The sequence below is a fragment of the Pipistrellus kuhlii genome, unplaced genomic scaffold (genome assembly GCF_014108245.1).
Source record: "Pipistrellus kuhlii isolate mPipKuh1 unplaced genomic scaffold, mPipKuh1.p scaffold_m20_p_8, whole genome shotgun sequence".
In the NCBI taxonomy this organism is placed as follows: Eukaryota; Metazoa; Chordata; class Mammalia; order Chiroptera; family Vespertilionidae; genus Pipistrellus; species Pipistrellus kuhlii.
Genome location: NW_023425584.1, coordinates 51,324,288 through 51,582,027, shown reverse-complemented (window position 1 = coordinate 51,582,027; position 257,740 = coordinate 51,324,288). Strand labels below are relative to the sequence as shown.

Here is a 257,740-nt window from a genome sequence, read left to right as displayed (position 1 = left end):
CGACACTGCTGTGAAAGTTAACACCTGGCTTCCAGGAAGCTGTCCTGAGCCCATACACTAGCTTTCTTTTATCTCTCTCATACTGCCCCAAACTAGTTTCTGGTTTCTGTTCATGCCAAGGACTCTTACCTTTAGCTCAAGGCTAGGGTGTGGGGTGTTAGAAAATGATTGCAAATCCAGGGCCATTTCAGTGCTGCTCAAAGGCTGTGCACACTGAAGAAGCGAAAGGATGGGTTTTGCTTAGGGATGCTCCGCAGTACACTTCCATCTGCCTGACGAAAGAGGTTAGTTTCCCCCAGCCACCCAGTTGAACTCTATTTCTGATTTGGAAATAAACACAGTTTATGTTATGTGCTGAAAATGAAGTTATCTATGTTTTTTGAACCACTTCTGGTTCCAAACAGCAAGCTATTAGAGCGATTATGGTAGTGTTTTAGGGTCAAGTACCTCCAAAGACAAATACAATGCTCCTAAATGGTATTATGTTGAAATATTAAATATTAAAGCTCAAATTTACCAAGAGTTCAAAGTCTGGGCTATTATGAAAGGCTGGGCTATGATAGGGCAGCCTCCAGCAGAATCTAGAAAGATGCTTAGAATATGAAGGTTATTGATTTTCTCAGTTAAGGAGCAGGAAGAAAACAGTGATTCAACGGATCTCAAAGGTGAGGGGACAGAAGAGATTATGGGTAAGTTTGGGAAAGTTCACCAGCTCCCAGAGGGGGTACCATTGAGCCCTGTGAAACATTCGCATCTGGCATGTGAGCGGCCCAGGCTAAACGCAGAGCCACAGGGTGTTTCTGGTGGCTGACCTGACCCGAGAGCCACGGCGAGCCACACCAGGGCTTCGTCAGCATTTTTAACACCTCTCTTGTACTTAGCTCCCACCCAGCTCATTTAAGGTTGGAGGCATTTCATATTTTTTGCAATTTTTTAGAAAATCTTAGCGCTGACAGGTTGCCCTAACCACAGGGCAACCACACTCCTGTTCGGTCACCAGTGATGGTGAAAGTCTAGTATTTACAGCATCCATTCCTATTTGCTTGCCTTTTCTCTCTTTTTTTGTTTTGTTTCGCTGCTAATTAAATTCCTCTTAACCCTCTGAATGGCTTCGTTTTGGTCTGTCTACTAAGCTAAGAACCAGTAGGCCTGGATTTGAAGCTTAAGCCCGCTATTAAATAGTGGTTTGAACGTAGAAGTGTCATTTAAGCTCCTCTGTACTTCATTTTCTCACTTGTAATATGGAACTCATGGACCAAAGAATTTTTAATTTGACGAGATCTTAGATGCTTTCTAGTATAGCAAAACATTTTTTCTCTTTCTCTCTCTCTCTCTTTTTTCAGATGAAGAAGTTGGAGATCAGGGAAGTTAAATGAATTGCCAGAAACCACCACCGGACAGGATTGACAATAAAAATGAGGTAATAAGCAAAGGATATTATAAGAACTCATTTAATACTTGGAATGCATCGTTGCCTTTGGCAAAATACTGAGGTAGATAAAGCCTGTTTTTCTATCTTCCCTTTCAGCTCCTACTTATCTCTGAGAACCATTTAAATTCGTAGCCATTGTTTGCCAGGAGGGACTGCTAATGCAATCATAGCCTGTCTGCTGTGACTCCTGACATCACACGGAAGGACAGCTGTATTTGTAGACCTCAGGAAGTAAACTATAAGAAGTATTGTTAATGAAGCAACTTTCACAAAGATGAAACTTCCATGCTGGCAGCTTCTCAGCCTTGGCCTTTTATTACTTCTTACAGAATCTTGAACATAAAAGATTAGTGCGCAGTAAGACAGTGCCTGGAGAGAAATGGACAATACACTGGCAGCTTAGAAGACAATTTCTGGGTAGGAAAACAATTCTCTGTTCTTCCTTCCCAAAAGTTTGCTGATTTGGGAACCAACCCCGTATGAAACAAAGTTAATTTAGAAAGTTCATGTGAATGAAACGGGATTGATTTTCAAATACCTTCACTTCAATGTACTTTGGCTATTTTAGTTCAAAAGCGTTGGCCTAATCTCTTAAAGCAGACTTAGAACCACACCTTGGTTCAAGGCTGCAAACAAGAGTTCCAGGGCCACGGGTCCATGCTGGACCTTGGACCTACAGCATTAGGACCCCCGGGAAATGTCTTTAAATTGAAAGCTTTCCAGGTCCTCACACTAGATATTTTGAGCCAATTGAAGTGGAATGGGGCCTGGGCACCGGTATTATTTTAAGTTTCCAGATGCTTGTCAGTATCTACTGATGGGGCATGACGCATGGGGTGCTGTGCCTGGGTGCTCACTGAGAGGTGGTCCGTTGTTTCAAGCCTTAAGTGGAGACAGCTTACAGCAAAAGTTCAGTGAAAGTCAGAATCCCAGCAAGGAATAGATTGCACCCTCAAACTGGATAGTTCAAAGAGAGATAATAAAGAGGAGGACTACAAAAGCATGTGTAAGTTGTAGGGAAACCCATAAGGGATGGTACAATACCCCAAGACGAGCAACAGTAGGGAGCCACTCACCCACTAAGCCTAATGGACCAAGGAAAGGGAAGGGTTATGGGAACCAAGAGAGGGCAGTGATATGAAAAGCGCCACCTGTCAGGATTTATGGCCTTGAAAAAGGATGTAGTCATTGTGCAGCAATGTTCACAGCAGCATAATTCACAATAACCAAAAGGTGGAAACAAGCCAAATGCCTATTCCTTTTTAAGGAATGAAATTATGATACATGCTACAACATGGATGAACCTTAAAGACATTTCTTTTTAATCCTCACCCGAGGATATGTTTTTATTGATTTTTAGAGAGAGAAGAAAGTTGGGGGAGAGAAAGAGAGAGAAAGAAAGAGAGAGAGAGAGAGAGAGAGAGAGAGAGAGAGAGAGAGAGAGAGAGAAACATCAATATGAGAGAAAAACAGCTATCAATTGCCTCCCACATGTGCCTGTACTGTGAATAGAACCTGAAACCTAGGTGTGTGCCCTGGCCAGGAATCAAGCCCAAAACATTTTGGTTCATAGGATGCTGCTGCAACTACTGAGCCACCCAGCCACACAACTTGAAAACATTTTGCTAAGTGAAATAAGCAGACAAATATTATATGACTCCTGTCGTGAGAGGAATCTAGAGTGGGCATAATTCATAAATACGGAAAGTGGAATAGAGGCTCACTCGGGGCTATCGGTGGAGTAACAAAGAGCTACTGTTTAACAGGTATGGGGTTACTGTTAAGGATGATGAAGTTCTTGAAATAGATAGTAGTGATGGCTGCACACTGTAAATGTACTTAGCACTACTGAATTGTACACCTAAAACTGGTTGCAATAGTAAATGTTATATTACATATATATGTATTTATGTGTGTGTATATACATATACATATACATATATATATATATATATATATATATATATATATATATATATATATATAATCACAATTTTTAAAAGGCAGATAAAAAAAATGAAGAAGAAAAAAAAATGCAGTCCACCCACAGCAGTTCTTCAGGAGCAGCCTGGGGGATAAAGATCCAATTTCTTTGTCCTCCCTCCCTGTAATGGTGGCCAGTCTCTCTCATGGGCTGAACCTACAAGAATGCAGAGTGAGGGGACCCATTGATGTACTTCATGAGGATCCGCCTTGTAGGGAACAGAACAAGGCAGAGAAGAGAAGAAGATTTGCAGGGACAAAAGGAAGCTGGACAGCATGGGTCCTGTCATTTAATCATCTGTTCTCTAAGGGAAGCATCAAACCCGCAGTCACACCAACAACAAAGAAAGGAGTGGCGTCAGAAACGCTGGCGGCAGGTGTTTTTTTCCTCAGCCAGAAACAGCCGCACACAACCAGTTAAACATGGCAGTGTATTTTCCAGTCAACCTAGAAAACTCTTGTTGAAATGCTATGATGTTCATTTATATTTTTTGATCTAGAAATCCTACTTCTAGAAATCTACCTTAAGGAAATCACGAGAAATGCAAACTAAAAATCGCATCCAAGGAGACACACTGAAATATTCTTCTTCTTCATCATCATCATTACACACACACACACACAACACACAAAAGCAACTAAATGCGCAGCATGCACATGACATTGAGTGAGAAGCAGGCTGCAAGCGGCTGTACGTGTAATGTCCCTTGTGTAAGAGGCTGCAGAGCACACTAGAACATTTGAGTGGCTATCTCTGAATGATTGCATTACAAATGATTTCTTTTTCTTTTTCGGGCTTTGTTATTTTTCAACATGTCTGTATTGAACATGATTCACTTTGAAAATGCAGGGGGGAAAAACAATTCAGGGTATTTTTTTAAAACCTCATATCTGCCTCACATAATAAATACCCCCAACATAGAAAAGCCTGCAGAATCTCCTCTGCCTTGCTATAGAAAAGGCATTGATTGCCTGCTGGCTGCCATTAATTTGAAGGGAAGCAGCCAGGGGGAGGGCAGCCACCTCCTCTGAAATAGCGAGTGTGGCTGAGAGTGCAGCTTCCTTTGAAAGAATATTGCTAAGCGATGAAATTCTATCTCCTGCAAGAAGTGATTTCTGCTGGCTGTGCAAACGTCAGGCTGGAGCCTGCCCTCGGAGAGGCGGCTGCATTACTATGCATTTGTAAAATCAGCAGAGCCTATGCATGAGCAGTCACAATGGTTGGTTTTACAAGCTACTCATGACAGGCGTCTGCACAAGGGAAGCCGTAGCTCAGAGTAGATTTAACCTATAGTGATTCCTTTTAACTTCACATTTTGCCATTTTTTTACCCATGAGAAAATACTCTTTGTGTAAAATGAGTGCATAGGCATAAGAAATAACAATACATTAACCACTCCTCACCCTTGCACCACTCACACCCTGGGCAGCCAGCGACCCGCTCATCAGGAATACCAGGTGTGTGCAGGAAGGTGTGTTCCCAGAAGGAACTGAGGGTTGCTTGGGAATGACCTTTGGATGGCCTGCTCATTCTTGGATGGTCAGAACTATTCTCCCCAAGGCTTCAGAAGTCTTCCCCAGAAGAAGGGGACACCTGCACAGGCCAGAGCCCTTGCTGGGCTTGCTCAGTGCTGGGCCTCTATGCAGAAGACTGCCTGTTAGTGACAAGGGCCACGCCAGTCTTGGAGGACACAGAAGCACCTGTCTGCTGCTGGCCTTACATCGCGTCATCGCATAAAGTCAGCAGATGGGAGGAGTGTTTAGCCCACACAGACTGTGCTGCCTTCAAACTGAAACGTGGTATCATTTACTCTTCAGATCATCAGCTGGCGTTGTGATGATTTTACCAGGGAAATTAATTTTGCCATTAGTGAAATCAATATGAGGTTACCAAAAAAAAAAAAAAAAGATGAGAGTGCTTTAAATTCCTAAAAAGTCAACCACAGCCCTGGTCAGAGCGGCTCAGTTGGCTGGACATTGTCACATGTACCAAAAGTTTGTGGTTCAATCCCCAGTCAGGGCATGTGCCTGGGTTTGATGTCACTCTCACATCCATGATTCTCTCTATCTCCCTCTCCCTTCTTCTCTTAAAAAAATCAATAAAAAATTATTTTTTTAAATTAGGGTACAAATATGAACCATGGAGAGAAACCATTAAAATAAAAACACACACACACACACACACACACACACACACAAAACACAAACAAACAACAACAAACAAAAACGTAGTGAAGCCTTTTAGCACATTGCTAGGATCACATCCCAAACAATTCTGACCTAGTAGGTCTTGGGTGGAGACTGAACACCTCTATATTGGAAATGTTCCACTTAAGAGCAATTGCATCAGAAAAATCCTGGATGAGCCGAAACTGGTTTGGCTCAGTGGATAGAGTGTGGCCTGTGGACTGGAAGGTCCCAGATTTGATTCTGGTCAAGGGCATGTACCTTGGTTGTGGGCACATCCCCTGTGGGGGGGGGGTGCGGGAGGCAGCTGGTCGATGTTTCTGGCTCTCTATCTCTCTCCCTTCCTCTCTGTAAAAAATCAATAAAATATATATGTTTTTTTAAATCCTGGATAAAATAAGACAATTCTAATGGCACTATTAGTAAGTATATTTTTTTCTTTTATACTTGGTTGCATTCAGACAAAGAGATATTTATCTATTGTGTATTCTTTTGTGTGTGTGTGTGTGGTTTTGGTTTCATTCTTTATTTTTAAGTTTTATTTTATTGCTTAAAGTATTACAAAGAGCAGTACATAACCCATTGCGTATTCTTGTCCCAGATTACTGACATAAGATTTGAGTGAGATCAAAGAAGATAGCCACTTTCACATAAAGCAGGAGTATCCTCCTGTCTTTCACAGCTGAGTGGCTCACTTCCCCACAAGTTTCCACGTTATACCTGAGAGCTCCCTGGTCTGAAGCCAGACTGAGAGGGAATGCATATTTCCTAATGATTAATAAGACATCATTTCTAGAGAGAAATTAAATGAGAGTATATGTAACTTGGCCAAATGTGCAAAAGATGAAGGCAGGCATATCCGAAGATGCCCAAAGATTCAGAATGTAATACTGTGGTTTCATTTGACTCTAAATTCCCAGAGGAAGATGGATTTTTTTCCCCCATCAGTATTGGGCAAAAAAAAACACAACCCTTCATTCTTCCTTCTTCTTCTTCCTCCTCCTCCTTCTTTTTCTTATTTTTACCCTGCATAAATGTATCACCTATTGAAATGATCAAAACAAGCATCAGGCAAGGCCAAAAGGAGAGGCAAAGCAGCCTAGGTTTATTTTATGCGTGTGACCAGAGTTCTTAAAAAGCTGTTACACTGCCATGCCAGGTAGTCAGCATTCAGTGAACACAAAGGAAAGTGTTGCAAAGAATCATTTCTTTATTAGCTTAAAAATACAGAGTGGTAATTGTATGTTACTATTACTTCATGGCCAATTATGCCATCGGTCTGGTTCGAGCCTTCAGAATGGGCCTTGATAGCGCCGCGAAGGGAAGGACACAGATTCACTTTCAAGGGAAGGACACAGATTCGTTTTCAAGTGGCAATGCTTTCAAAAACAATGATGCTTTGTGGGCTCTCTGCAAATACAAAGTGATTCATGCAGAAGGAGTCGGGGAGTGATTTATACTCTCAGAAAAAAGAGATATTACCACCTTCAATGAATCCTTCAAAATGTCTCAGGTGGTTTAGGATCTCTGTCCCCTAGCTTACAAGGGGTCAGTTAGAAAGACTAACTTCCAAGCACTTTCTGGAATGAAATGATAGTAACAGCTGGACAAGAAAGGTCCTTGGAGATGAGACTAATTGAGAGGAATTGGTGAGCAGAGGCCCCCTACAGCCTTGGTTTGGAAGGCGCCCCTGTAGGCATGCCACTGTTATCCGGGAGTCTGTGCTTGGAGCTCTGCACATCTGCCCCAGATCTTTCCGGAGAAAGGATTGCTAAGCAGGAGCTGAATGATCACATCATTCACACTTGAGCTGAATGCGATGAGCACATTTGTTTGTCCTCATTAAGGGCGGCGTAGCAGGCACTAACCGACATGCAGAGGCAGCGAGCTGGGGCTGGGGCAAGGCCAGGGAGCCAGGCAGTGGTCAGGAGAGCTGGACTCTCTCTGCCCACCGTCTGGCCAAGACAAACTCTGCAGCCTGGGGAAACTAGCTACTTCTCTGAGGTCTCGTCAATAAGAAGAATTGCTGAAACCGGTTTGGCTCAGTGGATAGAGCGTTGGCCTGCGGACTGAAAGATCCTGGGTTCGATTCCGGTCAAGGGCATGTACTCTGGTTGCGGGCATATCCCCCAGTAGGGATTGTACAGGAGGCAGCTGATCGATGTTTCTCTCTCATCGATGTTTCTAGCTTTCTGTCCCTCTCCCTCTCTATAAAAACTCAATAAAATATTTTTTTAAAAAGAGCTTTAAGAAGCATTTAGGTAGAAGTTTCTCAGAAGCCCCTGGAATCCCAGGAAATGCCCTAGGGGCACCTCAGGGGTCCAGAGGAAGGCCAGGCAGGCACAATGCCTACAGGCACAAATTGCCCCCATTTCAAACAGGGCATCTTTGAGTGGATTCTTATATATAAGAGTTCTAAGTAAGACTGATTTTAAAGGTGTGAAAATCACAGGACAAACTAACCTTCACATATCAGGCAACCTGAGAGTCTGATACCTTTCTTCATGGTTGAGCATAATTGTGCTCAGAAGCATGGACCGTGGAGCCAGCTTGCCTGTTGTTCAGCCCTTTATCTAGAGCTGCATGACTGTGGGCAGGGTTCTTAACTGCTCTCTGCCTCCGTTTCCTCACCTGTAACATGAGTGTAATAACAGTATTTGCCTCCCCGTGAGGATTAGATGAGGTAATATCAGTGAACAGTGCCTGGCACATGAACAAGTGTTTCTTCTTATTATTATTGGCGCCAGCGAGCAGCGAGCTTCTGGGCCAGCGTGGTTAATAAGGCCTCAAAAGGAAATGCAGAAGAGCTCACTCATTCCATATAAAGGTGCTTGGGGAGCGTAATTGGATTGATTGAAAGTGCCTTTTGAAACGGTGCTGTTGGTTTCTGATTCACACTCGGGAAGAAAAGCAGAACAGAAGGTGATAAATTCCTTTATGGGAGAGCTTGGCAGGAAAGGCAGATACAACTGTAAAGTTAATTAGAGAACGGGAGGTGGGACTCCTGGGCCAAGGCAGGCCGAAGGCCTGAGCATGTTCTCCCTCTCCGTTCTGGTTTGTGGTGATTAATTCATTAGGGATTCTGAAAGGCCATTCTTGGGTGGCTGCTGGTCCTGTTTTCGCCCAGACAGGGATGATGTCAGCATATAGTTTATGGAGTTCTGCAATCCTCGGGAGGATTCCAGGAGCTTATAGGGCGTCTCCAGGCTGCTGGCCAGCACATGAACACGGAATCCCACTTGAGTCCTGTGTATCCCCTTGCTTATCTCCATCAGGATTTTTGCTGCTCTTGGTACAAGCATTGGGGCATGAGAAGCAACCTCAAAAGTTCCTTACATCGGACTTGTTTTTCTAATCCTGTTGGCTTTGAGAATTCAGCTGCATTTCTCAGCCCCTTCTCAATTCACAAAGAGCATGGAATGAGATACACCAGGAATATACCAAATTTAAGATGCAGAATTTGAGATTATAAAATGTATCCTTATTTTATGACCACTAAGAAGGAAATAAATACCTGCTAATTAAATTCTAACATAAGCTTTTCTTTTAAAAAATCAGTTTGAAATGCTCCTTCCTCGAGTTTGATACAGATTTTTAAAAATCACATATCACTCTTGTGCACACATAAAGGGTAACATACCAGCTTAGGGTATTCTTAACATGTTTTTGCATGCAAAGTCTGAGTCTTCTACTGTTTAACCCTCAGTCAACATCTGTGTTCCTCCATATATTACCTTCTGTGCCATCAGGAATAATGGGTATGTAGAGGGTCAATGTCAAGTCATAGCATACATTCTGAGGACATTGTAAATGGCCTGGGGACTCAGCACAGCTGGTGACAACCAGGCACATCTCAACTGAAATGGCCTAGGAACAGGTGTGACAGGTTTGTGCTGGTGCCAGCAAGGACAACTCTCTGACTGCCAGCAGGTCTGTGGTGACTGTAAGATGCATCCAAATTGAAGGAACATTTACAAGTGGGGGGGAGAGAGGGGTGCACCTTCGAATCCACGAAATTGCTAATAAGATGATGAATTTAATTCTCAAAATACTTTTCAAGTATTATTTAATTCTCAGAATACTTTTCAAGTATTATTAGTGAGAAGGTATCGAATACATGGCATATTTTTGGCCTTTCCCAAGAATTTATCATTCCTCCTCCAGCAGGTTCTAGAGGGGAGAGCCTCCCTTGGGAGAAGACAGCTGCTCCTCTATGTGTCTCACATTCGCCCAAAGCCTCCTCCCCGTACAGAAGAGTCATTTATTTGTATGATAGGATTGTTATTTGCTGTGAAAACACCCTTAAAAAGGTCACTCAGTGTTTCTCCTGCCTGATGAATGCGTTCTCCCTTCTACAGTGGATTTTGCAGGAGGTTTATTTAAAGGAGCCAACCTTTCAAAAAGAAAAATCTCTGAATGCTTCAATAGCATGACTGTTAGGTCACAAAAGACCACATATTGTACAATTTCATTGAAATGAATGTCCACAATAGGCAAATCTATAGAAACAGAAAGAAGTTGCCAGGGGTTTAGGGGGGGCAGGGAGAATGGGAGTGATTACTAATGGGTACAGGGTTTGCTTCTAGAGAAATAAAGCTACTCTAAAATTAGATTATAGTGATGATTGCACAACCCTGTGAATATACTAAAAACATTGAATTGTACACTGGGCAAGTTGTGTAGCAAACAAATTCTATCTCAACAAAGAAATTTTAAAAAACACATGTAACAGAATGTGTTGCATGTGTACTAAATAACCTGAGCAGAAGTTCTTTTACACTTATCCCAGTGTAATTCTTTATTTAATAAGATTTTAGAATTATTTTGTTCAAAGCAATTCAATGGATTTAGCAAAGCAAAAAGCTAGGGGATGTGGCCAAGAAGAGTTGATCCCTCCTTTGAGGACCGCACAGTCGAGGGGGAGCAAGTGAGGGAGACAGACACACGAATAACTGGAGGACAGAGGAAATATTTTGAGAAGCTTTGAGGATGTTTCTTGGTGAACTTAGGATTTGGCATGGTCTTGAAAGCATTGGGCTTTCCTAGGTAGGTAAGGGAGGATGGGAGAGGGGACATCAGTGGAGTAGAGAATGTCTCAGATCTTCCATAAGCTGAGTGAGACTTTCTTGGAAAGAGGCCCCAGACCTGGTGAGTTTGTGGAGCCAAACCACTGAGAGCTTCCCAAGGCAGAGTTTATGAATCGATGAGCCATGGAGAGTGAGGGCAGGCAGAGTCAAGCAAGAGAGAGTTCTAGGTCTGAAGGGAGAATGTTGTCAGCAGAACTAGATCATTTATGGACCTGAAAGGTCCAAAAGACTTGAGGAAGGTCACTCAACTAGTTGCTAGTACAGATCACAAACTCAGATCCAGCTCTCCTAACTCTCAGCTCAGGCATCAGTCCTCGGGATGCATGTCATGGTACACTGTGCCATCCCCAGCAGTGGCCACTAGTGGTCTTAGGAGATGACAGTCTAGTGGGTAAACACAGGCTTTGGAAGGATGAGAGACAAAAATAAAAAAGAAGGTAAAGTAAGAACCTACTATTAGTTCTTTTTCTATTTCTTCAACCTCTCACCTTAGGGTCAGAAACACTTTTATCACATTAACATCCATTCCTGAAAGTGTAGAGGTAAGCTCACTGTAGGGGAAAAACCCCCTCATACCACTGTTCTCTAAGGCATGCTGCTAACCTGGTCTGCTCACCTTGGGATCTTGATTGCAATTAAGAGCTGGATTCATGGAGGACAGCCTTATTTCTTTAACAAAGCCTCTAGATTTTTTTTTTAAATTCAGTTCTTTACAAAGACCTCTAGAATAGTTTAGATTTATTGAATCTATACTCTAGCAACTAACAATATGGAGTTAACCAAATAGTTGACCCGGCTGAAGTTTATATGTATTAAAGATTTGAAAATATACAGAGCAGTTCTGGCATTGACTTTTAATCCCTCCTCACTGAGTACCGTATTTTCTGGCGTATAAGACGACCCCCTAATTTTACAGTTAAAACATAGGTTTAGGCCTATATTCGCTGTTTAAGACTACCCCCCACTTCCGAGGCAACACCAGTTCTTTTTTTAATAGACCACCTCTCTGACTCTGGCCAATCTGAGCAGGCTTTTTACTAGAACACAGTGTAGCTTCGGGTACAGAACATGTACTATAATTTGCATGCATAAAAAGCCTGCTTGGATTGGCTGAGAGAGGCGGTCTGAGCAGCCTTGCAGTGATTGGTGCGGGATCGAGTTGGAAAATTTGTTTAGCGGCCTATCGAGACGTTTTTCAGGATATACTCAACGTATAAGATGACCCCCGATTTTCGGTTGACTTCTTTTGGTTTCAAAAGTCGTCTTATACCCCGGAAAATACGTTACTTAATGTGATTCTTAACCAGAATTCACCAAAGTCACTGTGTCTGTGTTGGCCTATCAGGATATTCTTTTCTTTCCTGGACGAGGAATCCCTCACTAGTCTGCATGCTGTTCCTCACCACCCATGCTTGTCATCATCCAAATGGTTATTTCTTTGCATGAAGCCTTTTCATTAATTTTCTTTTTCCATCTGAATTTGCCTGAGGTGCTTCTTTTTGTCAACTGTATTGCTGTTGTGGGCAAGCAATGTGTGTGGAGTGGAAGGCGAGTGTTCCCCCCATCAACGCACAAGTTTCAGGGCCGGCAGTGGCCACCTGTTAGCCAGAAAAGTCTCCTTCACCTCTCCCTCTCAGGTGATTCTTTGCTCTGTGTTGAGCTGTCCCCATAAGCTCTCAGAAAGGATGTTTATAACTTCTGGTTTTAGTACTATTTTAAAAAATTCTCCTATCCTGTCCAGAAGTCTGATATAAACATCTTGGTTTCTCGCTGTTCTGCCTTCTCCTTGCAGGCTGTTCAGCCTTCTCCTTGTAGGTTCTTCTCAGCTTCTGATCTTACTATGGGCATCTTTGCTCCCCAGGGTGGTAACCTTGCACACACACACACATGTAGGCATGCGTGCCACTTCTGCTGTGGGGATTAGTCCATTTAAAGAAAAAGCTGGGAGACCCTGGGCAAGCCCACTTGGCCTTTCAGTTCAGCTCTCCTTTGCCCTAATTTTGCATCTGAACCATTTTCTTTCTTCATCAATTGATATAGGATAATATAATGATATACCCAAAGATACAGAATTCATTCAAATGATAAATATTTTCCTCCCATCATAGTAAATAATTAATTTTGCACTTATTTTTATAGGTAAAAAGAAACAAAAGACTACTTTAAAATTAACTTGACTTCTAGTTTCATATGTTCCTCACTGAAGGCTGCTTTCCTTCAAAATGTTTGGATATGCTGGTTAATTCAGACTATGTGATATTTTATTTTATTTTATTTTATTATTTTTTTTAAAATATATTTTATTGATTTTGTACAGAGAGGAAGGGAGAGAGATAGAGAGTTAGAAACATCGATGAGAGAGAGTCATTGATCAGCTGCCTCCTGCACACCCCCTACTGGGGATATGCCCGCAACCAAGGTACATGCCCTTGACCGGAATCGAACCCGGGACCCTTCAGTCCCCAAGCCGACACTCTATCCATTGAGCCAAACCGGTTTCGGCCAGACTATGTGATATTTTAAACTGCTTTCCAAATTAACAACTGAAAGAAATCCAAACCAGATGTTTTTTTAAATGCATATTTTCATAAGCCAGGAAAGAATCCTAAACTCTGAGGGAATCCCAGATGTTTGCATGTTTCAAAGGACCAGTTCCATGATGATAAAACCCTCTTGTCACTCCTTTTGTCAGATCATATGACTTCTTTATTGTAACTGATAAGTGAACAAGAGTAAGGTTGGCTAACACCACTGACATTATCTCTTTCCATAAACATCAGGAGAGGAAGATTCTGAATTCTTCAGAGTCATCATTTCCACCAGCAGTTTCTTAAAAAAAAAAAAAAAAAGTATTTATTGCTTTCAGGAAGGATTGGAGAGAGAGAGAGAGAGAGAGAGAGAGAGAGAGAGAGAGAGAGAGAGAGAGATATCCATGATGAGAAGGAATCATTGATTAGCTGCCTCCTGCACACCCCACACTGGTGATTGAGCCTGCAACCCAAGCATACTCCCTGACCAGGAATTGAACCATGACCTCCTGGTTTATAGGTTGGTGCTCAACCACTGAGCCATGCTGCCTGGGCTCCACCAGCAGTTTCTATCTTCAGTTAAACATCCCTAACACATATACAAATTATCATCTCTCTTTTCTTATAGGCCGGTTTCTGTAGAGCACTGTTACTTCAAATTATTTTATTGGCTTATATTATCAAATGATTATAAACCTCGAGTTTTTAAAGCAATGTATTTTTTTTAATTTTTGAAAGTTTAAATACCTCCCCCTTAAAAACCAATTATCTTGTGTTCACAGTTTGTAAATTATTCAGTCAACAAATATTAATATACTAGTACTATAAACTAGTGAAAAGTGAAGTAGCAGAAAAAAAATAAAAGAAATATTCTGAGAATGGAGGGAGAAAAGATAAGCGATTGAAGCATTTGATGGTCAATAAACAAAAATGCATAATTAAAAGTCAGCCCTTGGGACCGGTTTAGCTCAATGGATAGAGCGTCCTCTTGGGGACTGAAGGGACCCGGGTTCGATTCCGGTCAAGGGCATGTACCTTGGTTGCGGGCATATCCCCAGTAGGGGGTGTGCAAGAGGCAACTGATAGATAACTCTCTCATCGATGTTTCTAACTCTCTATTTCTCTCCCTTCCTCTCTGTACAAAATCAATAAAATATATTAAAAAAAAAAAAAGAATTAAAGGTTTAAAAAATAAATAAAAATAAAAATAAAAATAAAAATAAAAATCAGCCCTTAATACAAGCGTTTGTTTATAAAATAAATAAATAAATGTAATAAAATTTAAAAAATGCATAATTAAATATTCAATGAATGCTGTCACTGAAAAGATGCAGTGGGATCTTTCTGTGTGTGTGTGTGTATAGAGGGAGGCCCCTTGTAATAGGTCTCACTGAAGCTGAAGCCCAGAGAATGAGCAGAAGGGGGCCAAGCAAAGAGCAGAGAGCAGGGTGCCAAGCAGAACAATAGTAAATATAAGACTTTAGAGCAGAAGATGGGTTAGTCTTCTAACCCATATACAAATTATCAACCTTTTTAATGCCACAACCCTTTAATACAGTTCTTCATGTTGTGGTGACCCCAACCATAAAATTATTTTCGTTGCTATTTCGTAATTGTAATTTTGCTACTGTTATAAATCATAGACAACCCTGCTAGCGGGGTCGTAGGGACCCTGTTCACGACCCACAGGTTGTGAACCGCTGCTGTAGAGCACAGATATTTACATTACAATTCATAACAGTAGCAAATTGGTGTTATGAAGTAGCAACAAAAATAATTTTATGGTTGGGAGTCACCACAACATGAGGAACTGTATGAAAGGGTTGTGGCATTAAAAAAGGTTGAGAAACACTGATTTAGAGAAAGGAGTTCTGTGTCGCTGAGATGTATAGGGCAAGGGAACAAGTAGGACATGACAGGAAAAAAGGGGAGAGGCCAGATCATGCAGGCCATGAAAGAAGGTTAGATTTTATTGAAAGTACAATCCATTTAAGGTTATCAAACAGTGGTGTATCATGATTCAATTTTTGTTTTTTAAAAATTACTCTTGCGGGAAGCAAGAGGGGTAATAGGGAAGTCAGGACACTACTGAAGTGATCCAGGAGAGAGTAGAGAATGGCTTAGGGATGGAGAGAAACTGTTGAAAGTGAGAAATGTTTAAGGAAGTAGGAATGGCAGGATTCATTGAAAGTGAAAGAACAGAGGAAGGGAGAATTAAGTATGACAGGGCCTGCTAGATTTAGCAACTGGATAGAGGCTGGTTCCACTCACTGAGATGGAGAAAAGCTAGGAGAGGGAATGTCTTGGTGGTGTGAGTGGGTTGGATCAAATGTTTTATTTTGAAGATATTGAATTTGAGTGCCTGTGAAGAAAATTCTGAATTCCTAAGGATGATAACATTCTAAGACTCTTCTGTGATTATTTCCATCAGTATCTTCAATCTTCAGTTGAACAGGGAACTAGTGAGGAGGCAGTTTGATAACTAAGGTGAATATATGGTGTATATGAGCTTAGAGGAGAGGCTTGGGGAAGTATTTAAAAGCCTGGAATAGAAGAACTGCCCATGGAGAGGATATGAGAGAAGAAATTAGGGCTCCAGATTAAACCCTGAAAAATGCCAACATTTAAAGACTGTGTTCAGGAAGAAGGTGGAGATGGTTACTTGTTTTGAGAGGAGCAATTTTTAATGGAGTGATGGAAGCTGAAGCCATTTGGAAACTTGGAAGAACCCAAAGGTCATGGTGGTTGTAAAAGCTCTGTTTAGTCCAAGTGTGTATAAAGTTTAGTTTACAAGTAAAATCCCACTCACAGCACAAGTCCAAAAGTCAAGCAGAATGTCTAATGTCATGTGGGATATTTCATTCCTGACAGGAAAAAGGAATGAAAGAACTTATGCAGAACTTGTATATAGTAAATTTAGTAAACAGATCAAAGAACAGGTTTTTGTTCAAGTGGTTAGATTTATTTACTGTTAAATATTTTAGCATAAAATAAATGTACACTGTTAGCACACTAATGTTCAGACTGTAACTGTATTTAAACCATGCATGTGGAAGGTAACATGCAAAAAGGGCATTTTGTTAGAGTTATGATGTTTACATTTATTTTTTTAATTTAATTTTTTAATTTATTAATTTGAGAGAGGGAGAGTGAGAAAAAGAGAGAGAGATCAATATCAATTGTTGTTTCAATTACTTATACATTCTCTAACCAACTGAGCTATCCATCCAGGGCTTCTTTCTTTAGGTAAAAATGGACATTTTATTGAGATAAAAAAATACTAATGCTGTTTAATTATAGAGGGGCCAATGATATGAAAACAATGTATTCCTAAGAATTATGTTAAATGAATCTAGTTTTAAGAACTACTACCTAAGCAGTATAATACTATACAAGTTAAATATAAGCATTGGAAGATCAACAGCGGTTAGACTGCAGAGACTGAAAGAGTTAAGCCAAATTTCTATTTTAAAAATTAGAAAAATGTCTCAATTTTTAGAGAGAGAGGAAGAGAGAGAGAGAGAGAGAGAGAGAGAGAGAGAGAGAGAGAGAGAGAGAGAGAGAGAAATATCTAGGTGAGAGGTAAACATCCCTCAGCTGCCTTAACCAGGGATTGAACCAGCAACTCTTCCTTTCATAGGACAATGCCAACCAACTGAGCCACATCAGTCATGGCCCAAAATTACTTTTATAAAGAGAAGACACAGGCACATGTGTTGCCATGATGGTGCAAGTTCAGGGCTTGTTGCTGGAAAAGATGAATTAAACCTTGATGGGACCTTCAATTCTTGAACCCTCCCAACATGACCTTCCTCCTTCCTGAAGGACCTGGTGACCCAGGGGACCCCCTGGTATTTCTGGACCTCTGTGGGCTGCATGTGGAACATCAGGAGCAAAATCTCCACTTGGGAAAGGATTGGACTTAAACTGGACATTAGTATTTGTCAAATGTGCTCATTTTCCTTTCTGTTGGGCTGTCTCTTGGCTGACAGAGTTGCCATCCACCTTTCTTGAGCTCTTTTCTTATAAATGAGAATCTGGTGTTGACAAGAGAAGATGGTTCTCTCCCATTCTTTCTCTGTATCTTCAGCCATCTCCTGGTAGAGGCTACACTTCTGACGGGTATAGCTCATGTTTCCATGCGCCTTGCAAAATCTCTTCTCAATGCCCAGGCAATGCCTTTCCTCTCTGTTTGGTTTTCTCAAAAGCTGCTTCACTTGCTCTTGATGTGATTCCTATAGTGTTAGAAGTTGCAGTCGAAGTATCTGAGTCTCACTGTTGAGCTGTGAATGTTCAGATTGTAAAGATGCTTGCTCCATTTAGACATAGTTTCTTTGTCCCATAAGTGGATCAGTCATTTTATTTTCTTCACAGTTTTCTGTATATTTTTTCTTTATCGTACACTTTTAAGTTAATAGCAAAAATGAGACTCTTCGATTGGCTGCCAACTTAGAAACTGGGTGATGTTTCTCTTTTCCTCTGCTTCCAAGCTGTCAGCCTTTATGGGATTTCTGTGAGGAGATCAGCTTGGGCACATGGATGACCTTCAGCATGGTTTCAACCAGAAATTGGTTCCTTTTTTCATTCAATTCCTATTGCATTTGTGCATTTAAGCATTCCAGCAAATCCCGTGGCCCCTTCAGCTCCTGCATTCTTCACTTCTATTCCTCAAGGTCTCAGGAGGGCAGTTCTAGACTGTTGGAGACAAATGTTATCATTCCAGCCATTCATGATTTCATTTGAAGGTGTTGAACATTGTTTTCAAGATATGTTTTTCTCCCCACAAATGAATGAAGAGACCTGGATTCAACGTAAGAACTTAGCAGAAACCAGTGACAACTGTCAGGTCTCACAAGTTCATGGATTTTTTTACGGAGCCAGTTTGCCCCCATTTAAACCAAGTGTTCCTGGATGGGATGACTCAGAGAACCTACATTCCTACCTGCAGGTGGCCCTACAATCCTCAGCTCATAGCCCTCAGGATTGCCTTCAGGGTTACCCTTGGGATGGCCCCATACCATCGAGACATCTTCAGCATGTGTGTCTGGGGGAGGGAGGGTGTCCTTCTTTGGTTGGCTTTGATACCTTTTGCTTATTCAAGCCCTATCTCCCTTTCCTAGTGTCCCTCTACTGAGTCAGGTTCAGAGCCTCCTGGTCAATGCCCCTGGACTCTGCCATGAACAGCCATTGGAGAGTTGAAGTGTGGCATGATCTGACTAATATTTAGAAAGAGTGAGTGAGAAGACAGGATTAGAGCAGGGGATGTCCAAAATGGAAGCTGATGAGGGGATTGGAGACCATTGCATTAGTGGTCCGGGTCTGAGTGGATGGTGGTGGCAAGCCTAAGGAGGTGGGCACAGTGTTTGAGTCAGGGGGCTAAGTTCAGGATTATGGAGCGGGGGGTAAATGTGGCACATAGGTGACACTGAATAAATATATTGTGATTATACAGTTTCTGGCTAATGTTTCCCTACAGTGTAATGTCTGGTATAACCAGAACTCACCACACCTCTGTAGCCAGCTCTTCAGAAAAGATGCATATCTTCCCAGTGCTCAGACCCACACTGTCTGCCCCCAGAGTCTCTGAGAGCCAGGGTGGAGCAGGCAGACAAGAGGGGCTTGGAGTGAGGATGCCTGGGAGGGCATTGTGTTGGCTCTGGGTCAACTGCTCCTACTAGGTCTTAGTTTCCCCAAACATCCCCAATAAGAAGCACCTCCACATGTGAGCATCTGTGTCCATTTCAGTGTCTATGGGGATGCATCTTCCTTCGCTTTAGTCTGGATGTGGCTTATCCAGAGCTGGCAGCCTGGGGAAGACTCAGGCCAGCAACTCAGATGGACCTTGAACCCTGACCACGGTCCTCTCTCAGTTGGAACCCATCTACATGGGATCGGAGGTGGAGTTGTGGCTGGCATCGGAGCAAAGCTGACATTTGTATTTCTTTTCTAGAAATGTATCTGCAGGGTTTCTTGAGGGTGCTGCTGTCCAGGGGCATAGTCACACAGGTGACACTTGAAGGTTTTAGCTGGTGTAGCACCGCATGTGCACGGGCGGGTTGTTTTTCCTGCTGAAGCACTTGTCACACAATTCACACACTTTCATGGTTTGTCTCCCATGTGGCTTCACAGATGGTGGCCCAACTCCTTCACGCCATGAACAGTTTTGAAGTGGCAATCTCTTCCTTTGACTCGGAAGGAAGAGCCACGACATGGGCTTTCTGGGTGTCACTGCTGTCAACAGAGGGACAAGCAGGTTTTAGAATATCTAGTTGTTCAGTTCTGAAGCCCATTCCCCGGCCACCTTGCAGGCTGCCTCCACCAACTCGTTGGGTGCAGGCTGAGGCTGCTCAGAGTGGAGGTTCTGGGCTTGGTTTGCCTGGGCCATGGCATGGCTTATCGAACCGGGCTTCCAGGGATCCCTAGGAGAGGCCTACTTTAAACAATCAATTCCCTGAGTTTGGAAATTACTTCCTATCAACCAGAGCGTGCATGTCCTGGCAATCTGGTATTTATATGTTTCCTAAAACAAAAAAAAATTATAAGGTTTATATTACTACTATAGAATCTTTCTTTAAGCGAAAAAAAAATTTATTTCATGTGACATAGAAAGAGAGAAACAGCCTTTTGCGGTTTCTGCTCAACAAGTATACATTTTTTTGGCAGATAGAGGACTCCCCAGACCAGATAGTTATGTAAGGACCTCAGGCCACTGGGTGAGGCGGACTCTGTGAGGACCAGAAACAGGTCTTCCTCATCTGTGTGTAGGATTCTTTTCCCACTGTTTCCTAAGTATTACAAAATAATCAACCCCTATAACTCTAAAATCCACTTCTCATCCTACTCCGTAACTTCTCTGCAACAAGATCAGAATTGGCCATCAAAGCAGCATTATTTATCTCCAAAGTTTTCCACTTAGATTTTACATCTAACTCAATTCTGTGGATTTGTTTCTCTGGAGGCTGGGTCACCATGGTTTCCCTGGCAGCTGTTCAAGCCCCGGATGTACTGGCTGCAGATGGAAATCAAGAGGGCAGTTGCCTTAATGTTGTCAGCTAATTGTTTGATACCTAATTATTGCACCTTCCCACTGTGAGCCAGCAGAAAGAATCTCAATCTAGTTCCTGAGGTCAAAGGTAGGATTGGGCAAGAGAAGAGAAGTAAGGAGAAGGGAAGAGAAGGGGCAGAAGGAAGTAGAAGAGGCAACAGTCCATGTTCACGGACCTCTAGGGGTTGATGCAGGCAGCCTTAGCCACATGCTTTCTGAGGTCTGACTTAATACAGGTTTTTACTGACTAAGCATTTATTGAATGCTTTGGGTGGTCACTGTGTTTGCTGCTGGCTAGATTCTTAAAGGAGCTCATTTTGATTATCGATTATAAGAGAGAGAGAGAAAAAATCAGAATATGTGTCTTTTAGAAATGCAAGTAACTCTGAGAAAAGTAATAATTACTACAGCTTTTTTAAAATTCAGAGAATTCAAACCATGTTCCTCAGTACTCCTTTTAATACCTTTTGCACATTCTACCCACTCAAGTAGAGCAAGTGTCCAACAGTAAGTCCCCGTCACTGGCAGTGTCTGCAGGTGGAAGGGGCGGGGGTTTGGTCTCCAGCCAGCCCACTGCAGTGGAGTGGAAATCCAGCAGGGCTCCAGGGTGACCCATGGTACGGCCAAGCTCAAGCAGTGGGTGGTCAGAGCTCTGAGTTCTTAGAGCCCATCAGGGGCGGAGTTCCCACTCATATCAACGTCCAGACTTGTGGTTTTGGGCATTCTGGGCCCCTTCTAAAGGCATTCCTATTATACCTATTATCCCATAGCACTTGACATAACTGTCATGGCTGACAGTGACTCCCTACTCGACTCCCAAAGGTGTTCAAAAAATCTGCTCTGCTCTTGCTCTATACAGATTCACAAAAAAGGGCCGAAACCGGTTTGGTTCAGTGGTAGAGCATCGGTCTGCGGACTGAAAGGTCCCAGGTTCGATTCCGGTCAAGGGCATGTACCTGGGTTGCGGGCACATCCCCAGTAGGGCACATCCCCAGCTGATCCATGTTTCTCTCTCATCGATGTTTCTAACTCTCTATCCCTCTCCCTTCCTCTCTGTAAAAAATCAATAAAATATATATATTTTTAAAAGGAATCATAAAGGCATAATGGCATGGAATCTAGAGACCTAGGTCAAGCCATTTTAAGCTTCAATTTCCTCTTCTGTATAATGAAGGATAATAATAGCAACCACTTCCTAGAATGACTGTGAGGTGTGAGATAGATGGCAGCTATTAGAATTAGAAAGCTACCTATGGGGCTTGATGCTGATGTGTATTGAGGAGATTAAACCCCAACTGAAATCCTAAAGCTAACTCAAACCTGTAGGGCTGTACATCTAATTTTTGATTCAGTGACAAATTCATATTCAGTATTCTAGTATAAGACATGAGAGAAAGCTCAAAGCCTCTGTGGGGGGGGGGGGGGAAAAATAAATCTTGCCAAAGTCTCCTTATTTTGTTTTTTTAAATTTATCTTTATTGTTGAAAGGAAACATTTATTTACTCATTCAGCAAATATTTATTGAAACCTACTATAGGTATACTTAGCATTACAGTTTCTGAGATCATAGAACTTGTGATTAATCAAATAACCACAAATAAGTAATGCAATTCTACAATAAAAGCTATGGAGAAAAATTCTGACTTTAAAAAAATATATATTGAAGAATAGAAAAGCCATTGAAAAATATACTTGGGAAGTGTAATTTTGCCATTTCTCAATACCAATCTCTTTCATAATTGACAATGGTGTTAGTTCTTAGGCTCAGTTGTTTGTGTTGGATGCTATTTGTTAAGATAAACTGTACTAAATGCATCTTGAGTGTTTAAAATTGATTAAAACATAGAATCATTGAATCACTGAAGCTACAACTTTATATCATGGTCATGTCCACATTTTCAAGGGGCAGGAAACTCTGGACAGGAAGCCTTGGGTGGAGCTGGGGAGGGAGGCCTACAGAAGGTAAGGGCAAGGTTTCCAAGGCAGCTGTCAAGGTCCTCTGGTCAGAAAACCCTGAGTCAGAACAAAAGGGGTAAAGCAGGACCAGAAAAACCAGGTCATGGTTTTTATGTTCTCACTTGTATTCAGAGAATTGATCCAGAAGGTCTTCTCTGAAAAGTACTCTTCAAAGAATAGGCCATGACACATTGGTGGCTCATGAAACAAATTCTGCGAGTACTCACTGACTTTTTTTTTTTTTTTTAATATAAAATAGAAAATGTCACCGATGCTTTAGGTGTGTCGATGTGTGTACTAAGTGAGCCTCTGTTCAGTGGTGGGAATTCTCTGAGCTATATCCCGTATCCTACTTCTGTCAGGCTATTGTCCTTCTCAAGTAAACCCCTCTTACTAGCAAGTGGGGCAGGGACAGGGGCCTCAGAGCAGATCTCCTACCCAAGCTGAAGTTTAGTGACCTGTCTGATGTCTGGATGCGGGGGCTGATGCTGCAAAGGAACTAGAAGATATGTCCCTTAAAAGTGAACGAGGTAGAGTCCAAGTTCAAGGCAAAAGTGTCATCTTTTATGATGGGAAGGAAATGGACATCATTTGACTAATTTTTTTTTTTTTTTTTTTAACCATTTTTGACTTGCAAAATTGGCGAGTGTGACAGGAGCTGATAACAGAAACAATTGGGAGTGGGATTTAACCTAGAGTTTCCATTCACATTTTGTTTGCTGGTCTCTTTGCCCTGGAGCTACTGCTAAGGGCACCTGGCAGCTGTCTAAACTGAGGTCATTGTGTTTCAAACAAGGTTTGCTTAGAAGTAGCTTCCTTTTCTCCTTAGCATTTTTATGACTAAGACTGCATTCCAAATACTGTAAATGTTTTCAGCTTTATTTCCTCGCTTGATCAGATACCTTTTTAAAACTCTGTTTAAAAAGATCAAGCCAATTTATATAAGAACTTTTCTCTTTTCAGAAGACAAGGGGTTGATCATTTTATTTGCAGGCATAATTTCTAACCGCACACATTCTAACTTTCCACAGTTGTTTTTGGATAACAGAATTCTCAAGGAAAGGAGAATGGCTAGTTTGTCATTAGAGTTTTTAGAGCATCCCAAAGAGGACTCCTGGATGATAAAAGGAGAGTAAGATCAAGAAGTGACTTCGCATAAGTTCGTCAAACAGCATAGAGAGTTAATAGTTGGTGGAGAGAACAGTGAGAGAATAGGCTCTTAGCTGGGGATATGGACAGATACACTGTGGGGGGAGAAAACCACCACAGGAATGAATGATGCCAGCTTTCAGCCTGGGCATGTGTGGTAAGGGGCAGGGGTGAGTATCTGCAGAGGTGGAGGAAACATATCAATCCGGTGACCCCAAGAATTCAACATACTAGTAAACTGTTAAGATAGAGATGACAATCTCTAGGATTTCTCTGCAATGGCCCACCCTGTAGTTACTACTTTAGCCTAAGTCTCTGACCTTCTCTTAAGAATTTGAATTCTTTCAAAGTTTTTCTTGATCAAATCCAAAGGCCTCTTTCTTTCACAAGCAGGGGGGGGGAAAAAGATGTTTCTTTAAAACCCTAAAATGAAACTTTTATATTGTAGGAAAAAACGTGTGCTTAGAAATTAGACAGACGTGGGTAACATTTTTTTTTTTTTTTTTTTTTTGAGTCTTACCACAAACTAACTGTGAGCTTTGAGTAAGACAGTTGGCAAGTTAGGAAACTCAAAGGGCTGCAGTTTCTTAACCTGAAAATAGGGGAGACAGTCTCTGCCTTCTGGGTTGTTTGAAGATAATGTAAGATAAAGTTTATAAAGTGCAAGGCTATTGCTGGGCACTCTATAAATGAAGTTAGTATGTGCGTTACTATCTTTCCATTCCAACAAGCAGTTAAAGAACAACCACCACAGAATTTGCAACTCTTTTGAATACCAGTGTTGATCATAGTATAAACACTTGGGGCACATTTACATAACTCATAACTCAAGATAGGTTGTTTTTTTTTAAAGGCTTTTATGAAAGTGTCACATGAGATTGCTTAGACAGTTATGTGAAAATTCTATGTCAAAATGAAATAAAATGTATTCAGTTATAATGCTTAAGTGATTATCCAGTCTAAGAATTAACCAAGCACTTTTCTTTTCTTTCTTTTCACTTCTGCTGTTTAACCTTTTTCAGTTATATTTAATTAGGGCTTCTCTGTTGTGGTTAATATGAACAAGATTTGGAACAAAGGCTTAAAAATTATAGACATTTTAGATTAAGAGCTAAAATGTACTTTAGAGATTATCCAGTCTAATAGTTTTCAGATATTACTTATTAAAAAATAATACATCACTATTTTGTCATATCCTCCTATCATTGACTTAATACTTGATGTTGACTGGCTTTTTTTTAAAAAAAGCTCACTTTACTTCCAGCCACTAATATTCATATACATTACAGGTTTGATGGGCTAAATGTATAACTTAAAACAGTTGTCTATGTGTCACCTAAAATCATTTCATGTACCACCAGAGGCCTGGGTAGCACTGTTGGTTGAATACAAATCACATACAGTCCTCATTTTATAGATGAAAACACAAACCCAAAGAAGTGAGTAATTTGCCCTGTCTGTGATTGCAACTCCAATAAAAATTTTGTTATATATTGCAGAGTTTGATCATTAAAAACCACCTAGGTATTTCAGTTGTACTAACTTTCCCTTTCCAAGTTTCCCGTATACTTCCTAAGATACAAGAGAATAGGCAAAATAAGGATTAGCCTCAGCCAAAGATAAAACACTACTTATACATAAACCCCTTAAAACAACAACAACAACAAAAAACATTAAGGTGGGGCAAAGGATTAAAAACTAGATCCAGCCGGGACCGGTTTGGCTCAGTGGATAGAGCGTCAGCCTGTGGACTGAAAGGTCCTGGGTTCGATTCCGGTCAAGGCATGTACCTTGGTTGCGGGCACGTCCCCGGTAGGGGTGTGCAAGAGGCAGCTGATCGATGATTCTCTCTCATCGATGTTTCTAACTCTCTATCCCTCTCTCTTCCTCTCTGTGAAAAATCAATAAAATATATATTAAAAAAAAAACAAAAACTAGATCCAGTAATTTGTTGCTCTCTTAAAAACAATTTTAAAAATCATCTGAACACATAAAAAAGTTGAAGCACATTTACCTTTTTGCTTATACCTGTTTGTGGCGTTTATTCTTACTGACCAGATTAAGGTAGGCAATATTGGCCTTCTCCTGACCCTAAATGCCTTGTTCATTGAAACCCGAGTGTTAGTTCCTGTTTGTACCATTGTACCTTGTTAGAGAAGGTATTTCTATTCTCCAGAGAGTGAACAATAAGCTACTGTATGTTTGGTCTCTAGAGTTCATTTCTTCATGTTTTCATTAGTTTTATTCAGAAGATTCTATTAGAGTCGATTGTTAAATTACTGGAAACATCCCCAACAAAGGACAAAAAGGTTCTTCTATAAAAAAGCACAGCCAATCCCCTGTCCAGACTTGAAGGACTATATATTAGTGTAATGAGTTGCAGAATATAAGCAAGTACCTTTCTTCCCTACTCTCCGAGGAGCCTGGGATTTGTGAGTCCACATATGGAAGTAGGTCAGTAGCATAGCAAAAAAACAAAACAAAACTAAACACCAACCCAAAACTTACTACATACAAGTTGGAATTCACTGCTTTGAAAAACTATAGTCCCATCTAGTTAAATCAGATCCCATCTATTCATTACCATGTGTAGCCTATATAGTTGAAATAATTTTTATAATTGTTAAAAATATCTCATTTAAAGCATTCCTCTTTTTAAAATATTGTAATTCTCCTTTCACTTGTAGAGCTTATGGTGAGAAAAATAGTTTTCAGTTTACTCTGGTGGTTTCTTTTGATATAATTCCATTATGGAGTCACATTTCCTTAGTGTTTAGAAGATCCTAGAATTCCTTTCTCTCTATTTTGAATTTAAGGAAGCATTTGAATATACATCTATTTTGATTCACTATTATAAAAAGCACATTATCTAAAAAGGGGCAAAATCTGAGAATATGCCCAGTCATGGAATTCCTAGCCAAGAACACAAAAGCAAATATATCACTTAATATTTATTAAGAATTAATTACTCAGAGAGGGTTCATCACTAACAAACACAGAAGTACATACAATTCTATGTCAAATAAGAAATTTGAGCATATTCATTGGAACAAGCCTTAATCTTCTATGAATTGTGCAATTTTAAATAAAGCAACACGGGAGGAAATTACAATAGAGTGAAGAAAAGACGCAATTTGGGGAAATTATAATGTATTGAAAAAACATGCCAAATACTTCTCTTAATACTGATGAATAGAATCAAGCCATATTCTAGCTGAGCTTCACATTGTTGTTGTTGTGGGGTTTTTTTTGTTTTGTTTTGTTTTGTTTTTAATTCTACATTCTAGCAAAGTATGAGAACAGAAATGTAAGAAGGCAAGGATGGAAATGTTGAAAAATATTTGTTTTATAGTACAACGGCTATTTACCTTATATTGAATTAAATGTCCCCCAATAGACAGTTGCATTAAATGTTCCTGGTCCTCCTGGGCTTCTCCTCTTCTGTAATTTTTGCCCACAATTTCCCCCCAAAACTACCAGAGTGGTTTTTGCTAGTCTTTAAATTCTTTCAAACAAATGGCTGACCATCTTCTTAACACACTGGTAGTGTTCCCAGAACAGTTATAAGTGCCTCCATTACACATGAATGCCTTGTTCATTCTCTGAACTCAAGACAATTTTCTAAGTACTTATCTGCTTTTAGCACTTCTCCCTACAAATTCAGAAACCAGTTACCGTTCCTTTTACCCCCTTAAAACTAGGCAGGAGTGAGTAAAATGATGAATGATCTAAGGGAAGGACCCTTTACCTCCCCATTGTACCTGTGGAGGAACTCCTTTAGGAACTGAGGGACCATCCAGGGGCAGACATTTCCCATGCCTGGGCTGAGCCCCAGCCAATGGCACTTGCACAGTCTCATCTTGCTGTGGACAAGAACACACCTGCCAGGTTCTGCCAGCCCTTGTCACCTGCATTTAAAAATAAAACAGGGTGAGACCAAGAGTCATGCTCTGACACACCTTTGTGGACTGTACAACTTTAAATAAGCAACTGGGGACTTTACAACGCAGTGAAGAAAAATGGCAATTTGGGGAATTATAATGTATTAAAAATACATGGCAAATACTGCCGTCAATGCTGCTGTATGGAATCAGATCTCTCTCGCTCTCCTTCTGGTCTCCTAAGCTGAACATTTTTCATCTATTCCTTGGACTTTGATCTTGAACTCAAGCCTACCTTCTTCCCCAGTCAGGACTGTTATTTTCAGTAACTAGTTTTCAGCTCAGAGGCCACACTTGGTCATTTCCTCTAGGTCAGTCAGATGCCCCATCTTACATTGGCTGGTTCTTCTCTCCCTCTTCCTACATGTAGCCTCTTTCACAGTCTACTAAGTTAGATCAGCCAGGACAACACTGATCTGGGACATCTTCTGTCCCAGCTCTCTGTAGCCTCTTCCCCCCCCACCCCCCCTCGCTCCCTCTTCCTGAGGTCTTGTATGGAATTTTGTCCTATTCCCAAGCTCATGAATTGAGGAATTTAAAGCTAAGTTAAAAATTAGAAAAATTACAATGTAATTTTGTTAGAAAGGTTGAAAATGTAAAGTACTTAAGTAATCAACATCCTTGAAAGTTGTAATTTACTCAAAGGGACCAATAGTTTAAGCTGATGAGTATTTCTTTCTTTTTAAAAAAATATATTTTATTGATTTTTTACAGAGAGGAAGGGAGAAAGATAGAGAGCTAGAAACGTCTATGAGAGAGAAACATCAACCAGTTGCCTCTTGCACACCTCCTACTGGGGATGTGCCCGCAACCAAGGTACATGCCCTTGACCGGAATCGAACCCCGGGGCCTTTCAGTCCGCAGACCAACGCTCTACCACTGAGCCAAACCAATTTCGGCCTGATGAGTATTTCTTAGTGTTGTATTCTAGAGGAAAAGTGTAAGGGGAGGAAGTAGAGAGAGTGGCAAAAAGCCAAAAACTGGTGAAAAGGGTTGGAAAATGGGACTCATTAGAAAGAGGAGAGGATGTGGGGGTATCTATTCGTGAGAAGACATTTGGATACTTAATTAACTCTGTAAGAAGTGATGTAACTACATGAGCACTGGATTGTATTACCCTCATTTCCCCTGTTTAGTAAATACTACTGAAAAGACAACACAAACAAACAAAACAACACCACCAACAACAAAATCCAAAAAAGAAAAATGGAATGTAAAGAGAGTGCTTTCTGAGGGTGAAAACAGGCAATGACTTAAGAGGCATATCGTGGAGATAAGGAAGAGCATGTTCAGAGTTGCCAGACCAGTATTTCCCAACACCCTTATTTCCTCTCCTGTCCTCAGCATGGCCCAGCTCACATTGTATGAGGATAATTCATGAACTGTTCCTACTCTGAGACCCAGTCATTCCACTTTGAAGAACATACTCCAGGAACAAAGAAAAAAAGCAACTTCCACAAAGTTGTTCATAGCAGCATTAGTCAAATTGCAGTGACCTCTTTTAGGGGTCAGCCCAGCCCATGAGCCATCCCTCCACCACCACCCCCATCTACAGGGTGATGCTGGATAACCTCAACTCCTGAACTACAACTCAAACAGAGAAGGATCTAATGCAAGCAAGGATGTGAAACTGGGACAGAGAATTGCAGGTTAGTCTTTGTATAAGCAGTAGGGGTGCTGTTACCAGGGTGGTAAAATAAACTGCTGCTATAAGGAGAGAGAATCAGGATAAGGAAAAGAAGGATGAAGCAGATTCACCAAGAAAGAGATAAACAAAAAACAAGCCAACAGTTTTCTGGCTCCTTCCAGAAGCCCTAACTGCATTTCTGCCCATTGACTTCATGACACACCTCACTATCTTAAACTAACTTACAATCAATTTTTGTTGCTTATAACGAGAGTCTAAACTGGGACACAATAATAAAAAATCAGAATCAACTCAAGATAAGAAAATGATTAAATTATTATATTGAATTATTATATTATGATTGAATGTCTTTTAAAGTGATGAGGTTTTAAATTGTCCGCATGGATGCCGAAACCAGTTTGGCTCAGTGGATAGAGCTTCAGTCTGCGGACTGAAGGGTCCCGGGTTCTATTCCGGTCAAGGGCATGTACCTTGGTTGTGGGCACATCCCCAGTAGGGAGTGTGCAAGAGGCAGCTGATTGATGATTCTCTCTCATCAATGTTTCTAACTCTCTATCCCTCTTTCTTCCTCACTGTAAAAAATCAATAAAATATATTAAATAAATAAATAAAATAAATTGTCCGCATGGAAACATCAGGGCATAAAAGTAGAATGAACATACTGCTTGCAACATTTAAATTGTAGAATTAGTAAAAAAGAACTGGAAGAATACAGAAATGTGAACAGTTACTAGGTGTATTGGATTTTTGGATATATTGTTTATAAAATAGCTTTAAATTTAAGACTATTGGCATTTTGAAACAGTGACTTAATATCCCATTTCAGATCTTTCTGAGAATATTCGTTATTCTGATATTGATATTCTCTATCAGACTTCACCCAAAACTTGTAAGTTGTTCTTCAGTCTTTTTTTTTTTTCTCTTTCTAAGGAGCCATTTATTGGAAGATGGTATTTTGAAGGCATAATTCTGAGTGTAATTAAAATAATCTTTGCTAGAGGATAGAATAAAAGCCAGGTGAGTGGAATTAAAGAAATGGGTTTGGAGACAGTGTGGTAGTTCACTTGGACTCCCAATGAAGAGTCAGGGCTCCTTGGAAAATAAGCTGATTACAAGTCTGAGGCAAGAAATGGAAAATGCTGGCCTGGTAAGTCTTGCTATACTAGACAGTAGTGAAGCAATCCAAGACCACTGAGGAACTGTCAAAATTTCTCAAGAATCTACTTAAAAAGACTCCTAAGGGCTCCATTTGTGGCCATGGGTGCCTCCATATATGTCTGATTTTTATATTAAAACCTTTCAACTTTTTCAAATTTCACTTTAAATAAAAGCCAACCTTTAAGGCCATGCTTGACTCTAATCACACTCATTTTACTTTATGGCACTTGCCCTTGATTATGATATTCCAGCCATATGCTAGTAAATCTTCACATAATCCATGTTTCGTTTTTTTTTTTCTAACCTAAGCTAACTCCTCCTCACGCTTTAGATCTCAATTTACATTTTTAGAAGGACTTTCCATGACCATCTTAGCAGGAAATCCTTATTTGTTTCCTCCCTAGAACTTAATTTATTTGATCACTTGTCTTTGTTTGTTTCTCCCAATAAACTGTGATTTAATAGAGATGAATGTATCATCTCTGGATGTCTCATCTATCACACAGGGGTACTTCATAACTATTTGTAAAAAAAAAAAAAAAAAAAAAAAGAGAATTATGTTACTTACAAAGTAGAGACTACCTGGTTGAAAATCAGGTGAAACTCTTAAATAAACCAGTGATGTGATTGTGAAATTGTGGGCTCTCTGGAGGGCAGATGTGCCTAGGTCCCTTGTGTGAAAGAGCAAGGAGAGATTGATAATAAAGAGAAATGTGATTTCAAGGAGGGAAAGGGTCACTGTGAATTTTAAGACAGATGTGATTATAAAATCACACCTAGGGGATATTTCCATAAAGTGTTAAATTTTAAAAAATTATAAACACCACTTCAAACATAAAGTTTGTAGCATTCCTAGGCCTTACTTAGCCTTTTTATTTACTTCCATGTTGCTAATAACAAATAGTGGATCCTTTTTATTCTGCATTTGACCATGGCATTGGGACAAATTATTTTAAGAACTTTTATTATTATATCTGATCTTTGTGTGTCTTGATGCTAGCTTATGTATGTGTGCAGAAAACTTAGCACATTTATTTTGTGCGTTGGCAGTTTAAACAATGACCCAATAAGAATCAGTTCTACCAAGTGCTCCTTTTAATCAGCTCCTTTTTATTTTAACCAATAGATCTTTCTGAAGATAGTTGTTGGCAGCACCTGCCATTATAGTTTCTCAAAATTAAGACTGGAGTAACTGAAATTCTTCATAAAAATGCCTATAAGGAAAGACAATCAGGATGAGGAAAAGAAGAATGAAGCAGATTCACCAAGAAAACAGATAAACAAAAAACAAACAAATAGTTTTATGGCTCCTTCCAGATGCCCAAACTGCATTTCTTCTCATTGACATCATGACACACCTCTCTATCTTAAAGTAACTTAAATCAATTTTTGTAGCTTATAATGAGAGTTTAAACTGGGACACAATAATAAAAAATCAGAATCAACTCAACCCAAGATAAGAAGCTAATGATTTCTGAAGAGCCTATGACTTTTTCTATCTGTATCTTAATTAATTAAATCTGATCTAGATTTTTTAAGAATACATTATAGAAAATATGGAAAAAAATTAAAAATGAAAGAAATCAGACATAATCAATCAGCCCTGCCCTAACCAGTTTGGCTCTGTGGATAGAGCATTGGTCTGTGAACTGAAGCGTCCCAGATTCGATTCCCATCAAGGGCATGTACCTTGTTTGCAGGCACATTCCCAGTAGGGGGTGTGCAGGAGGCAGCTGATCTATATTTCTCTCTCATTGGTATTTCTAACTCTCTATTCTTCTCCTTCCTCAAAAATTAATCAGTCCCCATCATCCCAGTGTGATAAATCTGACATAGTTTCTCAAATGCTTATTGTTTTCTAGTTGTAATCTCAGTGTACATACATGATGTTGCCCTAAATGTTTTCTTTGTTGTAAAACACAAGGCAAGTAAATAAGAGCATTTAAGATAGATGAAGATAATGTGAAGTAAATAAAGGAGCGTAATGTAGATTAAGTAGTCAGGAGAGATCTTACAGAAGTGTTATTTGAGATGGAACCTGATTGACAAGGAAAGGTCAGCCTTGTGCAGGTCTAGGCCAGAGCATTCCTCACATGAGACAAGTTCAACACCCAGGACACCAGGGCAGGAATGATCTTTGTTTGAGGAACAGAATAGAGGCCAATGTGATAGAGTAAATGAGCAAGAGGAGCATGGAGGGAGAAAGTTGAAGGAAGGAGAGAGAGAGATAGAGAGACAGACAGTGAGAGATAATGTGCATGTGTGTTAGGGAGGGGGGGGGGGATCCTGTGGACACGGTCCAACAGCAATGTGAAGCTATAATAAGATTTTAAACAGGCCAGTGATATTTCTAATCTAGATTTTTTTTAATTTTTTTATTTTATTGATTTTTTACAGAGCGGAAGAGAGAGGGTTAGAGAGTTAGAAACATTGATGGGAGAGAGTCATCAATCAGCTGCCTCTTGCACAACCCCTACTAGGGGTGTGCCCGAGACCAAAGTATGTTTCGGTTCCCCCTCACCGGAACCGAACCTGGGACCCTTCAATCCACAGGCTGACGCTCTATCCACTGAGCCAAACCGGTTTCGGTTCTAATCTAGATTTTTAAGAATACTCTGGTCACTAAACACACTGTATGGAAATTGTTTCTGCATGAGAGAGGATACTACTGCTAAGGACAGACCCCTAACGCCTACAGGCTTAACCATTCCAAACCATGTGTCAGGAATGCTCATGTAAGTGGGAAGTATAGGGGATTTGGGTAGAGCTATGTGCAGGGGTCCAGGAACTTTATCAGATTTTTCTTCTTTCTCTCATTCTCTTCCTATGTTACCTCCTTTTTCTTTTTCTGCATTTCTCAACCCAGCCAGCAGGGGGGTGCGGCTGCCAGTAGTCCAAGGTCATCCAAGGGAAGAGAGAACATCTGTGTAGTTTCACTGGGGAAAAAATCTGTGAAAGGACTGAAATTGGTCAGGCAAAGAAAAAAAAAAAGTATTCTTCCTTTGACCAATTACCATGCACAGGGGCTGTTGTCACTAGTCCATTTTGTGTCATATGCTCACCAGTTAACAGAGACGAGGTTAGGCCACCAGGATAACACAAGGTTGGGAATGATTCTCCAAAGGAAAGGGATGTTGTTATCAGAAGGAAATTGGTAAGCTTGCTGGACAAAGGAGGGGAAAAACTCAAAACAATAGCTGCATTGCGTGGTCATTTGATTTATCCAGTGATCTTATTATTTGCAGAATAATATTCCACCATATGTGTTTCATTCATTCATTAATTTTTGTTCAACCCATCATTTGGCAAGATCTGAACTAGTTCCTTATTGTTATATAATTATTGTTTCCCATCTTTTATAACTTTACATAATCTGTGACTCAGAGCATATGGCTTTTTGCTTGCATTTTCTTCATCTACTGGATAAAAGGGCATGAGATACAATTTTCTTCTTTTAAAAAATATATATTTTATTGATTTTTTACAGAGGAAGGGAGAGAGATAGAAAGTTAGAAACATCGATGAGAGAGTCATCGATCAGCTGCCTCCTGCACGCTCCCTACTGAAGATGTGTCCACAACCAAAGTACATGCCCTTGACCGGAATCGAACCTGGGACCTTTCAGTCCGCCAGCCAACGCTCTATCCACTGAGCCAAACAGGTTTCGGCACAATTTTCTTCTAAATATATTTTACCAAATTTATTACTTCACAAAAGGTTGTGTCACTAGAAATGCACAGCATGTTTATTTTTCTGTCCCCTCCACATTAATGATGTCAAAACTCTTTAATATTGCCAATTTACTAGGTGAAAATGATGTGTTTTTGTTTTAATTATTGCTTTTTAAAATCACAATTCCAGGTGAAAATTTTTATTTAAAACTAGTCAGAGTAAGTCTTCTATAAATGTTCTAACCATGCCCTTCGCTGACTTATTGATTAGGATCTTAGTTATTTTCTATTTATCTGAACCCTTTAGAGGCAATACATTTCCCAGTTCTCTGTTTGCTTTTTAAAATTTTAACTTTCAAAATTAAGGTTGTTCTTATGTTGTCAAATTTTATTTTTTTTCTATTATTTTCAAGCTTAGAAATTCATACTTCCCAGAGGCTTGAGAATACTTAATTCTCTCTTCCTTTAGCTTATCTAAAGCTTGGTTTGTCTTTTTCATCTCTTTCATATTCTTTTTCTGTTTAATTTATTGGAGTGGCATAGGTTAAGATGATCATATAGGTTTCAGGTATCTACATATTCTAAAATTTATTTTTTATTTATGATGTGAGGTAAAGATATGCATTGATTTTCTCCCAATGGTGTTCCACTGGGAGATCTGTCCATTCAACCCCCATTCCAGTACTACAAACTTTTAATTCTTGTTGTTTTATAATGTATCTGGTGGGATTAGCTCCCTACCACATTTCTCTTTAGGATATCCATGTTGTTTTTATATGTTCATTCTTTTAGATGAGAATTAGGATAACTTCCAAGTAAAGATTCTATTGAGGTGTTTGGAAGTGCATACTTTGAAAAAAATTCTTGAACGTCTAGAATCAGTGTTTCCTGCCATTAAGTAGATCAGGGTTCTGGCACCTGTTCTCTGTCCAGTTCATCCTCTCTCTTTTTGAGAGCATATTTCATTTGGACAAGGAAGGAACTACCTCTTCTCATGAAGATGTTTAAAATTTGTAATTTAGGGGGCACTTCTTCAGTGGCTGATCTTATAATTGAAGGTAAGACTTAAATAAGTGGGATTTGGGGGGCTAAAATTCTTCCACTTTTTGTTGTCCCTTTTAGTTTTATGTTTGTATCTATCTTTTATTACTTAAAAATACTTAGAGTTTCAACATGAAAATCCATTTCATTCATTAAATGTATTGTTTTCTCAAATTTATTTGAAAACTAGAGGACCGGTACACAAAATTTGTGCACTGTGTGGGAGATGGGGGTGTCCCTCAGTCCAGCCTGCACCCTTTCCAATCTGGGACTATTGGGGATGTCCAACTGTTGGTTTAGGCTTGACCCCTGTTGGACATCCCTCTCACAATCTGGGACTGCTGGCTCCTAACCACTCACCTGCCTGCCAGCCTGATCACCCCCTATCCACTTCCTTGCCCACCTGATTAACACCTAACTGCTCCCCCTGCTAATCCTATTGTCCCTAACTGCCCTCCCCTGCCGGCCTAGTCACCTCCAACTGCTGGCCTGATCACCCCTAATTGCTTCTACCTATCTGATTACCTCTAACAGGTTTCCCCTGAAGGCCTGATCGCACCCCCAACTGCCCTCCTCTGATTGGTCGGTTTCTATTCTAGTCAGCCTCCTATGCAGCCATTGGCTCCTCACAGCTGACCCAGATTGGGTTCTGATTGGTCAGTTTATATGCCAGTCAGCATCTCCAGGACTATCTCTGGCCCTGATCATAGAGGTGGGGCTGATCAGCAGCCACCCCAGGCTGCTGGTGAGTGGCTGAACTGCTGACCTCTGGGAAAGAGAGAGAGAGGCTTGGCTGCTGGCGAGGGAAAGAGAAGCAAGGTCTGATCACTCTGCTTCTCTATCCAGGCCTTGCCAGCAGCCGCTGCCACTGCTAATCGACCCCGCCTCTCTCTCTCTCAGAGGTCAGCAGTTTAGCCCTCTCACCTGCTGTGAATGCAGTCTGGTGAATGGTCAAGCCTCCCAGTCATTGCAGATATGACAGACCAGGGTTGTTTTTTTTTAATATATATTAGAATTTGAGGTCCATGTGCCACTTGTTTGGATAGCTAGCTATCTGGTTTGTGTAATTATTTGCGAGTATGTCATAGATAGTGGGATCTGAAGTCTTTATAGACTAATCCTTAGCTTTCAGCTACGGGTCCCAAATTACATAAATGGTACCCCCTGCCATTGTGCAGTGTATAACTCACATGGCGATATGTTACAACTCTGGTGATAACTGTCTGTTGAACTTGAAAGCAAGGGTATATATTTCCTGTCTTTGCACCAAGGGTTAAATGATACTCTGAAAACATTAGGCACTTTCCTAGGTACCTTTTAGACAGCCTGTAATTTTCCAAGGAAGGAAGGAATAATGACAACAATAACTTTTGCTTTCATTATGTCATTTCATCTTCATTATAACTATCTATTGTGAAGGATCTTTTACAGTCTCTGCAATTTTCCCTTTTCCAGAATGTCATACACTCAGAGTCATACAGTATGTACCCTTTTCAAACTGGCTTCTTTCATTTGCATTATCCATTTCAGTTTCCTCCATGTGCTTTCAAGGCTATAGACATTTGTTTTTTATTCAATTTATTGGGGTGACATTGCTTAATAAAGTTATATAGATTTCAAGTGTACAGTTCTATGATACATCATCTGTATGTTGCATATGTGCCCACCACCCAAAGTCAAATCTTCTAAGGCTCTTGACTTTTTAAAATGTATCAACAATATGTATTAAATACCTACTATGTGCCAGACTGAGTGATAGCTGTTGAGTACACTGCAGTAGACAAGACAGGCAAGATCACTGTCCTTGATCAAAGCTTCAGAACTGTCAGGTATTTAGTTCCCAGCAACAATAGCTTTCCCTAGGCAACAAAAACTGTGATTATTATTTTGAAGGTCTTCTCTTTCTTCCCTGAGGAAATCATTTGCTTATACATCAACGAGGAGGAGACCAATGAACCCACAAGTGATTTTCCCTGTTCCAGACTAACCAGTTCCTTCTCCCTAGTGTAACAGCAATGGGCCCTTCTGGCTCACAGTGCAGATCCTGCTCCAGCTCTTGGGGAACAGCCCTCAGCCAATGGCAAATGGGAGTTGAAGGACAAACACACCAGCTTCCCTGCTTCCTTGGGTGGGACAACTTTGATGCGTCCTGCTTGTCTTCCAGAGGTTCCCTGTGGGATTGAGCTGCAGGTGTCCTTAGTGGTACCCTGCTCATGAACATTTCCTTTCCTTTGCATTGTTTCCAGCTCTGTATGTTTTTCGTCCCTTTGATGGTTCATTTCTTCAGTCCTTGAACAGTACTTCCTGGTATCACATTTTACATGTCTAACATACCACATGTCTAACATACTTAAATCCTGTTTTTCAGGAACCCAGTCTAAGTCAGTAGGTCCTAGAAGTGATGCAAGGAAAGAGATCCTCGGAATGGGATTCTAGATTTGGATCAGGTTGCAACAAAGACCCTCTGCGTACTCTGAGCCAGAACTTGCCGAAGCTCTCCCTCTTGCTAGAGGAAGCCAGTCTCTAGTTGCCTGGAGATTGTGCAAAGGCCTTAGCTAGGGCAGATGCCTTGCAAGATGATGCTTGTCTGTGAGATCTTATTATGCCTCTCTTTATTGCTTCTAGACCAGTAATTAAAAGTCTTATTATGAGCCAAGCAGAGAAATACTGCTATGTGAAGAAAGGGATTGTTCACCAAAAGCATCACAGAACCTGGCAAATATGTAGCAGCAGGAGCTGGGAGAATTTGCCTGGATCTTGAAAATGCTCAAGTTGGGAGGACAGACCATAAGGCTGGATAGGGGAGAATTTACTAATATGAGTGCATTATTCAATGACTTAAGAATTAATATCCTGGTAGAATGCCTAGGACTATACCTAGTATATTGCGGGAATGGCTCCTTGAAACTTTAAAATGACAATGAGATGGAGATGCTAGAATTACTTAGAAAAAGATGAGGAAGTGAGTAAAAAAAGTCAAACACTCTAGAATCAAGAATGCAACTATTATGTAACCTCAGAGATACTACCAGCTAAAAATGTTCCCTGGTAGGGCTCAGGGGACACTCTCCTCACTGACATGATAAGAAATGTGCTCCTACATTCTGAGAAGCTCAGAACTGCATGTCTTCTATAGCAAGACTGATAGTAAGAGATGCCCCAGACTAGAGGTCAGACTGGCAGCACTAGATCGTCTGAGGCAATGAGGTGCAATTATGGCCACTGACATCAACTTGAATAAATCTTAGGGACCTATTGTTGATGGGGGAAAATTAGTCCCAGAAGAACACATCATTTATTTTGATTTTTAAGCATGCAAAACGAAAGTGTAAGTGTGTGTGTGTGTGTGTGTGTGTGTGTGTGATAGGTTAGTAAATAATAAACTAGAATAATAGTTTTGGGAAGGAGAGAGGAGAGAACAGGGTTTGAGAGAGATGCATAAGAGGACTTTTAAGATACTGATAATACATATTATCTTTCCAAAGCCAGGTGGTGAATACAATGATGTTCTTTTTATTGTTAATTTCTATACACATAAATTATACTTTTTCAATATATTTAATATTTTAAAAAATAACATAAAGAAATGCATGGCTTGGTTGGAATGTGTGTCGTCCTTACCATCTAACCACTGTGGGCTTGATTCCTGCCTGGATGCATGCATAGGTTCTGTACCCAACAAGGGCATGTTGAGACAACTGATCAATGTTTCTCTCACATAGATGTTTCTGTCTCTGTCTCTCTTTCCCTCACTCTGTCTCTCTGTCTGTCCGTCTGTCTCTCTCTCCTTTCTCTCTAAAATCAATAAACATACCTTCTGTGAATATTAGAAAAAAGAGAAAGAAATAAGGCCTAGCTATAATTCCTGCTGGTTGTGACTCTCAGTGGAGAGTATTGGAAGGAGGATGGATACTAGGTGTTGGCATCAGATAGCTCCAAATTCAAGCCACTTATTGGCTATACAACTCTAGGAAGTTACTGAGTCTGTGAGTGATGAATTTCTCACTAGTAAAATGATTTTGATAATATTGATCCAGCAGGGTAGTAGTAATTATTAAATGAGATTGTTTGCATAAATCTTATTGTAGTGCCTGGCACATAGCAGATGCTTATGAAATAAAAGTTACTATTCAATAACTTTGCCCACACTTTCCACTTCTTTCCCTTTTAGAAATTTTCCGTCTTTCTCATTTGACTTCATTCAACTTAGTTATTTGCTGCAATGCCCTAATCTATATGTAGGTATAAAAAGCCAGTGACTGTAACGCTGTAATGACTGTAACGCTGTAATGACTGTAACAACAGGTCACTATGAAGCCCAGTGTGGCCAGAGAACAGGCCCAATTGAGGGGCGGGACTGGCGGCCAACATCTCTCGGCCCCTCCCCCTGGCCGGCCCCAACCCTGATTGGCTTCTCCCACCCGTAGTCCTTCCCCCTAGCTTGCCCCACCCCCTGATCGGGCTGCCCCACCCTGATTGGCCCATAGTCCCTCCCTCCAGCTAACCCCATGATCATCCCCCTACCCCAAACGGGTTATAACCCATTGAACAAAAATAGAAACCCATGAGCTTATACTGACACATACATTCTGAGAGAGAGAGAGAGAGAGGGAGAGACAGAGAGACAGAGAGAGAGAGGTAGAGAGAGAGAGAGATTAAAGTTTGATTAGAAAGAGTATTTATTTAGATTTAAAGTTAGATTTATTTAGATTTAAGGTATCTCCTCAAAAAGTTAATACTTATTAATTCAAAATAGAAAAAAAATGTAACTTCATTTTTGATCTACTTCATTGTGGAGAAGCCTGGTAGACACCATTTAACCAAGTGATTGACGTAGACATCATCAGTAATAGGACCAACTGAAACTGAGTATCACCTGATGAAATTCTAGGAACACAGCCTCACTTTGGTGATATTCCTGCTAATCACAAACACACCCAAATTGAGTGATATTCCACAAAATAATTAGTTGTAATCTTCAAAAGTATCAAGATCATAAAAGTTAAAGATTGAGGAAGCATTTCAGAGTCAAAGATATGTGACAATTCAGTGCCACACACATTCTTAAATGTATCCTTTATTTTGCTATGAATATATTACTGTGGCAATTGATGAAATGTAATGGGGGCCTCAGGACTAGGTAGTAGTGCTTATCAATATTAATTTCTTGATTTTGATGGTTATATTGCAATTGTGTGGGAGAATGTCCTACACACACACACCCTTTAGTATTTGGGGGTGATGGGTCATCAAGTTGGCAACTTACTCCCAAATAGTTCAAGAGAAAAAAAATTCTTTATACTGTCCTTATAAGTTTTCTATAAGTTTCAGATTGTTTTAAAAATAAATAAAAACAATACTTATTTTTGTTTTAAAAGGAAAATGAATATTCAATCATTCTTACACATGGGCCTAAGATGCCACTAATAAGATGTGTTTTGCAGTGATAATGTAAGCGATCATCTGGAAGATCACAAATTTATTTATTTTAAAAATGTTACTGAAATTAAGTTGCTAAAACTTTTAAACTATAAGAAGCAAAAAGAAGCTTCTATATACGACTGATATTTGTATGCAAAACAATGGGGAAAATTGCTATTTTAAACAAATACTTAAGGTAGATATTTCTGGGATTTAGACAGTGACATTTCATCTCTGGGTTAGAGGGTCATTTTAAGAAAAACACCTTTAAGGGCGTTATGGAGTGTTCACATGTTGAAAATTCTCCATCCCTTACCCCCTGCCATGTGATGTACTAAGAGCTGAGGCCTTTGGGAGGTGATTAGGATTGATGATACCATGAAGGCAGAGCTCTCACAAGTGGGATTAGCGCCCTTATGAGTTAGGAGGTTGCTATTTTTTGCTCTCCATCACGCGATGATACAATGAAAAGTTGACAGTCTGACTCAGAACGGGGCACTAATCAGAATTGGACCATGCTGGCATCCTGAGCTCAAACTTCCAGCCTCTAGAGTTGTGGAAAATTAATTCTGTTGTTTGTAAGCGACCTAGTCTATGGTATTTTCTTATAGCAGTCACAAGAAAGACAAAATGTGTCAGATACTGTTAATGTCCTACTACTTATCTATTTCCCCCAACCATCCTTATAAACAGAATTCTAACCTTGCTTTGAGCAACAATGCCCAGCTAAAATACTCCTCAGCCTTCTTTAGATCTTGTCCCCAAGGTACCACTCTATCAATAAGACCTAAACAGAAGTGTGCTGGAAACATTGGGAAAAGAAAGCACATTTCCTCGTATAGGCACCACCCTTTCCTCCTCCTTCTAGTCTGCAATGTGGATGTGACTCCTAAGGAACAGCAGCAGCCTCTTTGTGACACAGGTTTGGTGATGCAAGTTGCAATGACATGAATAGCAATAAGGATGCAAGGGAAGAAAAATAGCCTGGATCCCTTGATGGCATTATTGAGCTTCTGTGCCTGTGCCAATCTTGGGCTCTCTACTAGCATGTTCTTTATTAAGAGAAACATTGTTTATGCCACTTGGAGTATGTTATTTGCATCTGTACACATTGTTAACAACAAATTTTTTAAATTAATATACTAGAGGCCCTGTGAACAAATTTGTGCACAGGCTGAGTTCCTAGGCCTGGCCAGTGACCAGGGCTGATTGGGGCCATCTTGTCCAGTCTTGATTGGGACTGATTGGGGCTTGCTGACTGGGGAAGGGACCACAGGAGGTTGGCCGGCCATGGGAACGCAATGACCACCAGAGGGCAGCTCCTGCATTGAGCACCTGCCCCCAGTGGTCAGTGCATGTCATAGCAACTGGTCAAAAGTCACTTAGGCTTTTAGATTTTTTTAGAGAGATGGGGAGGGATAGTTAGAAACATTTATGAGAGAGGAACATTGATCAGCTGCTTCCTGCATGCCGCCTACTGGGGATCAAGACTGCAAGCCAGGCTTGTGCCCTGACCAGAAATGGAACCAGGGACCTCTTGGTACATGGGTTAACACTCAACCACTGAATCACCCTGGCCAGAATGAAGAGCTTTCTAGTAAAAGATTGAGAACCAATAGTTGATTTATGCAATAAAGTAAAAGGAATCTTGCACTTAAGGAGACTGTTGGGATTGAGAAGCAAATACAGGGCGATAGGAAGAGACTTAAGACATAATCAGTGAGTTCTGGCTAGTGTGTCTCAGTTGACTGGGCATTGTCCCATGCACCAAAATGTTGCTGGTTTGATTCCTGGTCAGAGCACATGCCGGGTTTCAGGCTCGATCCCACCTAGGGGCAAGGCAGCCCATCAATGTTTCCCTCTTTTCTTTCCTTCCTTCCTCTCTAAAAAAATCAATAATGATAAAAAGACATTATCAGTGAGAAATTCCCCAAGGTTGCAATGGGCAACAGTTTTAGAAAAAGTAATATCTGACATTGAATTTAAAGTTGTTTCCTCTGATGTAAGTTGGTTCTTATAACAATTTGTTACCTCTCAACCTAAAAGTCCACTACATAGGACAGTTTTATGTTAATGAAATGGAAATAATAGTGTCCAGTGTGGGGCAAAGTATTAAAATTCTTTGAGGATGCTAGCAACAGTGGAGAGAGCTGGCTTTGAACTTTTCATAACATATTAGGTGGTAAGTCATGACACTTTATTTGGTTACTAGAGGCCCAATGCATGAAATTCATGCATGGATAGGGTCCCTAGGCCTGGCTGGCGATCAGGACTGATCTGTGGGGCAACTGGCAGGGCGATTGGGGGCCCCCACTGGGACCCAACTTGGATGGCCTGGGGTCTGTGGGCTGGGGGTAGCTCCTGCATTGAGTGTCTGCCCCCTGGAGGTCAGTGTGCATCATAGTGACCGGTTGTTCTGCTGTTCAGTCAATTTGCATATTAGGCTTTTATTATATAGGTTTAAAAGAAATGTCAACCCTGGAATGAAAGGCTGGAGAACCTGAGGATATCTTGCCTATTTGTTGAAAAGGAAGCATTAAAAGCCTGGAGGGTGCTGATATTCTAATGTGTGGTACTTCTTTCACATAAGAGACAATCCCTAAAAGTTCTTTTATCATTCAGATTTGAACTCAGAAATTGTGTTTCTATAAAAACAGTGTAACAAAAAAGGATAGCTCCTTAAGTCTGCTATTTATTCAAGTTTATGATATGCATATCCACTTCCAGGTATATACTACACAGAAACTGATATAGACATGATAGAATACATATGAAGAATGTTCACAGCAGCATTTATAACAGTTCCAAACTAGAAACAACCAGGATATCCATCAACAATAGAATGGCTAAATAAATCATGGCATGTAATATTCAGCAATTAAAATGAACAAATTAAAGCTATATGAACAACCTGAACAACATATGGATTAAAAACAATGTTGAGCTAAAGTGGTAAGTACCAGTGATATAGATTACATATTAGGTTTTTCCATTTAGTAAAGTTCAAAAGAAAGGACAAAACCAAACGATATACTGTTTAGGGATGCATGTAAAACAAGAGAGAAAAACAAGGAAATACTTATCACAGAGGATAAGTATCACTTATCACTAAAAAAGAGGGGATGAGTTGTGTTCAGGAAGGTCAACAGGGGGATTCTGGGGTGCTGGCAATGTTCCATTTCTTGATCTGTTTGATCACATGAAGGTTTATTTTATAATTACTCATTATACTGAGTAACTGCTTTATGGATCTTAATGTATATTTCACAATAAAATTTATAAAAGTAACTGAATACTATTGTATAAGTAGTATTTGTAGAAAGAAATTTTGCCAGATAATTAAAAAATCTTTAATAGTAAAAATCAATGATGTGGGCTAATAAAACACTGATTAATTCCTCATAAGAGCTTTCTAGTGTAGGAGAAAAATATCCCTTTCTCATATTTTAACAAAGAAAGCAGATCTCTATCAGAAACAAATTGATGAACCAGGAAAGAAAACTGTTACCTAAAACTCCAGTTTTTTGAATTTTGAAAACTAGCTGTGTTCTCCTCTGGATTAATTAATAAAAAATAAAGAACTAAAAAGTTGCAGACCAAGTTGGATATGTATAAACTTCCTCTTTTCCAGTCACCAGTTCCAGCTGTTTCCTCTGGTTATCACGCTGGGTGGTGAGGTTTAGTGTAGCTGGTTCTTTTTCTGTAGGTTGTAAGTGGTGGGTGGCGGACGGCTCCCCGGGGTGCCGTTCTGTCTTCAGCACTAAGGTTCTAAGATCAGGTTGCTGAAAAAGTCCATCTGGTACACACTTTCCTTAAGGTATACTTTACTAGGTTGCACTCTTTTTATTCAAAACCCATGAAACTGCCCTAGCTGATGTGGCTCAGTTGGTTGGAGCACTGTCCAGTACACTGGAAGGTGGCAGGTTCTATTCTGGTCAGGGCACCTACCTAGGTGTTGGATCCAGGGTCAGGGCATGTATGGGAGGCGACCAATCAATGCTTCTTTCTCTCTTCTCTCTAAAACCAATGGGGGAAAAATACTATAAAAACCTCTCAGTACTAAAATGTGAGGTGCTCAGCTTCACAAAACCCCCTAAATCTGTGCATTTTGTTCCTTCAATTTCCATCAGGAAATTTGGAAGATAGGCAAAACCATAAAATATTAGTCTTGTAGCCATATGGGGCCATCACTTGATGGTCTGATTCTCTGTGGGTCTTATTTGGAAGAACATAAACAAGGCAGGTTATGAAAAGACAGTCAAATTCAGGGTAGCTTAAGCAGGACAGTTCACCTGGCTCTTGGAATTTAGGCTCAAAAGCAGTTGGGCAGCTGCTACTTTGTCTCCTCTTGCTTCTGCAACACCCTCTCCCCAGTCCCATTACTTTTTCTGGAGGATTTTAATAACAATGAGTCTTGGGATTTATCCAGTTATACGTTTCCTTGGTCTACTATTTCCCTATGGAGGCAGCGGTAGCTGCAGAAACCCCAAGCTCCACCAGCCTGCCTATAAAAACTTGCTCCTCATCCCCCTGAGGCAGAAAGACTTGAAATATCCAGTATTGCTCCTTCCAGAGGAAGTTCCAGAGGAAGTAGGGCTGCCTGGGACCAACGACAGAACTGTGGAATCTGCTTCCTTTCATCATTGCTGCTGCTTTTATCTCATTCTCACACTATTCACCAGGACAGGTTCACCTGAGGATTCTGGTCTTTTCACATAATTTTTTTTTTTTTCCCCCTAGAGAACTACCCTTTAAACTTCATGTTTTTTTTTTTTTTTTTTTTTTTTTACTTGAATTTACTTTCCAGGATAACATCGGTATGAAAAGCTGCACAACAGTTAATAGTATTTACGTTAGAGAGTAAATAGCCTTTGAAATGCAGGCCACAATTTCCAGGTGACGGTTATGTATACCGATTCACAACCAAGGGCAGTTCTCCCGAGCTTCAAATCACAAGCACGAGTGATTTCTAGGAGTGAGGCGCTATTCAATTTCCCCCCACGGAAAACGGTCACAATTCCTTCCACAATATCCATGAGGATGACTCCTTTCTCTCGCCCTGGCAAGGCGCCTCCTTTTTTCTAGAAAGACTCAGGCTATGACTCGGTACTCTAGCCGCACCCTCATTTCCTTTGGGGTGAGGGAAGGGGGGGGTTTGGAGGGTGCAGAAAGGATGGATTACACCTCTCATCTTTACAATGCTATGCAGTTAACAAAGCGTGTTATAGTAATAGTAATAGGGATAAAATACAATATAGACTAAGTATTAAAGTGTGGAATTGAAGTGTGCTATCTGAAAGTATGGTATGGAATGTAACCAAATTGATAAGCATCCTTGAGTGGCCTGTATGTAGAAAATAGATAAAGTGATCTGTACCCCATATGTAAGACCAGATAGCAAGGCTCCTGGGACCTGCTGATAAGACACACTGAAGACGCCCATCTGAGCACTGAAGACACATCTGAGCACATAAAAGGAGCAAGCCCCAGAGGAGGTCAGAGATGCTCTTTCTGCTCCTCCACAGAAGGTCGCTCTCCACTTTCCCTACCTGCACCTGTCAAGCTCTGCCGGAGCCGCTGAGCCAACACGAGGGGCCTCAACTGAAGCCAAGCTGCAGCTGCAACGTCCTCTGTCCTCTGTGAACCGTGTGTGTCTGTCAGTACGGATCCCCGGGTGGCCTGCCGAGGTCTGGAACCCACCAGGACTCCGGTAAATAAACCGTGTGTGATTCATGCACTGCATATTTGTCTCCTGTGTAATTTATGCTCCGTGGATTATTAATTAAGTACGTTGGATCGTACGTGTCAGATTACTGGCTGAGGCACCCTAGGTCACCTGTGCATACGTCCCTGCCTTATGGGATCATTGGGACAAAGCGCTAGCACTCATCCACTCCTCTGAGCTCCGCGAGTGTTCGTTCACTCCTTCCTTTCATTCATTCACTAAACATCTACACGGTCCGACTCCACGTTCCCCGGCGCTGGGTCGCGCCCTGCACCGCGGAAAGGGTGGGGCGCTCGCTCCCGGGAGCAGGTGCAGCGCGCGGACCAGGCAGCGGGACAACTTCTCGCTCAGTCAGTACAGCTTCTCAAAGGCCTGTTGGGGGCCCCCACGGCCTCACCTTCAGGGGGTGCGCACCCGAGCGTGGCCGCGCGGCCGGGGCCGCCCTCCTCCCGGCTCCCAAAGGAGCAGCCGCCACCTGCCCTGAAGGAAACCGCTAAAGCGCAAGCCCTCTCCGCCCGCCGCCCTTGGGCCGGGGTGAGATCCGGCGGCCGCTCCGGCTCCTCTCGGCTCCTCCCCTTCCTCTCTTCAGTTCTGACGCGACCGCAGAGGCGGCGGCGGCGGCTGCGGCGGCGGCGACGAGCCCAGCGGCCCGAGGCGCACCCACCCGCTCGCCAGCCCCGACTTCCTCTTCCTTCCGACCGTCATCGGAGCGCGCCCGCGTCGCCGCCGGGGCGGGGCGGAGCGGCTGGGAAGGGGAGCCCAGGCTCGCGAAGGACGCCTCTCGCGGGGAGCGAAGGGAGGGGCGGGGCGCGGTTGCTAGGCGACTGACGTCATCGGCGCGCGCCCGCTCCCCTCCCGCCCCTCTCTCTGGAGTGAGGCGAGAGAGCCCCGCACAGAGCGAGCGAGACTGCGAGCCGGGCTCCGGACGCCGCTGCCACCGCCGCCGCAGCCGCCGCCGCCGCCGGGAGCTTGAGACCTGCGAGCATCGGAGACCCCGCCCCCGTGCGCTGGCTGCCGCCGCGACCTCTGCCCTCACCTGGGCCAGCGGGAGCCGCGGCCACTGCTCCGCTCCCCCCTCACCTTCCCGGCCGGCAGCCGCGGCTGCACACGCCGGAGCCCGAGCCCGAGCCCGAGCCCGAGCCCGAGCCCGAGCCCGATCCGGATCCGGAGCCGGCGGCCGGGAGGCGGGGAGGAGGCTACCTCGGGCCGGGGCCGGGCAGCAGCTTCCCGGTGAGAGGACGCCGAGGAGGGATCGGAGCTTCTGTCTGGACCTGGGGCGCGGGCGAGGGACCCCCGAGGCATAGGAAGGGGGTCCCAGCCGCTGCGACACATGCAGGAGCCGGGAGCGGGGGCGGCGCCGAGCGGAGCCGGCCGGGTCCCCCACCTCGCGGCCGCCGCGGCCACCCGCGCGGGGCCTTAGCATCTCGCCCCGGCGTGTATGATCCGGGGCCCCAGGTTCAGCAATCACCCCCGGCCGGGGGGCGGGGACCCCGATGTGAAGCGGCGGCCGGGGCGGCGGGGAGAGCAGGACCGGCGCTGCAGTCCTTCTTCCTTTCCCTTCCACCTGCCCTTCACCCCCTCGGGGGTCTTCTCCCCGGGCCAGTCGCCGGCCCCCCGGCTCCGCGGCAGGACTCCGGGAGGAGTTCTTAGAGCCCCCTCCCCCGCCCCAGCCCCGAGGGCGGCGGGGCCGGGGGGACCCGGGGGGCCGGCCGCTCTCCGCCCAGAGGAAACTTTCTAAACGCGCACACCACCCGGAGGAGCCTCCCGAACGTGACTGTCCCGGGAGAAGTGGCCGAGGACCGGCAGGCAGCAGGCAGCCTGAAGAGACCCAGGAAGAGGAAAAGATACGTGGGGCCGAAGCCGCCTCTGCTCCCGCCCGCTGCGCGGAAGGGACCCGGGTGGTCGCCGGGCTGAGCGACACGAGCCCCCCCGCTTCTCCGCGACGCGCGGGTCGGCGCCTTCCGCAGCCGCAGCCTCAGCCTCGGTCCCGAGGAGGAAGGGAGCCGGCCCACTTGCTCAGCGCACGGTCCTTCTCCAAAGTGTGAGTGGCCTCCGGGAAAGGGATTGAGGAGGGCTGGGAAGTGGGCACATGCCGGTGCAACCTCCTGGGTTTTGCGGATGGTTTCCTGGAGCGCTGGGAGTGCATGGATGAGAAGGAGGTACCTTTATCCCACCAGGCAGGAGGAGGTATCAGGTAGCCCCACTATTTAACCTTTTAGCTCCTTTCCGTGCAATACGGAAGCTTCCAGGCTTCTCCTAGAGAAGAGTTCTGTCTTTCTCCAGAGGAGACACTTGCTCCCTTCTGGCCAGTAATTGACAAGAGGAAATCGAGGAAGCCTTAGCGTATGTGTACACAAAGGACATCTCTGTAACACACCTTTTCCTGGTACACCAGGTGTGAAAACCTGCGCTGTAGGTTTTGTTTCCAGGCAACTCTTATTATTTGGGTTCTCATGGGGCAATCTCTTACCCCATGAACCCCTGAAAGGAAAGTACCCCTCTTTCTCTCCCCCCCCCCTTTTTTTTTGCACTCTTTCTTGAAGAGATTTTCATTTCAGTACCTATTGGTACAAGAGTTTTTACCTCCCAGCTTATTATAGCATTTCCTGGGTCCAATTCCTGTGTATCAGGAGGACACTGTAACAGATTTCGGTTACTCAGGGAAATTGTGAGTTGTTATGAATCACAAGTTAATTGGGGGAGAGTGTTCGGTACTTGAGCCAGTTTTTAAAAGTTTTTATTCCTTTCTCAAATGCTTTTTTTGGGAGGCGAGTAGCATATGCCCTACCTGTCAGCACTCTTTTATTTGGCTGAGTGACTTGAGACTTTGCTTATTTGAGTTTCTTTATTTTTCCATCTAATGAGAAAATTTGATATTTAATATTTTGAAGGATTTCCCCCCCCCCTTCCACTATTTTAGAGGTGAAGTCTATAAAATCTTTGACCTGTATTTTAAGAATCTTCCCAGAGTTCCAAACTAAGGTGCAGGAAAGTAGTTTATACAGACCTGAAGGCTTCAGCATGGGATAGGATTTTATGTAACAACATAGGGAGTACTATACCTATTTATGGTCCCTGCAGACAACTGTGTGGTCTTGCTCCCTCTGAAGCTCCTGCTGAGAGAAGCTTTGTGGGAATGAATGTAAGTCTGAGGTTAGCTATGGTAACTTCTCCATTCAGGATCTTGATTAAATTTGATACTTTCTCAAACAATGTTTCCATTCTATACTTTTTGTCTTTTGAAATAATGAGTTCTACAAGTTTAACTCCTGAATTATGCAACAATTCATTCATTTATCCCAAACCTTTTTCTTTAATGTCCCAGGACACATGCAGAGTTTGTGTTTTGAGAAATGCTATAATAAGCTGGAGTTTTCTTTTTCTGGTTTTACAGATTTTGATTATTTTTCTTTACCATTATCTTTCCTGCCTCTTTGTATATCTTAGACTAATTTCTTCAATTCCTTTGATTATTTTGCTCTCCTCTGGAACTTTTCCGCCTGTTTTGTTTTTCTTTATATGCCTTGTTCTTGTTATTTTTTATGAGAAATCTTAAATTCTATCTATTTTACTTTTATTATTTTATTTTTTTAATCCTTACCTGAGGATATTTTTCCATTGATTTTTAGGGAGAATGAAAGAGAGGGAAAGACAGAGAGAAATATCGATGTGAGAGAAACACATTGATTGGTTGCCTCCTGCACCAGTTCCAACCAGGGCCTGGGCCAAGGAGGAACCTGCAACTGAGGTCCATAACCTTGACCAGAATCTAACCCTGGACCCTTCGGTCTACTCTATCCACTGAGCCAAACTGGCTTGGGCTCATTCGATTTTAAATGAGTACTGACATGAGTAGTGGATATAATGTTAGATATAAAATCAGAAACAAATGTCTCTGGTTCTGTTATCTTATTTTGTGACCTTGAGGAATTCACATATCCCATGTTTTACAGAAAGAAGAAAAGCATAATCTTTCATAGGGAGGAAAAGAGGACAAACCAACAAACTATAGTTTATAGATTATACTCCATCAAAGTTATTTACTTACCTTAAGACTTTTTATTGCTTGACTATGGTAATGTTTTATGGCATATTTGGGTATCAAAGAAACAAAGTATTTGAGATCCCTATCTTTGAGATGCTTTTATTATAGAAGGCAAAGGCAATAAATCACAAATTGCACAAAACTGTAGGAAAGTGAGAATGGACCACTATTTATCTACTACCACCATATGTCAGTTACTGTGTTTGGTACCTACCTCATAGATATAAATGTATTTGTACATATTTCATTAGGAAAATGATAGTGTTGAACTATGGAGGACTAATTGGAATGTCCGAACCAAATCTGTGAAAGTATTTTTTTGGGAAGAAAAGTTTTCAGACTTTTGGAATTGGAGGGTGTGAGGGACAAATGTAATTAGAAATTTAGATTGATAGGAATACAGAGGTAAGTTGTTGAATAGGCTTAGGATCAATCTGGGTTGAATAGGCTTAGGATCAATACGTGTTTACGGATCAAAGAAGCAATTGAGAACAATGTTCCTGAGACAGTTTTAGATGAGGAGAAACTGTATTTTAGGTCAAGAAGCATTTTGTCTTTTTCTAGGGAATCAACATTTTTACACTATGGTCCAGGCGTCTTCAAACTACGGCCCGCAGGCCACATGCGGCCCGCAGAGGAGTCTGATCCGGCCCGCCAGGTTTTTTGGGCAGTGAGCGCAGCCGAGGTGTTACAGTAGGAATTAGTAGTTCATATAGTCCGGCCCTCCAGCTCTCTGAGGGACCGTGATCTGGCCCCCACTTTAAAAAGTTTGAGGATGGTCACTGAAGAGCTATTATATACAGATGGAGGAGTGAAAAAGAGGGCTCTTCTAGTACTTTAGTATGGTGCTCATGAGCGATTTTCTTGTAAAACATAATTCAGAAATGAGGCATTGTATTTTTTTTTTTTTTGACCTTAAATTTTAGGGTAAACAAATATTGGATACTAATGCAAGCTGAAGACAACAAAATAATGAGTGATGTGCTGAAAATGTAGAGCTGGGAGTCATTTTCATAGTATTAAGGTTTCTTGAAAGTGCAGATGGAGAATGAAAAATGGGTATCTTTACTTGGGTGGAGGGGAGAAAAATCATTAAAGTTAGCAAAGATATAGTAGGAAAGTGAATGGATGCACTCTCCTTAAAAATAAATGTTTTAAAAGTGAGTAAGAGTTGAAGTTGAAAAGAGAGAAACAGTCTTTAAGTATGGCCAGTACTTAGTCTTATGATTCTGTATTTTTGAAATAGCTATGACAAACTTGTAGAGTATATAAGTCCCCTGAGGTTAAGTTGAAAGAATATATAGGATTTCACTGTTAAGGAACTTATACCTAAAAGGACAGATTTCTTTCACCATATTCATGTTTTTAAAGTTTGCCCAGCATCATTATCCTAAATTTGGCCTCTAACTTGACGAAGTAGGGCTAAAAATAGCTGGCAGAGAAGGCTGCTTCCCCTGCTTGAGGTTGGTGTGTGTCTTTGTGTCCTGTACAATGGAGGGGATATCCCTGTGCTGGCACAGAAGTGCTGAAATTCTTTTTTGGAAAACCCGCTTATTAAAAAAGAAACACAAAACAATTTAGCACTTAAAAAAATCCAGGCATCTTTGAAGTATGAGAAACTGAAAGACTGTTCTTTTATTTTTTCTTCCTGTGATGAAACCTGCAGCTAGTGTGGCTAGCTTTTAGTGTTGATTAGAATAAGGATTAAGGATTGTGAGGCAGGGAATACATATATCACCACTTTTGCATTGCTGAGTTTGAATTTTTCACCTTCCTAGTAGCTTCTTTGACCTCTTAAGAGTGATCATTGAAATGGCAAAACTCTCTGGGGAAGAGATATTTAGACAAGAAGTTTAAATCTAGGGTGATTCTAGGATGAGGGTACAAGGACTGGAATGTATGCCACATGGATGCCTGCTCTCTTCACCCCTACTTTCCACAACATTTTTTAATGCAGGTAAAATCATGTTTTGATGAACGTAAAGGGCAGCTGTACATGATTTACTAGTACAGAAAGAAGGAAAGGTGGGACTCTGGTTGTAGGGAGTCATAACTTCATGTGTTGTGCTTTGGGATTGATATGTGAAGATTAAAAAGCATTAGGGTGTGCATTGTGTGTTTTAGCACCAGATTACTGACTGTAAAGCCCACACCTAGGCTAGCATCAGCCTAATTCATGTACTTTGGAGATGGCTCTGGGAAAAGTCTTATGTTTCCTCTGCTATCTCATTGTGTACAGGAGGAGTTGACAAATTTTTCTTTGTAAAGTGTTAGTTAATATTTTATATTTTATGGACCACATGGTCTCTGTTTTAGTGATTCAATTCTGCTCTTGTAGGATGAAAGCAGCCAAAGACAATATGTAAGTGAATGAGTGGGGCCATGTTCCAGTAAAACCTTATACATAAAATCAGGAGGTAGGTTGGATTGGGCATGTAATTTATGGACCTCTGATACAGGCATCTGCCAGATCCACCAACAATCCATTATGAATCTCACGTACAGCTATTTTAGATGTTGCTTTTTTCTAAATGAGTTGTGTTCTTCAAGGGTTGTCTTAATATGATTCTGTATAAAACATAATAGAGTCTGCTATACAAGATAGTGATGAAAACTATGGATTAAGGAGCAGTGGCAATGCCATCTGTAAACGGACAAAACAAAAAATAGGAACTACTTGTGTTTCTTTTTAATAGACTAGAGGCCCTGGTGCATGAATTCGTGCAACAATGGGGTCCCTCAGCCTGGTCCGTGGGATTGGGCCGAAACTGGCTCTCAGACATCCTTCGAGGGGTCCCGAATTGTGGGAGGGTGCAGGCCAGGCTGAAGAACCCTACTGTTGTTTGATCAAGTCTGAGGAGGGACGTGGGAGGTTGGCCAGCCCGGAAGGGACTGCAGGAGGGCTCCAGGGCATGCACAGGCTGTCTCACTCAGTCCCTCATCAGCCAGACCCCAGCAGCAAGCTAACCTACTGGTTGGAACGTCTGCCCCCTGGTGGTCAGTGCATGTCATAGCGACTGGTTAACCAATTGACTGTCTGCTCCTGTTGTTCAGTGCACATCATAGCAACTGGTTAACCGGTTGACTATCTCCCCCCTGGTTGTCAGTGCACATCATAGTGAGCAGTTGAGTGGCCTTAGGATATCATTAGGATATTATGCTTTGATTGGTTGAATGGATGACTGGATGACCAGACACTTAGCATATTAGGCTTTTATTATATAGGATACCATAATTGGCATATAGTGATATACTTACTGGCTATGTATCCAGGTTAAAAGTTGAAGGGACTTATGGATATAATTTTGAGAGATTGTGAAAATAAATTATGAAGCATTTACTTTAGATATAAAATTACAAGTGTTTATAGTTGGCTTGAATCAGATGAAAGTATTAGTCAAATTATAAGAACATTAGGCATGAGACTTGTCTTCTTAAAGTAATGATCAATTCAGTGTATACAATTGTTAGCTCCCACAATTTCTAAAAAAATATATTTTATTGATTTTTTACAGAGAGGAAGAGAGAGATAGATAGTTAGAAACATCGATGAGAGAATCATTGATCAGCTGTCTCTTGCACACCCCCAGTGGGGATGTGCTCGCAACCAAGGCACATGCCCTTGACCAGAATCAAAGCTGGGACCTTTCAGTCAGCAGGCTGACGCTCTATCCACGGAGCCAAACCGGTTTCGGCATGGCTCCCACAATTTTTGTTTCGTTAATTCCAAGTAGTATATCTTAACGAATCATTTAAATTATGTAAAAGTATACTTTAAAAACCTTTGCTGTATCCTTAATAGTAAATGTGTCCTATGAGTTGATTTCGTAGGTTAGTCTGTCTCAAATATGTTGTTTAGAAAGGACAATTCATTCTGTGTAATTTTACATTGTAGCTAATATGAAAACATTAATTTCACACGTCAGCAAATACTTGCATTGGAGGATGGTATATTTTTGTTCTAATTTCATAAATCTTATTCATCTCAGGATTCTCCTGTTTATGGTAGAGAACCGGTGTTACTCTTGCAGTAGTGATCAGTTTTTAGTTAGTTTCAAATCTGCTTTTACTTTATGTGCACATGTAATTGGTACTTTAGTCCTTCTTCCTTAAAAGGAGTTTATATAATCTGACAATGTTAGTATAACATTTAGAGGGTCACTGTAAAATTGCTCTCTGTTTTTAGGAGAGGAGTCTTTCCTTAATTCTTAAAAAAAAAATCTTCAATTAAATTTTTGCCTTTCAAGTAATTTTATCATTTTCTCAAGCTTAAGAATGGGTGCAATTTAAGAGATGCTAGTTGTTCATCTCATATCTGCAAATATTCCGAATAGAAATATTTTATATTATGACACTTTCTGCGGACAAGGGAAAAAGAGTGATATATTATTATTTTTAAGTGTAGCTGAATTGTCATTGCAAACAGATGACTAAAGGTACTTTCAAACCATGAACTCTTGCTGTTAAACCCTTTTTTGCATTATATTTCAAAATTTTGAGTAACACTTGATTTCTCTAAAACAGCAAGCTAATAAAAGCAAATACGAGAGCCTACATTTGTGTTGTAGCTGCAATGCAGGAAGCGGAAAGATAAACAAGAATGCACAAGAGACTTTATTGCTTGAGTATCTTATCTTTTTTCTCTTTCTAAGGGATAGCTTGTGGATCAGTCAAGTATTGTGTCGTTTCTGTTGCTATGCTGTGTTTCTTCTGCTCTTTCTTTCCAGCTGAAAGATAGCTACTGGAAACCTGAGTGGATTTAGGAAGGAGGTAGCATTGTGAGTGTGTCTCTGTGTGCATGTACCTAGTGTATTGTGCCACATGCTCCTTTCTGCATGATTGCTTGGTAATTTAGGGAATATTAAAATATAGTGTAAAATATTTTTAATGTTACTTAGCCTTTCCTCTTAGAGGCTTATCATTGGATTCAAGATACTGTGTTTTCTTTTGGTTTATTCATCACACAGCATCTCGAATGAACCCATCAATATACAGACGGTGTCTGACTTATGATGGTTTGTCTTAGACTTTTCAACTTTATGGTGGTGTGAAAATGATCTATATTCGATAGTGATCAGTTTTCGAATTTTAAATGTTGATATATTTCCGAGCTAGCAATAAGTTGGGTATGATATTCTCTTATGGTGCTGGGCAGCAGCAGCAAGATGATTATGCCACACTGTAGGCTAATGTAAGTGCTCTAAGCATGTTTAAGGCAGGCTAGGCTAAGCTACAATTTTTGATAGGTTAGGTGTAGTAAATGAGTTTTCGAGTTATTATGGGTTTATTGGGACATAACCCCACCACTAGTCAAGGAGCATCTGTATGTTAGTGCCAAATGTCAAGTCTGATGGCAAATTGCTGGTTTGATTTTGGAAGAATGTATTTATCTTAGACTTTTGGGATGGTATGTTTTTTAGGGCAGTGTTAAGTGGCAATAAATAATAGACCTTTGCATGACATTCTCTAGATCTAAAAGGAGTTGCTTCACTAATAATAATAATTTATAACTATCTAATGGTTGAAAATATTATATTGTGCATACCTGGGAACCAGCAACATGCTGCTAGTTCATTTCTCATTTACCTAATAAAATATAGTCATACTATGAAGGCAGAAGACTCATTTGTTAGGCAGTTCATTTCTTAGCTTCGTGGCTTTGGACAAGCTATTTATTTTAATATTAGCTTTTTCACCTGTTGATGGGGGAAAACCGTGTCCTTCACAGAGTTGTTAGGATTAAATGAGATGATATAAAGCATACGCAAAGCTTTTAGTCCAGTGCCTGGCATATAGCAATGTGAATGATCACTGTTAACTTGTTAAGTTAAAGATCTTTTAAATATGACACAGACAGAAGACTAAAGTCAGGTTTTATGTTGCCCAACATTTAAATTCAGCCCTTGAGTTTGACAAATAATACTGAAGTAATTCTGCAATGTTTTCAAACACATCTGAATCAGTGTACGTATGATTCATTAACATTAATTTTAAAAAGAAAAGATCAGAGACATGGCAGAACCCCTGATTTGGAACAACAGGAATTAAAATTCATTTCCAAAGACCTCAATAGTGTTTAGATCAGAAAGGACCTTTTTTTTTAATCCAAAAATAATTAAAAAAATATTTTATTGATTTTTTTACAGAGCAGAAGAGAGAGAGAGAGAGAGAGAGAGAGAGAGAGAGAGAGAGAGAGAGAGAGAGAGAGAGTGAGTGTGTTAGGAACATCGATGAGAGAGAATCATCAATCAGCTGCCTCCTGCACACTCCCCACTGGGAATGTGCCCGCAACCAAGGTACATGCCCTTGTCCGGAATCGAACCTGGACCTTTCAGTCCACAGGCTGACGCTCTATCCACTGAGCCAAACCTGTCTCGGCCAGAAGGGACTTTTAAAAATAATTTGTTAATTATCTCTGCAAGTGGCTGTTGTTTAAATTGTCAATTTAGAAATGTCAGTTATCAAGTGTCTTAACTATCCATCTCCTTAACTGTTGGGAATAAAAAGCTTTAAAGAAATTATGGAGAAGTTTAATAAGTTTTATCTCTATTATTACATCTCATCTCAAATTAATATTGAGGGGATTTTATTTAGATGGTTCTATTTTAAGTAAATTTTAGTTTTCTCCTTTTCCTAAAAAAGATTACTGAGATACTATTAGTGGTATTATTGTTTGATATTCCCTTTCATGCTTAGTATTTATTAACTACAAGATTAGTTTCAGAAATAACATTTCTTCAAGCTTGGTGTAAACAGTGTTTTATTGGTCAATGAAAGAAATAAATGCTTCTGGGTCGTTTTTGTATTTGGAAAGTATTTCTATTTTGAGAACCATTTGGCTATGCCTTCATAGTCTGTTTATTTAATAGAACTGTATATTTAAGATATGTGTATGAAAAAAATCAAAGGCAGAAAGGCAAGATTGAGATATATTTCTTAGCACTGATTTTCTTGCCAGCTTTTGTCCTCATTCTCTAACTTCTTCTTTTAAGGCAACTTTCCTTTAGATTTTGGTGTAAATAGAGAAATTAGATTGGTTTAAATATTAGCGGGTCTTTGGTTAAGTGGTTAATTTAATAAATATTCTAGTTTTTAAAAATTCAGTATTTTTGTTGTTGTTAGCAATTGGAGTTTTGCTTCTTTCCATTTTAGAGATTTTTTAAAAAGTATTTTATAACGAACTAGAAGCCCGGGGCATGAAATTTGTGCACTTGGAGGGAGAGTCTTTCAGCCCTCTAATAGTCCGGGAGTTTTGGGGGATATGCAAATGACAGCTTAAGGCCACTCCCCTGGTGGTCAATGCACGTCATAGCATATCATTAGCATATTACACTTTGGTTGAATGGCCAACCGGATGACTGGACACTTAACATATTAGGCTTTTATTACCGTGTTTTCCCAAAAATAAGACATCCTCCGAAAATAAGACCTACCTACAGGCTTCCTTCTGAGTGAAATATAAGGCATCCCCCGAACATAAGGCCCCCCCCAGGCTAAACATGAGAGATTTGGTCCACTGATTCTGAAAGAAATGGAGTCACAAGAAATTCACCAGGAAATTCAGGAATTGGATTGTTATGATGATGTTCCAGAAGATGATGACATGATTGTCATTGAATAAATGAGTAAATTCTTGATACTGTAGGATTCACAGTTTGTCTGGTTTATGTTGACAACTACCGTACTACTGTACTGTGTACAGGTAATAAATTTCCATTATTTTCATTTAACAATAAATGTGTACCGTATTCTTCTTCATGGAAAAATAAGACATCCCCTGAAAATAAGACCTAGCGCATCTTTGGGAGCAAACGTTAATATAAGACACTGTCTTATTTTTGGGGAAATAAGGTATATAGGATAGGTTACTGGATAGATGGGAGAAGAGCATAGTTTCTCTAGTGAGTTCAATTTCTTCCTGCTTATTTGTTATGCAGGCAATAATTCCAGAAATTAACTATGTGGGTCATTCATTTTCTTTTGCATGATTGGTAGTTCTAAATTGACTACTGTGAATTTGGTAATAGAAACTTTGGAATACTGCTATAATGAATGGAGAACTATTTTTCTATTAAGTATTACACAAGTAGAACTTTTTCATTAGAAAAATATTCAAATTTTAACTTACTAGCTTAGAAATTTAGAGCAGGAAACACAAAATTTCTGATTTTTTGTACAGGCCATTTAATAGGAGAGATGGATATACAGAGGAGGGGAAAGACACACAGCAAAGGAGGGAGGGAAGAGGCAAATGCAAGGAGAGAGTGGTTCAGGAAGTTTTGAGGTCAGTCTAACTTAGTCAGAGGTCACACCCTGTTATTGCTTTGAGTTGTGGATGTGGGGTGTTGCCACTTGTTATCATCTACCACCCTTTGAAATGTTGATTAAATGATTGTCTTTAGTTCTTAGCTTTTCAACATCTGGATTCTTTAAACCCGCCTCGGAGCCTCTCCAGCCACTTGCAGCTTTTTGACCCCTTGAGTGTGGCTCTTCCACAAAATACCACGGCCTGGGCGAGTCTATTTTGAAGAAGTGGTGTTAGAAGAAGTTTAAGTTTAAAAAATTTGGCTCTCAAAAGAAATTTCAATAGTTGTACTGTTGATATTTGGCTCTGTTGACTAATGAGTTTGCCGACCACTGCTTTAAACCAATTTTAATCTGTATGGGATAGTCAGTGTGTGGGAAAATTTCCACAATACTTGCTAGGAGAAGGGACCCAAGAAGGATTTTTAACTACATTGGAGTTTCTAATCTCCTCATTGGTCATATTTCTCAAGCTTTGCCTAAGAGAGATGTTTGTAATTCGATATACTATTGGGTCGGCAAGTAAGTAATTGCGGGTTTCACACATATATGGCTTCAGTTGAATTTTTAGGTTTGCAGACGTAGTAAAAATGTAAAACACATTTTGTTATTTGATAGTTGGCTATTCAGCTGTTAATCAGTAAAAAAAAGTTTTTTGATCTGTTTTGTAGTTTTCGTTTGGCGTTCGTTGAAAAATAGAAAATCAAAAGGAACATTTTCGTCATATTTTGATTTTTTATTTCCACAAAGGGAAAAACGCATCGCAAGCTCATAAAAAGTTATGTGCTGTTTATGGTGACGAAGCCTTAAAAGGACGGCAGTGTCAAAATTGGTTTGCCAAATTTCGTTCTGGTGATTTTTCACTCAAAGATGAAAAATGCTCTGGTCGTCCAGTTGAAGTTGATGACGCCCTAATCAAAGCAATAATCAATTCGGACTGTCACAGTACAACACGTGAGATTGCAGAGAAGCTTCATGTATCACATACATGCATTGAAAATCACTTAAAACAACTTGGCTATGTTCAAAAACTCGATACATGGTTCCTCACGAACTGAAAGAATCACAGTTAACGCAACGCATTAGCAGCTGCGATTTGCTAAAGAAACGTAATGAAAATGATCAATTTTTAAAACGACTGATAACTGGCGATGAAAAATGGGTTGTTTACAACAATATCAAGCGGAAAAGATCGTGGAGCAGGCCAGGTGAACCAACTCAAACAACATCAAAAGCTGATATTCATCAAAAGAAGGTTTTGTTATCAGTTTGGTGGGATTACAAAGGAATTGTCTACTTTGAACTCTTACCACCCAACCGAACGATCAATTCTGATGTCTACATTGAACAACTAATGAAATTAAACAATGCAGTTGAAGAAAAGCGGCCCAAATTGACAAATCGAAAAGGTGTTGTATTCCATCATGACAATGCAAGGCCACACACATCTTTGGTCACTCGGCAAAAATTAATGGAGCTTGTTTGGGATGTTTTGCCACATCCACCATATAGTCCTAACCTTGCACCATCTGATTACTTTTTGTTTCGATCTTTACAAAACTCCTTGAATGGTAAAAATTTCAATAATGATGATGATGTCAAATCGTACCTGATTCAGTTTTTTGCTAATAAAAACCAGAAGTTTTTTGAATGTGGGATTATGATGCTGCCTGAAAGATGGCAAAAGGTCATTGATCAAAATGAGCAATACATTACAGAATAAAGTTATTTAGTTCCATGAAAAAATTGTCTTTGATTTTCTTTAAAAAATCCGCAATTACTTACTTGCCGACCCAATATGTAAGATAGTTGTTGAGAGGGAAGCTTTTGAGGTTGATAGACCCAGGTTCCAGCTGTGCTGCTTTGCAAGGTTGGCCAAGTTGTTTATTCTGTGTGTTTCCTGTAAAACTGGGATGATAATAATAGTACCTACCTTTCTCATAGGGTAGTTAAGAGGATAGAGTGAGATAATGCATCACAAGAGGCTAGCTGAGAATTAGTGCTCAATAAGTGTTAGCTGTTGTAATAATAATACATATTACAATATTAAATTATTGTTATTTCCATTAGGTTGCTGGTTTTTTAAAATGCTGAGGGCATTTGTGGTCTTTACTTCTGGATATATCATTAGAATACTACTGCCTTTCTTCAGCAGAACCAGCACCCTAAAATCATAGAGCCAGTTTCCTTGTCTCCAGCTACAGCTTGACCTTAATTTTAAAGCAGCCTTATACTCATCATTTTCTTGACTTATTACTTAAATCACAAAACTTTCCTTTCAGCCCCTAGACTTCTGTTTTAGAGTTTACAGAAGTGTGGCTTCTCCCCAGCCTATCACCTTTTGTTCATTTATGGCATTTCTTAAGAGAGGGGACACTAGAAACCTCTTTTAAGAAGTATTCCCTGACCGACTGTGCACTTTCCCATCATCCGTTTTCTATTTTGCATATCCTGTGTATTAGTAAATGAAGTACTTAACTTGGTTATCCTGTTGTTGTTTTTTTAATCTTTATTTACTTATTTATTTATTTAGGTCTCTTCAATGAAATTGTAAGCCCTTTTAGGTCAGGAACTACTTTTTTATTTTAAGCCTTCCTCCCAGGGATGTTATTTCAGAGAGATGATGTGTGAAAAAGGTCCTGAGCCAAATCCTTAATAAACGATAGTTTCCTTTTCTTTGAATCACTCTAGTTCTAAAAGTTGGTACTGGGCAAGCAGTCAGTACTTAAAAAGTACTTATTAATTTATTCTGAATTGAGTTTTGGAGTCTTTTAGTTTCCACTTGTGTGAATAATTTTAGTTTTTATTTTCCAGATAAGATTCAAAATGCTACCTTCCAATTACCAGATGGTAAAGGCTAAGGCATTAATAAGAGATGGCATGATAGTGATTAGAGCAGGAACTCAAGCCACCATTGTGTGTGTTCAAATACAGACTGCCGCACTTATTGGTTGTGTGACTTTTGGCAAGTTGTTTATATCTTTTTTGGCCTCACTTACTTTGTAAGATGGGGAAAACAGCTACCTATGGGTACTTTGTTGTTAGGTTAAATGAAATAATAAATGAGCATAGGACAGTGTCTGTCACATAATGGCCCCCGGGAACATTTGGCAATATCCGGAGGGAGATGTTTTTGAGGATCACAACTTGGGAGAGGTGTGTTTGTGGCGGGTTGCTACTAGTATCTAGTGGGTAGAGGCCAGGTCAAAGTGATGTACGGGATAGCACCCCACAACAAAGGATTATCTGATTCCAAGTGTCAATAGTATCAGGGTTGGGAAACTTTGCTCTCAGTTGCTTATTTGAATATTTACATTGTGTAAGGAACTTTGCCAGTTAGATTCTGTGTTATTGATAAAAATAAGTCATAGACATGGACTAGGCCACAGTTAATATTCATTTTAAAGGACACATAAAGGGAGATTGCTTTCATGATTTAAAAAAAAAAAGTTATATCAGTTACTCCAAATGTAATCTAAGCATCTAAGCGTGCTTATACTTAGAAACTAGGAGAGGTTTCCAGGTGGATTTTCCCGATTACCCCGCCGCCCAATGGCAAACTGTCATGTAAAAGTATATCAAGGGTAGGGGGCTCAAGAGATATAAGTGCCATAGTGTAAGTATTTGTAAAGTCATATGTACCCTAATAAAAAACAAAACAAAACAAGTATCAAGGTTGATGGAATGATCTATTGAGAGAAAGCTTGGATTAAATCTTATTTCCCTCACACCCTTTATATTTTATCAATCACTGAGTTGAATGCTGTCTAACTTAGGCCTTTCCCCCCCAACCCCTCTTTTTCCTCTCTTTTTAAAATGGAACTCTTGCCAGTTTCTGTCCATTTTAGGAGCTTCTAAATTGATTTCGTTGCTTCTATCCTTTATACTAATATTCCTATCTGAATTGACACTTAAGGGAGAGCCTTTCTAGTCCAGGATTCTGTCTACCATTCAAACCTCTCTGCACTATCCCTTTACTGGAGAAAATTAAATGCTTAGTTATATACTATCTTTGGGAGAATTGGGAAAATAGTCAATCACATTATTTTCTTTTTTAAAAAATTTATTTTAATGTTGAAAGTATTACAGATGTCCCTCTCCCCTCAGTTGACTCCTCTTCCTTCCCCACCCCAGGTCTTCATAATCACATTATTTTCTGTACTGTTTAGTTCAGATGACTTCCTTCACTTGTATCTAAACATTGTATATCCATTTATATAGAGCATGTATATATTTTAATGCAAATTTGTGTGAGTTCATATATATACATTCAAGTATAACTTGTCTCTGTACCTTGTTATTTCCTTTGCCTGGAGTATTTTTTTCCCCTTTCATTTTTGAAACATTTATTTTTTAAGACCCTACTAAAATACCACCTCCTCTGGGAAGACTGTCCTGATTTATATAAGTGGAGTTAGTTGTATTTTCTTTTGGTTACCCTATCTATGTGGCTTTTATAGCACCTAATACAATTATTTGTATTTTTCTCTTCTACTGATCTGTCAGTTCTTCAAGGACAAGGGTTATGTCTTATTTATCTTTTCAGTTAATATCTCCACCCTCCAAGTGACCAACATTTCCTGCTATGTAGTAGGCATATAGTATGTTAAAAAATTAAAAAAAAAAAACTGGGAAGGTTTTAATAAGCTCTATAAGAGAAGGATATTATATATATATATATATATATATATATATATATATTAATTGATTTTTAAAGGGGGGGGAGGATTGAGAGAAACATCCATTTATTGTTCCACTTATTTGGTATGAGCTCTGACAAGAAATGAAACATTGATTGGTATGAGCTCTGACAAGAAGTGGAACCCATAGCCTTGGGAGTATTGGGGCAACACTCTAACCAAATGAGCTACCCTGCCGGGGTGAGGAGGATATTATTTTGTCACCTTTATTTCCAAGTGCTTCGTGTACTGCCTGTCCATTGGTGTTCAACAATTATTTATTGAATGAATTAGAAGCGAGCCCCAATAGTTGAAAGAGAATCCATGTGAACTTTTTTTCTTCTGCATTCCTAGAAAGCATATCCTAGAAGTAAAACAGTCTAGATTATTTGGTATACCTGATGCATTATAGAAACCTTTTTCTTGATTCAGTAATGAGACTTTTGATCCCATAAATACTTTTTTTTTGAAAATGCTTCTGGTTGATATATTTTTTACCTATGGGTCCATTGTAGTATTGGACTTGTTGAAAGATGAATGTTTAGTATTAGTCTTACATCTTAGATGAGTTATCAGTAAGTAAAATTGTGTACATTTGGGTCCAAATAGAGTGAGTATATATTTACCTCAAGTATGGATAATGACTGATGCTATTGAAGCATGGGAGAGAGAGAGGGAACAGTTGGAGGCCAGGAAGGTACCTACTAGGAAAGGTCTCTTTTTCTTTTGATGGTGATTAATTTTTACCTGATAGTTGCCCCAGTTATTTTTATTTTATTTTAAAAATAATCCTTACTTGAGGATATACATGTATATGAGAGAGGGAGAGTGAGAAAGAGAGAATCATCTGCTTCCCTTACATGCCCCAACTGGAGATTGAACCTGCAACCTAAGGTATGTGCTCAGACCAAGAATCAAATCTATAACCTTTTGCTGTACAGAAAGATGCTCCTAAATTGCACCACTCCGGCCAGAGTTCCCCCAGTTACTTATAAAGAATTATCTAGGAGGGAGGTAGGGTGTGGATCTAGAGGATAAGAATATTGATTTGGTAACTTGACAAATTAATAATTTGATATTTATTGTTTTAATTAACACCACGTATGGAGTGTTTATTTTATGTGAGACACTGTGCTAAGATTTTTTTATATGTATCATTTTATTCTTCACAGCAGCCCCTATGAAACAGGTACTAATGCCTGTTTTATGGCAGAATAAACAGATTGAGAATTTTCCAAGAACATAATATAGATAGGAATTTGAACACACAGAACTGGGATTAAAATACAGACCTATCTGATTCTGTTATCTATGCTTTTAATCATCATGCATACTTAATCTTAAGTTTCACTGAAGGAGTTTTGTATTGAAAATGGGAAGTCATTGGTTATACTGAGACTAGAAGCCCGGTGCATGAAATTTGTGCACTTGGGGTGGGCGTGGGGTCCCTCAGCCTGGCCTGTGCCCTCTCACAGTCCAGGACCCGTCGGGGGATGTCTGCCTACTGGCTTAGCTTTGCTGAGAGCACTGCTGTGGAGGTGGGAGAGGCTACTGCTCTTGCCAGCCGTGAGCCCAGCTTCTGGCTGAGTGGTGCTGCCCCTGTGGGAGTAAAATTGTGTCCATTTGGGTCCAAATAGAGTGAGTATATATTTACTCTCAAGTATGGATAATGACTGATCACCAGGGGGCAGCTCTGGTGTTGAGCATCTGCCCCCTGGTGGTCATTGTGCATCATAGCGACCGGTTGTTTTGCCATTTGGTCGATTTGCATATTAGCCTTTTATTATATAGGATAGGAGAGAGAAATGATAGCATTTCTTTCTATACAGATGTTAGAAGGAAAAAGATTAACACACTCATAGAGAAGCAATTCCCAGGTTTATATCCTTATCCTATATAATAAAAGTGTAATATGCTAAGTGACCAATTGATAGACTGTTTGGTTGACCACTCAACCAGTTGCTATGACTTGCAGTGACCATCAGGGGATAGATGCTCCGCTGGTAGGTTAGCTTGCTGCTGGGGTCCAGCCGATGGGGCTTGGTGAAAGGGCCAGATATGTCCTGGAACCCTCCTGCGGTCCCTCCACAGCTGGCCGGCCCCTGTTTTCCCCATAACTACTGGGCAAGATGGTCCCAATCAGTCCTGAATGCTGGCCAGGCCGAGGAACCCCACCCGTGCAAAAATTTGTGCACTGGGCCTCTAGTAAAAAATATTTGTGAAATTTAAACCTGTAATTTTAATTGCACTAAACCGGCATTTTTTATTAAATTTAGTCTTGCTCTTGGTATCACCATTAGGATAGGTTTCCCAGATACATTTTTAGCAGTAGAAGAAATTTGTCTACACAGAATCTGTCTAAAACATGGAGCAAAGTGGTATTTATAATTTTTTTTTTCTACCGTGTTTCCCCGAAAATAAGACATCCTCCAAAAATAAGACCTAGCGCGTGGAAAAATAAGACATCCCCTGAAAATAAGACCTAGCGCATCTTTGGGAGCAAAAATTAATATAAGACACTGTCTTATTTTCAGGGAAACAGGGTATGTAAAATGTGTTTTGTAGTTGAATTAAACTTTTTGAAAGATATTTTTATTAGGGGATGAACCTCTTAAATATATTATTTAGGATTTTAAAACCTATGATTTGGCTTGCTTGGAAGGTATAGCAAAAAATTTGTTAGTCTCTAAGTTATAAATTATTTAATTCAATGGGTTATTTGTGGAGTATTTCCTTTTTGTGATTTCTTAAACTAGTTTTGTTTGCCAGGATTGTGTTTGTCACTTAAAAAATTCTTTTTCATACTTTATACAGCTCTATTTCTTATTCAGTTAATTTATTTATAGATGTTTTTCATTTAATAAATGAAAATTTTTATTTTTTCATTATAAGATTAAAATAGTTTTTATAGTGTTATTTTGGTACCTTAAAAAGAACTTAACCTGGATATTGCCTTTAACCATGTTTTCTAAAAGATTTTCTTTTTTACTCTTGGTCGCATTTTAAATACTGTATTTGTAACCAGTTATATACATTTGAACTTTTCTCCTTCCTGAATTTTAATTCTATGGTTTTGTAAAATTTATCAGAAGTTTTATGTAAACACTAAGAGCAATGTGCTGAAAGATATTCTATTGAAGATTTAAAAGGCCTAAGCTGAATTGAATTCTGATAAATAAGAATTTAGGAATTTGGGGTTGGTGCATGGAATTAGATAATCCTGTCAAGAGTTTAGGATTCTAGGTTGTAGGCTTGTTAGTTTTCTTTTACTGTATGTACCACAGGTTGCTTTTCCTACAAGTGAATGTTAACATGGCACTATTATAAAAAAAATATTAATCTCAACATTTGAGTGCTTAATAGGTGCCAGCACTCATCGGTGTCCTCTATAAGTATTAACGCACTCAATCCTCATATGAGCCTTCTGCGATAAGTATTTTTAATGTCCCTATTTTAGGGTTGAAAATGTGGCATAGAGAAGTTAAACATGCTCAAGACCTCACTGTTAGTTACCAGTGGAACTGGGACTTTATATGGACAGTCTGTTTCTAGAACCTGGGCCTTAATCACTATTCTATATTATATTTATCGTCTGTATTTAATTTCTTTTTTGTTATTTGTAGAACAGTGCCTGGCACACAGTAAGATCTATAAAAGTGCTGCTATTTTAATGGCATTTATTATATGTTGTAAGGTAGGCAGAGCACACATTATCCATGTATGTATATATGTATTTTTTTCTCTTAATTAGACTCCAGATTTTATTGAGGTTTCTGTTATTCCCCCTTTTTTAATAGCTGAGTTCCCTGAGGTTCTTAGAAAATAGATCTTTGCCCAAAATTATGTGACCATGCTGTATCTCAAAATTAGGTGTTTTTTTTTTTTTTTTTTTTTTTAACCACACATTCAACTTGACTTTAATTCCTTTAGAAATGGATAAGGACTGAAATTTTTTGGAGGGGGTAAGGTGGGGTGGAGCGGGGTGTGTGTGTGTGTGTGTGTGTGTGTGTCATATACTAAGATTAAAGTATTGTTTGCATGTCCAGTTGGAGGAAATAAATTCTTAGGTGGTGTAAAGTTGTTGTTTTTTTAACCTACAAAGTTTGAGAGTAGTATTACCTTAATCCTGCTGAAATTGAATCATATCACTCATAGTAACGTGAAGTATTAGAAATTGTTTTGTTGATTGAGCAAAGATTAGTAGCCTTTTAGAGAAATAATGTAAACCATGTTTCCTCAAATCTAAGAAATCATCTGTATTAGTTTTCTGTTGCTGCATTGCAAGTTGCCACAGTTTTAGCAGCTTATCACATAGTTTTTGGATCCTGTCCTCTGGCCTTACCAGGCTGAAATATCAGAGGACTGCCATCTCATCTGAATGAAGCTCAGGATCTTCTTCAGGCTCCCGGATGGTTTGCAGACTTTAGTTCCTATGTTTGTGGGAATGATGTCCTAGTTTTTCTTGTTGACTGCCAGTCAGGGACCACTCTCTTGAAGGCTCCACTGTTTGGTTCTTACCATTTTATCCTCTCTGTGGGCAGACCAACATGGTTGTCTTTTCAAGGAGAGTAGGAGAATCTCCCTTGGAACCTCTCTGCCTTCTTTTAAGAACTGAAATCTGTACATCAGGCCTACCTATAATAATCTTCCTAATTTAAAGTTGATCGATTAGGGTTTTTAATTATCCCTGGAAAACATTCCTTTCTTTTTTAGGTCTTAGATGTATTCCTTAAGTGTGGGGGTAAATGATTCTTCATGAAGTTTTCTAAACACAAATTTGGGATGTTCTTGGCCTCTTCTTTGTCTATACATTTCCCCCCCAGAAGATTCAAAGTTGGCTTTCTTAACCCTTGTATGTGCTTGCATAGTTTCCTCATCCACTTTTCTACTTACTGTCTTTGTAGGGCCATAAACAGAAATAATTTTCAACTACAATTCCAAACTCCTAAAAAATTTCACATTGTTACTATCTGAGGTTTTTCACAAAAAAATACATATATATACATACATGGATAATAATATGTGCTCTGCCTACCTTATAACATATAAGGTAGTCATAATCCCAAGACAATCTCAAATTGTAATCATCTCAGGTTTTCTTATTAAGATTCATAGTGCAATTGAATTTTAGGAAACATAAAAGATTTCCTTCTAGTCTTTTCCTATGTTATTGCTTGTTTCATGTTGCTTGGTGTGTGCAGTGTTTTCTAGTGCAGGAAACACTCTGGAAAAATCTTCCTGGAGCATGAGAAAAAGGGACCACAGGAGGATTCAAGTGAAGCTCTCAAAAGCTCATTTAGCTGCCATCTAACACAGCATTGTCCAGTAGAAGTGTAATGCAAACCATTTAACTAAATTTAAGTGATTTCCTTGCTACATTGAAAACTACAATAAAAAGAAACAAGTGACAATTTTAATAGTATATATTTTTAACAATATATCCAAACTGTAATTTCAGCAGGAAATCAATATGAAAGCTATGAAAACTTATTAAAGATTTTAGATTCTCATTTTAACACTAACTTTGAGATCTGATTCATACTGTATACTTAATAGCACATCTTAATGTGGACTTAGCCGTATTTCAGGTGTTCACTAGCTAGTGGCTACCACATTGGGCAGTGCAGATGTGGATTATAAATTTAAAAAAAATTGGAGACAGTAATATATGAATACCTCAGGAAATTGGCTTGAATAATGTTTGACTCTCCAATAGTTTAGGGTGTTGGTGTTTCAGAATGATTTCTATGGTTGTTATAGAAAGTTTTTTGTTTATAAAGTTAAATACATTTTTATACATTTCCCTCATTATATAAGTAATGTCATTGTTGAAAATTTGGAAAACTCTGGATAAGAGACTACAAATTGACCTTATTTCTCAATTTTAAGATAACAAATGTTAATTTTTGTTGAATTTCCTCTTTGTGAATGTTTCATTTTCAGTCAAAAATAGATTTCTTTTTTGTTCTTTATTCCTTCCTCTTTATAGTCAGTCACATTAAGTTTTATTGACAGTCCTTTTGCTTCTTTGTTTAAATTTAATTATTTCTATTTCTCAGGCTATATCTAGTCTACAGAGTATCTGTGAGGGGTGCTCCCTAGACACAATACCCCAAATGGTGCTCCCTGGGTTGGGATTAACAATAGAATCTCTGATGGCTTTTATGTACTCACTGATAAACCATTATAATTGCTCTCTATTTTTCCTGACAGCAGTCTTTTACACATTCCCTCAGCTTTCTTTGTTATTGAGATATAACTTAACTTACCAGAAAATTTACCCCTTTGAAGTATATAATTTAGTGGGTTTTAGTATAGTCACAAAATTTTGAAAGCATCATTGCTTCCTAATTCTATAGCATTTTCATCATCTGGAAAAGGAACCCTAATTCCATTAGCAGTCCCCATTTCTCCTCCCCCCAGTTCTCAGGCAAGCACCAATCTATTTTCTGTCTTTATAGATTTGCCTATTTTGGACATTTTGTGTAGATAGAATCATGCAATATATGGCCTTTTGTGTTTGGCTTATTTTACTTAGCATAGTGTTTTCAAGGTTCTTCTGTGTTATGCCATGTACCAGTACTGCATTCTTTTTTATGGCTGAATAGTATTCCATTGTATGAAGATACCACATTTCGTTTATTCATCACTTGGGTTGCTTCCAATTTTTGACTAGTATGAATAATCCCCCAGCTTTATTTATTTATTTATTTATTTTATTTTATTTTATTTTATTTTATTTTATTTTATTTTATTTTTTTAAAGAAAGGAAGAGAGCGATAGAGAGAAACATCGATGAGAGAGAATCATTGATCAGCTGCCTCTTACACACCCCTTACTGGGGATGTGCCCGCAACCAAGGTACATGCCCTTGACTGGAATCGAACCTGGGTCCTTTCAGTCCGCAGGCCGACACTCTATCCACTGAGCCAAACCGGTTTTGGCAATCCCCCAGCTTTTAAGATCACATTTATTCTCCAAGAACATTGTTTCTTCACAATCTTGTTCAAATGTTCAGTGGCTATCTATTGCTCATACAGCATAATAGAAAATACTTAGTTTGTATTAAAAGTTTTACAAAGTTTGATCTCAAGCCACTTTTCACTCTTCTTTTCCATTGTGGTGTTTCTTAGTATTTCTAAAATAAGCACTATATATGAATGATAGATTATTTAGACATGTTTAGATATGTTTGTCAATTCAATTCATTTTAAAATAATCTAAACTTTAAGAATGAAGGTCTACATGGACAAATTAAGGAATGAATGAATGTGTATAAACATTGTATATGTATGTGTATATGTATATGTATGTGTATGTATATGTATATGTATATGTATATGTATATGTATATGTATATATTCTGGAGACTTAGAAAGGCAAGTATTAGAACAGAGGGCACAGAAACACTAAGTAGAACAAAGAGGATTTTTTTTTCCTGGATTTATTCATTATGTCAAACATAGATCTATAATATTTATTTTCATATAATATGAAAAAATGCCTCATTTGAATCAGCATTTGATACATGTAACTCATTCATTTTCTGATTAACACTATTAGCAGTTTGTTTTTTTATAGGCTTCAGTTTTATTTTTCCTCTTATCCAGATAGACTCAGACTTTTTTTTTCCTTTTAACATGTCTGAAATAGTAAAAGTGAAATATTTTAACATATAGAGTACTTAAAAATATTTCCAAAATGTTTTTATGTGCACATGCATGCGCGTGCAGACACACACACACACACACACACACACACACACAGATACATACCCTCACAGAAATGTTTAGTGATATTCTCTTCCATTTTATAAAAAAGAGAACATAGTATACAGATTTTCTTTTTTTATTTTACAATATATCTTGTTATTTTCATAATAATGATACATTGAGAACTTTCTTATTTATTTTCTGCAGGATACTTTCTCCAAAGTGAAATTACTGGATCAAATGCTGTATCTACTTGAAATTTGATTACCTATACTAGTAAAAATAAAATAAGAAATAAGGGAATGTAAACAGGAGAAGGAAGCTATGGGTATTTTGGACTTTGTTTATAGATTAAAAAAAAATGGAGGACCAGAAAATTTGAGTAACTGCCACCAGTCATGCTACCAATGCAGGGATTAGGATGCTAATCTAGATATTTCTGATTTTAAATAAGCTCCTGTTCTTTCTGTTATATTCATACTAGGAGCCCAGTGCATGAATTTGTGCACCTTGAACAGAACTGTGGACCACAAGGCTGCAGTGGGCACAGGGACGGTCTCTGCCCATCTTCTGGGTCTCTGCCCATCTTCTGTGCCCCTGCCTGGTCCCTCCCACCATGGCCCTCAGTTCCTTCTCTGCTGGCAGTCCTGCTTCCACCATTGCTGCTCCCATCCACTGACAGCGTGGAGCAATTGGGGCTGGCACCAGCAGCAGGTACAAGCAGGGCCAGCACTGTCAGTGGATGCTAGTGGTGGCTGCTGGTCCAGATTGCCCCTCAGGAGCATGGGGAGGTGGAGAAGCCATCAGGGGTGTTTGGGGTCAGCAGCCTCTGCTCGCACCCACTGATGGTACCAAGCGATTGGTACCAGCCGTGGGTGTGAGCGGTGGCTCAGCTGCTGGCAGTGGGTGCAAGCGCCAGGCAGGACTGCAGCTTGTGGGAGCAAAGAATTTTTAGATTTTCAGTAACCACAAGAGGCTTGCCCCAATGAGAGTGACTGGCGCCCTGCCCTGCCTTGATCTTTCCACCACCCTCCCGCTCCCCACCTGCTTCTCCATCCCTCCATGCAAAATGCCTGCCATGTTCTGCATGCACCCCCTGGTAGTCAATGCATATCATAGCGGCCAGTTGTTCGGTTCTACTGTTTGGTCTGTTTGCATATTAGGGTTTTTTATATGTAAATTGCACTTTTTTTTTTTTTCATGTTCTTATTGGCCATATATATTTTCTTTGGAGAAATGTCTATCCAGTCCTATGCCTATTTTTAAATTGGGTTTTTCTTTTTGTTCTTGTGTGATATGAATTCTTTATATATTCTGAATATTCATCCCTTATCAGATATATGCTTTATAAATATTTTCATCCATTTGGTAGGTTGTCTTAATTTCTTGGTAATGTCTCTTTATGCACAAATGTTTTTAATTTTGATAAAGTCCAATTTACCTAGTTTTTCTTTGACTGCTCATACTTTGGTGTCATCTGTAAGAATCCATTTCCATGGTCATGGGAATCTAAGATCATGAAGATTTATCCCTGTGTTTCTCTGGAAGAAGCTTGTGATTTTAGCTTATATTTAGATCATTGATCTAGTTTGAGTTTACTTTTGTGTATGGTGTGGGTTCCTTCCTTTGTCTGTGAAAAGGCAGTTGTCCTAGCACTTTGTTGAAAAACTTGCCCCTGCTTAAAAGTCAGTTGGCCATAGATATATGGTGTAATGTCTGGACTTTCAGTACTGTTCCATTGGTGTATATGTCTATCCTTATGTATCATGGTGTTTAGAATATATATTTCCCATGTGCTTATTTATTTAAAAAAAACTCTTTAGGCACTTTAAAACCAAAATTATAAGTCATTTTAAGCATTAAACATACTGTACTTAGTAAATTCTAAAGAAATAAATTTAGTATCATGTGATGGATACTCTCTTGGCTTCTGTGGAAAGCATGAGTATGTATAAGACTTGTTTCTGTTTTCTGAAAAATTGTAATTCACTAACAAAAAAAAAGTGCTATAGTTTTGCTTTGCCATTCTATTTTTTGTGTGAGACCAACATTATGATGTCCTTAGGAAGTAAGTATAGGAAATGAGATGCCTATTCCTGTTACAAAAAAAAAAAGGAATGTTAGTTATTATAGTATCATTATTTCTTTTATTTTCATATGGTTTGCATCTTTACTCTTAATAAGCACATAATTTTACCACTTTCCCTATCTGTATACTAGAGGCCCAATGCACGAATTTGTGCATGGGTGGGGTCTGGCCATTGGGCCCTGCTGGAGGCCCATTGGGCCGGGCCATTGGTAGGGAGGGGCTGCGGGTGGTTGGCCAGATGACTCCATCCCTGATTGGGGTGTTGTGGGCCGATTGAGGGCCAGGCTGGCTGTGGGGTGGGAGCTTGCGGTAATCAATGCCTAAGTCAGGCTGGTTGGCTGCTGCAGTGTGCATCATAGCCATCAGTCGTTCTGGTCATTCTGGTTGTTCGACCGTTCTGGTTACTGAGCTTTTATATACAGTATATATAATTTGCTATTGATAATATTCTGCAACTAGTTTCCTAGGGAATGGTTTCATTCTGTTTTAGATTTTTTTTTTAAAGACTAAGCTATCGTAACACTGAAGTTACAAATGCTTCAAAACAGTATATCATTGAATCTTCCTCAGGCAAATTTATATTCTGCTACTGAGACTCGTTCTCTGTGTGTTGTGCATATAATGTGACGGGCAATCATAATGTGAACTTTCAAGGTCATATTTCAGTACTTGATAACAATGTTCTAGAGAATGTGCTCTGCTCATAAGGATAAACTTAATTATGTTCATTCTTAATCTTGTCCAGAATAGCCCTGTGTGATAGAAATGTAATTTGAGCCACATACTGTATATAATTAAAAAATTTCCAGTAGCCTCATTAAAATAGCAAAAAATGGCTAAATTAATTTGAATATATTTTACTTAGCTTGATATATCCAAAACATATCATTCTAATTGATAATCAATATAAAAACATTGAGATATTTTACTTTTTTTTGGGTACTAATTCTTGGAAACCTGATATTTTACATCTCAATTTTGTCACTAAATTTTCATTAGAAATACTTGATCTTCATTTAGATTTCATAGTTTATGGTTGGAAATGTAGATTCACGTACCAAAGTTGTTTCCAACATTCTTATGATTTTTAATATTTGAATTTAAGTACCAAAAATAACTTTCTTTAAATATTTGCACCCAACTGGATAAAACTAATTTATGCTTTTTTAGTAGAATGTATTAGACTCTGAAGTAAAAGCTTGTTAGTTTCAAAGTTATGCTACTCGCCAAGACCGGTTTGGCTCAATGGATAGAGCCTCGCCTTGGGGACTGAAGGGTCCCGGGTTCGATTCCGGTCAAGGGCATGTACCTTGGTTGCGGGCATATGCCCAGTAGGGGGTGTGCAAGAGGCAGCTGATCGATGACTCTCTCATCGATGTTTCTAACTCTCTATCTCTCTCCCTTCCTCTCTGTACAAAATCAATATATATTAAAAAAAATTATGCTACTCAAATTAAGCAAATTCACTAACTCTTGTGTGAACTTAGTATTATTAACATCAAATTCCAAAGGATATTGTATAAATTGAAAAGCTACTCTAAATTTTATCAACTGTTTTATCTCATTTTTATAGCCAATTTACACAGTTCTATCCATTATAATGAAAACACTTAAAAAAATATTTTTATTGATTTTTCACAGAGAGGAAGGGAGAGGAATAGAGAGCTAGAAACATAGATGAGAGAGAAACATCAACCAGCTGCCTCTTGCACATCCCCTACTGAGGATGTGCCTGCAGCCAATGTACCTGCCCTTGACCGGAATCGAACCTGGGACCTTTCAGTCCACAGACCCCCACGCTCTATCCACTGAGTCAAACCGGTTTCGGCTGAAAAAACTTTTTATGTAAGAAACATCTTTTGTATTTTGCTCTGCTACAGCTAATTATAATTGTCATTAATAGTAAAAATTTTTCCAGTCCCGCCTCACTTTTCTGGTCAGAGTACTACCATGTTTCCCGGAAAATAAGACATTCTCCGAAAATAAGACCTACCTACAGGCTTCCTTCTGAGTGAAATATAAGGCATCCCCCGAACATAAGCCCCCCCCCCCCCCCCCCAGGCTAAACATGAGAGATTTGGTCCACTGATTCTGAAAGAAATGGAGTCACAAGAAATTCACCAGGAAATTCAGGAATTGGATTGTTATGATGATGTTCCAAAAGATGATGACATGATTGTCATTGAATAAATGAGTAAATTCTTGATACTGTAGGATTCACAGTTTGTCTGGTTTGTGTTGACAACTACCATACTACCGTACCGTATACAAGTGATAAATTTCCTTTATTTTCATTTAACAATAAATGTGTACCATATTCTTCTTCATGGAAAAATAAGACATCCCCTGAAAATAAAACCTAGCGCATCTTTAGGAGCAAAATTAATATAAGACACTGTCTTATTTTCGGGGAAACAGGATAGTAGTATCCATATTTCCACTTGATGCTGCATAGGTAGAATACCTTCATTTTAATTAAAAAAATTTGTCTACACTTCCTTTGTCCATTTGTTTTTAGAGTTAAAGAAAGTAACTTAATTATATTAAAACTATTAAATTTTAAAAAGCAACTAAAATTAGAGTGAAAAAATGTCTCTATTTAGTTGCCAATTTTAATTTATATAGGCAAAATTTATATTTGCCAAAAAAATTAAGTAAATATATTGCACCACTATTACATTAGTCTGTCGGGGGAAAAAATTCAGCTGAATAGTTAATTGATACTGACTAGATCAGTTTTATTTCTGTGTAATACTAGAAATGAGTCACTGTATTTCTACATGTACAGTTTAGTGTGCAGAGCAGTGGTTACAATGAAATGTAGACATACTAAAACAATAAAATTATCTTTAGTAGAAGGGCATTTTATACTGCTTCAGTTTTTATATTTAAATAAAGTTATAATTAAATAAAAATGTAATTCCTTATTAACACTAGTCACATTTCAAGGGTTCACATGCAGCTAATGGCTAATGTATTGGTTACACTAGTATCCTGTACTTCCATGACTGGAAGTTAAAACTTTGAGAGTTGGTTAAATACTTAAAGTTTTTTGGAGACTTGGGACTAGCGATTATAATATTTTTTGTTAATGCTAATGTCAAAGGCAGAGTCCCAAGAAGACTTCTGAAATCAAGAATCCTAGTAAAAAGCTGCTTAGAATTACATGCATTTTCTTTATTGCATGCCTTACAGTCCTGAAGCATTAAAAAGGAAATGAATAAATAAGTAAATAAATAGGAAATGTTTCACATGTTGTTTATGGGTAAAATGATATTTAGTAATTAAAAAAGTATTTGGACACACACATTTTATTTGAAACCATGGCTTGATCCCCGTTATTAGAATACTACTTCAAGAGAGGAAAAATGTCTACATTTTAAAAACTTCTCATCATGTTGACGAAAGACCAAAAAAGGTGTGTAATTTTGTTTAAATTCTTTTTCACAAGTAAAATTAAGAATGTTTTATCTATAGAGATCTGTAGGGCTCTTATCAGGTTTACAACAGACCTTTAGATTAGAAAACAGACTTTCAGTTGACATGAATTGTGGAATGATTGTTAATGGTTTTCAAATACTTAATATTTAGATAAATAGGAAAATGTTTTATTAAATATACTTAAACTCCTTTGGTTTTTTTAAGTTAGAGTCCATGTCTCAACTATTTATAGCACCAAACTTTTTTTATTTTCAGAGATAGACAAAAGTAGGTATACAGTTGTTTGATACTGTGACTAAGTCAGTTTTTCTACACAAATGTAAACCTACTTTTGCTAGCCCCTGTATCTCCTGTTGTCTTTTGAGCAAGCCAAACAGTAAATTCTGCATGTTTCTGATTTCCACAAAATAGATGAATGCTCTTACCAGGTTTTGTTGATTCCTATTCATGATCTGTGAATACAGGGAGATATCTAAAGACCTGTTTTAAAAATTAGAAAAGTCCATGAATAAAGAAGGAAGTAAAACTTGTCTTGAGAAAATTTGCCCACTAGATTGTTTCCAAAATGCATTCTATAGTAGGCATTAGAAATGGTTCTTGAATAAAGGGTTCTGTAATTAAGTAAGTTTGAAGGAATACTGTATACATAATAATGGCCTCTTAAAGATTCACAATGCACAATGATATATTAAAGACTGAGGCATCTTACAGAAAGTAACTTGCTTATCCTGCATTTCACCTGTCTATCCGATGAGAAATGCTGCCCTCTAAAGGCCTAAATTTAATTGCTCTTGCATTTGAGTACCATAATGCTGCTCATCTTAGTGACAGTTCATACTAAATACATAACAAATAGATTTATTGTATAATTTTAAGAAAATTTGAGGAGGTGAAAAGCAATGTAATAAATGCCCCTTATTGGACATAGGCTATATTTATTGCTGCTAATAATCTTTTAAATCAATTTACTTTCTATAGGGCATTATGGAAACATTACAGTTCTCCAAACTCTGTGAAGTCAATTGCTGACAGAAGCTGTCTTTCCTTGTCTTCTTTGGAGACCTATAACAATCTTGCTTTTGACAGTTACCATTCAAAGGAAGCTAGCTTCCTCCTACCCCTTTCTATAATCCTTGTTTACAGAACTCTAACTGGAGTCATATTGTACATGCTTTGCCTTTGCATAGTCAAAATAGGAAGAAAAGCATTATCTTTCAGTATTAAAAGATTTTTGCTAACATCTTAGTAAAAACTCCAGGAATACGTAGAGAAATGGATTCTGATGATGCATTTGGCTCAGTGTACTGGCATGGAGCAATTACCAGAGATTCTGGATTGAGTATTGCTCAAGCTGCTAGGATGTGTTGTATTGTTTGCTCTCTTAATTGCTTTCAGCATTGATTTATATTAAATGAAGTTAAATGCCTAAAAACTCATGGTATAGTTAGAGGAAGAACTCAAAAGAATAAGGGAAATAAGACTGATGGAATGGAATTTTCAGTGAGACCATCCCCACCTCCCCATGTTCCCACCATTATACACAAAGAGGTCTAATACTTCATTCACCAAGGTAATGAGAAGTACTTTGATGACAGTTCCAGCATCCATGGAAAGCAGTACAAGTAGTCCCCCTTTATCCATGGTATGAGCATAAAATGGTAGAGCCACTTTGGAAAACTATTTGGTCATTTCTTATAAATTTAAGCATTACACCTACCTTTGGAACCAGCAGTTCTAATTCTTCTCTTGTGTGTTTTCCTAAGAGAAATGAAAACATGTCTACAAAAAGCCTTTTAAAATAATGTTTAGAGCATACTTATTCATAGTAACTAACAACTGGAAACAACCCAAACGTCAATTCGTAGGATAAGTGTTTAAAAAGTTTTCATATGTTTTTCCAGTGGAATACTACTCAGTAACAAACAGGCAGAAATTTGCATGCCAGTGACATGGATGGCTCTCACAGACTCACCCAGTGAAAGATGCTGGACACAGTATGCTCTGATTCCATTTATATTCCGTGCTAGAACAGGCAAAGCTAATCTGAACAATGGGTTTAGTTATGGGAAGTGCTGATGCTCAGCTGGGAAGGGGCATAAGTGAGTTTCCTGAAGTGAGAAAGTATCTGATTGAGGTTATAGGAGTGTACTTGACAGAGTACTATGGTAAAGGAGTGTAAATGTCAGTGTATGTAAATTTTACCTTTAAATATGAGAATAAGTTGGGTGGGAGGGAGTGGAGGGTTCAGATGAAACAAGAATAGCCAATATATTGATGGTTGTTGAAATTGGGTAATGGATACATATGGGTTTATTATATTCCGTTTATTTTATGTTTGAAATTTTCAACATAAAAAGTTTTTTTAATACAAATTATTATGAAAACACACACATAGCACCTATGTTCTCACCACCACCTTAGTAAATAAAACTTTGCCAATATAATTGCCCTACCCTGTGAACCACACCTTAATTGCATGATCCCTTCCCCCATCAGCCACTCTCCTAAATCCCTCCTCACTTTTAAATATTTTCCAAATATCAATCTAAAGGTCACTTCTTTGAAAGAAAGGCTTTCCTCACTCAAAACACTCACTAGGTTAAATGCCTCTGTTATGTGTATGCATGGGTTTTTATCATATTTGTGATTTATTTGTTTGATTAGTTCTTATCAATCTCTCCAGTAGACTAAGTTTTCAGAGGGCAGAATATATTTATTTTTGCCCTGTTAGTGACCAGCATAATAAATTTATGGAATGTTTGTGCTGTTGTAGTTTTTTATTTTTTTTTATTTTATTAAAGATATAAGAATTGAAGAGCTATTATATTATTGCATACTTTGTTTAGTCAATATGTTATGAATGGGAGAGAATGATTGATATGTAGTAATTCTTTTTTATTTTATTGGCATCTGCTAAAAAAGGAGAAATAATGCTATGTCCTTTGATCTTGAACCATGTCCAAAAAGTCTGCCACTTGGTTCTCAAATGCTCTTAAGTTTTATAATTTTCTTGTTTCATTTTCTTACATGGAAGCTATCCAAATAAAGACCCCTTTCCTATTTACAAATATTACTCTAAATTCCTCTTTTTTTTCTCTTTTCTAATGTGCTTTCTCCTTTGCCTATTAGTTTTGATGTTTATCAGGGATAATAATGTTTAAGGGCTCCCTGTTTTCTTATTTTTTAATAGAGGCCCAGTGCACAAGTTCATGCACATTGAAAGAAAATTAATTAGAAGAAATATTTTAGAGGCCAGGGAGGGACCACAGGAGGACTTCCGGGTATATCCGGCCCATCTCACCCAGTCCTGATAGGCCAGACCCCAGCAGCAAGCTAACGTACCAGTTGGAGCATCTGCCCCCTCATGGTCAGTGCATGTCATAGTGACTGGTAGACCAATTGGTTGGACACTTAGCATATTAGATACCCATAGAGTATATTTTAAACTTTGATATGCCTCATGTCCAAATGAAGTTATGAACTGATAAATAATAAAGATTGCTAAAAATGTTTGGTTGTAATTGTACATTGAACATATCATCTCTAATACAAATACAAATTAAAAGTATTGAAGGAAAGTAGTGCTTTTGACTTTTGCTATTTTGTATTTCCATGGAATATTTAGGCAATTTAACAAAGTAGTTAGATTTCTGTTATGATTTTTTTAAAAATGTTTATTTCAGGGAGAGGAAGGGAAAAGGAGAGAGAATGAAACATCAATGATGAGAGAAAATCATCGATTGGCTGCCTCCTAGTCCCCTACAAACGACCCTGGCATATTTAACCATGGGATCTAACCATGACTTCCTGATTCGTAGGTTGACACTCAACCATTGAGCCACACTGGCTGGGCTGTTATGATTATTTTTAACTGTTGTCTCTTCTTGGGAAAGAGCATATTATAGTATTAAGAATGTGGAAGACTCAAGCCAGGGTGGAGTCCTGGTTCTCCTATTTCCTAAGCTGCAGGACTGATCAAGTGACTTAGCTGTTTTGTGGATCTGAAGATATTGAAAATAGAAGCTTTTGAGCATTTATGAGTGACTTTTCTAAAAACAAAACAAAATAAAATACACACACACAAAAACCCAGACCTGAGTGCTACATACCTTTTCTTACAACTTTTTAATGAGTGCCCATTGCATGGAATAAAGTACAAATTCTAGAGAGCAGTGCAAATGTGGCTCTGTAAGAACTGATATTTTCTACTAATTTCTTATATGCACAATACATTCCAGCCTTACTAAATTAATTAAAAAATTTGAATTTACTGTGATGTTTTATTTATCTTGCTTTGCATGTAAGCTATTCTCTATGCCTAAGTATACTTTCATTTATTTACTTTAAAAATATCTCCTCATTGAAGATTTTTTATATTGTCTCAGTTTAATTAATTATATCCTCATGCTATTATATTTATTAAACACTATTAAAAACTACCTTACAGTCATTTTTTAAAAATGCCATCTTTCCTCTAGGAACAGTTTTCTGAAGTTGGAACTAATGTTTTAAGCTACTTAATACCTAGAATGGAAGGTCAGATTTTTAGAATAATTATGTTTTAGTTGTTAAAGTAAATGGTACATAAAAGAACTTTTAAATTCATATGGCAAAAACGGAAAAATTGCAAAGTTAGAGTCTCTGAGGTTTCTGATGTTTCATAGATTAACAAAAGGTTGCTTTATTAGCAACATTAATGAACGAATTGCTTTATTGGCTTAGGCATACTGGTAGCTTTGTCAGTCCAAAGAGCTAAGAGTTCTTATTTCAATTCATGATTATGTTAGAGTAGTGAAGTGAAAGCCGTTGACCTTCTCTTAAGCAGAAAATAGAAAGTTTTCACAAATAGATTAAAGCATTAAAGGGAATGTGATAAAGAATTAACTTGTTATCAAATCACTTAAAATTTTGAGTTAAAATTTTTTGTGTGTACTAGTATGTTTTAAAAATAAACTTATTAATTGGAATTAAAATAATAACTAATAGGATGATTTTGTAGAGTTAGGTGTAAATGATTGAAAAAAAACGTAGTTATTATAATGGATAAACTTTTAATTCTTCAAATGGTGATACATACTAAGAGCAATATAAAATGCAAGAAATATTAAACTTTGGAGAAGGTGTAATGCCCCACATATGGCCTGCCTGTTTCTAAAGTTCTTCAAAGCAATAGTTTTAAATATCAGGAATCACAGAACTAAGATTTGTATCGCAGCAATTCATTTTAAAAATGAAATTTCTAAATGATGAAATACTTAAAAATATAAAAAATACAAGGAAGAATATAAGATGCTCATGTGTCCATACTGTCAAAATAAGCAAATATTAACACTTAGCTGTAATTGTTTCAGAACTTTTAAACTAAATTGAAAATATGCTGTAATTTTACTAATTAAATCTTTGCCTCCCTCCAAGATGTAATTACTAAACTGAAGGTATCCTTTAAGTTTTTACACTTTTATGCATACATTTATAAAAACAGTAAATAATATTGATTTGTGTTTAAGATGTAAATAAATAGTATTCATTGTTTTTTACATCCCTTTGTAATTTGTTTTTTCAATAAATGTTCATTTCAAGATTTATCCATGTTTATATAAGTATTTAAAATTTGCTTAATTTAATCTCTGTATTACTAACTAGAGACCCGATGCATGAAATTCATGCAAGGGACTTGGTCCCTGCTGCTGTGGGTGCCGCCTTGGCCTCGGCCTCGGCCTTGGGCCCCCCCCCCCCCCGCTGCTCTCTCCGGAAGGACTTCCGGTCTAATTAGCATATTACACTTTTATTATAGATTGATTCCATTTTTTGTGATGTTATGCTGGATTATTTGATTTAGCTGGTGCTGCCAAGTTTCTGCATTGTAAAGGTATCTTTTTTCCTTTGCTAATTAATACATGCCTTGAGGCTGAATAAGTAGTTTCTCAACAGGTTTTCACTCAATGATGTTAACACTGTTGATTTTTGTCTGAATCATTGATTACATTGATGCTTGCAAAATGATGATTTTCTAGTTCTGATGTTCTTCACACATATATTAACTGGCATTCTTCTCTAATGAAGAGTTTCTAGCCTCCTTTTTTCATTATCATTGTGGGCTCATGGATTCTTCTTTTATTCAGTAAGCTAAGACCCATTGTTATATTTCTTTTGAAGGTTCAAATTTTAACATTTAGCCAGTAGGAACTCATTCAATCTGGTTTTTATGTCTTTTTGATATGTGCCATAATTTTTAGAGTACTTATTTGCTTTCTGGCACAACAAATGTTCCATTCTTACCTTATGCTTCCTCTACCCTATGCTAGGAAATAGCTATTTCTCCATATAGGATGTGTTCTGTATTACTGGATGAATGTTATTGCTTCTATTGGGGGCTCTTTTCATTGGACAGAACAAGGAAATATTTAAAAAAAAACCCCACACTAATATTTTAATCCCAATCCAGTATCAAAGGGTTTTTCTCTTTTTAGCATTCTTCTTTCCTCCTGTTGCATATTTGGATCTCTCTTCTCCCACAGTGAGGATCCTTGTTAAAAATAACATCAATTTATGTTCATTCATTTTCTGTCCTACAATATACATGACATAATATTGGAATTGCCACACGAATGCTGCTGCCAACAATAAGCGCAATAAGTAATGAAAGTTTAAGATTTCTATGTAGAAATATATATATTTCTATAATATATCCCAATGAGGGTATATAAGAGTACTATGCTCATAAGTTATTTTAATTACTTATTTTTTATGTCACCAATTTGATAAACACTTGGGTTCATTTGTTTTTGCTTGTATTTTAGCTGCCCCCATTGATTTAATTTTATTTCTTTTTTAGTATAGTAAAATACTTAATAGTCAAAACTATATAAAAATATATTCTTAAAAGTCTTACTCCCTTCTTTCTTATTTTTAAACATAGGCATTTAATGATATAAAATTCCCATCTAAACACTATTTTACATCCTAATAATTTCTGATATGCTGTGTTTTTTCATTTAGTTCAAAATATTTTCTAATTTCTTTTGAGCCTCCTTTGATCCATAGGGTATTTAGATGTATTCTTGGATTCCCATAGTTGGGATTTAGGGGTATCTTTCTGTTATTCATTTCTAGCTTAATTCTATTATGCCATATATTGTATGTTATTTTAGTTATTTTAATTCTTTTAAATTTATTAAGGCTTATTTTGACAAATGTTTCATGTTCACTTGAAACATGTGGTTGGTTGGAATAATGTGTTTTTGAATGCAAAGGAAAAATGTTTTAACCTTTTTAATTACTTTGTTCTTATTACTTTGTAGTCAGTGGGGTAGTAGAAAAGGAGACTGGGATTCTGAACACTTGATTCTAGATAGGCCTGCTTTTTACTAACTATATTTTTTTGAATAAATCCTTTTGGGCTTTTGTTTTCCATATTGATGGATTTGATTTTGTGGAAGCTTTCTTTTCTTTAGAATAGAATGCATTACGTTTTATAGCATTGATTGAAGAGTTAATATGTTTACTCTTCTCAGTTATTATTTTCTTTAAAACTCAGTTTGAATAGTATAGTCTCAGGGATTGTGTGCAATTTTAGGACTCCATAAAATTTCAATTTATTGCAGAATCTCCCAGTTGCAGATATCAAGGTGGATAGCAGTTTAATTTCTAGATAAAGTTTATTTTTTGGAAGAGGATCAGTATTCTCACAGTGGTTGTATGTCACTGCAATAAAATGATAATTGGGACTTGTGTTGACTTAAGGGGTATGAACGTGGTAGTGAAAGATATATAAGGCCTAGGCATCATACGATTGGCAATTGACAAGAACTGTGAGAAATTTAAAAATACTTTTAGGTTTGTGGAAATGTTGAAGAAAACATTGAGAGTTTAACTTCATAAATGTGTAATTATATAGTGGAAAGGATTATAAAAATGCATGAAGTTCTATTGAAACTTACATTTGCCGTGTTTTAACAACTGGGATAATTAGGTATTTTAAAAGTCCTATGAATTTACTTTTCACATTTGTTGGTAGTGTCTATGAGAATGTCATTAGAACATTGAGGGATTCCTTTCCAGTTGCTGGAGGTATTATATAAGCATTCCTTTACAATTTTGTAGCAACCAGGCAAGATGCTTGAGAATATAAATATTGAATGCTGTGCCTTCTTTGTTAAGGAAATAGAAATGCAACATGAGACTTTTAAGGTAAAAATTTACATATTTTAAAAATTATTATGGTATGAAGTTTTTTGAAGACATTTGAAAGATATTATAAGATTGAGTTCTGTATAAGGTGGAGATAAAGTCTTGCTTTGCATTGGATTGATTTGTGAAATACTGGCATCTGGTCAAGTTGAATGGGTGCTGGGGAATTTGAGAAATGGTTTCTAATGCTGTGTTCCAGATTATTCTAGATCTGACATCTATGTAACTACTTATGACTTTTGACTAGCTGAGACTGCTTTTTTAAATATTTATTACCAGCCTAGTTTTAACTTTTTTACTTCCACAATTAAATAGTAGTCTCAGAGATTATGTAAGAGTTTAGAATTTAGCAAACAACAACAAAATAGCAGTATTCTAAGAAAGTATATCATTAGCACTATTTTAAGATGCTAAACTTTTAAATAATGGTTATAATTTATGAACAATCTTCCTTACATTTATTGCTTGAATGAACAGTGTGCAGTTGCTGGATTTATTGTTCATTTTTTGATTTGGGGAAAGACTGTTCTGGGATCTTAAGTATTACTAGAAATTATAAAGTTAGGCAATTGTCTAATAAATCTGTGTCTAATTTTGTAGACTCTATAGATTTGGGATGGGATCTGCTGTCTCTCAGCTTCATAGAGGACCCTAACTAGATGATCGTGATCCTCCTACTCCTACCTAGTATTTGTCTGTGTGGTCTTGCTGAGGTATTTGACCCCTGAGGAGGTCTCCCTTAGGTTTACCACATTGTTCTTTCTCTTTTAGGAAGATAAGACAAACTTCTCTTTGGGGGCAGTCCCCCTTTTTGTTCTAAGGTGCCTCTCAAATTAACAATTGTGTTCATATCACAAGTTGTCCAAAATGGGAACTGTAAGTAAGCAATCTTGGTGAAAATATACCATTTAGAAAGATAATTACTGGTATTAGAAGAAGCAGGTTTCTGTTTGGGGACCAAACAGGGTGGCGGTGGGGTGGTTAGACTGATTAAAAATATCTGTTTTGTGAAAGTGTTGCTTGTGCACCTTATGTATCAGAATTACAACCCATTGGTTGGCGGCCTTCAAGTAGAAACCTGACAGCAGTTCCTGGCCAATTGAAGGTTTAGAGAGATCTGTAACAGGCCAAAATCTTAGAGATAAAACAACCCAAGACCAAGGAAAGTTATTGTGAGGTTTTTATGAGTTGTTTATAGTTTGTCCAAAGGATGCTTAGCTCTTGGAATTGTTCAGGGAACAGGTTTTTTTGGGCCTATGCCATCCTGTTCCTTTGATCGGTGTCTTAGAGGCTCATATAATAAAAAACTAGAGGCCTCGTACATGAAATTCGTGCATGAATGTGTGTGTGTGTGTGTGTGTGTTCGTCCCTCAGCCCAACCTGCATCCTCTTCAACCTGGGACATCCCTTTCACAATTGAGGACTGCTGGCTCCCAACTGCTTGCCTGCCTGCCTGGCTGCCTGCCTGATTGCCCCTAACCACTTCTGCCTGCCAGCCTCATCACCCCCTAACCACTCCCCTACCAGCCTGAATGATGCCTAACTGCTCCCCTGCCAGCCTGTTTGCCCCCAACTTCCCTCATTTGCCAGCTTGGTCACCCCCTAACCACTCCCCTGCCGGCCTGATTGCCCCTAACTGCCCTCCCCTGCTGGCTTGGTCACCCCTAACTGTACTCCCCTGCAGGCCTGGTTGCCCCAACTGCCCTCCCCTGCTGGCCATCTTGTGGTGGCCATTTTTGACTATGTGGGGGCAGCGATCTTGTGTGTTGGAGTGATGGTCAATTAGCATATTACATCTTTATAATATAGGATGTCTCACATGCTCAAGACTATGTTGTAACAAGGCAGAGTTCCATTAGGATAAAAGTTTTCAAATCTGGGTTGTAAAGTGAAGAAAATCAAATTGTTTTCATAAATGGGATTCTAGGTTAGATTTTACAGAATCCCAGGCAATATATTCTCAGTTTGTATCAGTTTTATCTATTCTGGACATTTCATATTAATTGGAATCCTATCTAATAAAAGAGTAATATGCAAATTGACTGTCACACCAAGACACAAGATGGCCACTCCCATATGGTCAAAGATTGCTGCCCCCATGTGGATACAAGATGGCCTCCACAAGATGGCTACCACAAGATGGCCTGCAAGGGAGGGCAATTGTAGGATGTTAGGGATGACCAAGCCAGCAGGGGAGGGCAGTTGTGGGGGACCAGGCCGGTAGGGGAGGGCAGTTGGGAGCCAGCAGTCCTGGATTGTGAGAGGGATGTCCAACTGGTATCGGGCCTAAGTGGGTGGTTTGGACATCCCTCAAGGGGTCCCAGATTGGAGAGGGTGAAGGCTTGGCTGAAGGACATCCCCTACCCCTGTGCACGAATATTGTGCACCGGGCGGGCCTCTAGTCAGACAATATTTTTCCATTTGTATATGGCTTTTTTTTCATTTAGCATAGTATTTTCAAGGTTTATCCACTTTATAGCATGTATCATTTATTTTTGTGGCCAGAAATTATCCCAGTGTATATTACATTTATCCATCCATCCATCAGTTGATGGGTTGTATCTACTTTCTGGCTTTAGGAATGCTTCTGCAATAAACATTTTTGGATAAGTTTTTGTGTGGGCATATGTTTTCATTCTTTTATGTGTATACTTATAGGAGTGGATTTGCACGGTAATATAGTAACTGTGTTTAGCTCTCAGGAACTGTCAAAAATGGTTGCAATATTTTACAATTCTACCAACAGTGCATGAGGGTTCAAAGTAACTTCCCATTCTCACAGATACTTGTTTTTGTCAGTCTTTGGATTTTCACCATGCTAATAGATGTGAAGTGGTATTACATTGTGATTTTGATTTTCATTTCCATAATGATTAATGAGCATTATTTCATGTGTGTATTGGCCTTTATATATGGTTTTAAGATAATTGTTCAAATATTTTGCCCAATTTTCAATTGGACTTTTTATTGTTGTATTGTAAGCATTTTTTATATATTATAGAAACTAGTCCTTTATGAGATGTATAATTTGTAAATACTTTCTTCCACTCTGTGGATTGTCTTTTCACTTTATTTCTGGTGTCTTTTGAAATCCAAATTATTTGTTTTTTCTTTTGTTGCTGCCCTTTTGGTGTCATACTGTAAATTTACTTTTAAATAAATATTTGTCGGTAGTCTAGGTCTGTGACAAGATTTTAATTATCTCAGGACTGTAAAGCATTGGCATTTCCTGTGTTTGACAGCCAAAGCCCAAAGGAAGCAATTATTCTTATATTTGTGCTTCGATTCCTCAGCTAGTTGTTTTAAGCAAAGCATGTTTGATCCCATGTGCTACCATGAAAATGTTACTGTGTATGATATGTTTATTGTTATTAGTCTTATGAATTGATATTTAGTTTTTTGGACTGGAGATGAATTTAATACTTTAGTTTATCATGCTACTTACTGTGTATTTGATTTTGTACCTTAATAAAACCATTGCTTTTTAAGCCAAGTATAGTAACAATTTTTTTTTAAGTCTTTCCTATGAAGAGACAATAGATTTTGAGAATCTTGTACAGGCTATTTGTAGGTAATAATATTTCACTGTTTTTGTAAACCTACATTTGGACTATGTCTATTTTCCTCTGCTTTATTAAGTATATGTCTTTCAAAATTTTATGGGGCCATTTTAGTTTCTTATTTTTATTTAGTAAAGGCATATTTCAGGTTATATTGATCTATAATGTTGTCTAAGTTAGTTTTTAGAGAAATGGCAATTAACAGTGGAATGTGACTATTTTTAGCAGCATTGCCATTCTATGTAAGGGCAAAGGTGTTGTAATATAGTGTAATAATTGTATTTTTATTAGGGAAATTTACTTTTGTTTCTATATTTTGTATTATCTAACAATATTCAGTGTTAACTAATATTAACCAAAATATATTTTAATGAAATTTTATAGAGCTAAGATTATTGATAGGCTTTTTCTTAGTTGATTTTAAATCATGGTGTCCATTGGCTAACAATCACTTAAGTCCCCATTTTATGGATAATATTGTTCTTCACATTGATGCTTTTGTAGTTTGTATTATACTATGCACGGACATTTTGCGTTGGGAAAGGAAATGAAAACTGATATTATACCATTCATGATGGTGTTAAATTTTCCATTGTGATAAAAAATAAGTAAAATATTTAGTTGAGAAAGTTATGTCCTCCTATGGTATGTGCCAAATATGGTAGCTAAGAGGATTTTGATAACCTATTTATGACTAAATTAAGGCAAAATGGTTTTTGTGCATTCTTTCTCTTTTTCCTTTTCTTGTTCTGTATTCTTATTAACATAATTATTGAGCAAATACTCTCTTTAAGTATTTATATTTGAAACTAGAGGCCCATGGGGTCCCTAGGTTTGGCCAGCAATCAGGGATGATCAGGGCCTTCCGGCTATTGGCTGGGGCCTCCCTTCCCTAGCAGCCAGCTGCTGGCTGGGGCCTTCCTTCATTCCGCGCCGCCCCCGGTGGACAGCACACGTCATAGCAAGCGATCAAACTGGTCTCCCAGTTGAACTCCTGAGGGGACACTTTGCATATTTGGCATATATATATATATGGTTTTAATATTAACAGAGACCCCTTTTCTTGACAAAGATAAAGTTTACTCTTTAGTTAAACTACTAATTTGTTGTTAAAGTCAATAGGATCTGCCTTATGCTTATACTAGAAGCCTGATACATGAAAATTTGTGCAAGAAGGGAGCTGCCTTTCCATCTTCCCACACTGCCCAGAGGCCCTGAGCAGCTTGGGTGATGCAGAACGCCCGCCTCCGGCCACTTGGTGCCTACATATGCACATTAACCTGCCATCTTTGTTGGTTTAATTTGCATATGCACTCCTGATTGGCTGGTGGGCATTGCAAAGGTACTTTCAATTTGCATCTTTTTCTTTTATTAGTGTAGATAAGTAACAAGCTTCTCAGCACACATACTGGAGTTTGCTAATCTGATCAATAATACACCTTAGAGTATTATTATTATTAGTCATTGGCGAGGCTTGTATGGCTAGAACTGTTCCTCCTCAAAAGGGTATTTCACTATTTACTTAATATTTATTCTATATGTCACACTTTTTTCACAAATGTCTGAAAACCATTGAAAAGTAGTATTGACTCTCTTTTCTCCCATTATAGTGAAAAACTTCATGCAGTGAAGTTTTCCTAAAAGCCTTTTCTTTCAAAAATCACTTTTTAAATGAAAACATCCAATATGACCCACATTCATTCTAGTAGCCATCTAAATGTTTTTTTTTTTTTTTTTTTAATTCCTAGAGTTAACATTTTCCTGATCGTCACAAATTTCCCAGGCTATTCAAGTTTATATTTCTTCTATATCGTTCTCTGTTCATGGACTGCCTCGCTTTACTAGAGTTTTACAGTTTACTGTTCTGAGAGGTTCACAATCCCCCTATAGTTTACATCTGTACTTCCTGGTAAGCCTTATTATTTTTTTAAATCTATTTTATGGTGAATATTATTTGAAACCTTTCCACTGTCCTCAAATGATCCTATCCCTATTTTTCTTACTACTTTTTGATTTTACCATTGAAGAGGTAAACAATACTTTTTCTTTCTTTAGTTTATCTTTAGCCAAAGAATAAAATATATTTTTTAGAAAGTTAACATCTGTATTCTTTTTTTTTTCTTGTTATTTTTTAATTAATCCTCACCCACGTCTATTTTCCCCCATTGATTTTTAGAGTGGAAGGGATGGGGCGAGATAGAGAGAAACATCAGTGAGAGAGAGACACATCAATTGGTTGCTTCTTGTACCAGCCTGCAATTGAGGTACAGCTGTATTCTTAATCTCATCCTTCTTCCGTTCACTGGAACTTTGCAATTTCCAGTATTCTCCCTCTTTATGCTCTGTGCTGGGTTGTTTGCCTTATCACACTTAATCTTGAAAAATGCCTTACTTCTACTCTTCTATCCTTCTCATTATCACCAAACTTGTTTGATTTATAGTCCATGCTAAGTGTCCAATTTCTTACCTCTTATTCAACCACTTTCTGTAGTTTGCCTATTGTTTCTACTAGAGTTCTGCTTTCTCAAGAGAAAGTAAGCCACTTTTCTCACGAAACCAGCCAGATAGGCGTTGGTTAAGCTGTTAAAATGTTCCCTATCATTCCCAAGATAAGATTAAAGTTCCAGTTACTAAATTTTTGTCTTTTCATTTCTCATCCTACCCTACCTTTTTCAGCACTTGGTATTTTGTTTCTTAGCAGCCACTTCTCCCTTGTCTTTTTTTATAGCATACTTAAATGGCTTTCTGTTACCTCTCTGACTACATATTTATTTTCTTTATTATTGCTCTTTCTGCATACACCCTTTAAGTATACACTGGGTTGAAGCTTTGCTCTTTGCCCCTCCTAGTCATATAATACATTTCTAGAAGATGGTCTGTTTTCACTATGTGAATTAAGACAAATTTGTGATGCCTTACAAATGCCATGTTTTCCTTCATTATCTATTTTCCCTCAGTTATTACATTCTCAGCACCCAAAATTATTATTTCTCATCCTGAAAAATTTGGTTTGTACAATGCTTGATATGTTGTTGGAACTCCTAAATGCTTGTTGAATGAACTCATTATCCTAGTCTCCCAGTCTGTTCAGTTTGTTCTGTATTAGATAATGATTTTAACTATTCTCCTATTCTCATGTCACAGCCCTGTAACATCTGTGGCAAACACTTGTCTACACTTGTAACATTACTCACCATATTTTGGTCCTACGCTTAACTGATGATATTCTTATTTGCAGATGGTAGAAATAAGGGTCACAGAGATTATAATTTGCTTATGGTTTCACAGGTGGTGGTGGAGTTGAACGTTAATATGAGGTTTCTGATTACACGTTTTCTAGTTTTCACAGAAAACACTCTTTCTAATGATAAAAGTAGTATAGAGGCAAGAAACTGCTCTCCATGTACTGTGTGAGTTTAGGGTGAGAAAACTGGAAGGTGGTAGTTCTTTAAATTCTTGTGTGATGAGATGAAGGCCTTAATTTGGTAAGAGGAATGGAAATCAAGACTGAATTTTTAATCCACATTAATAGAATTTTGATATTCTTAAATACAACAATGATGCAATGATGTCATCACTCCGATAACAATGATAAAAACCTGGATAAAATATTGAAAGAAAAACTCCACCTATTTAAAACAGTGGAAAATGGTCAAAAGGAAGCAGAAGCCAGAAAGCCTGCAACTCTAATGTGTAAGAATTGTATGTTTGTGGCTTTCTTGTCTTAGGGTGCATACTAGCCACCTGTAGTTGCAGTGGCATATGACAGTAGTTAGGGCGAGCCAAGCACTGGAAATTTATCGAGGGAAACCCTAGGAGCAAGAGAACCATTGAAGAAGTAAACAAAAACATGGACTTATTTGTCAGTTCACTGTTACTATAAGCAATTCTAAAGGAAGTAACATTTCATTTGTAAAGAGTTCTATTGGGGGAAAATGGTTGAATATCACTATCTTACACTATTAATAGAAAAAGCTAAAATTTTTCTGTTTGTTTAGTATTGTTACTTGCCATGGGTATCTGGCTACTTCTTTAACTCAGAGGAAGTATAGTACATCTTTATTTACAGTAATATATATTTATACATAGTACATCCCAGACCTTGCTTTTGAGGAATTTTGACTTGTCTGAGTTAATTTGTTATTAAAATTAGCAATTCTAGCTCCAATATAATTAAAACCTTACGTTAAAATATAATCTCTATAGCAGTGTTTTTCAACCTTTTTTGGGCAAAGGTACACTTGTTTCATGAAAAAAATCACGAGGCACACCACCATTAGAAAATGTTAAAAAATTTAACTCTGTGCCTATATTGACTATATATAAAGTAATTCTCTTGAATAGGAATCAAATAAACACAAAGAAAGTATTTTATAATTACTTTATTATGAAATATTAAGTAAACAAAATATTGAAAAATTATAAAATTCTTGTCTTGTCTGCACCTATGGCACACCAGGCAAGTGTGTCGCGGAACAGTGGTTGAAAAACGCTGCTCTATAGAATATATACTGAATAGTAAAAAAGAATTGAAAATGTGTTTTTTGATATAATGTTTAATGATATATCATATGTATACTTTGGCTTAGTGCCCAGATGTGTTGATTTCCTAATAGTGTCCCTGTGGTATGCTGGGTCATGCACATCTGGGATATTTTTTTTAGTTGATTTAAGTTGATATATATCTTTTACTTGGAGAGTTAAAAATGTCAAAAAGTTTGTGGAAAATTTATTAGAAACTCTTCTGCTTAGAAATTTGATCTTAAACATCAAATTACAAAAGTTTCCTGAACTTTCTCTTTTTTAATGGTATTGGGAGGATCGATGTGATGGAGAAATCCATAGGAAACTGAATACTACCACTCTTTACTTTCTAACCAGAAATCTTTCCTAAATTACACAGTTAATATCTATGTTCCTATCCCAATTCCCTGACAACTTGATGCCTACAATTCAGTTCAATTCAATTTAAATACTAACTATACCCATAGTTAGTGTAATATCCTAGTAGTTCAAGGGCAAGGTACCTAGCAAGCCTGCCTTTACTTTGGACACTTGCCCCAAGTGGTGTCTCCCAATAACCTCTACTTCTGACTGACCTGACTACAAATTTAGAGATTTCTATATGTACCCTTCATGTTGGATTATGTGCTAGAGTGATTCACAAAACTCACTGAAATCTCTATATTTACAATTACACTTTTAATATAAAAGATACAGCTTAGGCACTGCTAAATGAAAGAGAGGACTAGGGTGTGGTCAGGTGAGGGTGGGGCCACACAAATTCTATCCCCTCACCTCTTGGTATCCATGCATACCACCTCCCATCATCAGTGCAGAAGAACAAGACAGGAGACTGAAGTAGAGGTTTGAGTGATGCACTTCGAAAATTGAAGCAAGTAATTCAGGCAGCTTTCTAAAAGTTGGAAAAGACAATTAAACATTCTCTTCTAGCACCTCTAAAAAGACTACTGGGCTGCCAACACCTTGATTTTAACCCAGTGAAACTGATTTTGGTATTTGACGTCAAGAAATACAAGATGATAAATTCATGCTGTACACCACCAAGTTTGCGGTATTGTAATAGCAGCTATAGGAAGAAAATACAGATTTTTGGCTCCAAAAAATATCAAAAAAACTTAGGAATTGTTTTGAAATTAGATAACGGGGAGAATTTTGAGGAGTATGGTAGAAAAATTATAGATTGCCCTGAATGTACTGTTGGTAGAAACACAAATGTTAAACACTATTGGTGAGGCCTCCAAGGAAGTGAGGAGCGCAACAGAGAAAAAGTATTTACAAAATACTTAAATCATTACACAGAAAATTGGTAGAAATAAGTGTTAAAGGTGCTGAAGACTCAGAAGAATGTAAGGATCATGGTGAAAAAAGCGTGTAGATACTTAGAGAAATACCAAAATTATCATAAGCAGAATTTTGGTGAAAATAGGAATACTAACGGTGCTACTGGTGGGAACTCCAAAGAAAATAAACACGTTATAGGAAACTGGAGTAAAGGGGATCCTTGTTAGTTAGCAACAGAAAGCTCTCTTGAGTTCTGTCCTTTAGTTACCTGGTAACTCTGTTCCATCTGGCCTTGTAAGTGACAGGTTTGCATTTTTATATAAATTAAATTTATGTTTAAAAAATATCTGTATTCTCCAAACAAACATCTTAATAGACTATGTATGCTTATCCTTGAGAAGTCATTATTACTCAAGTTTTTTTGCAGTTTTCATTAGAAAAAAATGGGTATTTAAAAGTAATTTGCTATACATTTTCCCAACTTTTTTTTTTTTTTAAACAAACTTTTAAAACCCATTTTGAACAAAAATGGTTATTTAAAAAATACGTTGGGTTTATTCAGGTATCCTTATTTAATATTGAAGAAATTATTTAGGACATGGGAGTGCATTGTTTGTTAGAATACAGTTGACCCTTGAACAGCATGAGTTTGAACTGTGTGGATCCACTAACACACAGATTTTTTTTTTCTTCTTCGATAAATGCCTGATCTGTTTTTGATTTGTGGCTGTAGATGTGGAAGGCTGACTGTGCTGATCTGGCCACTTGAGCATCCTTAGATTTCGGTATCCACTTGTGGTCTGGATCCAGTCCCTTGTGGATACTGAAGGGCAATTTAAGATTTTTGGGAGTCAGAAGTTATATGCAGATTTTCAGGTACATAAGGGTTGGGACTCCTAACCCCTGTGTTGTTCAAGGGTCAACTGTAATTTTAAATGATAGCTTTTGTTAATGGTTATAATTTATTAGTGTGATAAAATTTAGAAATGTCTGTATAGTTAGTCTTTACTTTATTCTTCCAATTCTTTTGCTTCTGTATTGTAGAATTTTTGTTTTTTTTACAAGGAAAATTATATAAAACTTAACTATATTTTTAACCACTGCAAAGTTGAAATTAAGTGTTTAAATGTTAAACAAAATTTTAAGTATGGAATTCTAAAATATTAGAGTTCCCTCTTCTGTCTTTTCAGAGCTATTGCACCATGTTAAATTTTTCAAATTAATTTTAACAAGTGTTCAACAATTGCCAAGAGACTTGAATTGCTATTTGATTCTCTGGAGTTAGAGGAAATTTTATGTAGGCCACCTAAATCTGTAGTATTTCTTTTGAGGTTGGAATTTGGTTATAGTCATTCAAAGTTATTTGTAGGAAATATGAGAGATTGAGGTACAAAGTGAGTAGCAGTGAAGAAGCATGCAGTTTCAGAATAAAGGACAACTAAGGATTCTGTGAGTTATTGGTATAAAAAAGAGGAGCATGAGGAGTTGCTCTCAAGTACTAGTAAGAGAGAAAATGTAATAATGACATACAATGAATGATATTGTTTGGATTCTGTTTAGATCAAATTACCTAGAAAAGACATTTTTGATACAATCTTGGAAATTCAAATGTTGACTGGTATTAGTAAATACCAGGGAAACTGTTATTTAAAAAGTATAATAGTTTCAATTGGATAAATTTCTATTTGATACATTTTAGTTTTGGAAACTATTGAAGTTGGATTGTGCTTACTTATATATTGAAGTTGGCTTGGGTATTGAGGGAGGATGTTGTGTTTATATATTACACATCTTTTAGACTACCATATAAAAAATGGTTATCATATTTCTTAGAGAAGTAGAAATTAACTCAATAGAAATAGATAGCAACAGACAGCTCTCTTGAGTTCTATCTTTTAGTACAAATGTTTCAAGTTTTTGATATTTAATGTAAAGTGCAGTTAAGGAGGAAAGTATAACTTTAAAATGCAGTTTATTTAAAAAATAATAATGATTCTTAATCGTCATTAATGAGCAAATATTAATGTTGTCTCTTTTTAAACATATCTATAGGAAGATAATTAAAGATAAATATTAATTTTTTTAAACAATGTTATGTGTTTTTGTTTTCAGATGGTTTTTAAAGCTTTATCTTTGTTGGTTTGCCTTTTGCCTCCATCTGTATTCAATCTAAGAATCAATAGCACATTAAATTAGCTGACATGGAAAGAAAAATAATAAATGAAGATAGCTCTTATTGCTTACATTCTCTTTTAGTTATAACTAATATAAGATCCGGAGGGTATTAGTGGAGGAACGAGGGGGATGAACATGTCAAATTACTACACAAGTAATCTATACTTTGGATCTTTTATTTCTTGGTTTTGTTTAAAAACAACATTGATTTTGAGTAGCTAGTAGAATAACTTACTTTCATTAATAGCATTTGGTGGGGATTTTTATTGATGCTTGCCTATAATATTAGACACAATAATTTAGTTTCAGGCTTTTGTTAATTATAAAGCTAATAAAAATCTCAAGTTATTATATTTGTTGATAATATAAATTGTATGAGGTTTTGATGCATGGTACATTGTTCTTATGTTAGGATGCTGTATTAATTTTTTCATTACCTCTCTTGGCTTCCCAGTCTCACATATCTGCTAGGAGCAGAGCATCAGCAGCAATAAGACCTTTTCCCCCAATGTGTCTGGCAATGCTTGTGAAAATGTGACAGAGCAGAGCCATAGCTAGATATATTAAGTTCTTTTGTTAACTCATAAGAAACTTAAATTGATAGTACTTCACATTTTCCACGTAATGTGCTCTTTCAATAAATAGCTGTAGCAGGCAGCATGCAGGAAAAGCAGAGTTCTTAGCAATACCAACTCAATTGCATCTGCAGATGAGGATTTAAAATTCTATGCAGCAGACAGTACCTCCAGCAGGCGAGTGAACGGTTACTGCGTTACTTTGCTTGTTTCCATAGCCTGTATCTACAAAAGGTGTTTGTTATTTTTTAATTCAATGTGAAGTGCATGCCTGTTTTTAGATATTCTGGAAATTGATTTATGTATAACATGAATATCAAAAGGGCAGTGCAAGATGAAGGAAGGAGCAATACTGGCTCTTTTTAGCTTTAAACCAAGGAAGAAATTGAGCAGGAGGCACACACAAATCAAGAACCTTTCAATGCCATAGAAAACAGGAAGTTTTAAAAATACATTTTAATTCAAGTTTTTGTTATTACATTTAGTTTTTAAACTGTCTCAAAAAACAGTGCTGTTAAAAAGGATTGATAATCAATGATTTATGAATGTTTATTAAGTTATAGTTATTTGAAATAAGATTATTTGTGAAGACTATAAAGTATTTATATTAATGTTATCTTCTCGTGTCCTGGAAATAATATGCATTATACCTACATGTTATAGTTAAATATTTTATAGGCAAAAGAGGATGCTTACATATAAAAGATATTAGAGTATAGCTAACATATTAGTACTATTGCTTATGTTTTTAGGGTGGTTTGTGTTTTTCAAAAATTTTTAATGAGATGCAAATAACCAAGTGGGAGAAGATTTAATATGAAAACCAGGTTTTTGACAGCCTTTTCTCATTGTCAATACCTATCTATAGATACATATTCTTTTCTTCTCATTAAAACTTTTAACATTTATGATAGTCGGGCCTCCTTGATTACCTTGTTTATTTAGTCCATAATTTTTGCTGTAGAATTTTATTGCTCCATATTCTCAAGTTTAAGTATAATATTCAGAGGGAATATTTTACTTTGCACATCAGCCATCATCCTGCCCCCTCCCAGCAATACTCAAAGATCTTTTAAATAGCTACTGTCTAAATCTTGTTAAAAAGTACTTATGCCTATGTTTCTGCATTTGAGGTTGAATAATAAGATTGAAAATGATCTTGTTAATTAATCTATAATATACAAATAAAATCAGTTGATTATTCTTACTGTGAGGGTTTGGCAGGCTTCTTGAATCGTAGAGTCATAAAAGGTCAGCAGTTCTGATTGGTAAGTTAAAGAATCTGTCCAGTAATTCGCTCCCTGTTGTTTCTCAAAGCAGTGCAGCAGCAGTTCTTTTCCAGATATTGAGCGGTTCTTGAACAGTGTGTATGGGGACAGGGAGGGGTGGGGCTCATTCCTGTTGGTTGTTGAAATAGTGTGCATTTACAGAGGGAACAGGTTGGATAGGCTGAGCTGAAGGAGTAGGCAAACAGATTTAAACTGATGGAGGACAGAGAGAGTGGTTAGTATAATTTTGGGGTGTAATATCTTCAGTTTGCTCCTTTGTTAAATTCTGGGGTTTAATATAAACCAGTTGGAAATATTAAAGCACCTCTTACCTTTTTTCTGAAGAGTAGCCGGGAGACTTCTGTTTTTAATATCCAGTTTTTCTTGGCAATGAGTTTGTGGCTGGTTTCTTCTGTAGGGAAGCTGCTGTTTTATTCTTTTTTAACAGTGTTTCTTTCAGCCAGAGAGCTGCAGAATGAGGCATTTAGCCAATTTTGAGTATATATGGGACATTACCAATTCTGATTTTTTAAGTTAAATTTTCATCTAATGAGCAAGTCAATGTGTGGCTGTGGCTGCAGCATTATTTCTTCTTTAATGAAGAGGTTGAGCCGTTCGACCTGCTGCTCCGATTTGTTCTCTTGTAGCCATACATCAGACCAGTTGCAGAGATTATCCAGCGAATGTCCCAGACAACCAAAGGTAACTACATAGATTTATTTCAAATAAGAATATACAATTAAAATGGATGCATTATAACTAGGACCAAATGATTAAATATAAAAGACAAATTAAAGATGTTGTTGGCAGTTTTCTTGACCTTGCAGTAGCTATCCAATATCATTTTGTCATCATCAGATTGTGTAGCAATGGAAATGCACTGCAGTAATTGATTTTGTAATAGGATCAGGTGATTTACTAGCTGCACTGACAACCACTTGCTTGCTTGCTCTGAGCTGTGGAGCACTCTAATGGATGTTGTGATTGCAGCCTGGAGTTGATGTGAGACGGCTGGCCATTTAAAGCAGCAGCACTTATTTTTAAAATTAGAATACATACTAAGTTTCTCTTTTTTGTCTTTGCTTGAAGTTTTGGATAGCCTCAGTAATTTCAGTTAATTTGAGTGCCCCTTCCCCCCCCCCCCCCCCCCCGCCATAAACTTTTAGACTATATATAATGAAATATAATCTCTGCTCCATACTCTCAGTTTAGCATCAACATATATTATAGTATCAGCATTCTCTGGTATTGATCACAGAACATATCTTGAAATATAAGAATTTATTTAACTATTCTTCGTTACCTAAATGAAACAGAATATTCTTAACATTTGCAAATTTCATAAGTTTAAAACTCTAGCTGTAATTATAATAATGGAATTATGATAAGTTCTTGTACTAGAGAATTGCATAAGAGTTGTTTCGTATCTTTTTTTTAATCTTTTGCTCTTGTTAGTTTCATAGATGCAAAGATTTAGGAAATCTGATTTGGACCAATTCTAAGGATTATTGATGAAAACATAGTAGCTATTTTAAAACAATATTTAAGGATATAGTAAATCAAAACCTTAATATCCAAGATTATGAATTTCCAGTGATTATATTTTAATAATTTTTGTTTTCACCTTTATTATATGCCTTTTTAAAAATAATTGATTACAAAGGAAGTATAAGACTAAAGCTTAAAGTAGAAGAGAACTAGTGTTGCAGAAACTAAAGTGAGACTCAGTTGCTAAAGACTTTCTATATTCAAATTTTGCTGAGTGCTGAAGACTTTGTTTATATTCCGATTTCACCAGCTCCTCTACTCTTTAACTATCCAGTGTGTATAGTGTTTTGTGCAGAATCTGACACAAAAATACTGTCCTCTAATGTATGTTCTTTAACAAGTTTATGATCTTGCTATGATAAAGACACTGTTTCTTCCAATGACATTTAAAAAAATATTAATTAAATATGTTAATAATTTGCTGTAGAAGAAATTTAGCATAAAATTACTATTATATATACTATTCAAAGCACTGTGTGAAGAAAGCTTTTCTTTTTGATTACTTAAATACTTGCCCTTAATGTTTATGGCCTTAGTGTTTCTTGAAAGATATATTACCAATATAATTCTGTACTTTATCCTGAATTCAGGTACTTAAAAAATTAATTATAGAATACTGTAATATAATTTACAAAGTAGTGTTTGCAATATTTTATTATTTATTAGGTGACAAGTTTATCTACCCCTCCTCCCCAAATCCCTTTATGAACACTGATTAACATAATCATGTCAGTATCACTTGAGATTTGGTCAAGGATGTGTCTAAATTGCATATGTATTGAAATGTTAAATAGTAGATAACCAACTTATTAATCATTAAAATAAGTTTCAGTGGAGTGGTGTGCATTAAAGCTTTTTTGCAAAGGGCTGAACAAATAGAAGGAAAAGAAGGGCATACCAGAAGTGTTTACTACTTAAAAAAAGATTGATTATAAGAGATAGAAGATACTATGATTATTCTGTATTTAGACAGTATCTAGTTGTGTAAAATATTAGGCAGTCTACATTGTGACATTTTAGCCCCAGTGGAACTGCCTGTTTCTTTTTTTAAAATTTTTATTTAATATAATTTTATTGATTTTTTTACAGAGAGGAAGGGAGAGGGGTAGAGAGCCAGAAACATCAATGAGAGAGAAACATCGATCAGCTGCCTCCTGCACACTCCCCACCGGGGATGTGCCCACAACCAATGTACATGCCCCTGACCGAATCGAACCCGGAACCTTTCAGTCCGCAGACCGACGCTCTACCCCTGAGCCAAACCGGTTTCGGCTATTTAAAAAAAATATATTTTTATTGATTTTTTTACGGAGAGGACGAAAGAGGGATAGAGAGTTAGAAACATTGATGAGAGAGAATCATCGATCAGCTGCCTCTTGCACATCCCTTACTGGGGTTGTACCCACAACCAAGGTATATGCTCTTGACCGGAATCGAACCTGGGACCTTTCAGTCCGCAGGCCAATGCTCTATCCACTGAGCCAAACCAGTTGCGGCCCTAGGACATGTTAAATGATTCTGCGCCTCCCTCCCCTATCCCCCCAGATATGTGCTCTGAATGGAAATCGAATCTGGGACCTTCAGGTGTACTGGATGATGCTCCTACCAAATGGGATACACCTGGCAGGTCAGGATCACACTTTTTTCTTAAGAGACAAGTGAGAAAGAAGGAGTAAAGAAACCTTTGAGATTGAGATATCAAAAATTGACAATAGCAAAGTTTTGAAAGCTTCACTTTCAACCAATAAGTGTAAACTAGTTGTTTATAAACATTTTATGTAGGACTGTGTAGTTTTAATACATTTTTTTGTTTTATAATAGAAACTGTTCTTGATCAGTATTTTTATTTTAATAAGATAAACTTGCCATTTCCATCATGAAAATTTTGCAGAGTAGTTGTGTACCCAAGTGAAAGTTTTAGAAAACAAATCATCTAACCTTAGGCAATAAAGAAAGAAAAACAGACTTTCAGAGCTATTACTGACCTTTTGATAGTCCCTGAGCCAGAATTTGATTCAGAATGTTATAGTAATAATCACTAATTGGCAAAAAGAATAAGGGGTGATATGAACCATCAAGATCCAAGTGACTTTTGATACAAAAGTAGATAGGATGTGTTTTGGCATTGTGGAGATGGATTACATTTGTTTACCAGGTTGGTATCCTTGTTCTATTCAAGATACCATTTTCTCCTTTTTTCTACCAGCTCCTATATCCTTTCTTCCCATTTTTAAAGTGGTAGGCATACTTTTCTGGCATTGCTAACTTTAGTGATTTGATATTTCCAGATGCCTCTGTTTCAGAACATCATACAAAGTGCTTTAAAAATTCCTTAATGTAGCAACATTTCAGGGGAAATTTAATAATTTTCACTTTTTAATAACATGTATTGCTAAAATTAAATTTTGACTAGTACTTCACATTCTTAAAATGTTAGGAATGTCTTAGGCACATGTTGCAGACTGATTTAAATGCTAAAGTCAATTTTTGTAATTTTTCATATTAGAAAAAAGAAATGTATTCTCTTTGTGACCAAAGTAGATAGAGATTGCTTTCTCCTTAATTTGACATTTTCATACGATAATTTTAAGTGTGCTATGCTATAAACCAAAACAGTCTGTCCTAAGGAAAAAGCCTGTATCACTCTAATGAATGTCATCCTCCTTGTGGCATTAGTATGAAATTAAAAAACGACTCAAAATACCTGTTAACACACAGTATATGCTATAATTGAAATTTAATTTAGCAGAATTTTGAGGTGATATGTTTTACATCTATTATTACAATTTGTATTTTTAAATGTTATCTAATTTTTATTCATTTCTGATATCCCACTCCAAATTTTAAAATTAATATTTCTTAAAGGAAAAACAAAAATGGGCAGTATTTTGGTTTTACAAAGTAGTTCTTAAGTGTTTAGCAGCAGTCAAGTTTTATAATGTACATTGGCTTAACCCCATAATAGCACATTCTGAAGAAGTTAGGCTGGGTTTAAATAAAGCAGGTGGAGATGCTGAGTTTCCTTCATTACCACAACACAGGTGGTCCTCCTGTTATAAAGCATATATATATATATATATATATATATATATATATCTGGGAAAAAAACTAAAGTTCTGCAAAATCACTCTAAAAATAGGAACAGGCCATTCATAACCTATACAGCTTTGTAATCTATGCACTAACCAAACCAGTAACAATTCTAAAAAAATATTAATAAAGCTAAGCATTTGTACCAAACATCAGTCAGCCAGTTTTAGGATTTATGTCTTCTTTGAGATGTAGGTCCATGAGAGTATTCAATTTCACTTAAGATAAATTGTCAAAATTAAAAATTTTGATTCTTTAAAGTAGGGGTGTCGAACTCAATCAGAGAAGGGGCCAAAATCTAAAATCCAGCCTAAATCGCGGGCTGAATGGTTTACTGAACAGTCATAAACTGTCATTGTGATGGAAACGCAGCGGAGTGCAGTGATGACAGCGCGGTGCGGGCCACATTGCAAGGCCTGGCGGGACGGATTTGGCCCGTGGGCCTTGTGTTTGACACATGTGCTTTAAAGAGTCATGCCCAGGTTGCGGGCTCAATTCCCAGTAGGGGACGTGCAGGAGGCAGATGATCAATGATTCTAATTATTGATGTTTCTATCTCCCTCTCCCTTTCTTTCTGAAATCAATATATATATATATATATATATATATATATATATATATATATTTGGAGAAAATATTTACATGGCTTCTTTATCTGTACTCACAGCTTTACCAGATAGTTTAACAATGTGGAAAGCCTAGCAATTGTTAAAGCTATTAAACTAAACTGTGTTTGCCCTCTTCTATAGAATTTTTCAGGGTATTCCCCCTCTTCCCCCCGAAGGGTCATCATGTATTAGTAAGGCATTCTCTGTGAGAAATTTTGTCCCTGATGGCTTTAAAGCATTACTGGGATGGGGAAAATTCTTTGTGGACCAATGTGACTTTCACATTATACTGACCTCATCCTTTAATGATGAACAAATGAACTAATTCCCATTACAGAAAGGTGTGTTGTAGAAAAATAGACTGCTGTCTCATTAATACTTCATGCATTGAGCTGTATTTGTGTACATTTATGTTGATTCTCCCCTCCCCCCTCGTGCTATTAGTGTCAAGCATCTCTTCCTGTAGGGAAGAGATTAGTATGACAGAATAGTGTACCAATAGAATACTGTTTGTTTCTTATGCTTGTAAACCTTTATGTTTTAAACAGGCCATGTGGATTATAACAGTTTTTATTAGAAATTACTAGAGGCCCGGTGCACAAAATTCATGCATGGTGGTGGGGTGGGGGATGTCCCTCAGCCCAGCCTGCACCCTCTCCAATCTGGGATCCCTCTCACAATCCAGGACTGCTGGCTCCTAACTGCTTGCCTGCCTATCTTCCTGATTGCTTCTGCCTGCCAGCCTGGTCACCTCCTAACCCCTCCCATGCCAGCCTGATTGATGTCTAACTGCTCCCCTGCCAGCCTGTTTGCCCCCAACTTCTCTCCTCTGCCGGCCTGGTCACCCCTAATTGCTCTCCCCTGCAGGGTTGAGCACCCCCAACTGTCCTCTCTTACAGTCCTGGTACCTCCCACTTTCCCTCCTTTGCTTGCCTGATCACCCACATCTGCCCTCCCTTGCAGGCCTGGTCTCTCCCAACTGCCCTCCCCTGCTGGCCATCTTGTGGTGGCCATCTTGTGTCCACATGGGGACAGGATCTTTGACCACAAGGGGCCAGCCATCTTGTGTGTTGGAGTGATAGTCAATCTGCATATTACTGTTATATTAGATAGAGTAGAGGCCTGGTGCATGGGTGGGGGTCAGCTGGTTTGCCCTGAAGGGGATCCCAGATCAGGGTGGGGGTTCGCTTGGGACCTATGGTGGTTTGCAGGCAGGCCATGCCCCTTGGCAACCCAAGGCGAGGCCCTGGTATCTGGAATTTATTTACATTCTATAATTGAAACTTTGTAGCCTGGAGAGAAGCCAAGTCTTCTGCTTGCTCCATGGCTGCCGCCATTTCTATTTGGATTTGTTTACCTTCTATAATTGAAACTTTGTAGCCTTGAGTAGAGGCTTATGCCGGCTAGGGCAGGTGGAAAGCTTGGCTTCTTCCATTGCCTGGGAAACCCAAGCCTCCCTCCTGCTCTCTATGGCAGCAGCCAACTTGGTTGGGGTTAATTTGCGTGCTCACTCTGATTGGCTGGTGGGTGTGGCTGGTGGCTGTAGCTTGGGGGTATAGTGGAGGTATGGTTAATTTGCATATTTCTCTTTTATTAGATAAGATTATGTACTTCAAATCATTTAGATATTAATTTATGCATTATTGTTACCATGTGGCTAAGAAAAAGGATTTTGGAGTTAGGCAGACTTGTGATCAAATCAGATTTAGGTGACTGAGTTTTGGTTATCTGAGGATAATACTAATAATCTGGTAGGAATATCTTGAAAATTAAGAGGTAATTTTTACAAAAGTAGCACAGTGATTGGCACATAGTAGATACTCAAATATTACTTCCTTTTCTAATGATGAAATTTGAGATTGCAAAGATTAAGGGACCTTCCCAAGGATACCTGTACATACAAAAGTCAGATTCACTGACTACCATATTCCTATCTTTAGTTTTATATGGAGAAATGCAAAAGCACAGTTTGAGTTGTAAAGATATATGCACATACTTGTGGGTGCATATATCTGTGTGGATTTTCTTACTGATTTAAGTAAGGTATATTCTTTCTTTGATTAATATGTTTCACTTATTCATATTTTTTATTTAATTATTGATGATGATAAAAAATTGTTAGGGAAGCTCTTGATGTAAGTTTTTATTCTAATTAGAGCAGTGCTGCTTTTGAGTGAAAGGTGCTGTACTTGTTTGTGTTAGCAGTTTAATTCATGCCTGCTTGTACTTTTTCAACATGCTATATTTTCCTAGCTAATCGATAATACTCAGGCATTGGTAAATTCATTGTTTACTTTTACAAAAAACATGGCATCTCTCCAGTTCAAAATATATCAGGTTGCTTGTTTTATACTACTGTATCATACCAATCATATGAATTTTCCTTTAGGATTAATTTATAAATGAAATTTGTCTAGTTAATATATGTGTTTTTAGTAAAATTTCTACTTTTTAAGATGGTCATTATTTTATTCTTGTAATTATAGGTAAAAATATAGCAACAACTGGCGCATAGTTGGTAATTCATTGTGATTTCCTGATTTAATGAACTTTTGTTAAAAGTGGTAGGAAAAAGTAGAGCATATGCCTCAGAAGAAAATCCATAGAAGTATGCTATAATGTACCAGAAGTTTTGAATTTCAGAAAAATACAATTGAATTTGTAATTCTAAAATGAGATTCCAAAGAATTCTTCATATTGCTGATTCAAATTATGTAATTTTGCAAATATGGCTTAGTATTTATGTACACACACATACTTACCTTAATTTTTAAAGAAATAGTCTTGTATTTATATAGTAAAAGTGACACCCTGACACCTTATAGTTTGAATTCTTATGGCATCTTTGACCTTAGAAAAAACCAGAGAAGCTTGTTCTGCAGCTGCACAAGTGAATTACTGTTTTGGTCACTGGTTGTGTAATAGTGGAATGAAGAGGTGTCTAAAATTCAGTTCACCAGCTTCAAGCTACATGTTGTATTCCTAAATTTGTTGAGTTTGTCAAACTCGGTAGGAGCAATGAGTCTGAATATTGTACTGAATAGTTTCATTAGAACCATTAAGAATGCACCAGATATTTAAAAATACCTTCTGAAATTGTATATTTCTTTCTGCTTTTTTAAGATGATACTGTGATTGGAATGAAAATGATTATTAAAAATAATCCAGATCACACTAGCCCATTGCTGAGGAATCTTTAGGGGAATTATTCTCACAGGTGTGCAGTGATCTCTCATTGTGGTTTTAATTTGTATTTTCCTAATGATTAGTGATATTGTGTGTACCTTTTCATATACCTGTTTGCAATTTGTATATCATCTTTGGAAAAATGACTATTCAGTTCTCTTTCCACTTTTTAATTGGATTGTTTTTCTGCTTTTGAATTATGTGTGTTTTTTTAAAAATATATATTTTGGATATTATTAACTCAACAGATATGATTTGCAAATATATCCTCCCATTCTGTAGGTTACCGTTTCATTTTGTTGATGGTTTTCTTTGCTTAGAAGTTTTTTAGTTTGATGCTGTGTCACTTGTTTATTTTTTCTTTTGTTGTCTTTTGGTGTCAAATCCAAAAAAAGTCATTGCCAAGACTGATGTCAAAGAACTTACCCGCCACCTGCCCCTTTTTCCCCCTCCCACTCCCCACACTCCCTGGCCTGGCTGGCGTGGCTCAGTGGTTGAGCGTTGACCTATGAACCAGGTAGTCAGGATACTATTCCCGGTCAGGGCACATGTCTGGGTTGCAAAGCTTGTTCCCCAGTGTGGGGTGTGCAGGAGGCCATCAATTGATGATTCTCTCTCATCATTAATGTTACTATCTCTTTCTCCCTCTCCCTTTCTCTCTGGAAAAAAAAAAAAAAATGTGTGCATTAAAAAAAGCTTACCCCCTAAGTTTTCTTCTAGGAATTTTATGGTTTCAGGTCTTATGTTCAAATTTTTAATTCAATTTGAGTTGATTTTTGTATGTGCTGTAAAATAGAGGAGTCCAGTTTCATTTTTTGGCATGTGGATTTCTGGTTTTAGTGAAGAGACTATCCTCTTCCCCCTTTATATTCTAATTGCTAGAATAGAGGGCTAGTTTCTAGGAGTCATTGGAGGGGGTTTTAGAGTGTTAGAATGTTCTATTTTTAATCTAGGTGTTGGGACTTTTCTGAATATGCTTGTTATATTCAAATAAAAAGGTAAGAAAATGAACAATAATGACTTCCAGATTTGGAAAGAATACCTTGCATGTGCACATAATTATTTGGAAGCTGCTTATTTAAAAAAAAAATGCAGATTGGGATTCAATGGATCTAGAATAGCTACAGTTGGATTTTGCATTTAAAACCTCTTACTTACCCTAACTCCTGCAATAACTTTGGTGCAGCATTCTTTGAGAAAACACTTTAAAAAACAACAACATTTTCTCTTCGGCCATATATACTTTGTTAGAGCTATGTGTTATAGGGTTTTGTTTTGTTTTGGTATATTAATTATTTTTTAATGTGACGATTAAACACATTTTTAAAGACATAGTAATAGATAAAAGAAAAATGCAGTATAATGATTTCCTTGAAAATGTCTACAATGTTAAATTTGCAGGCAGCATCAGACTGTCTTAATGGTGGTAACTAATTGCTCAGCTCTTTTAAAAGATAGTAACTCTAACTGAAACTGGTTTGGCTCAGTGGTAGAGCTTCGGTCTGCGGACTGAAAGGTCCCAGGTTCGATTTCAGTCAAGGGCATGTACGTTGGTTGTGGGCACATCCCCGGTAGGGGGTGTGCAAGAGGCAGCTGGTCGGTGTTTCTTTCTCATCGACGTTTCTAGCTCTCTATCTCTCTCCCTTCCTCTCTGTAAAAAATCAATAAAATATATTTAAAAAAAAAAAGATAGTAACTCCAGAGAAGCAACCTATATATATTCCTAATACTTTGTTCACGTTCATTTAGTAGAGTAAGTCCCAAGGAAATGTATATAGAATTGTTAGGTCTTACTTACTTGATTTAATGATATCAAGATACATGAATTTAACTTGCTTTAATGTAGGTAAACTTTTCATTTTTATCGATTTTACTGTTAAAATAAAATCCCTCTCCTGCATATTCTTTCCTTGATTCAAACAAAATATTAGCCTATGGTCAAGATGGGAGAGAGAAAAACTGAAATGAATGTCGTTACTAAAATACAAATAAATTTGTCAAACTCAAAAATAAAAATTAAAAAAGTATTCTCTGAAGCTTGGATTATGATGATGATCAATATTTATTAAATTTAATAAGTAAAATAATTCAAATATATTATGCACTTGACATTAAACAGGAACATAGCTAGGACATTAAATGAAGCATCCAAAAATACAGAATTGCTCTATGGCTAAGAACTGTCCCCATTTTTTATAATAATTTTTTATTTAAAAGCATCTGATTCTTTGCCTTCTTACTTCTATTACAAAATATGAAGGTCTTTTCTACCCCACTTTTTTAACCTAGAGAGTTACTACATATGCAGCAATGAGTGGAGAACTAATTCTGATTCTAAATAATAGTCTCTTGGGCTTACTAAATGGTCTGCTCTTAGACAGCAGCATGTTAATGGACTCAAACTTATGTCACAACTAAATAACAAATCACTTTGTCTCATAGGTTTGTACTGTCCAAACCACAAATATTAAATCTAACAGTGTTAACATCAGCTTGTTATTAGGCAAACAAAGCAACATGAACACCAAATGAATGACATGTATTTTAGAATAATTAAGATTTTTTTCTTAAAATTTAAAATAAAGCTAGTGTTTATTGACTTTGCTGGTCTTTGTTTTGCATCAGTGATTATTTAGATGATTCACCTAGGATTCTTGTTAAAAAAAATGCATATTATGATTAGGTAGATGTGGAGTGGGATTTTTGTATTTCTAACAAGCTCCCAGGCGATGCCAGAATTGCTGGTGGAAGCCCTAATTTTGAAAAGCAAGACTTTCTTGTCTCTTCTATTTGCTTGTTTTCACTTCTGCCAGAATAATATTTTTTAATGCATTGATACAACGTGGCAGTTCTCTGCTTATAGCTCTGTAGTGACTCACAGTCTCAAATTCAGATTCCTTATCATGACACACTAAGATTTTTCAGAGTTCGACCTTATCTGTCTTTAACCTGATCTAGTCCATCATCAGTCTCATTTCCAGCAATTCTATATCCTAAAATTAAGTTTAAATGCAGCAAAACCAATCATTTCAATCTTAACTTTGTTTCTTTAATTTGCTACTTTTCTAATGTGTTTTTCCTACTTTACCTCAATTTGCCATCTAATAGTACTATAATACTCATTTAAACTATTATATTCTTTGTAAAGTCATCTAAGGCTTTCCTATAAAGAGTTAACTATGACTTTTGTTCCTAGCATTATGGTGGAATACAAAATAGGTATTATGAAAAACCCTCTCAAATGAAACAACTAAAATGCCAGATAAAAATCCTCCTAAATAATAAAAGCCTAATATGCTAAGTGTCCTACCATTCATTTGACCGTTTGACCAGTCGCTATGACACACACTAACCACCAGGGGGCAGACACTCCGATCATTAGGTTAACTTGCTGCTGGGATCCAGCTGATCTGGACTGGGTGAGATGGGGCTGGACACTCCCTGGAGCCCTCCCACTGTTTCTCATTGGCCCTGATTAGGACTGGGGGAGTTGGGCTGGACAAGACCTGGAGCCCTCCCGTGGTCCCTTCCCGGCCGGCCAATCTCCCACTGTCCTTCCCCGGTCTCTAAAATATTTCTTCTAATTAACTTCCTTTCAGTGTGCACGAATCTGTGCAGTGGGACTCTAGTAAAGATATAAATAGCTTGCTACCTTGCTGGATAGATTTATTTAACCATTGTTGAAATGAAAAGAAAAATTTCACAGTTACTAAGAACAAGAGACTGTGGGAACTAAGAGTGGGGAAAACCAACTTTTGTGTGATATGGGGGTAGGAGAACAAAATTTAGAGACCTTGGGTTTCTAATTTAAGGGCTGCTTTAAGTGCTAGAGACAGAGGTAAATTAGAAGGCCGTGCATCATAAGGTATCTAAAATGAGATCCCTCCATGAAGGCTGGAGCCTAAAGATGATCACTCTAATCCTCACAATAATCCTGTGAGATACAGGTAGCATTTTAAATCCCCTTTTGCAGATGAAGTAACATTTAAAGACATTGGATAATTTGCCCCAGAGTACATAACTAGGTAGTGGTAGAATTGGAATTTGTACTGTTGTCTTAATTTCTGAACCTGGGCTATTAACCATTTAAAAAAAAAATGTTTTTATTGATTTTTAGAGAGGGAGGGAGAGGAGATGAAGGTGGGGGTGGGGGGAAAGAGAGAGAGAGAGAGAGAGAGAGAGAGAGAGAGAGAGAGAGAGAGAACACATTGATGTGAGAGTGCAACATCGATCAGCTGCCTCTTGCATGTCCCCAGTGGGATCCACTGGGGATTGAGCCAAAAACCCTGGCATGTGCCCTGCCTGGGAAGGAAAGGGAATTAACCAGCAACCTTTTGGTAAACGGGACAACTCTCAACCAGCTAAGCCACACTGGCCAGTGCAACCACTGGGTTTTATGATCTTAAATTTTTTCAGCTGTTGGGCTTTCAGTTTGACTTTGATATTGTGTTGAAATGATCTATTAATGTTCTGTAGTGATAATAGTCCTATTACCTTGGAAATAAAATCATTAGCTTTGCTGGAACTAGGAATTGTTTGTCTTAGACAACAATACCATGGGATTTCTGCTGCCCTGGAAGTATGATACAGGAAGACAGAGGTTCAGAGGGACAATCATTATGCATAGATGGGTAATGCTTGAGAGGCAATATAGCACAGTTACTGAACCTCATTTCCTCATCTATAAAATGGAATCTTCATCATCAGTTTGCTTTGATAGTGAAATCAAGTTTCATATGTAAAACAGCAAGGCCTGGTACAAAGTAAGATCATATAAATAGGTAATAATATTTTGCAGTTGGGTTGAAAGCAAGGTGATAACATTGGATAGCTTCTTTGGGTTAGAGTCTATAGAATTCTACTCCATTGTTTTGCCTAAAATCAATTATCAATTAAAACTATCAAATACTTGTAACCATAGGTAAGTACAGAGCTACATTTACAGATTCAGATGTAGCTATAAGAGTGTTTTGTAACTAGTAAGCAAAAGCAATTTAAGAGAGTATGTGCATGAGATTTTGGATATATGGTGCTGGTACAGTTTACTGAAGCCCTTTGGTCCTGAATGGGACCTAGGACAAATATCATATAATTTCTACTTTGCTAAAAGCTCCCTCCCAGACCCCTTTTCCAAGGGCCTAGAGTAGACCCATTGTTTGTGGTGGCCCTTACTGGAAGAAAGACAAGGTTTAGGTATCTGAGAAAGGAAAGAGGTCTCTTAAGAAGGGGCTTTTTATTTTTTTTATTTTTTAAATATTGATATATATGAAAAAGATAGTTGCAGTGGTGTCATGTTACTGTCACTTGCATCTTTTGTCTTGCTGCTGTGAGATCCTTACTGTGCATTATTGGAAGACAGGTTGGCTAGTGAAATGAACTTAACAAACCTTGGCTTAGACATATCTGTATTTCAAACATGTTACTAAGTCTTACTAACTATAAATCTTGGGCAAGTAACCTTAATCCAAGCACATTTCTGATTTTGTAAAATGGGAATAAGATCTCAGGGTTCTTAATTAAATATGTTGTAACTGACATCGTGTTGGTCTCTAGTGGGCACTCTATGAATGTTTGCTGTTTATATGAATGCAATGGAAGCATTTTTACTCATCTGAATGTATAACAGACTTCTTAACCAATAAGATTCTGCTAACACAGTGATCGGCAAACTGCAGCTCACGAGCCACATGCGGCTCTTTGGCCCCTTAATGTGGCTCTTCCACAAAATACCATGGCCTGGGTGAGTCTATTTTGAAGAAGTGGTATTAGAAGAAGTTTAAGTTTGAAAAATTTGGCTCTCAAAAGAAATTTCCATCGTCATACTGTTGATATTTGGCTCTATTGACTAATGAGTTTGCCAACCACTGCGCTAACATTTTGGTTTCTGTATCTCGAATCTGATTTCTGAATCCCTGTAGTAGAAGGTATACTTTTATAGCCTTCCATTAATCATTATTATTATTTTGAATTAACTCTGTTTTATCTGAGTGAGAGGAATAACTTCAGAATGAAGGCATCCTATCCAGAAACTTGAAGACCTAGGAAATATTTCTTTTAACAAATCTGAACTCCAGAGGTTCTGGAGAGCAGTGGGCATCATTGTGGTCTTCCCAGTTATTAGATTGGCTGAGTTTAGTGGTAAGAACCCTAGGCAGTCCTCATTGTGATAAAGAATTCAAGTTGTGACCAACCCACAATACTTCCTCTTACTGTTAGATTGAGCGTAAAACACAGCATTGTTTGTACTAAAAATTGAGGGTGTTTAGAAGTTTCAGAGTATTTTACAACAACTGCCTTGTTAGGTTTCTCTAGAAATACTGTTCTATAACCTAAAAATTTTAAAAATGTCTCGTCTGAAAAATGAAAGATCATCACATAAGGGGTCTAGTTTACTGATTTAATAATTATGACAGTGTTACTTTATTTCTACATATATAAAGAATATCTTTGTAAGAAAAATCATGATATTTCTTACCATTAAAAATAACTCTCAGACTTTACCAAGAAAGAAAGGAAGAAAAAAAAGGAAGCAAGCAACCATCTTAAGTGATTATAAGTGTTTCTTGGTATTATAATTATGTTTTAGATGTTTTGTTTCTTGGGATTTTCTTGGTTGTGGTGATGGGGTGATATTGGTGGGTGGTAACGGAGCCAGACTAGAATAAAATTTATTTTCCTGGTTCCTACTATACTTATTTATATGAAGATGTTTTTCTCATGAGTTTTTAGGATGCAGAGCTATGTCTTTGGTCAACATTGTATCCCCAGTGCCTGGCACAAAATAGAGTTTAAATATTTCTCTTTTTCAATTTATACATTTTCTGAAACCATACAGGCAGTGTCTTCCCCCAATATGTCCACCCAACCTTCTCGCCAAGAATTTGAAAAGGAAGATGGAAGTCTGTGAATATTGATTCTATGGCATATTCAACTAAATGAGGTAATTGTTTTGCCTCAGAGAGGAAGAAAGGAAATCTGGAAGGAGTTACTGAATTCTAATAGCACACATACCTACAAACCTCTCAGGAACCCAGGCAAGGAAGCATCAAACAGTAGCAAATGACAATAGGATTCTTAAATTTAAAAAGCAAATAGCAAGAAGACAGTGTTTCCCCCAGGTGCTCTACAATGCTGCTTTGCAAAAATTATGCTTATTAAGAAGATGGGAACCCTATTAAAAAAGATTCACTAGTGTTTTACAGACAGTAACTTTCTATATTACAGTAGTGTGCCTTTTCTGAAGTTCAAACCCTTTTTGTGAAGTGATAATGAGGCAGAGTGTAGGCTAAAGCTACAAGGATTTGAGTCAGTACTTGCTCATTGTGATAGTATTCAGGCTTTCCTTAAAGATGCTAAATTTTTCCTGAGGTTTAGCAGATTCTGTTTTCTCTGGTCCTGTGGTTATTGGCGCCTTATTAACGTAGCAGATATAGGTATTGTTCCGTATGTAGCCCTGTCATATTCTTCATTCAAAGTTCTACCTGCTCCAGAATGTTTCACAGGACTGACTCTTCAATACCAGTTGTGAACTCTGGAAAACTGCCACCTTTCCTGTTGAAGTGGAAAAATCAGTATTCTGAGCTTTTATCCTGGCTCTCTGATGTGATCATATCTGGTATTTTCTACCCTTTTTGCAAGTGGAAGGGGAAGTTCTTGTATTCAAGATCTGTACCTGCCAATTTCAGCAAGTTTTATAACACAGAGGAATAGAAGAGTGAGGGAAGATGACTTACATCGCCAGATAGGGTTACTAAACAGTGAAACAAAGAAATATGTCACCCCTGACCAGTTTTGCTCAGTGTTTAGAGCATTGTGCACCTCCTGCCCCCACCCCCCTCCTAAGGGTCTAGGGTTGGATTCCCTGTCAAGGGCACATACCTCGGTTACAGGTCCAATCCCCTGCCCGGGTCTTGGTGTGTGCAATTCATGTGTCTCTCTCACATAGATGTTTTGTTTTTTTTTCTCTCCCTCCCCCTCCTCCCTCCCTCCTACTCTCTCTAAAAATCAATGGAAAAATACCCTGGAGTGAGGATTTAAAAAAAAAATATGTCAAAGAGGGAAAAAAAAACATCATTTGCAAAGGTTTAGACATATGAAAACATATAGCATATTGGTAGAATACAAGTAGATCAATATTGTTGGGTAATGTGCAAATTTAGATAAACCAGTGTGTATTGAAGGATAGAGTGAGACCAGATTAGTAATATCTTGCATGCTGTGTTTAGGAGTTTAGTCTTTATCCTGTAAAATAGTTTTCAAATGTTCTGCAGCATCATTTAGGGGTTGACAGTTCTCCCTGCACACTGTCTTCTCCCCTGTGCCTCCCTGCCTTATATGCTCTCTCTTTACCTGTTTGATGTTTTGCATTCATTGAACAAATGGTTCAGCATGTAAAAAAAAGTTTGGAAACTGCCACTGAGGTGTTGATATTTCATGTTCTAGCAGCAGTTTAGAGAATAGATGAGAATGGTGGGAGACAAAAATAGGGAGAATACTAGGGATGCTATTCAAATAATTTGGGCAAGAGATCTATGGTATCTGCTTATTCAATAGTACTGGAGAAGTGTAATTGGTTGTAGAGCTAAAGGTAGACTTAGCAGGACTTAATGATGAAATGAGTGAGTGACAGAAGTGTGGGAACAAGGCAAAGGTAGTATGATGAGAAGGAGAATGACTCTAGGTTCCAGAAAAGTTCCAAGTATAGTACAAGAAATTATATTGCACCACAGTAATTTGGTAAGTTGCCATCATGATGCACTATTTTCTCCAAACATTTGAATATGCATTTCTTGTAAACAAGAATAGCCTCCTGCACAATCACAAGATAACCATTAAAATCAGGATGTTGGCATTATCTATCATCAGGCCCCATTTGAGTTTTATCAGTTGTTCAAACATCTCATAGGACAAATTGTGGGTTGCATTTAGTTGTCATGTACCTGGAACAGTTTCTTGATCTTTTCTTTGCTTTCATTCCTTTAACATTTTTGAAGATTATAGGATGGCCATTTTGAATACAGAACCTTAATTTGGGATTGTCTGATGTTTCCTCATTCATGGATTCAGGTTATGTATCATTGGCAGAAATATCACAGAAGTGATACTATGTTACTCTCATTGCTTTTTGTTAGGTAAACATATTTTCAATTATCCCATCGCTAATGTTTACTTTTAGCCTCTCTCAGTCTTTTTGCACTGGGAGAACATTTAAAATAGTTATCTGATCTTGAGAAAATAAAAATCATATCTACAGCTCATGGTACCTTAACTCAATCAATAAGTTGTAGATATAATTTATTGATAATTGTTTATATTGATGATTGATGAGACATGTGGATTTAAAATTTTTAGTTCACAATTTAGGAACAGGTTTGGCTCAGTGGATAGAGCGTTGGCCTGTGGACTGAAAGGTCCCAGGTTCGGTTCCGATGGAGGGCATGTACCTTGGTTGCAGGCACATCCCCAGTGGGGGGTGTGCAGGAGGCAGCTGGTCGATGTTTCTCTCTCATTAATGTTTTTAGCTTTCTATCCTTCTCCCTTCCTCTCTGTAGAAAATCAATAAAATACATATTTTTAAAAATTATAAAACTTGAATACTTGCTCTTTGTATGATAATATTCTCCATAATCATTTTATGTTGATTTTGTTAAGCCACTTTTGATCAGCCTCTTTTGCAGTCTCTGAAAGATTGTCACCTTAAATTACATATGTGACTTCCCAGTCATCTGCAGCATAGGAGCTATGGAACTAGAATCATTCAAAAAAGAATTAATCTTTCAAATCACATATTTGTTTTTTATAGCATGTGCTGAAAATAATAAGAAATTTGACAGTTAATGATTTTAATGACTTAAAAGATAAGCTATAATAATAAAAGTCTAATATGCTAATTAGACCAAACATCTTTCCTGACGACTTTCCAGACAAATCTGGGGCTATGAGTGTCCCAGGTGCCAGAGGGAAGCCAGTGCCAGCAGCTATGGGAAGGAAGGCCTACTCTTGCATGAATTTTGTGCATCGGGCCTCTAATTTATAGATAAATGATAATATATATATTTATACCTTTTCAGTTTCAAAATACTACAAGTGACTTGCTTAGTGCAGACTCCAACTTTAAAAAAAATGTGTTGATGTTATATTTGTGGCTTGCTTTAAAGTTCTTTGGTAGAGAAAGAATGCTCAGCACATGACTGGCTTTAAAAAGGTTTAGTAATAATTTACTCATGAAACAAATGTTTTGAGGACCTGCAGAGTCAAGCATTTTTGTTGGTGCTTAAGATAAGAGTGGTGAGAAGGAAAGTCTTTTTCTTTACGGAACTTACATTCTAGTGGGAAGAGGCAGATAATCTTATCTAATAAAAGAGTAATATGCAAATTGACTGTCACTCCAAGACACAAAATGGCCACCCATTTGGTAAAAAATGGCTGCCCGTGTTTGGACACAAGATGGCCTCCACAAGGTGGCTGGCAGGGGAGGGCAGTTGGAAGTGAATAGGTTGGCAGAGAGGAGGGCAGTTGGGGAGACTAGACCAGCAAGGGAGGGCAGTTGGCAAGGGGTGGGGATGTCAGGCCATAAAGGGAGGGCAGTTGGAGGCGACCAGGCCTGCAGGAGAGGACAGTTAGGGGTGACCATATTGGCAAAGGAGGGCAGTTAGGTGGACCAGGCCTGTAGGGGAGAGTAATTAGGGGCAATCAGGCCACCTTGGAGCAGCTAGGGGGTGATCAGGCTGACAGGCAGAAGCTGTTTGGGGCGATCAGGGAGAGGCAGGCAAGTGGTTGGGAGCCACCAGTCCTGGATTGTGAGAGGGATGTCCGACCGCCCAGTCCGACATCCCTCAAGGGGTCCCAGATTAGAGAGGGTGCACCCTCTTCCCCATGCACGAATTTTGTTCACCGGGACTTCAGTACATGGATAAATGGGTAGATAGTCACTTACATAGCAGGCACTATTCCAGTGTTTTTGTATAGTGCTGTGGAGAAGGCAAGGAGGAAAGGGAACATGATGCAAGGGGATTATTTTAAATAGGATGATTAGGGAAAGCATCATTGATTAGGAGATATTTGAACATAGTCCTGAAGGAAGTAATGGGGAGAACCATGCAGATATATGGGGGAGTGCATTTGGCAGAGGTGGTAGCCAGTGCAAAGGCTCTGAGGTCGCAACATATTTTCCTCTTTAAGAAAGAATAAGGACAGAAAGAGTGGAGCAAAGTGAAAAAGAGAATAGTAGAATATGGTGGAATATGTGTAGGTTATATAAGACCTGACAGACAACCATAAAAATATTAACAACAACCCTTTTTTGTTGTTGTTAATTCTCACTTGAAGATATTTTTTCCTTTGCCGATTTTTAGAGAGAGTAGAAGGGAGTGGGACAGACAGAAAGAAACCTCACTGTGAGAGAGATGCATCAATTGGTTGCCTCTTGCACATGCCCCCACCAGTGCTGGGGACTGAGCCTGCAACCAAGGTATATACCCTTGACCTGAATCAAATCTGGGACCCTTCAGTCCTTGGGCTGATGCTCTATGTACTGAGCCAGCCTGGGGAATGAGAGGGGAAGACTTTCTTTGATTTTGCATTAGCAGAGTGGTCTTACTTTATCATTTATTCCAGATACTTAGTACTAATCAGAGTTACAATATGAAGTCAGAGTGAGTAAGCTGTGTGGCCAGAAGAGGACAACTGGTTGTTAGGAAAGCTCTATTAGGATTTAGTTAATATCCTAATCTCCTTGCGGAATGTGATTCCAACTTCTGAATTTCCTTCTGGTGATCAGTCCACTGTAGTTTATTTTCTTGCCATCTTTGTCTTTAAGTTTTTTAAATGACTATTTAGCTCAAATGCAATGGATCCCGCCTGCCATGTAACTTCTGAAAATATTAGTATTGCACAGTTATTTGGAAGCTCTGGCAATTTGCTTAAGTCACACCTTACTTTATTAGTGTAACCCCAGCATGTCAAACTTGAGGCGGGTGGGCTACAAGCCCAAGGCATGTGGCAAGTCCTGCTGAGAGTTTGACATACTTGGTATTACCAGTATTCCTTAGCGTCTGTTATGGTTTCAAGGTTAGTCTTTGTCTTGGACTCTTGTTTTGAGGTTCCTAACTCTAGTTCACTCTTAGACAGGCTTTCAGACCTGTTTGTTTAATGTGTACTGCTCCCATTTGGATTCCTTTAAGCATTCTGAGATGAGCAGTTCAAATGATTTTAGATAACAAAAGGACTTTTGAAGGCAAGGTTCATAAGAAACTAGTTGAAAAGTTTGTAAGAAACTGGTTAAAAAAATAAAGCACTGAAGTTAGGTCTGAAGTGTCACTGAGTCAACAGGTACGAGGACTAAAAGTTATCCTGTATTTTTTAGGACTTGGGAAAAGTCACGAAGTAGTTCTGTTTTACCTAAATAACCTTAATTTTGAAGTTTTGAGAGTAAAATTATTATGTTACTTCATCTGGGGATAGAGCTGACTGTATCTCCCCCTTAAGGCACCCTTAGATTAGACAGTAGGTTAGGACCTCTCTGGATTTCACACTACAGTGAAAGATGCTGCCACAGAACACTGTTCCTCCCCTTACAAAAGGAAAAGTAATCCAGTGATTACTTTATTAAAAGTACAACTTTATTTATTTGATGTTTTTGAAAAATTTGGTGGTGAATATCTATATTGGAGCTTTCTCTAATCATTTCTCCTCTTTCAGATTACCAGAATCATGTCAGAATACTGTGTGAATCTTGCATTGCATGCAATGCTGTGTCTAGAGGAGTTAGATCATGTATGGACATGCCCATGCACAGAGGATGAAAACATTTGTCACCTGGCACTCATGTTCCCAAGGGAGATGGAACAAGGTGACACTCTGCCTTCTTATTTCAGCTCTTATACGATTAATGTTTCCTTTTCCAAGTCCATATAGTGAAACACTTTTCAGTAAAAGTTTTTCGTGCTTTTATTGGTATTAAAATGGCTCTCATGCAGTGATGAGGTGCTGCCTAGTGTTGGGTTGTGCCTTATTTAGGACATACCTGGGTTAGATAAGCTTCGTTCAGGCATGAGCTATAATGCTGTTAACCATGAGGTCAGTGTTACCAAATCAGAAGTAATATTTTTAAATAGCATGTCTTTAAATAGAAACTCTCATTATGTATTGATTGGTTGGCAAAAATGTCATGACCAGAGCAGAGGCTTTCAGAAACATAACCCCTGTATTTCTCCTAGGAGCTATGGTTCAGTATTTGTGGCAATTTTATAAAACACAGTTACTGTAAATAATGAGAACAGATTGTTTAATTAAGGGTGGTAATTTACAGATTTAAGGTAGGTAAAACATTTCGTAATCCCCTCTCTCTGAAATCACTGTTTTAGGTCTGTTTGAACACATATATACAGAGTTATTATGTAAAATCTAATTTTACTATGGATTCTGGTCAGGTTAAAAGCCATTGATTAACTTTTAAAGAAATATTCTCTAGAAAATTAATATGTTCCTGAAGCGTATTGGGGGCTCAGTAAATATTTATTTTAGGGAATTAATCTTTAGGGATTATAGTGATTCTGATTTTGGAAAAGAACGTACTATCAGTGTTAGAGAATTCTTATGTAGACTGAGGCACATGAAAAAACTCAGTTGAGTGCTGCTTTGCTAGAAGCTGGCAATCTTGAGAAATTTACTTAATCTCTTTGAACCTCAATTGCTTGTCTGCCTTACTTGGAATCATTTTCACTCTCATTATGCCACTCAAGGAAATTCTACAATTTAATGTCAATATATTAGCCCTCAGATTTTATTTTACTGTCCTCCAGTGTGATCTCACCACTTATCGATAAAAACGTAAGTGATGTATTTGATCTGTGTTGACATTATATACTAGTACTTCTACTGGTAAGAAGAAATAAAAGCATCCTGGCATTTTACTTTGATTTCTTTTTTTTAGGGTATATATAGGATTCTGTTTATTGATGTTTGTATTTTTATGACACAAATCCGAAATTATACAAAAAGTTTTCTTTAAAAAAGCTTAGAATTTCAAAAAGCAAGAGTATGCATTCTTTTGATAATACTTCATTTATTAATTTTCCAGTATGGCAATTTCAGGTTTAAGATCGTGGGTACTTAATTTAAAAAACAAACTAATGGGTTTTATAAACTACTTTTTAAAAGGTGTTTTCTACCCCTTAAAATATTTAGGAGTTGATTATGATTTATTAATTATTGGATAAGTACTATTTTAATTAGGTGATTAGCTTACTTATTAGATTATTATTAGAATTAATTTCCTAGAAATACTGGTTTTTGTTTTTAATCCTCATCTGAGGATATGTTGAGGGAGGGAGGAAGAGAGAGAGAGAGAGAGAGAGAGAGAGAGAGAGAGAGAGAGAGAGAGAGAGGAGCGTGCACGCACGCAATGTGAGAAAGAAACATCTATCAATTTGCCTCCTGTAAGCTCCCTGACAGGGGATGGAACCTGCAACCTTTTGGTGCACGGGAGGATGTTCCAACCAATTGAGCCAACTCGCCACATTTGAATACAGTTTTTGTTTAATTTTAAATTTATGAATAGCAACAGAAAATGAAAATTTATATGTTCATTCCCATTTTCATTACCAAAATAGGTTAGAGAAGTCCAATCCAAAATATATACTATTTGAAATAAAATTTACCTGCCTATCAGATATTTTCAGCCTCTTTTAATATTCTGGAATTCCTGTCATCTGACTTTTAGCTGTGTTGTTTATTTTATATTAGCTATGCTTTGAATTTGATTTTTCTACTTGGATTTACCAGTTTTGATCAGGTCTGTTTATAAGCATCTGCATTAATTGATGTTTACATGTCACACTGTAAATATGGGAGTTACTGAACTTTATTGGCTTAAATTAAGGCATTTTTTTTTCTGTTCCCCCAATATAACACAAAGTTCCATGAAGACAGAGATTTGAATTTTTTTATTTATAATTGGTAACAGAACTGTTCATTGACGACCAGTTCTGGTACTATTTTAGAAATGCCAATAATAAATTTTTCTATTTGATAGGCTGCCTGCTATTCTGTATGACTTGTTTTATGAACTTTGTTCTTTCATCTTTTCACTATGTAAGTTACTCTTAATGTGTCATTCGACCTGTTTCAATCTTGTAAAAATATGCCTGTTAGTTTGGGCACACAAAGGGCATCATCCCAGGCACCATCCCTAATTTCATGTGTTCTGTATATAAACATGCAAGTGAAAATGTCCTTGCCAGTGTTGAGAAAGTTACCTAAAATACAGTTACTAAAGCAAGATTTTGATTCTCTCTTTGAAGAAAACTTATGTACAAGAGATTTACCTTTATATAATTGGGACACAACATATATTCACTTGTGAATTAGGTCAGTGTTTTTCAGTATCTTATTTTTAACCTGCTCTCCTGTGATGTTTTTCAGTTTGTCTTTGACATATATTAGCTTATAAGGTTTTGAAGACCTTTGCTTTCTGGAGTTTACCTTCTGAAAACAATGGATAGATTTAATGTGCTTTTTCTAAGGAACTTTACCTTCTACCCTTGTTCAAAACTGATGTAGTTATTTATATTTAATGGTTTCAGTCTATGTCAAATAGAAGTCTTGTATTGTGCTAGCCTGAGTTGTAAATAAGAGTCACTTGACTTTTAAAAGCCCCATTTAATATATATTACATCATAGTTTATTGATTACGTTCGATCACCAAAATTACATGCACGGAGGGAAGTTCCTTTCCTCTCGCCCTCAAGGACTATTTCATATCTTCTGCAAATTTTGAGAACCCCCTCTCCCAAGATAATGCCCAGCTGATGACCTTGCTTCCTACTTTAACCAGTTAAAAAACAAAGAGAATGAGAAGGGGACTTCCAAAGACTCCTGCCACTATAAAAATCTCACCTTTTTTTTTTGATTGTTTCCACATTGAGAGTTATAGTAAAATAAATAAATAAATTTAAAGCACCTATAATACTATGTTTTTCCATCCAGCACCATAAATGACATATTCATTTTTCTAAGTAAAACCAGTTCTTATATTTTTTAATTCTCTGTCATTCCCTTTTAACAACTAAGAACATAACTATTTCTTCTCTTTCTTGCTTACATTTTCAACTTTTTGTTTTGTACTTGGTCATTCTTGTCACTATACAGTTATGTTGCTAATTCTTCAATCTTAAAGCATCAAAAATCTTCTCTACCAATAACCGTGTTTTCCCTATCAGTCACCACTCCTTTGTTTATTCTCTTTTGCAGTAGACTTCTAACTTGTCCAATTGACCATCTCTATTCTCTTTTCCCAGTGTCTTAACTCTGCTTTAATGAGACTTCAACTACCAAAAATCGCTCCCATTACTAGTGACTTCTGTGTTGCTAAATCTAGTGATCAGTTCTTAGTCTTCATCCCATTGATCTATCACAATGTTTGTTATTATTTACTTTCTCCTCTTGGATATGCTTTATGTGGCTTTAAGGCTACCACTCATTCCTGATATTATTTCTTAATCATCTTTGCTGGTTTACTCCTCTTCTTTCAGAATGTTGGAGTGCCTCAGGGCTCAATTTTTGGAACTCTTCTCTTTCTACACTTAACATTTCTAATATAATTAGAATTCAAGAATCCCCCCGACCCCACAGTATAGCTTATTTCTTAGAAAGTGTAGATTATAGAAAATACAGTTAAATATTGCTATTTTCAAACTATGTTTTAGACTTTCTTGGCCCTGTTTTAAAGCTTGCAGTGAGAACTCAGCCATCTAGTGGCAAGGTTGGAAAAGTAAATAGGACTGATTTAGCCACACACCATTGTGATATAATATGGTTACTCTTAAGGTGTGATAGAAATGGATATTGTACTTTTCATATCTTAAACCTTAAAGATATTTTAAAGGAATTTTATATGAACCTGTAATGATTTGGCATTATTTGAACATTTCCATGTGTCTTCAAAGGATGACATTTAAGAATAAACATTATGAAAAGTTTCTGTCACCAAATTTTAGAGTCTATGTTAAAAAAATACAAAAGTAAATATGTTTGATATATAAAATTTGAGAAATATGGTAAAAATAAATTTAAAATATCTGTAATATACTGCCTAAATGCAGCTTATATTTTGAAATGTTGTCTTCTAGTCTTTATGTAGTTTAAAAACCATTCTGTGATGATATAATTCCCTGCATTTTGCTCTTAGCATAATATAAGCATCCATGTTTTCATATTTTTAAAAGTGAACATGATGTTTAGTAATTGCACTGTATCCTATCTAATAGATTCCTTTGTCTTGAACATATAAATTTTGCTTTTTTATTGATATTTATTTATTTACTCATTCATTTATTTATTTTTTTCTTTTGTTAGTAAAGCTGCAGTGAGCATCCTATGCATAATTTTTTTTTCTGTTTTAGGATTACTTCCTTAGGATAGATTGCCAGAAGTGGAGTTACTGGGTCAGAGGGTATGATCTTATGAACTTTTTTCCTTTAAAAAAAAAACAAACCTTTTTTTTTTTTTTTAGTTTATTTGCTATCCAGTTGACTTGTATTCATTGTGAAAAGTGAAACTCATAGTGATTATACTTAGTACTTGGCAGAATATTGTGTCTAAAGGCCAGGCTCTGTGATCAGAGAAGTTTGGGAAATTCCTAGAGTAAAAAAGCCTTTTTAAGTTGGCTTCTCTCAGCATTTCCTGAATTTAACTGAGCTTTGGATGGGTGTTTGTTTGTTTTTGTGAGAGACATTTTAACATTTTCTGGAAGTTTTACAAAAGATATATTTTATGAACTACTGATCCAAAATTTCAAAACATTTTTAGTGACCAAAGCAATTAAATATTCATTCTAATAGTATTTTTAGAAAGAAGATGAAAATAAAGCTGTTTACTATGTGATTGGGGGTATGTTTTTATAAAATCTTACAACTTTAACAATTTAAAACTTTTTATATTGATTCCTAAAGAATATTTTAATGCCCCAATGGCATCAAATACTTTTTATGATCTTTAATAAAATTTGAAATATAGACAAAACATAAAAGTAGGAGATAATGTATATTGTACAAACCTTTTTTTCTTCATTTATTTTTCCCGACAGAATGTGAAAACCTTTGCATCTTCTGATAGTCTAGCCAAGGTCCAAGAAGTAGCAAGCTGGCTTTTGGAAATGAATCAGGAACTGCTCTCTGTGGGCAGCAAAAGACGACGAACTGGAGGCTCTGTGAGAGGTAACCCTTCCGCAAGCCAGGCAGATGAGGAACAGATGAATCGTGTGGTGGAGGAGGAACAGCAGCAGCAACAGCTAAGGCAACAGGAGGAGGAACACACCGCAAGGAATGGTGAAATTGTCGGAGCAGATCCTAGACCTGGAGACCAAAATGATTCCCAGCAAGGACAATTAGAAGAAAACAATAATCGCTTTATTTCGGTAGATGAGGACTCCTCAGGAAACCAAGAAGAACCAGAGGAGGATGAAGAACATGCTGAGGAACAAGATGAGGAGGATGAAGAGGAAGAGGAAATGGACCAGGAGAGTGATGATTTTGATCAGTCTGATGATAGTAGCAGGGAAGATGAACATACACATAGTAACAGTGTCACAAACTCCAGTAGTATCATGGACCTGCCTATTCACCAACTCTCCTCATCATTCTATACAAAGACAACAAAAGTGAGTATATTTAGTCTGCTGTGAACTTGAAAAATTTTACATATCCAATTAATTGTAATAAAATTTCTCACAGTCTTTCTATTGCAAAATTATTCTTTAGATATGTAATGATAAAATGAACTAATTTTTGTTTTATAGAAGGTATTAAAAATATTAGAAATGATGATACTGGGACAGTCTTATTATAAATGGAGGAAAAGTAATTGATCCTATTTATTATTATGAAAAATAATTAATTTCAAATTTTATTATAAATCTTATCCCTGGGACAGAGATCAGTAGATTGTGTGCAGTGGAGAGGCTTAGGATGAAACATGACTTGTGTGAATCAAGTAGTAAAAATATTTAATTATTTATAAAATGCAGCCTGTGGAGCAGCTTTCTGTTCACAGGTATTAATCCAACACATGAGTTATTGGGAGTTACTTCAAATCCGTTTTCTTACTATGATGATTAAAATTTATCCTTTGTAAATAGTCTCTTTATTATGTAGTTAAACAAGGTGAGACTATAGCCTGAATATTAATATTTGGTTGTTGGTGAAATCTGAGTTGGTATTTTTAAAAGTTATAAAGTACTAGACACTGACATTTAAGAGTAAACATTTTTCCTACATTATGAAACCATAAGAATTTATGGTGTTATCATCACTGCTTGCTTCCCTCCAGATTTTATCATATTTACAATATTCAGGAACAACAGAATCATTGGATTTTCTTTCTGACTTCATTTCAAAGAAACACTCTGTTTATTTCTCAAAGGCATTTGAATATTTACTAGAGATAAACAAATCATTTTGGTTGATATTTGACTGTGACAGGTCGGAGGAGATGATGTCACTAGGCTGATATTTCCAACTTCCTGTTAAGTTTCTGCCACTCCTTCTCTTGCCTGCAGTTTTCCTTTCCCTTCCCATTCCTGGGAGATAACTCTGTTATCTCTGCCTCCTTATCTCATTTTCCTACCGGTTGCCCATGGAGTTAACCATAGACATATTTTATTTTAGTTTTTAAAATATATTTTTTATTTCATAGAGGAAGAGTGAGGGAGAGATAGAAACATCAGTGATAATAGAGAATCATTTATTGATTGCCTCCTTCACACCCCCTACTGGGGATTGAGCCCACAACCCAGGCATGTGCCGTGACCTCCTGATTCATAGGTTGACACTGAACCACTGAGCACATCAGCTGGGCAACTGTAGACATATTTTAAAAGGTGGATGGTTAAATTCCTGTCTAAACTGGAGGAGTCTTATTAGCTCAGGGCCTTAGTGATTAGTCTAGTACTGAGAAAAACAGTTCCATTGGATGCAGTCCGTTGAGGCTGTGCCAGAGATCAGGGACTGGAATACACTAACCAGTCACACCGTTACTGCTTCCCAGTATTATCTTTGCTATTGGATAGGCAGGGAGGTGCTAGAATGTTGAAGTCTGTCTGAGCTGGAGGGAAGAAGTATTAGGGCGGCTGCAGTAAATTTGGTCTTCCAGTTTGTTCTTTTGGGTGGTATGTGGGCTTCTTTCCTCAAAACATTCCTTACTATTATATCACTTAAAATTGTGGTCATGGCCAGGATGGAGTTGTGGAAAGAGGGAACATTATTTCTCTCATTACCCAGTCTTTCTGCTGTATTCTCCTCTCCCACCCCCATCAAAATATAGTCAGAATTAAGTTATATAGTGTCTGGGCTTTGCTTCAAAATAATACCTAAGGGGAGAAAAAGGAGGGTATAATGAAGACTTGCTAAGTAGTGCAAAGCCACCAATGATTTCTGCTACATTTTAAATTACAAGAAATCCAGTTAGGCAAAACAGACCTTTTTCTAGCAGGAGAAGCCATTATAATATTAAGTGCGAAAACTTCCAGCAGGTTTGACAGGTGCTTTATTTATCCCCCCCCCCCCCCAAGATGAAATTGTAAATAGAACTTTTAGATGTGTGTTGTATATAGTACCTCCTTAGAAACAAACTATACTGAATTTAAGTCATTTTGATGACTCTTGAGTTGTGAATACAAATTATTGTTTTGTATATACAAACTCAAAGGTGTATACTGAGTACTGATAGCAGAGATAGATGTGTATGCATTTATATGTTGTGTACATATACATACATACATACATACATATATATATGTGTGTGTGTGTATATATATATATGTATGTGTGTTTATATGCTTTTAATATGTTGTTTATTTCGAGATTGCTTGCTTCCATAAATATGGCAAGAAGAATATGAAACCATTTGATGGTTAAGGCAGCAAAGCCCTTCTATGTAATTAGGATTTCCATCTAAAATTGGCCTGTTTTTGTTTTTTGTCCATTCTTGAAACTTTCTTCAGGATCATTTCCAGAGTACTTTATTATTATTTTTTAAGAACATTTAAAAACGTCAGTTATTATTGAGTTGCTTACAAAGAAAATGTTAGTCACCCATGTGTATAAATTTGTTTAGTACAATAAGTAGGAAAAAACTCTCTATTTCAAATACTTCATTTTGGAGCCGCTTTAAATTCTTAATCATTATATACATAAGACTACAGACATTACCCTAGGCCACAGTTTCAGGTCTTTAAACTGTGATTTTTGAGAAGAGTAGAGGTATAATAATCACTTTTAAAATCCCATTTTTAAGGTTAATATGGGATTTAATCTAACTTAGCCTAATTAAAAAAAATACATAACACTTTTCTCTGCTATGCTGCCCTCTAGGTAGAATTAGGCAGACACTACTAAGATTTTCAGAACTACAAGTAAGTCTGTATATATTCTAGATTCTAGAATGTGGTGGTTTTCTAATGCCATGTTACATTTGAAATCACCAAGCTATCCTTTAAAAAATATAGAGATCAGTTAAGTGCTTTTTGTGTGTATTTAACAAACCATATTGAAGATATGAGGGCTCAAGTCTAAAGTTATAATAGGAAGATATAGCAATGGAATTCGAGGCTGGATAACAGATACCACTCTCTCTGTAGTTATCAAATTGCTTCTTAACCAGGGGTGGTATGCCAGCTATTTCTGTCAACTTGATTAGTCTGCCTATCCTCTTGATCTTTTCATGGAGAAAACCATATTTGAACACTGATTTCTGCTTCTTCCACATCTGTTTAGACTTTAGAGCCTTCCATCAGTTCTCACACAACTTCATTCGTAATCTCAGCTTAATCTGTTTTATTCTTCCCATCCTAAAACTAATCAGTTTTTTTAAAAATCCTTTTTGCCTCAAATAAGAAATAAATGGTTAGTGTTTATTGTCCATGAACCCCAACCACTCCCATTAACCACTGCTACTGGGGAACTTTGTAGGACAATGTGGCTAACATCTGAAATATAATAGGGCCCTAAAATCTACTGTTATGAGTAGAAACCTAGAGAATGTTGGCTGCTCCAGGATGTACCTGGTCTTGTCTTGTTCTTGTGAGACAAAGAGCTTAAGTTAAAAATTCTGTTAGGTATAGACATGCCCAGAGAGCAAGTGCTCTCTAGTGGAAAAAGATATTTTGGAATAGATAGAAGGATATACAGGAGGATTGGGAATACTGTGATAGTTGGGCCCATATCTAATAAAAATAAAAATATGACATACATTTTTAAGGGGATGCTATTCACACATCTTCCAAGTTGACAGCTATGTATCATTTCCTTTCATTAAAATTTAAGTCAGTCTTTTAAACTTTCTTTTTCTTTCTTGAATCTTACACATGGATGCCAACATGAATTTTATTTTATGGTCAATTTCTATTTCTTGTTAGTGTAGTTTTAAAAATATTTGTTAAAAAAATTATTTTAAAATATAATAGCTCTAAATATTGGTGCTTATTAAATAAAAATTAGTCATGTTTAAATCTGTATCTGTTTTACTACAAGCAATTAAAGATTATTTTGATTATTGGTTTTCATTCTAGACAAAAAAGTCTCTCCACAGAATGGAGTATTAAAAAAATTTGTAAGGTTTCCTTTGGTTTGTACACAGAGAAGATAAATATCTCTGAAGTATCCACAATTACAACAAAATGTTATCTTCAAAATGTTCCTGAAGCAAATTGTTTCAGGTCTTATAGTGATCTGATCTATATTGATGTTTTTGTTGGTGTTAGGGAGGATGGTATGAAGAGGATAAAGAAATATGTCATGGTGGGTTCTGTTTCTAACTTTGGTAGACAATTTCAAAATAATGTCTCAAGCTCCCATCATTCACCCCGGCCTCAGTCCTACACATCTGTTTATTGGGCATTGTCACTAGAGTGGTCCACTTAAACTACTGTTTCTTTCTTCATACCAATTCTTTATTTTCCTCCCCAGATTTACAGTCTTTATTAATATCCTGGTCTTAATGGTCATTTGGTGGAAAAACAGTTTGACTTTTTCTTATCCTCTAATCCCATGAGTCTACTGAAAATTTAACAGAGTTGATTATTTGGACTTCCTTTTTCTTACCCCTGGGTGCTTATAAAATAAAAATTAGAGTCAGCGTTTAAAAATGTTATGAGCATCTTTGCTGAGGTTTCTATTTGCACTATGCTATAATGTCATGTCCTTGACAATGAGTTGGCAGTATGAACGATTAGATGCATTTTTTAAAAGGGATTTTTACCTCCATATAGATCTGTAACCCCAATATAAATATTTTGATGAAGCCAAGTCTGTAAGTGGATATTTGAAATCTTTTATAATCTTACCACAGTTTTTTTCACCTCCATGCCCCCACTAGCTTTTAATGACTTTGCTCCTCTCCAACTTGCCAGATCCTTGAAAAACCTGATTTCATCTCTATCTTTATACCTTCCTAGAATTAGAAACTTTAATTCTTTGAATCAATTGTTGATTTTCTATGTTGCACAGTTCATTTGGTATTACCTTGTGATTTTTTGTAAGTTTGTTTTGAGTTGACCTTTAATTTGTTTTTTAAACAGAAGAAATTTGATATATTTTTTTTTTTCTGGTGCTGGTTCAGGTTGAGAGTTGAAGATCCACAAATTGTAATGTGAACAATTCTCATTTCAGCTCTTATGGTCTACCCAAGCTAGACTATAAATTATAAATAGGCATGCCATTTATGTTTAGTTTAAAATGCAAGTATTCAATATAAAGATGGTTACATTGAGGAATATTATAATACATTAGTAGTTCTAGAGTAAGATTCCCCAAGAAGAAGTTAAAATCCTAATTTTAGAACCATGTTGCTAAGATTCAGAAATCAATTGAAGATAACTCATACAGCCATTAAATACTATGTTTTTAAAGAAAATTTAATAACAGGAAAATGTTTATAAACAAAGTTTAATCTTAATGCCAAGTATAGGAATTTCACAAAATCTTCTTGTTATTTCTAAAGTTTTAACTTAGAAATATTATTAACTTAGATTACAGAAAATGAATGATAGAACTGGAAGTGTAATTTAGATATTGCTCATATACTACTGCCCCCATCATCTTCTACAACTCCATTATGTAAATAATAATTGTATTTTACCAGCTTTAATTTAGATGATAATATCAATTTTTAAATCTTTTCACCAGTTATTATAATTTTAAGACTTTTTCTAACAAGATTCTTTTCTGTTTGTGAGTATACTTTTAAGTCTTAATCATATCTTTGGCCTCTCTGCTGGAAGACACAATTTTTATGTATTTTATTACTTTGGTTGCTGTAGTGAATCTCTGTTTTCTGTAAATTATGATAAAGGGGAAAAAACCAGTTGGATGAATTAAAGAAGTAGAACACAGAGAAAAGAAAATATGCTTAGAGAATTTAGGTGTGTTTTAAATACCTAATTTGTAGTCACGGCACTCTTATTTTTGTTTCTTTTTAAAAAATTTCCTGAAATTCAGTGTTTAGTCACGAGAACTGCTGTTTCTTTTCCATTTAGTATAGGGATTAAATTTTAAAAAAATTTAATTTATTGGGTTGGCATTGGTTAATAAAATTATATACTTTTTAGGTTTACAATTCTACAAAATATAATTTGCATATTGAATTGTGTGTTTACTACCTCAAGTCAAGTCTCCTTCCATCACCATTTAGCCCCCTATACCTTCTTCTACCTCCCACACACCCCTTTCTTTCTAGCAATCACCATACTGTTGTCTGTGTCCATGAGTCTTTCTTTTTTTCTTTGCTTAATTTCTTTACCCTTCTTACCCAGCCACTTTCTTTTTTTTAAGTGGGAGAACTTTAGAATTCTTTCAGTGGATACTCTAAATATGAATAATAGTTCAAAAGAAGGCACAGAAAAACTCACAAAAGATACAACTTATTTAGGTTTTTGTAGAAGTCATACCTGAGCTTGTTTAGCATACATAATAAATCAGGAAGTATTTTTTACTATGAAATATTATATATAAGACTCACTTAAGAATTAATTTATTTCTTCATTGAACACTAGAGGGCCATATAGTACTTTATTGCTGTTAATAGGAACTGCTTTTGATAGGAACATACTATTTAGTAGGTGCTTTTCTCTCTTCTACTTTGTGTTCTAATACACTATTCTTTTCTCTCAGAATTTGAAATTAATATTGGGAGTAGTTATGTGCATTGTCATGTAATATGTGAGATACCTAGGGATTTTAAAAAAAACTAACAATTAGCATATCTTCATTTTGCTGTTTTAAAGAAACAATGCAACAAAAGTGAAATAAAAGCTTTAGAATAAATGTACACATGTACACAAACTTACTGTATTTTGGGAATATAAATATGCTTTTTGAAATGTTCTTAAGTATCTGCACATAAATTCATAAAAAACAAGTCTTTTCATAGTTAGTTGCTCTGAACTTCCTTAGCTTACATGTGAGAAAAGAATGATCCCTTTAAATTCTTGTCTAAATTTTCTCTTGTGTTAATTAGATGGAAGGCAATATTGCAGGGTGTCACCACCTAGTCATCCTTAACTAAAGAATATTTATTTGAACAGATCATTCTTCATCCTTAATTTTTTTTGGCTGCTTGAGGTGAAGAAATGAGAAACATAACTGACATTGTGGATGAGTGAAGAAAGTCATGGTTACCCCAGTAGTAAGATGGCTCAGGTGCCTTTCCTAAAAGGTGTTAGTGTTCAGTTAAAAAAAGAAAAAGGAAAATATTGTGCAAGCTTAAAAAAACTTGTCTTTGACCTACATTTGCCCTATGGATTACTACTGATTTTCATAGCTTCTAAAGATTAAGTTTAACATCTTAAATAGCATCTTAGTTAAATTTTTATTCTCCCTTAGATATACTTCAGAGAGCACTTTGCATTATTAATTTATATATTATGTTTAGGGGTGTGTGTGGAGATAAGGACATGTTCTCTGCAACTAGTGTTTACACTTCACTTTTTGTGAAGGAAGATTAGGATGAATTCAGGGGGAACATTTAGACCTGGAGGAGAGCAGAAAGGAATAATAGAGAGAAAGCAATAATATATCTGAAGACTTAAGAGAACTTTATCTTTTGAGTTTTTCTTCCTTGAATTTGTTAATTTTAATATCTTAAATCATTTCTTCAAATTACTTATTATAATGAAGTTACTAAACTTCTATCTTTAGTTCTCAGTTTTACTGATGACTTAGTCCTCGTGAATATTGATGAACACAATTTAAAGTCATTGCTATGATAGTGGTATTTTCAAACTGGTAGTTACATTTTGTGTGAGTGTGTGTGTGTGTGTGTGTGTGTGTGTATGTGTGTTTTGTATCACTATCATTTGCTGTATTTTGACAGATTAACATGAGTTTAAGTGATTAAACACTGAGCTTGAATTCTGATCTTTTTGCACAGGTAATGAAATTAGCTCTTAATGGCACAATCTACTTGGTGAGTGAAGGTTAAATGGTCAAGGGTAAACAAATAAAAAATAAAAAAAAGAGAGAGATCAGTATTGGATATGATGAAAAACACCGGAACTGCTCTTTTCTCAAGAAAGAGAGAGAGATATTAAGTATTATTGATGGATTGAAGACATTAAAACTGCCTTTTGGATGTGTATCTGGAGAGAATATTAGTAGTTAAAATTTGGTTGAATTTAGCAATATTATTGAGTTCTGAAAGAATGGCCATTTCTCTTTTAAGATGTGCCACTATTTGATACTAGCTTTTATGGGAGCAGCACAAAGAAGGTGTGGCGCACATTACTGTGCTAAATGCATACTTTCATTCTAAGGGCATTTCATTCAGAAAGGTTAATGGGGAAGGTGCGAGTGCAGAATTGATGATATGTGGTATTTTATAAAGGTAAAAAGATCTCTTAGATTCCCTCAAAAGTCTGAAGGTTTGGGAAAATCAGGTTTGTATGAGTACTATAGATATTTCTAAAATACTACTTATTTTATAACTAATCTCCATCAGTGATGCCTTGACTACACTGGAATGATTTCCAACCAGAAATAAAATTTTAGCCTCACTTCTCCATATCACAGTTTATAGGATATGACCAAGAGGTACTAGAGGCCAGAAACGTTATTTAGCCTAGGAAATCACATAATGGATTTTTACATTCTCTCTTGGTTGAAACAGACTCCACCTCCCAATGGGAGACTATTGTAAGAAGAGCATGTGAGATAGGGAATATTGCAGTGCAATCTTTGAGAGAGAAACAATTTGCCGTAGGAGGTAATAATATTGCTCTTAGAATTTTTTTTAATTCTTATCTGAAGATATATTTTTACTGACTTGAGAAACATAGGAAGGTGTGGGAGAAACATTGATGTGGAAGAGGAACATCAATCGGCTGCCTCCCATGTGCACCCTCACCAGGGTCAAACCCTGGGTATAATTCATGACCGGGAATCGAATCCACAACCTTGTGGTGTACAGGATGATGCCCCAACCAACTGAGCCACCTGGCCAGTGCTGCTATTATAATTTTTTTTTTTCATTTTGACTTTATAAAAGTTAGGCTCATTAAACCAGACTACAAATGTTGTATAATAAGTCTTATGTAATATTTTATTTCAGTTATCTAGAACTCAGTTATCTGACAAACTTACATATCTGAAATATATAATAACAAATCTCCAACTAGATTAGAAAGTAACACAAATAGGCTAGGCTTAACATCCTATAGAATAAAAATATGTTCTATTACAAAAGCATGAATTTAGGAATCAGATATGCTATGGTAGAAATCTCAACTCTACTGCCTTCCAGCTGTAATAAATAACTTAGGCAGTTTTAAGCCTTTCTGAGCCTCAGTTTCCTTCTCTGTAAAATGTAGGATAATAATACCTCACAGTCTTGCTTGATATTTTAAGTGGAATAAAGCATGATCTACTAGGAATTCTGTCAGTGTTTAATCCTTTCCCCACATCATTGTACCAATCTGAAAAAGTACATTTGTACTTTCTTAGTCCTGTAGTTGCAAACTTCCTTTATATCAGCTATTGATCTCTGTTTCAGGCATAATCAAGAATTATAGGGATTTTTCTTTGTTTTTAAACTTTCTTGATATCAGTTAATGTTTTATTTATTGGAAAGGATAAAAACAGTCAGTTTAATGTAAACTTACCTATAAAATTAATGTTGATGTTTATCAGACAATGCATTTCCTTGAATATATAATTTTGACAATATAAAAATCCAGTTGTATTAGCTGTCAGCTCATCCAACAATGAGGCCCTACATATATATGCATTTTCTAGAGCTTCTATACTGAAAGTATTTTTTATTGTAAAAGTAATTCATACTTAAATTTGATGAAGTGAATATTGAAAAGAGAATATTTTTCAGTGAAACATTTATTAATATTTAGTGTATTTTGATAAATCTCACATGCTTCTCCAGCATGTTACTAAAAATTATATAAATGAAGTTGCGGAACTAAGTTTATTTCACTTAAAATAACTTATTTTTATTTACAATTGCATAAAAATGCAACAGTGTAGGAAACAATTATCTTCCCTCTTACTATTTTACTTTTTAAAATTGTCAACACTTTTTATAAGTTTAGTTTTGTATTCTTCATAGAATAAAATCATATAAAATGTTAAAATATCACTTTGGTGAACTTTCTGCATTATAACTTAATTTTTTAAAAGTTATATAGGAAAACCACCTGCTGTATTTTCTGTGTTTAAAGAATTATTGGTTTTATACCCTTATTGATGATTATCTGGCCTGCAACAGACTTAAAAATTTTACAGGAAAAATAAATAATTGATAAGTAACATTTAGTTTAACTGAAGTTAATGACTCTTTTATGCTTAAATGTGTGCATAAAAGTAACTTAGATGAGGGACCTTAAAAACCTGATATTAAAAAATTTTTTGTGTCCTTACAATTAAGTTATATTTTGAGAATTGTATAAAATTAAGTTGCTTTAAATCACTTATTCTGTCATCACATGAGGCTTTTGCATTACTGAAATACCAATAATTACTTTGTCATTTTTGTCATAGTTGACTAAAGGTATAACTATAATAACCATCAACTAAATTCTTGGTGAGCAGCTGTGTAAGACCAATTAACAGCTGGGGTAACCCAACAAAGATTATAAGAATTAAACTTAAATTATGTTATAGTCATTGAGACTTTATACTGGGCATTTCTGAAATACTTAATAAATTCAACCCAATAGTTGGACTTCCATTTTCTCTCAAATATTTCTTTAAATGCTTAATGAAAGAATGAGGAAAAATGTCATTTTAATGTTAACAACAAAAGTTAGACACAAATATGTAATAAAATCCAAAGTTTACTAAAAAAAACTAACAAATATACTCTTATGTCACTGTTTAGGCAACTGTGGTAGATAGGAAAGGAAATACATATAATGGTATAGTATGGAATAAAAAATTCTTGAATTTTTAAAATTTCATCTTTTAAAATAATTTTTATAAAAAAAATCATTTATGCCTATATCTTTTTTCCAAATAAAAATGTTTTCTAATTAAGCGACATTAATATTCACATCACAGGGATAGAGGTCTATTTTTAGAAGTTACATACAAATGAATTGAAGCAGTGAATTTTCTTTATAGTTTGTAAAACTATACTATTAACTGAACTATAATAAAGACTCACCAAATTGACAATCTAACACATTACAGTAAGACTCCATACTTAGTAGTATTGCTATTCTTATAGCTGCAAGGGACTTCATTCACAATCATCTCCTTATTCTAACCTCCTTATTCTAGAAGTCTGAAACCTGAGACACGTTAAGAGACTTATCTAGGTCATTGGTTAGTGGAGGAGCTGAAACTTAAAATTCACCCACTGCGGATAAGTGATTAACCAGAGATCATATAGCCCATGGACACAGACAGTAGTGTGGTGAAGGCCTGGGGGGTGGGGGTGGGGTGGGTATGGGGTAGGAAGAGGTCAATGGGGAAAAAAAGGGGAACATCTGTAATACTTTCAACAATAAAGATAAACTTTAAAAAATTCACCCAGTATTTTTTGGAAATAACTGGAAATTACCAAGAGAATTCAGAAACAATCTAAATGTCCAGCAATAATCAGACCTTGATTATACATCACAGCAATTACAATATTTTATCAACCTGGTATTGTAGCAGTTTTATTTTTATATATATGCAGTACTTTTATTTTGCAACTGTCTAATTGCCAGGTCACATTTTTATAGCACTTTTACCGGTATAAACTGTATGTACTGCTTCATTACCCAAGCTAATTTCTTTTAAGTACTTAGGAGTGGCCTTTTTGCCTGGAAAAAGAAAGTTATCAGGGAAATACAGTAATATGTTTTGACCTATAAAATACTTATATGAATGTAATATCTCAAATACATTATAGCTGAAAGTTGTAATCTTTTTTCGTGAACACTTTTAATGTCTTAAAGCATTTAAATGGTTTTTAGAACTTTTGAAGGACTTGCTTTGAACGTGACTTTAATTTTTATAAAAGATTTTTATTTATTTGACTTATGCCTTTTATGAATAATAAAACTTTAAACAGAATGTCATATATTTACATCTTTCTTTCATACTGAATCTAATTGTACTTTTGTTTCTACAATTGAAGTAATGATATAGTGTTTGCAACTTGTTCCTAATGAAAGCTTGGCAGTTTATCATTAAACAAAGAACTTAATTTCTGGATTGATATTGTTTTCCACTATGCTTAGATTACTCTCTGTCTTTGAACATGAATTGCTTAGACTTAGGGAGATACTTTAACACTCTGATATCTAAGGTGTTAGCAAGGACTGAAACAGTGACTTACAACTAGAGATTATAAAGAATAGTCCGTTTCACTCTATATCTTCGAATAAAAGATTCTACATCTCTTTGTAATAGCATATTCTTGTCTCAAAAATGTATTGATTCTAGTTTATTGTATTTTAGTAGTGATACAATGTCAGCATCTGGAATTTTTTCTTTTTCTGTAAAAGAGTAAATCTTGTGCTACTTAAATTCACAGACATAATATTGAGTGTAAATAGCATATACTATTCTCCTTTTCAAAAGTTTTTGATGTGAGCCTTTGAAAACTCTTGATTTAAAATCATTCATACTTGTCGGTAAACTTGTATCTTCCAAGTGATTTATTTTAGCTCATCAAAAATAGTTTTTGAAAAATGGAAAATCTTTATGCCACTCTTAGGCCTTTGGTCAAGAGCAGTTAAATCCTAGCTTTCTGTATCATAATGAATGAAAGGAAAGGTCAAAATCCAGAATAAACTGCTGTATTCTTTTTGTTGTTGTAAGAGAATTGGAGTATATGCAACTGTATTATGTTTTAGAAATAACATTTTGATGATATTTTGTTGCATGTAGCATTTATATATAATCATCTGATTAAGGCAAATTCTTAGAAGGAGGAAAACCAGGAAGCAGAATACCTCTTTATCGTATATTACCCCATGTTGAGATATTGGATGGATAGTTGGTGATGTCTAGAATCTTGAATGCTATGATACTACATCTTCATTTTTAGGTAAAACTTTTGACAGAATTGTGGGAGTCTTTCTAAAAGTTGTAGATGATTATGTGTTAAATATTTTACTGCAAAGTTGTTACAGGTAGATTTTAGAATCTCTGCCTACATTCCTAGTGACTTTTAAAATGAAATGTAATCTATAAAACACTTACTAGATATGAAGCGTTAATCTAGGTGCCTCACTTACATTAACTGATTTAATCCTCTTAACAATCCTGTGTTTTTCGATGGTCTTAAGTTCTATAGCAGCGATTCTCAACCTGTGGGTTGTGACACAGGTTGAGAACCGCTAACAGGGTCACCTAAGACCATTGGAAAACACAGATATTTACATTACGATTCATAACTAGCAAAATTACAGTTATGAAGTAGCAACAAAAATAATTTTATGGTTGGGAGTAACCACAACATGAGGAACTGTATTAAAGGTTCGCGGCATTAGAAAGGTTAAGAACCACTGATTTAAGGTTGTACCATCAGTAAGTAGACTTTGGACTAAGGCAATTTGGTCCTGCTGTCTGTGTTCCTGCCTGCTATGTTATACTTCCTCAATATTTGTTGGTATCTCAAAAAGAGCTTGTCTGTTTTGAAAAGTCTTAGTTTGGGAGGAGGAAGTTAATAATTAAGAGTTTCTTAAATGTTTTAATAAGTATAATTGGAATTATGATTTATTTTTTTCTTGAACACATGGAACTAGCTACATTTTAAAGTATCAACAATTGGGGTTCTCTCCATGATTTCCCTCATTGACTAGGGTTTTCTTCTGTATTTGAAGATTTGGTATTTCAAATGTTTCTATGCTGATTGAGAACATTGCTTTAGAAGTACTGAATGAATGTTCCACAAAAGATGAAATGTGGTAGGATAGACATTTGGAAATTAGCACTCATTTTGTGCAATCACTCTTAATGTCTCTTTTAAAAAAAATATATGTTGTAGACATAATTTGACGTAGTGTTTGGTTTGCTAGAGTTGCAATGCTCTATACTGTCCAGTTGAGGGCAGCTATTTACTGATTTTTTTAAATTGAGGTTGCATTAGAATATCACTGCTTTGTGTTTACCAGAACTTGGCATTCAGTGTAAAACACAACATTTGACATACTAGTAGAAACAAGCCTTAGTTTTTCACTCCTATTATAATCATAAACAACTTCTTGAAAATGAATTCTTACCTTGTAAGAATTACTGTTCTCTTACAAGCAGAAAAATGAATACTTGATTTTAGTTTTAATTTTCCCAATCCAAATTCTTTCAATTCCAGATTTTCCTCCCTCCTTAGAATCAGACTCCAGAGAGATTAGAGAGCTTCATGATCTTTGTTTTCTAAAGTGTATTTTTATTGATTTTAGAGAGGATGGGAGAGGGAGAGAGAAACATCAACGATGAGGGAGAATCATTGATTGGCTGCTTCCTGCACAGTCACAGTTGGAGATTGAGCCTAAACTCCATCATGTGCCCTGACTGGGAATCGAATTGTGAACTCCTGGTTCATAAGTTGATGTTCAGTCACTGAGCCACACTGGCTGGGCTGATCTTCCTTATCTTTAAATTATCTATATGTTACTATAAAATTTTTTGAGGGCTTTTAAATATAAAAGTAAAAAATTTAATATTTTTAGTATGTTGTTAATTAACTATTGGATTACGTGAAAGCTAAATTTGGAGTTGATAAGTTTGGTTCATTTTTCTGTGCAGAATGCATGTGTTAAACTGGAGGAATATAATACTCTCTTGTAATTTTTCTGCTTTGAAATAACAGTTTAAATTATACTTCTATGTGGTTCATAGAAAAGAATTTTGAGGGGTTAACTAATTTCAAAGATATAACAAAGTAGATATTGATTGTGACTTGGAGAGGCAGCATTCTGTGAGAGCTACTTCAAAAAATTTTTTCTAGTAAGGAGAATAAGACAATATATTTGAAGGTTTTGTTACATAGTACACAAAAAAACATTATTGTTATGCTAAAAAATACAGTGAGTATCAGTGGAGATGTTGAGACTAGAATGAGACAAAGTAGTAGTCTAGTGGGGCTGAAGACTTGACTATCTTAGATATCTGACTCACCTTTTTCTACCATCCCATCCTACAGATTTTCAGTATCCTGTTTTCAGTGCTTAGATTTCCTTTGGGGTTTTTGTTTTTGGTGATTATGGTTATATCCTTAGTTATTTCCCTTTTTTATTAAAACAAAAATTTTTTTATTGTGGTTAAATGTACATAACATAAAATTTACCATTTTAATCAAGTTTAAGAATGCAATTTAGTGGCATGAAGTACATTCACAAAGTTGTGCAGCCATCACTACTATCTTCAGAACTGTTTCATCTTCTTCAACTGAACCTCTGTACCCTTTAAATAATAACTCCGCATTCCCATCTTCCCCTAGCTCCTGGCAACCAACCAGCTATCTACTTTCTGTCTCTATGGATATAACTGCTTAGTTACCTCATATAAGTAGAATCATGTAATGTTTGTCCTTTTTTCACTGACTTCCTTCACTTAGTATTATATCTTCAAGGTTCATTCATGTTGTAGCATGTGTCAGAAAGCTGAATAATACCACATTGTATGTATATACCACATTTTGCTAACCCATTCATCCATCATTGGTTACCTGGGTTGCTCCCACTGCTTGGCTATTGAGAATAATGCTGCTATGAACATGGGTGTACAGCTATCTGTTTGAGCCTCCTCTTTCAATTCTCTTGGATATATATCTAAAAGCAAATTGCTGGATAATATGGTAATTTTTAAGAAACCACTGGACCATTTTCCACAGTGGCTACATCCATTTTACATTCCTACCAGTGATGGACAATTTCTCTATATCCTTGCCAGCATTTTCTATTTTCTCTCCTCTCTCCCTCCCCGTTTGTTTTTTAATAGTCATGGTAATGGGTATTCATCAATGGTGTTTTAGTGTTCATTAATGGGTGGACATTGGTGGTTTATTCTGGTTTTGATTTAAAATTTCCCTAATGATTAATGACATTGAGAATCTTTACATGTGCTTATTGGTCATTTGTATATCTTCTTTGGAGAAATTCAGTTGTTTACTTTTGTGTAGTTAAATATGTCACCTTTGCTAATGGTTTTGCATTTTTAACTACATTTTAAATTGTGGTATAAGAGAAAGTTATACTTTAAGAAAGTAGTATCATGGTAGGATTGGGAGTATTTCTTGTGTATGTATCGGCTTTCCAGCAGCTCACTTTATATTTAGTAAGACAGATCTCTCCAAAGTTAGAAAGGAAATCATCCACTCTGGCATTCTTGTTTTTAATTCCCTCCATTTCACATCCTAAATGCACGCTATAAAGATCCATAAAAGCTCTTGAAAGGAGAGATAAAGAGATGAGTGACTATTGAAAGAAGAACATAGAATAGAAAAAGAAAGCAAACCATTGTGAACAGATAGTTTACATCTGTATCTGCTGTCTATTAAAACTACTACCACCCTAGCCAGTTTGGCTCAATGGTTGGCCTGAAGGGTCATGGGTTCAATTCCGATTAAGGGCCCATACCTTGGTTGCAGGCTCGAGCCACATGGGGAGACAGCCAATCGATAAATCTCTCTCCCTCCCTTCCACTCTTAAGAAATTAATGAGAAAAATATCCTCAGGTGAGGATTATAAAACAACATCAACAAAACCCTACTACCTATTAATTTTCACACTGACTTTTTTTTCTTTTCATCTTTGTAACTGTTTACTTCACGGGTTTGAATATGAAATGTAGTATAAAGTTTGCCATGGTATAAGTATTAATTTAGGGAAATCCTATCTAATAAAAGAGTAATATGCAAATTGATCATCACTCCAACACACAAGAGGCTGCCCCCATGTGGACACAAGATGACCACCAAAAGATGGCCAGCAGGGGAGGGCAGTTGGGAGGGACCAGGCTAGCAGAGGAGGGAATTTGGAAGCAACTGGGCCTGCAAGGAAGGGCAGTTGGGGGAGACCCAGGCTTGCAAGGGAGAGCAGCTGGGAGGGACCAGGCCTGCAGGGAGGGTAGTTAGGGGCAAACAGGCTGGCAGGGGAGCAGTTAGGCATCAATCAAGCTGGCAGGAGAGTGGTTAGGGGTGATCAGGCTGGTAGGCAGAAGAAGTTAGGGGCAATCAGGAAGGCAGGCAAGCCAGCAGTTGAGAGCCAACAGTCCTAGATTGTGAGAGGGATGTCTGACTGCCGTTTAGGCCTAACCTATGGACAGTTGGACATCCTTCGAGGGGTCCCAGATTGGAGAGAGTGCAGGCTGGCCTGAGGGTCCCCCCCCCCCCCAACGCACGAATTTCATGCACTGGGCCTCTAGTATTTTAGATAATGATGGAAAGATTAGTTTGGGGCCACTTAGTGGGGAGATTTCATCTTAGGCATTGGGAGCCATTGAAGGTTCTTGAGGAATAGATTGTGCACCACATCTCTCTCTATGTTTTAAAAAAGGCTTGTATGACCTTAGTATGCTGGTGAAACTAGCCACTAAAGATTGGCAATGAACTGGTTAGATAGTATTCATTTTACTAGGATTATTCCTCATCACAGGTTGCATCTATAAATACTTATTTTTTAAATATCCTTAGTAAGTCACAACACATGCCTCTTGTACTTTTACATGGAATCACTGAGTTTTTCAGAATTGTAGCGATTGAAATTTGCAAACAACTAAAGCATCTACTGTAAAGATTAACCTGAAATGCATATTAATAGCTATAGAGATCTCAAGTCAATTCAATTTCTTACTGAGTATGAGATAGAGAATGGTATGTATGGAAAAAGAAAAAGCATGCTTAAGACGAACACTTGAAAATACAGTGCTCATACTGAATATATGTAAGATAGAACAAATATGTATATCTATTTTTTGAGCATGCATAAGTGCTATCCTTGAATTTGAAGCATAATCCAAAACATTCCTAAAATATTAATGCTGCTATTTGGGCAAAAAAGGCTTAGATATTCATGAGTAAACACATGTTTATTTTTTTTTATTTTTGTAAAGAAACTTTACTTTCACTTACTAGGGAATGAATACCTACATTAGTAGTTGGAGGAGTTTTAAAAGGGCCTTTACAGCACAGCCCTGTTTCAGTTGTATTCACATTACTGACTGTGTATGGGAGGTTCACCAGCTGTTTGACTGGCAGGAGCAGGAGCTTTCACTTCAGTAGTTTATAATTCCTGGCTATTCTAGGATAGTTTGCACTTCACCAAGCCTCAGACAGGTCAGGACATTTGGTAGGAGAAGGTTGAAAGACAAAAGCAGCAGGCCTTGGCTTCTCAGCCTTTCTTTTCTTTTTTCAATAGAAAATTATATTTTAATTTGGTGGTTAGAATTTTTAGTAATGTGCCTGTATTGCATGTAGAGGGTATTCATCAACGAGGAAGAGTTTTAAAATGTCCAAACTGGGGAAAACTACCCTAAACCATGGCTTGGTTCCTGTTGATTTTAAAAGTGCCAAAGAGCCTCTACCACACCAAACTGTGATGAAGATATTCAGCATTAGCATCATTGCCCAAGGCCTCCCCTTCTGTCGAAGACGGGTAAGTCGTACACATTTGAAAAATAGGAATATTTGTTGCAAAGAAATACTTCTGCCTCCTTTAGTAAAGAAATGTTTCAATTTTCAATTGATTTTTCATAACTAAAACTCTCCGTACATTATGTAGCCAGCAAAAACTTATATGTGATAGTTTTATTAATATGATAGAGAGCCTTGAGGGCAAGGTTACCCAATCCACCTTTATCTCTCTTCCGTTTTTTTTTTTTTTTTATGATATTAGACTTCTTATTTTAAGTTGGTAACTATAACAAGTATGTTTTGAAATATGTTGGCAAATACTAAAATCCAAAATTTGTAGTTGTTATTTTGTGGGAAAAGCAAAAACCTGGTGGTATTCTCTTTATATATACATGGGAGTTACAGCATTTAGCTCTTGTAAAGAGTATTCCAAGTTCCATAGCTTTATTTGGCACTTGAAGCTGTATTATTTTTAAATTGCTATTTCTTAAATTCAAACTTAACATAATAGAGTCATTACTTTTTGCTGTTGTGTAAAATAAAAATAACGTGCCATTGTGTGGCAGTTATGATAACAGTTTATATATAGACAGTCCTGAACTAACAAATGTCTTGTAGAACTTGTGCTAATGTATAATCAAGTTATGATCTATTGGATGTTTTTTCAGGGTGTTTTGCCCTCTCTCCCCACCAAATTTTGAGCTTGTTAATATGAACAGTTTCGTTGTATTTTCTCTATATCCATTTTGAAATATCAACTAGACTGCTTTATTTTTAGATCTAAAATATGTTTATGGTTCTGAATGCATTTAAAAAAAAAACTTGTCTGAGATTAAATGAGTGTTTGCATATATCAGTACTATTAGTATTTTAGTACCCTTTTTAAAAACCTTGTTTAATTAAAGGGGAAACATTCTATTAAACAAGTAAATTAACTCATAACTCGTGAAAAATATTTTTTTCTTCTTAGTAAGGAGAATCTTCTATTTCCTTGGGACTTAAATAACCTTCGTAAAATATGTTTTTTATTATCTTAGTTCCTTTTGATTAGTTTCTAGTTGTATTCCAAACAAGTAGTAGCCATGTTAAAAAACATTTAAATGTAATACAGTTTAAATGTGATACAGTGTAAACATTGACAATGGAATACAAATATCTCTATCACTCTTATTTTCTTTTCTACCTTGTTTTCAGAAAGTATTTCTTTTATTTTATCTTCTTTCAGTTTGTCGCTTTTGTAACTTCTGAATGAGGTCACTGCTCTGATTTAAGCGTTTACACACAGGCCTCTAATAGCTTTAAAGTCATTAATAAATTAGCTTGTTATTTTAATACTTCTATAAAAGAAAATACCAATACAAGCACATTTTTTAATTAAGGGAAAGAAATGTGGGTTTTTTAATAAAAGGACTAAGATTCTAACAATAAAGATACTTCGTTTTAAAAATTAAGAGAGAACTTTAAGATTTTCCCTCAGGGCTTCCTAAGGTCACTATTCAGTTTGACTTTTCTAGGTTACTATGTTATATTAAATTATAGCCTGGGATTTTTAATAATAGAAGGGGACTAAATTTGAAAAAATAATGTATACTAGAAAAATTTTCAGAAGATAGTTAAAAACAAAGTTAACACATTCAGTTTAGACTACCTGCCTGCAAATAACTATTGCATAACTCATTGACTTGACTACTAGAAATGTTAGAGGGATAGTATAATTATATCCTCCCTCTTTCCATTTTGCAACTGGATTATTTAGGTAGCATTAAATTAATTCACATGCTCTTTGCTATTTAATTTAACTTTTCCTTGGTAAAGTTAATGATAGACATTTTTAAAATGGATTTTTTTAAATCAAAAATTTAAAAGAAACTTTTGGTGTGATATATAATTAATCTTTTTGTGTCAAGCATCCCATTTATCTTTTACATTAATTATAAGTACTTTCAAGCAGATTGTTAAATACACAATACATAAAGCAGATTTTTTGTAAGCCATCATTTCTTCCAAGTAGTGAGCTAATGGAAAGTACAACGACCTTGGTAAGACTGTATGTAGTCCTGAACTATTAAAATTCGAAAAACATGATATTGTCTCTCCATCATAGACATTGGGCCTCTTAATGTTTGCACAATAAAATAACTTTGAAGATTGTAAAAAATTTTTAAAGTAATTGTTAAAATTACAACTTCAATTTATATCTTTAGAGTGTTTTCAGGAAATCCATTAATATCATTATTAAGTATAATGTTAGTACTGATAGTCTATTATTATTGTTTGAATTATTCTAGTTTTTTATTAGAGACTAGAGGCCTGGTGAACAAAATTCATGCATTGAGGGGGGGGGGGTACCTCAGCCTGGCCTGCGCCCTCTCGCAGTCCAGGACCCCTCCGGGGATTTCTGCCTACCGGCTTAGGCCTGCTCCCCGCAGGGTAGCCTGGCTTCTAGCTGAGCAGTGCTCCCCCTGTGGGAGTGCACTGACAACCAGGGGGCAACTCCTGCATTGAGCATCCGCCCCCTGGTGGTCATTGTCCATCATAGCAACCAGTTATTTTAGTCATTCCATCATAACAGTTGCTTAGGCTTTTATTATATAGATACTTTGGACTTAATACTAACAACAGTAAAGAAATAGCAATCTAGCTATTAATCAGTTACCTAAAAAAAAAAAAAAAGTGTTTTAGTCTTAAGATCCTCATAATACTATATAAAAAAGGCTAATATGCAAATTGACTGAACAGCAGAACAACCGGTCGCTATGACATACACTGACCACCAGGTGGCAGATGCTCAATGCAGGAGCTATCCCTTGATGGTCAGTATGCTCCCACAGGGGGAGTGCCATTCAGCCAGTGGCTGGGCTCATGGCTGGCTAGTGCAGCAACAGTGGTGGGAGCCTCTCACACCTCCGTGGAAGTGCTAAGGATGTCCGACTGATGGCTCCCAGACTATGAGAGTGTGCAGTTTGGGTTGAGGGATCCCTCTCTCTCCTCCCCTCTTCCCCCTCAGTGCACAAATTTCATGCACCAGCCATCTAGTTTACTTATATTTGCTCAGACATACTTGATTATAAGTATCACCTAGAATACTTGTTAAAAATACAGAATCTAGGTTTCTTCTTTTGGATAGTCTTATTTAAGAAGACTATCTGTTTCTTCTTTTGGATAGTCTTATTTAAGAAGACTATCTGTTTCTTCTTTTGGATAGTCTTTTTTAAGAGGTCAAGGATCTATCTCTAATTTTTAAAGTCCTATAGGTAAGTCTCAATATCAAGAAAATTTGAAAATACTAGTTGAGTACCTAACTTTTTCTTTTAAAAATAATTGATTGTCCTTTAAGAAAGAGAAATTTTACAGGAGAAAATTCTTTAATCTATAAAATCTCTAAAAAAAAAAATTTTTTTTTTTAAATTGGAATGTTTAGTTGTAGTAATAGTGTAGTGCTTAAATCTTAAGATACATTGTTTTTCTACATTTTAAAAATACATAAACTAATATTACAGCTTTGATAGAATTTTATAGCTTTCCTGGCAACAATTTTTTTAAGTGATAAAAACAATGCTGTTTTACAATTAAAAATAATATGTTGAAAGAAAATGCACTTCATTGCTTAAATCTAATTTCTTAATTCATTTTGTTTTTGTTGGAGTCTTTAAATCATTTAGGATATTTTAGTAAGGTTATTCTTTAATGTTACTAATATGGTGGAGAGTTCTAAGTGGCATGCAATTATTGATTTATATAGGACTTTTTAAGATAACTTGGTTGACTGTGCTGGTTTATAGACAAATATTGCTTTTAGAATGCCTTATATATTTTTGAGTTTGAACAACATAGTGATTGTATGTCCATAAGCATTGACAACACATCTGATTTAGCGAACAGGGTAAAGCTGCTGAGAGTGGCAGAGAGGTGAGATGGGGACAATGTGGGACGAATACTGGTTCACTTGAAACCCAAGAGCTCAGGCAGCAATGAAATATATGACTGGATTTCTGTTGGTTGGAAATAATTTTGTAATCATTGTATTCCATATCAAGTTTTTTTTTACAATAGTATATTTAAATTTTTTCTTTTAAGTGAAAATAGGAATAAAATTAAAATCATATATTTGTATCATTTGAGGAAATGTTAATCTCACTCTTGTGTGTTGTTATCACTGAAGATTAACTTAAATCAGGGGTCTATAAACTTTTTTGCAAAGGGACCATTACATATTTCAGACTTTATGAACCATATAAGTCACTATCAGAACTACTACTTAGCTCTGCCATTAGAGCAGATGTAGACAATACTTGGTGAATGGACATGCCTGTTTTAATAAAACTTTATTTACAGAAAAGTTATTTTTTATGATTACAGTAATACTCATTAAATCTATGCATACATCTTTTTGCTTGTATGTAAGTTTCAGTTTATGGTAAAATTTTTAGGTGTGATATTGATAGAGCCTTAAGCCTTTCATTTTATTTAAAACCCTCATCTGCTCTTCTTACTCTTTTGTAGTTAAATAGAGAAAAATCTTTGTGTGTCTTATCACTAGGATTTTAACATACTGCTTATTATTTCCCTTCTTAATGTACAGTATTAGTATAACAATGCTATTAGTAATTGCTGTCATTTAAAAAGAACCTACCATGTATCCTACACACTGTCCTAGCTATTTTGTGTATTTAACTCAGTTAATCTTTAAATGATTTAAATGTTAGTTTAATAACGTGAGTTAGGTAATATTTTCCTTCATTAGACTAAAAAACTAAAGCTCAAACAAGTTAACTTTCCTTAAATTTTCTTGGTAAATAGTAAAGCTGGTAATTTAGGGTGTTTCTTTCTTTTCTGTGTCCAGCACAGAAAAGGAACGGGTCCGTTTCCTGAGTGGAGGAGCTGGGGATTAAGATATAAAAGAAAGAAAGAGACCAGATAGAAATATAGAAACAAAGCTGGGAGCCAGGTGGGATACCATCCTCTCTGATGGAGAGGCAGAGACCCCAGCCCACACAGAGCATTTATTTTTATATCTACAAATACCAGGAAGTATCACCAAAACTTAGGATCAAAGGAGCTTATTTGCATTATTGAGTAGGGCCTAGCATTCCTGGTGCTTGCCTGGATTTACATATCATAGACACCTGGGCAAAGTTTAAGAGTCAGTACTGATAATATGTCCAGCCTTTTTGGGGAAGCATGTTCCCAGGGCATGGCTCTGTCTATAGCCCTGAGTTCAGCTGACAATAATTAAAGAAATACCCAGGTACCTTCCCAGGCACTGTCTACAGTACTTAATCCTAGGATTCTCTAATGCTACAGGTAGTAGTCATTCTCTTTCTACTAACTTTGTAACCTTTATAAATTTTTTCTTGTAAATTTAGCACTTTTTAATTACTGTTACATTAGTAACAATAAGCCTGAGAGCCTATCACTGTTGACATTGTTTCTATGAGAAAATACATTCAAAGATTCAAACAGCTGACCTACAAATAACTTTTAGTAGCATAGTCCATTATAAATTTAGGGTTTTTATTGTGTGTAATCTCTTAAGATGTTTCACTTATAAAGTTATTCCACAGATTATGCAATAAGTATAGTTATAAAAAACTGGAAATACTTAATAGTATGAGTGTTTGTTGTCTTTTTGTAAGCTGAGGAATGAAACTGGTTAAAGAAAAAAATGGTTCATGACACTTGCTAAAGACAGACTTTATTTAGGGGGCTATCGCCATAGGTAGAAATTACTAAAAGGAATTTTGGTGATAGGGAAGAGAGATTGGATTCAACTCCAAATACAACAAAGAAAAGCAAGAATTTATAGCCAAGGAACACAGGGGGAGTTAGTGGATGGAAAATTGCTAAGAGGAAACATCAGGGAATTCTGGCTACATCATTTTAACCAAAAAGCGGTTAGACATCACCTGCAGGATGATGGAGGATGAGGAACCCAGCAGATATGGAGGGTGATCTGGTATGGAGGTTGGTCAGATATGGAGGTTGGGAGATTCTGGTTAAACTGACTTAGTAGGATTCTTGGTAAAATTTGGCTCTTGAGAACATGCTGAAGGACAGGGCCTCTTGAAAAAGAAATCAGAGGAGACTTACTAGAGTTTGGTCAAGGAACGAGTCTTTGTCACACTTCAGGGTCTGTGTGAGGCAGGCAACAACTCAGAACAATGTCTGACAGATGAACCATTAACCATGTATGCAGTGAGGTATCATTCTCATCAATTTGCTCAATTAGTACCTAAGATAAAGGTGATGAAAAGTAAAAACAATATTATACCTCTCTTAGCTTGTACTCTTCTGAGTTCAAGTTTTTTCTTCATTGTTTACTCAGTGAGGGTGACAATAGACAAACCTGTATTCAAAATCTTATTCATGCCTTGGTTTTTGTATGTGTAATTTTCAGTTAGTTCAAGCTGTATATCATTTTAACCTGTTATGCTCCTTTAATAGACTATTTTTGAGCCCATTAGTATATTTCAACAAAGGTGTCAGTTTTATCAAACAGTTGTATTGCCTTTGTTTATAAAACAGCATCCCTATTTATTTATGATAAAATGTTTATTTATATGAAAATTGTGTATATAGCCCAAAAGTAGAATATCATAAGCTCTGTTGGTACAGCAAATTTGTGAGTTATTACCCTCCTGAATTTAATAAATTTTAATTCCTCAAGTTTTCTGAGTTGAATGGTGATAGAGAATTTTTATTGTCTTCCGTTAATTAATATCTTTTACTTCTCTTGATAAACACAAGAAATGCTCAATATATAAATTTAGAAAAAAATTTCTTCACAATTTTCTAAATTATCAATAATTCCACTGCTCAGAAATAACCTCAATAGCAATTTTTTTAAAATAGATTTTTTGTTAATTTCAGAGATGAGAGAGGGAGAGATAGAAACATCAATGATGAAAGAGAATATTTGATCAGCTGCCTCCTGTACACCCTTTAGTGAAAATTGAAACCTAAATCTGGGCATGTACCCTGACTGGGAATCGAACCCTGACCTCGTGGTTCATAGGTAGTCACTCAACGATGTCTTCACTCAATAATTGAGTGACACCAGCAAGGCTCAATAAAAATTTAAAGTAAATAATTAAAAAAAGAAAGCAAAATTGGCACTTTAATTCTAGTGGTTCCCTATGGCTGTTGCTCAGATGTGCATAATCTGCCATGTGAATGTATCATAATTTCCCTACTGTTGTTCATTTGGCCAGTGACCTGCTTTGAATTCTTTTATACATAAATCTTTATACAGATATCTACAAGTAGAATTATTGGATCAAAAAGTATGAACTTTTTTATTCTTGTTAAATACTGCCAAATTGTTTTCCAGAAAGATTTTCCCAATTAAAAACCAGCATGAGGAACTTCTAATGTTTCTTAAAGAGAAAGAAATAATATTCTAAGCCAAGTTACTCCTACCATGGCAAGGTTTTGTAGATTTTACACATTATCATTTTCCATCAGAGGAAATTTTTTTCATTGTAAGAAAATAATGATGGGTTTATACTTAAAGCTTCATGAGGACAATATGTAAATAGGTAAGTTTGTTGCTCATGGTGATTTTATTTTTTTATTCTTTCTAGAAAAAAATATTTAGCATAGACTTGCCACCTGTTATTTTAAACTATAAGTTTCTTCTACTCTTCCCATAGTAGTTTTAAAACTATCTCTCTATTTTTATCTAAACAGATGATCCACATGTATAATTTCATGATTTATCATTTATTTAATACATTGTTTTTACTGTAAGTCTTATGATTATATCAAATTTTGTCACCTTAGTTTATTCTTTTACATTTCGAGGTTTTAGTGTGATATTTGTAAGTGTAAATGTCAGCCTCTCCCAAAGCATATTGCTATTAATAATCTCTACTACAAGAGAACTTCTCGTGCTAGCAAGAGCAGCTGCCAGAAATACTTGCCTTTTCTTAACGGCACTACTACTTAGTCTTACATTTCTGACATAGTTTTGCCTTTAGCCCCAATCCCAGATTGCCTTTTTTAATTTTAATTCCAGCCTTGATTAATTCTCATTTAAAGTAGTTGTAGCAAGTCTCCTCTTCTAAAATGTCTTGATGCCTGAAAGGCATTTCATGAAACTCAACATCTTAGCCAAGTAGAAATATTAGATGTATTTTTTTTACATATACGAGAAAAATAAAGCCCTTAAAAAGCCAGCATCAAGCTCTCCTTACTAATCTATGCAGTATCCATAGTTACATTTGTACCTCTGTCTCTCTAGACTTTTTCCGTAACTTCACAGTCTAGCTTCCTTCTCTGTTAGAACCTTTCTCCTGGCACTGATTGCATCCACCATTGTTGTCATTTCATTAATGGAACATACTGTCATTGTTGCCATTATCTTTGGCCCTTAAGCATATATGTATTACTCAATGGTGTTATTTGACAACTTCAAACAGGTCTCAATTAGACTGTGAACTCAAAGAGTTTAATATATTTTAATACTCCCAGTGATATGAAGGGAAACATGAGTATAAATATTTGTATGATCAGTTCTTTGTAGTGTGTATTAAATTCAGAAAATTCTTTAAGGAGTTTTTCATACTCTAAAACTATGGTGTGTTTTTGTTTACTAAATGTTTTAAAATGACTGTGCAGCTGTGATTTTCAATATTTTCTTTTCTAAATTTAACTAATCTCATATACAGTTTGACATTTAATTTTAAAAGTAATTACTACTTACCAATTTTGAAAATGAAGGAGAAACAAACACAGGATGTAGTCATGTAGGTGGTACTTCTAAGTATCTACAATAGCCCCCAAATGTCAGAAAATGCTGAAATGAAGAATTATTACAGTATATTGGAGAGTAGGAAAAACAAGGTGATGGAATCAGCAAGTTTGGAGAGAAATTTCAATGGGGTGCCAGATTTTTTAGAAATGTAACTTTCTAAGTTTTTTTCCTACACATATATTCTATCAGAACTTCGGGGGAAATTGACATTTTCAGATCATGTAATATTCTTTATTATCACTACTTATTTGATCAATAAAGGAATTAATTGATTAGATCCTATTAATCTTTTTTTCTTAAGAATGTTTCATGCCTCATGCAGAAACATAATGAGTAAACATAATATAAATTGTAGTTTCTTGCAGCCTTACTCCTCGCTTTGGAAGGCATTGCTTATAAATAAAAAGGAGATGATTTTTCACCTCCTCTATCTGTGTATATGCAAAAAGGAAAAACTCATATTGTTTTAAGCATTTTATAGTCTAGTGGTAAAATCATAAATAAACCCTATAGTACAAAAGGATGCTTGCTTAAATGGGCCCATGTACAAAGAACTGGTGGGAGCATGAGCAGGTTCCACAAAGTATCAATGCAAATGGCTGGGGAAAGGCTTCACAGTAACATGAAGGATGCTTGCTAACCAGATGATCAGAGAAATGATGGACAGAAGGAACTTGGGATCATAGCTTGTGTTTTCATGTTAATTATACTGCAGATTATTCACTATGTCTTAGTATGGAATATATAAATATTAATATCAGTTCAAAAATATGTATCAAGCACTTAGAACAGAGTTGGGAACTTTTCTAGAACCTGTGACTGTAATAGTGAGCTTGGATTCTAATTTAGGGTAACAGAAAAGTAACTGTTAATGCTAACATTTTGTTGACTATAAAATAGGAAAATAGTATAGTCTAACTTGGGATGCAAGGAAGCCACTATTCTAAATACTTATGCAGCCCTAACTGGTTTGGCTCAGTGGATAGAGTGAATGCCTGCGGACTGAAGGGTCCCAGGTTCAATTCTGGTTAAGGGCATATACCTCAGTTGGGGGCACATCCCCAGTAGGGGGTGTGCAGGAGGCAGCTGATCTATGATGTTTCTGTCTCATCAATGTTTCTAGCTCTCTGTCCCTCTCCCTTCCTTTCTGTAAAAAAAATCAATAAAATGTATTTAAAAAAATAAATAAATAATACTTATGTAAATCAACTCATTTCTACCCTTAAAATATCCTATTTTACAGATAAGGAATATGAAGCATAGGAAGGTTAAATAAATTGCCTGAAGCTAGTAAGTGATGGAGCTAAGATTCTACTTTAGTCATCTGGCTCCAGCATCATGAACACTGCTTGCTATACTGGTCAGGGTAAGCATCTGGATCCTCAGTTTCCAGATGTTTTAAGGGTTTACTTGCCATGTAACCCTGTGTTTTTAAATATGGAATCCTCACTTTGCTTCCACAATTTATGATGGTCTCAATATCTAATTACTGATAACATTGTTGTCTAGTTGTTTTTGCCATCCGATAATAATTAGATTGTGCCTCAGTTGTCAGATATGAATATGAAACAAATTACAGTATGATTTATATATCTACAACTACATCATAGAAATAACTGACATGAATTGTTATCCCTTTTGTTGATAGATAACAATCTGTACAAATAGATTAGTAATTTTAACATCACACGGCAAGACTATTTATATTTGTAAGCTATTTTTTACAGAAACTAACAATATTAAGACTTGTAATATGGGAGACAAAAGAAAAATATGTTAAAAAGAAACTTAGTACTAAGCTTCTGGCAAGGTAAACAAGTATGAAATAATAAATCCAGTTACTTGTGTGCAGACCACAGATACAAAAAGCCCTGAGAACTAAATTTTTTGAAGTTAGCCAGATCTGATCCTGAGACAAAAAAGTCATTTTTATTATTTACCTGAATATCCTTACATTTTGCTGTGAAAATATTAATGTTTAATGTACTGGGAGTGTTCTATAATACACTTCACTTGAACCATATTACTGTCCAAACTCAAAAAAGTTCTGAAGTCAGCAACACAGTTTTCTCTAAAGTTGTGGAAATAACTCTACAGACCTTTGAGTTTTACAGCAATCACCCATATGAAAAATGAGTACACTTGAAATGTCAAAGTAGTCTAAGTCTTATCTTAAATCCCTGAGTACATGAATATTTAAATGCTTTAAAAAAACAACATACATTATATAAATGAATATCTAAATTGTGTTAACCTAGTTATAGGCAGTTCCATATAGTCTAATTCATGTTAGCATATTTACACTTAACATGAGGAATGGGATCCCTGGCCATATTTTTATTTCTCCCAGTATTTCCATGGAAAATTAACACCACTAAATTAGTTTTAATTCTGCTAATAGATATTAGGCATACTCCCTGTGTGTGTTGCTTGTGTAATAAAGATGAGTAAGGTGAAGACCTTCTATGAAGAAGGACACGGATGCTTTTCTGTCTCTGAGAGGCTTAGCTCATTGTCCCCATTCTTGGTCACATATCAAAACCAGAGGAACATTGATTATTCATTCATTCAACAAATAAGTATCTGCTAATTGCAAGGCATAGGTCTAGGTACTTAAGTTGCATTAGTGAAGAAAGCAGGGGGGAAAAAAATCCTACCTTTATATACTTTAACAACTTAGTGACTCAGAATTCTATCTAGACATGGGCAGCATGTTTGGTCTGCTCCAGTATAGTGTGTCACCAGACTCCTTTATTCAATTATGCACTTTTCATTTCTAAGTCAGCCGGTGGTCATTTGTGTAATAGTTTCTCCATTATGTATATATGGATATCCATATACATGTGCAAACATATACAGACATACTCTTTCTCTGACTTGGTAGGATTATATTGGTATGAAATGTATGATCTACTTGCTTTCAAATACTGTTAGATCATGTTCAGTATAGAATATTATTTTGAGGCTCTGATAGATTAAATATTATTCCATCTTACTCTGTTTTTCATGTTTTTGCAAGGTAACTTCAATCTTTAATATCGTATCAGACTCACCACTGTGATTTCTTTCTGGATTGTTCCTGGGCCATAGTTGAAGTTCTTGACCCTATCCCTGACTTGTGGAAAGTTGTATAAGTTAATTTGTGAACCAGTTAAATAATGATAGATATAATTTATGGTAGATACAAATGATGAAAGATCTAATTTAAGATTTGTAAATATGTAAATTTTATTGTAGAAGTAATAGCAGTTGGACTACCATTTGTGGTAAATCCAATGACACTCCTGATGTTAGAAATTACAATTCATTTATTTCCTTTTACAAGTATCTATTGATGCAGCACATCTCTTTATTTACATATATAGTGCATTATCCCTAAAAATGTGAAAGGTAAAATAATTAAAGAAAAAAAATTTAAAGTAAATCTGATATTACTTTAATAAAGGTTTCTCTTGTGACTTTTGTAGTGTCTATATATGTAAGTGCTTATGTATATATTTACAAACTTTATTGATATTTATTTAGTTCTGGGGGGAAACAATCAACAGTAAGTATTTCTCAGACATTAATACATTAATATTGACCCAAAGAGACATGGCTAGTCAGCCACTTGTTTATGGTTATTTTATGATATCTTCATGTAATGATGAGGAAGTTTGTTTTGAGAAAAAATAATATGATAATGAAGGAAATCCTCTTAAATTTCTACTTGCTAGTATTAAAAATGAAAATTGAAACTTATGGGTTATTCCTATATTTAATTACATTTTTATGTGTGGGTGATTTCATATTGTTCACTTGGGAAGAATTTAAGCTTAAATAGCTCTTCAGTAATCCACAGAAATCTCTGCATTATCACTTTAGAATTTAAAATATCATTGTTACTATGAGTTTGAACATGTAGGGGCAGTATAGGACTGTTTTTGTAAATCTTGTCTGAATTTTTTTAAATCCATAAGTGTTGTTAAAAGTTTGCTCTTCTGAGAAAATGCATCTGTATGTCTCTTTAAAGGATAATTGTTGCTATTTCATTAAGTTGGAATTATTTGTTATTCTCATATATATTATACAAAAGATTTCGTGGCTTTGATTTATATTTGAATTCAACGAATGAATTAAACTTGTTAACAGGAAAACTGCATTTTTATACTTATACAGTAAAAATGAAGACAAGTCAATCTATGAAAATATGTAAAATACTAAAATCAGTGCAATTTTATTCTTATTCATTTTGTATCACCCTTTTAAAATGAATGTTTAATTATGAGAATTAAAAAAAATAAAGTCTTAATTTTTCAAACTGACAGGTGAACAAAACTTACGTTACTAAGCAGTCTAATTTTAAAATTCTTTAGTATTTATTTCAATATTTAAACAATTTGGGTTATTGCAAACTGTACAGTAGATTTTTTTCATTGAAAGTGTTTTACACTTAAAAAACAACCGAGTAGTTATCTTTTCCATCTATCCATGCAGTCTCTTCAACATCTCCAATGTGTCAAGAATGGCTTTAGGCATTTGGAGTACAACTGAGAAGAAACAGTCCCACATCCTTGCCCTGCTGGAGTTTCTTTCAGAAGCAGAGTGCTTAAGAGCATAGGTGATAGAACCAATTAGACCTGGGGTTAGGTTCTTAGCTCCACCACTTTTTAAATTTCTTCTATAAAGTAGAGATAATAGTATCTACTTTGTAGGGTTGGTGTGAGGATACAATGAAATAACCTATAGAAAGTACAGTTATGTAATAAGAACTTAATAACTGTTATGAAGCCCACAAAATACTTTTTGAAGATGTATTGGTAAAATTTATATATATTGTAATTAATTCTTCTGATATATTGGTACTTATTTCTTTTACCTACCCATGATTAGTATTTTCAATTTTAATTTCTTCAAATTGTGAAAATATACAGCATCAGTTTTGAATGTCCTTTTTCTTAAACCATTTCCTGAATGACTGTTAATCTCCAAATGGAAAGATACTGCACATAAAAAATTAATGTGATTTTGTTCTACTTATGTAGATTCATTCATCATGACCATCATATATGGAAAAATTAACCCCATTATGTCTACCTCAATTAAGAAGGTAACATGTGCCACTTTAGTATTTTTTTGTTTTCTCAGATGTTCAGAATGAATGTGCTGGCTTCAAATACCATTAAATTAAAAAAATTAAATTTCTGTATAGGAATTAAAAACATAGAATTTATTGATTCACAGATTATCTAAAACATCTAGCAAATAGTTGCGAAAAGTCTAAACAAATAGTTGCCATTATGATTTTAAGTTCTGACTCCATTTTTCCCCCTGAAGACCCCAAATAAGTTAGCTAGGAAATAGAACATACTTGTTAACATCTTTGAAAAATAGTTTGTTAAAATGGTACGTGATATAGCATCATTATATAAGAATTGAGATTTTAAAAAACATTTAAAGAATTGATTCACAAATTTTAACAAAAGTACTTAGAAAGTTAGATTTTTTTTTTTTTTTAACCCTGTGCTACTTTTTATTTTTAATTGTGTGGAAACCCCATATTTTACATACATACTCCCACAAGGACATTCCCCTCAATACACACAAATAAAATTCTCCCCCCTCTCCACTTCTGTTTATTAGCTTATCTGCTATGTTCATACTGCAAGTGCTTCATTGAAAGGGAAGTCTTGTTCTGCCATTTTCATATTAGCTTTGTTATCATGCTGTATTTTCAGCTGCCCATACTCATTACCATACAGCTGGTATGTAGAGAAGAGAAGGAAACAGGCAGAAGTTGTGCTGTCTACAAAAATAAGAAGCTCTCTTGCAGATGGGGTGCTGGCAGATGGGGCATGTGTTTGAACAGGTTTTTACTAATAACAGAGTGCATTAAAAATCATTCTGAGAAAGTCTAAGGTCAGTGCCATGAATTCAGAGCTTAAGAGGTTATTCAGCCTTTGTAGACCTTTTTAGAATATTAATTAACTCTAATACAGAAAAGTAATAAATGGCCAACCACAATATCTTCCAGAAATTTTTTCTGTTTTTCTCTTTTTATTTTAGTGTATTTTGTTTCTCTTTAATATAATTTCAAAGCATCAGTACTATTAGTTTGCATCTTTCATAGTCTTGCACTGTATTTTGTAGTCAATATATTTGCTTAAAACTTCCAGACTATGTTTGTATACAAAAATGTATGTGCTTTTGGCAATGTAATAATATTCTTCAGCTTGGATATATAACACTAGAATGTGTATTAGAGGTTGAAAGCCAACGACAGTTTTGAAATCCATATGTACAGTGTTGACCACATTGAAGATTAAGATGAGGTATGTTCTGTCTGCATTCAAAGTTAGAAGTGAATGGTATACACAAAGTGTATCAGTTTTTAAAACTATTACTTGCACATTTTTCATATTCCCCAAACCAAAATGAGTATAGCAATTGAAATAACTATCAATCATTTTTTATAAAAGGTATTTTACTGGGATCTTAGCCCTTTGACCCTTTTCATTAAGTGTAGTGTTTCTTGATACTATCTCTCTCAATAAAATATGGTGGTAAAAAGCAGCTCAAGTAAAATAAAGCTAGGCAATTATATGTAAGATATGCAGTATTCAGTTTAATTTTAATAGAAATGGAACTCAGCCTGTTATTCTGTTCATAGAAATTGAAAGGTGTTTTTGTTTAGCTGAAATTAGTTATAATTCTTTTGGTAATTCTCAAAAACTTTCTTGTCAGTAAAATAGATGTGCAAAAATTCTATCTTTTAGGTTAATACCTGCAAAGAAATAAAATAATACTTTAAGATCTGTGGGAAACTCTGTACATTAAGTGTTATTAAAACTGTTTATTTCCTATAATAGTAAAAGTTTGTATTCTGTTGGGCATTTTTAAAGGTACAGGAAATTCTAAATGAGGTTCTTTTAATAACGAAGATAATTGCATTTTCATTGCACATCAAATTGTTTTCTTCCCATTAAATTTATACTTGAATTGTGTAACTGATAAATATCTAAAAAATTTTATTACTTTCTTCTGAAGGGAAAATATATAAAATATTATAAATACTATATGTAATACATTAATACTAAATTATATAAAATGTATTTTTCTCCATTTCCTACTTACATTCTTTTACCTTATTCTGAAAATAACAAGTCTTTCAAATTAAGCTGAAAATAGTTTTTAGTTATTTTTTCTATAGTTCTGTTCATTGTTGATTAGAGTATGTCTTTCATTGTTAATTATATCATAAATGTTATTTATTGATACCCTGATATGTGCAGGAATTATGTAAGAAGCTGAGGTACCACAGGAATCAAAATAGAAGTGGTCACTGTATTGACGGAATTTATAGTCTAATGGGGAAGGTAGACATGTGCCTATACTATGACGTGGATCCGAGCACTGTGATCAACACCTTAAGAATGGGGAGGAGGTAACTCTATGAAGGAAATTGGAGATGGCCTATACACAGGTGATTCCCATGTTTTCATCTCCAATTCAGGTATATCTTCTGAGATCCAGAGCTAGTTGAAGTATAATATCCTCACTTGGACTTCTCAAATACACCTTTAACCAAATATGACCAAAAATGGAACTTGTGATCCTCTGTACCCCTGGAAAGAATCACAACACTGCTCTTGTCCAGTAGTCTCTGTCATCTTCCATGCAGTTGCATGAGAAAACCTTAGTGTCATCTTTGATCAACTCTCTCTCCTTTTCTTCTCATGACTAGTCTGTCACCAAGTGCTATCAGTTGTATGTTTTAAACATCTGTCAACTGTTCACTTCTGTCCATCTCTGTTGTGCCATGAGAGTCCAAACCAATATTACCTCCTGCCTGGTCTAGTGGAATAACCTCCTCACACAGTTGCTCCACATCCACTCTCACTTCCATTCTGTTTTTAACATTATATTCAGAATGACTTTTCAAGATCTGATCATGTCCTTCCCTTTGCTAACATTCTACATTAGCTTTTCATTACTCGTATGGTAAAGACTAAAACTCCTTAGGAGCTCTTGCATAATCTGGCCCTTGCCTACTTCCCTAGCCTTTGTTACACCTGTCAAAGTACTTTATTCTGAGCAAGCAGCCATAGCAGTGTCCCCTCCCCTACTCCAATACAGCTAACCATTCCTTTAGAGAAAAAAGGCTTCTGTACCTGCAGACTAATCAACAATTTAACATTGTGAACTTTTCTAACACTCTGTAGCATTTGCTATAGTTTCAGTTTTGCTTTGTTTTGTTTTATTATCTTTCTCCCATACAACAACAGTGTAAACTCCAGCCATGAAGCTTATGTATAATAGGTACCCAAATAAAAGTTATTGAATGAATGAGTGTCTGTGGGAGATTAAAATAACTCTATAAATCTACATTTGTTATAATTATGTATCCTAGGTAGAATAAAGATAATTACAGATAGTTGAGACAATAAAGTGTAGGATAGAAATATTCATGGATCAACACGATACTTACTGCTAGGAAGTAATAACTACACATGGATCAAATTGACATATATTAAAGATGGATTGGCTTTTAGAAGAGGTCATATGTGGTGACATTACAAAACTATCATTAAGAAACTGTATCAAGTGATTACATATTGAAGAGCATGTACACACACACATTGATACGCACACACTATTTGGTTAGTTAGTCAAGTATTTTTAAGCTGTCTACTAACCTAAAAATTTTAAAATGAAGTAGAAGTCATAATTCCCTGACAAGTATATTTGCGTTGGAATAAACAACAAAGGACATTTGAAATAGTTTCTTAAGTAAATGTTATTACCAGTTTTCTGTAGTGTTCAGATCATTTTGGTGAGAGTGTAAGTTATTATTTCCTTCAAAAGGACATTCCAATGGAGCTGTTTTGCTGTATTCTCTTCTCAGCTTTTGTGTGTGTGTGTGTGTGTGTGTGTGTGTGTGTGTGTGATCTTTTTTTCCTCTTCAATCTTTAATTTCTTTATTGATTAAGGTATTACATATGTGTCCTCATTTCCCCCCCCCCCCTTTTTTTGTCATCTTATGTTTTAGGGAAATAAAGCATAGGGCATAAAGGAATGATAGGTAGAATATAGACGTTCTTATGGATTTAGGAAAAGGTAGCAAAATCCACGTGTTGTTGTGAACACCTATCACTGTCTACTGATCACTTAATTTAGCTTATATAATGTCAAAAATGATGGGATCAATTCTTCACCAAGGAAATATTGGCAGTGGTGTATTAATTCTTTGTCAAATAGCTTTTAGTAAATTCCCAGAAGTATATCAGAGTACACAATTAGTTGCCAAATTTTTCTCTTCTTTCTTTGTGTCTGCTGTGACTCTTACATTTGCACATTGAAATAGCTCAGGAAACATCCTAGAGATTTCTTAACTACCAATACTTCTTGCTATGTACGTGGAAAAACCTATTTCATTTTCTATAGACTAGAGACCAAAAACTGCCTGTATTTAAATCCTAACTCCAATATTTAATAGTTATGTGACCTTGGAGACTTAAACTCTCTGTGCCTGTTTTTTCATCTGTAAAGCGGGATAATAATAGTACCTACTTAACAAGGTTTCAATGAATTTTAATTAGATAATATAATGCAGTGTTAATGAGTTAATATAAATAAAGCACATAGAAAAGTGCCTAACATAGAGTAAGTTTTCTTTAGTTTATAGTATCTTTGATAGTAGGTACTAAAGCACTCAAGTCAGATTAAAATCTAGTATTTATTTTTCCTTTATTATTTTGATTTAAAATATTGCCTTGTTCATCTCCTGAAAATACTTGTCTCTTACTCTTTCCAACTCTATGCATTGCCATAAAAATTGAGCAGTTTCATTTATCAATTATATTGATTTGTCATTTTTTATTGACTTCTCTATTCTTCCTCCTGAATTGGGAGTTCTTCCAGGATAGAGACTACATCTTTATTTTACAATCTTTATTTTTTGCTTAGTGTTTGGTTTTCAGTAACCCTGCCTAAATATTTCTTGAATGTGATGGATCTAGATCTATAAAAATAAAATGTTTAAACAACTGTTTAGTTTTTCTCTCCCTCTTATTTTGTTGTTTAGAAAATAGAGAACCATGGAATAACACATTGGATTCTTTGGATGAGACTGATAATATTATGATGGAAATTGGGATTAGAGGCTCACCATAATTTTTCCTCACAATAATTTCCTTTTCCTATGCTACCTATTTATAAACAAATACAGTGAAATTATAAAGTTAAATTTTTTGAAAAAGTAAATTAGTGGGCAGTAAATTACATCTTGGTCTAACAAAATCTGTTTATTGCAATTACTTAATAAAGCTTGTTGAGTAAAAATACCTTAGAAAATATAATTTAATTTTTGTTGTTTGCATTGTGATTGTGATGACCAACATGTCTTCATTTTACATCTCTTGAAAAATATGTTATTTTGTCTCTTGATAGAATAACTTTAAAGAAAAGGCCTAAAGTGAAGAGGGGTGTGTGTGTGTGTGTGTGTGTATCCCAAGTACTAACCAAAGTATTTCAAATTTAAGAATAAAGTTCAGCACCTTTTATGCTAGCTTTGACTCTATATTATTTTGTAGAGCTAAATAAGCTATTCCTAATAGGCTTCTTTTATTTTTTGTGGGTAGTGGTAAAAGTCAATATTCATTGACTCAATAAAAATATTTTCAGGTTCAATAAAGTGCTTTCAGACTCAATAAAAAATTATTTTCAGCCTGGCCAGTGTGGCTCAGTTGGTTGAGTGTTAACCCATGCACCAAGAGGTCACTGGTTGATTCCAGTCAGGGCACATGCCTGGGTTGCAGGCTTGATCCCTAGTAAGAGCATAAGAGCGTGAAGCGGGGCCGGGGTTGGGGGGAAGAGTGTTGCAAGAGGCAGCTGATCTATGTTTCTCTCTTATCAGTGTTTCTGTCTCTCTGTCGCTCTCCCTTCCTCTTTGTCTCAAGTCAATAACAACATTTGAAAAAATATATAGTAAGATTTAATTTTTAAAAGTGTTCTCAAATCACCATGTTGTACTTCTCAACAGGCTAGCTGTATGTACAGAGCAGTTCTTAAGTTGTAATGCTCATTTGTTTACTAGCCATCATGCTGTCATTATACCATGCCTTCAGTTATCTAGTGGAAAGTTAGGGTATTCATTCTAGGGAAATAGCTTTTTAGAGTCATGTATCAAATATAATAAACTTCCAAAGTTCATTTTTTAAATGAGTCCTCCAATATTTATATACAAATATTTTTTAAATTATCTACTAAAATATTAAAGTACATTTTAGTAAATAAAATTAACTTATAAATAAAATTTTATTACAATAGTTTTGCTAAGATTATAAAAGTGCTCCTATTAGGCTTATAGTCACTTCAATAACACTACTATAAGATCAAATATCTTTTCAAATTAATAGTTACTTTGAAAATATTTCCGTGACAAGCAAAATTATGACAAACCCTACCATGACCCACATATTTCCAGCAATTTCTTTGTATTCAGATTTTACTTCCTCAGTCTTCACACTCCTTTGGAATGTCCTGAAAAGATGGGGGGATCATGTAAATATTATGCTGTTCATATAATTCTTGATTCTTTTGACACAAGGAATGCAGTTTATTAAATTATATATACAGTAATTGCTTTAAAATGTAAATTGATGCTTCTAAAATGAATACTTCTAATCCTTTTTTAATGTATTGGGAGCATGACTGCTAGGTTCTTCCCTACTCACTTGACAGCTACATCAAACTCTTGAATACTTAAAGGGTAGAGAAGCTACTCTAAAATAAGTAAAGAATTGATTAAACATTCACTGTGATGTACACTTTCTAAAGCAAGAGTGATTCATACTTCTTAGGCGCTCAACATCAATATGGAATAGCTGCTTAATAAATGTTATTGAAGAAGTGAAATTAGTTCATGTCCACAGATTTTTTATTCACACCTAAAATTTTAAAATATTGTTTAAAGTAACCCTTTCTCATTTGGGATTCTTCTAGAATGTATGCAAGGTGCTTGAGAGGAGAAGAGATGTTATATTTTTTTAAATGCATTAAGTTTGAACCTGCTAGTAAGATATTTATAATTGGACACAATTATCAAATTCAGTAAGCCAAATAGTAGAAGTTTGTGGAGTTGAGAATAACATGTATTTTAGATTAAGAGGATCCTGGATGACAACAAGCTAGTGAGAGTGAACCTAAGAGTTGTACCTGAGGCTGTATTAAACTTTAGTTGAAGGCTTTTTCCAATCTTGAGATTCTGTGATTATGTTCTGGATTCCTTTATGGTCATAGAGAATCATTTCAAAAAGTGTACCATAGGTAAAAATCCTTTCAGCTCCAATACAGGGTAAACATGTCTTTCACTGTCATAGATATTTGCTAAAGTAAGCCTGAGAAGATGCATTGACAGTCTACAGAGATCTGAGCCCAATCTCTCTTTTTCAAAAAGAGTAAATTATCAAGTAGGATGATAAAATCGGAACTTAGAAAGTTAAAGAGCAAAGAATTAGAGATATGATCTGGTAGAATTGAGTTACTAGATAGAAACAGTTTAGAACAGTGCTTGGCATATGTTATAGATTAAGTATTAACCTGCTTTTCCAATTTTCTTTCTTTTTCAACTTTAGAAATCTTTTGAGATAGGTGCTGAAGATTGAGAGTAATATGAGGTGACAAATGGTGAAGGAAATTGAAGAGTAATTGCTACATGAAAAAGTTGAAAAGAGTTTACTAGTAAATCCAGTTATGTATTCTTTTCTCTGTATCTCTAATTTCAGCAAGTAATAATTTTTTTTGTGAGTGATCTTCAATTTCATATACATTTTTGAAAATATAAAAATAATATAACATATATATTGTGTTAAAATACTCCAGTACTAGAAATCTGCTCATGATACCACAGTGTACGTATTTAGAATTAAGTCTAGGCTTACAAAATCCTACATGATTTGTACTATTTCCCCATATTCAAGAGTACAACCTGCTTGTAAGTTTGATTTCTAATATGAATGCCACCTGAAAGAGAAGGATCCCTTCTTAGTGTTTAAATAAAAAGTCAACAGTGTTCACACCCATACAATAAAGTTCTTGTACAGAGAGATACATATGAGCCCTAAATAGAAGAATGAGTCAGGGCAGGAAGTACTTTTAAAGAAACTATTACTTGTAAGTTAAAGAATATTCTAAGTATAATATTAAGTGTTTGAATTTAGAGACACAGCTAAATAGGTTATCCCTGAATGAGCCTTATAAGACTAAGGACTGCTAAAGCCTTATAGCTGTAATTAATCCTTCAAGTTAATAGTTGTGGCATTTCCACATATATCTTAGGTTCACAGTATCCTTTAGCTTCAAAATTTACCAAATTTTTGTCTTAAACTTAAAAGCAAGACCGTGTGTTTTATGAAATCTTTGAGACTATTTAAATTATTTCCCCATTTCCCAACCTCCTACACACCAGTTTGTCACTTGATATCTAGTCAAATATTGTTCTCAATTAGTTTCTTGTCTCACTATTAGGATTTTAAGAATCTTAGGGGAGGAGGGTTATTGTAATGCTTTTATTTGTCCTCAGTAGCATTTTATAGTTATTAGGATGTAGTAAGAGATTATTTCTTATTTTATTGCTTTCTTTTAACCTAAATCTGTTTCTGTTACCTTTTCCCCAATCATTATGTCTTTGCCTCATATTTTCCATGTGTAGTGGAAGCATAGTTATACAATATGGGCCTAGATAATTATTCCATGAACTGAATAATCAATATTTAGTCATAGTTCACATATTTAATTATTTTTTTGCAAAATATAACACTTTTTTCTTCTTTAGAAATTCTTTTTGGATTAACCTTTACCATCACATATCTAATGGAAATCAGTTAAAAGTCATGAACTTGGGGCCAGAGTCTCAGGTTTTAATATAGCTGTATAATCCTGAGCCAGACACTTAATTCCCTACCTCACCTTTTTCACCTATTATTAACTGTTATTATTTTATAGGGTATTTGTAGGATATCTGTAGGGCATCTACCGTGTCCTCAAAGGGATTCTGTGGGTTAGGTTGGTAAGGTAGATTTTTACAAATAAGAGAAATTTTATAAAGATCAAATAATCCCTTATAGGTTACACTCTAATAATGGCAAAACTGGTATTAAGCTCAGGTTGCTCTGATTTCCAAGCTCATGTTCATTTCACAAACAAAGGGAAATTAGATAAGATGATTTCAAGATCCCTTCTGGTTCTAAAATCTGTGATTTTCTGCTATTAATGTTTTCCTGTTGATTCAGGTGATACAATTTTGTTTTTTTACTTGTCTAACTCTTTTCTCAAAATTTTCTGATCATGACTAATAAAAAATTAGCCTTTGAAATGAAAGGTTAATTCTAAAATATAAGAATGATGTGCTATACCTATAGGAAATTTTTCTCAAGTCAGGCAAATGTATTTGAACATTACAAATAGCAATAAATATGGAATTAGATTTAAAAAGTAGAAGAGTGAATAGGGTTAGAGGCTTTACATTGAGGAAATATTGATTTCATTTTTTCTGCATATTAAGTTCTTTCCTGGTTTATATTGCTGTTTTAATTTTCTTAAGGTCAACCTTATTGTTTATAGTTTCTCATGATATTTTTCTTACTTTACTAAAGAAGTCACTAAAAAAATTTTATAATATAATTTTGAAAGGAAAATTTTGGTTACAAATTCAAGGTACTTACTGGCAGTTTATTTTGGGTTTGAAGCATGAGATGTAAAAATTAATTGCTTTCAAGATAAAGTCCAGACTGAACTACTAACTTGGCTAAATTATTGCAGAATTGCAGGCGTTGCCTGTCTAAAGTAGTCTAAATAATATTTTGATACATGTATTAAGTCCCTCGATGACAATATGTTATATATATTGTTATATGTATAACAATATACATTTTAGAAAACAAGCAAGGAAAATGAATGTACTCATTGTTTTCTTCTGTGGCTGTGATAAATAGTACTCTTAACTTCTATTATGTGTCAAACTCAAGAGTGAATATTAATATATTGGTGGATGTATACATTGGTGCTATGTTTATCAAATCACAAATTTGGCCCAATCTGAAGGGATGGAAAAAATGCTTCTATTGCTTGAATTAATGTTACAATTTGTGTTAAACCCTCAGATGCTGTATTTTTTTGTAAAGGGAGTTGTAGATACCTTAAAACTTAAGAAAAAATAAAATTTGTACCATTTCTACAATTAGTAGTTATTGTAAAAGAATTTTGAAAGCACTATGAACATGAAATTTTAACTTGAATTTTGCTTTTCTGAGGTTAGCATTTTGTTATGTTATTTGCTTGTATTATTATAAACATCCCCCTCCCCCAAATAAATTTTTAAACAAAAGTTAAATTAGATACTTATACTAGTTAGTGTTTGGATTATTTTTCTAATGCAGTAATATTTCAATGTTTGTTTACTTGGACAGTGATTTCAAACAAAATCTGGCTCACTTTGTTCTTTTTATCTATTATCAAAAAATGTTTAGAGCTGATTTCAGTGTGAGTTCTAAGAGTCGTATGTGTATGTTTATGTGTGTGTGCATTGCCTATTGTGTCTTAAATTCACCATAAATTCAGTAGAGGAAGAACATTTTTTCTTAATTATATACTTTCCTGTACCTGACACATAATAGGTGTTAAGTAAGTGCTTAATGAATAACTATAGCTTATTGATCAACACTGCCTCCCACTTGCATTAGAGGAAATATAGATGTGGGGCATATACTATTTTAATTGATAAGGCCTGTGATAAGATAAGATTATTAACTTGCCAGTGTCAGTCATGAACCTGTTAATAAGAAGTTGCATCCCTGAAAGTTAATGACAGTGCGTTAGTGAGATTTTAAAAAGTTTTTCAGCCTCAACATGCTTGACATTCCTTTCTTTGATGTTGAAATATTGAACTGTCTCTAATCTAAATTCTGTGCTAAGGGCAAGACATCTTACTGAAGTAGGTGGTTTTCCTGGTGTAATATTAGAGTAAAGAATGTTTTCATGATAATAGTAAAGAAAAATCACTGACATAAGAATATAAATACATTCTTCTATTAAAAGTGTTAGCAAGGCAATGAAAAGAGAACCAACAGTGTTTATCGTATCATTTAATAGATAAACTTTAAGTATAATACTCTATTTAGAAAAATGATGCCATGATTGCTATTATTTGCTTATGTGGTTGATTTTTCAAGTGTTAATTATATTTATGTTCATTTTCTACTATATTTTAAAGTAAGATATAAACTTTCAAGGAGTAGATAATAGGGAGAAAGATGCGTAAAAAGAATGACAATGAGATGACAAGTGCAATTATAGAAGAATATATTTTTCATCAAAATAATGAATTCTGGGGGTCAAAGTGAGGAGGAGAACTCTCTTAATTACTCCTTCTATTGATACCATGTGTAAAAACACATCTCTGAAGATACAAAACTTTTACTGTTAGTTTATAGATTAGTTTTGTTTATGCCTCCAATCACAACTTGCTCTTATATAACTCGTTGCCTAACCAGTTGTTCATAAAACCATTTCTCTTGTATTAGCTCACAGGTTAGTCATTCTATAGCAGTTTTTCCCCCAAAGGTTTAGATGCTGGTCAGTATGTCTTCATACCATTGTACATTTTTAAAAATTAAGTTATTGCTCTCATATATTTTTGTACACCCGGCTCATTAGAATTGTGATGTGATGAGCATTGGGTCTAAGTTATCTGATAGGCTATATTCTAGGACCTCATTGTTGGTCATTCCCCTTGCTAATAGATTTTCAATAAGATTTATAAGTTGTTAGTCACCACAAGAAATAATTTTTATAGAAATGGAAAGGTGTTGCTTAGTTGAAATTGCATGAATATTTAGTATATTGCAGTGAAAACATATTGAATAATTGAGATTAATTCTGAAATTTTGGATGACAAATAGGTATAATATTTTCTTAGTTATCATGGTTGACTAACCTTTTCATGAACTTACTAGTTAACATTCTGACATAAAGCATAGAATACTTCCCTTTTTTTGGAAACTTAACATAGATAAAGGTTGATCTCAGTTCTAAAATCTTTCTATCTCCCAGGTATAAAATAGATAGACAAAGGCTTTTTCAATCATACTACTAAAAATTTTAAATTTCTGCATCATGTTTTAAACATCTGTATTTTAGACAAGACTCCCAGAAATAGGAATGTGAGAACAATTTCATTTGCTGTGTTCATATGTAGATTAGAATGAAAATAGTATAATAGATCACAGTTTTCATTAACAATATCTCAGAGAATATTGAAAATCATTCATTTTTATTCTATTAACTTGAAATCTAGTTAGAGACTTGGTTGACTAGCTTTGCTTGGCAAATTTTTTCTTCACAGTTCAAATTTACATGGTAAACAAGATATTGTGGAAAATTATTTAAGTACTTAGGAAAATAAAGTCTTCATGAGTACTTATACATTCTCACTTAAAGGATAAGCTAATTAAAAAGCATTACTAAGTGAGAATCATAGTAGATAGGAATTCTCATGGTAGTGAGAATTGGGGGGGGGTAGTAGAAAGTCTTTTCAATGTATATTTTATATATGTTGATTTTTAAACCTTGTAAATATTTTGCCAATTCAAAAATGAAACATGAATATACTTACCTACATATAAACATACATTTGAGGGGATTAGGTTTCCTGTAACTTCATAGGAACCATGTAACCTCAAGATCATTCTTTGTATATTCTTTGAATATAAAAAATTAATATATATTTGTTGTTCTTTAAATAGCTTAGGTTTTGAGACAGTGTCCCTGGTCTGTGTCTTCAGCTAAGTAGACTTAATTTGAAAAGGATAGTGCAACTAGAAATAGGAAAATATTTCAATTGAAGTCAAAATATAAACTATGACTGGTAGGTAGTCCATTTATTCTCTGACAAGCTAGTACCACTGATTTTAGAGGTATTCATTTTACAATTAGTTTCTTCAGATAACCCAGAAGGGGTTAGAGGAAAGAGGAAGGTCAACTATATATATATTTTTTTTTTAAATCCAGAGTTCTCTGAGACCTGAAATAAAAGGATTTATGGGTCCATTCCTAATGATTGGATTTTCTTTTTCTTAGAGTAGGAGATTTCTTTTTTAAAGGAACTTTCCTTTGAAGTAGGCTAATTTTTTTTATTTAGAAAACTAACTTCTTCTGGATACACATGTGTATTGTTTCTGAAGATAGGGATTAATTTAAGAGCTGAGAAGAAAAATTTTTAAAAGGACAATAGAATATAATTTCCAAGAGGAGATCCTAGATGTATGTTTTTATAAAATTTTAGATTATTGCATTTATGTTACAAAGTAAAAGACATTACACAAAACTTAAAATCTTAGTTATAAAGGTAAACATATTTATTTTTTAAATTATACTTTATACAGTATTTAGAATTATTTCCTAGCAAAAATCATTTATTGCCATATCAGAGAATATTAAAATATAATACATCTGAATAGTATTCCCTTTTTCTGAAGAATTTATAAGTACTTAAATTACTACAGGCACACAGTTTACTTGTAATAAAGAATGTTAATAGGGAGGGTAGGAGTTAATTAACTAGACCCTTAATAATGGGCCTTTCTAGTCCAAGGAATCTTATAATTGCCTCTGAAGCTAGTTGCGTAGCAAGTTGCAAGATGAAATATCTAGATTTGTAGTCATTTTAAGAAAAAGGTTGTCTTCAGGCAAACTTTGGTACCTTTATTATGTAAAATGCCTTTTTGATTAGCAATACATATTGTCAAAATGGAGATAGAGGTTCAGTGCCTCCTATTTACATAAGATTAAATTAACAATAAGGCTAAGACTCTTCAAGGAGCACAGTTTTTACTCTCCTTGGAGAAATTAACCTTTAGGCAAACTTTATACATGTAGTAGTAGTAGTTTGTTAATCTTAAAAATATATTCCTATAAATACTAAGGATTATTGAAATGTGTGGTAATTTTCTCGAAAACTGAAACGAATGAATTGGGAAAGCATAGGGGATATTTTCATTAAATCTTAATATAAGAAGTATACAGGTTGAAAAATAACAGTGCATATATTCTGCAAATGTTATATGTTTCAAACTAGTTTACTGTATTATAAATCCCCCAAAGGATATTTAATACCCCTCTCTTAGGGATTGCCCATTTTGTACCATTCAGCTACTTGCAAAATCTGGTCAGTCTGTGCCAGGACTGCAATAGGATAAGTTAGTGAAAATAGCCTGTTTGGCTTCTGTTGGGAAGACCCGATGAAAATATGTTCCATTTTAAAAATGTTTCTGAAAGGACTTATTTTTTAGAAACGATGCTTGCCATTTCAAACTCTTCAGAAAAGCAGGTTTTACAAAATGCAAAAATCATCTCCTGAAAGTTTGAAAGGGTGGAGGGGGCTGCCGTGTGGGGGCGGTCTCATTTGCTGCCCACATCCTCCCTCTGTTCAGTGCCTTGTGTGCTCACGGGTTCCCTGGAGCGGATCACCATATAATTGATGTGCAGTCTGCATTGCTGAATCCTGGACTGCACCATTCTGTGTTCAAGGGAAGATGTAATCTGATCCCTCTGCTGCTGAGGGAGGAATCTGTTCAGTCAAGGCTTTGACAGGGCATAGTCTCCTCCAATAATCTTCTCGGTTCTCTCTCATTATTCCCTCGAGTTCTCCTCAGTCAAGCTGCATGTATGTATGTGTGTCCCGAGGAGCGGTTTGATACTGAGCTGCATCTGCCTTTACTGTGGAGTTTTGTTGCCGGTTCTGCTCCCTAATCTTCCTTTTCTGACGTGCCCGAGCATGTCCACATTAGAATCTGTGACATACCTACCTGAAAAAGGTTTATATTGTCAGAGACTGCCAAGCAGCCGGACACACGGGGGCACAGAATCACTGAAAGGGAAAAATACAGAAAACATGGGTTTCTACGGCACGCTAAAAATGATTTTTTACAAAGTAAGTAACCTGTTTTCTTCCTGTGTTGTGTGAGTGTGGGGATGTGTGTGTGTGGGGGGATGTGTGTGAATGTGTGTCTGCCCGAGAAGGAAAATCTGTATCATCAGAGATGGCTGCAGTATCCTCTAATTTTGGTGGGTGGCTGGATGTCTGGTAGTCTGTTTTATATTGTGAATGTTAAGCAAATAAGGGGAAGACGTGAGCTGTAAAAAAAAAAAAAAAAAAAAAAAAAAAAAAAAGCTTTAAAATGAAAAGAAAATGGATATTGGAATCTGACAATTTTGCACTAAAAACATATTCAGACTTTAGAAATGTGGCTCCGTTAAACGCTGACCTGGAAATACTCTACCCTTAGTTGGCTTTTAGTGAACCTTTTGCCTTCAATTTTTCCACACCTTAGATCTATGTATTTTTTTCTTTTTTCTTTAGTTGACTCTTTCAAAGTGCAGAATTGCTAGGATATGGGGATTTATGTTTAGAGCGATCATATTTACTTTCTGTATCCTTTAAAAATTGCAGAATTAATTTTTGGTTCTAAACTCGGTATTTTTCAGTAAACAATATAATATTTAAAAGACTTCTATAGTCTTTTATTTTATAAAATATTCTAAAGATAAAAACCATTTCTCAGTGGTTCCCTTGATATGTATATTGGGCATTTTTATTAATTGAAGGTTTTCTAAGATGGAAATAAAGTTTGCTTTTAGTGGCAAATGGCATTTGCACCAATGTATTTACAAGCTATCTAGGGAAGTTCTGAAAGCCAGTATTCCAAACTTAATTAGAATTCGTATAAAAGTTTTTCATAATAATTTTGAAAATAAGAATCTGTGGAGTTATTAAAAAAATACATACACTAGAATTTTAAAGTGAAATGTACTTATTGACCTTCCTGATGGATGGATACATTTGGATGTATGTGTACGTGTCTATAATTTATATCCATGCAAGCATGTGACTACCCATATATTAAATCTTTTATACTTATTTTTATTAAAATTAGTTGGGGAAAGAAAATAATGGTTTTTGAGAGGAAGCACGTTAAAATAAGTACAGAAAGTTCAAAAGGGTTGAAATGAGACCACTTCCATTTATTTCAAGCCGGTATTTCATGAACTAAGGTATATTGTAGATGAGCTTATACTCTCACCTAAACCCCTAATATTGTAAGATTGTCCCTGCATTTTCCAAGACTTTCTTCATGATGATAAAAACATAGTCTTTATTATTCAGAGTGTGTTTCAGAGAGATTTTTAGTCATGTTGGTCCTCTTTAGTATTAACGGTGTAGCATAATGTGTTATGATGTCCCCACGTGAGGCAATAGGTAAGAAAATAAGGCTGCTGCAAAATAAGGGATTTCACCTTATTATGCAAGTAAGAGTTAGCTATTGCTCTGGGGTTTTTCTCCTTGTAATTTTCAGTAATATAGTAATTAATTATCAGGCACACATCTGAGGGGGGTTGTTGAAATACAAAAAGTTGAATCCTATCACATCTTATTTCCTGGTTTTATGATATATGTATAGTTTGATTACCTAAGTTAACCTATAGTGAAATATAAAAAATAAATATTTCAGTATTGACAAAATGCAGTATTGAATACATTTACAGTATTACATAAATATAGCATATTGAAATACGTTAAAGCTATAATTGTTGGATATATCTTACAAAGATGGATAACTCATTCTTTTTAAGTCTTTTTGTTGTTGCTTTTCAAATTAAAATGTTTGTCTTGGGTATCTGTCCATAGAACTATATTCTGTATGAATATTAATTGATGGCTTTTCCCCAGCTTTATTATAAGATCTCCAGATTTCTCTTATTATGGACTTACTTTTTTGCTGTCCTCATTGCCCATATTCATTGCTTTATGTCTTATTATTACTTTTCAAGATCTTTTTATTTGCCTTGCTCTCTTTACCTTTTATAATATGTTTTAAATGTAGTTACTATTACTGTCATTTTGAAATTTTGAATTTTGTTTATCTTTCTTAAAATATGTTTTGAAAGGAAAATGAATATCAGTAAGAAAGAAAGGCATGTTAAATATTCTTTTCTGTGTGTATTAACATGACATTTTCCTCTATGTTGGTTCTTAAACTAGAAAACATGAAAGGTTATGTTGCGCTTAAGGAATATATATAATGGATATCTATTTTTAAATCCTCATACACTGTTCTCTGGACAAAATATTAGGTGGAAAATTCACTTTTCCAGTCCTGTAAAGAGTAGAAAAAAGTAGAATAGAAGAAACTGTGAAACATTTATTTTTCTATAATATTTTATTTCTAATTAACATTTTAGGCATATAAACATTTAAGATATCTATTAAAATTTGTTAGTTGGACTGGTTATTAAAAAAAAATCTTATTTGTTTTACTTTATAGATGAAAAGAAAGTTGGACCATGGTTCTGAGGTCCGCTCGTTTTCTTTGGGAAAGAAACCATGCAAAGTCTCAGAATATACAAGGTAATATTAAGTATAATAATTGAGTCTCTCCTGATTCTCATATTTCTTTAAAGAGTTAGAGATGATGATTGTTAAAGCATTTTTTCCCCATTTATTCTCATATAATGTCACTAGTATTGTTGACTGTCTAACACATTTTGAGATCATTGAAAATTGGGAAATACCTTATTTTAAATAAGGAGAAAAATGTTTACCATGATAGCTTTATATTTTTTTACAAATACATTGAAGTAAGACACAAGCAGAAGTTCTCTTCTCAACAAAAATTTTAAATCACAATTTTTCAGGAATTCTAAAAAGTAAACCCAGGAATATGAGCAAATGTATCTTGTTACTATAGCAACAACTGTTCTAGGGAGTATATTTATATATGCAAAATAGAAGATACATTTATTAGCAGTGAAATAAGCCTCACAATTACTAACTGAATCATATTTCACGAAATTACTGTGTTAGAAATCCCCTTTTATTTGCTTGGTAGGTCTTGTGTTTTTAACACATACATTTCTACACCAGTAGAATAGTTTCCATAACAACTAAATACAATTGTAGTCTTGTTTCCTGCACCATTCCATCATTTTTTGAATTTTGCATCAGTATAAAACTTCCCACTCTCACGCTAATTAGGCTAAGTTAAGCACAATATCTATTACCTAGCCAATTAAAAATGGCTTTGGATGTCACTTGGAGTGTGGTATTTTAAAATTTAAATGACAAAAGTATCTTAAAAACTTTTTTTGGTCTTTTTTCTTTTTCATAATTGTCATTCTTCAGATAACTGAAAGTTAGCTATAGAAACCATAAGAACTCATGATGGTGACATTACTTTTTCCCTAAATATTTTTATTTAGAATTGTTTTTATTCTATAAGCTGCAGTAAAATTAACTTTGCTCAGACATAAGTTTTTGTGATTAAACATTGTTATAGATTGCATTTTCCTTTTTTAGAGAAATCAGCTTATATTTTTATTTAATTCAGTTGTGGAATATATTTCTTTCAAAAGCTTTGTGAAATCTAGAAATGATAATCATTAGAATAGTTTTATATACAAAAAAATGTGAGGATGATGCAGAAAAGAAAAATAAAGCTCTCTCTTAATTATTCAGGAAATGCTTTTAGTATCATTTTCTCATGTTAACTGTCCCCTTCCCTTTACTTAAAACTCTTTGCCTTTTTACAATTTGACTGTGTTTTTGGTATTTCCACCAGAGGGTGTGGAGTGATGTAGAGATAAGTGAAACCACTCACTTCATTTTTGCTTTTTCCTTCTAGTCTTGATAAAATATTTCCCAGATGAGAAAGTTGAACGTAATGTTAAAAATATACTATATTTTAAAAAAAGTGTATTCCAGTAATCATATAATTTTTTATCTTTTATTAATATGGCTGATACCAGGGCAAAGGTATTAAATTGTTCAGTTATTTTTAAGGCAGCTTATAAATGAATGCTGACTTTTTACTGCAGAACACATTTTAGTTAAATTTGTCTTTACTTGTTTATTTTTATATTGAGAAAGCACCTGAAAAGGTGAAAGTTTTATTTTTAGCCTTTTAACATATGATATTAAAGCAAACCAAACAGCATACCCTATCATTTTGGAAATGTCAGTATATATTTGATATTTTTAAAATTTTTGACAGATTTTCTACTAATAAAATGAAAAAAATTTCCATCATTTTTATTAGAAATTGTAAGTTATAGTCACTATTTAAAAATTGTTTCATTTCAGAGAAGAAAATAGAGCATATCTTTGAAATTTGTCAGAAGAAAAAAATAAATTTAATTATTGAATGTTAGAAATTGTCGTAGGTGTATAATGTTAAAAGATTTAAAGGTGGTAGATTTTTCTGTAAAATCTGGTGACTGGATACATTTTTAAAAACAAAATAATGAGATATGCTTGCTGGAAGAGCATTGGGGAGAGATGTTTTATTAGTAATTTATCAGAGCTTGATATTCAACTATTAGGGTACAACATGTATATTCTTTGGATTAAAAACCCTATTATTATAGCTCAATAAATTGAAGATTTATTGTACAAATGTAACTACTTAACTAAATCTTTCTTTTTTACCTATCTCTAAGAGTTGTTTAGTATTTACCATGAGTTTAAATAATTTAGTTATTGAAACTACAAAGTAAAGTTTAATATATTAATAACAATTATCACATATTTTTTCTAGTTAATCATTTTTAGGAGAGTTGGACAATTTTGGAGATTGATAATCTAGTCTTAACTCCTCATTTTACTAATTAATGATAGAATTGAATTTCGGGTGTTTTAAAAACTGGCTCAAAGTTTATTGGATGAAACTATTTGGGTTATTTCATTTAATTTTGCATATAATAGGTTTTCAACACTTAACTGTTTTAAGTAAATACACTTCTAATCAAGGTTTGCGACTATCATATATTATTTAAACTAAGCTTTATAAATTACAAAAACCAAAGTGAAATAGACAAATGTTATAAATAATTTAGAAGGCATCTGGGGCAAACTCAAGGAACATTGCTAGTGAATGTCCAAAACATTTGGACATACTATTTCTACATTTGAATTTTTTAAAGTATTTGTAAGTCTCACACCCCTTTTTAAATAGAAAATTTTATTTAATGATGTCACTAAGACCAGTCAAAAGAGAAGTAGAACCTGTATCTTATAAGGAAATATTTTAACATTACTTGTATGTATCAACAAGTTGTAGTTTTGCCATAGAGATTCTGTCACTTGGTTGCAATTAGCATTGTTGGGATAATAACAGGTGGTTATGTAGGAGGGAAGAAACTTACTCTAAGAATAGAAGAATAGATTTTATGTATCCTTGCTCTCTGGGCATAAGCAAATAAAAATAATAATTTGATTAATGTTTGAAATATGCCAGATCATAATTCTTATTAAATTTGAACTTGCTAATCTTAATAAATATCTGTCTTTACTTTTACCCCTATATTTTTTATAGTACCACTGGGCTTGTACCATGTTCAGCAACACCAACAACTTTTGGAGATCTGAGAGCAGCCAATGGCCAAGGGCAACAACGTCGCCGAATTACATCTGTCCAACCACCTACAGGCCTCCAGGAATGGCTGAAAATGTTTCAGGTGACATGTCTAAACACAGTACTTGAAATGCTTCACTTAATTGCTGCCAAAAAAAATTAAATAAATAAATAAGAGATTATTCAGCCATGAAAAGGAATTGTTACAGGCTATACCTTAGATGAACCTTGAAAACATGCTTAGTAAAAGAAGCCAGACACAGAAATATAGCATATATTATATGCTATATTCCAGAACAGGAAAATCCATAGAAACAGAGTAGATTGAGTGATTACTAGGCTATGGTGGAGGAGAGGTAGAAAGTAGACTAACTGCTAGTTGTACAGGTTTCTTTTGAGGGTGATGGGAGTGTTCTGGAATTGGATAGTAGTAATCTTTGCACAGCAAGATGGCTGTGCTGGGAACCACTGAAGTGTACATTTAAAATAGTAGATTTTATGTTATGTGAAGAATATCTCAATTTAAAAATGCTATTAAAATAGGGAAGCTCATTTTAATTTTTAAGTGAATTAGTGAGGAGAATACAGTGCTTATTTTATGGAGGTGTGCATTCCCCTTTCTTTATTCCTTTTTAGGTAATAAGACCTTTCTTCCTTCTCCTCTTTATGTTTGGGTTTCTGGGATCACTAAATGTATTTGTGTTCTAAACTGCATTGATTGGAAGTTACTAGTCAGCATTTAGGAGTGATGTGAAGAATAATGTTCCTCTACCTAGTAGCCTCCGAGAGTTGATGCAGCTTCTCTTCACTATGCCATGCTTGTTTGTGGCTCACTGAGTTCAAACTCTGATTACTACATTTTAGTAGCTTTTAAATTTTTTGAAAGTTTACCAGGATGATTAGCTACAACCAACCCTTGAAAATTATGAATTTTATAACTCATGATTCAAGTGATATTACTTGATTTCTCTCTTCTTCCAGTGAGATTATGCATATAAATGACATATTTAGCAAAATAGTTGGCATGGATTAAACACTTGCATAATTATTCTTTTAGATAGTAAATAATATAAATTATGTTAAGTGAAGCTATCTGTGATATTGGCCACCATTCTAATGTAAAATGAATATATTTTCTTACCTAGCTTGATTGGTGGTATTTTATGAATGCATAAGGGAATAAGAGTTGAAAAGAGAATACTTTATTTGACATTTCAGATTTTTAAGATGTCCATTTATGTAAATTCTAATATTTTAAATACCTGGGCAAAAACTAAATAAATGTCCCATTTTTTTTTTTCTTCAACAGCTAGAAAACTCACTTGAAGCAATGTTGCTTTCAAATGGATTTTTTTTTAATTAATTAATTTTTTTTTTTACATATTTTAATGATTTTTTTTGCCCCCCTTCCTCCCTCCCCCATATCCCCTCCCTTCCCATAGTTTTATGTCCATTGGTTGTACTTATATGCATGTATACAAGTCCTTCGGTTGATCTATTATCTCCCCCAGATCCTCCTGAAATAAGCCAATCAATGAAAGAGAAACACCACATGACCTCACTCATTTGTGGATAATAAAGAGCATTATAAACTGATGAACCAAAAGATAGATATAGAGACAGTAAAGCAACAAGCAGATTGTCAAATGGATTTTTAAAAATTGTTTTTTACCCTTCAGATGATTTCAGAGAAAGTAGGATAACCCTCCCATTCAACCACCCCACCACCCTGCCTGTTGGTAAAGGAAAAGTTAGAGCAGTGGTTCTTTTTTTTTTTTTTAAATATATTTTATTGATTTTTTACAAAGAGGGAGAGGGATAGAGAGTTAGAAACATCCATGAGAGAGAATCATCGATCAGCTGCCTCTTGCATACCCCCTACTGGAGATGTGCCCGCAACCAAGGTACATGCCCTTGACCGGAATCGAACCAGTGACCTTTCAGTCCACAGGCCGACACTCTATCCACTGAGCCAAACCGGTTTTGGCAGAGCAGTGGTTCTTGTCAGGGGGCAGATTTTCCCATGGCTAAAACTAATTCAGTTGTTACAACTGCAGGCATGGGGGAGGGCGGGCAGGAGGTTGCTGGCATCTAGTGGGTAGAAGGAATTTAAGGATCTGCCCCCTACACAGAGTTATCCCTCCCCAAATGTCAGTATTGTCAGGTTGAGAATCTATGGTTAGAGGAATCAAAAATATATTTTATTGTATGAACCACTACAATTATAAACAATTGTGGTGTGTGGTTTAGTGTTTTTCTTTTTCATTTTCATTTATTGATTAAATTTATCTTCCCCCAAGGTTTATCCTTCCCCCTCCTCCCAGGTTCATGATTTAAACTTAAAAAAAAAATTTTTTTTTATATGCATACCCCCAGAGTTTAATTTTTTTGTTGAATCCTTTTCAAAAGAAAATTATCCATCAATAAGAGGTAAAAATAGAACTTAGACATTAATATAATCTTAAAGAAATACTTTAAAGATTTTTATTGTCTCTAATTAACTGACAAAATAGGAATATGGGTGTGTGTGGTTATATCTGCGCACACATGCAGTGTGAGCAACACAGCACTTGAGAGGAGTGCAAAAACTGATTTCATCAGATTTTTATACGTAACAACATGATCAAAGATTATCATCAATGTAGACAGCTTCCAAATAGTTATTTTATATGAAGAACTTTATTTCTTACGAGAAGGTAGTCCAGAGTAAAATTTAAAATGAGGATGGGTTCATTTTTTCCAATATTTAAAAGTATTCTTTGCTAGCCATTTAGGCTTGCCTAATTTTTAATGGAACTTTCTCAAATACTGGTCTATATACTAGGGAACATTTGTGCATTATTTTGCAAAGGACTGTTTTAGGAAGTCCTTTGTATGGTATTTGCTTGTTTAGATAGCTCAGGCTTTATTTAATGAAATGTCCACATTACCACATACTGTATGTCAGCAAATCTGAGATACAATTGATTGTTAGATGCATGGCAACTTCAAAAATGTTAGTATTTTTTAAAAAAAAGCTTGTTTCTTAGAATTAATGAGACTCAGAAAACTAAAGAATATTAGACTACCTTTGTTCAATAAAAAGGCCCATTTGATCGCTTTTTACATGAGAAGTAGATTCAATGAAGAAAACTTGTTCTTAGTTAATAGGAATTACACCTAGAATTGTCCCTGTAGGTATCGTACTATTTTATTTCAGACAAATATTCTGTAGCAAAGATACCCACTAGCAACCAAAGGTCAACTAGACAGATAGATCAGGACCTTGTCTGTCTCTGACACACCCAGGGCCTCCTTGTCATTTACTGCCCTTTATTTTCAAGGCCGATGCCAAAGTAACTAGAAATGAATCACTTGCCTAAGGACTTATAATGCTTTAATGCCTAACTGGCAGACAGATACGATTTCATAGTAAGGTGGGGGAGTCATGAGTTGACCTATGTTGGATAGTTGAGGGATAATTAGCCTGGCATGATTTCTACAGACATGCTATGGGGGCATTTAATGATGACTTTTCTGTTGCATAACAAGTAAAATGGGAGAATTTGTCCCCTCACTGTTCAGTTATTGCTCCTACAGCAGTGATACAGCATTGTTTTGGTCCAGTTCCATCTATTCTGACAAAGTATTCTGTACTCAATTTATAAATTGAATGAGAACAAATGACACACCATTTTGTATAAAGGGAAATTGAAACAGAATGCTCCTGCAAAATAGCAGTGCAAATTAAAAACAAAACAAAAAAACCTCAGAAATTTTGTACTGTTTGAGTTTTCAGTAGCCATTGATTCTGCTTGCTTTGGCAGCCAGATTGATGCTTTACAATGTAATTTCGGGAAAAAGAAAAAAAAATGTACTGTTGTTTATGTCGTTTGGGTGTTAATAAATGGTTTCTCTTGAAATTTTTAGCCTAGGTAAAGACAACAATAATGTCAACATTTTCTTAGGTTGAAATTTATGTTCAAAGGCATCCTGATAGAATGAGAAGCACATATGATTTAGAAGAAAAGCTCTTAGTACAAATTCTGGCTTTGCCTTGTAATAACTGAGTCATTTTGTTAATATTATATAACCACTCTTGCCTTTATTTTTATCCTCTGAAGAATAGATAGAACACTAAAAATTGTCAAAAGGGAGAAAACATGTAAATGTGCTTAAGCTATACTTGAAAATACAGTGCAGAGTCAATAAAGATTAGTTTCCTCTCTTGGTCAGTAAATAGCTATTGTGAGCCTCAGTTTTCTCAGGTCTAAATGGGGCTGTTAACATTCTCTTCATAGGGATGCCATTAACTTAACATTATTAATATTATTTTAATCAAAGTATATTTGCATTGCATTGAAACTGTAAATGTCTTTTGAAAATACCTGTTATATACCAAAAATACTTTTTAAAATTATAAAGTAGAAAACACTTCTGTGTTTTGAAATTAAAAGTAGAGTAAAAACTATTCTATTGAAGGACTTAATCAAGTTTCATGGTAACATTTAGAACTTGTGCATACACTTTCTAACTTAATTATTTAGATCTTTTTTTAACAGTCAGCAAAATACTAAAGCAGGAAATGAATTCAGTATTACTTTGCAATTGTATTTGAAACAATATGATCAAAAACCTTGTTGTGTGAGGAGAAGTTAAAAAGGCCAGAGAAAAGTGAAGGAAAAATGTTGTGTGTAACATTTTGTAGAATTTTGTATAAAAAATAGGATCAAGCTGATTCTTAGTATTTTCAGAAAACAAAACCTGGATCATATTCTTTGAGTCAGAGTTTGATATAAGTTGAAGTTAACAATTAGAACTGACCCACTGTAGAATGGGAAATAGTAAGCACTCCAGTCCAAGAACTGGAAACATAATGATAACCATCTGCTGAAGGAACTAGCAAAGGGAGTTCACTCCAGTACTGTCCAAAGTCATAAAATATATATCTGATTGGATGCTTAGGGTCATCCAGGTGTTAGTTTCACTGCTGGTGTGTGAATCCTCTGCATCAATCCTGGATGAATTATTTAAAACATAAAATGTCCCCAGAACATTGACCACTGGATCAGACGCTTTGATGGTGGGTTGTAGGACTCTATGATTCTTGCATTCCTCAGCCAGCATTTGCGAACCACTGGTCTGGACCAAGCCCCTCATTATACAGGTGGGGTCTCTGGGACTGAGACTAATTATGAGGCTTCCAAGTAGTTCCATTGTGAGTTTGCTGGTGAAATTCAGGCCCCTGATGATAGTTCAGTGTTCCTTCTGTTCTTCTCTGCTACCTGTATTCTCTAATTACCTGAAATAAAATATCACTTACATGGGGAATTTTCAAGTCAGCATTTGCAGTTTAGTCCATAAATTAAATTTTGTGTCTCGTGAACCTTTCTGAATTTGGAATGTTTTTCCTGTCCCCTCCGATATGTTTCCACATAACTTCACCATGAAAGACAAAAGGAAGATATTTGTTTCTTTTCCAGGATAACTACTTTTCAGAACAGAAATAAAATAATCATTATCAGACTTACCCAACACTTTTGCAGATAAAGAAACTTTTCTAAGGCTGCAGAAATTAAACTGTAACTTAATTAGTGACAGTGTCTCCTCCAAAAGTTGGATTTTCTAACCCCCAATTCACTATTCCTCATTAAAGGTCAGTGTGGGTTATTATTTTATTCTAATATAGTTATTAACTGCAGTGTTTTCATATTTCCCCTTTCTGCTTACAAAACTTGCACCCAGTCTTGGAAGTAGACTAAGTAGGCAAGTTCTAATAATACCATCAAATATAAAGGATAGAAATGTTCCAGAGAGAGTGTTGAGATAGTGTTGGTGCAGTATTTCTTGACTTTGGGGTTTCATTCATTGATTCAGCAAATATTGTATTTATTGAGTACCTGTTAGATACTAGGCCCTACTATGGATCTGGGCTACAATAGTTAACAAAGAAGGTCCTCCCCATCCCTGACCACCCCACCCAACCCTCCCTCCCACTCCCCAAAAAAGAAAACAGTTTTGCAGAACACTGTAGTCAGGAGAACAATATATTTTAGGGCTTAGAACTGGTGTGCAGTCTTAAAGAGGTTGCCCTGAGAAGGACCTATGGAGCAAGCCATGTGGGTATCCAAGGGAATAATGTCCTAGGGAACAGCATGTGAAAAGGCTCTGACGCAGAGCATGCTTGGTATGTTTGAGGCACAGAAAGCATGTTTATGACTAAAGTAGAGTAAGGAAAAGAATAGGAAATTACAGCCTTGTAGGTTAACCCAAGACTTTGGGTTTTGCTTTGAGTGAAGTGGGCCTGGAGGGTTTTAAGCAGAAGAGTAAGTGCCTTTTAACAGTGCCACTGACCACTTTCTGGAGATTAAAACAAGGAGGGCAAAGGTGGGAAGCTGGGAGGCCAGGTAAGAGGTTTTAGGTATAATCCAGGTGAGAGATAATAGTTTAAGCCAGTGTGGTAACAGTCAAATTCTGGATATGTTTTGAAGTTTAAGGCCTTAGAATTCACAGATGGATCAGAACCATCTACCAGTGAGAGTTGGGGAGTGAGGAGGAGATGGCTCCAGAGTTTCTAGCCTGAGCAGCTAATAGAGTTACATTGCACTGAAATGGGATTGTGGTGTGCATATTTAAGGAGAAAGGTCATGGAATGCCAGGTTTCTGTTACATATCCAACAATACATGTTGAGTAAGCAATGTTATATACAGGTCTGGAGATCAGGGAGAAATCCAGACTGGACAGAGGAGAGCTGCCTATGTGGTCCAGACTTTTACTTAAGATTTGTGAATCTAAACAACTAGATTGTTGAATATGTCTGGTCAGTAGGAACAGTCTCATTTACTATGTAGTTTAATAGCGTACATTACCAATCTTTCTAGGGTATATTTTTTAGTAAAATGTCACAAAGTAACACTTGCTAAATGTAAGGTATCATTTAAATGAAATATAATTTTAATCTTATCTGATTTGTAAAATCAAACAGTATTTAACACAAAATAAAAATATAGCTTAAAGTATTAGAAACATTTTGCTATGAGGCCTAACTTTTGTCATGGACTCTGCCTTAAATATATAGAAATTTTTAATACAGTGTCTAACATTTACCTAAAATTTGAATTACCGTATTTTTCGGACCATAAGACGCTCCGGACCATAAGACGCACCAGTTTTTAAGAAGGGAAATGAAGAAAAAAAGATTCTGAAACAAATAGTGTCCTAAAATATTTTATGTGCATTAAAACCCAACATCACAGTCATAAACACATGTAATCAACCCTGTAAAGTAAACAGCAGCATTTAGAACCATTTTAGAGCCGGGCAAGCACACAGAGACCACACAGAGCCGGGCAAGTAAAAAAACTTTTTTTTAAAGTATATGTGTAGGCTATATTTGGACCATAAGACGCAGGGACTTTCCCCCCCTACTTCTGGGGGGAAAAAAGTGCGTCTTATGGTCCGAAAAATACGGTAGTTATTTATGTTCTATTCTGGCTTTTTTCATTTTATACCCCATCTCCTAAAATCTTTAATAAAAGCTATTTTTTTTTCTTCTTTTTAGCAGTCGTATTCTCTGTAGAATTTAATTTTTATATTCCTTTCTTTTTAAATATCATAATAATATATAATATAAAATTCTAAATCATATATATATATTATATATATATTATATACATCATATGTATATGCCTGCTTTAAAATATTCTTAGTAATGTTTATGGTTAAATTTTAATATAAAATAAAGATATCCTATGTAAAATAAAGAAAAAAACACTAATCATATATGGTATGTTACTTTAAATTAGAATTATTCATAGTAGCTATAAATGTAGTTAAAATATATTGTATATAAAGTAGTAATACTTGAAATAATTTCACTGTCCTTTTGCTATAGAGAATTACATAGGATATCTTTATTTTTATATTAAAGTTCAACCATAAACACTACCAAAAATATTTTTAAAGCTAGTATATATATATATATATATATAATACATATATAGTATATAATATATATGAGATTATAATTTTATATTAAAATTATTCTATTATCAAGAGAATAAATTAAAGTTGCATTTTAATTAAATCAGCATAGTTATTCTTTATCCAAAATGGGTATCTCCTTATGCTAGTGTCCATGAATCTTTATAATGTAGACAGAGAGGAATCATATATAAAAAGCCACCTCAAACTTGTGAGCAATGTAAATCAATGAATCAGTGTTTATAGTATTGATACTAATTGTTCAGAGATGAGTAGAGATTGGTCAGTGTAAGTTTCATCAAGAGGTTAGTTTTGAACCAGTATTTAAATCTGTGTGAGGGAAACTGAACAAAAGAAATCAAACTTCAAATTAACTACTTTTAATTGGTCATGCGTGGGCATATACATGTATGTGAGTATTTTTAATTTTATGTATGAATCCTCACCCTAACCTAAAGGCTACAAGGTGAGTACTCAAGGACAATGGTCTGGAGGTGTATGTATAGAAGTGAAAAGAAAGGATAAGGTTTATTAGATAGAACCTGTGTTTTCTCATATTTGATGATCAAATGGGGATAGTTCCCAGGTTTTTATAATGGTCAAATGGGATAATATTGTGAAAGGTACTCTGGAAGTAATACCGAAATGTTTGATAGTATCAATATAACATACACTTTATGATAAGAAAAAGAGATGATATTTATTTTAGAGTCCACATAAATATTTTTAAAAATGAAGTGTTCTATATAAGGCTTCCTGTGTCCTCAGTATATCTCAGTTTTCAATTATTGTCTATTTCACATATTACAAAATGCAGGTTCCTTTTGAAATAGAATTATTTCTTACCCTCTTTTATTCTTTGCTCATATTCTAAGTTTAATACTAAGTTAACTACTATTTTCTAATGTTTTCTTTTTTTATCTGAAATTATTTTTTACATAATTTAATTTGTTGAAGACACTTGTCAGATGTGCAGTATCCAGTTACTAATTTTTCTTTCAATGTTGCTGCTTGTCTCCTCAGATGAGTGAAATCATCTATCAAAATTCCCTATTTATTCAGTAACCCAAATTGATGTTTGTGAATAAAATTTTGGTTTCTAAACCAGTATCTTGGTGGTAGATGAATATATAACAATTATAATTATGTAATGCAAAAATATTTTTCCATCAAAACTATGACATTTTTAAAAAGTTTTTATAAAATGAAAGTATGTGGTACATTTGATAAGACTAAATGATTATCATGTCATTGCCTGCTGGAGAATATGTCACTGTAAGCAGTTTTTTTTCTTTATGTTGTATGTAAATGAGGATTTTTCTTTATTTTGGGATGTATGAAAATAATAAAATTTTCTAATTCCTCTTTGGTAGAGCTGGAGTGGACCAGAGAAATTGCTTGCTTTAGATGAACTCATTGATAGTTGTGAACCAACCCAAGTAAAACATATGATGCAAGTGATAGAACCCCAGTTTCAACGAGACTTCATCTCGTTACTCCCTAAAGAGGTAAGGGTGATCGCTTATATTCTTCCTTTTGTGCTATTTGAGAATGTAACAGTTACCACCTTTAAACATTATCATCCTTTGGTATCCAGTATTGACAGTTTAACACTGTTAATTAGCACTAAAGAGGGCTGTAAATGAGAACCTGCCATGAATTAATAATATAATTTTCATATTAATGTATACTTATGGACTGAATGACTTCTTTCTACCCCTGGAATAAGTCATTTATGGGAATAAGCAATTGAATTTCATTAATTTGATTGTTTCTTACCAAGATTTTTTTCTCAGGTTATTTGAAACCCAATGTTTAGTTTTCTTGGTATGTTCATTATAGTAGTAGACTTTTTAAAAATACCGATTTTATTAAAACAACAATATTTTTTTTGGTTGTTTGTTTATCCTAAGTCCCTTTGAAAGTGATAATTTTGTGATTCTATTGGAATTGTGATTTTCTGTTACTTACATTGTGTAATTATATTGAAATATATGGAATTTCACATGTATGTCTTTTTCTACTAATCATCCCACTTTTCACCCCCAACTCACTCTCTCTCTCTCTCTCTCTCTCTCTCTCTCTCTCTCTCTCTCTCTCTCACACACACACACACACACACACACACTTATGGATTCCCATGCCAGTTGCATTCTTATAGCACACACACACACACACACACACACACACACACACACACACACTTATGGATTCCCATGCCAGTTGCATTCTTATAGCATTTCTTTTGGAATTAAAAAAATGTATTTTTAGAGAGATAGGAAGGGAGAAGGATAGAGAGAAACACTGATGAGAGAGAAGGGAGAAACATTCATTGATTGCCTCCTGCATTTCCCCTACTGGGAATCAAGCCCACAATATGGGCATGTGCTCTGACTGGGATTCAAACCTGTGACCTCTTGATTCATGGGTCAACACTGAACCACTGAGACAGATCAGCTGGGCTCTTTTGGAATTTTGTATGCCTACCAGTTTTTGACTTTATGTAAGCCGACACTATTTTTTAATCATAGATTGATTATGATCATGTGGGTATTCTTGACTGTATAGATGAGGCATATTTTAATTATAGTTTTTATTGATCTTGTAGGCTACATAGTTGCATTTTTGTCAGCAAAGAGAAATAGTATACCACTAAATAATCAATGTCATATTTTCACAAAGTATATGTTTGCCACTGACATGTAAATTAAGAAGGCTAATATGCTGTTGCAAATGATCCTTAAACTTTAAGTTTGAAGAGAAGCAGTCTGTTTTTTTGAGTTGGTTTTTTATTTTGTTTTGTTTTCAGATAACCATTCTGAAAATATCTCAAAGGCATTTAAGAAAGTCTCAATAATAATTTCATATTATATATGAATGAAATAATTTCATTGTATTTAATGTACAGCATAATTTCAGGAAAAAGCAAAGTAGGAAAAGCACCTCATTCCTGAAATGTTCTTTAGAGTTTTTTTTTGTTTGTTTGTTTGTTTTTAAATGACATTCTCCCAGAAAAAAAACTTTCATTCTTGCTGGTTCATTCTAAAATGAATCCTTTGAATAGATTTGGCTTATGAAAGTGACATAAGCCCTTTTTGCCTCTAGAAGGATATTAATAATAGGAGACGCTTTTTGATAAGTATTTAACTGAAAGTGAATTTATTCACCTTTGATATACACGTCATAGTTTCTTTGATTTTTATTTTATTTTAGAAGGTAGTATTTTTTGTTGAAGATAGACTTTCTCTTGGTCTAGTTTTTCCCCTTATCTCTGAGAATGGTGGATTTTTGTTTTATCTTTATTTGTATTTCTACTTTTTAACAAAAAGTTGATTTTAACAAAACTGTGATTTTTAAATAAGAACGGATTTTTAAGAGTCTTAAGAATTAAGCACAAATAAAACTTTTTGGATTAAGTGTTCAAGATTTCCTGAGGAAAAAGAAGTGAGGCTATGTTGGGGATTAAGAGTGAGCCCAGACTTAGAATAGCATCTATGTTCCCCCTCTTTTTTCCCAAATACTAAGAAAAAAAAATTTCTATTTTGAAAAATGCTTTATGTTATATGTGAAGAAATCCTTTATAATAAAAGCCTAATATACAAATTGTCCCCTCCACTGGGAGTTCAACCAGGGGGTGGGCTGGCCATCCAACCACCCATGACCCCTCTGCCTGGCCGGCCTGGCCTGTTGGGGGCGGGCCAGCCAAACCCTACCTGTGCACAAATTGGCGCACTGAGCCTCTAGTAATGGTATATGTCCTTAAGAAAATGAATATTATTTTATTAGAGATTAAGTACTATCATTATTTAAAACATTTTCTTCATGTCAGGAAATGGACATATAATTTATTACAATTTATTTAAACATCTCAAAGTTCTTTACCAACATTTGCTTATTAATCTCAAAAACCTTGCCAAAACCCCACTAGTCTCACTTGAGAGGCTTATGATAAACAGCATTATCCTTATTTTGTAAAAGTATGGTGATATAATAGATGGTTTAAAACAAACCTAAATTCTTAACTTAGCCACTATTTTCTTTATTCTTTATTTTTTCACTAATTTAATCCACTGAAATATAGCAATTCTGGAAAGGTATTAGCTTTTATATAGCTTATACAGAAAAACAAAAAAAAGCAACTCTCATTGAAATTAAAAATATGAGCAAGGAGAGGTAATTACCTGAAACAGACTATCAATTTAATAGCACCTATCTGGTGGAAGTGGTCCTTTTAGAAAGAATACCTAATCTAGATTTTACCTTTAAGACAAACAGATAGAAAACTACATTAGCTAGACCATGCCCGTTCTCTGTCCCCTATAAGGAACCTCACATGACAAATCTTTGCTTGCTTGAGGAACTGGTATATTTCCCCATAGCCCACACTAAGAATTGTGTAAGTAATTGCTGTTCTCTGTTTGCTTGACAATTTAATTTAAAGACCATATAAAATATTGTTGCCAGCATATTTGTGTTCTACTTTATCCCTAACTTAAACCTTCTTTTCTAATTTATATTTTTTCTGCTTCTGATTTTTTCATGCATATTTTCCCATTTTGCTGTGTGCATTTTCTGTAATACCTAGATGTTTTCATGGAACTGGCTAGATATAAATAGAAAAACATTTACTACATTGAAGTTCATGGTTGAGTTCCTTTGCTATTTTAAAGTGTGCCCCTTACCTATGGAGTTAGCACTTCAACTTTCTTTAGTACATGAATATTTCTTTATATTTATCTGTAAATGCATGCACACATAGGCCTAGATGACCTCTTAGTCACTAGTAACAAAGGAACTTTTACCCGTTGACTTTGGGATATACCAGCGATTTTCACCCTTTTTCATCTCATGGCATACATAAACTTCTTTCTAAAATTTTGCAGCACACCAAAAAAAAAAAAAAAAAAAAAAAAAAGAGATATTTTTTGCTGCTCTGACCAAAAAATAGGCATAATTTTGATTCATTCAAACCAGATTGCTATTATTGTATTAGCTGTTATCATTTTTTTATTTGACAATGTAAGGGAAAATAGGTCAGTGCCCCTAACTAGTCAGGTATTGCATGTTTTAAAAATTCTGTGGCACACTAGGTGCCTGCCATAGCACACCCATTAAAAATCTCTGGGATATACCTTTGATATCTGAGCTACTCTGGATTTGTTTCCTAGCCTTTAAAATGGAATATTTCATTAAATTATTCGATTTCTACTCAGCTAGAAAACTAAAGCAAAGAATAGACCTTTTTTCACATGACCATTCTAAAAACCTTGTGTATCTTTTACACAAATATAATTTTGTTCCTAATAATTTCTGTGTTAAATATCAGTAATACATAGAAAATTAATAATGTGGTATCACATTACTGTTATGCTGACTCAAAGCAAAGTTGCCTAGGCTTTGATAGATAATTTCAAAATTAAGTGGCTTATGAAGTATTCATTAAAAAACTACATTGTTGATCTGTACATACATTGTTGAATATAGTTATACCTTATTATTTTAAATGATTCCGTTTCTGTTTATGGTACTGGAATATCTTTTCTGACAGACCAAAAATAATTATTCCACAAAGTTTTCTACTGTCATTAGTCAATATTGGTAGTAAATTAAATACTGACTAGTTGAAGTATTCTCTATATAGAATGTACTCAGTAAATTTGTGATTAATGATGGAACTCCATACATACAAATTTATTGGGAAAGCTTAATTTATATCATGTAATTTTTATCTAGCATTAAAAAATAATTCAAATTGTACTTTTACTTCTTTATGTGGCCTTTGGCCCTTTAAATGGTAGTTTGTTTTAATCCTTGTAATTTAATTTATATGAAAACTAAATTTTGTTGCTCTGTTTATTTTTTTATTGCTCTGTTTAGATCATTTTTCCTACTATTATAATTTAGTTTCTGTGTGATTTGTGTGGCTAATTGAATAAGCATACTCAGAAGCTTTCATCCCCCCTTCTTTTTTTTTCTTTTCTTTTTCCATTTCCTTTATTTTAAATGACTTTACACAATGAAAAAGAAATTGATGATTTGCAAGTATTGGAAATAAAAATTTTAAATCTATAAAGAGCTGGCCCACCAAGAAAATCCCCTTAAGCGATGCCAAATAATTAGCACCCAATTACTTTTGTGTGTCTATGGAGTTTGGTAATTGTCCCCTTTTGTCACATATAAGTAAAGGGTGGAAATGTGTGAAAAGTTCATCATTGTGCTAATAAACACTTTGAGGTTATAAAGAACTATTAATTATATCTATCAAAAGTGATCTCAAATAATATCATGCAGAATATAAAGAGATCTTATTTCTTACCTTATATCCTGTCTTGGGTGAATTTATATTGTCCTGGGGAGATAGAGAAGACAACATTTAAATAACTAATAAAATAGGTAAGTGGTAGATAAAATTGAGTTGAGAGACAAAGCAAAGGCAAGAGCAGAGGGTGGAGGTTTAATAATTATTCCTTGAAGAGGTGAGGAGTTAATGGAGTGAAGCTCATAAATTAGAAATTTATGAAGTTATAAATTAGAATGTAGAATTGCATTACATTTATCTATAAGTGCTTTCCCCATAGAGAATACATATTATTTTTATGTATTTGAAAATATGGATATTCTATGCTTTTTCTTTCCATAGTTGGCACTTTATGTGCTTTCATTCCTGGAACCCAAAGACTTGCTACAAGCGGCTCAGACATGTCGCTACTGGAGAATTTTGGCTGAAGACAACCTTCTGTGGAGAGAGAAATGCAAAGAAGAGGGTAAGGTTTCCATAGGGAACATGTTCGAACTCTGAAAAAGCTAAGTGATTCTGAAAACAAATGGAAAAGCGTAAGTTTTATGTGCAAGTAGAATAAAGTGATGGGTAAATGGAAAAAGAGAACTTTTGGCAGTCTATCAGGGAATCAAAAATGAGTGTTCATCTGCATGCACCTACTTACATAAAATCCACAGGTTATTCCACATGTTCAAGTGAGTCAAATCTTGCAGCTAATCCCTTTAAAGAACACTATAACTCATTGCAAGTGTATGAAAAAGTCAAGATGAAGATGACTTAAAGGAAATCCAAAGATATATTAGCAATTAAATACTCAAATATTCTATATTCTCTTTGTTCCTCCATAAATATTTTTTGGACACCTCTTATGTTTAGTGTTTTTTGAGGAACCACCATACTATTTTCCATAGCAGCCACACCATTTTATATTCCCACAAGCATTGCATTAAGGTTTCAATTTCTGTACTTCCTCACCAACATTTCATAGAATCATTTTGAGAAAGAAAGGAAATTGTTGATATAAAAGAGCACCATACAAAAGACAAACTTTACATTATTTTGTTTTGTAAAACAGTGTTAGAAATTAGACAATGCCTGCATGGTGGTTTTCAGCATGGGGGGGAATGAGGTACATTATAAAATGTGTAATATTTATTATTGATGAAGGCAATGATACTCTTTAACTCTTTAAAACTAGGTATTGATGAACCATTGCACATCAAGAGAAGAAAAGTAATAAAACCAGGTTTCATACACAGTCCATGGAAAAGCGCATACATCAGGCAGCATAGAATTGATACTAACTGGAGGCGAGGAGAACTCAAATCTCCTAAGGTAACTGAACTCGTGCGCAGTGTAACAGAATCCATTAATCAGTGTTAGTTCCCACTGTGTTTTATAACTTGACACCTATTTCCAGAAACAAAGAAAACAATGTATTTTAAAATAACTGTAAGCATAACTGACAATATTTTTCTATTGTGAATCTCTTTAGTCTGACAACTCATTGTCTTGAATAAAAGATGAGTTGATTGGTATTTGGTTCTTATGTCAAGGAAAAATTTTCTGACTATCCTGTTGAATTTTGTGTCATATACATTCCACCTAAGAATTTGCTCCCTCTCTGACCATATAGTCTGAATATGATTTTTGAGGAGTGCCTATATTTTGGTTTTGTGGCTTTTGTGTTTCATTTTTTAAATTTAACTTCTGATTTTTTAACATGACATTTCAAGTATACAAAAAATAGCAAAAATGCCTAAAATTCTAAGCAATTTGGGGAGATACTCTTCTATTCCTATGCATACATTATGATGGGCTTTTTATGTTTTGAGTTAAAAAATTGATGATTATTCTTGTCTTCCTAGTTAATAGGTGCTTTTGTTTTTGTGTGTCAAATTGTAAAACTTACATACATATTCTTTTGGTTTGAACAAGTAAAATAGATGACTATAAAATACATTTGGGTTTGAACCATCCTTATGAGATCTTGACCCAGTAAAATTATAACAGTTGATGTCTCAAGTATAAATAATAGGTATGGAAACAACAAAAAGTTTAATACTTGATTATCAATGAGGGTTGATGATGCTTCATATTTCATGTAAACTTTAATTCTAGAAATAGACTACAGATTACTGTTCCTATTTATGGCTTCATTTTTTCTTTTCACCAGTATTTTAAAAGACATAATTTTGTAACATTTCTAACTTATACCTCTACCTCCTAGGTGCTGAAAGGACATGATGATCATGTGATTACATGCTTACAGTTTTGTGGTAACCGAATAGTTAGTGGTTCTGATGACAACACTTTAAAAGTTTGGTCAGCAGTCACTGGCAAAGTAAGTTTACTTCTCTCTGCACATCACAAAGTCACTGTTTTGTGTATATCTTTGCAAAGATCAGCCAGTGAAAGGAAAACAAGAACTAATTTTTGTCTCTAGCTTATTTTAATAGCAAATATCAGAGCTTCTAATTTAGCTTCTTCCTTGGTGTGAAGATGATGTTTCTCGTGATAGGAATGTTATTAGTGTCTTCTTTATTTAAATAGTTTGTCTCTGTGACATACCTATTAAGATTTTAGAGTTGTACTTTATCATTTTCTTGTCTTAATTTTTCCCTCCTTTCTAACAGTTTAAATTATATCTTTCTTCCTTTTTAATCTTTTTCAAAACTATGATTGAGGGATATTTGTTTTTCCTTATTCAACTGCTTTGTTGATAACCTACTTAGAGTTTAGCAGTTATACATAAATTATGTTAATTTAGACTTATCTTAAGCCCTATGAGATGGAAGGTAAGCAGACCAGGTATTAAATAGGAGTTTGATGAAAAAAGCAGTCCAAGCAATCAATTTCCCTTAAACAATATTATATTTTAATGTGTCTCCAGTGAAGACTTATATTTATCTGTCCAATGGAGAATATTTTTATGAACTGACAACCTAAAAATAATGGAAGAAAGTATAGGGACAAAAATCTGTCTTTTAAAATGTTTTATCACATGTTGTTTCTTGGGCAAGAGTCTTCTAAATATTCCAAGTTAGATGTTAAAAATTTTTAAAGTAGCTTCATATTTCCACAGTTTAATGTTAGTTTTGGATTGACTTTAGGGCTTTAATGTCTGTCTTTACTTGTCTAGAAGAAGTACCTTACCTGGCTCTTAACTACTGCCTTGTGGCAGATTGAGATGGAATGTGGTATGTAGCCACACCCAACACCATCGGCATTCTTTCATTGAATCCACTCCCATGAACAAAACCAAATTGCAATTTTAGTATTATTTCATCAAAGAGGCCAGGCTGGAGCTTTTATACTCTAATGATAACTGTTTACTTTCTATGTACTTGTTCCTCAGTTGTGTGTACATATATAATATGTAGTGCTACTTAATAATAATTAAAAAAAGCAATAAATAGCAATGGGGTCATATTATACTGATGTGAGAAATTATTTTCTGATATGCCAAATAATCCAATTGAGTTAATATAACTTTACTCCAAATTTTAATGAGCTACTGAAATGTTATTTAAATCATTTTTCTTTCTACCCAAAAGTAATCATCTTAAGTGTTTTTCCAGTGTCTGAGGACATTAGTGGGACACACGGGTGGAGTGTGGTCATCACAGATGAGAGACAATATCATCATTAGTGGATCCACTGATCGGACTCTCAAAGTGTGGAATGCTGAGACTGGAGAATGTATACACACCTTATATGGGCATACTTCCACTGTCCGTTGTATGCACCTCCATGAAAAAAGGTGAGGGAAACGCCCATTGTGGTTGGGAATTCCTCTTCTGTCACTTGTGAATTTGGAGCCTTTTGTGTAGAGTTCAAGTTATATAATACTTAAACTGTGTCTAATAAAGAGATAGCAATAATGTGCTCTTATATTAGACTTCAATGATTAGATTTTGGGTGTTTCTGTACTAAGAAAGCAGTAGTGTATTGGCTTACAATTGGAAGGTTATCTTTACATTTCCTTTTTCATTTATTAGTGTTGTTCGTTTCCTCCTTGAAATTCTCTACTCTTGAATAACATCTGTATTTCTCTATACCTCTAATGACTCATCATCTTTAAAAAATATCAGTTTCTTTTTCTTTTTTCTCTTATATTTCTGCTAGTGGGACAGATTCAGCTATTCAGGTTTCAAGACTCCAAGTCTTTTTAATTATGTACCTACCGTACCCTCACTCCATCATACTCCCTGTATCTAGGCAAAAGCTGAGGCCTGCGGTTTTTAACTTATTCTCTCATTACCTATCACCTGAATTATTCACACAGTTTTCAGACCTGGTCCTCTGTTGTCTACCAAATCAAGGACATAATCCTCAATTAAATTTTCAAAATTATTTCATCAAATCAGACTGCTTTCTTTTTCCCCCTCAAGTGCCTTTTCTGTTTGTTTATCTCCTCCTACAAAGCCCTCCTATTTAAAGTCCGTTCTGTCTTCTATTGGCATGTCTTCATGGTAACCCCACCCCCACTCCCATCAAACAGATGCGACTTCTATTCCATTTGTCAGAACAGGTCTTTATGAAGGGTCCTTTTAGTGTCTCTATTCCAGTCCTTACCTTTAACTCTGCCCATACCATCTTCTTTATTAAGAACCATAGCATTGAGCACATTTCACACTAGATTGGTAATATGTGAAGAAAAAGTATCTTTTCCATTGTAATTTGAGTCTACTTTGAACAATGTACTCGACAACTAAAATTTAGGGCATTGTTATGAAGAGACCTTGCCTTTTAATTTCTATTAGTTCTGACTTAAATCTCTCAGTGATTCCATTTTCTATTCTTCCAAATGTGGTGGCCTTTCTTTTTTTCTTAGGAATGATATAAATATGCCTATTGTTTTCAGCTCTCCTTTGTAATCCAGAGATGGTTTCAGTCTTTGTATCACTCTGGTCTTCAGAAGAGTGTAACTTCAATAATGTTGGGCCAAATTTTGAAGGAGTTTATGTTGCCTCAACATATGTGTCTTCTAAAATCTGTATATTATAATGCCCTATATAGCTGTTGAATACTTAGAAGCATATGCAGCCTTTGAGGACATGTCTAAGACTGGTTCATTTTACCTGTATGTAGGCTGTAAAGCACATACCTTTTAAAACACAATCCAGTAGTTTTCAGACTGTCCCACAGAACCATTATGAGTTGCTTGATCTCTCACAGGTGGAGAACCAAACCAGCCAAGTCTAGGTTCCTCAACTTCCCATCCCAATCAGAGTAACTCAACTTTCTTATTTTTATATATCAGGGTTTTTACATAGGAGTTTTTTAAAAAAATACTTGAAAGAAAGAAAAGGTTTAATAATCACTGACTTTATATATAATGCTTTTTCATATTATTAAAAATTGTAATACTTTTTTTTCTTTTCTGTTTTCCTTCCTACAGAGTTGTTAGCGGTTCTCGAGATGCCACTCTTAGGGTTTGGGATATTGAGACAGGCCAGTGTTTACATGTATTGATGGGTCACGTAGCAGCGGTTCGCTGTGTTCAATATGATGGCAGGAGGGTTGTTAGTGGAGCATATGATTTTATGGTGAAGGTGTGGGATCCAGAGACTGAGACCTGTCTACACACGTTGCAGGGGCATACTAATAGAGTCTATTCATTACAGGTAAGAGATCTTATCCCTCCTACCCCTTAGATGCTCCTCTGGTGAATCACAAGATAGTTTTACTCAGATAACCACTGTCAAATTGTTGATCAAATGTAGTCTAAAAAAGACTGATCAGATTACCTGTTGTTTACATGTACTTTGAAATTAGCATGAAGAAAACATAAATCTTGAAATTATTTATATGATTTGTTTTAGTTTTTTGTGATTGATTTCCCCTCCAAAATATAAATATTTGTCTTGGAACCTGGGATTTTGGAGCCCTAAGCTTTTTGCTATATTAATTAATGGGTAGATAGTCTCACAGGAGAATAACCCAGATTTTAATAAACTCCTTAGTAGAGGATTAATTTGGCCAAAAGCTGCCCCTTTTCCTTGATAGCTGGAGGTTGATGGACCATGTAATTGTGATTCCATCCCCATTCAGAGGAAAAGTGGAGCCTTCCTGCATAAACTCTATTCTCGTGGGGCTGATTATCAGTCATAAAGAAAAAAAATGACTAGTTTTTTCCCCCCTGTACATTTGAACCTGATGTCCTTGGAGATAGATTGCCATATTTTGAGATAAATAAATTAATAGCAAGTTTAGAAAATGGGTCTTATTTTACTTTCTGAAAGACGGCATTTCCATTAAAAAGTATTTCCAATTATTTATATAGTTCATTTAACAGTTATTGCCCATTAGTGATCAGCAAATTAGTACATAGTCCCAGTGCTGACAGACCTGTTTTTGGAGTATTTGTTTCTTTTTTTTAAAAATATATTTTATTGATTTTTGTACAGAGAGGAAGGGAGAGAGATAGAAAGTTAGAAACATCAATGAGAGAGAGTCATCGATCAGCTGCCTCTTGCACACCCCTTACTGGGGATATGCCCGCAACCAAGGTACATGCCCTTGACCAGAATCGAACCCGGGGCCTTTCAGTCCCCAAGCCGACGCTCTATCCATTGAGCCAAACCGGTCCCGGCTGTTTCTTAATTGATAGAATACTGACCATGCCACAAGATATTAACACATAATAAAGATGTTTGTTAGCTTAGAAAAGGTTATTAATTTGAAGAAGGGGGAATTGGCTCACCTGTTTTTATGTTTTGTGATATACTCAGAACCTTAATGAATATAATAGTCTTATTTAAATAAACCATTAGGTTTAGAAAAAAGGTAGGAACATTGTTATAGTCTGGGAATTAGTAAATACTTAGTGATTTTGGGTATAACTGAGAAGCAGGAAAAGTGCTGTGTAGTTTACTTTTATTATAAACATGCCACCTCTTCTAATTCCAGATTTAACTATCTATTGGCACATTTTCTAATTAGCATTTAGGTTATTGTAAGTGAAATTTTATTTTACATACAATTTTTAGTGGAACTATCTTTCAAACATCATGAAAGTTATCTCTAACCCTTTTAATGCCATAGGTGTTGATAGGCACACCCTTTATCACAAGATGTATCAGTACTTCCTATAGGAAAATAAAACTTGAATGGTAGTCCTTGTTAAATTGTCCATAGTATGTGACTACTGTACTACATGTGGCTATGTAGTCAGATGATCTGAAAGTAATGTGTTCATTTTAGGTGTTGTGTTTTCTTTTTAATTGTTTTGCATCTTTCGGGTGGGAGCTTCTGAGAAGGCATACTTAAGAGTTGCTTGATTACATGCAGTTTATCCTAGTACCTCATTTGTTCTTGGTATTACTTGTTCTCCTTGCCCTAATCCCCCCCCCCCCCCCCCATTAAGATTAAGGTCAATAGGTAATATCAAGAATATCCACATATCTAGTCTAATACACTGTGTTTGTTGTAGTTTGATGGCATCCATGTGGTGAGTGGATCTCTTGACACATCAATCCGAGTGTGGGATGTGGAGACAGGGAATTGCATCCACACGTTAACAGGACACCAGTCGTTAACAAGTGGAATGGAGCTCAAAGACAACATTCTTGTCTCTGGGAATGCTGACTCTACAGTTAAAATCTGGGATATCAAAACGGGACAGTGTTTACAAACATTGCAGGGTAAGTATTGGCTACCCCCTTTTAGTTGTGTTTGTTAAAAATTAGATTGTTAGTCAAAAGACAAATGTGGAGCTTTTGTGTCACAAAAAGTTAACCTCATACAAAATGAAAATGCTTATTTTGGATAAGCTTATGAGCATTTCCACTCTTGACTTGACAAAACAAGGCTACTTGAAAAAGTATGTTAAATTGTGTGTTTAATATAAGATGTAAATTGTGGTTTTTTGATATAAAATTATTTAACCACCTCCTCCTGCATGTACAGTCAACTCTACCCAATCTTGGAGGTATCACAGAAGCAGCATGTTCATTTTATTATTTGAGTGATCATTTCATTTTGAACTTGTAGTCCAATTTTAAATTAAAGAACTGTCTTGCTGGGGGTGGGGAGCTCTCTAATCCGATAGAAAGTTGCTTTGGTCTCAACTTATACCCTTAACCATCTGCTTAACCAAATGGGAAGGAATGATAGTGCCCACTCAACTAGAGAAAGAAAAAGGTGAAAGCTACCATTATTAAATGATTACATCATGATTATGTAATCTTATATCATGACTAACTTCTTCATATTGGTCACAGCCCTTAGAATGTGTTTGTTTTCAGTGAGGCCATCTGGTAGGTCGGCCATATTGTAGCTTTTTACTCATTGGTTTTGTCTCTTTCTCAGAGTTTTGGAGTAGCGTCCAGTCAGCCTTTGCCCTTGACTGGTCAGTCCAAAGCAGTAGGGCAGTAGATCTCTTATGCTCGTATGCCTCACAGAGTCCATGGTGCCGGGCTATCTCCGCCATCACTAAGAAGAGTTCTCATTTCTGCAGCCAGAAAGCAAATGTGTAGCTAACCAAGCTTCTTGGAAGACAGAACTCTTGAAAGTTAACGCTTCAGTTATAAATGCCTACCAGATTTTCTTACATCCTTGCTGATCCTAAAATACTCAGAGCACAGTTTCTAAATATGCAGCATTTCAAATTTTCTGTGTATTGCATGTTCTATCGTAGAAGCCTATAAAATTACAAGGTAACTAGTAGCCGTGAGTTCTAATCAGTAATTAAATCCCTTTGGTTTTGCCTAGGTCCCAACAAGCATCAGAGTGCTGTGACCTGTTTACAGTTCAACAAGAACTTTGTAATTACCAGCTCAGACGATGGGACTGTAAAACTGTGGGACTTGAAAACGGGTGAATTTATTCGAAACCTAGTCACATTGGAGAGTGGGGGGAGTGGGGGAGTTGTGTGGCGGATCAGAGCCTCGAACACAAAGCTGGTGTGTGCTGTTGGGAGTCGGAATGGAACTGAAGAAACTAAGCTGCTGGTGCTGGACTTTGATGTGGACATGAAATGAAGAGCAGAAAAGATGAATTTGTCCAAATGTGTAGACGATATACTCCCTGCCCTTCCCCTCCCCCCCCCCCCATGCAAAAAGAAAAAAAAAAAGAAAAAGGAAAAAAATAGAAAAGAAAAAGAAAAAAAATCCCTGTTCTCAGTGGTGCAGGATGTTGGCTTGGGGCAACAGAATGAAAAGACCTACAGACTAAGAAGGAAAAGAGGAAGAGATGACAAACCGTAACTGACAAGAGAGGCGTCCGCTGTCTCATCACATACGAAGGCTTCACTTTTGACTGAGGGCAGCTTTGCAAAATGAGACTTTCTAAATCAAACCAGGTGCAATTATTTTCTTTATTTTCTTCTCCAGTGGTCACCGGGCAGTGTTAACATCGAAACATCATCACAGACTCTGCGCGTCTGTTCTCTTACCACTGAGACCTTCGAAAGGAGCTCTTAGAAAGGAGCTGCAATAACATCGGAATAAGTATGGTTGACTTTCTAATCAGAGAGCATCTGCAATGAAAGTCATTTTTCTGGAGTGGAAAAGCTAAAACAATATATATTACTGTGAATTGTTTTTGTACAGTTATCATGAAAAGCTTTTTTTTTTTTTTTTTTTTTTTTTTTTTTTGCCAACCATTGCCAATGTCAATCAATCACAGTATTAGCCTCTGTTAATCTATTCACTGTCGCTTCCACATACACTCTTCAGTGCATATGTTGCTCAAAGGTGGCAAGTTGTCCTGGGTTCTGTGAGTCCTGAGAGATGGATTTAATTCTTGATGCTGGTGCTAGAAGTAGGTCTTCAAATATGGGATTGTTGTCCCACCCCTGTACTGTACTCCCAGTGGCCAAACTTATTTATGCTGCTAAATGAAAGAAAGAAGAAAAAAAAAAGCAAATTATTTTTTTTTATTTTTTTTTTCTGCTGTGACGTTTTAGTCCCAGACTGAATTCCAAATTTGCTCTAGTTTGGTTACAGAAAAAAAAAAAAAAAAGACTTTTTTGCCACTGAAACTTGAACCATCTGTGCCTCTAAGAGGCTGAGAATGGGAGAGTTTCAGATAACAAAGAGTGAAGTTTGCCTGCAAGTAAAGAATTGAGAGTGTGTGCAAAGCTTATTTTCTCTTATCCAGGCGAAAATTAAAACACATTCCTTGGAACAGAGCTGTTGCTGCCTGTTCTGTGGAGAAACTTTTCTTTTTGAGGGCTGTGGTGAATGGATGAACGTACATAATAAAACTGACAAGATATTTTAAAAATATATAAAACACAAAAGTAAAATAAAGTTGCTGGTCAGTCTTAGTGTTTTACAGTATTTGGGGAAACAACTGTTACAGTTTTATTGCTCTGAGGAACTGACAAAGCAGAAACGATTCCGTTTTTGTAGTAAAGGCGTCACATGCAAACGAACGAGATGAATGAAAAAGTCACATGGTTTGCCTCATTCTCCAAGAGCCACAACTCAAGCTGAACTGTGAAAGTGGTTTAACACTGTATCCTAGGCGATCTTTTTTTTTTTTTCCTCCTCCTGTTTATTTTTTTGTTTGTTTTATTTATAGTCTGATTTAAAACAATCAGATTCAAGTTGGTTAATTTTAGTTATGTAACAACCTGACATGATGGAGGAAAACAACCTTTAAAGGGATTGTGTCTATGGTTTGATTCACTTAGAAATTTTATTTTCTTATAACTTAAGTGCAATAAAATGTGTTTTTTCATGTTAGTATGCCTGTTTCTTTCCCTGGGGTCATAATGCTTGATTATAAATATTTAGGGTTTGTCTGTCATCATTAAAAGAGCCAAGTCTTGGTTTCTTTGCGTTCCCTAGTGTGACTTAGAGATCAGTGCTTCCCGGCCCATGTGATACTAAAGTAAGAGTGATGTGGTGTGAGTGCAGGTTTTCTTCCTCTCCTTACACTCCAAAGGGTGCTCCATTGGGCTCGTCTCTGAATTACCTTGGGACGTATAACCAAGCAGCAAAAATCACAAAATTTGTTTACTGCTGTAACTTGAAATTTCATTTTAAGAATTTGACCACATCTTGCAAATGTGGTCACAGCACATTACAAGCACCAGGAATTTTCTGTACGTGGTCTGTGGGGCTCCCACCACCCTGGGAAGTAGGTACAGTTAAGTCCTCACTCAACAATGTCCAGAGGTTCTGCAACTTGAAGCAAAATGGCATACAAGGAAACCACTTTTACTGCAGGTTAATTGATATAAGCAAGTTACAATCCTATGGCATCTGTCAATATTAAAACAAAACAACCTTGAACAAAGTGATGTTATACGAGGACCTGCTGTACTATGGTCTTCATTGTAACGATGAGAGTGCAACTGCAGCTCAGACTGGTTAGGCGACTTGTTGGAAGTCAGATAACTAGTGGACTTTAAGAAGAAACATCTAGAATTTTGGCCAAAGCAAGGCTGTGGTACTTTCAGGCTCTTCTGCCCCCATTTTATGTGGTACATCTAATATAAATGAAAAAAAAAAAAAATGAAGTCAGTTATTCAAATGATTAGTCTCAAGTAGGTTCTTTCTTCCCATATATGCATATATGTGGCTATACTTGTGCATAGATAAATATAAAATCTCCACTAATCTCAGCTCTCCAAGCCATAGGTGAAAATCAACAAAATGGATGCTTCTTAATGAATAAAGTTCTCACAAAGCATATGTTCTTTACTCATAGGGCCTCACTTTCCCAAAAATACTAAGTCACCACATCTGGGAATGGGACCCACGTCTCTGCATGTACACTAGCTCACCAGGTGAGTTATGGACACAACTTCGAGAGCCACTGCCTTTGATATCTTTCCAGTATGGATGGTGATTTGGTTTATTAGTTCATGCACATTACAAGCACTAGGGTATCAGGGAGGAGTGACAAGTTACAGGAAAAGACTTAAGAACTGTGAACACAGCAAAAATCCTGAGGCCGTGAAGTGCAGGGGCCAGCAGCCCTCCCAACTCGAGGGTAAACACTGACTCTTCATTAGCTGACCCATTCATTAGAAGACAATGAATTCACAGGTTTGTAGACAAATAGACCTGAATTCAAATCTCTGTTCTAATACTACTTTCTAGTAATGGGACCTTCATCAGTTTTTTTTTGTTTTTTTGTTTTTTTTGACCTCACGTTTCATCATCCAGAATGTAAAGAGTACCTCCTTCTAAGGTTACTGTAGGGATTAAATGAAATGTTGCCAAGTATATAGCACGCATATGATACTTAGAGTTTGATAAATGGTAGCTACTATTAGAACTTTAGGAAAATTGACCCAGATGATTGTAACTTCTGTATCTGGGAACAATTGGATGTGTTCATGACTCATCCAGGAATGTAATAAAAATAGCATTTCTATATGTAGAAGTTTACATTTTTTAGAGTAAAGTTACGTAAATGTCTAATTTGATTCTTATCAAAACCTTGTGAGGTAGACTAGTATGGAGCACCTAATGGCAATTTTGTACATACTTAGGTGTTCATTTTTTTATTCATAAATGAATAATTTTTATTATTGTTTCCAGAAGAGAAAATGTTAACCTCATTCTAAAGAAATTAGTGTCATTATACTAAGAAAGGTCACGAAGGGGACTCTGCTTTGTGACCTCCTTAATGAAGATATTCACCACCTTCTATAACTGAATTTTTAAATCTTCGTATCAGAATATAAGCTGTCTCCACATTTAGATGTCACTAGTTCCCAAAGATCAGACATTGCCTGAAACTAAAGCTAAAATTGGGTCACAAAGGTAACCCATAAAAGCCCGAAGCAAATGTTCAGTGAATACTTGTTGAATTGAGTAAAGTGAGTCTCTCAGTCTCTCTCTTTCGCTTTCTTCCCATCCCCCCCTTCCCTCTCCCCCCCATCTCCCCCCCCCCCCCCCCCCCCGTCCCCATCTCATTGGAAGTGTCTTAATTTTGACACTTGGATCCTCTTACTGAGATTCAATAACCACAGCTATCATTAATTTGCAACAGCAACTGCATACCAAATTGTTAAGTTAATATTTCAACCTACCTATTGGTTTAATTTTAAAAAGTAATTGACATTTAATTATTTGTGTTAACTGTTTTTAAGCAGGTTTCTTTATGCCTTTTGAGCCTGTCTGTTATAAAGTCTCCTTTCTATTTCTTTGACTTGATAAGAGTCTAAATCAAACAACAGGAAAAGACCTCTGCTTTTCCCTGAGGTGAGCCAGGATCAAGGGCAGCCTCCCTAGACCCCGGTGGTGCCTTGCTTTCTGCACACTTTTCCCTGCACTCACTGCATAGTGTGGAACAAAGGGATGGGGTAGAGGAGAGAAGACACTCAAAGGAGTCTGCCCAACTCCATCCTCCTGTGCTTCCTTCCAGTCCACGTTGAAACCAGAAACAAGCAGTTTGTCAGAGCAGGAATAGATTCCTGCGTTTTCTGATTCCTGTCCTCAGACACTCCTCTTCATTCTTTTTCCTTCTATTAGTCATCCCCAACCCCCAGAGTCAGGATTGGAACCTGTGCTCCATCAGATTATTCAGCCAATGAGGGATTCATCCTCGGCATCCCTTACAACAATGCTAGGGGAGCCTCCTGCTTTCCCTGCACCATTTGTAGTTATGCTGGTAGAAAGTGGTTTAGTGCTCTCGATGAAAGGATCTGCATAAACGCTTCTGATGCAGGTTGTTTTCATGTTCCCTGCCTACTGCATTTCGAAATAGATTGTGTGTGTGTGTGTGTGTGTACAAACACACAAATACAAGGATCTATTGGAAGCTGGGAATAAGCCTCTTGTTCCCAATGAATCATAACATCATTTCCCTTAAGCTGTTCCCCTTCCATCCATGAGAAAGAGGAATGGGACCCAGAAAGGGAAGGTCCGGTGGCCAAGAGGAGACGCCCTAAGTCTTTCCGTGAGAGGCGAGTGGCCTCTGAAGACTGTATGTGTGAGTTCACACTGTGCTCTTGGGGCCCTGCGTTGAGTAACCGTATAGTAATTTGAAAAGTTGATGCACAGTTTGTGATTTTGGCATTTTTCTATTCTCCAAAAAATAAAATTAGATCCAAACCTGAACAGTTAGAATGATAAAGATTACAACAACTACTGAAGCCTTGGCTGCCGATCCCTTCCTCCCCCCCGCACCTCCCCCATCCTCCTGAAATCTATCTTATTAAAATCTATCTACGGTCCAGGAGATAGGTTTCAAGTTAGAGCCAGCATGGCTGCACCAGCTCTGTCAGTGAGAGTGCTTAGTCACTGATTTGAATTACAAACAAGCAGAGCATGGCATTGTGGCATTGTTCATCAGCCAGCACCTCTCGTTTTCCACTCTATTAGTACTAGCGATGCCCAGCTGAGTGAAGTCCTTGCCAACTTCGGCCCTCTGCCTCCTCTTTTTAGGTGGAGGAGGCCAAAAATATCAAAGGTAATTTCAAAGGTCCTTCGGGGAAATGAAAGCACCGAAAGCTGAAAAGGACTCAGAATGCACCTTTCCCCACAGAATGGAGCATGAATACATTCCAGACCCAGTTCCTAAGAAGACGCATTGCTGAGAGGAAAGGCTGGCCACGTCCCCATTTGCAATTGGGTATAAAAATAGCAGAGTTTCTATTTCAGATGATCCGTTTCTCCCCGAGATTTTTAAGGACAAGGAACCAGGGAGTGAACATTCTGATGTTTCATTCTTGGCTTTGGAAAATCTATTGTGACAGCACCTCTGAAGGATGTTTACCTTTGGGTTTTGTTTTGCTTTGGCAGTCATGCTCTGCAAAAGAAAAATTACGTTGAAATCACTCTTGCAAATCAAAGGTTCAAATGTAATAGACCATAAAAATATATTGCAAATATGTTTTAAGGAGGTTCATAGATTATAAAAGAGACATCAGAACACTGCTCACCACAAGAGGAAGGTTATTTGTGAGACTTTTTTTAAAAATATATTTTTTAAAATCGATTTCAGAGAGGATGGGAGAGGGAAAGGGACACAAACATCAATGATGAGAGGGAATCATTGATCGGCTGCCTCCACTCAGGATCAAGCCAGCAACCCAGGCATGTGCCCTGACTGGAAATCAAATTCTGACCTCCTGACTCACAGGTTGAAGCTCAGCCACTGAGCCATGCTGGCCCGGCTTTGTGAGACCTTTTAAATGTGTATTGATGAAGCCCGTTAAGACTTGACCAAACCTGATGCCTTACTAAATGCAATCAGACAATCCAGTCCCCAGCCACCAGGATCCTTCAGTGTGAGGATGCTCTCCAACTCTGCTGAGTGCCATCCAGCAGCTTCAATAAACCCTCCAGGACACAAGAGGGTAAATAATAAAATGGCATGCTACTCTGGTAAGGTTTTGGGGGACCTGAAGCTTATAAAGGACCCTCTTAAAAAGCAAAACCAGATCCAAACTTGTACAAATAGAATGATAAAGGTTACAACGACCACTGAAGCCAGAAATGCGGATCCCTGTTTTTCTGAGATCACTTTGGGCAAGTGAAGAGAAGGCTCTTACAGTTCTGAGGAGAGGCAGGGCCACGCAGAAGTTAGGTTGGTACATAGTACATCCATAACTGTTAGCAGTTATTATTAGTGGCAGCATTAATGAAAAAATACCGCTGTGTTCAAATTTCATCTCAACCTCTTGTGTGACTCTGGAAGATTTTTTTTTCATTCTTTCTGAACCTCTCCCATCACCCGCAAAGGAGAAGGTAATTGCTATGAGTGTTAGATGAGGTAACGTGTGCAGCACGTGGCACAGGGCTTGGCTAATTATGGACTCAGTCCTGCCACTAACAGTAAAGAAACAGGGGACCATCTTTCAGGCCATCATTTCAAGCTTAATCCGGAAGAGGAGATCTATGAGACTTCTAAAACACAATGGCCACATTACCTTCCCAATGTGCCAGGAACCAAAAAAAGCAGTATCCCCTATTAGAAAGTAATATGCAATCCAGATTAAAATGACAAATTATCTCTTTCTCCCCAAAGACCTACTTAAGTAATAGTAGAGAAACTGAAAAGGCATAGTAATCCCAAAAGGGGAGTAAGAGAGAAAAAAGACAAATAGACAAAAGGTATCAACAACTTTGGATGAAGGGAAGCAGATGGCGGAATGGTCTCCAAATCGCAGATGAGAGAAATCACACCTAAGTGCCCAGGAAGAGGGGGATACAAATGAAGAGTGGGCTAATTCTTTATTGGAAAGGCAAGGGCAAGGCCTGGGGCTGAGAACTGGGGGATGATCGAAAGTAAGAGCACATGACGTGGGTGGAGCCCGCTTCCCTTCCTTACCTTCTGGTGGCCAGGGAACCATCTATGCAAACCCCCCCCTTCCCCCCCCCCCCCCCACACACACACACACTCCTTGCCCATGGCAACACCCTCCCACACACACAGTTTCAGGCGTCTTCAAACTACGGCCCGCGGGCCACATCCGGCCCGCAGAGGAGTCTGATCCGGCCCGCCAGGTTTTTTGGGCAGTGAGCGCAGCCGAGGTGTTACAGTAGGAATTAGTAGTTCATATAGTCCGGCCCTCCAGCTCTCTGAGGGACCATGATCTGGCCCCCACTTTAAAAAGTTTGAGGACCCCTGGTTTACAAGAACTCTGAAGGGGATGTGATCCCAACTGAGTACACACCACAGGAGAATGGAGATTACATTGCAGTCTGCAATTGTCCCTCACCTCCCAGAGTGCCAACAGGCTGGCACATACCAGGGGATTCCTCCCCAGAGAAGTGACCAACCCAGGAGAAAAAGCCTCCCTATACTGTCATTGGACAAAGAAACGAGGGCTCCTCCAAGTAAACTGTAGGCTCCCCCCTCCATCCAAGGAGAAACTCCTCAGTCAGGGAGTCCCAACCACACAGAGGGAGCTCCTATCTGACTGTGAGTGTGTGTATCTTAAGTAGGGAAAAATAGTCAAGAACCACCAAACATCTGAGAAAGACATCCACTGACTAAGCCAAGAGATCCATGAAGTAAACGTGGACAAAGAACTGTAGTCAGTAACCTTGTGTGCGCGTTTGGTTTGGCTGGCCGTGCTTGGTGTTGGGGTCTGGTAGCTACAGGCTATGTATTCATTTGTGTGTGATTCACTGTGGCTTTCTGGCTGGCGATCTAGACTGTTACCCAGAGATTCCTGAAGGTTTCAAAGCACCCAGAGGGACCATTCGCAAGTGTTCCTTTTTTGAGAGCTATTTAACCATCACTTGTCAATTGGCGTCAGCTGTTTGTTGAAGTGGGCGGATTCTTTGGGTCATGAAGTCTTAGGTGACCGTTCATAAGCTGGATCCTCAAATCTTCAGTATGTATGACACATCAGGCAGTATCCCTACCCTCGGTGAGTTATTTATTTTCTTTCTTTTTCTTTTTTGAAGCAGCCAGCAGGGACCCAGGGCTAGTTAAGCAAGTCTTGCTTCCTAACCAGGAAGCCAGGGCTCCAGCGAAAGAATCTCCTCTGCAGGAACCTGCTGCTCTGGAGATGGGCCTGAGGTCTCACACAGAGGCGCCACGTTGGAGAAGAAACACCAACTCCACGGAGAAAGGCTGTGACGGGGCCTCTTCATCAGGATCCAGGTCTTCTGCTTTGGTGAGTGTCACCCTCCCAACCTCCTGGGAGAGCGTTTCTGGCCCTGTGCTCGCCGAGGCCTGGCACCCCTTCCAGCCACAGAGCCTGAGTGTCCTGAGTGAACACCCCCGTGTTCCTGTTCATTCCCACTCAGCGAAGGCGTCACGGTGATTGGAAACATAAATTAGAACTAAATTAGACTGAGGCTGAGAGTCCTGGAAGCATGACTGCCCATGAGCATTACTGGCGGTTTTATGTCTCCATGGCCCGGGGTGCGGGTTGGGGGCCTCCCACATCAGTAACCCCGCCATCGGGCTAATCCGTGCACAGGACATAAATTTGGATCTCCAGAGGCCTGACTCGGCCCAGAAAGAGAGTACCTTCCTTCAAGTTGTGTCCACCTCTAAGAAAGAAAGAAAAAAAAAATCACTTACCCACAGAATATGCTCAAGTTGTTAAAAAGCTCTTTCTTCACCCTTTCCTCTTGCTTACCCGGGAGAAATCCAAATTTTAGAAAACTTAAGATAAATCAACAGAGAAGAACAACAGATCAACTTGGGGCTAATATCAGTAGCTGGGAAGACCAATTAACAAATTCCTGCATTGTGCTGTTTACACTCCTATTCCTGAGGTTAATTATGCGATCAAGTAATAGCTTTTGTCTTTGATTACGGGGCCCTCAGGAAATAAAAGTGTGTTTCCACTTTACAAGTGTGTTTGCATTTCGGTCCTGTGTTGGTAGCAGGTACTGGGCTCAGCAAATATTGCCTTACACACGGTTATCATCAAAGGAGAGGGTCTTAATTTTAAGAGCTTGGAGACTAGCTGAGTAAACAGAAGCATAATTTGAACAAGTGCTAACACCCACCTATACATCTCTCTCCCTGCTCTGGGCTACTGTTGGTTCTTTCCAGGTGCTGTGGCCTGGAAAATGCCCAGTGGCAGGCTCTCTCCCATGATTTCCTATTGGGAAGAATGAGTAAAAGTCGCTGCCTGGCCTTACACATAGGAAAAGAAACAAAAATGTCCCCTGCATTGGCTCAGAAAGGTCATGGCAGCTTACACGTTTCGAGGGATTTTCTTATGGCAGGCACCTCACGCGAACTAGCTCAAAAAATATTCACGATAGAGGCAGATGCTAGCATTATCATCACCTCTGCTCTGCAGGTGGGGAAATAGGCATTGAGAGGTTGAGATTATGCATGCTGCCCCAGCCCATAGCAGCCAGTCAGAGCAGGACTTGAACTCAGCGGTCTGGCTCCAAAGGCTCATACTTAACCGCTGGGTGTTGTGCTTCTTTCTCGCTTCGGGGCCTGCCTTTGGTGCACAATGTTAGAAGGTGGGTTATTTTAACACATTGGAGGAAGACACCTCAAAGGTATGTTGTGCCACTTGTAAGCTTCAAGTGAGGTGCAAGCTACCTCTGCTGCCTGCATTACCTCTGAGCAGCCTGCCTCAGAGTAATGAAACAGAGTATACTTTGGTGCCCTGGGTGGGGTGGCTCCACTGGGCATCATCCCATGCCCCGAAAGGTTGCTGGTTGGATTCCAGGCCAGGGCACATGGCCGAATTTCAGGCTCGACCCCCTGTAAGGGACATGCAGGATGCAGCCAATAGATGTTTCCTCTCACATTGATGTTTCTCTGTCTCTCTCACTCTCCCTCCCTCTCTCTCTCTAAAAAAAGTAAATTAAAAATCTTTTTTTTTTTTTTAAATGTATTGGTGTCTTTGGGGGCTGCTGAACATGTTCCAGAGATGTGGCCTGACACCTGTGAGGCCGAATCCTCCTGCCCTGCTGGAGCTCTGGGCTGGTCCAGGTCTGGCACCCAGTGAGTGTTTATTGAGGTTGGGTCCAACTTAGGGCCACACAGCCATGCCTGGATGGATGCCCACCTCAACGGGCAACATGGGTAAATAAAAATGGGTTTGTGTCTTTAATAAGGACTCATCACAGACTTCTCTGGATGAAGGTCAATGTATCAAATTCATTTCATATCTTCCTCGTGACAAGAGTCCCTACTGAGAACGGGAGGCAGCAGGTGCAGCAGCTGTGTGCTCAGGCCGCTGAGGCTGGGATGAACCAAGGCCAGGCTCTGCCACGTTCAGCCAGGCCACCTCAGGTCCACGCCTCACCCTCCCTGCAGGTCACTGGCCTCCTCTGTAAAAGAATATCTGTCTCCTAGGTTGTGATGAAGACGAAACCAGATAATCCAGGCAAAGGGACGCTGCGTGTGGCCCTGGAGCCAGCAGCAGCAGCAGCAGCCTCACCAACCGGGGCGCTCCTGGAGAGGCAGACTCTCTGGTCCCACCAGACCTGCCAAATCAGAGTGAGTGGTTAGTCCTCCAGGTCGTGCACCTGAATGGTCCTTCCTCTGAAATGGCCCTTCTCTCCGCTCTGTGGGAAGTCACAGAAAAGTGAATCGCAGCATCATTGTTCGCCTTGAGATCAGCAGCCTAACCTCCTGCTAACATACCATAAACAGAGACACTTGAGAAATGGAGCCGGCACTGCCGTCCCAGAGGAGCTGCCGCGCCTCCGTCAGTGGGCTGTGAAAACGGGCCAAAATAACCTTCAGACTGGGGCTGACGCATCATTGTGCCCCAAAGATCTGTTGGCAAAGAGAGCAAGAAAACAGTTACAAATGATCCCCGCTGGACTGGAAACTGAAAGCACTGTGTGGATTAGCATCACTGTGCTAGCTTATCTGCACCAACAGACGCCTGCCTTCTATTGATGTAACTGCCCTTCCCTTCTCACCAACACCCATTGCCAGCATTTCCTCATGGGAGCACTACCGGGGCTTCTGCCTGGATCAGTGCATTCTGAACACCTATTCTTTTTTTTAATAATCCTCACCCGACGACATGTTTTTATTGATTTTAGACAGAGAGGAAGAGGGAGGGAGGGAGGAAGGGAGGGAGGGAGGGAAGGAGGAAGGGAGGGAGGGAGGGAGGGAGAGAGAGAGAGAGAGAGAGAGAGAGAGAGAGAGAGAGAGAGAGACATTGATCTGTTGCCTCCTCTCAGGGATCAAACCTGCAACTCTTGTCTATGCCCTCACAGATATTGAACCTGTGACACTGGTGAATGGGGCGACGCTCCAGCCAATGGAGCCACACTGCCTAGGGCCCGAACAGCTATGCTTACTGAGCTCAAATAAATGCTTGTTGCTTCTCGTCTTGAAAGGCCTTGAAGTTTTAGGTTAACCTCAGCATCACCCTTCCAGGACTAAAGTGTCAGGAGGGGAGAGACCCTGGAAATGAGGCCCGGGCCCAGGTGGACTCCCCTCTCCTGTGCCCCTGTCCCCCTCTAAATCCTCAGAGAGGCAGGGAGAGCACCAGAAGAGAGCAAGAGCCTTTCCGGGGGAACCAAAGTGGGGACAACAAACAGCCACAAAATGTGTGGCTTTTGCAACAGGCAGTGAGGGGAGCTGGCAAGTCACGCCTGGTCTGGCACTAAGAAAGCCTTTAAAAAATTATTATTACTACTTTTAGCACAACCTGAGTGTGGCTTTTCAATCCAGTGCACAGTTACAGCTCAGAGGGGACTGGCAGGCCGGTGAAGAGCCCTCTCCCTCGGAAGTCTGTTTGGAATGCAGAGGCTCTGACCAGGAGTGTTAGGAGAGAGAAGTGTGACTGTCTGAGTATTCAGTCTCCCAGGTACTTCGATATTTTACAGTGAGACATGGTGTACACTAAGCTGTGAATAAGCCAGACTTTAAGCCATGGGCATACAGGAAGACGTAATTAGTGTAAGGAAGCCTCGTACCACTGTTCGGTGAGGTCGTACACTTCAGGATTAGTGCCACGCACAAAGGAAAAGTATACAGCTGCGTACGCGGGCTGCCGAGAATGTGTCTATCGCACTCGGTTTAAAGGAGATGAAGCAGCAGTCTGCAGGACCGCAGTCAAGCTTTAATTTTCCTTTTGGGTTTTCCCTCCCTGTATCTGTAGAGGACCCCACAAAGGTTTGATAAGCAGAGTTTTTGCCAGTCAGTGAATAAGAGAGCTCTTATCAGGAGCATCCCACCTCAGCAGCCACCTGGGAGTTCAGGGGACAGGCGGGCACAGTGCCTCCGGCAGATTTGGAGAAAAAGCATAGCTCGCTGTCCCCCAGCCAGCCGCCCCGCTGTAACGCGGTTTTCAGTGACTCTGATGCTACACCCTGGGCCTGCCACACTGGGCCTGGGTTCCAGGCCCAACTGCTAGGAAATGAAGAAACGGAACTCACAGAGGAAGAGAGGCCGCAGGAGCCATGCTGTGTAACCAGCCTGGACTCCAGGAAGAGATCAGAAAGGAATGAAACCCCAGGGCTCCCTTCCTCCCCTAAAGCTTGACTTCCCAGCAGCTGAGCTAGAAGTCCTGGAGGGAGCCTGACAGGTGCCCGCCCAATTCCAGAAAGTTCTGGAAGCCAGGACCTGAAAGCAATCATAAGAAAGAAAGATCCCAAGGAGAGAAGGCGTGGAAAGTGGCCCTGGTCACCCCAAGTCTTCTTCTCACCCTGTGGGAGTCCAGAACCCCGGAATCAACCTAGAGCTCTGGGTATGGGGGCGCAGCCACGGGGGAGCGGGAGGGGCACGGCATAAACCAGTCCTGAAAGGACCCCCCTAAACACAGGGTGTCCCCTGCCCAGAGGACAGCAGGGCCATCCCTGGGACACGCTCCCATGCAGGCTCTGGGGCCGCCCGGCCTTTGGAAAGGTGGGGTCCCCAGGCAGGGCACACACAGCAGTTCTCTCCGAAGCTCCGTCTGTCTGTTCGCCAGTGATGTGACTGCACACCCATCTCCCAGCCAGGCCTCTCCCTCAAAGCACCTCCATGTGCTTTCTGGTGTGTATGTGCTTTATAAAGTGTACATTTAATTTTCTCAGTGGCTCTCAAGAATTTCGGAAACACTTGTTGAAACCTAGATAAGGAAGGAGGAGAGGGAATAAAGCAGAGACATAGAGGAAACACCAAGTCCTCTCTCCTCCTCTCCCCCAGGCATTGAGTGAGGCCTGGCAACCCCCCCAGCAGTGAACAGCAGTACCCAGCACCCAGGGCTGCTTCCTGGGCTGGGTCTGTCCGTGCTGGCTCATCACCAGCCAGTATTTCCGAAAGGCCCTTCTCAGGCGGCGGGTGAGGGCACTCCAAGTGCTGTCCTGGGCATCAGCCGGGCAGCTGACATGAAATATTCTGTAAAAGAGCTGCGTCTGCTGCCCTGGGTGAGGGAGGGAGCCTGCAGGGGGGTAAACCCAGCAGCACCAGGAGCCTTGGGAGAAGCTAGCCTTGCAGGAGGACCCTCCCTAGGGAGGGCGAGGGGGTCCCCTAGAGAGACGGTCAGAGCTGCGGCAGTGGCAATGGGATAGGGTGGGCCTTGGACATAGAGACATGGAGACACCCACCGTCCTGAGGTTTCCAGGGCCATCCTGATTCTTGTCAATAAAGCTGTACTAGCGTTTCTGCTCTAACATCTTATGTACATGGCTAAACACCCCGAGCTCTACAGAACGGAGTGCTAAAAAGTAATAGGGCTTATGGGGGAAATAGAGCTGTGCAGTCCATAAAAATCTGTGCAATTTAGTAACCAGAGCACTAGCAGGAGCTGCCACAGCTCTCATAAAACCCGAGCCTGGTTATGTCTGTCTTGGCATTTGCACTGGGCATCACCTGCTGTGAGTTTTTTGAAACCTTCAAGCCATCCTCCCTCCCCCTCCCCTGGGGCCTCACTTTCTGCTTCTAAATGTGAGTCCTGGGGGTGTTCGCTCCCAATGGAGGTAAGTTCCATCGTGAGGAACGGTCTGGTTCAAGGTGTGTTTTTAACTTTGGAGGAAACATAATCAAGCTCCCAGGTCTAATTAAGTTTATCGCTAATTTAGTGAAGGTAGATGAACACCTTAAATAGCACCGTGACCCTACAATGAACAAAATTCATTGTAAACCTGATGTGAACAAACCAATTATAAATATACTTTAATGGAAAAAACAAACAAAAAACATACACACACACACAGACACACACACACACAAAAAAAAAAAAAAAAAAAAAAAAAAAAAAAAAAAAAAAAAACAAACCACAGGGAAAATTAAGCCCTGACTTGTAAAAGGTGATATTAAGGCATCAATATTCACTTTGTTGGGTAGGATAATGACATTGTGATTATGTTTTAAAAATCTTTACCTGTTATCCATAAAGATTAAAAACAAATATGAGGTAGCTATGTCAACAATGTTAAAAGTTGTGAAATCTAGTGATAAGTATGTGAGGTTTATGGTATTCTTCCTTCCTTCCTTTCTTTCTTTTTTTTTTTCTTTCTTTCTCTCTCTCTTTCTTTCTTTTTCTTTCTTTCTTCCTTCCTTCCTTCCTTCCTTCCTTCCTTCCTTCCTTCCTTCCTCCCTTCCTTCCTTCCTTCCTTCCTTCCTTCCTTCCTTCCTGTTTTTATTTATTGCAATAAAACAATGGAATCTGCCCTAGCTGGTTTGACTCATGGATAGAGCATTGACTTGTGGCTGAAAGATCCCAGGTTCGATTTCAGTCAAGGGCACATGCCCAGGTTGTGGGCTCAATCACCAATGGGGACATGCAGGAGGCAGCTGATCAATGATTCTCTCTCATTATTGTTGTTTCTATCTCTCTCTCTCCCTCTCTCTTCCTCTATGAAATCAGTAAAAATATATATATTTAAAATTATTGTACTGCTAGGAAGTAAGGAAAGACTAAAAAAAAAAAAAAAAAAAAAAAAAAAAAAAAAAAAAAAAAAAAAAAGGACAAAACAAAACACCCAAAATTCTGAGAGCAGGCCAACTGTACGAGTTCCCAATGGCCAAATTTGGAACAAGTTGAGAATGGAAAGAAAAAGTACTTTAGACTGTACATGAAAGTATAAAATAAATATTCACGATAATCTTAAATGGTTGAGTGCACAAAAAAGTGGGGAGAAAAGACAACTGTTCTGTACAGAGGAATTCCAAATTACTTGCAGGTTTCTGTCTACTCTGCTCTCAAGGAGGTGGAGTGTAACTCCCACTCCCTGGTGTGGGCTGTGCACAGTGACTTCCTTCCCCAGAGTAGAAAAGGAGGGGAAAGGAGTAACCTTATAAGTGAAGAAACCAGCGAATATTAAACTCAGCCTGGTGGGGATCAAGGTCAACGTCAACAGGGGTAAGTCATGGGGGATACTGTGTACCCTTGATAAATGATAAAAATGGCACTTTACCTCTGTGACCTTCCTCAAAAATCCCGTAACCACAGCCTAGTTATGAGAAAAACATCAGACAAATCCCAATAGAGGGACCGTCTACAAAATACCTGCCCGGTCCTCTTTAAAACTGTCAAGGTCATCAAAAACAGAAAAGTCTGAGAAATTGTCACAGCCGAGGGGAGCCGTAGGAGACTGGATGACTAAATGTAATGTGGTGTCCCAGGAGGATGCCAGAACAGAGGAAGGACATTAGGTAAAGACAACTGAATAAAGGATAGACTTCAGTGAACAGTCATGTATCCACATTGGTTCATTAATTGTGACAAATGTATCACAGTAATAGAAGATGTTCCCAGTAGAGGAAACCGGATATGGGGTGTGTGGGAACTCTCTGTACCATCTTCACATTTTTTCCGTAAATCTGAAACTGTTCTAAAACATAAAATAGGAGCAGATGCATTACCAAGATATAATTGGCCCCTCAATCATCTTTTGATTTTAAAAAATGTTCCAGCATACTGCCAGCTGAAAGATTTCAGGCCAGTGGACCAGATGAAGTGGGATGGGGCTGAACTCATCTCTATTCTCTTGTTTTTATTAATATACTTTTGCTGATTTCAGAGAGGAAGGGAGAGGGAGAGAGAGAGATAGAAACATCAATAGTGAGAGAGAATCATTGATCGGCTCCCTCCCTACTGGGGATCGAGCCCATAACCAGGGCATCTGCCCTGATTAGGGGTTGAACCCTGATCTCCTAGTTCATAGGTCAAAGCTCAACCACTGAGCCACACCTGCCAGGCCATTTCCACTTTTTGAATAGTGTCCTTTGAAGCATAGAAGTTTGAAATTTTGATGAGGTCCAAATATATCTTCTTATTATTATTATTTTATTTCTTGAGCTATTGTGTTGTATCTGAGAAACCATTGCTTAACCCAAGGTCATGAAGATTTACACATATGTGTTCTACTGAGAGGTTTATAGTTTTAGTTCTTACATTTAGGGCTATAATACATCCTAATTTTTATGTATGGTGTGAGGTAAGGCTCCTACTACATTCTTTTATATGTGGATAGCTAGTTCCCCAGCATCATTTGTTGAAAAGACTGTTCCTTCCCTATTGAATTATCTTGCCACCCTTGTTGATATAAATACAAGGTTTTGTTTCTACTTCCTTTTTTGTTTTAATAACCATTTTATTTTCTCGTTACAAAAGAGATATTTGTTCATGACAGAAGTTTTGGGAAATACAACAAAGAACAAAAGACGCTATATTAAAACCTGCTGTAATCTCATCGTCTAGAGCAAGCTAGGCTTTGGAAATCTAGTTTCACAAAATTGTTGAAATATTTTTCTTGCAGATCAAAAACCTGTGGCTAGGGGTGGGGTGTTGGGTTGGACTGTATATCCTAAAAGCTGCATGGGTGGTCCTGACGGGCCTGCAGTCAGGGCTGAGATCCGCACTGAGCGGGGCCACCTTGGCCTGAGCACAGATGAGCTGTCCCATTAGGGTTGTGCAGCATCCTGGGAAGTAGGCTCACGCAGGACCGCATCTCTGCAGCCTAACTGTCAGGGTGGCAGGGCAGGCCGCCTGCTGCGCCCCGCCCCCGCCCCCCACTGCTGCCTCTGTTGGAGAATCACGCCCTGCTGCTCCTGCCTGGTAACCCATCAGTCTCAGGGACAGCCTCCCTCTGTCTATGCAACTGCTGCAACTGCTTAGCTGTTCTGAGTTCTCCCCGTGTCTCTTTCTCTATGACTCAAATTCCCAACCCTCAAGGGAAGGTCTGGTTGTGGCGATGACTCACAATTCAACACGGAGCAACATGGGGTCCTCAGCACAGGTCGCTGGAGGTGGCCATATAATTTATCATTAAAGCTGGGGTCCTTTTGAGAGTGGATGTGAGTGCTGATGGTAATTATACCATAATTTATACCTGGAGTAACAGGTGTACACTGAGACTGTCCCGGCAGACTCGGGGGTGAGCTCACCCTACTTATAGGCACTGATCTCTCTTACAGTTACTCTAGCATTTTCCAAAGTAAAATTATATCTTATCCTCCCTCTTCCCACCTCTTTTCTGGTGGTTTATAGTGCACATTAGCATATTAAAGGCTGAGAGGAAATCTGAGTAATTGTATTTCATTTAACATTCTCCATGTTTATTTGAGTTTCCTTATGTGTTCCTTTCCAGCATGGATTCCTTCTTTCACCTCTCATAACTGAGCTCTAGCCAGTTTGTGAATCCCATCCCAAACCATCCCATCCCAAACCATCCCATCCCAAACCATCCCATCCCAAACCATCCCATCCCATCCTATCCCATCCCATTCCATCCCATCCCAAACCATCCCATCCCAAACCATCCCATCCCATCCCAAACCATCCCATCCCAAACCATCCCATCCCAAGCCATCCCATCCCAAACCATCCCATCCCATCCCAAACCATCCCATCCCAAACCATCCCATCCCAAACCATCCCATCCCATCCCATCCCAAACCATCCCATCCCATCCCCTCAGATTCAGGGGCGGGTCAGGGTCACATGAAAGAATTTGGGCAATCGAGAGCATTGATCCCAGAACTTGCACAGAAGCCACCGGGCATGTCCTTTTCCCTCCTCCGAGGCGCAGGTGAGACCACTGCAGCCGCAAAGGGAAGATAAGCCCAAAGCGGCCAGCAGCTCGCTGGAGGGCGGAGGAGAAAGCCTCAGCACCCGCTCCATCCAGGGGGCAATGAAAGGGAGCCTTTGCCAGCAGCTTCCTCGCAGAGATGAAAACGTGGCCATTATCCTGTCCACGATCAACTCAGAGGCCAGGCATAAGGAAAAATGGGGTAGACATAACTTCCCCAGAAAGAAACGGGACCCTTGGCGATGTTGTATCTCAACCGAACCCTTTGGGTTATTAGCCCATTAAGTACCTTTTGTTCCCAAGCCTGTCTGCTTTGGGTTCTCTTTCCCTTACAACTTTTAAAAAGGCTACCAAGGGGAATGCTGACCACACACCGCTAGACCAGGGTATTGGGGGCAGGAGGAGGAGTATCACTTGGCACAAATGCAGGCGGCTGTCAACGCACAGCAGCTCCAGAGAGGGCTGGGGCAATGGCAGGCTGGGTGTGCAGGTCGGTGTTTTAGTTCGCCATTCAGCACCAACCATTTCCTGCCGCATCAAATGTGTCTTTGCAGCATGGCTTCTAGTCGTCGCCAAGAACTCCACTGCATGCAGTTATTATCCATTTACTTAACCAGCCCCTACTCTTTCCTTCAAAAATAATGTAAACAATGCTTTGATGAACATCTTGTGCATAACTGTTCGTGTCCATCTCCGATTATTTCCTTATGATGGATTGCAGTGGGATTGCTAGGCCAAGTGGTACCACGTGGTCTTAGAGGTTTCTACACTTCTTGCCAAATCTCCCCCCAGGAAGGAGGCCTCCGTGTGTACTTTCAGCGATGGCAAACGACAGAGTGTCTCCTGCGACTCCACACGTGATCCATTAAAAATCTTTGCCAGCTGATGGGCAGCAAATGAGATCTCGCTGTTCTAATCGCCTTTATTTTATCGTTAATTGGCCAGCATTGACTTGTATAGGTTATTTCTCATCCAAGAATCCAAGGAAGAGCCACAGAGAAGGTTGACAACAAATGTATGAGGATGATGATCCCCAGCCGTGAGGTCCACGGGGCAGCGAGAGGCACCTGTGAGCTGAGAAGGTGACTTGGGTAAGTGTCGTCCCCCAGAGCTCCTGGGATGGAAGGAAAGAGCCGAGCCACACAGATGACAAGAAGAGGGCAGAACACAGAGGAAGGGGAGATGCCATAGGACCCGTGAGCATCAGCTATAATTCCTCCTTAGCAAGGGACATGGAAAGGAAAGAAGGAAAGGAAGGGAGAGAGAGAAGGAAAAGAACTCAGGTCCTTTTCAGAGGAGATGAGGCCAGCCACGGCTCCATCCAGCAAAGGCACAAAAACCCAGCGACGGGGGCTCTTCTCTCCATTTCAGAAGTGTTCCTGGAGGATGTGAGGGTCTTGTGGTCCATGGACCAGGGACCTGTCTGGGACCGAGAACACCAGGGTGGCTGTGGGCCAGAGGGTACCTCCAATCAGTCCTACCCCTGCATCTCCTAAATGGATCACTCAGTGTCTTCTTCTTCCTCTCTCTCTTGAATTAAATGCCAGTTCTCATTTCAGAGATAAAATTATATACTTTTTCCTTTTCTGTCCAAGGAGTGGGTCTCTCAGGCATCTGCCAACCCATTTCTCCTGGACTTCTCAGCCCTGGTCTGTAGTCCCTCCTTTCCAACTTGAACCTCTCTCTCAGGTCACCATTTGTCTGTGGGTTTGGGCTCCTGCACACACGCTACCTCCCAAAGGGACCTAAGATTGATTTTTAAAATGCATACTTCCTCTCCTCCACCCCTCCCCCTGACTGCAAAATACCCACAAGAGGGAAGAATAAATAAAACCATCACATAATTCTACCACCAAAGAGAACCACTATTAATATGACATTCCACACATCTGGTAGCTTTTTGGGAATAGACAACTATCTAATCTTTTTAAAACACAATTTTTAAAGGACCCTTCTTTCCAAGTTCTCCATTCCCCACCCTTTACCCTCCTGTTCCAAATGGCATGTGTGCCATGGTCTTCTGAGCTTAGTGGGGAAACAGAGGGCAACATTAGTGCCTTAAAAATTCTCTGTGATAAACATGAAAGAAATCGCTACCTTGACATTCATTTCAAAGATTTTCTTTTTGTACAGATATGACCTGTCGGATGGCCTCACTTCCTTAGCTCCCAGGAGGTTATTGTTTCTTTAACAACCATAAATGGAAAATACCATCTGAGCTGGGTAGTCCCAGAGGCTGGGCAATTGCTGGGAGGACGTGATGCCACCAGGAGCAGACAGCCAGGGGACCAAAGGCAGGGCCTCCTCTCCCCGGGGGCAAGCAGGGAGGTTTCCAAGCGGGCTCAGGAGGCTTCTCTCCAGGACCCAGCACAGCCGTGGGGCTCGGAGGCAGCACCTTGTTCTGGTAACTTTTTTGGTGCCTCCTGCCCTGGCCACCTGGGTGCCAGAGGTGTTGCTGGTGACACCCTCGGGACAGATGAGGGAGTCCCAGGTTTAGGAGCTTCTACAGAGCTGCCCTAGACCAGGCCATCCCCCTTCCTGGCCCCATGTGGCCCGGAGTCCTGTTAGTAGCAGGTGCCCTGCATCTAATGTGGTCATTTAAAGCTCAATAATTTTTTTTTTTTTTGGTGGGGGTGGGGGTGGGGAAGGTTCTGCAGCTACTTTTGGCTCATCTCATTGGATGAGATTTCTTTGAAAAGGATAATTAATACAGTTGTTATCCTGACAAAAACAAAAGTAGTTTTGACTCTGAAGCTTCCCAGGTCCTTTAGCCTGCTGCAAGAATACTCAAAGGGCTGTCCCAGGCCACATCCACTTGTCAGAAATGCAAAGTATGGCTTCTCCATAGACCCACTGAGCGAGCATCAGAGCATGGCGAGCGGGGGAGGCTAGGAAGGGGGAGCAGAGCCTGAGAGGTGACTCTGAAAGCAGAGGCATTCCCGTGGAGCTTTGCTTTGGGGGGACTTGGGAGAAAGACCTCGCTCACACCTCCATCCCCAGGGCCCCACATATGCACATTCAGAATACAGGGGTCCCCCTTTGGCCATGCTTTCTGAGGTTTCAGTTACCCTTGGTCAACCGCTGCATGACAATGTGAAATGGAAAACTCCAGAAATAAACAAGTCATACGTTTTCAATTGCCTGCCGTGCTGCGTAGCGTGATGCAGCCTCATGCCCTCCAGCTGCGGACGTGAGTCTTCGCTCCAGATGCCCCCGCCTGGTAGTCACGTAGCAGCGGCTGTGCTTGTCAGATGGGCTGTCACGGTGTTGCGGTGCCTGTGTTCAAGTTCCCTTCCTTCACTTAATAACTCTTCCAAGGCGTTTGTGTAACTCTCATTACAGTGTATTCCTGTAGTTGCTCCATTTGATTTTTAGTTATTGTTGTTAATCTCTCATTGTGCCTAATTTACAAAGTAAGCTTCATCATAGGTATGTACATAGAGGAAGAAACATAGCTACACAGGGTCTGGTACTCTCCACCGTCTCAGGTGCACACTGGGAGTCTTGGGCCATACACCCCGCGGATGATGGGGGGCTGACTGCTGTACAATGCCCAGGGCAAGTGGCGGCTTTCATGGGCTCATCTTTGCAAAACGAGTGCCTCCTTCCCCTGGCTCTTGCTCCTGTCTTCCTCTCTCCCATCCGTCACCCTCACCCCCATCCCTCTCTTCTGGCCTTAACATTGGCTTTTCTTGCCCCTGAATACCCTCCCCTTGACCTAAGAATGCCACCTAATGGAGACCTGCTAACCCTCCACAGGGCTGACCCTGATTCTCCCCAGCGGGAAGGATGGCTATCTTTGCTAAATGCCCACGGCCTTCCCTCTGAACTGATTCAAAACCCTCAGAGCACAAGGAGAGCAAGGTGTGGGCTGGAGTCACCTTTGTCACCCCCACAGCTGTGCCTGTGAGGAAGGATTGAAAGCCGGAGCAGTGAGTAAAGAATGACCATGCAGAGGGCTGGGGAGGACTCTGAGGGAAGGAGAGCAAAAGGCAGCAGAAATAAATCAGCATCTAAGTGATGATGTGATGGATTGAGACAAATTGGCCCCCTAGTTTCCAGTTTAAAGATTGATTATCACATTAATGTTGAATTTTATGTAAATGAGCCTATTTCTTCACAGTGGGCATTCAATAAAATATCCCTGTGGAACAGAATATCAGGACAAAAGAACAAGGCTCGATGAAGATGGGGATCCTAAAGGTAAAACCAACTGCACCCATAAAAAACATCCCTTTATGACTTATCTCCCTAGTGTCACAGACATTCATCCCTATTTTTATTTATTTTTTAAAATACATTTCTTGATTGATTTCAGAGAGGAAGGGGAAGGGAGAGTGAGGGATAGAAACATCAATGATGACAGAGATTCATGGGTTGGCTGCCTCCTGAACATCCCCCACTGGGGATCAAGCCCACAACCCAGGCATTTGCCCTTGGCTGGAATCGAACCCTGGACCGTTCAGTCCACAGGCTGACGCTCTATCCACTGAGCCAAGCCGGCTAGGGCCATCCCTATTTTTCTTTTTGCTACCTGTGCAGGTTGCTCCTTTGTGTGATTAACAACGAGCCCTTCAAGTTTCAATTTTTCTACCACTTGACCATGCCCTATTCAGCGAGGTTCATCCTTATTCTCCCAGCCTTCTCTAACAATTTCACCTTCTCTAAGGAAGATAACCTCTGACTCTCTCAAATTTAGAATGACCATCCTGTTCTAGTCTCCGCTTCACCCCCTCGGTGGTGCCCGTCCACCGAACATAGTTCAGCATCTGGAACGTTTTGCAGAGACTGTTGGAGGGAGGGGAGACCTCTGAGAGCTGATCCGCCCCTCGCTCTACCAAAGTGAGAACCGTATGATCTGTCCTCTTCGAGCCCAGGGTGCCATCGACCCTAGGACTGTTAACACAGCAACTTCAAATTCTAGCGCTTGTTTCCACCAGAGCAAGTGGGGTCAGGACAGGCTGTGTGTTCAGATGCCCGTGTGCCTCCGTGTGATGCCTGGGGTCCGAGGGAGCAGTGTGGAGCCAGCCTGGGTTGGATCCCTCTGTGACATTGTGACATTGTGACAGTGACTTGTAGCTTCACCTCCTTTGGCTCAGAGTCCCTCCCCTGGGAAATCCCTACCTCATAAGGCAGTTGTGAGGATTCAAAGAGAGACAGAGAGCTTGGCACAGTGTCTAACACACCTAGTCCGTTTCACGAGGCTGGGCTTCCTCTCTATCACCTGTATATGACACCTCATAGAGATCACCCTGGTGGCCACACTCCTTGGCTTGTAACAACCTGAGAGCAGAGACTGAGCCTTCTAGTTCTCTATAAATCTTTGCTGAATGAATGAGTGAATGAACGAATGCAAAAATGACTCCGCCCTCCCACCACGCCTATCTCCACATTCGCTCCGAGTCCTGCTGGGTCACCACTTGGTCTGACCCTCACCTGTCCCTGGGGCTCTGGTCCCTCCTCTCTTCTTTCCCTGTCACCCACTGCACCTCTGAGCCTCAGACCTGCATGTGCAGGTCCCTCCCTTCCCAGGAGCAGTGGGAGCCAAGGCAGACGGGGCTGAGGCTCAGCGATGGTAGAGAATCGATAAACTCCCTCTGTGAAGGGAAAAGTCCCGGGAGTGGGGATAAGGCTGCACCGTTTATGTCAGTAACCCAGGGCCTTTCTTTCTCCAATCTGACTCCACACAGACGCAAAAACTTTTGTGAATGTCCTTTGATTTTAAACATGACCAATCAATGTGCATTTAAGGGCACCAGATATGCATTTAGCTTTTTACTATATGCAGAGGCTAAGAAAGAAGGACTGTATTGTTCTGAATGTCAAATAGGTTTCCTTTGCATTGATCAAATAAAGCATGCCTTCCTGCTCTCTGCTTTCCTGACGACCCAGTCCCTTGTGCACCAAACCTCACTTCCGGGAAGGAGCTAAGGGGGTCAAAGGGCATCAAGGTGGGAGGGTATGATCATGGCATGCATTATTTTAATCATTGTTAGTAACAGTTTCATAGCAACTCAAGTCAATAAACACGATGTAGCATCTTGGTCAGAAATAAACCTATAGATATAAATTAAATATAATTAAATCTAAGATTTAAACAGTTATCAATCGATGTTTAACTCTGGTTTCCTTTTTCGGTTTAAAGAAAAGTATTTCCACCCTTCCATGTTGCTTGTGCCCAATTCCAGGCCTTCCAGCTTCCCATGTGTGAGCTGATGCAAGGAGCAGAGAGGCTGGCGGCCCCTCACAGGCTGCCAGGAGAGGCCACATGTGGGAATTAAAAAGAGAGGAACTTCCAGGACCACAGGCCACACAGAGCCAGGCCTCGCACACACTGGAACGGAGCCCAGGAAATGGCGCGTCCAGGAAAGCTCTGGCCTAGGATCTCTCACTGCCTACCTCAGCAGGCGGTTACGTCCTCTGCCATCATTGAGCCTCGGCCCACGCTACCTCAGCTTCCACTTTTCCAATGACCTCCTCACCCCGGCAGCTCCCTGGCCAGAGGACGCATTGGAGAGCAGTTCGTTGGAAATTTGCGTAGGTTTTGTGACTTCTGTTTGCATGTTCTCCCTCGGCACCCTTAACTCCTGCTGTCTGATGTGCAGATGAGTCTTTGCTGCTTCTGGTTCCAGTAATCAACTGATAAATCCCCCACCCTTACCCCCCACCCTTGCTAGTTCAGTCCTTAGAAAGATAGAATCAGATTTGGGCAGTGGATCACCATTGTCTCTGTTAGGAAAAAGTGTTGCTCCATGCCAACTCAGAGGTCGCTGGCTGACATGGATTAGCCTTTCTCAGTTCGGTGTCCACTCAACAGCTAATGGAGCTTGGAGGACAATGAGCCGCATCTGTCATCTCCCTAAGCACAGCGTCGTGATGCTGGGCACGTGTCAGGACGCCCGGCCTTCCACCAAAATGCTTGCAGCTCCTCCCCTGCTCCTGGGACAGTGAGTTCCATTCTGCAGGGTCCAGGGTCTTTTTGTTCACAGTGGTCTGCTCAGAACACAGCACAAACCAGTTGGTTCCCATTGACTTGAATATGCTTTGGAATGCTGCATGTCACTGGGATGCTTTCTTTGCCTGGCTAAATCCTCCTCAGTCAAGGTCCCAACAAGTAAAGTAACTTCCATGATGCCTGCATCATGCTGGGTTACTTAATCCTCCCTGGGTGATTTAAACCTTCTCTGGGTGCACAGCAGTCACAGCATTCTCCTTTCATCCTGTAGTTGTTTATTTAATAGCTGTGTGAATAGTTGTCATTCGCAATGGCCCAAACTCTCTGGAATAGCTTCTCCACACTCTGAGAGGCCCCCTTGGTACAAATCTCCAATTCCCATCAAGGAATGCCCATGGTTCCCAACCCTTTGTGCTATGGCACAGACACTGATTTACCTTCTGCCAGTTGGGCAGGGTTCTCACACAGGACTTGGGTTCAGGTCTAAGTATCATGGGGGGGAAAAAAAGAATGTGAGCCATTCATTTTGCTGCTTGATCATGGCAGGTGAGGTGTGGTTGCAGAGCTGGTAGTGGCAGTGATGGCTTACTATCTTGGAGGTTCTTGGCCATGGCAATGGCGTCTCTGTTGCAATGGCCACCTAATTTGGTGGAGTCCTGGAAGTTCATCATAGAGTCTTTTTCTTCCCGATGATTTTGTGAACTATTTATAAGCCTTAGTTAATTCCTTTCTGTTTAAAACTAGTTGGAGTCAGTCATATTGTCTGCAACCAAGAACTTTGACCAACACCTGCCTTTATCCCATCAGCCTGAATCTCAGGAAGGCAGGAACCATCCATGTTTTATGTTATTTCTCTAGCCCTTAGACTATGTATAGCACATAATAGGCTCTCAATAAATGTTTATAGAAGGTTTGGAGCTGTGTATTAGTCACCTCTATTGCTTATGGAAGATTTGGATTAGTGCATTAGTCATCTATCATGTTATGGACGATATGGAGCAATGCATTATTAGTCATCTGTATTTGCTTACCCCTCTTCCTTTGTTGAAGACAAATTTTTCTTCTGAGAAATCTTACATTTATCTGCTTCTACAGATTATTATCCATTCCAGCAACTGTGCTGGGCACTGTGCATACGAAGTTGAGTAAGTTACAGTCCTCATTTCTCCCTCAAACCATTAGGAGATCTACTGCTCACAATATAAACATGATGTGTGGCCCATGCTTGGAGTGAGAAAGAAAGGAAGTGAGGTGATATTGGGCCATCCTAAGATGAACTATGATCAAATGCTAAAGTTACTATTGATGGTATTTCTGAAGGATTCCCCATTTAGCCAGCATACATTCTTGTTTCTTTGTACTGATGGTGAGGAAACCAGCTTGGATCATGTTCAAGATGCTGATCAGCAAAATAACATTGAATGGGGCTTTGGATTTTTATTTTATTTTTATTTTTTGAAATGGCAGTATCTCACGTTCTGGGAATTTATTTCCAACAACATGATGAGGTAGAAATGGAAAGACCTAATTCTGTTGGATCTGGGAATCCATCTGGTTCCCTAGCCTGGCCCTCTGTTTAAACTTCTCCCCTCACAGTCTCGGTGCTGGGAATGGATTCTTCATTTATGGAACCATTGCAAACATCACCCAGAACAAGGCTGCCCTTATGAAAACTTTCCATAAGTTGGAAATACCATGAAGTGCTTCATTTCCTCAGGGTGCCCTGTCGGGATATAGGACTTACAATCAGAGTGGCACACAGCTGAGGTGACAATGAAGAAGAGAGGAAATGGTAGCTTAAAAGCAGAGAAGAGATAGCTTCATCTGCTGACAAAGCTAGGGTGATTTTATGGGACTCTTATTTTCTCTCTTGCCTTGTGAAAACATACTTTTCTTTAGCTATCCTGGAACCCTTAGTCCCCTCAAATAATAGCATTCTTGGCATTCACTGCTTGTCAGGCACAGGGTGAAAAGCCCTCCCTGCAGTATCTCATTTAATCCTCACGTGAACCTTCTCTGGTCTGTCTCCTAAGTCTGACATTATTGCGAGGCATTGAGTGAGGAAACAAGGGGAAGGCCACAGGCATGGATTCAAACTCTGGCTGCAAAAATTGTGCACTCACTACTCTTCTACAGTTACCCAATGCCAAGGAACCTAAGAGTCGGTTCCAGAAACTTTTTTCTGGTTTGTTCAGCCCTTGAAGGGACTCAAAAACCTTTTGCGTCTTTACTGTCCTACAAAATAGGGTCTCTTCTGATTATTTTCAAGGACTCAATCCCCAAATGTAAAAGTCTACCTATTTTTACAAGGCTTATTCCTTAGTAGAAAAATCACATTATGTCTACATATGGCTGGTCTTATGAAGTGTGTGTGTGTGTGTGTGTGTGTGTGTGTGTGTGTGTGGCTAGAAGATGGCCTTAGGAGTTTGCAAAATAACATCTCATGTGTTTATAGTGTTGTTGGTTGACAAAGGGATCATAAATCTCTTACCTATTAATCTTTATCACCAAGCTCAGAAATAGGTATCAGTATGATATTGTACGTGTGGGAAAACTATGGCTCAAAGAGGACAAGCAACACACATGTCATGATTCCACAGCAACAAGAGCCAGAGCCTGGCTGGGCACAGTCGTCCTCAGATCGGGGGCCCGGCATGGCCACTAAGAAGAACAATAGAGGGGCAAGACCCCGCTGAGCTGACTGACCGCTGGAAACAGGGCTCAGAAAGCTCCACTGTAATTTCCCACAAAAGGATGCCTTCAGAGCAGGCCACAATTAACTTTCCAGCGGCATCAACGTTCCTTACAGTAAATTTCAAAATCACAATAGCAGCCAAGTGGCTGCCCTTTAGCTCAAGCAGAAGATTGAAGGGTAATTTCACAATTTAGACCTCTCTTTTTACACTTTTTTGAGTAGCTTCCTGAGCAGATCTATGCATTTTGTGGGCGGCTGGTACTCACACGTTCCAGCACTTAATGGCCTCCCAACACTGTGCTTCCCAGTCCTCGGCTAATTGCTGCCTAGCTTCCCACTCTCTGTAAATGGCAGATGGCAAGAGACCCAAGGAACTTCTCATGGCTGTGTCTGTCCATATCAATAGAAATAAATATACCCACATTTACAGGTTCTGAAGCTTGAGGCTTCATTTGCATATTTTATTGACCCCCCCCCAACACACACAGACACACACACACACACACACACACACACACACACACTAGCACTCACATGGTTTTCTTTCCAGAAGGAAAACGCATCAATATGTTGGCACCCTCAGACTGGTTTGGAACCCCTGGGAGGCAAAACAGCACTGGGAAAGCCTGAGAACTGTGTTCACTTTATAGCTTTCTCTCAGTAGCCTTCCTAGTTACTGGATTCAAAGCTAACCCAGGGAGTCAGTCTACAATCATAAGCTGTAAGCGATGAAGCTGTTTTCAGATCTGAAAGATGTCTCACAAGCTGGGGAAAACCCAACAAAAGTAAAGGGCAGGAAGAGAATTTATTCTATGTTCTTGGGCTTTTACCTGCTGACTTTTTTAGGTAGACAGTTTCTGCTCAGGGCTTAGGTGTATCCCTCTCGATGTACTCATTCTCATTTAAATTTTGGGAAGAGGAGAGCTACCACAACCCTCCTTTGGGTGCCCTGTCTAGCATCAGGAGTTAGGGTAAATCACGATTAAAACATTTGTAGGGATAAATATCAGGAAACCCAATTCGAACCAGTTTATGCAACAATAAGAAGAAGTTAGAATTCTTTAGCTCATTTAGCTGGAGAGTGCAAAAGTAGTGACATTTCAAGCATGGACAGACACAGGAAGTCATTCAATGTCAAGGTTTGGTCTCCTAGCTCCATCTTTTAGTGTTGATTTTTTTCTCAGCCAGACTTTCTTTACCTCATGGCTCCCAGAAGATCCAAGCTTATAATTTATCAGCTCAGCCACTCAGGTGAAAAGAGAATGTCTTTATCAATAGAATTCATACAAAGTCCTGGAACTAGCTTGGCTCATGTGCCTATCTCTGAACCAATGGCTGCAGCCAGGGGCATCGTACAAGTGGCAAGGCCAGGCCTGAGCCAGATGCTCACCCTCAAAGCTTAGAATGTGCTTTCCCCTCCTGCACATGTGGCCTGAGAGTGAGGGAGGGATGGTTTCCCAAAGCAAAATACAAGTTCTGGCACCAGAAGGAGGCCTGGATGCTGGCAGGCCAAAGCTACACATGTCCACTACAGTTACAGACTCCTTAGGATAGATTTAGAAACTCTTGTTTTCTCTGCTTTAAGTCCTACCCTTCTCCATAAACTGTTTCAAACAGAGGAATCCTATGAAGAGATGAGATGGCTAGCCTTACCTCCCCAGGTAAACTGTCCAAGCCCTTTACTGGCATAATCAACTGGATTACTATTCAAATATATTTACTGTGTGATAAAACTGCATAGGACTAAACCTGCACCTCCTGACATGGCGATTCACTAGAGAGCCAGGCTGGGGGCCAGACCACCATGGGTGTTAATAGGGGAATTTGGAAGCCCTCAAAAGAGGAATGTGAGCTCTGCCCTCTGCCTCTGCCCTTAGGAGGAGCGTACAGGTGCCAGAGGTGACCACAATCCAGAACTCAACAACAGAGACAGGCTGCTCTGGGGAGTCCTACAAGAGAGGAAAGGAAGGAAGCTTGATTGAGCACCTACTACCGTGTTTCCCCGAAAATAAGACATCCTCCAAAAATAAGACCTACTTACAGATTTCCTTCTTAGTGAAATATAAGGCATCCCCCCGAAAAAAAGCCCCCCCCCCCCCCCCCCCCCCCCCCCAGGCTCTGTCTCAGAATGCTATTGCTAAACATGAGAGATTTGGTCCACTGATTCTGAAAGAAATGGAGTCACAAGAAATTCAGGAATTGGATTGTTATGATGATGTTCCAGAAGATGATGACATGATTGTCATTGAATAAATGAGTAAATTCTTGATACTGTAAGATTCACAGTTTGTCTGGTTTGTGTTGACAACTACAGTACTACCGTACCGTATACAGGTAATAAATTTCCTTTATTTTCATTTAACAATAAATGTGTACCGTATTCTTCTTCATGGAAAAACAAGACATCCCCTGAAAATAAGACCTAGCGCATCTTTGGGAACAAAAATTAATATAAGACACTGTCTTATTTTCGGGGAAACAGGGTATGTGCCAGACCCTGCACAAAAGGCTTTTACAGAGGCCTTCCCTTATCATCTTCCCGGTCCTCATGTGAGCTAGCTTTTAGATTTTATTTTTTAGGTGAAAGAACTGATAGTCAGTGAGATTAGGGTACTATCCGTAACTTAGAGAAAGGGGAGGGAAATCTTGGTTAATTCCCAGGATTTTAACTTTTTACACTAGGACAGACTGATTTGCTCAACTTTTCAGCCTTCAAAGTCTGAGAGAGCATATGTCTAAGGATTCTAACAGGAAAGAAAAGCTTGTGCTTGACTTTTGAATGGCTCATGCAATCCCAGATCCCCAACAGCAAGAGGAAGGGATCGCACATGTCCTAGATAGCCAGGGTAGAGTAATGGTTAAACCCTCCATCTCTAGAGTCCAACTTCTCAGGTTCAGATCCTCATGTTTCGAACTCTGTGTCCTTCAGCAAGATATCTGACCTCTGCCTTATCTGTTTAAGAAAGGATCATACTGACAGTTCCTGCATCCTAGGATTAAACGAAAAAATGTATGTAAAACACCTTGCAGAGTCCATGGAATCAGAGTAATGATTTAATAAATATTAGCTTTTATAATAATTAGGGAGCATATTGTACAGCCAAAAAAAGGTTACTGTAGATCAAAAGAAAGCTGACTTCACAGGGTGGGAAGCAAACTCACTAAACTGATTAGTCCTGAAGGTGGCACAAACTGAAAGTATAAATAGAATGGAAAAGGGTTAGATCATAAGTGGGTAACCATTTCTCTACCATAAGCAATGACACACAGGCGGGGGAAAAATCCATTTCTGGCTGTATGTGAGTCAGAGAAGCATCCCGGGTGGTGAGGGGAACTCAATTAGTCACTGGTTGCCATGCCAATGCCAACATCACCCTTCCAGTACTCCCCCATCAACATGTTTAAATAAGTAACAATGATAATAGCATGCACTAAAAAGGCTATTTAAAAAAATTAAATGTACTTCTGTCAAAAGTCTGTTTTTCAGAAATAATTGCTGTAGGCCAGATAAAGATTTGCATAGAATCCCTAAAATGGGTTGAGCATAATCACAGAAGAGAAACCTTCAGTGAGTCATTAAGGGACTCTTAGGGGTTTTGAGGGGGTATAGTGAGAAGGGGTCCACCTAACATAACCAGTTTGACCAAATCCCCCTTTGTGGTCTGAACTTGAACTCCGGTTAGACAGTCCTCAGATTATACTACCTTGTCCACACCCTGAAGCCTGATGTGGATTCCTGGACTTCATCACGCCTTCTTCAATGTCTGCAACATATTCAATATCTACTTGCATTTCTATAGTTTGGTGATATATGTATCAAACAAACACACAAAAAACACCTTTTGATCTAAGAATTTAGCTTCTCATAATCAATCTTAAGAAAAACCATAACTAAATATGATATCACTTATTTGTGGAATATAATGAACAACTTAAACTGATGAACAAAAACAGATCCAGAGACAGAGAAGCATCGATCAGACCGTTAAACCACACAAGGAAGGTAGGGGAGGATGGGGGTAAGGGGGAGAGATCAACCAAAGGACTTAGATGCATGCATATAAGCCTAACCAATGGGCACAGATAACAGGGGTGTGAGGGCAAGGGTGGGGGGTGGGGGGACAATAGGGGGATAAGGACACATATGTAATACTTTAATCAATAAAAATAAATAAATAAATAAAATAGAAAAAAAGGAAAAACTAAAACTTACATGCATTATAATTGATAATGGTAAAATAAAAGAAGTAGAAGCAAAAAACAGAAAGAACTTAAATGTCCAAATTAAATTGTTGTGCATCCATATGCTAGAATATGATTAGCTATTAAAAATTGGATGGTAAAAACCGTTTGATGCTGTGGGAAATTGTTATAAATTGTTAAGTGAAGCAAGCAGGTTACAGAGCAGGGGATTAGGTAAAACCCAAATGAGATATATGCAAGTTTATGCAAATGTATGCATGGGAAAAACTAGTAGTGTGTTACTCTAAAATGTGATGGTTATTTCTGGATGATACAATTACAGGTGGCTTTTCTTTTTCTTTGGTACCTTTCTATATCTTCAAAAAACACTTTTTTTATGGTGATTTGTATATTTCTTTTGCAATCAGAGGAAAATCCAATCAATGCTACACACTGAGAAATGAGGGCCTGCTCTGTGTCCAGTGCATGAGAAGGAAAGACTTCAGGGTCATCTGTGGCCAGGCCTTGGCCTCACCCAGGGCTCCAGAGGTCACATCTGAAATGAGAGCCAAGACGACTAGTTTGAATCAGAGAAGACCTGGGCTCTCAAAGGATCTGTCAGCTCCTTGAAGAGGCATTTCACACCTCCTGAGCCTGGCCTCACCCAGCCCCACTATTAATAGTGTTTCAGTGTCTCCATTGGGTCTGCACATTCTGGTCCCAGTGGCGACCACAGATGCTGCCCAAAGGGTGAGGTAGTTCTCTAATGGAAGTCTGAAAGAAATCATTAGTGGGCTTGCAGCTGCTCCAAATAAGCTTTTACGACAAAATGACGCCCAACATCACCTCACCATCTCTCCCACACTCCCTTCCCATCCCCCATTGCCCTAGAAATGCCACATAAGAAGTAACTGGAGAAGCTGTATTCTTAGGGCCACAATGTTGATCAATGTATTATATAAGATATATAAGATATAAGAACATGATTGTGTTGGTGAGAAAAGTCAGTCTGAGAGATGGAGCTCCCCTTTCTGCAGTATCTCTCAAAGTTCTGCCCTTCAACCACCTGCCCCAAATTTCCTGACACGAAAATGCAGAGTCCTGAGTCCACCTTAGACCCACCAATATCAGTGTCTCTGGGAGAGGGGGAGGGAGGGCGATTCTATGTCCTCTAGAATTGGAGAACCACTTCCCTGAGAACTGGAAGAGGGGAAGTAAGGGTGCCTGAGCTCCTGGACTGAGCAGTTGCAAAGACCAGCTCACTCTGCTCCTGGACTGGGCATGTGCAAGGACCAGCTCACTCAGCTCCCGGACTGGGCATGTGCAAGGACCATCTCACTCAGCTCCCGGACTGGGCATGTGCAAGGACCAGCTCACTCAGCTGGACTGGGCATGTGCAAGGACCAGCTCTCCATGTACACTGTGACCCTTGAACGGCAAGAAGTAAGGGGCACCCACCCACCCTGCCCAATGGAAAACCTGGATGTAACTTTTTTTTTTTTTTTTTTTTTTTTTAATCCTCACCAGAGGATATTTTCCCATTGTTTTAGAGAGAGCTGAAGAGAGAGGGAAAGACAGAGAGAAATATTGATGTAAACAATTGTTGCCTCTTGCACGAGCTCGACCAGGGCCTGGGCTGGGGAAGAGCCTGCAACCAAGGTACATGCCCTTGACCGGGATCCAACAGGGACCCTTCAGTCCTCAGGCCAACTCTATCCACTGAGCCAAACTGGCTAGGGCCAGTTATAATTGTTGACTCCCCTACAACTATAGTCGGCTCTTTGCATCTGTAGATGCAACCAACTGCGGATAAGGAGCAGTATTTTCCTTCCTCCGTTAGGAATCTACATAGGGAATCCACATAGGGAATCCGCCTTTGGGAATGCGAAGGCACTGTTACTGGGAGGGTTGAATCTGCAGATGTGAAACCTGCGGAGGCCACGAGGGGTCCGGACACCGACTGGAAACACCTGCGAGCAAGTGGACCCGCGCGGCTCAAACCCACGTTGTTCAGGTTCCGCTGCAGACGAGGTAGGCTTCCCTGCCTGGGGCTGGGGACACAGAATAAGTAAGACGGGTCCCTGCCCTCCGGGAACCCAAAGTGTCAGAGTGAGGATGCAGACAGGTGGGAGGCCAGTGCGGGGCGGAAGGCTGGATTGCAAGGTCCGGGCGGGGCTGGCGACCTTGCTCTCCGTCCTTGGCCTGTGACTCCTGACTCTTTCCCAGCTTGGCTGCACAGGCCTGGAGGGGCACAGGCCGGAGGACTGGGGGATGCTTCCTGCTCGGGGGAGCCCCCCACCTTTCCTTCTGCCTTCAGCCTGTGGCCTCACGCCTGGAAGGCCATGCCACCCAACTCTGCCGGTGAACTCCCATGGGCGACCTGGGAAGGGAGGGGACTGCGAACACTTTTCCTGCCACTTGCAGAAAAATTCGGAAGCCTAGGCTTCCACATCACCCCTCCACCGCCCCCACTTCGGTTGAGAGCTGTCCCTCCCAGCCCCTTCCTCCTGAGAGGGGCCTTCTCAGACCACCCTGACCTTAGCGTTAATACCAACAGGGCCAGGAGGAGGAGGAGGAGCAGGCTCAGCCACAGCAGTGCCAGGTCTTGCAGGAGGATGGAGCAGAGGATTAGTATCAGGGATTTATTTCCCGTTATTTTTTTTCACATGCATTAATTGAATTTATTGGGGTGACACTGGTTGACAAAATTATACAGGTTTCAGGTGCACATTTCTGTAACACATAATCTATATACTGTATTGTGTGTTTACCACCCCAAGTCAAGTCTCCCTCCACCATCAGTTATCCCCACATATCCTCCTTCATCTCCCAGCCCCCTGCCCCAAGCAATCACTATACTTTTGTCTGTGTCCATGAGTTTCCCTCTCTCTCTCTCTCTCTCTCTCTCTCTCTCTCTCTCTCTCTCTCTCTCTCTTTTTCTTTCCTTTTGGGCTCAATCCCTCCAGCCCCCAGTCCAGCCTCCATCCCCTCCCTCCCCTGCCATATAGTTGTAAGCCTGCTATCTATGAGTCTATTTTGTTTGTTAGTTCATTAGATTCTACATATGAGTGAAATCATAAGGTACTTTTCTTTCTCTGGCTGGCTTATTTCAATTAGTATAAGGTTCTCTAGGTCCACCCATGCTGTTGCAAAGGGTAAGATTTCATTCTTTTTTATGGCCAAGTATTATTCCTTTGTGTAAATGTATTGTAGTTCAGCCTTTTTATCCCTAATCTACTGATGGACACTTGGGCTGTTTCCAATTCTTAGCTAATATAAATAGTGCTGCCATAAACATAGGGGTGCTGATTAGTGTTTTGGGTTTCTTCAGAAATGGAGTCACTGGGTGATAAGGTAGTTACATTTTTAATTTTTTGAGGTAACTCCATACTGCTTTCCAATCTACATTCCCACCAACATTGCATGAGGGTTCCCTTTTCTCCATATCCTCACCAACACTTGTTTGTTGATTTATTGATGATAGTCATTCTGACAGGTGTGAGGTGATATCTCATTGTTCCTTTAATTTTCATTTCTCTTTAATTAGTAACTTTGAGCATCTTTTCATATGATTATGGGCAATATGTATTGCCTCTTTGGAGAAGTGTCTATTCAGATTTTTTGCTCATTTTTAAGTTGTATTGTTTATTTTGATGTTGAGCTTTAGAAGTTCTTTATAAATTTTGGATATTACCTCTTTATCAGATATATCTGTAAATATGCTCTCCCATTCAGTGGGTTGTCTTTTCATTTTTTGATTGTTTCCTCTGCTGTGAAAAACATTTTAGTTTGATGTAGTCTCATGTGTTTATTTTTCTTTTGTTTCCCTTGCCTGAGAAGATAGAGCAGAAAAAATATTGATATGAGAAGTGTTCAAGATTTTACTGCCTATGTTTTCTTCTAGGATTTTTACTGCTATATTTTCGAGTTTAACATTGAAGTCTTTTTTTTTAAATAAATTTTTATTGTTCATATTATTACAAATGTTCCTTCCCCCCCCCCCTTCTCACCCCACCCTCTGCCCTTTCCCCACCCCCCATTGTCCTCATCCATAGGTGCACAGTTTATGTTCAGTCTCTTCCCACATCCTCCTCTCCCCTTTTCCCCAAGAATAAACAGTTCACTCCCCTTCCATACCTCTGATTCTATTATATTCAACAGTTAATATTGTTCCTCAGATTTTTTTTTTTTTTTTAGTTTCCTTGGTTTTTAGATTCACTTGTTGATAGTTACGTATTTGTTGTTCATAATTTTTATCTTTATTTACTTTCTCTTCTGAAAGAACCCCCTTCAGCAATTCATATAATTCTGGTTTGGTGGTGATGAACTCCTTTAGCTTTTTTTTTATTAGTGAAGCTCTTTATCTGACCTTCGAATCTGAGTGATAGCTTTGCTGGATAGATTATCTTTGGCTGTAGGTTCTTGCTATTCATCACCTTGAATATTTCTTGCCATTCCCGTCTGGCCTGCATGGTTTCTGTTGAGAAATCAGCTGACAATCGTATAGGTGCTCCTTTATAGGTAATTACCTTCTTTGCTCTTGCTTCTTTTAATATTCTCTCTTTGTCTTTTGCTCTCGGAATCTTAATTATGATTTGTCTTGGTGTGGTCCTCTTTGGATTCCTTTTGTTTGGAGTTCTGTGCACTTCCTGGACTTGTAAGTCTAATTCTTTCACCAGGTGGGGAAAGTTTTCTGTCACTATTTCTTTCAGTATGTTTTTGATATCTTGCTCTCTCTCACCTTTGGGACCCCCATAATTCTGATGTTGGTTCGCTTGAAGTTGTCCCAAAGGTTTCTTACATTATCTTCAACTTTCTGGATTCTCTGGCCTTCTTGCGTCTGCGGAGGAGTGTCTTCTGGCTCTTTATGTTCCAAATCTTTGACTTGATTCTTGCGATCTTCCATTCTGTTTTTAGGACTCCATAAAATATTTTTTATTTCAGACAATGTATTCTTTATTTCTTGTTGATCCCTTATTATTTCTAGTTGATCCCTTTTCATATCCTCATAGGTCTTGTTTATTTTATCGGCCTTTTCTAGGAGATTCTTGAACAACCTTATAAGTGTGGTTTTGAACTCTATATCCAGTCGCTTTTTGTCCTCCATTTCTTTCATTTGTGATCTATTTGGTTTAGGCATTTTCGCAGGCAGCTTTCCTGATGGGGCGGGGTTTCAGGGTGGAGCCTACAGCCTTGGCTTCCGTCAGCCCCGCCCTATGCGACTCCTGAGACTCAGGGTCCTGTTGTGAGCGCCTCTGAGAGAAAGGTGCCCTTGATTTTCGCCTGCTGCCAAACTGTCTATGCTCTCCCCCAATGAGTCCGGTATTGGGGTTCAGTTCAGTTGGTAGTGGGATTGGAGGTGGCGTTCAGAGCAGTCTGGTTCCCCTGTCTCCTTCCCGTCAGGGCAATCCCGCGGCACAGCCGGCCGGCCCTTCTCTGCATGCAGTGTGCGCGCCTCCGGGACCTCCTTTCGCCGCTTCCCTGGAGTCCCGCCTTACAGCCCGGCTCCCTATGGATGAGCCTGGGTCCCTGGGGTCTGGCCTAGAATTGGGGTTCAGAGCAGTTGGAGCTGGGCCCAGCACAGTCGGAGCTTTTCTCTCCTTCCCGCTTGGGACCGCCAGCCAGGCACTCAGCCTCCCTCCTCTCCGGCTCTGTCCTCTCCGTGCGTGCCACGTGTCTCCGTACCTTGGGCTTTTACAGCTCCTCCGCGCTTCCTTCTGGTTTTCTCCTTGCTTCTTGTTGTAGAATTTCCAGTCAGTCGACTTTCCTGTAGTTCTGGGTAATGTCCATTTTATATTTTAGTTGTATTTTGTTGAAATTGTTTTGTGCGGCTGCGGCTAGTTGCCTACCCGAGCAGCCATCTTGGATTCTCCCCGCTTTCTCTAACATTGAAGTCTTTAATCCATTTTGAGGTTATTCATCTGTATGGTGTAAAAAGCTGGTCTAGTTTTATTTTTTGCATGTATCTGTCCAATTTTCCCAATACTATTTATTGAATAGACTATCTTTACTCCATTGTATGTTTTCGCCTGCTTTGTCAAATATTAATTGACCATAAAAGTGTGGGTTTATTTCTGGGCTCTCTATTCTGTTCCATTGATCTGTATGTCTGTTTTGTTTTTTTTTTTTGTTTTTTTTTTAAATATATTTTATTGATTTTGTACAGAGAGGAAGGGAGAGAGATAGAGAGTTAGAAACATCGATGAGAGAGAGTCATCGATCAGTTGCCTCTTGCACACCCCCTACTGGGGATATGCCCGCAACCAAGGTACATGCCCTTGACCGGAATCGAACCCGGGTCCCTTCAGTCCCCAAGCCGACGCTCTATCCATTGAGCTAAACCGGTCCCGGCTGTATGTCTGTTTTTATGCCAATACCATTCTGTTTTGATTATTATGACCTTGTAATACAGTTTGATATTAGGTAGCATGATTCCTCCAACTCTGTTCTTCTTAGTATCAGATATTTATTATCATTCAGCCTGGTAGGAACTTCAGGAAGGCACTTGTGGGGAGTAGTTAGGGGTGTAAAGCTTCATGGCTAGGAACTCTCTGTGGCAGGCACAGCATGACCTCAGACTTGAAAGGGGCTTTTACCCGAGAAGTTCCAGGGCAAGCTAGTTGTCACCCAGAGTCTCCTACCAGTCCTGGATGGGGTGCTGTGCAGCTGGAGCAGGGTTGGAAGACTGAAAGGGGGTCCTCAAACTGCCACTTAGAGCTGGTCAGGGAGGTTTACAGAATAATTACAGGGACTGATGTAGAGTTGTCTGCATATGATTTGCATATTATTTGCACAAGAATAGCTTGTACTTTCTGTTCCCAGGCAATTTTCAAGTTAAATATTAATTGTTGGCATGGGTACCTCAGCAGCCCGCTGAGCTGAGGGTGCCAGGAGTGGTCTTGGCTCCTGTCCCAACAACCCTGAATGCTGTGGGTCAGAAGCAGAAGTGTGCAGGGTACTGTAAAAGCCTTTGGTATGACCTGTGATCCTCGAGGCCAGAATGTGCTTCAGAGTGGATTTCTCTGGTGGTATCTCTCCTCCTGAGACTTGGGCTCAACATTTGAGCAGAACTACACACAGATAATGGTGGGACCTTTCTAGTGCATCACCTCAGAGGCACAGGTTCTGATTCCCCAGAAGTGATAGAATCATGCGATGGGGCAAAAGTTGTAGGATTGGGTATCAGCATTTCCAGGGACACACTTGACTGAAGACAGATTTCTGAACAGAAATTTAGAGCAGATCCAGAAAACAAAAAGACAGAGCATCCCAGTTGCCAGCCGGTTTTTTTTTTTTTTTTTTTTTGAGAATGCTCCAGCCTCAGGAATTCCTGACATTTGACGAAGTGGCTGTGGGCTTCACATGGAGTAGTGGCAGCTCCTGGATCCTGCTCAGAAGAACCTGAACTGGGATATGATGTTGAAGAACAGCAGCAATCTGGTTTCAGTGGTTATCAAGCTAGCAAATCAGATTCGCTCTCCAGGTTAGATCACAGAGAACCACCGTGGACAATGGAAAGTGAAATCCATTATCAGACCTGTTCAGAAATCTGAAAACTTGACGGTCATCCCAGAGCACGTACAAAATGAAAGCATGGACAATAAATAGCCTAGAACAATGGCATGAAAAAGAATGAATTAAAAAATTCTGTCCATCAGAGCAAAACTCACTTTCTGTTGTAGCAAAATCATGATGTGTTTGACTCACATGGAGAAAGTATGAAAGCAGATTCATCTTTACTTAAATAGAGCAAGAGCTATGAAATCAAAAAGACTAGTAATCCTTCTGGAGGTGGGAAATTTTTCTCCATGCTAAGTGTGAATAATTACATACTGAAATGAGATCCTCAGAAAGCTGAAAACTCATCAGGCCTAAGTTCCCACTCAGTAAGCATCACCAATCATAGAAAATAAAGAAATGTCATGTATGCAATGAATGTGGAAAAGTCTTTATGGAGAAGTGTTTGCTCTGTGATTACTAGAATATTCATATAGGAGAGAAGCCCATCAATGTAGTCTGTGTGGGAAAGCCTTCTCCAGAAAGGTGACACTGAACGAACACCAGATGTCACAGGAGAAAAATCTCATGAATGTGCAGTGTCTGGAAAAGCTTTTCTCAAGAAATCATCATTTAACATACATTACAAAATAGATATAGAAAAAACTGAGTGTATGCAGTGACTGTGGGAAAAGCTTCATTTGTAAGGACAATCTTGTGGTCCATCTACAAACTCACACAGGTGAGAACCCATATATATATAATATGAATGTGGAAAAGGCTTCAGCCAGAGATGTCTCTCATGATACATTGGAGATTTCACATAGGAAAAACACCCTTTGTGTGCTGTGAATGTGGAAAATCCTGTTCCCAGAAGATAGGTCTCATTAAACATGAAATAATTCACACAGGAAAGAGTCTATTTGCAATGAGTGTGAAAAAAGCCTTCCAAATGAAGTAACTCCTCAATAAGCATCAGAAAATTCACTCAGTCTGGTGATACATTTTTCCTCATAGAGTCACTGATCACCCCAGACCAGTGTTGTCCTGCAGAAGAAAGTTCTTGATAATATGATGTCTCTGTAGGTGCCTTCTGCAGCCTCTCAAAAGCATTAATTAGTGGACTCTTAGCAAACAGGAATGTAGTCATAGTGGGCCAGCCTATGGCCAGATGTGCACCCTCAGGATGATTTGCACAGAATGGAAACCTTATGAATGCAGTGAATGTGTTCTGGCCTTCAGTGATAAATTATACCTTATTATGTGTCACAGAAAACCTATAGGAAAAACTCAGACACATTCTATGAGTAAAAGATTTGAGCAAACATTTCTAGCTTAGATTATGGCTGAAAGGTAAAGCTGTTCCAAAAATATATATATACAGTTTGAGTATTATAAAGTCAATGTATATTACATACAGTTCATTTTCAAAATTTAAAAGAATCTACAGAAATTATATATATATATATATATATATATATATATAGGTTCTCACCTGTGTGTGTGTGTGTGTGTGTGTTTTATTTATTTATTTATTTATTTATTTATTTATTTATTTATTTATTTATTTTGGTCAATGCTTGCTTTCAAACTGATGACCATTCTGGTCCAGGCTCTGCTGATAACTCAAAGCAATGGAATTGCAAACATCAAGAATCAATTTGTTTGTTATTTGTGCACTCTCGATTTGTGGACTATTGTCAATTTTGTACCATAAACTTTATCTTTCATATATCCCCATAAAAATGTCTAGTGGAGCATTAGGATAAATATTTTTGTTGTTCAGAACTTAGTCTGACTTCATCCATTATTTAAAATCAGTTAAACCTGAAAAGGGGTGAAAATTAAGTGAGTTAACAGGTGTTAAAGTGTGCATACATTTTTGGGGGACATCCTATACATACTGAGAGAAATTGTATGAATGCTGAGACTGGGAAATACTGATATTCTCATCCTAGTAAATATGTGCACTGATACAGAGCCATAATCTGATGTTGACCCAAACACATTAATCAATTGCTTTATTGTGTCAATTAAATGAATGGAAGAAACTTTTAAAACATTAATTGTTCCTGCCCTTAGGTTTTTTATTTATCTTTTCTTTTTAATATATTTTTATTGATTTCAGAGAGGAAGGGAGAGGGAGAGAGATAGAAACATCAATGATGAGAGAGAATCACTGATCACCTATATCCTGCATATTCCCTGGGCATGTGCTATGACTGGGAATTGAACCATGACCTCCTGGTTCATACGTCACCATTCTACCATTGAGCCACACTGGCCAGGTGGGTCTTTAGTCTTTGTTTTGCTTTCTGACCCATTTGCTGTCAATGATTTCAAGTATCTTTTAGGGGGATGGAAGAGAGAGGGCAGTGGGGGTCCTGGTGGGGGAGGACAGTCCCAAGCCCACGGATGACTATGCCTCTGCCAGTTGAGGGTGGCCTTCATGGGCTGGTATACAGTAAAGAGAAGACAGATGGGAGGTTAGCATATGGGAAATCAGGTATCTACTACATTCAGAAGCAATAGGCATGTAAAGCAACTATCCGGCCGGTGCTGCTAGAGAAACTTTCCAGAACCCTCCTGACCTAGTTAGGGCCATCTCTCTCAGTTCATATAGAGTGCTGTGTGCCAGGGCCCCACTCCAGGCCAGAGGGGCAATGCCAGCAATATACTGCCTGCCTCCTGTCTTGGCCTCTGCCTGCTTCCCAGATCTGAACCCTCCCATCCTCTTTGTCACCAGAGGCCCTGGCCACAAGTAGCATGAAGACAGGGAATGATGAACCCTGCCTTGGTTGGAGCAGTGCAAAGCAATAGTTAACTCATAGGCTCTGAGGCTGAAATGTGCTTGGATTTGGATCCTGGGTCCATATTCTAGTAACTGCAACTTTGGGCAAGTGGTTTATCATCTGTGTGCCTCAGTGTCCTCTTTTGTACAGGGGGGTATGCAAGCGTGCCTGCCTTGTGTTGTGTAGCTAATGTAGGGGATGAAGCCAGTAACTGTGTATTAAGCTCTTGCCTTGGGCCTGCCAGGTATATAGACTGTGCAGCTTATGTATAGATAATTATGTTCCAGGAGGGGGTTCCAGGGTCTCAGGCTTGCACAGTACAGGGTGTCCCATGACAGCACTGGCTCATCCGGTTCCGCTCAAACATTTCCTGAGGCAAAGTCTCACTAGTTCTGTTCTCCTGAGGGTTGTTTACAGCACACACACTATAACCACATGAAAGGACCTTTGAGAAGGGAGCTCAGAGATTTTTCAGGCAGCATCTTCTGTTCTCATTAGGAGACGGGACTTCCTTGGGCTGCCTCCCAGCTCCACCCTACAAGTGGACTCCAGGCTGTCCTCTGGGGTAGCCCAGCCTGTAACTCCACTTCTCTCTGAGAGTCCTTGAAATATTTCAGCATATGTTCCCTCCTGCACCTTCTCTTCCCATGATGCTTAGATCAAACTCGCTGTTGCCTTCCTAGAACATAGTGAGGCCACCAGGCAGGTCTCTGATGAGGTGGAAGGGTGGCCCTGTGGGGTTTTCTATTCCAGCACTGGATTGGGTCCATAGGGACCTCCCGGGAGGTCTGAAGAACAGCCTAACACTAACAATAGCTGCCATTGTTCAGTGCCCCAGGCACCCTGCTGGGTGCTCCAAATGCATGTTCTCTTTTCAACATGTGCTCTGAGAGGTGAGTGCCAGTATCCATGTCTCACAGCGGTGGGGACTGAGGCTGAGAGAGGCTAAGGAATTTGCCCCAAACAGCTCAGCTTTTCCCTAGGGAGACTGGCAGTGACCCAGCTAGGCTGGCTCCAACCCCTGGCTATTCCTACCTGCTGCTGGACCACCTCAACCTGGGAAAGAGGAAGATGGCTTAACATGTGAATCTGGGAATCTGCCCGTCTCCATATCTGCCCTGTAAGCAGTGTTCGAGTAACAGCCAGCAATGGTCTTCATTTCTTTCTAGCTCCCCATATAAATATGATGCTTGGATTGTCCTTGGGGTTCCCTTATCTATAGGGATGCCTCCCTTTTCTGAAGAGATCCCCTTGCCACCCACACTCCCAGGCACCCCAGTCCCTGACAAGGTCACTAGTTTCTCCCCACTCACAAGTTCCAACTCAGATTTGTCCTCCTCCATCCACATTATCATAGGAAACCTGCCCACACATGCTCCACCTCAGGCCCACCCTTGGCTGAGTGCCTTCAGCTGTCTAGAAAAATACAGGTTTGGGGGGCTCCCTGGGTTAGGTGGTCTAAGAATTTCCTCCATGACAAAGGACGAGGGAACTACTAAGCTGGTAAAATCACCTCTAGTGACCATGGCTTCATTGCGTTGCATCTAAATGTTGTATTCTTAAGCTCAGCAGAAAAGTCCAGAGATTTCTGCAAAATTCAGCCATGTACCAATATGCTTACGGAGGAGGAATATCATTAGAAAAACGATTAACAAAGTTATTTTCTTCACATCTCCAAGGAAACAGCTCTAGAGTAGGTTTCTTATTGAAAACTTGAGGAGGCTAAACGTGTTAGGAAGCTCACTCAGTTCTGACTGTTTGGTAATACCCAATGAATGACTAGATCTTTACTTTATAAATCCATGGGAGGGTACCTGGGGAATGGAGAGCATTTAGTCCCTTCCTTATTTACCTGGACAGGGCACAGCTACCAGCTAACGGCTAGCATGGTTGCTGGAGGGGGGAGGTTGGTGGTTAGAAGTTTAGAAAAAACCCTTCAAGTGCATCTGCTCCCCATCGGGAGGAATACAGGAGCAGCCTGGGAAGAATGGAGACCTGGCTGCGGCTTATCTCTCTCTCCAACACCATCCAGACCTTACCTTCCTCTCTCTGGCCCTCAGTCTCTGCTTAGATACTCAGTTTCCAAACTTTTAAAATTGCAGTCTCTTCTCTTAAAAAAAAAAAAAAAAAAGTCTGTGGTGAATATCCAGAGTGCAAGGCAGATAATGGGGAAACTGCTCTGGCTGAGTTCTCTGGGTTGGTTGGCTCAGAGCTCCAGGAAATTGGGTCATTTTGAGAGTCTCTCCCTACCTGATGTCTGGAGAGTGTCCCTCAGCTCCAGGGGAATCACAGGGATGCTGGTCCTTGGAACTTGGACTTAGTTCTGAGAACATGGACTTAGCCCTGAATGGCGAGGCAGCCGAGTGCAGTGTTAATAGAATTCTGTGGCATCTGGAGACAGAGCTCAGCACCAGCGGTGGTTGTCATTGTGGAGCCTGAAAGCCACTTAGGAGTCTTCATGTGGGAAGTTCTCCCCTGCCTCCTCAGAGGCTTAAACAGTCTTCTCCAGTGACACCCCTAGCCAGGAACCCACACTAACTGGAGGATCTGGAGGACAACCACAGGGTAGGGACCGTCACGAAAGATCCCGGAGGGGTTGCCACAAACAGGCCATTATTTCTTGAATTATCACCTCCTGTACCTGTGGTACAGTGTCAATGTCACTGGGAAAAGTGTCTTTTAATGTCCTGGATCATTAAAACCCAATAATCTCTTTAAAATGGCTTAATGGCTTCCTTCAAGGAGATAAAGTAAATAAAACTGTCATCTCTGTGTCTGCTTTCACTGAATAGATGCAGCATTTCTTTTCTTTTTCTAATAACTGCATTTATTTCCGTTCAGGTCAGTGCATTCAGGCCATGACAGGGATGTAGAAATTTGGTAATTAAATCCTCTTATCTTGATACCACGGGCAGAAGAAAAAGCAGTTGTGATGCTTCAGAAAGGAAAAACACTGTGAGAAGAAAGAAGATTTGTTTTGTACTTTTTAAAAAACCATTTTCATGGAGTCTTTTCTTAGCACTACAAAGTTGACAGATGCCCGACTAATAGCGAGATCCTGGTGCGGGGAAGGATTCTAATGAATCTCGTGAAATTACTCTTCACACTGTTGTACACCCCAGCAGAGTAGGTGTATGCTGCTTGTAATTCCACAGATCTGGAATTTTAACCCAACTCCACGGCTTGTTAGCTGCATGACCTCAGGCAAGTTACTCGCCTCCTGTATCTGTCAGGGTGCTTTGGGCTGCAGATAAGAAAAATACCAACCCAGAGTGATTGAATAATTAAAGCACATGTTTTATATCCTGTAAGAAGTTCTGATTTTATGTAACTTCAAATGCAGCAGTCCAACAATGCAAATGAAGAGCCTCGATTGTTTCCATCATTGTCCACTGTTGTCCTTGTGGGGGTGGGGGGTGGGGGACTGGCCTGGGCTCCTAACCTAGCTCTGGTTGTGGAGGCTGCCTCAGTTCCAGCAACCTTACGTAGACCCAACACTGTGCAACTGCAGACAAGGGCAAGTCTCTTTTTTGAGAAAGAAAGCTCCTGGAAGCTCTCTAGGAGACATGCTATCACATGCTATCACATTCTACTGCCAGATGTTTGTCTCATGCCCACCTTCTAACCAATCACTGAGAAAGGGAGTAGAATCACATGGCTCCTTCCTAGGCTAGTGATGGGGCTCCTGAAGATCATGGCCATGTAGAGAAGACTGGACACCTAAGTAAAATCAGATTCTCTTGGATAGGAAGATGAGGGGTGAGTTGTTGGGTTGGCAACACATAGTGACTGCTACAGCATCATTGTTGCTCTTTCTTCATCTGTGAAGTTGGGGGCATATACCCTAGTAATCCCACTGGGAGGATTTAAAGAGATGAATCCAAACCTTTCTGTCATAGACAGAGTGTTAGCTGGATGGAGAGCTGATCTGGGGATGGCCAGCTTCTCCAGAAGAGGCTGATTAATAGGCCTGGGTATGTTTCCCATTCAGTTCCGAGAGGGCCAGAGACTCAGGTTTCCATTAACGTGGATCTTTGTGCTGGAATGCTTTCACCAGACACAAGGCTGGCTGTGGACAGTCCTCCACGTGGCCTGGTGGCTTCCCCTCTGTGGTGTAACTGATTTTGCCTATTATGTTCATGACTTGTGTAACTGGTAATTGGTGGGACTCATTTTCTGTCTCAAAGGGTATCTTTAGCCAATGAATGGTGCAGTCTGAACTAATTTCTGATTCCAGTGTTGATTCTGCCAGATGATCCTTAGGAAGAGTGATGCAGGTGGGGTCCATGCCATCTTGGAGCCACCCTGTCTTATCACCCACCTCACCCCCATCCCTGGTCAGACAAGCAGGAACACCAGGGAGGTAAAAAAAAAAAAGTTCTTTCCTGAACTGCTAGGCAGTCCTCAGACTAGTAGACAGTGTATGTGTGTTGGGGAAACAAGGGGGGGGGGCACCATCATCAGTTTGATCAACACCCTTGCCCAACATAAAGGAAGGCCCTTCCGGACTTGAATCTTGGGAAAGGGATCTCCACCATACATGATCCTTCCCATCCAACTTCTCTCTCTCTTTCAAATCCATGGGTTCTCTATCTTCATCTATCCTCTTCTCTGGGTCTCCATGTCTCCTCATGGGAACAACGTCTATCTCTGTCTCTTTCCATGTCTTGCTGGCAGCACCAGGGAGAGAATAGATTCCAGTAGACAGGTGAGAGTCATGGAGGGTCTGTTGCTCCTCATTTGGCCTACAGTGGCTGCTTCCTCTCTGGTGCACCTAAGAGAGCACACCTCACCTGTGCAAGGTTTAACTTTCTCTTGAAGGTGACACAATCTTAACTTTATAAAAGGAATAACATTGCTCCTATTAGGAGAACTTTGTTCTTGCCCCTTCCATAACCTTAGTCCCACCATTATTGTACTTAGAAGCATTTGTTTTTTTTCTTGAATCTGCTATTGTATTACATTACAAGAGACTCACACTGACAATGAAATAGCTCTCTCTGTGGTACCCAGGAAAGATGGCACACACTTGGATTATATTCTTTTGGATTTTCCTGATAAAAGAGGAAGGGGGAAGGTTTCCAGTTTATTTCAGTACATGCATGTTTGCTTTTAGTCTGTGAATAAATAATAGAAGTAGAGTGAACAGGTTAGATTTGCGTAGAAAAGGCTTATTTATTCAGGAGAACTAAAAGAAATTAACTAAAAAGCTATTAGAATTAGTAAAATAATTTTATATAAACAGAAGAGTATATAAACATGAATAATACTCAATTATATTCCTGTGTACTTAGAATATTCAAGAAAAATACAAGAGGCAAACAAACAAACATAAGTGTTTGGCCTGGAATTACATTTCTTTTCAATGGGGTTTTGTCAGGTTACCTCGGACCTATTAATCAGCTTTAGCCATAGATGTTGTGCCCTAAGAAAGGGCTTCCAAGATCCCTTAGACTGGTTAAGTCTAAGGGATCTTGTGTTTTCAGAGCACTCCATATTTATCTTGTTCATTGGAATTACCAGTTACAGCTTAAACTTCTTTCTTACTAGCCAGCAAGTGTTTCCACTAGGCAGAAGGTAGGTTAGAGGGTGTCTTGCTCACTACTCAGTTCTTGGTGCCTTGCACAATATTGTGGAATGAATTTAAGAATTTGCAAGACAAAACGCTTAAAAATTTCTCCCTTTATGGAAATGTGTGTGCCCTGTATGAAGAAAAATGACGAACTTTATGGAAGACCAAAGAAAACTTGAGAAGGAATGGCTAGGCTGCCTGGTCTTAGATGGGACAACTACTATACACATGTGTTGTATAGCTATTCCTTAGATGGGACAACTACTATACACTATGTGTTGTATAGCTATTACTTCTGCTTAGATTCTAAGCCTTAGAACAAGATATAGACTTAATGTCATCTAAAGAATATTAGGGAAAATATTATAAAAATGTTCTAGAAGGAAAATATCATAAAAGAATATTCTAAAAAACTAAACTATGAGTTTCCTGTGGCTAGCCACCCATATCTATCCCTTTTTATCTCTGAGTAGTCTCTCACACACAGAATGGTGCAGACCTCCGCCTGCTGGGTTGTGGGGGGCAAGACCCTCAAGAAAATAGCAGAAAGACCCAAGCTGGAAGTCCCAGAGCAAACGAATCTCTGTCCAGTCTTTTATTCCAGAAAGCAGTGGGAGTTCAGTGCAGACAGGGACAAGGTAGGCTTGTGAATGCTCCTTCAGAGTTTGACACTGATGTGGCTGCTGTGATGGGATATTTACATCTGGGACCTGCGCAGGATGCACCTGGAGCTCATAGAGTTCTGTTACTCTCCCATGTCCTTCCCCTGAAAAGGCCCCTCTCCAGTGGCTCCTCTAGCTGTATCAGCCCCATCATTGTCCTGCCTCCTCTTTCTGTTTTCCTGGTTATTGCTTCCATACAGACCATGCCAGGGCAGCATCTCCTAGCAGGGGATGATTGCACACCTTGGTTCTCTGGGATGTCTCTAGGGAGGGTCTTGCTGACTTCAGCAGTGAGTATTTGTAATTCAAGACCATCTTGTTCTGGATGGGGACATCCCCAACTCCCATTGATACATCTGGCTCCATTGACTTAGCTGTAGTTCTCTATATAGTGAATTAAAAAGAGCATCAGGCAATCAAGCATTTAAATACCTAATTCCTGAACCAAACAGCCAAGCAATGTTTAACACCCATCTCCCTCACCTCAAACTTCATTAACTCAAATTAGATTTAACTCCCTATAAAAATATACTCATTATGTCACTTTACTTTGCTCCTGAAGTTGAAATATACATTATAACTTACGATACCTAACTTCATCCTCGCAAATCCACTAAAGAAGTCTCATAATTATTATAAAGGCCCTCCAGACAATTCCAGCAAACTTCCCACTGGACAAGGAACCACAGATACTCCCACTGGCTGCAGTTCTAGTGATATTTTTTTGGACCAGGCTAGGAAAATAATTTTTCTCTTTCCAATATTTGTAGCGTAGCAAGAAACCAGGTGTGGGAAATCGAAGGTCCAAGGGGCAGGAGGGGGTGTCCAGTGGGTTCCGAGGCAAAGGGGCCCAAGGAAGCCACTGGAGTGTGGAATCCAGGAAGAAAAAGCAGGGAGCAGTGGGTGAGATGAGCCTGGGGATGGGCAGGAGCAGTGTCCGCTGTTACTTTGGGTGCTGGTCACAGGAGGGCTTGGGTGAACCTGGGAAGGCATAAACAAGACTCTGGAGTTTAATTTTATTGTTTTCCCTCTACCTGCTCTTGGAGAGTTGTGGGCTGAGAGGAACATCCTCTTGCCCTGTCCTACATACTGTGTTCCCCAGAGCTTTCCCTGACTTCTGCTAACCTGTGTGTTTGACTTTGATAGATCCCCCTGCAGACAACCCAATGGAGGTTCATGGATGATCTCCACTGTCCAGAAGTCCTCATGCTGGGCTCTGTGCCAACTACCTTGGGTATTGTAGGGACCTGATCTGTTCTCCGTGTGAGGTTCTGCTGGTTCTTTCCTAAGGAAAAGGGATTAACCAGCTGCCCTAGTCAATTTTCTCCAGCCGTCGCTCCATTCCGGTCACATGTTTGACCTCAGCTTGCTTCCTTCTCTGCACCTGAAGCTCTCAGAACACTGCCTGGCTGGGGCTGTGCATAAATAGTGACTAGTAGTGGTAAGAATGGGTGTAGGAGCCATAGAACACTGGGTTTAGACCCCGGCTGTGCCACCCACTGGGTGCTTTGAGGAAGGCATGTAGCCTCTCTGAGCTTGGGTTCACCCATTGACAAAGATGGAACCAGTAATGCCTACCACCTGGGATTGCTATGCGAGGAATAAATGAGAGAATGTACATGGATACACCATGCACTCAATCAATACATATTTAATTACATTCACAAATCTTGTAGGGAAGAGTACAATTTATCATTCCCTCTAGAAAAGTCATCTTAGTTTAATCCTATGTGTGAATACAGAATACAGAATCCTGTATTCTCTCTTCCCCATTCATTCCCTGTAAATAGGCTAGGTACTGGTAGGCAGAAATTGATTGAAACTCACAAAATCATTTTAGAGTGCTTAGTGTGGGGCCTTAGATTTTATGGGAGCTCAGCCACTGCTTCCATGTGAGAGCTCATTCAGATACCCATATGGAATAGATGAAGGGATATAGCAGGTTCACATTTATGCACACAGAGCCCACTGCCAGCAGGTTCATCCTTGAGTGAGAAAATGACTGCCTAAATGTGATCTGTACACACCCCCACATGGATTAAAAATATAGGCCAATATGTACTTGCCAAAGAACGGACTGAGCTCTTTTCATAAAAGGATCTATTTAGACCTGACAGCATATCCCAGTCTTTGCCAAGAGAAGGGGCCTGGGTCTACATCACCTCTTTCCCACCAGTGAAGGGCTTGCCCTCTACTGCACCTTTGGGCTCATGCTCAGCTGAGTATTGGTTTTGACAGGTGAGGGACACAGCCTCCAAAAAGCCTTGTTAATTCTGGAGGTGAAATAGCAGGGTTGACACTTTTGATGATTCCCCACAATAAGGCTATTGAAAGTGTTCGTAAAGGGGTGAAGAGGAATGGGTTCTGACGTCTTCTGTACACAGTGATGATGGATCACATTTAACAACCATTTTGTGCCTGTCTCTCTGGGCTTGTCTAGTGGCTTTTCTCTTGATTTCAGGACATGCCTCCTGCTAAACTCAGGGTGAGAAAGGGGGAGTTTAAGGGTGTCCAGCCTTCCAAGGGGGGCTTTTCACCTTGGCTTGAGATTTTCATGGACCTAGTGGTTGACCAGAGTTTCCTAGAAATAAAAATTACTAGGTAGGCATTTGAAATGGATTCAGTTCCGCACACCCCTGAGTCTTAACCCCATTCTCTGAAGCACAAATATTCAGAGGTGGACCTCGTTAAAGGAGGTTAAGGAGATAGAAGTAGTGTAGCTAAAATCCTACACCAAGCTATCTTACAAGAGGGCAGACTGAATTGAACATTTTTTGACATGGTTTGTTTGTTTGTCATTCTTTTCTGGCAGAGAGGAAGTTTTTCTATTTGATTTTTTCTTTCTTGGCATAGATGGTTGGGCTGGATTAATGAACACATTCAAACTCGAGTTCATTCCCAGTTACTTGGCTTGATTTCTCCTGGGTCATGGCTTGCCAGGAAGCTCAGAGATGTTGGGCTAGACATCTGTTAGTTCTGCCCACATTTCTCATCAGCTTACCTTTCTGGAGTCCATGTAGTAGCTTCATCTCCATTGGTAGCACCCCCTCACTGCAGGGCCCCTAAGAGAAAATCCCCTGTGGGGCTCAGGCAGTGGATAAGTGAGGGCAGGGCCCCTGTTTTCAGCCATCATTTTCCAAACCTTCCTTGAAGAACCCCAGGATCCAGCCTCTGCAAGTATCTCAGATCTGCCGACTTTCTCAGGAATGGAGGCAACTTTGCTGTAAGGAACATATCCTGAGACATATCCAGGGCTTGGATTTGGTCAGAAATGGATGACCTGAGGCCATCCCATTACTTTTTAGTACACGTGTCTAACTTGGTGTATATGGGTGTATGTCTTCATTTCCCTTCACTGAAAGCACTCACAGACTGTCCTTTCTTTTTCCCCTCTAGCTGTAAACTCTAAAAGTGAAGAGCCCTTGCTTTTAAAAAACCTTTAAAGCCCTGACACTGTCTATTGGAAAGTGCTAATTCCTGAGTCTCCCCATGATTCTCACCTCTTTGTGGATCACTCAGAGCTTTGGTGCTTTGGACTATAATCAGTCTTCCTTTTCATCTTTCATCTCTTTCCTGCCTGCAACACATGGTGTTCCCTGCCAGTTTCCACTTCCTCGGCCATCCATCTATCTCTATATACTGGTCTCTCTCTCTCTCTCTCTCTCTCTCTCTCTCTCTCTCTCTCTCTCTCTCTCTCTCTCTCTCTCTCTCTCTCTCTCGTCTCCACCTCTTTGCTAAGAGTTGAAAAATGTGAGACCCATAAATAGCTCCCCCAGGTTTAATGTACAGTGAATACACCTCAGTATATACCTGGAATGACACACATTTTTCTCCATCACACCTCCTTGAGAAAATATAACTATCTTGTCTAGTCCTCTGGGGAGAGATCAGGGAGATAAGACAATGACAATTTCTGAATAGCTTATTCAGAGATGGTGTGTCTCATCTTTTGAAAGGCTAATATCTTAAGTTCATTATTTCTTGAGCAATTTTTTAGGTGCTGACTTCTATGCTAGGCCATAGGTTCATAAACAGGTCATAGCCTCAGAGCTCCAAAACTGGCCAGAAGTCCAGTGGGTGAGGACTCAAGCTGAAGACATGGCCAGTTACTGAAATTTTACCAGCTGTTGCAAACTCTTCTAGAGGAAAAACTTAGTGGAAAGCGGATGCTCAGTCTGGGAAATTCAACTGGGAGAACAGAAGACCAGGTTGAGAGAGAGGAGAACAACTGGCAAAATGGGGTTGGGAAACAGTAACCATCACCAGACCATGAACTGAGAGAACTTGTCTCTCTTGTTCATTTTTGTGTTCCCAGGGTCTAGAATAATGCCCGAAACATGTCAGGTGTTCACAGGATTATTTTTTAAATAAAAGGATGAATCCCAATGGTTCATTACCCTTTCCTTTTTGGCTGCACCATTTGCTGGAAGGAATCCCCATTCCTTCCCGAGATAGGACAATGCCATTAGGCAGGTATAGCTTAGGAATTTGTGCCATCTGTTTGGGGCCCCATGAAGAGGGTATACCAGATGGACCCAAAGTCTATTTTGGTCTTTACTTTGCATGTTTCTTGTTTTTCTGCATCCTGTGCAGATGGATACTGTCAGGCTATTTATAGCAGGAGTTTGCACACAATAATAGAACAGTTGCTCTAATTCCAATGCCAATTGAATTACTTTGGCTTTGCATTCTTTAGAAGACCTGTAGCAAACACAGTGATAAGTAATTGTGGTACCAAGACTGTTTCCAGTTTTAAACCCCTTCCCTAAGACAATTCTCTCTGAGACATGCGGCACGGTGATTTTGCTTGCATGTACTTCTCATGGGTTTTAGAAATAGCACATTAATAGATGCAAAACTTCTAAATAAAGTACACTACTGGAAAATTTAATAGCATGTTAAATATGTTCACCATTTTAGGACTTATAATAGTAGAATAATTGAAAATAATTTTATATTCAACAAAAGGGGCTCATCTAGAAAATTGTGGTATATTCATATGACATGGTACTATCAAAAAGTAAATTCCATGATAATACTTAATAATATGAGAAAATGGTTATTACACATTAAGTGAAAACTTGTAGATCATTTTATACACATACATATACATATGTATAGTTCAGGCTTACAAAACTACCCTGTTTCCCCCAAAATAAGACAGTGTCTTATATTAATTTTTGCTCCCAAAGATGCGCTAGGTCTTATTTTCAGGGATGTCTTATCTTTCCATGCGCTAGGTCTTATTTTCTGAGGATGTCTTATTTTCGGGGAAACACAGTATGTAAACCTAAGAAAAAAGGCTGAAAGGATATAGTGAGTAGTAATTTCTTAATGGCAAAATCTGCTTTTCTGTTTTTAACAAGATTTCTACCATGAACATATATTTACTTTTGTCGTGTAGAAAAAATGCTATGAATGCTATTTTGAAGGAGAGCCCCTCTGGTTTCTTACAGTTGGGGCTTTCTATCTGAAGTTTGTATTACAGACTAGTTTAGGGCATCTGCTGTTAGAACATATAAAGTATGCAAGCATAGTCTTTATTTTATTTTTTAATCTTTCACCATAAATTATTTTATTAAATGAGACAGAATATAAATAAATAATATGTATTTACATACAGGTATTTTCTTATCACTAACCCCCCACCCCCCCAATGATCTACATTCAATTAATTATACATCATTTTCTAATAAATAGTCATATTCTTTTTTTTTTCCTTTTCCTTCTCTTTCTCTAGTGTCAGCTGAACACAGAGTCAAAAGACTTAGCCTAGAAATAAATGGCAAAGATTTATTCAGGGGTCTTAGGGTTTGCAAACCGGAAACACAACTAGGCAATTCCCAGACGGTTCAGAAGAGGAAAGAAAAGCTAAGAGTTCTTACAGGAAAAGTACATTCTTGAGAAGATTCAGTCCTGCATCCTTAGCCTCTAGACTGGCCTGAGATACTGATCTTCCAGATGTCCCGTGGTTTGTAAAATGGATGTCAGATGGTCTAGGTGATAGGTATCAGATGGTCTAGACACATGAACAGTCTTCCCTAAGTTCTTTAGAGGGTTATCTATAGGATTTATATATATCCAGCTACTGATGTATAGCTGAAAAGTTCAAAAGTTTAAGATCTCAAACTAGTTAAAGTAAGATAAAATTTATTCCTCATACTTCAGCTCATTTAGTCTGAGCTAGTTTTGTCAGCTTAACTATACAGACCCCCTTTTAAATCAGCTTAGCTGTATAGACTCCATCTTATTCCCTGCACTCATTCCTCACTAGTTATTTATTATTTATTTTTTATTAAATCTTTATTGGTCAGATTATTATAGTTGTTCCTCTTTTCCCCCCCATAGCTCCCCTCCATCCAGTTCCCACCCTACCCCATGCCCTTACTGACCCCCATTGTCCTCCTCCATAGTTGTATGATTTTTGTCCAATCTTACCCTTTCCCCCTGAGGAAATGTCAGTTCACCCCCTTTCTAGGCCCCTGAGTCTATTATATTCTCCAGATTATTCTGTTCATCAGATTTTTTATTCATTTGATTTTTAGATTCACTTGTTGATAGATATGTATTTGTTGTTCATAATTTTTATTTTTACCTTTTTCTTCTTCCTCTTCTTAAAGAATACCTTTGAGCATTTCATATAATACTGGTTTGGTAGTTATGAACTCCTTTAGCTTTTTCTTATCTGTGAAGCTCTTTATTTGACCTTCAATTCTGAATGATAGCTTTGCTGGGTAAAGTAACCTTGGTTGTAGGTTCTTGCTATTCATCACTTTGAATATTTATTGCTACTCCTTTCTGGCCTGCAGAGTTTCTAGTGAGAAATCAGCTGACAGTCCTATGGGTGCTCCTTTGTAGGTAACTAACTGTTTTTCTCATGCTGCTTTTAATATTCTCTCTTTGTCTTTTGCTCTTGAAATTTTCATTATGATGTGTCTTGGTGTGGTCCTCTTTGGATTTCTTTTGTTTAGGGTTCTGTGCACTTCCTGGACTTGTAAGTCTATTTCTTTCACCAGGTGGGGGAAGTTTTCTGTCATTATTTCTTCAAATAGGTTTTCAGTATCTTGATCTCTCTCTCTCTTCTTCTGGCACCCCCATAATTTGGATGTTGGTATGCTTGAAGTTGTCCCAGAGGCTCCTTACACTATCTTCATATTTTTAGATGATGATTATTATTATTATTATTTTTGCTTTTCTGGTTGGGTGTTTTGCTTCTTTGTATTTCAAATCTTTGACTTGATTCTTGCCATCCTCTAGTCTGCTGTTGGATCTCTGTATATTATTATTTTTTTTTATTTCAGCCAGTGTATGCTTAATTTCTAGTTGATCCTTTTCCATATCCTTGAGAGTCTCACTAAATTTATTGTCCTTTTCTAGAAAATTCTTGAAAAACCTTACAAATGTGGTTTTGAACTCTATATCCAGTCATTTGCTTTCCTCTATTTCTTTTATTTGTGACCTGTTTCTTTGTCTCTGCATTTTTGCTGCTTCCCTAAGTTGATAGAGTGGCTTTGTGTGTGAGGTGTCCTATAGGGCCCAGTGGCTCAGCCTCCCCAGTTACCTGAGGTGGGCTCTTGGTGCACCCCTTTGTGGATTGTGTGCACAGTTTTGTTGCAGTTAAGCCTTAATTGTTGTTGGTATCACTGGGAGGAATTGACCTCCAGGCCAGTTGGCTGGGAGGCTCAGCTATGTCTACAATGGGAGAACTTCTGTGCTGGAGACACCCTTATGAGGTAAGACTTGCTTCAGTGGGGCTTTGGTGCTCACTGAGTCTGCCCTCTGAGTGTGTCCCTTATGGATCTGAGGAGTTGTAATCTGGATGATTCTACTCTGACCCCTGGGTACATTGGCTCTTGGATCTCCAAGGAAGTGCTAATTAACCTCTGCCTGAGGCCAACCAGAAGGAGCTACAGAGAAATCTTCAGATTCCTCTTCTTTGTTTGGGTTTTGGAGGTGCCCAGATGAGGCCCAGCTGTGAAGCAGTGCAAGCTGCTGCGGGGCCTTGGGCCTTCTTTTGGATATTCTGGCTCTCTCTGACTCAGCTGAAGTTTGTTAGGTAAGTTTAGATTTCAAAGGACCAGGCGATTCATATGCAAAAGCCTCTGTGCACAGCTTGGGTGGAGCAGAGTCTCAGGGCAAAGCAAACAGCAATGGCTTTCCATCAGCCATGCCCCAAGAGGCCCCCGGGTTTCAGTGTCCCTTGGTAATCACTGCAAGCACCTCTGAGAGAAAGCCATCTTTGAGTTCTGCCCGCTGCAAGACAGTCCAGTTTCTCCCCGTATGAGTCTGGTTCCCCAGAGTCTC

The 257,740-nt window shown here is 37.9% G+C and overlaps 1 protein-coding gene and 2 long non-coding RNA genes across 10 annotated transcripts; 2 read left to right on the top strand and 1 right to left on the bottom strand.

Annotated features, from left to right (window-relative positions):
- Positions 1 to 42,933: 42,933 nt before the first annotated feature.
- On the bottom strand, positions 42,934 to 46,663 carry LOC118711842. Of its 2 annotated transcripts, none has more exons than XR_006740700.1 (2): positions 46,192 to 46,663; positions 42,934 to 44,462 (listed from the first exon to the last, which is right to left on the bottom strand). It is a non-coding gene; the product is annotated as an uncharacterized LOC118711842 (long non-coding RNA). The 2 variants fall into 2 exon arrangements; XR_006740701.1 differs by having other exon boundaries at positions 46,370 to 46,663.
- A 1,017-nt stretch (positions 46,664 to 47,680) lies between these two features.
- FBXW7 (F-box and WD repeat domain containing 7) lies at positions 47,681 to 202,449 on the top strand. Of its 7 annotated transcripts, XM_045576676.1 has the most exons (13): positions 106,176 to 106,278; positions 123,650 to 123,699; positions 124,333 to 124,905; positions 174,426 to 174,508; positions 177,471 to 177,612; positions 186,846 to 186,980; positions 192,113 to 192,236; positions 192,951 to 193,087; positions 193,983 to 194,096; positions 195,334 to 195,515; positions 197,157 to 197,382; positions 199,191 to 199,401; positions 200,471 to 202,449. In XM_045576676.1, exons 3-13 carry the CDS (start codon positions 124,402 to 124,404, stop codon positions 200,737 to 200,739), a joined length of 2,127 nt encoding a protein of 708 aa, XP_045432632.1. In that variant the 5' UTR covers positions 106,176 to 106,278; positions 123,650 to 123,699; positions 124,333 to 124,401; the 3' UTR covers positions 200,740 to 202,449. The 7 variants fall into 7 exon arrangements, with proteins under 7 accessions (XP_036281123.1, XP_036281120.1, XP_045432632.1 ...); XM_036425230.2 differs by lacking the exons at positions 106,176 to 106,278; positions 123,650 to 123,699 and adding an exon at positions 47,681 to 48,013; XM_036425227.2 differs by lacking the exon at positions 123,650 to 123,699 and having other exon boundaries at positions 106,172 to 106,278.
- Positions 202,450 to 208,717: 6,268 nt separating this feature from the next.
- Positions 208,718 to 210,244, top strand: LOC123651790. The gene is made up of 2 exons (XR_006740709.1): positions 208,718 to 209,294; positions 209,773 to 210,244. It is a non-coding gene; the product is annotated as an uncharacterized LOC123651790 (long non-coding RNA).
- Positions 210,245 to 257,740: the final 47,496 nt, after the last annotated feature.

Bases quoted from the DNA above. Each gene is read 5' to 3' on its own strand.
- FBXW7 (XM_036425230.2), top strand. From the start codon at position 124,402: ATGAATCAGGAACTGCTCTCTGTGGGCAGCAAAAGACGACGAACTGGA. The intron at 192,237-192,950 runs GTAAGGTTTCCA...CTTTAAAACTAG, and splicing joins AGAGAAATGCAAAGAAGAGG to GTATTGATGAACCATTGCAC. The intron at 195,516-197,156 runs GTGAGGGAAACG...TCCTTCCTACAG, and splicing joins ATGCACCTCCATGAAAAAAG to AGTTGTTAGCGGTTCTCGAG.